The 238946-nt window shown below is 41.0% G+C and overlaps 3 protein-coding genes across 7 annotated transcripts; all 3 read left to right on the top strand.

Moving 5' to 3' along the window:
• Nucleotides 1-89455: 89455 nt before the first annotated feature.
• PARP1 (poly(ADP-ribose) polymerase 1) lies at nucleotides 89456-145972 on the top strand. Its single transcript, XM_089529437.1, has 23 exons — nucleotides 89456-89651; nucleotides 100475-100637; nucleotides 101252-101370; nucleotides 103037-103251; nucleotides 111458-111554; nucleotides 113059-113175; nucleotides 121718-121894; nucleotides 122886-123027; nucleotides 125923-126063; nucleotides 127653-127895; nucleotides 128629-128697; nucleotides 129699-129831; nucleotides 130971-131166; nucleotides 132790-132918; nucleotides 134453-134536; nucleotides 137207-137329; nucleotides 138034-138162; nucleotides 138803-138901; nucleotides 140089-140241; nucleotides 140977-141104; nucleotides 141434-141495; nucleotides 142937-143051; nucleotides 145010-145972. The coding sequence occupies exons 1-23, from the start codon at nucleotides 89532-89534 to the stop codon at nucleotides 145089-145091; spliced, it is 3036 nt and encodes a 1011-aa protein (XP_089385563.1). The 5' UTR covers nucleotides 89456-89531; the 3' UTR covers nucleotides 145092-145972.
• A 2624-nt stretch (nucleotides 145973-148596) lies between these two features.
• Nucleotides 148597-180649, top strand: LOC149310673 (protein lin-9 homolog). 5 transcript variants are annotated; one of them, XM_089529432.1, is made up of 15 exons: nucleotides 148597-148679; nucleotides 154762-154794; nucleotides 156830-156924; nucleotides 158639-158743; nucleotides 160465-160598; nucleotides 163531-163656; nucleotides 167553-167710; nucleotides 168820-168953; nucleotides 169191-169310; nucleotides 169797-169898; nucleotides 173316-173396; nucleotides 175660-175785; nucleotides 178681-178863; nucleotides 179300-179397; nucleotides 179499-180649. In XM_089529432.1, the coding sequence occupies exons 1-15, from the start codon at nucleotides 148601-148603 to the stop codon at nucleotides 179602-179604; spliced, it is 1680 nt and encodes a 559-aa protein (XP_089385558.1). In that variant the 5' UTR covers nucleotides 148597-148600; the 3' UTR covers nucleotides 179605-180649. The 5 variants fall into 5 exon arrangements, with proteins under 5 accessions (XP_089385558.1, XP_089385562.1, XP_089385561.1 ...); XM_089529436.1 differs by lacking the exon at nucleotides 148597-148679 and adding an exon at nucleotides 149291-149318 and having other exon boundaries at nucleotides 179499-180648; XM_089529435.1 differs by lacking the exon at nucleotides 148597-148679 and adding an exon at nucleotides 150915-150939 and having other exon boundaries at nucleotides 179499-180648.
• Nucleotides 180650-194791: 14142 nt separating this feature from the next.
• On the top strand, nucleotides 194792-222361 carry LOC149310672 (Golgi resident protein GCP60-like). Its single transcript, XM_089529431.1, has 8 exons — nucleotides 194792-195203; nucleotides 209578-209719; nucleotides 210678-210818; nucleotides 212070-212228; nucleotides 214451-214625; nucleotides 216267-216456; nucleotides 217278-217562; nucleotides 220099-222361. Exons 1-8 carry the CDS (start codon nucleotides 194843-194845, stop codon nucleotides 220308-220310), a joined length of 1665 nt encoding a protein of 554 aa, XP_089385557.1. The 5' UTR covers nucleotides 194792-194842; the 3' UTR covers nucleotides 220311-222361.
• Nucleotides 222362-238946: the final 16585 nt, after the last annotated feature.

Raw genomic sequence — 238946 nt, 5'->3', positions numbered from 1 at the left:
TCTTGGTGCAGATTCCATCAGTGGCAAACAACTGCAAAGGTAATTTATGCATGACTATTTTGGTGCCAGTTGCATGATAGTTAAACCAGAAGAAAATACCATCTCTCTATCAAACTAGGAATAGCAAACAGGAAAGGTAGCTTAAAAACCAACAACTTCCAAGCTTGGTCTGCAAATACTGGAGTGGAATGTGTAGTAGAGATGTTAGACTGTTTTGAATTGGCTCAAAAGGTGGTTGGAGGCCACCCCTTTGGGGCCTTCTGCACATCCCCCAAGACACTAACTCAGAGATCATGGTCCAGGAAACTTACTTGTGAAATTTGCTGGAGGTGGAACCAATTAGAAACAACATTAGAGCAAAACTAGACCCATTCTGAACAGTGAGTTGCAGCTCTTTCTAGATAACAGATTGAGTGAACTTGTATGGTTAAAACTAAGACTTGTAGTCTCTAAATCAGAAAGATAGGTATTTTTCTGTGTTATATGTTCTTTCAGAAATGATTACTGTACTCCCAGAATCCCTTGTTTATAGACAGGTGGAAGGGACAAAGCATTAACACTATAATGATCAGGGACGATCCCAAGGACAAAAGGAGCTGGCATTGCTATCCAGATGAATAATAATAATAATAATAATAATAATAATAATAATAATACGTTTTATTTATAGACCACTATTCTGCAATGATCATAGCGGTGTACAGTAAAAATTGAATACAATACAAATAAAAGGTGACAATTAAAGGAGGGAGAAGTCTCATCCTTCAGGCAGTCCCTGATGTTGCTGGGTCTGCCTGATCGCTCCCTCTGAGGCCAAGATGACAGTTAAAGGAGGGAGGAGCCTCTTCCTTCAGGCAGTCCCTGATGTTGCTGGGTCTGCCTGATCGCTCCCTCTGAGGCCAAGATGACAGTTGAAAGAGGGAGGAGCCTCTTCCTTCAGGCAGTCCCTGATGTTGCTGGGTCTGCCTGATCGCTCCCTCTGAGGCCAAGATGACAGTTGAAAGAGGGAGGAGCCTCTTCCTTCAGGCAGTCCCTGATGTTGCTGGGTCTGCCTGATCGCTCCCTCTCAGGCCAAGATGACAGTTAAAGGAGGCAGAAGCCTCTTCCTTCAGGCAGTCTCCGATGTTGCTGGGTCTGCCTGATCGCTCCCTCTCAGGTCAAGATGACAGTTAAAGGAGGCAGGAGCCTCTTCCTTCAGGCAGTCCCTGATGTTGCTGGGTCTGCCTGATCGCTCCTTCTCAGGCCAAGATGACAGTTAAAAGAGGGAGGAGCCTCTTCCTTCAGGCAGTCCCTGATGTTGCTGGGTCTGCCTGATCGCTCCCTCTCAGGCCAAGATGACAGTTAAAAGAGGGAGGAGCCTCTTCCTTCAGGCAGTCCCTGATGTTGCTGGGTCTGCCTGATCGCTCCCTCTCAGGCCAAGATGACAGTTAAAGGAGGCAGGAGCCTCTTCCTTCAGGCAGTCCCTGATGTTGCTGGGTCTGCCTGATCGCTCCCTCTCAGGCCAAGATGACAGTTAAAAGAGGGAGGAGCCTCTTCCTTCAGCGTATGATATATGTCTAATAGTTACCATATAGAAAACTCTGTGATAGGGTCGCCATAAATTGGAAACAACTTGAAGGCACACAACAACAACAACAACAACAACATTAACATATTCTCGCTTTCTCATTCACACACACACACACACACACACACACACACACAGAGACGATATTGCTAAATCTACTTTTGAAAAGCAGCAACTCACAGTTATTAAATAAATGCAAGGAAATAATAAATTCACATCAGTGAAGTATGAATAGTTACGTGGAATATTTGTGCATATTGTTAATAAATTGTGGCAACAGCTGGAAAAAAGTTTCAGCAAGTTAGCAGTCATCAAAAACTGCAGGCATTCCCTACCTAGCTATTTACTCTACTGTGTCTTTGTAAGAGAGTTGACTTTGGAGAAGAAATTTCTTCTTTTTCAAGAAAAAGGCTTGGAAAACACACTTTAAAGTGAACTACGGTAGTCTATTTATAAAATAGTTGCAACAATGTTGTTCCATTAGGATACCTTCTTTTAAAAAAAAAAAAAAAAGGAAAATCCAGCAAGATATAAATAGTCAACAAACTTTGCAGAACTCTTCTTCAGACTGAATGGGGCATGATGCTGAAGGCAGACAGTGCCAGCTTCAGAAAACTTTGGAAGTTACAGCTTTGAACACCAGATTGATGAAAACTGAGTGATTGATTAGCAAGGAATGTTAAGTGGAAGGAGCAGACAAGCTATCACGCACCCAGCGTTGCAAGGCATCTGTTCTCATAAAGGGGAATAGCAAACACCTCATTTGCCAACACACCCATCACCTTTCCACCATTTAAATTTCCCATAATATTTCCTTCTTTTAAATTGGGCATAAATAAACAGCTCACCAGCAGTATCTATTGTTTTACTTTCAATGCAAACTTGGCACGTAATAACACAAATTCAAATTATGAAACGTGTGTATTTTCTCATTCTGTAAATAATGTTTTGTTTTTTAATGTATAAAGGTAAACTAGAAAAACCATTCTATAAATATACTTGAATACAGGGTGGGATATAAATATTTATTTAAAGTAAGTAATAGCCTGTACAGATTGGCCATTAAGGCTGGCCTGGGGGCAGAGTCGGGGTGTGGCATCCACACGATGCACACCCCGATGGCAGTGTGATGCTGCGTGCCACACCACATGGTGCACGACATCATGGGGCTCCTTTGGTGCTGTATTTAGATGACGCAATGCCAAAGGTGCACCATATAGCCATGGCACAGCTACGGCACAAAAAAGCCAGATAGGGGCCATGGTGTGCAGTTGCCGCAGCCCCAGTCTGGCTCTAAAAGGGGCAGTCTGCACAGCTCTACATAAGTATCTTCAAGAATTTATGTGGAAACACACCTTATTTATGTAAAAATAATAATATACAATTACAAATTTGGATCACATAACCTTTTCTATCACATTCTTCCACTTCCTTCTGGAAGATTAAAAACTTCTGTTATTTCAAATGGCATCTCATTCCACCTGTGTTTTGCTTGCTGATTTCTAGAGCCTGGGAAATTAGTTTTCATGAAATTTCTATTACTCCAGAGAATGCTCTTGCATCTTTTTAGAAGCATTCTTTCTGCCACTAATGGCTTCATTCATTTTACAGGTCATACACAAGAACCTTGGAAATGTCTATAGGCTTCCTTGTGGTGATTCTTCTTTCTTGTGAGGATTTTATTGCAAGGTTATATTTCAAGCTCTTCCCACTTTTTCCTCTTTTCTCCTGTCTATAAACTTTAAAATAGTGTGGTATGGTGGTCTGAGCACTGGATGACTGGAGAGGCCAAGGTTTCAATCCCTGCTCAGCCATGAAAACCTAGTTATGCCATCTGAGCCTCAAGAGGAAGGCAATGGCAAATCCCCTCTGACAAATCATGCCAAGAAAATCCTGTGATAGGTTCGCCTTAAGGTCATGATAAGGTGGAAACAATTTGAAGTCATATAGCAAGAATAACATAACCTTTAAATGTAGATGGACAAGCTGCATTAACAACATTATACTCCATTATACACAGGTACCTCTTCTATAGTGTAAAGTCTTTGTCTTTTTAAGCTACACAAATATATGCACTTGATAACAAAGTCATCCAATTTGGTATGTTATCTTGTCTTCCTTTTGTGCCTTCAAGTCATTTCTATCTTATGTCAACCCACAGCCAAACCTAACACAGGCTTTTCTTGGCAAGATATGTTCAAAAGCAGTTTGCTTTTGTCTTCTTTTGAGGCTGAGAGACTCACTAAAGTCACTCAGTGGGTTTTGTGGCCAAGCTGGGAGCTGAACCCTGGTCTCCAGAGTCATAGTCTAACACTCAAACCACTACTCCATGCTGACTCTAAGTATAGCTCCACACAAATGTCATCAGGACATGTCCCACTGCCCAATAATCCCTTCTGTCAATTTCCCACACATTTCATAAAAAGAAAGAATGACATATGTCATGATTACTGGCAAAAAAGATGGAGAGAAGACTCTCCATGCCTTCCTAGTGTATTGAATGTATATGTGTGCATGTGTACAAACCAGTGTTTTATGTGGTCCTTCAGTTTAATATAATTCTGGTGTGTTATATAAGACTGTACTAAGGTTTTGGGCCAAATTAGACCCAGGTACCTCTTGAACAAGCAAATCAGATTTCTGTACTTTTTATCTAGAATATATCATTATTAACCAGTTGTGACCAAACTTGCTATTTGCACATAGTTTGACATATTACACATTAAATACAAGTTCAGGACTGATTAGCAAATGTCACTTTTTTAAAATCTAGAAAAAAATTATCTCTAGTTTTTTGTGGGTTTTTTGGGCTATGTGGCCATGTTCTAGCAGAGTTTCTTCCTGCCGTTTCGCCAGCATCTGTGGCTAGCATCTTCAGAGAATGCTTTGCCTGGAAAACATTGGGTGTGTATATACTGTGACGGCCTGGGAATGCAGGAGTGATTTGCATGTGTATTGTTCTGTGCTGATGGCTGGCCTCAGGCTGGGAGGCTAATGCAAATGAGGATTAATGTCTGCTAATTGGTGATCATTATCTGCTGGGAAAGCCCCTGACTCTGAATGGTTTTCCATTTGCATTTGCTGAGTTCTTATTTTGCTATTCCTCAGGACTAGTAGCCAAATTTTGTTCGCTTTAAGGGTTTCTTCTTTCCGGTTGAAATTGTCCAGGTGTTTGTGGATTTCAATGGCTTCCCTGTGCATCCTGACATGGTAGTGGTTGGCATGGTCCAGAACTTCAGTGTTTTCAAACAGTATTTTATGCCCAGGATGGTTTGTGGCATGTTCTGCTACTGCTGATTTTTCTGGTTGGCCCAGTCTGCAGTGTCTCTCGTGTTCCATCAAGGAACTGCCAGAAAACCTGCTTCCCTGCCCCACATGACATCCTGGGCAGGGACACTACAGGCTCTAACTATGGATTCCTACACTGTCGTGAGGTTGGACTAGATTATACTTATGGTCCCTTTCAATTGTTAATTTTTTAAATATATATATTCTATAAGAAACGGACACAAATCTGATAACAGAAATGGCAATATTTCAAAAGAAGTAGAAGTGAAAGAACAGTGCAGTTTACTGAGAGATTTCAGTGTTTTGCAAACTCAGATCCTTTGTTTTGAACTTGTTTTAGGCTTCAACTGCCAGAATCTCCCACCATTGGCCATGCTAGCTGGGGCTTCTGAGAGACAAAATCCAAAATATGCATCTGAAATCTGAGAACCATTAATCTAAATGAATTTGGAGTAGCCATTTGAAGTAAAGTGACTCACATTCTGACCTCACTGTTTACTCATCCTGCACTTTAGGACGGCACTTCATGGATTTGGTGGAGTGGACTTAGTTTATGCCATAATAAATGTGTTAAGTCTTTTAAGGTACCACAAGATTCTTAATGTTTTTTCCCCTTGCACGAGACTAGATACCTCTCTGGAAACTATTTCAACAGATGATGACTTTCTTCCACTTGCTGTGCCATGTTAACAGTATGCACAAGTAATGGATTCCAGATTAAGAGAGATTATTAACATCACTTTATGAAAACCTTACACTCTTGCTTCCAGGAGGAAACAACCACTATTTTTAAGACAGAAAAGTAAAATATTTATAAAAGTAAGCATAAAGTTCATTTGCAGGTACATAGACCAGATCTTTGTATACAGGAAAAAAGATTCTGTTTATGTCTGTAGCTCTGTACATGGTGAATACTTGTATAGCAACAAATCCCACTGAATCCATTAGGTCTTTCCTCTTAAATTAAGGGTGTGGAACAGAATAGATTAAGATATTGTCAGACTGCAATTCCCATCACCCTTACACTGTCTAGTCAGTGGCAAGGGATGATGGGAACTACATCTTCTTCAGGCTTTAACTAAGTATGTTTGGATTGTGCTGTCCAGAGTTAAAGAAGCATCCTACATCTTTGATTACTTAAATCCACGTCTCTACGCAATAGTGTATAAATCTGGATGAGAAAGACTTGGATTCATTCAGCCAAATTCTGTTAAACTAGATGTGTTTCCCAACACATTTTCACTTTTGACACTTACAGCACCATCTTGTCCATTTTTATTTTCACATAAGCTCCATTTTGTTCAACTGGAATTTGTTGGTATTAATTGCCATCAAGTCAGCTTTAATTTATGGCATCCTTGCGAATGAGTGACCTCCCTCCAAAACACCCTGTTATTAACAGTCTTGCTAATGCCTTGTAAACTCAGGGTTGTGGTTCCAGGACCCCTGCGTATACTAAAATCTGTGGATATTCAAGTCCCATTAAATACAGTGGCACAGTAAGATGTCCCTTGTATAAAATGGCAAAATCAAGGTTTGCTTTTTAGAATTTATATATTTTTAAAATATTTTCAAACTATGGATGCTTATAATAAAATAATAAAATTTATTTTTTACCCTGCCCCTCTGCACAATGCAACCAGGGCAGCTTACAACATTAAAACATACAATACATATCTCACAAACCTACCCACCCCCCATAAAATACAATTAAACAATTTACAATGTAAAACATAGCTTAAAATAATAACACTGGCAAACAATGACTACAACAAGGAATCAGGGATAGATAGGTGAGGCTTACTTCTGGTGGTTGGGTATCAGGAAAAACCTGGTAATTCTTGAATCGATGGATTTTTCTGACTGTAAATCTTGGCTAAGTTTCAGTTGGACACACAGAGCTTCCACATATATGTGTGTGGAATTTCCTGCAAGTGAAATACAGTCTGATCCCTATATCCACAGGGAATTTACTACAAGTAGTGAGAGCCACGGATAATGATGAACACTGTTGTTTCTATCAGAGGCTAACCATAGAGTTGTGCTGGAGGACCTCCAGGTATTTAATGAGAGACCCTGTTCCCCCAGATGTGGGTAAGTGAGACTACAATTACTGATCCCGCAGATACAGGGGTCAGACTGCCAAAAAGTTGAGAATGAAATTGGAGAAAGTTGGCAGATTGACAGCTTTAGTCAGTTTGTACATGGTTTATTATTAGAGTGAAAGGAGTACATAGAATGACAGGGGTAGATGATGGTATACACAAACACACACACACACACAAGCAGGTAACTTTGGTGGGATACAGACCGCCCCTTTGGGGCGGCCTGCAACCGCCCCTTTCCCCGATGGATCGGGGCCTCAGCTGCCACAGTGGCAACCCCAGAGGCCCTGATCTGCCGCTTTTCCTGGCCTCGGGAAAGAACGCTGCCATCACAACTTACTAGGGTTGCGGGGCATCTGGAAATGACGCCCCGAGGCAACCCTAATACGTATGCAAGCTGGCACTTTGCCCCGGTCTGGATACCACCTTTGAAAAGGCTGGCTTGATTGCCACCTTCTGCAAAACAAATGAACAGCACAGAGGAAGAACACAGAGAGAAGATTTTCACATCCACAGCCCAAAACACACGGGCCAACAGGTCAGCTTCTGGCTGCTTCGGGGGCATGGTGTGCAGATGACACACACCTCAGGTTTGGCCAGAAGCTTTGCTCAGTGGCGGCCTAAGCTGCTGGAAAAGGGAGCGTGGAAAAAGCACTTATTGCCAGTGTCCTGTCCAGGACGGCTGCAGCAGCCTGCTTTCAGTGTGGACTATGTGATCACCATAGTCTTGTAGATTCTTCTTATACAATATTGCCAAAATCCGACCATATCTCTCCGCCTCTACTGCCAAGATTCTGGTCCATGCCCTAGTGGTTTCACGACTTGATTACTGTAACGTCCTCCTGGCTGGGCTTCCTCTTTCTCACCTCCATCCTTTAATTTCTGTCCAGCATTCAGCTGCACGCATTATCACATCCACCCACCGCTCTGACCACATCTCTCCTGTGTTGGTATCCCTTCACTAGCTCCCCCTCCCTTTCCGCATTCAGTATAAGCTCCTGCTGTCAACATTTAAAGCTCTCTATGGGCTGGCCCCTCCTTACTTATCAGACCTTATTTCTCCTCACCTTCCCACTCGGGCCCTCTGTTCTGGGAGTCAAGGTCTGCTGTCCCAGCCCAGGATTTCCTCTGCCCCATCTCGGATTCGCCGCTTTTCAGACAAAACCTCAGGGCTCTCTTGTTGTCTACAGACAACCAATAAATAATACATTTTTACATTGATTACGTTAGGACCACAGGTCCATGGTTTAAATTTGCATGCCTGGTGTGATGCTCACTGGTTCCTTGCTTCCAAAAACAAGTCCCCAGACCATTGGAGATTGCCTGATCCTGGTACAAAGGGTTGAGGACCAACTTTTCCGTATCACTGGAATAGTAGGAAGAAAATTCCTGCTGTTAGGGTAGCACAACAGGACCACCATCACATTTGTGTGTTGCCCAAATTGGTTGTGACTGAAATTCAGCAGCAACTAGGGCAAAGGATTTTTGTTGGTTTTTGGCAGCGGGGCCATATTTTGGTTACATGCTTATGTCAAAAGTAGCAGTAACATCAGTGGCCAATGGGAGGAGCAAGGACTGCAAAACAGCTAGGCCAGTTTTTGTTTTTTCTTGCAAAAGAAAGTTGTTATTGTTGTTTTGAGGGGTTAACCTCTAATACATTTTGTTCTAATCTGCTGAATCTTTCTTATCTCACCTTCTTAGACAATTGTAGCATTTTCAAAAAATATGTTCCTGAAGGAACAGACAGAATAGCAGCAGAACTGTGATTTGGCAACAATGCTGAGTTTAACAATTTAGCTTCATCTTCTTCTTTTAAAAAGTTTTCCACCAAAATAGGATAATGCACTATTCCTTTTTCCTCTGGGACAATATTTCTTGGTTATTTATAACAAGTGAGGCATTATGTTAATCCTTTATAAAAACTGTGAATGATGATAGTATAGAAACGATTGTAGCTTCCGATGTTTTCACAGGAACTGGCTGACAAAAAAAGTAAAGTGATGTCAATGTGGAAGTATTGTTTCTCAGCACTCATGTAGCTCTTTCTCCCATGCACTGCCACATTTACATAAGAAATACAAGGAAGCTCTCAAGTCACATATAAAACTTTATTTTATTTTCTGGAGAAAAGAAACATCTAAGCAACCAATTTTCCCTTACTAGTTAAAAGCTGGGACGTATCAGCTGAAATCTGATTGAAAATACTGAAAGTGAATATAATTTTCTCTAAAACAAAGCAAATAAATAAATAAAATAAAAATAACCATGGCTTAAAACTTAGAGACGTGTAAAAGATTTCCCAGAAATCAAACACTGGCTAAGTTTAAAAATAAAGATTTTGAGATGAGAGTTGTTACATTATCATTTTGAGATTTGAAAATTCAAATATTTTGTAAAAGACTATCAAATTGTACTCAGACGCACTAACATTTCTCACCAACGAGAGTGGGAGATTATTATACAAGGATGACTTCTTTATTTTATTTTTTTTTTTTTAAATGTAATTGCTACCATGGGGCTCTTGTTAATCAGGCTCTCTGCTATGTTTCACATTTGCCATCATTTGTATTCATAAAGCTTCAAACCCTATTTGGGTTTTTAGAAAAATCCAAATGAAAGGGGGGATTCTTCTTGGCATGCCGCTTCCCTTTGGGAGTGAGGATGTGGTTGAACCCACAGACCTTTCTCTCTGTTCTCCCTCCCTGCAGATGCCCCTCCAGATCAGTTTGGCCCCTTTCCACCATTATCCCCTGGGAGGGGGTAGGATGTTTGCTGTGCCTTCCTCTTTCCTTGACAGTGGAGATCTTCTGTAATTTAAAAAAATGTTCTTGCTCAGGGTGTTCCTTCTTTGCTGGGTAGGGGAGACGGCAGCAGCAGGATGCTGGGCTCCCTGGGGTGAGACCCTCACCCCCATCTGCACCCTTATCCCAGGTGGTCGATGGGAGTGATACCATGAGCTACTACACTGTGTGACACCAACTGTAACAATGCCACTGACCGTGGATCTTGGTGTTTTTTTTAAAACCAACAACTTTGGAAAAGTTGCCATATGGATCTAAGAAACTGATAACAACAACATTGAAAGCAGTGGAATGAATGGATGCAGACAAGACAACAACAGGCAAATTCTACAATGAATCATACTTCTATAGACCAGGCTGGATGACCTCTATAAATGATGATGTCTGAACTCACTGTAAAATTCAGTGACTGAGGCAGATCATTAGCATGAACAAAAACCCTTGTCTAATGTACTTAGGTTTCTGTTTGGCCAGATTGATTAGGATTCTCACGATGATACCCTGATCATTCACAATATTCCAGATTTCTTAGTGGTATACTATGAGCAAGAAAGATTACAATGAGGCCTTGCATTCAAATATTGTTGTTGTTGTTTTCACTTTTCCTCAATTAGAACTTTTGTAGGTTTATGATTTTAATGTGAATTCAAAGTCTTTCCTCCCACCCTGAGGCCTTGCCATTCAGTAACAGACCAACACACAGATTAACATGCAAATCACTTCCTCCCAACCAAGGGTCACACAGTGTATATACCCCACTCACTTCCATGCCACCATTTTCTGAAGATGCCAGCCGCAGATGCAGGTGAAACGTCAGGAATACATTCTTCCAGAACACAGACATATAACCTGAAAAACCCACAAAAAACTATTTATGATTTCAAAGGAAGATATCTTGGTATTCCCCAACAGTTATGTCTTTGGATTAAACTCCACTGAAGATATGACCATGTATACCATACTACCCAAGATATAACTCTTACTGTAGGCTAGTAAATTACATGATACTGCAATTAGCAGATTATGCATTCTTATCCTTTGTAGAAGTGGTAGGCAAAGTTAAGCTCGCAGACCAAGCTCCAGGAATATTTTTGTGGCCCCCAGGCCCATCTGAGGTCAAAAATTCTTTTGAAACTTTTTTTTTTTGGCTCCAAAATGCCCTCTAGAGTGCATGGGGGCATTTTCACCATTTTTGAGGGCCTCCAGACCATTTTAGACCCAGGTAAGGCCTTTTTTAAAAAGTGGAAGTAAACCAGAAATGACTTCTCATCACTTCTTCTTTTGAAAAAAGAGCCTAAAATGGCTCAGCCCCCCCCCCCCCCCAAAAAAAAAGCATGTTTAAATTGCCCCTCACAGACAGCATTGGGAGACACTGGGGGCAATTTTTCCCCCAGTGGGTGATATGGTAAGGAGCTCTTAGGGTGCTAATGCATTCCCTTAAGCCTCCATAGTTGCCCATCCCTGCTCTATAGCATCACAGAGTTTGCCACAGTTTCTAAACATTGATTTCATATGGTCTCAAAAGGTGATGGATATGGGATGTGCGTGTTCCATTCAGCTACTGTATAAATATATTGAACAAACTATGCTTTTTGTATTCATTCCAGACATCTGCAAATGATTCAGATGTATGCAATAAAGTTTAGTAACTGTCATGACTCATTTGGAAGAGGTTTCTTCAGATGAGGAAGAAGAAGATAGCTGACTTCAGCCAGAACTGAGAAGGGTGGCAGCCCTGCCTTGAAACTATTGGAACCAAGATTTGGATCATTCCAAGTTTCTCCTGAAGACCAAGAGCCAGATATGAAGCCATCTCATCCCTCTGAGTGCTGTAGGCTAGCATGCCAGCTGCAAAAGAGAAGGAAGAGCTTTGGCCAGACTTAAAAGAAGCACGAAGAGATCATTAGACCAGCTGTGCTGATTTATAACTAGCTATAAATTAACTGCCTGAGTCATAGGCAAACTGCAGACCCTTAGAGACTGTTTGAGTATACATCCTATAGTCCTTCACCATTGGTCATGCCGCTAAGGGTTTGGGGAGAAGAGGTCCAAAACATCTGGGTGCCAAAAACTCACCAACTCTGGGCTACAGGAAGCCTAGCAGCCAGTTAAAATTACACTAAGCATATTGCTAAAGAACTAAAAGTAGTCTATTATACTTCAAGCAGTATTTTTACCATTACACCTTGTCTATTATTTGAGGACCACCTTCTGCAGTTGCTCAGTATTGTATTCTCCAGATAATGGAAATCTGTGACACCAATTTATCCTTTTAATGTTCAATGCATGAGACGCACATGGTCTCTCTCATGTTTGCTCTGGCTTTGCTTCTTTCAGTTTCAGCAGCAATTCTTTTGTCCCTTTGAGATAGATATTATTTTAATTCTCCAAATGACAATCCTTAGCCACCACCCACAGGGTTGATAGGCATTAGATAACATCCAGTACATCAGCTTCCATTGTAAGGGCCAAGCGGCATCCCGTCTCTTTCTCAAATGAATCACATCTGCTTTCATTCAGAAGATTAAAGGATGATTCTCCATTCTCACATAAAATGGACCCCCACACACACTTCAATTTATTAGAACATCATCTTAGATGGTCTTAGAACTTTCATGTAATTGGAGCGTATGTAGCAGAAGAAAGCCTTGTACAGAAATACTGTGTCCAGTTTTAATCATAATGTTTTAAGAATGATATAGAAAAGCTGAAAGAATTTGGACAGAATCTCTAAAGATGATGAAAGTGTTTGAACTCATGATATACAAGAAAAAAAATTCTCAAAGTTAAGGAGTGTGCCAGCAATGAGAAAATAAAATACAGGGACATGGCAGTAATTTTCAAATGTACAAATTGATAGATGATTAATGGAACTGGTCAGTGGTCATACTGGCTGGAGGCTTCTGGGAGTCCAGAGGGGCACTGAAATGTCTTCTGAATAACAGCCTAGTTTGGGCTGATTGAAATAAACGTCCCCCAGAGGATCTGGGTGTATGGGGCAGATTATTTGGGAGAAGGCAATTCTGTAAGTAACCTGGACCAAACTGTGTAGGGCTTTAAAGATAGCAACCAAAACTTTGTACATTACCCAGAAACTAACTGGAAGCCAATTGAGTGGTTTTAATACTGGTCCAATATGATCACTCCTGAACTAGAACTTGAAGGATGAGCCATGAAGGAACCAGACAATTTCCTCCTGTGAAAAGATATATCATTGAATACTAAAGTTAGGATTGTCCATGCCAATGTATTTCCCATTTCTATGTGTGGCTGTGAAAGCTGGACAGTCAAGAAAGCTAATAGCAGAAAAAATGAGGATGTTAGTCACAGGCCTGCATTTTGTCAAGATGTTGCTGCTGCTGCTGTTGTTGTTGTTGTTGTTGTTCTGGAAGCATATCCATGCAGACAGGCCACTCATCTTTCTGGCCATGGGTATACTGGGAGACAAAGTGTCTTAAAGTACAGGAAATAAAATTTAAATTCTATTAGCAACACAAAAACATACTTCCTCTGAGATCCACAGTAGCATAAAAAGATACTTTCTTTGAGACAAAGGGTGTCTCCATCCTTTGTGAAGCTACAACAACCTTTGTTGGGCAGAGAACACTGATTTTCTCAGGAAGCCTCCATGCTTCTGATTAGGAAAACTTTCGATGCTGTTTAGGTAAAGCATGCCAAATGAAAGTTTGCAATATATTTTGTACATTTTGTTTGATCCCATTAAGGTATCACTGTTTCATGGATTTTGGACGTTATTGTACTTTCCTACATGACCAACATGGTACTGAGGAAGAGTTCTATGGATACCATAGACTTCTAAAAGGGCAAATAAATAAATCCTAGAGCAAATCAAGCCTCAACTCTCCCTAGACAACAAGTTGAAAAAACTGAGACTGTGAAGGTTATTGCATGGGGGGGGGGGGAAACGTTCCCCGATGCGTTCTAACGAGCACGAGCGCTGGCGCGACGGAGTGTGATGGGAACCCAATGGGTCCCAAAATGCTAGTTTACTGCACGGTGGAACGCCGCCTTCGCCACCGGGCGTTCCCATTGGGTTCCCAATGTGTTCCAGGAAGCGCCATTTCTGGGGTCAGTTTCAAAAGCGTTCCCAGAATGGCACCTCCTGGAACACATTGGGAACCCGATGGGAATGCCCGGCAGTGACGACGGCATTCCGCCGTGTGGTAAACTAGCGTTCTGGGACCCATCGGGTTCCCTTCACGCTCCGTGCGCGCCCACGCTCGTGCTCGTTAAAACGCACCGGGGAACGTTTTTCCTCCCATGTGATAACCTTCTTGTACTTTGTAGATATCATGAGAAAACATGACACACTAGAAAAGACAATAAAATGTATGATAAAAACAAAATCAACACAGCATAACCCCCTATTCCAGTGATGGTGAACCTTTTAGAGGCCGAGTGCCCAAACTGCAACCCAGAACCTACTTATTTATTGCAAAGTGCCATGTCTCTCTGGCTTTCTAGTAACAAACTCTGGCAAACTCTGTGCTGGGGCGACGGCACAAGTGCCCACAGAGAGGGCTCTGAGTGCCATCCCTGGCACACGTGCCATAGGTTCGCCATCACTGCCCTATTCCCTCCCACCAAGATACAGATTAAAATAGTTTAAAAGGTGGGTTGAAGAGAGATAATTTGGGGCAGGGAGGGCAGTCAATGCTGAAGTAAGGGGAGGTCAGTCTGGGAAGGCCTGCTGGAAGAAATCCATCTTTACAGCCTTTTTAAAGGCGTTTAGAGTGGTAATGTGATGGATCTCCTTCAGCAGGTCATTTCACACTTGAATAGTGGCAGATGAGAAGGCCCTCTAGGAAGTCTTCATTGGCTGCAATAGGTTTCTCCCAGAGGACCTGAGAGTGTGGGGTGGACTATAAGGAGGAGGGCGTTCCGACAAGTAAGTTGGACCCAAGCCATGTAGGGCTTTAAAGGTAACAGCCAACACCTTGTACTGTGCCCAGAAACTGACTGGCAGCCAGTGAAGGGATTTTAAGATTGGTGTTATATGGTCGGCTCCCGATTTACCTGTGACCAGTCTGGCTGCCATGTTTTGCATCAGTTGAAGTTTCCGGATTTGGCACAAGGAAAGCCCCATGTAGAGCGCATTGCAGAAGTCAAGCCAAGAGGTTACCAGTGCATGTACCACTGTTTCTAGGTCCCCCGGTTCCAGAAATGGCCGCAAGAGAAAAGCAATGAGCAGCTTAGAGAAAAGGAATGGCAATCTTGCTAAGAAAACCCTATGACAGAGTCCCCATAAATCAGAGTCAACCTGAAGGCACATAGCAACAACAACAGAAATAGTTGCAGCTGAGGAGAGAGCAGGTTTAGGATTGTACAAAGGAGGGGATAAACATATCATGTACAACTCCCCCCTCCTCCATTTTGGGTTACTGAAACAAGGTCCTTCCCCCTACAAGTTGTTGTCAGTCCTAAGTGGAAAGATTTATAGCATAGTAGAAGCATAGTCCTTCACACTACTCTCCCTGCTCCCTCTCTCCACAACTGCTGTTGGTGAAGTGGGAAAGAAACATGTGAACATCACATCTGTTTTGGCATTTGAGTCTAGTGACATTTTTGACTGGGATTTCCAGGTTCTCCTAGCCACCATTGCTGCTTTTAGTCCAGTTACTGCGCGAAGTTGCAACCCAGTACACACTTTTCTAGTGAATAAATTTCTGTCATTCAGGCACAATAGGGGAATTTCAGCACAGAATAAGTAAAGAGATAGTACAGGAATATTTTGTTAATCTAAATGAATTTAAGTCTCCAGGACCAGATGAACTACATCCCAGGGTATTAAAAAAACTGGCAAATGTAATATTGGAGCCATTGGCAATAATCTTTGAGAACTCCAGGTGAACAGGAGAAGTTCCAGCACACTGGAGGAGGGCAAACGTTGTCCCCATCTTCAAAAAAAAGGGGGGGGAGAGGATCCCAACAATTATCATCCAGTTAGTCTGACATCAATACCAGGAAAAATTCTAGAACAGATCATTAAATAGAGAGTCTGTGAACAGCTAGATGGCAATTCCATAATAACAAAAAGTCAACATGGGTTTCAGAGAAAGAAGTCATGTCAGACAAATCTGATCTCTTTCTTTGATAAAATTACCAGCTTGGTAGATGAAGGGAATGCTGTGGATATAGTATATCTTGATTTCAGTAAGGCCTTTGACAAAGTTCCCCATGACATTCTTGCAAACAAGCTTGTAAAATGTGGGCTAGACAAGGCAACTGTTACATGGATTTGTAATTGGTTGACGGGACGAACCCAGAGGGTGCTCAACAATGGCTTCTTTTCATCCTGGAGAGAAGTAACCAGCAGGGTCCCACAGGGCTCTGTCCCGGGCTCAGTGTTATTCAACATCTTTATCAATGACTTGGATGACAGAATTGGGGGCATACTCATCAAATTTGCAGATGACACCAAATTAGGAGGAATCGCTAATACTCCAGAGGACAGGATCAACATTCAAAATGACCTGAATAGACTAGAAAGTTGGGCCACAGCTAACAAAATAAAATTCAACACGGAGAAATGTAAAGTACTGCACTTGGGGGAGGGGGGGGAATAAACTTCACAGATATAGGATGGGGGACACCTGGCTGAAAGAGACTACATGTGAAAGAGATCTGGGAGTCCAAGTAGACCACAAGTTGAACATGAGTCAATAGTGTGATGCGGCAGCTAAAAAGGCTAATGCAATTTTAGGCTGCATCAATAAAAGCATAGAGACTAGATCAAAGGAAGCAATAGTGCCACTCTATTCTGCTTTGGTCAGTCCCCACTTGGAATATTCTGTATAGTTCTGGGCACCACAATTCAAAAAGGACATTGAGAAACTGGAGCTTGTCCAAAGGAGGGAGACTAAATTGGTGAAGGGTCTGGAAACCATGCCCTATGAGGAACGAGTTAGGGAGCTGGGGATGTTTAGCCTGGAGAAAAGAAGGTTAAGAGGTGATATGATAGCCCTGTTTAAATATTTGAAGGGATGTCATATTGAGGACTCAACATTAGGAGGAACTTTCTGACACTAAGGGCTGTTGGAAAGTGTAACACACTCCCTCAGAGTGTGGTGGAGTCTCCTTCTTTGGAGTCTTTAAGCAGAGGCTGGATGGCCATCTGTCGGGGATGCTTTGATTGAGAGTTCCTGCATGGCAGGGGGTGGACTGGATGGCCCTTGTGGTCTCTTCCAACTCTACGATTCTATGATTCTATAATTCTATGATTGGGAGGATTCACTTTCTACTCAGCATGCTGGCTTGCGCTGTGGAAGGATATGTTTCATCCACTGACACTCCAAGAAATACACTCAAAGAATCCATAGCACAGCGTATTACGTCCAGTGAGAAAGATGACACAGAAAGATTCCTAGATACCAAATAATTCCCATAGGTGCATTACATGCACGTGTATATTATTCAATGTCTGTAGAAACAAGTGGTGGCTTACAAAGCTATCTTTGCAGATCAAATACCATAGATAGAAATAACTCAACTCAGATGTACTGATTTTCAAAGAATTCAGTTCACATATACCATACAGTGCTTATCATGCACTAAGTATATTTCTTTTGTACATATTCCATATTTCAGCCCAAAGATTCTGGGAGTGCCAGCTCAAAAAGATTTTGAAAGAACAATGACATTACATAATCAAAATATTAAGAGAGAAAATAGCATGAAATAAAATATAAAACACAGCATTGTATAGATTAAGCACACAAATTAAATGCAGAAGATCTTACCTGGTACAGAAGGAGGTCAGGGTAATATTTTTACTTGGTATGAAAAATAACAAGGTCTTTCAGAGATGGAGATCACTACTGAGATATTGGGCAAAACTAGTAAACGCAACCCAAGCCAAAGAAAGGTGAAAAACAGGACCTTGGATCTGAAGATTGGTAGAGTCACATGGACTCTTACCTGTCTAAGGGATAAGTCAGTTTGCAAGTTGCCAAGTACAGCTCAACCTATACAGTAATTCTTTCATCAGATACATGCCATAAGAGAGAGATGGCAGAGTAGCTTACTCCAGCTTAAATTCGTCCAAATATTTTGACCTACAACTTTTGTCCTCTAGGGTGATTGCAGATGGGGACAGTCCAATATACTGATGGAACCCAAGCTAGGAAAGAACTTGGACCTACCTCCTGTGGGTGTCTTGGTCTGCCAATGTCTTGGAATAACACTGGGAGATGAGACAACCCCCCCCCCCCTTGATTGGACCAGGGCTAAGCAGCATAGAAGTTTGTTCATCTTTTAAAGGTAAACCATATGCCACCATATGCCACTGAGAGATTTTAAAAAGTTCAGTAGCCAACTTGATCTCGAATTGAATCCCTTGTTGGCCCTAAGTTTAACAATTGTACCCTCAACTTGATTAAAAGCTTTCCATGCCATCTTCTCAGTGGCCTTTTAAAAATTACTACATAGCCAAGCTGGAGTTATATATGTCTCCTTGCACTGATGCATGAACATATGGTGTACAGCAATTCTAAGGCAACATGTAGAACGAGGACAGAGTGATAGACAAATCAAGAAAATCCACCTGGCAGAAATTCTTTCATGTGAGGGTTTAACTAGCTTTTTGCTCTTGCCAGTTTCCCCTTGATTTCATGTTCCTGAGCAAGGATACCACAGTCCATTCTTCCTAAGAGATCTACTTACTCTTTCTCTGGGTATTCTTAAGAAAAGAATTTGCAAAACACCATCCACATCTTATACATCTTACACTGGACTATGTCAATGAGGACACAGAGGACAAAAAAATGTTCAGGTCTAGCAAGTACCACCTGCACGACACAGTAGGTATTTCTATACTAACAAGAAGGCACTTATCTACCAGTCACCTGCTTTTTGTATAGCACTACAGCTTCAGAAAACATTGTAAATTTAATCAAATAGTTTTCACCTTTCCTTTTCACCAGTGGGCACAAGGGGTGGAGTGCTTACTCATGGGTTTCCATATCCCATTACATTCTCCTCTCAGTTCAGCATTGTTGTTGTTAACTGCCATCAAGTCAACTTTGACTTATGGCCACCCCATGAATGAGAGACTTCCATGTCACTCTGTCATTGGCAGGGAAATGCCTAATTAAAAATTGTAAGCCACTCTGATAGCCTTGGCTGAAGAGCGGGGTATAAATATAAATAAAAAAATAAGTCAATTTCAGGTCCATTCAGGTTCTGCAGACCCAGGGCCATGGTTTCTTTGACTGAGTCTTTCCATCTAAAATGTGTTCTTCCCTCTTTCCCTCCTGCCTTCAACCTTACCAAGCATTTTTGTCTTTTCTGGTGAGTCATGTCTTCTCACAATATGTTCAAAGTATAACAGTCTCACTTTAGACATCTTGACTTCTAGAGAGAATTCAGGCTTGATTTGCTCTAAGACTCGTTTGTCTTTTAAGCAGTCCATGGTATCCATATAACTCTACTCCAGCACCATATTTCTCCTTGGATTTTCTTCCTATCAGCTTTCTTCATTGTCCAGCTTTCACAACCATACAGAGAAATGGGAAATATGATGACATGGGCAATCCTAACTTTAGTATTGAATTATGTATCTTTAAACCTCAGGATCTTGTCTAGTTCTTGATAGCTGCCCTTCCAATTCTTAGTATTCTTCTGGTTTTCAGGTGAGCATTATAGATCTGCAAAGTCAAGAGCTGCCAGTGCCAATACCTCTGTGGCTGTCTATTAGGGGCTTGGCCTTTACTGCTAACCCATCACACAATCTCTATATCCAATAAGGAACCACTGAACATCTGCTCTGGTTGTACAGCAAACTATGCCTGAGGAAATCCCAGCTCTCAAAGATGTAGGAGCCATGCCCTCGTTTTGGACTTATATTGTATGCCTCATGGCGAAAGAGAATGTGAGAGAGAGGCAAAGAGAGAGAGAGAGAATACTTTCTCACAGCTTAGAAAATTTACTTTACTGACTAAGGGATTCTGGGAAATGTAATCCAAAAAAGTAATTTCCTCAAGATCATGCACTTACACACAGAGAGAAAGTATGTATGGAGAAAGCTTTTGCTTTGCTAAGTCCCCTAATGGGTCCTTAGTTAAATAATGTTTTTAATGAGAAGTGGGATGTTCTGGGAAGTCTTCCAGATCCTTTTTTCCTGGAACATGAAACTAGCCCTGTGGGTCATCTCTGAAATTTAAAACCTTGAAGGCCTGCAAAAATTGAACTGGAGGGGTTGGATGCTGATCTTTATCATCCTCCAAAGAAAGTGTTGTCTCTATACAGGTGCTGGGGATGTACAGCATTCCTGATTCAAAGGACATGTAGGAGACATATGGATGGGGGAGACCAGCAGGGCATGTGTAAAAGAATATGCCCAACAAGAGGGTGCTCTGGTGAGGTTTACAGCTCATAGCCATTTTGTAGTTTCCATAGAAACACCAGAAAGATTTAGAAACAACTTACTGAGAAAGTTGACAAATCCATGAAGCTTTGAGCACAAATACCCCAGTGGTGTTAAATACATTTGATTCTCTTATTTTAATTTCAGCTGAATTGATGTAATACAAACTGTCAATTAAGACCTTTTAAAAATATGAAATGAAAAGGCTAGATGGCTTTAAAACCACTGAAGGGGCATAATTATGGAACATTCTCTGTACAACAATAACAAGCAAAAAAATGTCACTTTTCAAATAACTAAGCAGAATGAATGGTGTTATGTACTTGTTTACCTTCCCATTCTCCGAGCAAGGAGAATTTCTATCACAATTTTCATTTTTATTTTATGAGAGAGGGGAGAAACAGAAGGGCTGGGATTCTTACTAGGGGCTAAAATCAATGTTATCTCTACTAGACCGATTAATATTAATGAGGCTCACAACCAACCTGAGTCCCATTGATTTCCTACAGGTCTGCTCTAGGTATAACAGACATTGGATTTAGCCCCAGTCTTTGATCAATGAAAAGGCTGCTTCTGTTCAAAAATGGGAGTAAGATCTTGTGGGCATTCCTATAGGTCGGTGATGGCGAACCTATGGCACACATGCCAGATATGGCACGCGAAGCCTTTTCCACCAGCACGCGGAGGGCGGGTGGAGGAGAAACAGGTACACACGTCGTCCTCTTCTTTTTCCCCTCATCCCCTCCCCCACTTTTAGCTGTCTCTAGAGAGGCAGCTGAAAGCCCGGGACAGCAGGGGGAAGAAGTCCCACCCCAGAAGTCCCACCCCTGGAGGGTAGAAGTCCTGCCCTTGGCACCAGCTAACACTCAGTGCCAGAAAACCTTTTAGTTTGTGCACTTGGTATACCTAAAATGTTCGCCATCACCAATATATGTAGAAAAGAGTGGAAAGGCATTTTTTCCTCCCTTTGCAGCCCCCGCAGTGTCTGCCTTCCAGAGTAGATCTTCACAATGGCACACTGAACTGGGGTGGGGAGTCAGTGAAAATCCCCCCCTCCTCCCCCGTCTATTGGCAGGAGCAAGGTAAGTGTGAGTGGAACATGAATAAGTGGAATTCTGCTCATAGGATACATTTGATCTATGTAGGACCAAACTCAAGATCTTCTCATTATAGACATATCTTAATTAATCAAGTAGATATGTTCCTGGGCATTACTTCTTTAACAGAAAATTTAATACTAGAGGCAGACATAATAATGGAAATGATCCTGAATCACAAAAAAGAAGAGCAGCTCAGTATGTTTCAGTAAACTTGTTATCAAAGACTAACAATATGCACTTGTGAAACAAAACAAACCAGCTTAGCTGTGCAGAACTAAACAAAAACATTTTGAGCCTTCTAGAGGCTAGGGATGAAATTTCCATTCACCAGTTTCTACTTTTCTAAAGATTTCCATTTCCATTTTGTGGCCAAACAGGTGGTAGGTTTATGCTTTTTTAATATACTAGAGGCAGCAGGTGAGTCATACATAGTACTCTCCTCTTTGCTCTCTGCCCAACTCAGCAGGCGTCTGGGTGGGAAGACAGGTGAGGGGAGGGCAAAGAAGTTCACCCCCCACACTGGGTGACACTAACCTGAGTGATACCACTGCACACATGCATAGCTAAGGTAGGATCAGCTTCAGTAGAATCCCACTCTTTCCCAACTCAAGCTTTATTGCACTGTTTAGTGCAGACACTCTGCTGCCATGCAGAAGCCTTCCTTCACCATCTTCCCAATACTGATACTGCTAGACCTTCCAGCTAAACAGATGATAAGGAGAAAAGAGGCTTAAAAGACTTTGCAAAAAGGAGCTTCTTTGTTAATTACATTAGAATATCAAATGGTTAAACTAACAATGACTTCCTATAGAGCTTTAACCACCGCCGCTCCCAAACTGTAGAATGGCCTATTGGAAGAGATCCGCCTTATTACCACCTTGGATGCTTTTAAAAGGCACTTAAGACGGATCTCTTCCAGTGAGCTTACCCACTCAACTTTGCATAAGAGCTTCATTAAATGAAATGCTCCACTTCCTTGACTATGATTGTTATGCTGCTATGATCCTTATGCAATTTGGTATTTTATTGATTGTATTTTGTATTTGTATTTGTATTTTTTATTGGATGTAATCCCGCCTCAATCTGCAGGGAGAGGCAGGATATATAAATAATAATAAATAATAATAATCTGAAGTGTATCTCTATTGGATGCCTCATCCCCTTGCACACAAGAAACCTTGGAGGCTATTGTGACTTGCAGACCACATTTTTCCAACCCCTCCCCCTGATACTAACAAAAGTGTGTGTGTGTAAATATGCATGCATGCATATCTGTGCAGACCTGTCCATGTGTCTCCAGGCTGGCTTGGCAGGGATTGTACATTTTGGGATTACTCTTTTATATATAATGAAGAAGTGGGCAACCTGTAGCCCTAGAGCCACGTGTACAGGGACGTAGCCAAGGGGGGGGGGTTCTTGGAGTCTGAACCCCCCCTTCCATTAGAAAAATGAATGGTGTGTGCTGCTGCACCGCTGCGCCCAAGCCCCATTATAATGGTGGCACTTAGTCTGGATCCCCCCTTCCTAAAATCCTGGCTACGTCCCTGACGTGTACCTTCCAACAATGCTTTTGTGACCCTGTACACCTGCAGAATGCCCAGACAGATCTTTTTCCCCACCCAAACAAAGGGTGAATTACTGCTCCTAGAAGCCTCCAGATGGAACAATTTATCTTTTAAATAGGTTGCAAGGCCTTCCGATGTTAACATGGGGGGGGGACATTTACGATACTTAGGATCGTATTGCATGGGGTAAAAAAGCCATCTTATCTTTCCCAAACTGAATTCTAATTCAGGAGGCAGCCGAGTCCTATCATACGTAAATCACTGCCACAATCGCCACCCAGATCCAGCCCAGATGCAGCCCAGGTCAAAGCCGTGCCAGCCAGCCCCCTTTCAAAAATGGCTGTTGAAGCATCTCCAGGGACCTGGCTGTATCCAGGCCGCAATTTTGGCAGACATTTATGTATGATAGGACCCGGCTGCCTCTTAAAGTTCAGAAAAGGTAAGCTGGCCTTTTTACTCCAAGCGATAGGGTACCTAGAAGTGACCTTCTAGCCACTTGTTACTGGACACCAGATGCTTAATGAGTCAGTTGTTTCCATTTAACAGACACTGGAACTTCATAGTTACACAGTTCCCCTCTGCTCTGCTATAGAAGACAGTGGATTCCCAGACAGCAATCTCTAGCCCTTCCCAAACTACATGCAAAATCTACTTCTAGCTGATTGTATATGGAAACTCAACTCTCTCTTTTTACATACATAATTACACTTTCTCTGGTCTACTATTGTAAATTGCTGTTCTTCAGAAATGCTTCTGTTGAGCACTAATCTCAGACCTTCACTGCTGGAGGTGAATTGCCAATTCATGCAGTCTCTATGACTCCTAAAGAAATATTAAAAGTCTTTTGTCAGATCCAGAACTCTGATAGGTTCTAATCAGGAAACATGCCTAGGTGACATTAACATGATAGAACCATTGTCTGTAATCAGATGGCCAAATTCCCAATAATATCATAGAAGAACCAGATGATGAATTTTGAATCGGATTGATATCAGGCCTTTGGGTGTCAAAACTGGATTCCTTGTCTTCTTGATACCTCTTATGGTTGTGGAACCCACCCCCTGGATGATGCAGATGGGGAGGGGAGGAAGGAGAAGAGGTATTGTCAGAAAGCTGGAGCTTCTGACAGTAGAGCACTTTTTGAAGTTTATCGCATGGGGCATAAACCGTTCCCCAGCGCGTTCTAACGGGGACGAGCGTGGGCGCGCATGGAGCGCGATGGGCACTGGATGGGGCCCAAAACGCGACTTTATCGCATGGGGGAATGCCGCCGCCGCCGCGCGTTCCCATTGCGTCCCAATTCTGTTCCAGAGGGCGCCATTTCGGGGACGCTTTGAAACAGTCCAAGGAGATGGGGGCTGGGGTAACTGGAGTTGGCAGAGGCTGCAGACACTGCTGAAGATGATACCACCCTATCCTTTGTTGAGCGATAGAGAGAGAAACGCTGGTCCCAGCCCTTGTTAAGTAATAGATGTTGACCTAATTAGGCATTAATTAGATCTCTGTGGTCTGGAAGGAGCTGCCCATAAGTATTCTGACAGTTTTTTCTCATCTTTAGTCCTGACAACAGTCTTATCTGGTTGACTGGCAGTACTCACTTGCATTCCGGTTTTCATGACCTTATACTGGCCAACTCTGTTAACTTGTGTATTTGGACTTCAGAACCCCCCCCCCCCCCTTATAATGACTTCTGGACCAGTTGACAACCACCCTCATGCTTCAACTTGCTCAGATAATCCATGACTGACCTGGACTGGATTGACTACCTGACAGCTCTTACACACCAACCACCCGCTTTCTCAGGCACTTTCTGACTTGTATTCCATGTTTGGAAGGAACCAGTTAGTTATTACAATTAATTATAGGGTTATCATATGTCCTCCTTTTCCTGGAAGTGTCCAGTTTTTCAGAGCTAAAATTTCTGTCTGGGCAGAATTTTAAAATGTCCAGAAATTTTTTTAAAAAAATGTCTACAGCTGCTTTGCCTCCTGCATCATGCCCCTTCATTACCATCTCTCTGTCGCCATTGATAGCTCCACTAAGAGAAAATTCCTACCTGGTAGGGTGCTCAGAGAGAGAGTGAGAGAGAGGCAGCCACCTGTGTGGGGGCAGAAGAAGAGAGAGACACTTGGCAGTGAAGGAGGCAAGCTAGCCAAGCGAAGCATCTGAGGGAGCCTCCAAACATGCAGAGGCAATTTGATGGCGGATGAGGCAGCTGTTAGAAGAGATGGAAAGGGGAAAGGGAAGGCAAAAATTGTTGTTATTTACATGCTATTAATGTAGGAATATTTCTACTAACAATTATCACAGCTTATATATTAGGACTGTTTAAAGTGAGAGTCATTGTAGCAACCAGTGTTTTGAAGTAATCAGATGGTAAATGTGTCCTCTTTTTTGCTTTTCAGAAAATAACCATAAATAACTAGCAAATTGTAATTTATTTCTACTCTCTCAGTCTCTCTCTCTCTCTCTATTTTTTTCTCTGTCTCTCTCTTTTTGCAGTAACCGCAGCATAGATAACTTACACTACTATTTTAATTTAACAAGGGAAAACTTTATTTCATTTGTGGTGCAACTGGAACTGTTTAGTAACATAATTATGAGGTTGTAGCCTGGCTAAACAGTGCAGGAGGGGGAATCATGTGGTTCGAATGCTAGATCTCACTGTGCCTCATTCCGCTACCAAGCACTCTGTCTCAGGTGACATCAAGGTAGACTGGAGGAGACTGTGGTATTTTATACTAAACATGTCCCAGTTTTTAAAGGTAGAAAAAATAAATATATACATTTCTTTTGAGAAATATGGGAGCACTGTTGAATTATTTTTGGCAAAATCCAGTGGCATCACTAGGGGTGTGGGGGGAGTGTGGTCTACACCAGGTGGCATCTCAGAAGAGGGATGACACCTGGGACGTTATCAGCCAAGGAAAATTGGAAGTATAATCCAATGGCAATCCAAACGCAATCATGGGGTTTAACGTTATTGCATGATAGACTACCACACACAATTTCGGGCAATGGGAAGTCAGTCCGAATGCAATCATGGGGTTTCACGTTATTGCGTGAGAGGTGATCACACGCAATTTTGGGCAGTGGCAAGCTATTTACAGGCAATGGGAAGTCAGTTTGAATGCAATTCGAATTCACGTAAATTCGCTGAACTAGCAAATTCACATGAATGCGTTCTGGCCCCACTTTAATTTCATTCGAAATTAAGAGAAATTCCTCCCGCATGATAAACTCTCTGGTCAGGGCCCTCCTCCTGCCACAGGGTAAGAAAGAGCAAGTGCACTCTCCTGGCAAGTGCCCCGGCAATGAAGGAGAAGGCCCAGCAGACTCCTCCAGGCTTCACCCTTGTGGGGGCATGACACTGCACTTCCATAAATCCCTTGAAAAATGCTATCAAAATTACACTCAGTTTTATTCGGTGAGAAGATATATTATTTCTTGGCTTAAAATATTTATATACAGACACACAAAACATGATTTAGTATAATTAGCATTAATGTGTGGCATCCAGACTTTGGTAGCAGATGATCCTGGAATGCAACTATATGTAGTGGAGAGGGAGTAAAGTGGGGTGAAGAAATCAGAGTGGGACAAGGCACTTCATGTTGGGGGTAAGGGATAAGGCAGGAAAAAGGCTTGCTGTTTTGAAACTCCATCTGATCCTTCTCCCCCATTAAATGTTCTCAGGTATTGTCTCTGCTCTCTTCTCAAATCTCCTTGGCTCTCACTGTGCTGCTTCTGTTGCCACTTCTTCTTAAATATAATAGGCAGTGTTTTTTGAAATAGTCACAGCATGCAGATATTTTTTTCCCCATCTACTAGGGAGCTAGGGAAATGGAGCAATTTCATTTGTTATTTTACTGTTTATGTGTTATTTTTTATTATAATGAGAACAACGGGGGGTAGCAGTTTCCAGGGTCTTGCTGAGAACCCATATTTCCCTGTCTATTTTTAAGTTGACTCAAAGCTGGATCTCCTCTGAAGCTGCATGCACACTATTATGTTTCCAGACACATGGCAGGGCTCATGCAAACAAGGAGCTTGTACCAGTTTGGCTTTAATGGCAAAACTCTTCTTCAGCATTCCAGAATCTGTGACAGAGCCAAGTGTCTTTAATGCTGGGAACAGGTGCATCAGCTGGAGAAGGCTATTGCTGCCAATGGTCAACAGGGCAGAATTGTTATATTTACCCTCTGCCCTTATATTTAGATTACCAGGACAGCTGACCATCCATGGTAGCAAATAGGATTTAGGATTGGATAGACCTTTGCTCGGTCATGCAGGTTTCTTTTGTTTCTCATATATCTTAAGTAATAATTTAAGAGACCTCCCCTACATTCTAAGGGCCAGTGTGGTATAATGGTTTGGGTGTTGGATTCAGACACTGGGAGATCAGGCTTCAAATCCCAAATGGGCCACGAAAACCCACTGCGTGACTGTAGGCAAGTCACAGCTTCAGAGCATGTCAATGGCAAAATTCCTGTAAAGATGCTTGCCAAGAAAACTCCATGGTAGGTTCACCTTAAGGTTGCCATAAGTCAGAAACGACTTGAAGGCACACAGCAACAACAAAATCCTACATTCTATAAGCACCCTACTCCTTGTCTATTCTTTAATGTCAAGCTATTTTGAAAATTTAATTAGTCATAGTTATAGAGGCACACCCAAATAGTTAGTTACCAGTTCAACTGAATCTTTAAAAATAGTTCTCCCCTTTTCTCAAAAGTAACTAAAACTTCAAGTACTTTCTTAAAATCACCTGAATACGGTGGAATGTCAGCATTTGAATCTTGTGATATTTCTCCTCCTTCATTTAGTGAGGTCACATGTCTACAAAATTAATTAAAAGATACAATTATACTGAGTACATTTAGCCTTCATTATGTTTACAGTCATGATTAGGGTTATCATATTTTGAAAAGGGACATGATTTGAAAAGGGACATGTTTACTGACTGACTGCTTCAAATCACTGATTCCTATGATATCCCTGCTCCAACAGCTGTCTCACCTGTTTCACCCAGCTACCCTGTTCCATGTTCTGTGGCTGGAGGCTCCTTCAGCCACCTCTCTTGGCTAGCTTTTTCATCCTCATCTACAGTAAGTTTCTTTCACTTTCTCCTCTGATCCCAGGTCTTTCTCTTTCCATGTGCTCCTCTGAACCAGCCTCTGTCCCTTCTCTCAGTGGAGCCAGTGTGAGATAGCAATGAGGAAGAAGAATTGAGGAACAGTAGGTGAAGAAGCAGTGAAAGTTTGAAAAATGCACTCAGACAGAAATTTTAGCTCTGGAAAAGGGGACATTTCTGGGGAAAGGATGATGTAAACTGACCCTTGTGAAGTTGAAGGCTTTTATAGCCAGCATCCAAAGTTTTCTGTGTTTTTTTTTTTGGGGGGGGGGCTATGTGGCCATGTTCTAGAAGAGTTTATTCTTCAGAGATGCCAGCCACAGATGCAGGTGAAATGTTGAGAATAAACTCATCTAGAACATGGCCACATAGCCTGAAAAACCCACAAAAAATATGGTAACCCTGGTGTCAAAGGGTGGACGAGGGGGAGGAATCGGGTTGGGGTCCCGCTGCGGAGGACAACGTGCCGAGGGACCCAGGAGAAACCAAAGAAGAGAGGTCTCAAGGCACTACAGCTGGCACCAGGGCGGAGGCTGGGGAGGTGGGAGCCCCGTAGGGTAGAAAAGGGCCGGAAGAAGGAGCCCAGGGGAGGGAGGAGGAGGAGAAGTGGATAAGGAGGGTGGAAGGTGAGACCGGATACGAAGAGGAGGTGGAGACCCGTGTGCGGGGCGTTTGGTCCACAGAAGTGAGCCGGCGATACTTGCGGGGACGCGGCAAGAAACACACTTGAGGAGAAGACCAAGGCCTACAGATAGAGAGCTGCTTCACCAAGAAGGTGAATCCTCTGGCGTTGGAGGAACCTAATGAGCCTTTCCAGGCCAGGCCTGTAATAAATCCGGGGTCCCATTTGTTGTGGGACATATGGGGCTGCTGTTGGCCCACCCAGTGGGGAAGAAGGGGACAAGCCCTGAAGTTAGAGGGGTCCAACCCGGAGGGAGTGTCCGAGGAGGAGGACTAATTGTACATGTTGTGGGAGAAGTATCTTGTTTTGTATTATTTCTGTTTGAGCACCAGTTATTCCCCATTTAATTAAAGAACACTGAGCATCAGTTGGACTCCTTGTGTTTTTGAGCAATGGACCCTCAGATAACGGCCGCAACTGGAGGCACACCCAGGGGCCCGGTGACACGTGGTCATAAGACAATGTAGCTATAACAAGTAACTCCTTGTTTGTAACTAGTTACTGGAGATTATCACACACAAATGGGATAGGGATGGGATCTCTCCCCCATCCCTATCCCATCCATGACAGTGATCACACTAAAGCCTTTCATAATGTAGCGCTGATCCTATCATTATCCTGTCATTGAAGCACAAACTCCAGTTAATGCAAAATGTCAGGCAATGCTATTTCAATGACGGGACAATGATAGGATCAGCACAAGGTCATATGACAGTCTTTTCGCTGTCACTTGCACTTTCCAGACGGGGTAATGTCTGGATAAGCACAATGTCATCTCAAAGTCCTTCCAGTGATCATGCAGGAAGGACAGAACAGGGATGGGACATGTCCCCCGTGTGATAATCTCAACTTTCACATTCTGTATACTGTATGTACTGTATGCATTTCTTGTTTCTGTTTAGCAGTATCCTCTTGAAGAATAAAATGAACAGCTGGAAGATGAATGCAGAAGACAATACAAATCCTCATGAGCAATTTTAACACAGAAGGGCATGTTGCCCGTAAAACGTCAAAAAACAGGGTGTTGAGCAGAATTACTCAACACCTTCTTTGCCTCAGTGTTCTCAGAAATGGAAAAGGGTACTCAGCCTGAGGATAATGGAGCAGAGGATAGAATAGGGAAGTTTCAGCACAGAATAAGTAAAGAGATAGTACAGGATTTTTTTTCTGTAGGGACCAGCGCTCCCTTCAGCCACCATCTGGAAGGGGAGAGAGGGGCAGGCGAGCTCCAACTGCCTTCCTCGAAGAGGACCAGCCCTCCCTTCAGCCACCATCTGGAAGGGGAGAGAGAGGCAGGCGAGCTCCAACAGGCCTGCCTGGAAGAAGCAGAGCCCTCCCTCCGGTCCATCTGCCTTGGTCCAGGCCTCAGAATGCTGGACCTGATCCCCTTCCCCCCTCACCATTCCCTTCTCCTTTTGTGTCGTGTCTTTTAGATTGTAAGCCTGCGGGCAGGGAACTGTCTGGTTAAAAAATAATAAATGTAAGCCGCCCTGAGAGCCATTAGGGCTTAAAGGCGGGATATAAATACCTAAATAAATAAATAAATAAATAAATACAGGAATATCTTGTTAATGTAAATGAATTTAAGTCTCCAGGACCAGATGAACTACATCCAAGGGTATTAAAAGAACTGGCAAATGTAATATCGGAGCCATTGGCAATAATCTTTGAGAACTCCTGGAGAACAGGAGAAGTTCCAGCCGACAGGAGGAGGGCAAACATTGTCCCCATCTTCAAAAAGGGGAAAAAAGAGGATCCCAACAATTATCGTCCAGTTAGTCTAACATCAGTACCAAGAAAGATTCTAGAACAGATCATTAAATAGAGAGTCTGTGAACATCTAGAAAGCAATGCCATAATCACAAAAACTCACCATGGGTTTCAGAGAAACAAGTCATGCCAGACAAATCTGATCTCTTTCTTTGATAAAATTACCAGCTTGTTAGATGAAGGGAATGCTGTGGATATAGTATATCTTGATTTCAGTAAGGCCTTTGACAAGGTTCCCCATGACATTCTTCAAACAAGCTTGTAAAATGTGAGCTAGACAAGGTAACTGTTACATGGATTTGTAATTGGTTGACCGGCTGAAGCCAAAGGGTGCTCAATAATGGCTCCTCTTCATCCTGGAGAGAAGTGACCAGTGGGGTCCCACAGGGCTCTGTCCTGGGCCCAGTGTTATTCAACATCTTTATCAATGACCTGGATGACAGCACTGGGGGCATACTCATCAAATTTGCAGATGACACCAAATTAGGAGAAATAGCTAATACTCCAGAGGACAGGATCAACATTCAAAATGACCTGAATAGACTAGAAAGCTGGGCCAAAGCTAAGAAAATGAAACTCAAAACGGAGAAATGTAAGGTACTGCACTTAGAGTGGAAAAATAAAATGCACAGATATAGGATGGGAGACACCTGGCTGAACGAGACTATGTGTGAAAGGGATCTGGGAGTCCATGTAGACCACAAATTGAATATGAGTCAACAGTGTGATGAGGCAGCTAAAAAGGCCAATGCAATTTTAGGCTGCATCAATAAAAGTATAGTGTCTAGATCAAGAGAAATAATAGTGCCACTCTATTCTGCTTTGGTCAGGCCCCACCTGGAATACTGTGTCCAGTTCTGGGCACCACAATTTAAAAAGGACATTGAGAAACTGGAGCATGACCAAAGGAAGGCGACTAAAATGGTGAAGGGTCTGGAAACTATGTCCTATGAGGAACGACTTAGGGAGCTGGGGATGTTTAGCCTGGAGAAAAGAAGGTTAAGAGGTGATATGATAGCACTGTTTAAATATTTGAAGGGATGCCATATTGAGGAGGGAGCAAGCTTGTTTTCTGCTGCTCCAGAGAACAGGACTCAGAACAATGGATGCAAGCTCCAGGAAAAGAGATTTCACTTCAACATTAGGAGGAACTTCCTGACAGTAAGGGCTGTTTGACAGTGGAACAAACTCCCTCAGAGTGTAGTGGAGTCTCCTTACTTAAAGGTCTTTAAGCAGAGGCTGGATGGCCATCTTTCAGTGATGCTTTGATTGAGATTTCCTGCATGGCAGGGGGTGGACTGGATGGCCCTTGTGGTCTCTTCCAACTCTACAATTTTATGATTCTATGATTTAGCTATAGGTAGGTAGAGAAAATGAAAACATTGCCCCTCCAAATAAGAATTCTCTCCCACAGATTATTTTTCTTCTTCAATCCTCAAACTTCTAACATTACAGAGAGTGAGGCACTGAGAATCATTCACATCTATAACTTTCATATTTCTGTGTTTGCATTTCCTTGCTAACTTTGCCTGCCCCTTTTCTTTGAATGCCTAATCCATAATTCTAAATGCTTAACTGATGTATTAGGTTTTTGCAATGCTAGACATTTGAGAACTGAATCAAAATTTAATTGGGGGACGTTCCTATTTGAGGGGCAATTCCTCCATTCCACTCCTCCATAGCTGCACCTCTGCCAATATTAATGTGCAACACAAGTAGATAAAACTAATTGTATTTTGGGTCCTAATGCAGGAAGAAGGGAACAGCTTACAAATCCAAATATTTTTCATTGCTACATACAGTAACAAGAATAGAGCAAGCTAGTAATAAACTCCTGGAGCTCAAAAGGTACAAAAACAAGTGAAATATGGTGCTATTCAGGTGCACAAAGTTTAAAAAACAACCACAATTTAAAAGATTTCTGGAAAGATAAAGCATGGAAAAGAAAAGGCTGTATTTCTTTTGGCCCTTGTAGTTTCTAAAATGCAGACTGGCTAGGTTCTTAATACTTAATTTCAATGGCTCTTTGAAGCTCTTGAAGAAAATGGCAATAGATCACAGTGCTACTTTTTTCTTCAAATCACAGCCATTAAACAGAACTTTCCCAATCTCTCCAGAGTGATTATTAAGGCCTGTTACTCCACTAAAGTAAATGGCCAGATAAATTCAGATCACAAATGAGCATGCCTGCCTCAAATAGGTGAGGAGTTTAAACAAAAAAGAAATCAACCTCTTGCATGTACATTCGAGCTACAAAACGTTTCAGTTAGAAAAAAGAAAGAAGCAGTGAAGCTGTCACATATAAAATAAAACATTGTTTAATATGAATCCAGTAGAAATATTGTCCTGTTGGATCTGCTATAGCAAGCTCCTCAGACAAGATGGCACTTGACAGGCAAATTAAAATAAATAAATTATAAATGTGCTCAACAGGAAAATATGTAATATATCGCATCAAAGCACTAAAGAAAGAGAGGACTGCTCTCATCTCAGATGGTTTGTGCAGACGCTTAAAAGCAAAGGCGAACACTTATCTGGTTGATGCACTAACAAGGGAATATTTCTAGCTCAGTTAAGCATTACTGGATGACAAGTAGGAAATGCAAAGACTCTCTTTAAACATTACCAATGTGAAGAAATAGAAGGGACAAGATTTCAATCACAGCTATGAATAAAAGGAACTGTGAAATGTTCAGCATGATATTCAAAGATGTAGAATTCTCTGTCTGAATCCTATTGGTAGTCCAAATTAGAGTAGGCCCATTTATCAAATAGTGAGGCAATACTTACGTAGATTCCAGTGCTTCAGTGGTTTCACTTTAGATAGGATTAACAACAGGATTCACGTTTTGGACTTTTACACTTTTCAAACTGCAGGGAATGGAGCCAGCCCTTCTATTAGATCCAGTGAAGCAATTACTTCAAATATCTAATTTGAAGAGCCAAAGCACTGGCATTATTACTTGTTTAATCTCTTTCATTTAAGAACTGTTGCGTTTTACAGCTAAAAAGAAGACAACATGTTTGTGAAGTTTCACTCACACATATAGGTCTGAGAAGGTTAATCTCCAAGCTTGAGGTATTTTGTTCTAAAGAAAAGCTTGTTATCAATTACAATAAAACAAAGGTAATGGTATTTGGGGAAAGACACTCTGATTTTCGTTGCTCTATTAATGGTCATCAGATTGAACAATGCTGAGAATTTAAGCATATTGGCATCTATTTTACATAAAATCTCTCCTGGAAGCCCCACATAGAAGCTAGTAGAGCAGTGGCTGTGAGATCTATTGGAGCAATCCTTAGACTCTACAACCAGGCAGGGGGCCATCTGGTCTCTCTAAAATTATTTCAGAGTAAAGTTATAGCTCAGATCCTTTGTGGCGCTGCTGTGTGGGGATGGGATGGTTCCCAATTGGTCAAACTGCAGGCCCTCCAGAATACATTTTTCAAGAAATTGCTTCTACTTTCACCTGGCACGCCTGCAGCTTTGGTTCGGGCTGAGGTCGGCCTCCCTTCCATCAGAGCTCGTATTCATTTTACTTTATTTAACTACTGGAGATCTGTAATAGATTATCTGGTTAAGGTTTTTCCTAAGTTGTGTTTCCAACATTTACCAAGCTGCAAAGTCTGGAGTTTAAGATACCATAGGTTGCTTGAATCATATCCTGCTCTAACTGAAAATCCTTCTACCTGGAATTCAAGAGAGAAGCTTCGTGAATACATTTTTAACCATGATGTGTATCTGGATAGACTGGCTATTAACAATTCGAAATTTTCCAAATGGTTTAGATTATATAAACTGGACCATCAGATGGCTGTTTACCTAGGGAAGCTTACATTCCCAAAGCTTAGGCAGGCTTTTACAGCTTTGTTTTCAAACAATGCCTTCAGCCATGGTCGATGGCAGATATTCACGCACACACACCTAAGGATTCCCGTTTATGTATTTGTGGAGCTCCAGAAATCGAGAATTTGCCTCATTATCTGTTTTTTTTTGTTTGTTTGTTTTTTTGCTCACTATATACCAGTGGTGGCAAACCTATGGCACGAGTGCCAGAGGTGGCACTCAGAGCCCTCACTGTGGGCACACATGCCATCGCCCCAGCAGAGGGTTTGCCAGAGTTTGTAACTAGAAAGCCAGAGGGACATGGCACTTTGTGATAAATAAGTGGGTTTTTGGGTTGCTGTTTGGGCACTCGGCCTCTAAAACATTCACCGTCACTGCTACTGATCCAAGAACTAAATTTATGGGATCTATTCTGTCCAATTTACAGTCTAATACCACTTCTGAAAAGGTTTTTTTTATCTCCTGTCTGATATTGATTCTAAGGTAACTTATAAGGTATCACTGTTTGCCTCAGCAGCAAACAAAATTTGTGCAAGGGTAATAGTGGACATTGCAGTTGATTGTCATGAGGATGATCTTATCTAAACTTTGAAGTTGTTTTTAATGTTTTATTTAATTGTCTAGAATTTTATTATGTTTAACGTATAAAATTTGGATGTTAGTTATCTGATGGAGCATTTTATAATTCTGAATTTCTGTCATCGGTTTTACATTTTAATCATGCGAATGGCCTTGGCTTAAGCATTAATAAAAACTGAATTGAATTGAATGTGAGATTTTCTGTCTCAGGTGCTAAAATAACTTGACTAATTTCTGGTTCTATGTACCTTCACTTGTCTGGGCCAATATGGTTACCTCTGAAGATATTTTGTCATCCTGCACTTTCTTTATAAAAAGGAAGAAAGAAGGGGGAGGAGAGTAGCAGCACATTTAAAACTAACTGTTATTTTTGCATAAGCTTTTGTGGATATAAACCCACTTTTTTCAGATGCTTACAGAGTGATAATAAATGCTTAGTTATAAAGCATATATACACAATTGTGGAAGTTGGATGGAATGTAATAGGATCCAGAAAGAAGCAGATCATGGTCCTTGCCTTAAATGTTCAAAGGACTGTGTATGGAGATACAGGTCTTTCAGATTTTTACAGTGGCAAAAATACAGAAATATCAAAAATACATAAAACAATGATACTTTTATTGGGCCAACCAAAATGCACAAAATACATCATGCACGCTTTTGGCTTCTTCATCAGGCAAATCAGTTACACAGAAATTATAATCCTTGCAGTGGATTGTGGATATCATTTTATGATTCTGAATGATTCCAAATTACTTTTTATTTTATTTATTGTTTGGTAAAACAATAACTGTGTATCATTTGCAGAATTTAATGGAATTCCCGACAAGACCACCCTCCACTTGTAACCTTCCCATGTTTTCCCACCAGTTCTCCATTCTTATTTATTTATTTTCAGCAATAAATCTGTTAAGGAAGAAAAGATGAGACAGTAATACAATGTCTTTCATTTGAAAGCACTAGGAGCTTTCAGGTGGAGGCCCAGGTCGATTCTCTGTCTCAGAGCCAGCAACAGCTAGATTACAGGACTGGTAACATCCTGGCTATACTACTACAATGCACTTGATGTTGGGCTGCCCTTATAGACAGTTTGGAGAGTACAGTGGGTCCTCCACATTTGCTAGGGTGAAGGGCACAGGACTCCCATGAAAGTGGAAAACCCTCAGATAAAAAAAGTGTTTGTTTTTTTTTAACCTGGAAGATCCCCTCTCTGGGAATCTCTAGGTCCTCTAAGCAGCTCTCTGGTCAATGTCTGCTAGACATTGACCATGGAATTGCACTAGAGGGCCTACAAATAGTTGGGAATCTCTAGAGCCTCCAGCATGACTTTTGGCAGAAGTTGACCGTAGAGTTGCACTGAAGGACCTAGAGATTCCTAGGGAGAACATATTAATCAAAACCGTGAATAATCAAAGCCACAAAAGTAAAAGCCACAAATGTGGAGGGCCAACTGTACAGCTAATGCACAGTGCAACAGCTAGACTGCTGACTGAAATGTTGTATAGAAACCAAGTAACTAGGATTAAAACTAGCTGCAATAAATTACTGGTCTGAATATAAAGTCCTGAATTCAAAGCCCTAAACAGCTCAAGACTTCAATATTTGCAGGAGTGCCTTTTCTTACATACATCTGTCCGAGTACTAAATTCTGCTGGAGTGGCTCTCCTCTGTGCCCCCCAGTGGGGCATAACTTTGGGGGGTGTGCACAGGAAAGGCCTGTCTCTGCTGTGATGCCACAGTTGTTGAGTACCCTCCCCTAAAATGTGTACTTTGTGCCAATACTAGCATAATTCTAGCACCAGGTAAAAACATAGCTCTTTATTAAAGTTTTGAAAGCTTAATGTAATTCATGCAGATTTGCACATGTGCATGGCTATATATTGTTTTAAACTGTTTTCCCCCCACTGGCTTGTTTTAACTTGTTAAATTGTTTAGTGCATTTTCAATATATTTAATTTTTGTTATTTTAAATTGATTTTACTGTATACCTTTGGTGATATATGGCAGAAGATGAAGATGGGCACTGAAGGTATCCATCAGCTTCGTCCAGGGAGCCATTTAGTTTATCGTTGACCCTGGGCAGTCTGACTATATATTCACTGTTTTTACATGGGTGGTTTACAGACCGCCCCTTTGGGGCAGCCTGTACCCGCCCCTTTCCCCAACGGATCAAGGCCTCAGCTGCCACAGCGGCAGCCCTGAGGCCTCGATCTGCTGCTTTTCCAGGCCACGGGGAAGCGGCAAAAGGCCACTTCCCCACGGCCTGGAAAGGGGTGTCGTTGGGGCTTCAAGCCCCAAGGACACCCCGATACAGCAGGGAAAGGGAGAAAGGGGCCACTTGCCCCCTTTCTCTTTTGTGTCGCTGGCGCAGCTGTCTAAAGGCTGTGCCAGCAACACAAAACCCAGAAGGAACTCCAAAATGGAGCTCTTTCCAGCGCCGCGGAAAGGGCGCCATAGGCGTGGCACCAGGATGTTACATCTGCGCCGCTCCGTTTGGGGGCGGCGCAGCCGTGATGTCCTAATGGCAGCGCCCATGTAGAATGGGCGCTGCCATTTTGTACGTACCCTATACATACTAGGGTTGGGGGCATCTGAAAGAGATGTCCACAGGCAACCCTAGTACGTATGGAGTACGTATAAAGGGCTAGAGACAGAGAAGTGCCTTAGATTTTAAGCAATTTTTAACAGAAACCAGTTATGAAAGCCAACTCCTCAAGTTGCTAAGTGTAACTATCCCAATAATATAATGTTTTTCACTACTACTCTTTCTACAAGTGTTGGAAGACAAGGACATTCTTTATTCAGTAGCTTTTCCATTTAAATAAGAGCCACTGGAGATATTATTGTAAATAGCTTTATTTTCAAGCACACATACCAAGCACATATTAAGAAATTGCAGCAGTAGCATCCCTAGGGTTGGTGTCACCAGATGCGGTAACTCATGATGTTACACACACCCTGCATTGACTTCTTCCCATTTCACACTATGCAGAATCCTTAGTAATGCTTTTATTTTTTTGCACTAACGTTACTCATAAATCATAATTCCCATATACCACTAAATATAATGCTAATAGTTGGGACATAAACAACTAGCAAAATTAAAATTGTACCTTCAAATTACAATATCATACACATAACGTAAATGTGTTTACATACATATATATATTAATGCTACAAAGAGGACCAGCTGGGGGGAGAAGTAGGTGATGTCATGACCAGCAACAAGGAGGACTTGGAGGATGAGGAGGAGGAACCTGAGAGAGTGCTAGATCCCAACCCTGCCTTGCCAGTTCCTAGTTCGGTCCTACCAGATCCTGGAGCTGTTGAGTCTCTTTCAGGGGACACTCTGGATCAGCAGCCTAGCCTTGTTTTAGCAGAGGTGCCAGACCTGGGAGATGTAGAGCAACAGCCAGGCATTGAAGTTCTCAACTTCAGCCAAAGGAGGGTAGAAAGGGAGGGCCTGCGAAGGTCGAGAAGGATAGCTGAGAAGTGTACATGAATCACTCAACAGCTGAGATAAGGGAGCAGCTCTGTGATTTAAGACAGATGTGAAACACTGACTCCTTTTGTCAGAGATTATTGCACTTTCCATTTAGTGAATGCTGTTGGCTCTGGCTTCTCTGGATCTGGTTCCTGGACTCTTGATTTCCTAGACCTTTGACTGCTCTTGAACCTGTGGCCTCGGAACGGACTTACCAACCAACCCACTGACATCCTCAACCTCGGACTGAACTAGTATTTGTGATCTCTGGAATCCTGAAGTTGGACTGGTTTGTGGCTCATCCTATTCAGACAGAAGACAGGTCTGGTATTCATAAACTGTCTGTCGGCTGCTTGGCCTTGTCAGCCGTATGTGTGCTGGCAGCATTCCAGGACAGGTAAGTAATACTCCAGTTTTACTCTGCATGACTTCTAAGGTACAATTCAAGACACTTAAAACAAAGGATCTTGCTTCAAGTAAATATCCCTCAATCAATGCATCTCATCCATTAGGAACCAGTAGGTCCCAATAAATGCAGTAGTCAAGAAAAGTGAAATACACAGTAGAGCTCCCATGGGGAACCATCACGGTTGAAATGTCTTCATGAGAAGGTAACTGCCATGGCTCAACACATATGGAATTCTTGGATTTGTAGTTTAGTGAGATATTTAGTCTTCTCTGTCAGAGTGCTCTGGTGCCACAAACCCCAGGATTCCATAGGATGTTAAAGTGGTGTCAAACTGCAGTTATTCTGCTGTGTGGCAGAAGCCTACAACTCTGGAGACCAGGGGCCAAATCTCAGCTCGGTTATGGAAACCCACTGGGAGACCTTAGGCAAATCACAAACTTTCAGGTTCACTTTAGGATTACCATAAGCTGGAAATGACTTGAAGGCACACAACAGGAATTCTTGGTAGATCTATCTCCTTTCAAACATTTATAGCCATAATTTTAAAGAGAAAGTTTTTGGTCAATGCATTGAGCACAATTTATGCACAATAGTTCCCATTTAAGTATCTTTTTAATATAACCATTTCCCCTCTATATCCTTTCCCCTCTTCCGCCCAGCAACTATTTGATGAAAATAGATGGGTTGGAAATATACAGGTGATAATGACTACTACAAAAGATTTTTTTTGAAGAAAACTTCCTAGACAAGTATGGTTACCAACTAACATGTCTTTGTTGCACTGAGGTTGCCTGTATACATTTTAACACAAAAGTCTTCAACCGCCTGTATATTACCAACATGTGAACAATGTAATTGCTATAATGACATGTTGCTTTCTTGAACACAAGTAAACTGTAAAACTATGGCAGGAGCAAACAATACCTGCACAAATAACACAACTACAATAACTCTTCTGAGCAATTACTTGTCACAATGAATAAACTGGTGACCCACAAATTAATAGGCTTCTGATTAATTCTGACTCCTACCTATATGACCTTTTCATTTGGGGATTCAATGGCAGTGATTCTGGGAAACTACAGTCATTTGTAATTGGTTATTAGAATGCAAAGCAGTGTCCTGCTGTCTGCTTGACTAGTTTGCTTCCAAACAAGCATTTTCTCTTGGAATTGCTCAGGCACAGAACCTTTCCCAACCTTATTGTTACATCACATCCACAGTAAATCTGTAGGCTGAGCAAAACAAGAATGGACATTTGATTTGTATGGTGATTGCAGTTTGCTTTCAGTTGTCCTTCAGTTTTGTTTGTGACATTTCCCCAACTGGAACAGGATGAAGAGAAACAGAAAGGTTGATAATAGTGAGGACTATAGTATGAACAGGGCTTGGCTTGCTGCTGCTGCCTTCGATACCACTGACCACAGTATCCTTCTGAAACGCCTGAGAGAGTTGGGTATCGGGGGCACTGCGCTCCAGTGGTTCCGATCCTACCTCTCGGGAAGGTTCCAGTCGGTGAAGCTGGGGGATAGTTGCTCTCGTAAAAGAGAGCTGACATCTGGTGTTCCTCAGGGCGCCATCCTATTCCCCCATGCTGTTTAACATTTACATGAAGCCGCTGGGAGAGATCATCCGGAAGCATGGAGCACAGTGTTATCAGTACGCTGATGACACCCAGATCTATCTCTCCATGTCACCGACTGATACAGTGACTAAGGATGGCACTTCCCCTGTGGATCCCTGCCTGGGGTCAGTAATGGGCTGGATGAGGGAAAACAAACTCAAGCTGAATTCGGAGAAAACAGAGGTACTTGTGATAGGTACCCCAAGTCCAGACAAGGAAATTTGCCACCCTATCCTTGATGGGGTTATGCTTCCCTTAAAGGATAAAGCTCGCAGTTTGGGAGTACTCCTGGATTCATCTCTACAATTGTCATCTCAAGTAGATGCGATGGCCAGGAGTGCTTGGTACCAGCTTCGGCTGATACGCCAACTGCACCCCGGTCTGGACAGAAAGGACCTTGAACTATATATAGTACATGCACTGGTAACCTCTCACTTGGATTTCTGTAATGCGCTCTACATAGGGCAACCTTTGTACCAGGTTCAGAAGCTACAGTTAGTTCAGAATGCAGCAGCCAGATTGATCACAGGTACTCTGAGATCGGACTACATAACACCTATATTAAAATCTCTCCACTGGCTGCCTATTAGCTTCCGGGCGCAATACAAAGTGTTGGTCGTTACCTATAAAGCCCTACATGGCTTGGGCCCGAGTTACTTGAGGGAGCACCTCTCCCTACATAATCCGCCCCGCACCCTCAGAACAACGAGGAAATTTTTACTTGACTGCCCCAAGGTAAAACTAGCAGCAATTCACCGGAGGGCTTATACGGCAACTGCCCCTACCCTCTGGAACGCACTCCCAGAAAAGACCCGACTCTATTCTACATTAGAAGCCTTTAAGAAGGCATTAAAAACCCACCTCTTTCAAGTAGCATATCCTCCCGATTCTGTTTAGATTAAGGAGTCCCCCCCCCCCAACAACTGATGGTTTTAAGAATCTGTATATGGTTCAGGTTTTTAGGAATTTGTATGAAATTGTGATTGTAATTACTGAGCCATTTTATTGTTTGTACTGTGACATGTGTCACATGCTTACTATGTTGTGAACCGCTTTGATCTACAGGAAAGGCGGTATACAAATAAAGTTTTTATTATTATTATTATTATTATTATTATTATTATTATTCCTCCTGTTGTTGTCCTGGTCTCCGTCATCATCTTCACAGTTTTACCATCTGCTGGGGTTATTGACTGGCATTTTGATGCGATTCAGATTCTGGACAAGAATCTAAGAATCAGTGTTGCATTTTATTTGTTTGTTTGTTTATTGTATGTGCCAGCCTTCTCCTGAGGTGGGACCTAAGGTGGCTTACAGAAGAAAATCAACCGAAATCTACCCGTGCAATTTTAAAAAAAATTAAAAGCTATACAATTAAAACAATATAATTTTAGAAAAACATAGAAAAGTTTAAAAAATAAATAAAACACACCTCAATTTGAAAAAGGCTCCCTGGCATGGATACATATTAAAAATCCAGCTAAAAGCAAAAGGGTTTTACCTGCTGGTGAAAGGAGATGGGGCAAGGCTAGCATCCTGTGGAAGGGAGTTCCAGAGGGTTGAAGCATCCACTGAGAAGGCCTCTCTCATGTCCTCACCCAGCAAGCCTGGGATGATGGCAGGACTGAGAGAAGAGTTCTGCCAGGATCATATTGGGAGATATGGTCTTTCCCATATTCTGGACCTAAGCTTTAAGATCATGACCAGCATTTTGAACTGTGCCCAGAAATGAATGGGGAACCAGTGAAGCTGTTCCAATAAGGGAGTTATATGCTCCCTATAACTCCCCCAGCTAGTGTTCTGGCCACTCTGGCTCCTGCATTTTAAACCTGCTGAATTTTCCAAACAGTTTCCAAAGCTAGCCACATGTTAAATCTAGGGGTAGCCATGTTGACCATATAGCAAAGTTTGGCATTGTCTAAAATCCACAAAACAGGGATACCTTTATTATGTATAATGCGCACAACATGTACTGAATAATGTGAATTTTGGTTGGCCCAATAAAGATATTCCTGTTTTGTGGATTTTGGATGATGCTGGACATGGAGTGTGTTAGAGTAGTCCAAACAAGATGTATTCAAAGCATGTGTCATTGTAACCAGATTTTTATCTACTATAATTGTAGTTCAGAAAAAGAAACTTTGTATTATACATATTATGTTTGAATTGTTTATCAGTTTAATAAAATACCATAAGATTTTTTTACTTCACAATTTTTGACAATTTTTTTTTTTAGGTGAAGATGGCTGCTGTTGTTGCTGCTTTTTCTTCCTCCTCCTCCTTCTTTGTCAATTGCTTCATTGTTAATCAGGATTCGTATAGCAATAACAACCCAAAGGCCAGATGGAAGGCAGAATGAGACAGTTACCCCAAACAGGAGATTTGGGATGTTAGGAAATGGTTAGTTATTTCATTTGTTATTCTTGCTGGTTTATTTACAAGATCTCAGGGCATGGGATTTTTGTGAATCATCTCCAAGCAGGAGACGAGAGTGCAAGTTCTTGAGTGCACCTGATCTGTTTCTGAACCCAGTTCTAGATACTGTACTGGTTTTGACCTACAAAGCTCTGCGTGGCTTGGAACATCCATGGCTAAAAACACTTATTTACAGATGTCCCTTCCCATGTTCTAAGAAAGATATGTGCAACTTCAGGGGTTGGACCCTGTGGGTCCTCAGACATTTATTGTTGTTAACTGCTGTCAAAGTGACTTTGACGTATGGAGACCCTATGAATGAGAGACCTCAAAGTCACCCTATCACCAATAGACTTGCTCAGGTCTTGCAGTTCCTATTTTCCTACTGCCTTCTTTCCTACCAAGCATTATTGTCTTTCCTAGTGAGTCATGTCTTCTCATGATATGGCCAAAGTACAACAGCCTCAGTTTAGTGATCCTGGCCTCAAGGGAGAGTTCAGGCTTGATTTGCTGTAGGAGCCATTTATTTGTCTTTTGAGCAGTCTACGGTATCTGTAGGACTCTTCCAGCACCACATCTCAAATGAGACTTAACTTTAGTATTCAGTTATGTATCTTTAAACTCATAGCTGCCCTTCCAAGTCCTAATCTTTTTCTGATTTTTTGACTGCCGTCTCCATTCTGTTTAATGATTGAGCCAAGATACATATTCCCACCATTTTTCCCTCTTGCATACCAATGCATGCCCAAATATTTTTGATAACTAAATGGCCTTGCAGAAGGTTCCGGTGAGTGTGATTGGCTACTTAGAGCCTCAGACCCCTTGGACCAGTTTTAGACTGAAGGTATCCCACCCCCACCCCAAAATGGAAGTGGCTACTTGTCAGATCACACCTCTATCACTTGAGGTGTCTGTGATGTGATTTTCCTTTTCTTTTGCCAAAAAAAAAAATTGCAGACAGTAAATGGACAATCCTGCTTTAAAATCAGTTGCAGAGGATTCTCTGAGTAGACTCTCAATCTGACACCTGTGTAGCCAAGGGTCCGTTTAGGGGAATTTTATTATTATTGTTATTAGCTCAAATATTGCAAGAGGAGGGCCTGCTACAACGGCCCTTGCAGAATCGTCTCCCGATGTGTATACGGAGTGTATTGGGAGGGGATCCCAATAAGTAAAGCTGAGACGGATATTAATAACTAGATGTCTAATTTATTAATAATAAGGGGAAAACACTCGCTGCGCAAGCACTCACACACACACTCAGGACTCAGGAAAATTAGGGTTGGAGATTGGGAACAGATTTCAGGCGTTACTAATGGAGATGCTTACCAGAATGTAGACTCCCTCCGGGGAGCGAATGGGATGCAGGATCGTGGGACAAGTCTGCTCCGCAACCGGGGGGTTGAGCAGAAATGTCGGCTACCAAAACAGAGGTCTGACTGACGTGGAGTAAGGAGACCTTGAAAGTGGCGCCCTGAGCAGCCAAAGTTGGGACTTTTTATAGGCGAAATCTCACCTGAGGCAAAGAGGCTGGCTTGGTCGAAACAAAGGTGTTTGATTGTTTTCTTTTCACTTGGGTGTCTGAGTCTGATAGTATCAATGACTTAAGTTGTTCGGACAACAGACTCTGGGGAGGGGGTGATAGCTTCAGGGAAGGTAAACCTTTTACTCTTCCTAGCTTGAGATAATCCCTTTATGCGACTTCCCAGCCCTTCTAAGATGTTAATGTGGCTGCTCCCCTCAGGGGAGGTGTACATGTCCTCTCGCTTTGCCAGTAATAATAATAATAATAATATATTTATTTGTATACCGCCCTGTGGCGAACCAATCCGGGCGGTTGACAACAGTAAATATCACAGAGTAAAATATAAAATTAAAAACATTATAATCCCTCCCCTCCTTATGAAAGTATTAAAAAATATGACAGATTAAAAACACAATATCAAAACATAAAGCATAATTAAAACAAACTAAAAACCCTGGTGTCCCTCTGGAGATCCTCAACCATCACTAAAGATGGGGCCACGAGAGGAAAGAGGGGATCAGGGAGCCCGGGCCGGGATGGTTAATCTGGAAAGGCCTGCCAGAAGAGATCCGTCTTGACCGCCTTTTTAAAGCTGTCTAATGATGTTATCTGACGGATCTCATCCGGCAGGTCGTTCCAGAGTTTGGGGTCGACAGCAGAGAACGCCCTCTGGGAGGTCGCCGCAAGCCTAGATTTTAAAGGCTGTAGTAAGTTCCTCCCAGAGGAGCGGAGAGCGCGGGGAGGATTGTATGGGAGGAGGCGGTCCCTGAGATAGCTTGGACCCAAGCCAATTAGGGCTTTAAAGGTGATAACCAACACTTTGTACTGGGCCCGGAAGCTGATAGGCAGCCAGTGGAGGGACCTCAAAACCGGAGTAATGTGGTCCCTCCTAGATGTACCAGAAATAAGCCTGGCTGCCATATTTTGTACCAGCTGAAGCTTCCGAACCAAGCACAAGGGTAGCCCCAAGTAGAGTGCATTACAGAAGTCCAGGCGGACAGGCTTGGAGTCTGGCCAGGGGTCATCCAAGGGTTATCATTGATTCCAAAATTTATATGAAGCAGCATGGGTAACACCTGGTGTATAGCCTTGAGGAAATATGGCTTTTTTTTTGCTAGTGGTTCGCTTACAGAATGGGACTCTACTTTGCAAAAGCCATCTTAATATTGACAGGCTCTGTTTTCCTTTCTGTGGTATTGGGACCTGGCTGCTGTCCATTCTAGACATGACTTTTCTGTGATGTTAGGCATATTCCACACAAACACAAACACACACACAAATATACACTTTCAAGTATGATATCACTATTGGTGTTCTTCTGTTTCTTTTCTACAGTGACTTGCTTCTACGTTCCAAAACTGCTTTTCTATGCAGCTATTAACTTATGATGACCTCCTGGCTCCATCAGTGGCACCCCTGCCCTCCATTCCCACCGTCTGCTTCAGAAGGGCACCATGAGCCAATGTTTTACAAATTAATTGGCTTAATATTGCTTCTGAATTAGACCCCTTTCAGTTTACTTGCCATGCATTGTCATCTTATTTTTATGAATCCATAAAAATGGTTCATAAAAATGATTCTGTATGCCATCCCACTCCATTTCAGCAATTTCTGTTTTAATAGCCACATTTGTTCAGACACGATTTCAGCTGGGTTTTTGGTAATAACATGTAATTGTATCTCCATATGCATAGAGATGTGAGTGGCAAAGCAGTAGCAAGACTTTCTATAGCTTCTGTACGTTTAATTAAACATTTTCTGCTTGTAGTTCAGACTATATCATTGTGGGATGGGGAGTTACTGATCCATTCTAAGCCTAGTAAATGTCATTCTAAGAGTCCCTCTCATTGCTTCAGTATCAATTTTCATTTGCATAGGTGAAGGAAGATTTTAATCATTTATCTTCTCTCATTATTTTTGTTTTTGTTTTTTTCATTTTTATAGCAAAATTATTATTTAAAAAAACCTCCCAGATGAGGTCAGTAAAATATATAGGAAAATATATGGAAATATGTGAAAAATGTGTTCACTCAATTATTCCTAATTTTGTTTTATTGTGGGTGACTGGAGTATGACTCATGGTCCTGAATTCTGCTCTACTTTTATTTGCTGTGACATGAAGGATTATAGTAATATGAATGTTAGTTATTTATTTGATCTATTTTGTCCCAACACTTGCATTGTCTGAATGCATTAGTCTTCAGTTATGACTTATTTTTAAAAGAGTACAAATGATGAAAATTACTAAGAGAAACATTCCTATAATAAAGTACCACAGTCTCCAAATATACACATTTCTGATTTCTTTGTTTCATATTTCTATTTCAGCAAAGCCAGTGTGAATACATACCTGTATGCATTCAAACAAATTACATGCTTCAGGGTTGTACCCAAATATTTGTATAACAATACACATATATTTAGTTGCATTAAATGTATATGCCTCACCCTTAAAATAAGAGTCATATTTAGAAACATCAGAAAAACTGTTTCAAAGAGAAGGAGCTTGCAGATATCACTTGTTACTGTCCAATCAAAAGTGTATACACCCAAATTTTGCCATAGACAGACGACAACAGTCCTTCCTGGACATATTTGTTACCTGTCTTATTTTACTCATTTGTGTTGTGTGCCTTCAAGTCATTTCCAACCAACCCTAAGGTGAACTTATCACTAGGTTTTTGTTCAAAGGGGTTTTTCCAATGCTGCCTCCTGAGAGTTGGAGAGTATCCACCCAGTGGATTTCCATGGCCAAGTGGGGATTCACACCCTGCTCTTCAGAATCATACTGTTTTATCACATCTGGTTGCTGTTCCATTGCCCTTCCGAACTGAGGGGGAATCGAATCCAAGGAAGTCACGTGATGCGGATTCAGGCAAAGCAGAGTGAGTGCAAATTGTATTTCCACACCTTTGCATACCATGGGGATTCAACAATTCGAATTGGGACCCTTGCATATGCTCAGTGGGGCTCTGGACGCATCCTGAACCTTTGCACTTCCAGGGTGAAGAAGGTAGCCTGGCTTCACTTTCACGGGCATAACAGCTATTTCCCCTCCACTTTCACAGGAATGACAGCTGCCCCTTTCTTCCTCCCTTCTATTTGCCCTCCACTTTCACGGGAATGACAGCTTCCCTTTTCTTCCTCCCTTCTATTTTCCCATCCCTGGCAGCCAAATTCAAAGGGTCCTCCATGTCAGAGCCCCCTTCCATTTCATCCACATCTATATCTATCCTCTTGTCACATCATCCCCTGCATCCTCCTATACCCCGATCTGCTCCTTTCCTTCACCCTGACACCTAACCCATCATCCCCTGACTGCTCCTGCATCCCCATCTCGCCCCCTCTGCCACCTAACCCATCATCCCCTGGCCCCAGCAACCTATCCCATCACCCCCTGACTGCCTCTGCCTCCCGATCCTGGCCCCAGTGATCTATCCCACCACCCCCTGACTGCCTGTGCCTCCTGATCCTGGCCCCAGCGACCTATCCCATCACCCCCTGACTGATGTGTATGTATATATGTGAAAGTGTGTGTGTGTGTGTGTGTATATATATAAATATATATGAAATAGATGAGGAGAATGACAATAGGATAGATGTAGATATATATAGCTGAAATATGTGTGTGTGTGTGTGAGGGAAGGAGGGAGGGAGGGAGCGCTGGCTGGCCAGGCCCCTCTGGAGAAGTTGCAGTGGGGACAGAGAGGGAAGCAGAGAGAGAGCTCCAATGAAGCGATGATCACTCCCAGCCCCGGTTGCCCTGAAGGTGGAAAGGGCCACCAGAAGCAAATGAGGCAAATTGCAGCAGGGCATCATGGGAGATTTGCAACCCGGGGGTCTTGCGATGGTGTTCAGGAGCACAAGCAGATTGGAATTCCACACCAGACCAATCCGCAGTGAGTTCGAACTGACCATCAATGCGAATCCCGTGAATCCACTTATTTAGCAAACTCGCCAAAATGAGGAGCCAGCTGGATTCAGTTCGGAAGCCCCACGGAACCACCATGGAAGGGGGCCCCATTGAAAGCAACCAGGTGTGAAAATACATGAACATAATGAGGTGAATGCGCATCACTCAGTTCGAACTCACCCTAGTTCTGAGCTCTAAAACCCCAGTGTGATAAGGTCCATAGTCCAATGCTCAAACCACTACACCATTCTGCTTCTTTATTCATTTGTATACAGACTTATCTCCAATACTGGGATTCAAGGCAGCTTACAAAATATTGGCACCAATATGAACTATAAACATAAATAAAAATAAATTACGTATGTGTGTGCTTTTTTTAAAAAAAACAGTTGAACAATCTATAAAATTAAAACCATTTAGAAATTCATTAAAAGAACATAAAAATCAACAAGGCAGCAAACAGTTAAAAGTCCTTTGCAGTCAGTTTCTAAAAACCTGTTGGAACAGGAAAGTTATAGAGCTTGATAGGTCATGATTAGCACTTTCAATTATGCCCAGAAAGAGACTGGCTTCCAAAGGAGCTGTTGCAACAAGGGAGTTGTATGCTCTTTTTCCACGGAATCTGACAAACTTTGCCTGTTTAAATAAAGATGAAAAATATGTGCCTTCATGTTGCATGTTGACTTATTGCGATCCTATGAATTTGATATGATTTTCTAAGGGAATGAGTAGTCAGTGTTAGTTTACGATTGCCTTTCTCTGAATGTAGCCTACAGCATGTGATATTCCCTGCTGATCTCCCTTTCCAAGTACTAATCAGGCACTTTCCAACTTAGGCTTCAAGACTGGATGGTATCTAGTGTCTTCAGCAGATTTAGGCAACATATAAAATAATATTTAAATTTAAATAATATTATTAGAGTGATAATTGGATATGGCTACTGTACTTTTAATGGCTGCATGTTACTAGCAGAAAAGATCACAGACTTGGAACAATTACTCAGGAAGGTAAAAGATGAAAGTGCAAAGGCAGGCTTAATGCTGAACATAAAGAAAACAAAAATAATGGCCATAGCAGGAATACATAAATTCAACCTAGACAATGAAGAAATCAAAATCGTTAAAGAGTTCCCATACCTAGGATCAAACATTGATCAGAATGCAGACTGCAGACAAGAAATAAGAAGACTAAGAATGGGAAGGGCAGCTATGAAAGAACTAGATAAGATCCTTAAGAGTAAAGACACTCAACTGAGCAGTAAAGGTAGACTCATCCAAGCCATGGTATTCCCCATCATTATGTATAGATATGAAGCCAGAGAGTGAAAAAAACAGCTAAGAAAAAAAAATCCATTCATTTGAGATGTGATGTTGGAAAAGAGTGATGAGGATTCTGTGGACATCCAAAAAGACAAACAAATGTATCCTTGAACAGATAAAACCTGAACTCACCCTGGAAGCCAAGATGACAAAACTGAGGCTGTTGTACTTTGGCCACATCTTGAAAAGTCATGACTCACTCGAAAAGACAATAATGCTGAGAAAGATAGAAGGACATAGAAAGAGAGGCAGATGGTACGCCAGATGGATAGACAGAATTAGAAAGGTCACTGGCCTGATTCTACAGGACTTAAGCAGAGCAGTGGAGGGCAGGAGGCCTTGGAGATGTGTCATCAACAGGGTCACCATGAGTCAGGACCAACTTAAGGCAGTTAACAACAAACCACAACAAACTTAGGAAATAAAAATTTAGCAGCTACTGTATGTTACCTTGCTGTGTCTCAAGCAACACCTGATGAAATTCTCTATTTTACACAGCTGTTAAAGGTACTGTACAAGAGCAATCAACAGCTTTTAATCTGACAACCTTCTGTGGTGAGTATATTCTCTCTGTTTGCATGTGCCTTCAAGTTGCCTGTCAATGTATGGTGACTCCATGAATTTCGTAGGATTTTCTTAGCCAAGGAATATTCAGAGGTGGTTTTGCCAGTTCCTTCCTCTGAAATATAGCTGACAGCACCTGGTATTCATTGGCATTGGCACCTGGTATACATTGGCAATCTCTCATTCAAGTGCTCACCAGGGCTTTTAATTTTTTGGAATTTTGTGAAATTGCTTCTTACATCCAAGACAGGTGAAAATGAGGGTGAAAAAGCTTATCCTACTCCTTGCTGCAGTGACACAAAATGGTCTCACAAATGATGTTGTTTGTTCTGATTTATACCATTCTGTGTCTTACCTGGGTGCCTCATAATTACTAGCAATATTAAGAAAACTTATTGTGTTCATTTTTAAAAAAAATGTTGGAATGGGACATAAGCTATGTTGATTGTCAATACAACATGACAGAAGAGCCACCCAGGTGTCAGAACACCAGGGGCACAATTGATTTTCTGCCAGAAAGCCTGCTATGTGGTTGAAAAACAAAGCACAAAGCCCTTCTGCTATATTTTATTACTGCCGCTTTTCCTCTGTGTTGAATTTAACCTGTCAACTCTGATGTCTGACTTCTTAGCTGATATAAAATTGTGTATCGGGGGGGGGGGGGGTGCTTACGAGAAAGATGCTTCCTTCCTAAACTCCTCTAAACTATAGCCCTGGAACTTATTATTCATTTTACATAGCTTTTCCCAATCATGAAATACTGTCCAAGATTAAAAGGGCTAACCTGATTTTTTTCCAGAAGTGTCTTAATATTATACTCAAGCTATAAGCTCAGTGATGGATGGCTGTTAGAAATACTTTGCCAGCATCCTGTGTCTGTCCACTTTCACCAGTGAGCGCTGTAGAATTAATATATTAAATCATCTCATAAATGTAAGGAGACAGATGATAATTCTTGTCCTACAAAATCAGAAAGGTTCCTATGTTAAATTACAATCACCAAAAATTCCCAGCCATCATGGCCAGTGACTGGAGGATTCTTGGTACTCTAGTTCAACAAATAACTTTTCTAAGCTCAGTACAAAATGGTAGCAAGGGTTAGGAGGCAGTGACTTGACCAAGACCTTTCAGTGAATCCATAGCTCAAAAGATCCTTGAATATTGCACTCTGAAGCTATATCTTTCATCCACCCGTTTAGGAACAGGTATCATATGGCTCTCCAGGTGTTACAACTCCCAGCATCCCATTGGCTACACTGGCTAGAGCTGATGAAAGCTGCAGTTCAACAACATGCAGAGGGCTGTACAGTTCCCACCCCACACTGGTCTGTAATATCAAGAGTATCATTTCGGGAGTGAGGGAGAATTGTCCTTGTGTTTCAGAACTCATGTGGTCATTTCTCCCATGAGGAAAACATTTGCCACTTCAGTTGCAAAGAAAATGTTTTATATGTAGAAGGACCCAGATCCAGTCTGTGGCATCTCTAGTCAAAAAAGAATCAAGTAATAGTGAATGGAAAAGACCTCTTCATCTCAGATCTTGGGAAGCTGTTACCAGGACAGAGAAGACAATCATTAACGGTAAAGGTAAAAGTTTCTCCTTGACATGAATGTCTAGTCATAACCAACTGTAGGGGGTGGTGCTCATCTCCATTACCAAGCTGAGGGAGCCAGCATTGTCCGAAGATGACTCTGGTGAAACAGCATGACTACATGGAACAGTGTTACCTTCCCACCGAAGTGGGAACATCCTATTTATCTACTTGCATTTTTACATGCTTTCAACCTGCTAGGTTGGCAAATGCTGGAACTAGTGGCAGGAGCTCACTCCATCACACAGTACCTGGGCCTCAAACTGCCAATCTTCCTACCTTACAATTATCAGAATTGGCATCTCAGCCACTAAGCCACCACATCCTATTACATTACTATTACACTATGGATCATTACACTACTATTAATTAATCATTCATGCTAGTTATATGATGTGTAATCCCCATGTGAAGGGCCAGCATAAGAGATGGGCATTGCTAAAATCCTATTTAAAGCAAGATTCAAAACAAGGTTTTTACTAAAGGATTAACCTTTGAGCAGTGATATAGTCTCCCTGAATGATGAAAAAAATCAATAATGATTAACACACAAGTTCTTAATCTGAGTCAGAAGCTCAGTTATTGGAATCATTTTTAATTAAAGAGAGCATGTTTCAATTTAGCAAGACACAACTGATCCCTGTATTTATTGATGTGTATGCTGAGGCTTAGTCTAGCTGGAATGAGGGTGGCAGAGGGGCTTTCTGAAAACTGATGTTCCTGGTTACCAAATACACACATATGATTCCCTGCATGAGATAGGTTGGGCATGTGTTGCTTTCCAGTCCTCATCAGCCCAAGCCATCATAGCCAATGGTGAAATGCTATAGAAGTTGCAGTTCAACAACAACTGGAGAGCACCTCTTTTCCCCTGAACCCAAGATGGGAAAATGAAATCCCCCAAGAGACTGCTTAGTTCCTGCCACACATCTGTTGAGGTTTTAATGGGTTTATGGGATCTTGATTATCTTGAAAACTGCTCATTTATTTTGTTTATAAAACATCTGCATATCTTTCCCAGCATAGTCTGAAAATCGTCCCCTACAACACCCATGTTCTAGACTCAGGGTGGGGAAACACTCATTCTTCAGAAGATGTATTTTAAGACAGAAACTTACATTCTTGAGGTTAGTCAGGCCTCTATAATAAAGTAGCACCTTCTTGCAGTAAGCATGCTCAAAAATGCATTTAGACCAAGCCTAACAGTTATGTTCTAAAAGAATACCAAAAAAAGTGTCATATTGATGTCTCTTGAGATTTGAAAGCATTTTTTTTTCACTGTGAGGGAAACTCTGGCCAACAATTTTGTATGTTTATATGTATGTGTGTATATATTTGAAGCATTTATGTACTGTCTCTCAATCCACCAAGGTCTCATGATTGACATTTGGTAGGCTCCTGGGGTGAGGGAGCAGATAAAATTGCTTAGGTGGGCAGTTTTAATAAATTTTTAATAATAAATTTTATTTATACCCCGCCCTTCCATGGAAATGATCAGGGCGGCTTACAAAATTTATAAAAACATTACAATACAGGATTAAAAATTCAGTATAACAATTAAAACCATTACTACAAAAAACAAAAAACAGGAACAGGAAACAGTAAAATAGGAAAATACATATATCAGGGGCAGAAGAAAAATGCAAAAAAGTTCCATCGGTCCAGGGTCAGAAGGGAAAAAAAGGGGGCAGGAAGAATAGACAAACAAATTAAGGTGGGAAGGCCAGCCGAAATAGATATGTTTTCAGCTGTTTTTTAAAAACAGCTAATGAGGCGGTGGAGCGAAGCTCTGCAGGGAGCTTATTCCAAAGTAAAGGGGCAGCAGTAGTAAAAGCCCTCTGTGAGGTCCGAGTAAGGTTAGACCTAGGGACCTCCAACAATTTAGTCCCGGATGTTCTGAGTGTGCGGGGTGGATTATATGGGGAGAGACGGTCCTCCAAGTACCCTGGGCCCAAGCCATTTAGGGCTTTATAGGTCAAAACCAACACCTTGTATTGAGCTCGGAAGCGAATAGGCAGCCAGTGAAGGTCTTTTAAAATAGGTGTTATATGGTCCGACCTGGAGCTACCAGCGACCAATCTGGCTGCCATGTTCTGCACCAATTGCAGCTTCCGAGTTTGGTACAAGGGTTGCCCAATGTAGAGCACGTTGCAGAAATCCAATCGAGAGGTTACCAAAGCATGTACAACAGATTCTAGGTCCTTTCGGTCCAGGTAGGGACGCAGCTGGCGTATCAGCCGAAGCTGATAACAGGCACTCCTGACCGTCGCATCCACCTGAGAAGTCAGCTGGAGCGACGAATCGAGGAGTACTCCCAAGCTGCGCACCGAGTCCTTCAGGGGGAGCGTGACCCCATTCAGGGCCGGGTGACAGATCTCACCACCAGAAACCGGGGAACCTATCACCAGTACTTCCGTTTTCCCTGGATTCACACTGAGTTTGTTCTCCCTCATCCAGCCCATTACCGACGCCAAGCAGGCATCTAGAGGAGAGATGCCATCCTTAGTTACTGCATCAGTCGGAGACATAGAGAAAATTATCTGGGTGTCATCAGCGTACTGATAACACCGCGCCCCATGTCTCCGGATGATCTCTCCCAGCGGCTTCATGTAAATGTTGAATAGCATAGGGGACAAAATCGCTCCCTGAGGGACACCAGATGTCAGGGCCCTCCTGTCGGAGTGACAGTCCCCCAGCTCCACCATCTGGGACCTACCCGAGAGGTAGGAACGGAACCACTGCAAAGCAGTGCCCCCAATTCCCAACTCCCTCAGGCGTCCCAGAAGGATACCATGGTCGATGGTATCGAAGGCTGCTGAGATGTCCAAGAGCACTAACAGGGACACGCTCCCCCTGTCCATGCCCAGACGGAGATCATCAACTAAGGCGACCATGGCAGTCCATGGTCTGACCACTGCTTGGGGAAATGACAGTTTTGGACTTATTGTTTTCTTGGCAGAATTTATTCAGATGGAGCTTGTCCTTGCCTTCCTCTAAGGCTGAAAAAGTGTGACTTGCCCAAGGTCATTTAGTGGGTTTTCATGGCTGAGTGGGGATTCAAACCCACTGGTCTCCCAGTGTCATAGTCCAGCACTCAACTCACTACACCTGACTGGCTCCCAAGACCTCTAAGACACTTTGGAAACTCAGGCCCATGGCATTCTTGACTGAGACAAACTATCTGTAATGGGGCCTTTGTCTTTGGACTACAACTGCCTGAATCAATCAGTCCACAGGGAAACTTCTCCAAGCATTGCTTTTGGCCCTTCACTTGCAAACTGGCCATGCATGCTTAGAACATTGCCACTTACACTGGCTCAGACATGAAGCCCTGGAACTAATAGAACACATGAGACAAAATGAGAGGAGAATCAATATGCAGACTAGAGGCATACAAAATGCTACCAGACACACTGTTTCTGTGCTGTTCATAGTCCACCGGGGTTCAGCGAGCAGCTCAGGTTCCTGATGGTGCTGGCAGGTTTGCCAGGTCCCAAATGAGTCACCAAGCAAACACTGAGCAGCTGGCTGAGAAGGCAGTATTTCATATTTGAAAGGATGTCATATTAAGAATGGAGCAAGTTTGTTTTCTGCTGCTCCAGAGACTAGGACACAGAGCAGTGGAATCAAACTGCAAGAAAGGAATTCCACCTAAACATTAGAAAAAATGTTATGATGGTACGACCTGTTCAACAGTAGAATAGACTGCCTTGGAATGTAGTGGAACCTCCTTCTATAGAGCTTTTTAAGCAGAGACTGGATGGTCATATGTCAGGAATGCTTTGATTGTGTATATGTAAGGGATTGGGCTGGATGGCTCTTGTGGTCTCTTCCAACTCTGTGATTCATCAGATGCCTGTCCTGCTAGTGATGACAGCTCATGCTAACCTTGTACCAAAGGTTAAGCACCACCTTGATTCAGAAAATGGCACAGAACTGATTCTAGAGTTATGTGGGCATCAGAGTAAGAAACTATTAGTTGGACCTCTCATGTTGCCTCTATGTGTGTATATGTGTGTATAAGCAGAAGTCAATGGTGTTTTCTTTACTGCAGCAGACCTATAACCTGTCTACAAGACAATAATTCTGGGATATGGCCTCCACAGAAAAAAGCTGACATTACAGAACATTGCCTCTAATTTGGCATATTGTTGAAATCTATATTTGTAGAAGGGGAGGAAAGAAGTGGGGTTCCAAAAGAAGTGATGGGTGAAGAGCTCCACTTGACACTTTGGGCCTGATGACATCCTGGGACACGGCCACAAACCATGAATGGTCACATCTCCTGATGTCATCTGAGCCACAGACGGTAAATGGGGAAATCTGACCCTCAACCAAAAATGATTCCTCTGTAGTTCTAAACTGTAACTGGCTGAAGTTACAGGCTTTCTAACTACTTCATGTGATACTACTGACTATAGTATATCGTTACTATAAGATAAACTTTCTAGATAAATGAGGAAGCAGATGGCCTACAGCAGGGAATAGGATAGCTTCCCCAGTAGTCCCTGGACCCTTGTAAATCCTTGGTCAAGGTGATGCAAAGTAGCTGCAGAATTACCAATGCAAAAGCATTATCTAAGAAAATCCTGGTTTATGAAGCTACATCTCAGGCTGGTATAGACTCTCCTTAATTTTAATAAATTTGATGCTGGCTTTGTAGCCAAACTTGGAAATTTACATTTTATATTTAACTGATCCATGGTAGAATGATCTTTTGGGTCCCAGACCATCATCTTAAGTATGGATTGTTTGGTCATCCCATTATAGTCATTTAAAGCAACTTTCTAAGTTCTGTCTTAAGGGGAAAAATAAGCAAGTGGAAAAGATTCCCCTTGGATTTTCTTAGAACATTTGGGCACTTTGGCAGCTCTGGAAAAAATATTAAAAGGATATGTGGGTGCTAATTCAACTTATCATGTTCCCCTAATATTTCAGCATTTATTTTCTAAATGTGGGGATATTTATAAATCCCAGTATTATCCTCTTTTTCCTTGGAACAAATCACCACAAGCAACAGAAGGTGTCCCTTGTTCAGCAGAATGACTCCCTCTGAATAGCAAGTAGGCAATGACTCTTCTTCCTCTGTAGCGACCTTGTTCTTGAAATAATTATTAGGGCTGACGTGTTTCTTTCTCCTTTGATTCCACTCACCTTTTCAAGATTCTTCTTCCCTTGCTTGGCATTAGCTGTATCTGAAAGGTCTTTGTTATCCCTCTCTTCCCCTCCCTTGGCATCTCTCTGTGTGTGGGTTACTCATCATGACACTTAATTTTCTCTCCGCTGTGTTCTCACTGTGGACAAGAGCTTTGCACATTTCTCTAGAGTTTTTAACAGCTAAATCTGCTTTGAAGAAATAAAAAAAATTCTCTCATTGCCCATAGCATATACTTATAAATGACTATAGGTTTGTTCAGCCAGGTAAAATCCGTTGTGGCAAGTGTTAGAATGCCCTGTCCAGACAAGTAGTGAAGGGTTGTCAGGCATTATCATATTGGGTAAGCCATGTTAATTTCAATATACAAAGGTCGAATGTAATGTCCATTTCTAGGCAACATTTAAAGTATTGGCTATGAGTTTTAAAGCCTTAAATGGTTTGTTTAGAGCCAAGAAAAGTTAAGGCTTGTCTCTTTTAATACAAATCTGTTTGTTTCCCTAGGCCATGGGAAAAAATCCAGGGGATGCCCCTTCTTAAGCTGCTCCCTTCTCCAAAGTCCTACCCCTGGGGATCTATAGCTCATCCTCCTGTGCTGTACTGATGGGCAGCAAGCATCTAGACAGATTACTGTAAGAGAAGCAGCTACAGGTGAGTCAAACCAGTCCAGGTCATACACAGGCCATCCAGAAAGACACAGGGACAAGGTCTCGGTGAGTCTAGAGGCAGTAGTGTTCCTAGGGTTGGTGTCACCCAGTGTGGGAACTCATGGTGTCACCCCCTCCCACTGACCTCCTCCCATTTCTCACCATACAAAATCCTTAGTAGTGCTTTTTTGCACTAATGTTACTCGTAATTCCCATATACTGCTGAATGTAAAGCTGATAGTTGTGACATAAACAACAAGAAAAATTAAAATTATACCTTCAAATTAAAATATCATATGCACAACCTAAATGTATTTGCATGTACATAGTGAAGATTTGGTTAAAATTTGATGTTTTTAAAAAAAAAATTAAAAAGAATAAAATTGTTTTTTTAAAATCATGTCACCCCCCCCCCCTTAAGATGTCACCTGGTGCATTCCGTACCCCCCACATTCCCCCAGTGACGCCACTGTCTAAAGGTCATTATACAAAGTCAGTAGGCTAGATAACCAAAGGCAAAAAGGGGGTAAGACAAGGAATTATTAAATGTAGCCAGTTCAGAAGTCTGAAATCCCAAGAAACACATGAACACCAATAACACTTTCTATTGAAGAGATAGCCCAGTTGTCCAGTCCAGATCTATAAATCTGTACAGCAACTGGGCAATCTCTTCAACAGAAAGTGCTGTTAGTGTTCATGTGTTTCTTGGGATTTTAAAGTTCTGAACCGGCTACATTTAATGACATTTAGTGTGTCCGATTTAGCAGATGTTGATTCCCACAAAGCTTCTCCTCCTTTCTTTGCCAAATTTCAAAGGTTGGAGGCATGTCTTCAGCATCTATCAAGACCTACTGAGCAGAGATCCCCTCAGCAGCTTCAGCCACCATCTGCTCAAATTTGGGGAAGAAGCCATCATCTGGAGCCAGAAACTCCTCACAATCCAATTCCACTGTGCCAGATTCCTGAGGGTGAGTTATGACACCTCCCAATCGGGAACAGAGTAAGGGTGGGGAAGTTGGGCTGATCTCTTCAATTAGAGAAAACAGTGGGGGTTTTTCTCACAGTTGTTCATTCCTCTGGGAATTCTCCATGACTAGGCTTTAACTAATCAGTTAAAGACGGGTAGTAGCTACATGAGCCACCATCAGCTGAGATATCTTGGGATAAGGTCTTCTAAGAGCTTAGACATTTTGTATTTGGGGACCATAGTCCATTTGCAATGCTGGCTGAGGGATTCTAAGAAGTATTGTCAAAAATAGCTTTTCTAAAATCTGGGTCTCCTCTGTACACTGATTATGGAGTTCTTTCCCTACAAGGTCTATTCTGTCCCACTTTATGGTTTTCCACTACCTAATTAAAAACCATTCGAAAGGCACTGCAGTTATATGGGAGTTAAATGCACAAAGAGAAACAAATATTCAAAAATATAAAACACTGAGTTTTGAACAATCTATTGATGTGGAAATATGTGAGGGATGTGGGTTATTTCTTACATTACATTACAGCAATCACAAGTTTGCCACTGAGTGTATGTTCAATAAAAAGCAATCACACTCCCTTGATAAGAGAACATGAATGGCACCCATTTTGCTATGTGTGCATCACAGATGTTTGAGCTATAGAGCAATATATATATATATATATATATATATATATATATGCCATGGTGTAGCAGAGTTTTCAGGGTCAAAATGTCAACACTCTTTGATTAGCAAGTACAATTATATCACATGCCATCCACTCACATTTTTGTGTTCCTGCTGAGCTTTGCTGCAGTCCTCAAAATATTTTTGTTTGTTTGTTTATGGCACTTGGTTATCACCTCTTCAACCCACCAGGGCGCTTCGGGTAATGTATCATGAATAAAACAGGATAAAAATTAATTAAAAACCAACTAAGATGGAAGATGCCAGTCACAGATGCTGGCGAAACGTCAGGAAGAAACTCTGCTAGAACATGGCCACATAGCCCGAAAAACCCACAAAAAACTATGGATGCCAGCCATGAAAGCCTTCGACTTCACAAACTAAAACTGCTACCTCAAAATAGAATTTGAAACTATACAACTAAAAACAGCAGCCACTATTTTAAGCACCAAAGGCCAAGCCAAATAGTACACATACTCTCCAACATTTCATGACTGAAAACTGGGATTTATGTGGCCAAGCAACAAATGAATGTGTTCAGACTGGAAAACATTAATAAGGAAGAGCACATAAGCCAGGAGAAGCTGCTGGAGTTTACTTTTGCTTTTCCCTGAGGCTACTGATAAGGGCAAGATCGCACCCCTCTTCTCCTCTTCCCCTGCTGAGTTGAAAGCAAACTACGTTTGCACTTTGAACTCAGTGTGCAGCATCTGAAGTAAGTTGAAGACAAAGAGGGAAAGTGGGAGAATGAGAGGAAAACTGGGACATTTTAAAAGCAGCTGAAAAGGTGAGACAGCGGAGCAGTGGCGTACCCCGACTTGGTGTCACCCATGCGGGGGGCGGGGCTTCTGGGGTGGGACTTCCAGTGCATGCACACCACACAGGAGTGCGTATGCACACGTGTGCACCAGAAAAATTGCACACGCAGCCCCGCAGCAGCGGCTGGGAGATCAGGCCCTGTGCACCCCCAGTGGCCCCGAAAGTCCCATGGCAGCCCAGAAAGCCCCACTGCAGCTGGGAGAGCAGGCCCCGTGCACCCACAGTTGCCCAGAAAGCCCCACTGCATCCAAGAGAGAGGGATCCAGGCCTCAGGAAGGCCCATGGAAGCGGGGGACCAACTGGGTGTCACCCCCTTTTCTGTGGTGCCAGTTGGTGCGGCCCACACACCCCACACACCCCCAACGACACTACTGCAGCAGAGTAGTACTTGCCAAATTAGGAGAGCTGGAGGGTATGAGCACACTTTTTGCTGCCTTCCAGAAACTCAGCTGGTCCAGAATCTGTTACAAAAAGCCAATAGTCCAGCTAAATAACTAAAGACAAAAGGGAAAGACAAACAGATGTTACCCAAATTGCTGGGGTCCAGGAAGGATACCCAAATTATCTCAAATGAGAGATATAGTTTAACTGGGGCAACAGCAGTTTTGGGATCAGCCCAGCTATACCAGGTCCAGATTAAAGGAATTAATCACAACATACATACACAATACATACACTCATGTGCATACACAAGAGCTAGGGAAGGGAAGGTGGAAGAGGGGAATAGATCTGAAGCCTTGTTAATGGTGATACTTGCCACATGGATCTTGATTTTCATTGTGGAGGGTCCGGAATACAGAAGACTCAATAGCTGCTACAGCAAATAGAGGGTTTAGCTGGTATACTGAGGTGCCTAGTCTAGCCAAAATGTGAGAGTGCCTTCCGGCTTGTAAACTAGTCCAAAGTCTAGCTGTTTTGCTGGCTGTATGTATAACCCGAATTGTGTCTTGGGGCAGAAACCAAGGCTTGAAAGGATTAAGAGCTCTAGTAGAGGGTTTCTCAGGGAGGAAGGAATAGTTTGGACTAGAAGCAGATAGTTGGGTGACTGCTGTGAACAAGTTAGACAAAGGGATTTGCCAGCGCTGCCTTGTCCCAGGTAGTTTCGAGCAATCACCTCTGGCCATGATCTTCTCACTGCCCTCTGCAGATAAAAAGGATTATGCGGGAGTCTTGAGGAATCCCATCATGGGGGTTCCTTCTAGACCCTGCTGGCTCTTACCAGGTTTCCCAAATGTGCAAAGGTCATGCGTCCACAGCGGGGTCATGCCTAGGTCACCACCCAGCTTTCCTTTCCATATTAATTTGGTATAGAAATATGAGGGGTAAACAGAGGCCCAGCCTTGATTGGCATGCAGCCAATCAAGACTCTCCCAAAATACACAAGTATGGAAAGCGCTATCAGTCAGGAAAACTGAATGACTGCATGCAACAGGAACACTCATCAGATGCTGGTGGGTTAAGTGGCTGACCATGATATTCAGGTGCTTGACTGCTCAATGTTTTCTGTTTAAGAAACATTGGGGCTCAACAGACCGCCCCGTTTTTATTCCTGATGGAGGCTACACCAAGCAAATGGTGCAGCTTCCGTCAGGATTAAAAAGAACCTGCTGAAAGCAGGTTCTTTTTAGTCTCCGCGGCAGGCACCATGAGTACGACATTGGCGCACTGTTGCACATTGATGACACAAGTGTGGTGCCACGATGTGTGGATGCAGCACCGCACTTGCATTATCATGGTGGGCCCCATGTGGACAGGAGGCCACAATGATGGCACCACTTCCACGCACTAAGGCTTGGGACCATGCAGTTGCTCCGCAATCCCAAACCCTAAAATCGCTTTCTGGCAGTCTGTACCAGGCCATTGATTCCTACAGAGCTGTTCCTTCTCTCTTCACCAGACTTCAAAGAATGGGAGTATCTCTTCAGTGTCTATCAAGCCCTGAAGAGGAGGGAGTTCCTTGGGAGTGAGCTACCAAATGGAGCCAGAAATCCCTCACAATCCAGCTCCTCTGTGCCAGATTCCTCTGATTCCAGAGGGTAAGTTATGCCATACTGTATCCAGATCTGCCCTCCTTAGTCAAGGACATAGCTAGAGAACCAATCAAAGCTGGTCAAAGGCAGTCCTAGCCACAGCACCTGCCTGGCCTTCCAAGAGCAGCAGTTGGTTCAACAGTACCCTCAAGCTGCACCGCCTGGAATAGGGTAGAAAATGGATTTTCCCAGCAATAGTGAATTGTTATGAGCCATGCCTCTTATAATTCAAAGAGTTTCGGGTCTGGCTTGGTCTTAACTGGGCAATTAAGACTGAGAAGCTTATTGCACACATTTTCCACCTGATTATGGGCACTGGAAGGGGACACTTGGGGCTGCGCGCGATCGAGAAAAAAAAACAGGTTTTATCACACAGCAAATCATCCTCAAAATGGCCCCGTTCTGTCCCCTGGCATCAAGCCATTCCCATTCATTGCTGAGGCACGTCATTTTGCTTGGCCAGAAGTCTTCCAACCTGAACATTTGATGCGCCTCAGCACTGAATGGGGACGGCTTGGCACCAGGGATGGAACGGGGCCATTTTAAGGATGATTTGCTGTGTGATAAAATCTGTTTTTTTCTCAGTCGTGCGCAGCCCCAAGTGGTCCCTTCCAGTGCCCATAACGGGGGGGGGGGGGGGAATGTGTGTGATAAGCTTCTTAGTAATTGTTCATATGTTCCACTTGAAGGAGACAAAAGACTGCCAGAACTTGTTTGTTGATATGAGGCCTGCATTTTGGTTTTTTTTTTTTAGCAATTTGGCTATAGAAACTGTCATGTTGAGTTATGTTGTCATGTTGAGCATGCACACTTTAACATTTGCCTCCATACTCCTGTGAAAATGTCATGCTAAAATAGCCTTGTATGACATGAGTGAACATGAGATATCTACTCATCGCACAATACACTGATGACATGGAAAGGCCTTCACCCTCTTGAAATCCAAATTTTAATCATCCTTTCATTGCATTATAGTGTTTTTCCTTGTTCACAACCTGGCTCATAACCTGCTGGCTCCTTCTTTTGCAGACCGGCCCCCACCACTGAATAACTCTCTGCTTAGATTTCATTACAGTGGAGGTAGGCATGTCCTGCACCCTGAAATGCAGCGTAGGTGGAAATGGCAAAAGTAGCCCCATGGCAGAGATCTGCCAACACATTCATGTGACAATATATTATTAATGTGATATTTTCATGACTCTCTAAGGAGAGCAAAGGCAGAACATGCTGTACATTTGTGCGACGTGTTCAGTTATTAGAAATATTTATAAAAGAATTCCAGAGGGGAAAGAGGCTGATTAGAGATGATGTAGCCTGCTGCATGGTTTATTGTTTCAAAGAAAGCCTGCAGTACGTGGGTAGATGTGCAAGGCAGAAGGAATGATTGATGTGAAATAGCCCTTCTTCCCAGTATAGCATTTTCTCTCACAGCCTCCTGATAATGCAATTTGGAACACGCATCTAATTTTGTCGTGTACGGCACATGTCACTGTACAGTGCTTATCCTTTAGCTTATGAAGAATGTTCACGTCTGGAGTAGTGATTGAAATAACAGTGCCAGGGCCAATTCAGCTTACTGACTTGTAATTCTTAAGAACATAGACTGTGTGGACCCATTCAGTTGTGATAACATGACCTTGTACCAAGCTCATAAGCCCCATGCAGGACTTGATCTGGCAAATGTGAGGGTTAACAGGGAGGGGAGTAAGTGTTATTACTCTAAATGTGTAAGGGGTATAGAACCTCCACTGACAGCAGCAATTTATTTTTAATTAATTTGGGGAAAATTTAGCTTGGCTTTGTGAGAGGAGGTAACATATGCAGGAATTAATCTCCAGCTATACCGATAATAACTGATAGAGATTCCAGGCATGAGGAACGACATGAACTTTTATTAGCATAAATATTTTATTAGCAGAAACATACAAAGATAACCCATTCAAACAGAGCTAATCAAAATAGAAAAGTGAAAGGGGATAGTGGAGCTTTAGGATTGGATAAGGTAATAGCTACCTGTCTTGGGAAAAAAGTCCATGGAAAGTTGGAAGTATGAAGATTCAAGCCACAAAGCTTGAGAATGAAGGTTTTGGGAGGCGGACAAAAATGGCCAAAGGAAGTCAGATTAAAGTCTGAGGGCAACAGTTGCCATATATAGAGAGGGGTAGATTGTAGCAGAAAGGTTATGTTTTGAGGTGAAATTTATACCTTCAAGCCAACCCAAATTCATAGAGGTTCCACGAGAAACCAAAAGCTTTATTGCACCTCAATGGAACCTGAGAAGGTTTCCAAAATAGAGAGTTTGTTCTGATATTTGGGAATGAGGTCTGATTTTGATTGATGATGCTTCATGGACTTCAGAACACCTGGACAAGATCTGGAGTCACCCAGAATGTGAGAGCAGGAAGGGGTGTTTAGGAATACACAGGAAATGGAAGGGGGATTCCAGTCTTGTTTGATCTGGCAGAACTCATTTTTTGGCTTTCAGTTTTCATCAGAAATGCAAAGTGGGGGGTTGGTGGGGTGCAGGTGGGAGCACCAGCAAGTTTCTCCATCCCCACACCTTTCCATCTTGCTGGGTCTATGTGCCATTCTATTTGGGTGTTATGTAGGCCATCTCAACCATATCCACTCATGCTGGTGCCTAATGTTGTATCAAACTATAGCTGCATTAATAAATATATTAGGAGGTTTACAGTTTACATATAAACTCCTTCCCCCAAGATCCCACAAACACCCAGCTCCTCTATAGGCCATGGCACTTTGAACATGAAAAGCTACAAGGAGGTTATTAGTTTGGCTGAGTGTTTCTCAGCAACCTTCTTCTAATTAAATGGGAGTCTTGATGAGATGGGATTCTCCATTGTGGAGAAAGTACATCTAGACACCTCCTAGAAGCCTACCAACTAGTGTTACTAGTGGTCATTCTGACTGGGGGACTCTAGGAATTGTTGTTTAGAGAAGCAACTTTTCCAAAGTCTGGTTTAGGCAAATGTAGATGGCAATAATGTAATCCTCAGGAGCCTCCTGAAGACCCTCCAGGAGATGGCTGCAGATGCTTTTCACAGTGTGCCCAGTTAAAGGAAGATAGCTAGATGGTTTTCTGCTGCAGACATACCACTCTCCACCAACACAGGAATGCCTGTCTTGTAGGATGATATCATACGACTGAAATTGGAAGTATAAATCCAGTGTCATCCTGAACAGAATCATGCGTATTCACATTATTCCGTGAAAGGTTACCACAAAAATTGCTGGCAATCTGAATGCACTCCGAACGCAATCATGCATCAATCCACATTTAAGTAAATTCGGTGAATTAGTGAAGTCACAACCCTGATCCTAGGCAACTTCGCACTCAGTGCGCTGTTGTTTGGTGTGATGTGCATGTCTCCTTTGGTCCTGGTTTCCCCCTCCCCCCAATCTGGAAGGGGGAATTTCCCATGAAGCCACACTGCAATTCCGCTTCAATTTTGCTTATGCTTGTCCGTCAGCATTGCTGAGGGAGGGCTGCTGCCTGCTAATTAAGAGGCATGGACCTGGAGCTATTGAATAACCATTATATTCACATTTTAATGTGACCAGAGTGAATATATGCATGTTTTAATGTGAATAGAGCATGTTCTTTCAACCATTCTTCCCCTCCCCTCCAACACCTTTTGTAAATTGTGGGGTTCCTTGGTTCCTCTCTCTCACTCACCTAAATATGCTATGCTCCAGTCATCTGGAGTCTCACTGAGCATGTGCAAGGGTGCCAATTCGCAATTAAGAACCAACCAGTGTGATGGCACTGAATCTGGGTCGTGTTTGGGGAGGCCATTACAGTGAATTTAAGGTGTGATAAGTAATCACGTAATTGTGTGAATTTTCAAATTGACCTCGCTATCTTCAGAACTAGACACAATATTCCAGACCAAAGCAGAATAGAGTGGCACTATTATTTCCCTTGATCTAGACACTATACTTTTATTGATGCAATCTAAAATTGCATTGGCTTTTTTAGTTACCGCATTGCACCTTTGACTCATGTTCACCTTGTGCTCTACTTGGACTCCTAGATCCCTTTCACATGTAGTCTTGTTCAGCCAGCACTTTCTCCATGCAGAGAGAAAAGATTTGCTTTTCTAGAATACATATTATCACATATGATGTTCCAGATTTCTGAAACATATGTTAGAACTATGAAAGGTTAAGCAGTCGCTTAAAACTGCTCCATCCAGTTTTTTGGATTATTTTTTTTAAGGAATTGGGCAGTTAATGTAATGTTGATAACTAGACAGAGGAAGTGGAAGTAAAAAGTCCTTTATTGATGTATCACTTTGTGTGGTTGGATTTTAATTGGATCATCTGGCTCACTTGGACTGCTTTCAGGAGCTTTAGATGTTATGTGATATTTTAAAGGACAGTAAGAGCACTTCCAGACGGCTGCTTCCTCCGCAATGGGAGAGCCAAACAGGAAGCAGGAGGGAGGAAATGTACCTTAGGTTTTGCACTCCAACTGATGTGTCACCTCTTCTGTTTCTTGTAGTTGATTGGAATGAATAACTATAAGCACAGAAATTGCCAGGCCCCATTTTAGATTATCAGGGTGCCAGGCTTACTGTTTTGGCACATTTGTCCCACACAAAGTATTCATCAGGCTCATCCAGACAGGCCTAAAGCCTCAGGATTTGGTAGGACTTATGTCTGTATTTACTGGAATTTTATAAGATGTACAAGGAGGTACAGTAAATACATACATATATACATGTATAAAATATATCTCTTGTTCTGGTCTTTCTCTTATGAATTTCCAGGACTAGCCACAACCTTTTAAACTCAGGGTGGGGGGAAGAGTTTTCCCTGTTCTTTGGGTTTCTGATACAGGTAGGGTAAATTCTTATGTCTGTATCCATAGACTTGGTTGCCCCTGTACTTGGGTAGCTCCACGGATGTGCTGAATGGCATGTGTGACCTTTGCCACTGAAGTTTTTCCTCTGACCTTTCATACCTTATCACATGTTTCCAGCAGAGCAAACTCATGTGCCTCAGTACTGAATGGGAAAAGCCTGGTGCTGGGTGATGGAATGGGGCCGGGCTGAGGACAATTCGGTGTGCAGTAAAATCCGTTCTCCCTTGACAACGTGCATCCCTGAGCATCCCCTTCCCATGTCCAGACTGGCACCTAAAATGCATATGATAAGGGCCCTATACCCATTCACTACTTATCAGCAGAGGTCCTGTATGCCACAGCACAGCATAATAGTTCTGTTTGCTGAAATGTGCTACAGTTATCCATTCATTCCCCACCCACTCCCCAACTTGCTGTCTCCATAGCCTGGCATGGAATTAGTGCCTCCTTTGCTGAGATGAGGTCCTCTGGAGGTCTCAGTAGATCATGTAATCATTCTGTCTACAGCTATACAGACATAGCCAGATCCTTCACCAATCCCCCTGCTCTCTACCAGCCAGAAAATAGCCATGGGAGGAACAGCTGTGCCTCAGTGGGGTGTGGGTTTAACCATTATGGAGGGAGAAAGAAAATGCCAACTTTAACAACAACCAAAAAAAACCAAACATCTTAGGCCTAAGGTGGGCTTACACCTGTGTATGCCACTAACAGGATGCCAATGGTAGTCTCTCAACAAATGTCTTCCTACAACCCCTCTCCCTCCTATTCCTTCTACTTCTAGCACTTTCCCATCAATGTCTGCCAACTTGAATATCCACCTTTTGAAGCTCCCCTCTTGTTACATAATGTGCCAAGTCACTTATTTGAAGAAGGCGCACACACTCCCAATTTTTTACAAACTAAATTCCTACAGGAATCAGATCATAATGTTAAGGATGTGCTATCAATATGAGAAATGAAAATGCTCATGCCAGACATCCTGTGAGAACAGTAGCAGAAATGACAGCAAGAAGAACACTTTCAATCAACACTGTGTCTGCAAATACATGATTAAAATGACAAGGTGACCAGACACTGGATTGATTGCCTCATAGGAAAAATGAATGCTTGTAATTTTCTGTTTGAATGCAGTTTGCCTGTTTTCCAAATCCTACTTCTTTCTCTTCCCCTCCTTGCTCAAAGTTGTATGTAGATTTCCTGCACAAGGATCCCTTAAATCAAGGTTACACTCCTCACATTTTACCTCTTCAGTTATTTGACACAATAGCTGCCATTTTGTTTTTAAAGCATAGGGATTAAAATGTAGGTAAAATTATGAATAATCCTTATTAGATCAGTGTAAGCTTTGTGCAGGCATGCAGAGGCTTTCAAGCTTCTCTTCAGTGAGCCTGGGAAGTGTGGCACAGAAAAGGCACACTATCTGTCTATAGCGGAAGGGCTAATACCACCTGGCCCTGAGCCTCAAAATTTTACTTTTGTGAACCCCTAGCCAGCATGATCACTACTCAAATTTAATTACAGAAGTCATTAAAATGTACTCGAATACACTGATGTTGAATGCTCCTCTTCATTTGCATGCTTTAATCTGAGCCCAGTATTTGTACAGAACTTTGGAATGGCTTGATAGTGGTAGACGTGCAACTGAGCAGGAGCATATGGTAAAAGAACATGCCATGAAACTGAGAGGTGTAGCCAAAACTCTATGTAGGGGAACTTTTCTTAGCTCAAATTAAGAGGAGGCTGGCTACACGGGCCCTGCGAAATCATTTCCCATCTGTATACCAAGAGACCGGTGGATCTAAGAAATGATGCAGAGGTAGGCTTATCCAATTAAGTACACCTGTCCCTCCATATTTGCTAGGGTTAGGGGCACAAGATCCCCGTGAATATGGAAAAACTGCAAATAACAAAAACACCATGTTTTTAGCTGAGAGGACACCTCTCTAGGAATCTCTATAGTCCTTCAGTGCAACTCTGTGGTCAACGTCCAACAGACACTGACCATAGAACTGAGATGGAGGAGCTACAAATGTTTAGGAGAGTATTCTCTCTAGGAATCTCTAGGTCTTTCAGTGCAACTTTTAGTTAAAGTTGACCATAGCGTTGCACTGGAGGACCTAGGTATTCCTAGAGAGAACATATTAATCAAATCTGTGAATTCTCAAAGCCGCAAATATCAAAGCTGCAAATACAGAGGGATGAGTGTATATTTTATTTAAAAAGTAAAATCACACAGCAATTCACTATCACACATTCATTCATTCATGACTCAGGAAATCAGCTTTGGAAAAGGTTGAGGCAGCACTATGGGTGATACTTACTATAGATGATACTTACTTGCTTCTAGGGTCCAATTGGGTGAAATAGAGTGAGACACAGCCATTCCAAGAGCGTTGGTTGAACAGAAGTGCCAGAGCTAGACCAGAGATCACAGTGATGTAGAGCCCCCATGAAATCTAAACTAGCACACTGAGGGGAGTTTTCCAGGGGTTTTTAAGGGCGAAAACTAGCCGCTGGGCAAAGGTGTTTGGTTGTCTGAGGTGAGGCAATCTGGTCTGACAATAATCAAGGGGAAATGGGAAGGGTGTTAAGTTGATAGCCGCTCATCAGATGAGACATCTAGACAATCATTGCCCAATCTTCTGATTATTAGAAGTGAAGATGGTCCCATTGGCAACTCCCAAACTACTTGCTGGGAATGTCCAAGGGGAGTTGTTCTCAAAAGATCCCATGAGGCTGACCTCAGTGCATGCATGTCCTGCTGCCTTGGGGATCATGGCAGACTACAAAGCAGGGTCCATCTGAGGTCATATAGAATACCACACACACCAAAATTCAGAAAAATGCACTATGGCTAACAGAGGTAGGAAACAAGGAATGGCTTATCCTATGTTCTTGTTCTGCCAGCCTCAGCAAAGTCTCCCTCAGGATGACCATATTGCTTTGTGATTACCAAATCTCTATGGACTAAGAAGACTGAGTAACAGCACTACCTCTGCTGGACAGATCACTACAGAAAGCCTATCAACCAGTGATTCCCAGACATTGGTCCTCCAAGTGTTTTGGACTTCAGCTCCCAGAAGCCCTAGCCAGCTTAGCCAGCAGTCAGGAATTTTGGGAGCTGAAATCCAAAACATCTGGAGGACCAAAGTTTGGGAACCACTGTATGTTATATTATATAGCACTATCATTTTACTTCAACTGCCAGGGCAATTATGTGGTCTTGGGATTTGCAGTTTAGGGAGGGCCTTTAGAATTCTCTGCCAGAGATCTCTTGGGCCTCACTAAACTACAGATGCCACAATTCCACAGGATGTTGACATGGCAGTTAAAGTGGAATATAGTGCTATAACAGCATAGAGTGATAAGGACCAGAGTTAAGAATGTATAATATTAATTTCCTTAACAGGGAAATATACAGGGAGTGCATGGGAAAAGACAAACTGCCAGAACATAGAAATGTTACTTTTTGACTACAGCTTCCAGAAATCCTCAGCTAGTATGTCCATTGCTGCAAGCTCAGTGAACTGCATAATTACTTCCAGCAGACAACAGACCCACTACCACAGAGAGATGGCCAAAGCATTTTGCTGCCTGAGGACAAGATGGTGCCAACTCCGTGTTCGGTATATGAAAGCAAACTGCTGGCTACAGATACTAGACTATTAAGAAAAACTGCAGGAAAGGAGAGGGAGGGGAAGGGAAGTTAATCTGTCATTCAGATATGTAATTACTTTAACTTGTCTCTCAAGACATCCTTGATGTTAGTGCCACACAGCCAGCTTCCCAAAAAAACCAACAGTTACTGGGATGGTGACCCAGTGATCACCAGGGACACTGTCAAGTTGATGGATGGGCATATAGAGCAGAGCCAATTGCAGCCCTGGCCCCAAAAGCAAAACCCAAAACTGGCTTTGCAGCCCTTACCCCCTCTATATCCCCCTGAGTATTTTTTTCTGAACAAAGGAAAGTGAATTGCCTGTTCTGGAAGCTTCCAGGAGTTGTAATTCACCTTTGAAAATAAGGTACAGGAGAACCCCTGCACAATTCGGCATTTTAAAATCCTGTCTTTCAAAACCAGAAGTGTCCCCTGGGGTGGAGTTGAGATGATGCTTGTCTTGCAACCCCGGTACTGACATATGGACAGGATATGAGTCAAAGATTTCCCCATTCCCCATCCAGTTGCTGACACCAAGAGGGAACATCAGGTCTCGGACATGCTACTAACATTAGTATGACAAATGTCCCAGTTACACGTCCCAGCACACAAACATATAGAAATACACCAGGGGTGGGAACTGTGCAGCCAGGAGGCTGCATGAAGTCCTCCAAGGTCTTAGCGTAGCCTGCCCCCACAGCTCCCACCTCCCAATGGAAAAAACCCAGGGTGTTTTATTTCCCTCAGGGCGCCATTCTGTCCCTCATGCTGTTTAACATTTACATGAAGCCGCTGATGACATCCAAATTTATGTCTCGGACTGTTTCAGTGACCAAGGAGGGCATCTCCTCTCCTGAATGACTGCCTACTTGATAGGTAACCCCAATCCGGGTATGGAGATAAGTTTGCCAGTTCTAGATGGGGTCACACTTCCCTTGAAAGACTGCGTCCACAGCTTGGGAGTGCTCCTGGATTCGTCGCTTCAACTGTCTTCTCAGATTGATGCGACAGCCAGGAGTGCCTGTTATCAGCTTCGGCTGATACGCCAGTTGCGCTCCTACCTGGAGCAGCGGGACCTAGATACGGTTGTACATGCTCTAGTAACCTCTTGCCTTGATTTCTGCAATGCGCTCTACATGGGGCAACCTTTGTGCCACATCTGGAAGCTCCAATTGATACAAAACATGGCAGTCAGACTGGTCGCCGGAAAATCCAAGTTCGACCATATTACACCTATTTTAAAATCACTACATTGGCTGCCTATTAGCTTCCGGACACATTACAAGGTGTTGGTTATCACCTATAAAGCCCTACATGGTCTGGGTCCAGTCTACTTGAAGGAACGCCTCCTCCCATACAATCCTTCCCGTACACTCCAATCCTCCAGGAAAAACCTCTTACAATCTAGAAAGACCAGACTGGCAGTGACCTCCTGGAGGTCCTTTTCTGTCACCGCTCCAAAAACTCGGAATGACCTGCCTGAAGAGATTCGCCAATTATCCTCACTCGAGGCTTTTAAAAAGGTGACAAAAACCTTTCTCTTCTGGCAGGCTTTCCCCGATTGATAATGTCCAGAACCAATTGAATCCCCCTCCTTTTATTATTTTTATTATTTGTTTTTTTGTTTGTTTATTAATTTTGTTATATTGTTATGTATTTTTAACCATGTTTTATTGTTTAATTTTATACTTGGGAGGGAGGGTTGGGCTGGGGTCTTGTTGGGCTTGTTGTTTTTATTGTTGTATATTATATAAATTCTGCTGTTACCCGCCTCGATCCTCAATCGGAAGAGGCGGGATATAAATAAATATTTTTATTATTATTATTATTATTATTATTATTATTATTATTATTATTCCCTCCAGCTTTTTGAAGGCTGGCCCTAAAATATCTTTTCAAAAAGATTCAAAAACAATCACTCCTGTGTTTGAGGAGGAAGGAGCAGGTGCAGCCTGAGGAGACTGGGGGGAGGGGGGAATGGAAAATAGTTATATGCAGCCCCCTGATTTCCACCCTCAAATACAAACAAACTCTTCCTAACTTGTCTTTGTTAGGAGCATGACATTTTCTCTCATGTGCCCAAATACTGGCTATACACATTACATCTGATTCTTGATAAAAGGTCATGCTGAGAGAGGAACAGAGAAGCTGGGAACATGTTTCTCCCAGCCTACCTGTTAACATCAGTCCTTTTTGCTCAGGATTCACCTCAGAGGTTTCTGAATGCGGTTGTTTCAAATCCCAAGTCACAGAATTGTCTTTGAAATTAGATTATTCTGCTTCATCAAGAAAATCCTTAGGGCATCTGGATTTTTCTCCAGCAGGTGCTTGGATGAGTCAAAATTTCCTTTGTGAGTTGATGCAGAAGATTCAGAACCTGACATTAAATATTTCCTTTTAAAAAGAAAGAAGAAAAGAATTAACTGAAAAGTGAGATTTGACTGACGATAATCAATTAGAGCCATTTGCCAGGAAGAAAAAGTCTATTAACTAAAGCAGTGACATTTCCTTTTGTGGAAAGCTGGTGTTTCCAAGACTCTACAAAAAAGGCTAACAGGCAGTAATCTAAGAAGAAAGGCACTGGGCCTTATGTAATACTCTTCCTGTGTATTTAGCAGTAATTGCTTCCACTTTATGGTCAAATAATAGTATTCAGATCACCTCACCTAGAACTGTGATGGAAAGTGAAAGAATATGGTCCAAGTGGTTTCTGATCATTAAACCACATGGGGAGATGGTTTCTGATCTCCCCATACATTTTCTTGCTGTGACCATGCCGTGACCTGATCAGTGTATGGGGAGAGGTGCAAACTGCAGCCTCTGTCCTTCTCCCTCCAGTCCTTCCAAGCTGGCAGGACCCCAGCAAGGGAGGGATGAGGAAGTGGCAGCAATATTGCATGGCCCAGCTTAGAGTAGAATCATAAAATCATAGAACTGGAAGAGACCCCAAGGGTTATCCAGTCCAACCCCCTGCCATGCAGGAACTCTCAATCAAAGCATCCCCGACAGATGGCCATCCAGCCTCTGTTTAAAGACCTCTAAGGAAGGAGACTCCACTACACTACAAAGGAGTGTGTTCCACTGTTGAACAGCCCTTACTGTCAGGAAGTTCCTCCTAATGTTGAGGTGGAGTCTCTTTTCCTGGAGCTTGCATCCATTGTTCGGTGTCCTGTTTTCTGGAGCAGCAGAAAACAAGCTTGTTCCCTCCTCAATATGACATCCCTTCAAATATTTAAACAGGGCTGTCATATCACTTCTTAACCTTCTCTTCTCCAGGCTAAACATCCCCAGCTCCCTAAGTTGTTCCTCATAGGGCATGGTTTCCAGACCCTTCACCATTTTAGTCACCTTTAATAGTAGCTCTTCATTTGGAACTATATATGCTATACTGAGCTATGATTCTTTACCACCCCCTGGACCTACCATATTGCCACTGAAGTCCCCCAATGTGGCCATGATGTAGAACAGGGGGGAAATCACAACAGCACCTGGCTACGTCCCCATAGCCAGAAGCAAAATTATTATATCATCTGCTGAGGTATGCCATGGTCCTCCAGAGGTCTTGGTAGGTGATGTAATCACTTCATGAATGGCTGCAAAGACATAGCCAGATGCTTTTGCAATCCCTTCCACTCTCCACCAGACATGGAGTGACTGTAGTGTGAGGGACGTGGGAATACAGTAGATCTGAGGGATGTTAAATGGCTCAGTGTAATGTAGTTTCACATCTAGAACTACCATGCTATGCTGAACTATACAGAATTGTAACCTCTTTCTCACCAACTAACAAGATGCACAGGTCTGTATATGTGTGTGTGTGCACACATGCACACACACACATGCATGCAAGCACAAGGGAAGACCCACTTTACCACTGTGAAGTTGAAGGCTTTCACAGCCGACATCCATAGTTTTTTGTGGGTTTTTCAGGCTATGTGACCATGTTGTGGAACAGTTTATTCCTGATGTTTTGTCAGCATCTGTGGCTGGCATATTCACTGATAGCAGTTAGGCAACCTTGCATGTAGAACATCAAAAGGACTTTCTGTTCCCACAGTGGCCAAGGAGAAGCCTATTGTAATGTCACAAGTAGGACAAGAGTGTATTATTATATGTCCTGGCCATATGTCAGTTCTAGGGTTACAAGGCAGAGAGCATCCCCGGTGCTGAGATCTCAGATTTCAGAGCCCAAACTTCAGAGCATAGTAATGGCCCTTGGTGATGTCATAGAGGGCAAAAATGTAGGAAAACCCACAAAGCAACAGTCCTGCAATATATTACAAATCCTGAAGCAGCAGACACTGAGTCACTATTTTCCTATTTTGATATTTCCCTCCCACTGAGTCCTGGTGTTGGTAACGGACCCTGGAATGAGAGGGCAAGGGGGTGCAAGCCCCCTCTAGGACTAGGGTGAGCTTCCTCAAAATGATCCAGCAAAATTGGACCACACAGATTCTTATGTAGTTCATGTAGCCCCATCAGGAATAACCAATTATCATTATTTTGCTATTGCTTTCATGCTTACTCTAACTGTTACAAGCTTAGCAGGATGATTGTTTTAATGTGTTTTCATTGTTTTTCATTGTTTTGTAAAAATATACCTATAAGTACTAAAAAGTAATGACATTCCTGCCAGTGCTGAAGCCCATCTTTAAAAACAGTTCCAGTGGTGACCATAATTTGAGGGACTTTGAGAAAAGGAGGAAGGAGCAGAGGACGCCCTGAAGGCTGTTCTGCAGCACACAGTCAAGCATTATTTTCTTTTCAAGGCAGCCTTGCCCTGAGACTCCTTTCCTCACCCTGAGGCCTGGAAAAGAAGTGCCAGGCCCTGAGATCTGGGAACCCTAGACAGTACACACATTGCATGTATTCCAGACATGCAGAACAGCAGGTCTAGTCTGCACGTCTTAGCTGTTCCTCTCACATGTGGGGAAAGGAGGTGTAATTTCAGGCTTCCTGTGTTATGATGTGTATAACTGCTGTTTTTATATCTAGTTAACCATGAAACTTGCAAGCCTATTTGACACATGATTGAGGACTGTTTTGATTACTGTAATATGCTATACCTGGGGCTTTGATCCAAAGAGATGTGGCCAGATTGCCAGGCTATGCAGACCGGCTGCCAGTCTGTTCCCAAGTACAATTCAAGATGCTGGTCATGAGTTATAAAGCACTATATGGCTTTGGGTCAGGTTATCTGAAGAATTATATTCTCCCATTTGAGCTTACTGATATTGTTGGAGAAGCCCTTCTTTCCATCCTACCACCCTCACAAGTATATCTGGTGGGTACACAGGAGGGGAGTTTCTTGGTGGCTGCTCTCAGGAGAGAGCCTAGACTGATGCCCTCCTTACTATCTTTCCATGTTTCAGCTAGCCTTTGTGCACTATATGCTCACAGGGAATAGACCTTTAATAAAGTGTATTATTATCTGTATTTTTTAAAATTGTGTGCTTTTAATTCCATATATAGTTTGCTTAAATTAATCTTTTGCATGATGGGAGCTTTTAGCTAATCTGTTTTAACTTTTGTAAGCTATCCTGAGTTGGAGGGCTGGAAAAAAGGTGATCATAAAAACAGCAACTTAGAAAAAAGATATAATGTTGAATATTCTCATGAAATTTCACATCCAAGCAGTAAATAAACAAGAACCACTTTCCTCTAAATTTTAGTCTATAAATTTTCTTGACTTCTTATGGAATTGGTTACCTTCTAAGGATTTTTAAGGATTGCCAGTACTTTGAGATTCTGTCAGTTCCAGTGCTGCTGAGCAGTGAACATTCTTGCTCCCATTAATAAGTTCTGTATGAGCAGTAAGTAATCTGATTCAATTTCCTCTTAAATATAATGTAGTAAATTATAGCCTTGGCCATACCTGATCATCTGTTGAATTAAAGGTATCGTTTCATTCCAAAATTGTTTCATATTTGGGCAGGATGGAAAGCTTGAAAACAATGTATATCGAGAAAAGTGGAAAAAGTGAAAACAGAGCAACCAAAATGATGCATAGGGTGTAGGAAGAAAATTTACATTTGGAGCTCTTTAGCTTAGAAGAAAGATAGATAAAATTATGCATGGAATGAAGACAGTGGACAGAGGAGAGGCTTTCTGTCATAATACTAGAAGCAACTTTCACCCACTGTTCCAATTTGGCACAGGCAACCCCAATTACTCTTCTGCCATCCCACTTTTTCAGTTGCTTTTAAAATGTCCCAGTTTCTCTTTCTTCCTCAAACTTTTCTCCTTTGTCCACAGCATATTTCATTTGCTACAAACAGTGTTCAACATGTAAATGGAGTTTGTGCTCAGTTCACTCAGAGGAGAGAGGAAGAGCAGAATCCTGCCCTTCCCAGCTGGTTCAGGCAAAAGCAAATTGCTGAAGCCTCTCCTAGCTTGCGTGTTCTTCCTTTAATAACCTTTGCCATCTTGAACACAGTCTGCTGTTGCTTGGCCACATGAGTCCTGGTTTTTATCTGTGAAATGTTGGAGAGTGTGCATCCACTCTCCACTAAATGACAGTAGATTCAGGTTGTACTTCTGCCTGCAGTGCTTCATGTGAATAGTTAAACTATGAAATTTTCTACCCAAGAGGTAGTGATGACTGTCAACCTAGATGATTTTAAAAGAGGGTACAGAAATCAGTGGAGGAAAAGATCATGAGTGGGCTGCTAGTCATGAGCTATATAATAACTTCTAGCACAGGGTGGGAAAATGCTATTTTTGTTCTCTCAATGCCTTGCCCTCAAATGCCCTTTAGAGGACACAGGGGCAATTTCATCATATTTTGGGCTCCCTGAAATGTTTTTGTCGGGGCGGGGGGGAGCCTTTTTCTAACAGGAAGTGAATGGAAAGTTTTTTTCCAGTTAAGTTCTGGTTGTAAGAAAAGTTTCCCCTTAGCCTAAAATGGCATTTTATATGTTTTGACCTCAATGTCTGTCATCTCAGCCAGCACTGCCAGGGGAGGGTTTACAGGGATTGCAGCCAAAATGTCTGGAGGGCATCATGTTGATGAAAGCTGATTGTCTTGCCAGCAATGGGCTATTGAAGAATTTCATATTAACTTGATTTGCCTTTCTCACATTCCATCATACGAAATGCTTCAGAGCAAAATTAAGAGGATTGCATTGACTACCATATCCAAAAACTTGTCACTAAGAGCCAACAGATGCAAATGATGCTGTCTTGTGTTCTCAGCTCTTGCCAACAGTAATTTATTGTACTTCTAATGAATTACAGAGATTAGTCACACAGAGGATGATTAGACAAAGGCCAAGAATGAGCCCACGGCTCATCTGCTGAGACAAAGGAAGGACAACATCACTCCATTGTTTCTGGAGGGGCAGACTGTGAGGCTGGCTTCCCATCAAAAATCACTATTAAAGTTGGTCCTTTCCTTAGGAAAGGGAACACATTCCTTGTAGTTGTTTATGACTTAAATTGTGTCCCACTGTCCTCTCAAACAACACTACAAGTTAAGGTTTCATGCATGGAGTCTCTGATTTGAATATATATCCATAGGAATAACACTCCCCAGACTGCGACTCACCATCGTAGAGGACAATAGTGTTGCTTGAAAACCTGCAGATGAAGTGGGAGCAATTGTTGCTGGAACTCCTTCCTTATGTCATCTCCAGAAATAAGTTAATTATAAAGTCACCTGCTGAATTCTGCAAATGAAGAAGACACTGTAAACAAACAAACACAAAGGTTTTGCTCCAAGATGTGGATTCTCAAATCTTGATGATATTATTATTATTATTATTATTATTATTATTATTATTAAAATGAAGGTGCATGGATGACCTATAAGAGGACTGCACTGTACCACTGCAGCCAATACATGCCAGAACCAACCCTGAGTCCTTCAGCCTCGGTGATTTCATCATAGTGATGAAGGTGGGGTGCTTCCACCACCCAGCAGCGCCTTCCAAGTCTGGTGGGGCTCATGGCTGAAAGGCTGCACCTAAGACTCTGCAGCTAATTAGCTGCTGAGACTGCTGCTCCACCGGAGCCCCTTCTTTGTGGGATCCAAGTCCAGCTGGTACCGCCATTATTATGCCCTGGCTCAGAGCCATACCGCTATATGCAGGTGACGGCAATGGCTTTAGGTGGAAGTAGTAGCTGAGGGCCAGGGCTCTGCTATCAGTCCTCCTCATCCTGCACCCTCACACTGCACTGGTGCTGCCACTGCTCCTGCTCCAGCAGGTGGGGACTGAGCATGCTCCCCAGAGCTGCTGATGCTTCACACACCTGAACTGTTGTGGCATCATTGACAATGCTGCCACTGGTTGGCTGTTCCTCTGCAGGCTGAAGAAAGATCCACTAAAATGGATGGCAGGGGAAAGAAGAGCACACAGAGGGAAACTTGGACAGGCAGGCCAGGTGAGCTGGGGGTAAGCACCACAGTGTCAGTGAGACAGTTAAGGCAACGTGCAAGGCCACTGCCTCCTCCCGCATGGCACAAATGTTGCTGCTTTGCCCAGGCAACGAGCAGCAGCAGCAATGCCAACAACGCCACAAAACACCATACTGGCTCAAGCACACAAAGCAGTGGTGGCTCCAAGGAACATGCTCAGTTCCCACCTACTGGAGGGTGGCTGCAGGATGAGGACAAGGAGGAGGCATGGAGATGCCTCTGCCCAGAGCCACTAGTGCTATCTGCACACAACAGGCAGAAGGAGAGGCAGAAATGGAGATGCATGGCTCTGGACCAGAGTTCTGCAGCAGTGGAGGCAGCCAGGCACAGGTGAATTCTCGCAAAGAAGAGTCCCCAGCCCTAGCACTCAGTGGTGGCCTGGCTAGCAACTGGGGCTTAGCTGGTCGCAGGGGTGAAGTGGCAGCCCTTATTAAAGACAGCCTTTCCCATACTTGCGTATGATTATGATGACAGCTCTTAGTTATCTCTTCCCTAGATTAAACATACCCAACTGTTCCTCTAAGGATTTACTTTCCAGATGCTTCAACATCTTTGTCAGCCTTCGCTGGAGATGGAGGTCTGTTCTTCTGGTGATCAAGGTACTGCAGGATAATGTTTCCAGCCTTCTCCACTCCAGCAAACTGCAGTGCAATATGGAGTTAAGATGGGGCCCTGCTTCTGATTGTCACAACACAGTTTGCTGGCATGAGGGGGCTAGAAACAACATCCTGCAATGCTCAATTGCTAGCACAAAAGATCTCCATTGCTTGGTGTAACTGCTGGCTGGTTTGGGGGTGCAGTTGCAATCATGGCATCATCATAAAAGTGAGTGCAGAGCAGTTACAAATATGTATGTTTAGCTTATACATTCGTAACTGCTTAGCAGGATGACAGAATATACCTTTTCAACTATGCTTAGAACTGGAGACAATACTCCTGGTGAGATCTCAAGTTGTCTATGTTTGTTAAACAAAAGGAGCAGCCACCAAGAGTTCCTAGAACTTACTTTTATGCTCTTCAGGAAACAAATGCAAAGTAGAACCAGAATATGTAACAGAAATAAAACCAGCTGATTCATGTTCTCTGGGCCACAGTGATTTGTTTGACGTTTCAGTCATCACTCATTAGAAGAGGGACTGATTTCTTCGGCATGTTGTTTAACAGTTCACTGTGATCCTAATATTCTGAACATAGTTGTTTTGTGTTGGCAAATCACAGAATTATCTCTGCCAGGAACTGTGATAGAAATTGGAAATAATTTATTTTTAAAAAAGAATCCCTCCACGCACTTGCTCCTGTGGTGAAAGGGGATGGGGGAAAGGAAGGCAATTCCCAATAGAATTCGTCATGCCACCTAAGCCACGCAGAAACAATAATGGGTTTCTTTGGAATCTTTCAAAAGAAAGAGAGTTCATAGTGAACTCTCCCAAACCAGTTTAAAGAAGCATGACCTCTTGCAGTATAGCTCCTTTCTTTTTGCTAGCTATTCCCAGTTGTCATTGGTTTCATATCATGCATTCCCTGTCAGTGGACGTTTTCCCATTGTTTTGGGGAGCTGTTTGTTGCTTGCCATAGTGATTTTCTGCATCTGCAGTTGTGTGTTTTTTTAAAAAAAACTGGGAACATGATTTGCTGAGGTTAGCATGTATTGCCATTATATCCTCCAGAGTTTTTTAATCTGCATTTATTGTTAATTTTTAAAAATATTTGTGTTGATAGTTTTTCAGATGATTTTATTTTAATTTGTTGTTAGGCCCTGTACTGGGAGAAAAGCTCAATATAAAATAAACAAATAAACAAATTATTTTTTGTTGTTTTTCTTAGAATCATAGAATTATAGGGTTTCAGTGCAAAAATGCTATTTCACGATTGCTCTGATGCATTATGATGCTATAACTGTAAAAAAAAGTTTAAAGGGGGGGAATGTAAAGAAGATGAAATAACAATTGTCTTTACCTTCCCTTCCAACCATCTCAAAATCATTCAGCATGCACATACTGCTGCTACATCACAATCCACATCTTTGTAGGAATGACTAAAAAACCTGGCACAAACCACCAACAACATATGCACAGGGGCACCTTTGGACTTTTTCAATCCTTGGAATTATTTTGTTTTAAAGAACCATTGGAGGATGGGAATAAAAATGTGCAGATGTTCCCAGATAGTGCCAGGAAATAGTCTGGGATGACTAATACTTTGTTTGGATATTTGAAAAAAACAACAACCCCAAATCCCAAGAACTATGACTATGAATCCAACAACATTTGCCCTGTCTGTTTTCTCCCAGTGGCTAGCAAATATTGTCTAAGGTAATAGCTGTCAACTATTTTGAACACTATTCATCAATTGACATAATGATAACTCATCAGGTTCAGATAAAATCTTCTGGGGCAGCACCAGGTGACCAGCTATTGTAACGGCAAAGAAGACAAGGCACTGCAAAATGCAGGACATTCAAGAAAAATGTAGGATGTTACAAAATAATAGCTAGCAACACTTGTATAAAAATAAACCCATGCTTCTTAATTGTGCTCACAATGGAGGACATTTGGGAATTCGTCCTGGACAGAAGGCTGGAATGTATGACATGTTCTGGAAAAGGAGGGTGTCTGATCACCCTGGGGCAGTATTTTAAGAAGTAGTGCATGAAGAGAATCCATTGCTTCACCTCCTGTTGACTCTGCTTGTCTATGGCCAAGATGCATCTAAACTAGTGATGGTGAACCTTTTAGAGGCCGAGTGCCCAAACTGCAACCCAAAGCCCACTTATTTATTGCAAAGTGCCATGTCTCTCTGGCTTTCTAGTAACAAACTCTGGCAAACTCTGTGCTGGGGCGGTGGCACATGTGCCCACAGAGAGGGCTCCGAGTGCCAACTCTGGCATGCATGCCATAGGTTCGCCATCACTGATCTAAACTTAAAATGTCCATGGTCGCATTGTCCTGGTCTATAAGCAAAGTGACTTCCTGGCTTCACTACTACTTTTTAAACAATGCATGAACCAAAAAAAAAGGGGGGGTATCTATAACTCAAGAGATCTAATTAGCATTGATTGAGATACAGAGGAAATAACTGCATAATATATAATTAGAAAATAAGAGGAACAAATCATTATGCTTAATTTATTCATCCAGTCAAGAAGTCCCTTGTGTAGGAGTGTGAGATTCTCCATGAAGCACACTGGCAAACAATGCGACAGAGAGGTAACACATAGGACTCACATGCATCTCCCAAATGAAATAATAAAAATAGCATTAGGATGGACACATAGACAGAGGAATTCTCTGTGAGGAACCAATGATCCAATGCACATGGGGAGCTTTCTAGAAGATAACAAAACTGAAAGGGAGCTTGTAGGAGTACGCAAGCTCCAGAGGTCCAGGAGCTAACTCTCATCCCCCAGGAGGGCCACACAAACCCCAGAAAACTGAAAAGCCATAGCAACTATAGCAGTGGTTCCCAACCTGTGGGTCGGGACCCCTTTCATGGGGATCGCCCAAGACCATTGGAAAACACCTATTTAATTATAGTTATGAAGTAGCAACAAAAATAATTTCATGGGTTTGGGTCACCACAACATGAAGAACTGTATTAAAGGGTTGCGGCATTAGGAAGGTTGGGAATCACTGAACTATAGAAACAGTTGCAACTCTACTTTCACTTTTCCAAAACTGCAGGGTGCAAATGGAGAGCTGCAGGGTACCTTGCACTTTTTTTAAAATGCCAAAAATAATAATTATTAACAATAGGGGACTCTGGTGGTTCCAGGAGAGGCCTTGAGATCACCTGTAGCACATGGGCCACATATAACCCAAACACCCCCACTACAGCATCACTGGCAGGTAATGGTCCATCCTAGAAATGTGAATGTGGGGGAAAGGGTAGGTTCCCCCCCATTTCCCCCCCAAATAATTTTTCCCAGAAAAATTGCAAAAAAGAAAGAAAGAAAGAAAGAAAATTGGAAAAGAAAATTAGTTTTTAGAATCTTTTCTTTTAGAATGATCATCAAAATGTCTTAAGACAAGGCATGTGTATATTTACCGCACCAAAGTTATTTCTGAAGGCTTTAATATAAGGCAACGTATAGTATTTGATCATTGCAATTCCAGTACTTGGTATCCTTTTATCAGTTCTTTTTTTTTGGCGGGGGGGGGGGGGGGGGGAGGAATAACTAATGCTTTTTTGTCTGCTTGACTATGGAAGACTAGAGGTGATAAAAGAATTTTCTCTCTTGCTAATACAGATAATTTCTGCTGTTTTTATTGTTTTTTTGCTGCTCCGGATAATGTGGCAAAACCAAAGAGTTTTCTTACATTTCACTTTTGTAAGTTCATGAGTAACCCAAAAAAAAAATAAAAAAAAATAAAAAGGGAATTCAATTTGTAACTATTGACTGATTAAACTGTACTGCTAATACTGTGTATTGAACAAGGGAATTTTATGCCAAACAAGATTTATACTTGAATAGAATAATATTATGAATCTACTGTAATATATTTAATGTTTTTGAAGTAACCAAAAGTGTCTTGTAGGTTTCTCATTCACAGGGTTGCCATAGGTCAAAGTCAGCCTGAAGGCAGTTAGCAATAACAAAGTAACACTGATTCACTACACTTCTCCTATTCACTTCTCCTTGCTTGGCATGTGTATTTACAAATGAATGGAATTAACAAAAACACCATTTGCCACTGTCCTGATGAAAATTTACACGAATGCTTACACTATCCCACTACCACCAAGGTTGCCAATAAAAAACAAACAAACAAACAAACATGTAGTTAAATCCAATGGTGCATTTAAAAAAAACTTTGCTTAAAAACATCCCTGGGGTAGCTGTGTTGGCCATATAGCAAAGTACAATAACACCCAAAATACACAAAATAATGATACCTTTATTGGAATAACCAAAATGCACAAAATACATGCAAGCTTTCAAAGCTCCACTGGCTTCTTCATCAGGGAAAGAAAAACATGACAGTGTTAGAGTCACAGGGCTACATTTTGTCAAGTGCTAGTTGTTGTTGTTCTCAATTAGGATGTTATAGAGAGATATTTATGCAGGCAGGGGTCATTCCTTTTGGCCATGTTGGCTCTGGAAAGTGAAGAGACTTGAAGTCCAGGACATACAATATAAACCCCTATTGCTGTTGTGTGTCTTCAAGTCATTTCCAACTTATGGCAACCCTAAGAAGAATCTTTCATAGGGTTTTCTTGGCAAGATTTGTTTAGAGGAGGTTTACCATTGCCTTCCTCTGAGGCTGAGAGCATGTGACTTGCCCAAGGTCACCCAGTGGGTTTAGCAACACAAAAAGATACTGAGGGGCTGCCCCTCCCTTCCCTTGAACCCCATTCTCAATACTTGATTCCATCAGGTATGTGTTCCAGCTCTCTAGTGCAAATTCTGACTGCACAAAGAAAGCCTGTGATTGAGGGGAAAATCACCCACTCCTTGTTGCATTGGTTGAAGATATTCAGTCAGAGGGGCTAGATGGGTATGTGCAAACCATACTTGTCAATGCAAAGTCACCTTTAATATACATTTTTATTTTGCCCAGCTGAAAAAGGAGAAAAACTAAGTGATTCTTCCATGTATAGTGCCTTGAATTTGGCTGCATACATCAAAGCAACATTTTATCTGTGCCTGTGATGCCATCTAGTGCAAAATTTTCTCCCTTTCCTAACAGTCTGAATTCAAGCAAGATTTCATTTGTTGTTGCTGTTGAGAACCTTTGTTTCCAGCTTATGGCAACCCTAAGGCTAACCTACCATAGGGTTTCTTGGCAAGATTATTTCAGAGTGGGTTTGCTTGTGCCTTTCTCTGAGGCTATGGGTTTCCATGGCTGAATGGGGATTCAAATCTTGGTTTCCACAGTCATAGTCCAATGCTCAAACTACTACTATAGGCATTCTCTGAAGATGCCAGCCACAAATGCTGGTGAAACGTCAGGAATAAACTCTTCTAGAACATGGCCACATAGCCCGAAAAACCCACCAAAAACTATGGATGCCATGAAAGCCTTCGACTTCATACTATAGGTAGGATTTAGCCAAGTTCATTTAGCCACATGTGTCTGTATTTGTATATAAATCATGGAGTATCCACAAGATCCCCAAATCTCCTTCTTCAAATAAATAAAATGTAGCATGTTTCTTTGGTCCAGAAAGAGAATTCAAGACACAGCAAATCTATAATTAGAAAAAAGGGAGTGAGTGCATTGCCTGCGGTTCGTCTTTGTCATTTGAAAATTGGTAGAGATACTAAGGGGGCACATAGGGTGTGGATTTCATTTCTATTTTGTGTTTTCGTATAGTGTAATTAATTTTACACTGATGCGGCCATATGCATGTGAATGTCCATTGGAGGTGTGTCTGCCTGGGTTTGGGGAACTAGAATATGAAAAACTCCTTATGCCTGGCAAGGATGGGGTGGGGAGAAAGATTTCTAGACTCCTCATCATCTCTCTCATCTATTTCCATTTGGCTTGGGACACCTACATACCACACAATGTGTAACAGGGAACTACGGCCTGGATTTTGCAACTTATAGCAACTCAGAGATAAGAGTTGCCTGATAAGAGTGGGGACAGAAGTTATTGATGGAATAGCTAAAACGTATTGGGTTTTGGGGAGAAAGAGTAGCAATAAAGAGGAGAAAAGAGTGGTAATGGAGTAAGGGAGCTCTAACCCAGGCAGAACTGGCTCAGGCTGAATAACTACCAGGGCAGAGAAAGAGGAAGATCAACACAGAAGAAGAGATGGGGTTTGGGAGCAAAAGAGGTACAACTAATGAGTTTTTAATCTGAGCCAAGTCAAGTAATTCTTCTAGTTCAGATCTATATAGGAGAGCTTGGAAGAGTTATTTCTTCTCAACTCTCCCAGCCCACACAGCCAGTGACCATGATGGCTGAAGGAATCCAAGAGCTGCCATCTACAAGGTAACTTTCTCAAACTCCAGAACATAAACAAGTAGAAACTCTGTTTTGGCAGACTCTGAACTACAATGGAAGACAGGTCCTAGAATTCCTGTCTCCACTTACCTGCATTGTGTTACTAATCTGAATGCCTGAATGGGGGATACTGCAAACTGGCTATTGGTGACAGATGTTTATATATTTATCTTGCTCTCTCTTTAAATATAATTGCTATATTTGCTTTTCAGTATGATTATATAATTATTAATCTAATAATAATACTTTATGCACTGATTCACAATAATTTATAACAGTGAAATCAAGCAAACCAAGTCAGCTAATACACACACACACACACACACACACACAAACACCCATCGTATGAATTACACAGTTAGTTTAAGCAAAAGACATTTGTCACAAACACCCACTCCAAACAATAGCTTTAATCATAACGGTTTAAAGCGTCCATTAGCCCGTAAAACGTCAGCTAACAATCTGCCACAGTTTCTACCTAAATTAGTAGAATTCAGGCTCATCTGCTGGTTGTCTTGATGATAGAGCTTGAGAAGTAGGGCATTCCATGCCTGTAGAATATAGGCCACCTTTTCAGTTCAAGGTATGTTCAGGAACCTTTGGGAACTTTTCCCAGCAGCCACAAAGTTAACAGAAATTGACCTGCATATTTTAGCTCACTCCCCCTGTAAAGCTTCATTGGGGATTGTGCAGGATGCAGTGATGGCGCTAGGGGATGGAGGTGTGTGGACCGCCCAAGGCAACACCTTAAGTGGGGGTGACACCACTGCTCCTCAAACATCTGATTTTGGGCAGAAACAGGCTGTGGCATTTGTTTGCTTCCCTTTAAAATGCTTTAAGAGATGGTGTGAGTGGGGTGAGGTGCAGTCGGAGGGGAAAGCATAGGCCCCAGGACTTTTTTTATAAATCAAAATTTCAAACTTTTATTTTAAAAAATAAAAATTTTATTCTTTAAAATTTTATTTAAAAAACATCACATTTACCAATTTCCCCCTTTAACCACACAAAATGATGTAAATGTAAATACATTTACAATGCACTTGTTAGGTGGATTCACTTGACCGGCCGAATCAAAGGGTGCTCAGTAATGGCTCCTCTTCATCTTGGAGAGAAGTGACCAGCAGTAGCCTATGTTTCAGGACCTACTTAAGACTTCTCAACATGGGCAGTGAGAGTCACCTGCAACAGTTGTTGCATGTTTGTCTTCTTGCCTACAGATGTGGAGAACTTCACCTGCACTGAGCGTAAATTGTTGGAAAAGAAGATCCAGCCGCTGGAGACCCAGGTATCTTCACTTCAGCATATTAGGGAGCAAGAGGTTTTCCTGGACAGAACAGAACAGATGGTCTTGGATGGGGAACACACAGAGGAAGTTTCTGGGGAGGAGGTCACTTCACATATTTATTTTATTTATATCCAGGATTTATATCCCACCTTTCTCCCACGATTGGATTCACAGAGGGTAGATGGCTAGAGGAATATCACACACAGAGCTGGGAAAATCAGGGCTCATTCTGGGACCTTGCAGCTACAGAATCAATTTGAAGCTCTCTCCCATATCAGGGATGATGAGGAAGAGCAGCAGGGACAGTGCAGGGGACCCTGGGAGAACCATCACAGGGAAGAGCTGCTGCTAAGCCATGGAGGAGTGTGGTGGTGATGGGCGACTTCTTGCTATGGGGTACAGGAACAGTGGTTTATGGGCCTGACAAGATGTCTCAGGAGGTGTGTTGTCTCCTCGGGGCACAAATCCCTGATGTGACAGAGAGGCTAATAAGACTTGTCAAGCCTACTGACCATTACCCCTTCCCTTTGGTCCATGTGGGAATCAATGACACTGCAAGGCACACTCTTCAGAATATAAGGGATTATGAGGTTCTGGGTAGGAAGCTGAAAGAGATGGACGCACAGATTGTCATCTCTTCTCCCAGTTGACAGATATGGTCCTGGAAGGGAGAAGCAAATAGCAGAAGTGAATAACTGGCTCCACAGATGGTGCCATCAAGAACGATTTGGATTCTTGGATCATGGTCTGCAGTTCCATGAGGGGGGACTTCTGGCAAGAGATGGGTTGCTGCACCTCACGCCAGTCATCCCTGTCTTCAAAAAAGGGGGGGGGGGGGAGAAGATCCCAACAATTATTGTCCAGTTAGTCTGACATCAATACCAGGAAAGATTCAATAAAGCTAGAATACTGCATTACGTGACATCAGCAGCAAGAATTGTTATCGCTTAGAGGGGGGATTAAGGCTCTGAGCCTTCTTCTGCTGCACCCTCAACACCAGCATCCAGCTCCAGCCAAACTAGGAGGCTGCCTGTGCCTTTTTCTATCAAGGCAACAGCTGAGGCTGTTTAATATTGTTTTTCAGGATCAGGACTGGGGGGGGGGGTGAGAATGGGGATTAATATCCTGTTGTATCTATTTTGCCATGTTAATTTCTATGCATTATTGTTTGATTCTTTATTTGCTATGTATTTTTACCTTTCAGCCATTTGTGCAGGAGGAATTCCAAGATGTCCTCCATTTTGAGCATGCACCGTGAGGGCTTTTCCTCCTTTTTTTGGTCACCTCCTCCTCCCCCCAACCCCCCCCAATGCCCTCCATTTTGCCATGCCTGGTCACTCTGTCCTCACTGCCAAGGAGGACAAGGCACTGCTAAATGTAGGAACCTTCAAAGCCAATATAGAGGTTATTGCAAATTAATTTAAAATTTTAAAAATGGAGGGCCTTCCAGAAAAGTGTAGGACATCGGAAAAACAAAAGCTCAAAATACTTAACACATTAAATCCGTTCGTGCTTCTTAGTACTGCTCCAAAGGGAAGACATTTTGGGAATGCCTCTTGCGCAGAAGGCGGAAACATAGGGACATGCCTTTGGGGGGGAAAGGACCAGGAAAAGAAAACGTAGGACGTTACAATACAAAAAGTCAGAATATAAATATATATTTTTATTATTTCTAATAATTTTATTTAATAATAATAATAATAATAATAATGCTGTTTATTTATAGCCTGCTTTTCCAAAAGAGATCAAAGCGGGTTACAGCAAGGATATAAAACATTATACAATTTGGAGAACAGTATAGAAACATCACAAAAACATTCCAAAATGAAAAACACCACAAAGGCAGAGAGAATGAAATCCATGGCCAAAAGACAGAAGTAGCAGCAAAGCAGCCTATAGGATGGGCAAGAGAAGTCCAGACACACGGGGGAAAGCCTGTGGAAGAGACAGGTCTTCAGACAGTCTCTTGCTAAACAGGCCAAGGGAGGTAAGAGAGCAGCATGAGTCCTGCTCCAAAGGGAGGACGTTTTGGGAGCGCCTCCTGGTGGAGGGAAAGGGGGCTGGGATGTAGGACGCGGCGTCCGGGAAGAGGAGGGCGAGGCCTGGGGCTCCCAGCGCGCGCACAGGGCTGGCGCCTGGCTCCTGCGGCGGACTCCTTTTTCCCACGCGCAGCAGGCATTGCTAATGGATCTCCGATCTACTAATCGACGCGTGGCGGGCGGGGTTCGATGGCTCTGCGATCGGCCTGGAGCGGAGAAGGGCTGGCGGTGCAATTCCCGCTCTGCCTCTGCGGCGAGGGAAGGAAGACCCCTTCTCTCTCTCTCGCTCTCTTGCCGCCGCGCCCATTTTGAGGAGCAGCAAGGAGGGCCATGGCGGAGCCCGCGGAGAAGCAGTACCGGGCCGAGTACGCCAAGAGCGGCCGGGCTTCGTGCAAGAAGTGCGGGGAGAACATCGCCAAGGACTCGCTCCGCCTGGCCATCATGGTGCAGGTAGGGAGGGAGAGAGAGAGAGAGGAAGCCCTGCCTCCTGGCCCTGGCTCACAATGGGGCTCTATAGTCCTGCTCAAAATGGAGGACGTGGCCAAAGGAAAGCTAAAGGCATCCCTTTGACTCCATAGCTTTTCGTGGGTTTTGGGGCCCTGTGGCCGTGTTCCGGAAGAGTTGAATGCTGAGGTTTGGCCAGCATCTGTGGCTTTGGCATCTTCAGAGATCCATTTGGTTGCAAATCCATGCATCATAGCCCTGGACCACAGTGACAACAGAAAAGATAAAAACACTCTTAGAAAGACGAATCCATGCTTCTTAGTGATGCTCACAATAGAGGACACGACCAGAGAAAAGCTAAAATACTCATGCTTCATAGTCATAAAATGGAGGACATAAAAACAACAACACCAAAACACAAACTTAAATGTAGATTCATGCTTCTTAGACCTGCTCAAAATGGAGGATAGAAGAAGGGTGGAGTGGAAGATGTGTCCAGGAAAAGGAGGACAAGACACTGCAAAATGTATGGCATTCTAAGAAAAATGGAGGACATGACCAAAGAAAATTTAAAATACACTCCTAGAACTATAAAGCCTTGCTTCTCAGTCATGATCAAAATGGAGGACATCTTGGAATTTCTCATGGACAGAAGAAGGGTGAAATGGAAGATGCGTCCTAGAAAAGGAGGACAGTGGTCACCCTGGCTCCATGCCTCTGCTGCATCCTCTGCTGCCGCCCTTTGTATTTGGCTCCTTTTGGACCCAGTGCCGCAGGCAGGCTGGCTAACCAGACGTCCTCATTTTCCAGGACCTGCCCTCCATTTCAACCTTCTGTCCAGGAGGAATTCCAAGATGTCCTCCATTTGGAGCAAGACTGAAGAAGCATGCATTTACATTTATGCAAGTGTGTTTTTGGCTTTTATTTGGTCATGTCTTGCATTTTTCTTGAATGCCCTACGTTTTGCCCTGCCTTGCTTTCCTTTGCAGTGAAGAAGACATTGCAGCGAAGACCCTCCAGGCTGGGCTCCTTTCTTTGCAAGGCTCCTCTGACTGGCTTCTGCCACAAAAAGCTGCCTCTTGGGCTGGTGACACATTGAACGTGTTCTTTTGGTGTTCCTTTAAGTCTTTTCTGACTTGTGGTGAGCCTGTTGTGTGGTTTTCTTGGCAGGTTTCTCAGAGGAAGTTTGCCACTTGCTTCCCCTGAGGCTGAGAGAGTGTGATTTGCCCAGGATCAGCCCATGGATTTCATAGCGCAGCCAGAATTCAAACCCTGGTCTCCAGAGTCAGAGTCCAATGCTCAAACCACTACTCCAGGCTGACTCTACTGAAAAGAAGCAGTGAAACTTACTTCTGAGTAACCAGAATTCAAAGACCTGGGCTACATCTCTATTGCAGAAATAGTGTGGTTTGCCACAACAAACTCCAATGCCTAGAATTTCATAGCCTTGAGCCACGGCAGTTAAAGTGATTATTTCCGCAGTGGAGATGCAGCCCTTGCCATGTTAGTCAGAAAAATGAGTGTGCCAAGGGAACTTGTAGTATCTTTGAGACTAACTGGACTCTTTACCTAAGAGAACACCTCTCTGGGAATCTCCAGGTCCTCTCTCTAGTGAAACTATGTGGTCAATATCTGCCACAGGTTGATCACAGAATCATACTGGAAGTCCTTCAGATGCCCAGAGAAGTGTTTTTTCTGTGAACTTCTAGGTTCTCCAGTACAACTCTATAGTCAACTTCTGGCAGAGTTGCGCTGGAGGACCTAGAGATTCCTAGAGAGAACATATTAATCAAAACTGCAAATAATCAAAGCCGAAAAAGACAAACCTGCAAATGTGGAGGGCCAACTGTATTTTTTTGTTGGGAGAAGGGGCCTCCAAGTGATCTGGTCTGACACTGTTTCAGTAGATATGGACTCCAGAAGCATCGAGACATAAGGCTAATGATAAAAAAAAATATGATGTCTCATTTTATCTTTTCCTATTGCATTTTTCCTGCAGTCCTGCACATTGTTTTTAATGTTAGTGAACCCCCCACGCATCTTCACTGGTAGTCTGACACCAGTAGTAAAATAACACTACTTGTAATTCAATTCCAAAAAGGTGTAACATCAGTGATAATGTAATTGGCACAATAACTTTTTGTACCCATGTGGTTTGGATTAGTTTTAAAGGCCTATTCTCTGGGGAAATTACAGAAACATCTTAGCCTCATTGTCCAATAAGAGCAATTTTAGATGTTGCTGTAGGCAAACAGGATGTATACAGTATTAGGTTTCCTGTTCCTGCCATAAAAGAAAAGTTGAATAGTGTTGCATGGATGGGAGAATTCCAGAGGCTGTAGGCTATATGTCAGAGGAAGGAACTGGCAAAACCATCTCTGCATATGTACTGCCTAAGAAAACCCTATGAAATTACAGTCAGCCCTCCATATCCATGGATTCAGCTTTCCACGGCTAGAAAACACTTTTTAAAAAAAAATCTGAAAAGGAAAACTTGATTTTACCATTTTATATGAGAGGCACCATTTTGCTATGAGTTCAGCAGTCATGGATTTTGTTATTCTTTGAGGAGTCCTGTTATAAACCCCAACAGATACCAAGGGCCCACTGTAATGGAGTTGTCAGACTAACAATTTGAAGGTACATGCGCAGAGCTCTGCTGCCACAAACTCAGTTCCCAGAATTCCATAGCATTGAGCCACGGCATTAAAAGCAGTGTCAGGCTGGATTATTTCTGCAGTGCGGATGCAGCCCAAGTCTCTCAGAGCACTCTTGGATTCTGATTTGGTTGTGTGGGGACTAAGTAATATTTTAATGTGATAAAAACATTATGTAAACAAAACAAGCTTCATTTGTTAATGGCAGGTTGACTTCTGTAGTTGAACTGTAATGTGATCTATTGTAATAGTAGGCCTCATTTATTCACTCATTAATTCATTAAAATATTTCTATCCTGCCCTATATAATCTTAGGGCAACATACAAGTGAAGTCTCTCTTGGCAGATTAAAGCAATTCAAAATAATAAAAATAAACATACTAAAAACATTTATCACAGCAACTACTGTAGTTAATACAATTTTAAAAGAGTAAAACAGTTTTAAAATCCTGTGTATTTCTTTGGAAGTAAATTGTGCCCCAATTCTGCAGGACTGACATTCACACAAGCATGCACATCTTATTTAGTAACAGGCATCCTGTGCCTTACAATTTCCTCCAGAAAGTTGCCCTGTTCTTCCCATGCAGCCCAACTTAACTTACATTGGGGTTCAGGAAGAAACGAAGAAAGCTATAAGGTCACAGGGACCCAGGAGTTAAAGTGTGTCAGAATATCCTTGGGTTTTGTTGTTGGAAAGTAGGACTTCCATATGGTCTAGCATGACGCTTTGTCCGTGGGCCAGCACTCTGGAGTCATCACGACAGATAGCTAATCACTTACTGAATTTTATTGCATCACAAAATATATTAATAATTTCGAATGTTTGACCAGTATTTGACTGGTTAATTTAAATATGTTTAATTGGGTATCTTTCAAATGCCGAACTGTTGCACCACAGTTGCTATTTAACTTAGTTATTGGTAACGGTTGATGGTATGAGGTTATTGAAACAGTGGAAATTCAAGTTAAATCGGAGGAGAGGGTTTTTTTTCTGTCTAGGGCTACATTCTGTTAGTGATAATCTATGGGAAGAACAGTGCGCCCACATTATATGCGGGCACCGCACCAGAAAAAAGGCTCACATGACTCAGAAGAAGTAATGGAGTGCGTGGCTGTGGCGAGCCTGCAGCGCTGAACAACAGGCACAGCCCCCATTACTTCTAATGGGACTTGAGCTTACGTGCTTTTTCTTTTATGCAGGGGGTCCGAAATGGATCCCCCGCATAAAAGAAGGGCTCACTATAGTGTTGCCAGGTTTTCAAAATAGCAATAAGGCAAAATAGTAAAGTTGATGACATACGGGATTTGACAATTAGGAAGTACTGAAATACCAAAAGGAAAGCATTGATTCTAGTTAACTATGAAGGAACTAGATAAGATTTTGAAGTGTAAAGATATTGAATACTAAAGTTAGGATTATTATTTCTATGTATGGTTGTGAAAAGCTGGCCAGTGAAGAAAGTTAATAGGACAAAAATAATTTGAAATGAGGTGCTGGGGAAGAGTTTTACAGGTACCATGGACTGCTAAAAATAAATAAATAGATGGTTCCTAGAGCAAATTAAGCATGAACTCTTCCTAGAAGCCAATATTACTACTGTATATTGAAACTGTTGTACTTTGGACATATCATGAGAAGGAATCTCACTAGGAAAGACCATAATGTTTGGTAAGGTAGAAGACAGTCAGAAAAAAGGAAGACCTCATTCCAGGTGGATAGACTCAAACCTGAGTCTACAAGACCTGAGCGGGGTTGTAGCTAACAGAGTGACTTGGAGGTCTTTCATTCATTGGGTCACCATGAGTCAAAGTGAACTTGAAGGCAGTTAATAACAAGTCATGGGTTTCTCTGTAAAATTAACACATTGTTCACATTCATAAATTACACATTGCATACTTTTCTGGTTTTATGAAGGGCCCACACACCAAAACATGGGATTTTTAAAGCATCTTGTTCAGTGTATATAAAAGAAAAAGCTATCCCAACACACAACGGGGGACACCTTTTCTAATAAGGGACATGCCACATGCTCCGCCACATGCACGAGCCCCATTGTTTCCTATGGGGCTTCAGCATAGGCGGATTTTCCCTTATGCTTCTGGATCCCCCCACATAAGGAGAGGGCCCACTGTAATATGCTTGCAAACGTCTCACTGTCATTCCCTTTTTTCCTCACACTTTGCCACTCTTCTCATTTACCTCTCCTTTTCTGCCTTACACATTTGGTTACCAGGGAATATCTAATAGAGGGACCACTCTAGAGCATGAACTGGTTGCTTGTGAATGATGCTTGAAATTAGAGTCAGGATTATATGTAGACCCAACATCATAAACTGGCCATATCTGAGTTTGGACTATGCTGTGGTATAAAATTAGTATTACTAAAAATGTAGTTCTGTGGGTGAGAGTTGGTATGTATTAGGCTGGTAACAATTTAAACCATGGTTTACTGAACAGAAAGTGATCATTGTGCCCCTGTGCATTTTTCTTCTCTTTACCTTCTCTTCCATGCAACAATTCAGTAGTTTTTACAAATAACTTTGTGGATATAAATATATGAATATCTTCAACGTTTTATTGACATATTCCAAATTCCATTTTTTCCAAATTTTCTGGGAGAAAAGGCTTTGAGGAAAGCAGCCTTCCTTTTACATTTTTCAAGTTATTTCCTGAACCTTCACATCTCTGCCTGGGAAACTGGCATTTGCTTTCAAGTTACATACCAGATTAGACCCACTTAGCAATGATAGTTCCCTTCTTCCACCTCCCACATTCTCTTCTGCTCTGGAGAATCACTAGCTCTCTGGAACACATTAAAGGGGTCTGTGGGAAGGGAGAATTTGATGTGCCAGCAGTGTTTTTTCTGTAGGCTCAGGAACATGGTTGGATGAAGGCTTCTGTATGGAAGATCCTCTACATGGGGAACAATAGTGTTCAAAATTGCCATTTTGCAGGAAGCTCACTGGGTTTTGTCTTCCTCTTTGCTTTATTTATTTATTTATTTTGACTTATTAAACATTACCTTAAAAGACTTGTTACTAAGCCAGTTTATTTCTTAGTGACCTAAATCTTATGTTATCAACAGCAGTGTGATGGCAGATTGATCTATTTTTAAGCTACTGCTTTGACTTTTAACAGAAGCCTGAGTCACTACTGTAAAAGTATGTCTTCACACCTTCCTTTGTCAGTTTTCATTGCTGAGAGACTCTTGGTTGTCAAATTAGATAGTTCAGGCCTTGAAACACTGTTTTAACAGATGGAGATCCAGAGGCTCCCTGAAAGTCTTATCTTAACCTGGAATCTTAGCCTGTAATTCCAGAGGGATGAGAAGATTCAGCTTGCTCTTTCTTAATGAAAATGTACTTTGCAGATGTTCCCTGTTTTCCATTCAGTTTGTTTATCTGAACAGACCGAGCTAATGTTGCTCATGGTCTAAAACTCATGCAAGAGTGAATGAATCACTGTTGAGTGCCTTGTCTGAACATATGAAAGCAGGAGCATGATGGCTCTGTGCCCTTTATTGTCACCTTTTCTGTTGCAAAAGCAATATGTCTGTAGAGTGGAAGACCCTCTTCTGCTTGGGGAGACTCTTCCAGCAAGCAAGAATGCAGCAAGCTCTCTCTGGATGATTTTGAGGAGTGGGCAGATTCATACAAGACTTTTCCTCTCTCTTTCTGAAGTACCTCTGCCCAAGCCATTCCACGATTTTAGTGTCAAAAATAACATTGTGAAGCAATCCAACAACTACTGAAAGTAATTCAATGAAATGGTTTTCTGTGGTTGATATAGTGCAATTTACACAGCTTGCTGACTTGTTAAGGGATTACTCTACTTGAGAGAGTTTTTTTCTCTCTCAGAGGATTTCTCTCTCAGAGGCCTCTTTCAGCCCATTTAGAATAAGGAACTTGAGTAGGAGGAAAAACTAGGGATGGGATTAAGTTCTTAACTTTGCTACTTTTAATATATTATATTTTCAATAGTTCCAGCATTTGGGTGTAATAGCTGCAGTACATAATTGGAGCTTTAATTTGCATCTATGTTAAATTTCACAGTGCTTAGCATTTGTGCCATTTAATGTTTCGTCAGCTGTGTGATTTTTTCAGACTGTATTCCATGGAACTTGGGAGATCACTGGATGTTCTTCAGAGTGGCTTCAATGATAATATCAGGAAAAATGAACAAGGTTTCTTTAAAGCACTCTTACTCATTACTGTTCATTTTCTGCTGCAGTATTCTGGTGAAAAGTAATTATTCAGTGTATCATAGGTTATGAACCTTGTTTTATGGCTTGAATATATTAGTATGCTATACCAGTGCCCTGAGACAGCTTGGCATAAACCAGCACAGGTGAGCCAAGCAAGTTTGGCCATCCTGGTGTCCTGACCTGGGTATCTGGAGTTCTCCAGATGGCTATGCCTGCTTCTCCATAATTGCATTGATTATTAGTTTCCCAGCTTTCTTGCTTTTTTCCACTCATTCAGAAAGATTGAAATGCCACTCTTAAAGTTTGAAGAGCTTTAAGCTAAAACATGCTGTTCTTTTGGGGCCTACTCTTTTCGTTATGATCCTTTCCACCAATGAAGTTTAACCCCCAAGAATTTCTCTGAACTTGAATTCAGCTATCAGCTCAAAGAGGTCCTGAACCCTGATGTACAGCTTAGAATATAAATCATGCCATATGCAACAGACAAATGGATGCTAAAACTGGGGCAAAGCTAACAAAATGAATTTTAACATGGATAAATATATGGTACTGCACTTAGGGCGGAAAAAAGAAATGCACAGATATAGGATGGACAACACCTGGCTGAACGCGACTACATGTGAAAGGGATCTGGGAGTCCAAGTAGACCACAAATTAAACATGAGTCAACAGTGCGATGTGGCAGCTAACAAGGCCAATGCGATTTTAGACTGCATCAATAGAAGTATAATGTCTAGATCAAGGGAAGTAATAGTGCCACTGTATTCTGCTTTGGTCAGGCCCCACCTGGAATACTGTGTCCTGTTCTGGGCACCACAATTTGAAAAGGATGTGGAGAAACTGTAGCGTGTCCAAAGGAGGGCGACTAAAATGGTGAAAGATCTGGAAACTATGTCCTATGAGGAACGACTTAGGGAGCTGGGGATGTTTAGCCTGGAGAAGAGAAGGTTAAGAGGTGATATGATAGCCCTGTTTAAATATTTGAAGGGATGTCATATTGAGGAGGGAGCAAACGTGTTTTCTGCTGCTCCAGAGACTAGGACACGGAGCAATGGATGCAAGCTACAGGATAAGAGCTGCTTGATTTTAGTTATTTTATGTTGGAGATAATAATATCAGTTTCATACCACTTTAAGTCTCATGGTTCGATCCTATACACCTAGAATTTATAGTTTGGTGGGTTTTTACAATTTTCTTCACATCAGCACTATCTAGCAGAGAATTCTGAACATTCTACCAAACTACAAATTCTAAGATTCCAAAAATGTAGCCATAGCAGTTAAAATGGAATAAAATTACTTAAACTATGTTTGGCAGATACAGTTTTGCTCTTGGGTTGAGTAAAATTTTGGACTGTTGGCTTGTGTTAGGGGAAAACATACTGCATTTTATTGGCTTTATCACGTTGTTGTTGTTGTTGTTGTTGTTGTTGTTGTGTGCCTTCAAGTTGTTTCCAAGTCTAAAACAAGCCTATCATCTGGTTTTCTTGGCAAGATTTGTTCAGAGGGGGTTTGCTATTGCGATCCTCTGAGGCTGAGAGAGTGTAACTTGCCCATGGTCAGCCAGTGAGTTTCCATGGCCAAGTGGGGATTTGAACCCTGGTCTCTAGAGTCCTAATCCAACTACTACACCACACTTACTGTTTATTTTTTTATGGAAAGTGTGTTCCCTGTGTATGTGCATAAGCTGCTCTGAGGACCTTTCAAGTTGAACGGTGGTTTAGAATGGGGGGGGGGGGTCGTTGACTGAATGCAATATTATCCAGTGATGTACTTTCTGCTAAGGACATTGCAGCAGCCTTCTAGTTTAGGAAGTGTGGACATTTAAATCCCGAGGCAGGTACTAATTGTGAAGGGAAACGTTTAAAATTCTTGGAATTCTAGGAAAGTTTTTACATTAAACATTCTAATGTTGGGTGGGAATCTCTGTTCACTAATGTTTTATTAGAGAGGTGGGGCCTCAACAACATATGCTGCCTTCTTTGTAGGAAGCAGAGAAGTGTACTAATAGGGGAACAGAAGTTGTGTGCTGATCGTAGAATCAGAGTTGGAAGAGACCGCACGGGCCATCCAGTCCAACCCCCTCCCATGCAGGAAATCCAAATCAAAGCATCCCTGACAGATGGCCATCTAGCCTCTGCTTAAAGACCTCCAAAGAAGGAGACTCCACTACACTCCAAGGGAGTTTGTTCCACTGTTGAACAGCCCTTACTGTCAGGAAGTTCTTCCTTATATTGAGGTGGAATCTCTTTTCCTGCAGCTTGCATCCATTGTTCCGGGTCCTGTTCTCTAGAGCAGCAGAAAACAAGCTAGCTCCCTCCTCAATATGACATCCTTTAAAATATTTAAACAGGGCTATCATATCACCTCTTAACCTTCTCTTCTCCAGGCTAAACATCCCCAGCTCCCTAAGTCGTTCCTCATAGGGTATGGTTTCCAGACCTTTCACCATTTTAGTCGCCCTCCTTTGGACACGCTCCAGTTTCTCAACATCCTTTTTAAATTGTGGTGCCCAGAACTGGACACAATATTCCAGGTGGGGCCTGACCAAAGCAGAATACAGTGGCACTATTACTTCTCTTGATCTAGACACTATACTTTTATTGATGCAGCCTAAAATTGCATTGGCCTTTTTAGCTGCCGCATCGCACTGTTGACTCATGTTCAACTTGTGGTCTACTTGGACTCCCAGATCCCTTTCACATGTAGTTTCATTCAGCCAGGTGTCCCCCATCCTATATCTGTGCATGTTATTTTTCCACCTTAAGTGCAGTACCTTACATTTCTCCTGATGGCTGTAACCGCTTCACCTTTTAGATAAGAAGATGGCAGGAGTTGCTGCAATTTGTTGTGTTCTTCGTCATCCTCCAGGCTCTTTACAAAGCAAGCCTAGCTTCTGCTTTGGAGTCATTCACCATCTAAATAAAAGTATTACATGAACCAATTAAAGGTTCTCAGTAAGAACTGTTTCATAGCTATCTTGTCTCAAATGAATTTTGTTTACACTTAATATGTCAGTGACATCACAGGGCATTTTACTGTTATTGTTGTCATCTGTACCTAGTTTCCTAGAGCATCAATATGTGTATACTAATATTTGGAGCACATGCCTTTTACTTTCATTTACAAAATCCTCAAGGTAATTTCCTACCATTTTCCTACCTAATACCCATCTTCATGGAACTGAAAGCAAGTCTTAAGTAAAAGATATATGTTGGGCTTCTGTCTTCCTCTAAACAATACATGGAGTTGCAGGTATAAGTACCTGCTATTTAAGTTGTCAAGGAAGTGGTACAAGGCTTCTATTTAGATTGAAATAATGGACTAAACAATACTGTTTGTCTTTATCTTTAAAACATTTAGAAGAAAAACTGGTGTAACTATATACCCAAAAGAGATGTTGCATTGAGTTTGATAGTAGTGTACCAGGTTTCCATGTTGATGAGTGACCCTCAAGTTACAACAGCTTTTTGGGGAGTTTTAACATAGTATTTTTTACATTATTTTTTTAATTGACTTTTTATATTAATGTGATGTTATTAATTATTTTTAAAAAATTTTAAAGTGTCTTTTGTGAGCCGTCTTGGGTCCACTTTAGGACAAAGGTAGCGTATTAAATAAATAAATATGATTCAGTTGACCCAGCTTTTCAACTAAGCCATCAGACATTGACGAAAGAAGACTTATGATGACATAAAGTGGCATATCGGCACATGTGAAACAAGCTGCTGGTGAGGACAGGAGAGAAATCAGTCTTATACTGAAGTACATGTGAATGTGATCAAGAATGAAATATCATTTGCAGTTTTATGTTAATCTGTGAAGTAGGGAGGGAGGCTGCAACATTTTATAAATGACATGATGCACTGGGCCATAATTACCTTATTTTTTCCCCTTTACAAAGGGGGATTTGAGTTTAATTTCTTCCTCTTTTCTCCTTCCCCTGCTTTCTACTCCTTTCCTTTTAGTCTCCCATGTTTGATGGCAAAGTACCCCACTGGCATCACTATTCTTGTTTCTGGAAAAGGGCTCGACTGGTATCCCATGCCGATGTGGATGGCTTCTCTGAACTGCGTTGGGAAGATCAGGAGAAAATTAAAAAATCCATAGAAAGTGGTGGTGTTGGAACAGGTAAGACAACATTTGAAACTTTTGCTGTGTGAGCCTAGAGAAATTACTAGTTCATGTTCAGAAGCCAGTTGATGCTCTCATGAGAACTGACTCAATACACTGCAAGACTTGCTTAGTTTAGTCCAGAATGCTCTTGCCCATGGAAGTGTTCTACCAAATGGTCATTGCAGCTAAACTTGCAGTACTTAGCTTTTTCTAACCTAGTGCCTCTCAGATGTGCTGGATTACAGCTCAAAAGAGCTCCAAAGATGTCACCTTTCTTCTGAGAGTTGTTCTAGCCTTTTGAACATTTTGGTTGTCTTTTAATTGTGTGTTCAATAAGAGAGGAATTCATTAGCTATTGTTAGGCATCTCTTTCTCTTTTTCAGACCTGGCCACTGAATAGGGATCTAGGGTTTGATACATTTTAGCCGATTGAGATGAGAAGGCTGATAAATTTTGCAGTATTTATTATTAGGTACTTTAGCTGCCATTGTCGTTGCCATCATCTAACACCTGAGCTAGGTGGAACACAGTAATAATAGGTGCTTTCAGTAGCATATAATCATCTCCCTGTCCTTTGATTAAAGTCATGCAGTTGAACCTATGATTCTATGATTCTTATTTTTTTCTAGGCAAAGGGGGTGATCAAGAAGGAGGAGGCAAACGTGAAAAGAGTTTAAATGATTTTGCAGCAGAATATGCAAAGTCCAACAGAAGTACCTGCAAAGGCTGTGAACAAAAGATAGAAAAAGTAGGTAGAGTCTATCTTTGTGTGTGTGGAGTTATCATGCTCATCATACAAAGCTTTATGTTTTGTCTATAATTGCCTTTACAGGTATGAAAGGCATACCTGTCTTTCATAAGTCTTCCCATTGAGCAGGATACTTGACTCCTCCATGTCATTCTCTCCACGTTGGCTTTCAAATATTGTGTTGTGTGAAGAGGGCTTTTCAGTGTGAAGCTTGAGTTGTCATATTTAACACAAGGCTGAATGTAGAGCTGTGAGGTTTTTGGGTTTTTTGGGGGGCGGGGGGAACAAATATTTATAAAATAATATGTAACCCAGAGTTTAATTTGCTTTTTGCCTGGGGGGAAAAGTAACAATTGCATCCTCTTACAGTCAACAGAACTAAGTGGGGAAAAGTTTATTTAACTGTCGTATCTCAGAATGTTGGACAGGAGTGTGCAGAGTGGACTCTATGGGCCACAAGTGACCCCTGGTCTATTTTGTGGCCCTCTGAAACAAATGTGTTTTGTTTTGTTTTTTGGTTTTTTTACATCCCAGTCACATTCCTATTGCAAAAAAACCCCAACTCTCCTGGTCTTAGAATGGCCATGGGGAACCTAAAAATATTGCCAAAATGGCCCATGCTCTCTAGAGGGCCTTGGGGGTTTTGATGGAGGGACAGGAGAGGGATATGCCAGAGCTTGTCTGATCTTGTAAGCTAAGCAGGTTCAGCCCTGGTTAGTACTTGGATGGGAGACCACCAATGAATGCCAGGTGCTATTGGCTATATTTTTGAGGAAGTAACTGACAGAACCACCTGTAAGTATTCCTTGCCTAAGAAAATGCTATAAAATTCATGAGGTCACCAGGCAACTTGAAAGCAACACATGCACAGGAACATGGCCAGGGATGCAGTCTTCCAAAGTCTCCTGGAGAGCTAAAATGACCCCCTAGTCTCCAACAGTTGCCCATCTCTATTGGTAAGAGAAAGAAAATCTTCCTCCAGTATAGTTGTCTCCCTGATAAATGCTTTTTTCTGCATGTAAGGTTGGGAGGGATATTTGTTTGTGTAGCGTGGAGAGGAGACCTGTATGACACAATACCCAACATACAGCGAAGCTCTATTGTGTGTGCTAGAGGTACTGATTCACATTAAATTTAATAAAAACCCATGTTCCTCAGAGCCACATATTTTTTCCTGTAAAATAGTTTAACATTCTCAAGATACTTATTCATGGTGCTAGGATTTCTGTCAAATAAATGTGTATCTATGGAATTGTCAGACTTGTACATTTGGGCTTGAAAATATTTTTGTCTTACATTTGGTCAGTAACTCTTTAACTATGCACTTGAATTGTCATTTCTCTTAAGACTTAAAAGTTCCTAAGTGGTCAGTGAAAAAAATATTTTGCATAGAACATGAGATTATATATTTGTAGGATAATGGCATCCGATTTTGGGACGGGGGGTACAGTTTCATTCAGGTTAAAAAATTGGAACATATAAGAATATCCCAGACTTAAAACTTGATTGCTTGAATACCAGAATAAAAATAGTGGAATCCACTGATTTTAATCATAGCATAGTAATGTGCTGAAAACAAAACTGTACATACATATAGAAGTTCCTACTGAGCTGGCGACACACACAAATTGCGTAGTGTGTTCATTTCTTTTTACCTTTGTCATAGGGTCAGATTAGAATTTCAAAGAAAATGGTACATCCTGAAAAGCCTCAGTTGGGGATGATAGACAACTGGTACCATCCAGCCTGTTTCATCAGCCGCAGAGGAGATCTGGGTTTCCTTGCTACCTTTAGTGCCTCTCAGCTCTTAGGATTTGGGCTGCTGAATGCAGAAGATAAAGAGACTTTGAAAAAGCAGCTGCCTGCTCTCAAGAATGAAGGGTATGTTTGATATCATCCAAGAAGGCTTACCTTAGTTTTATTATATTCATCTATACCCTGCCTTTTTCAAAATTAATATTATTTTCTTATATCCCGCCTTTCTCCCAACATATGGACTCAAGGAGGTGAACAACAAGTATAAAACAATACAATTACCATATATACTCGACTATAAGTCGACCTCATGTATAAGTCGAGGGCAAGTTTTGGGGCCAAAATTATAGCTTTTGCTATGACCCATGGATAAGTCGAGGGTAAAATTTAGGGGCATACAGTAAAGGATTGAAAGGATGAAGCAAAGCAGAACAATGTCAAAGGACCTATAAAATTCCAGCAGACATAACTCTGTGTGATTATTCTTAAGATTGGATGGATGAGAGAGTAGATTCCGCCTCGCACCCTCAGAACATCTGGGCAGCAACTACTTAGGGTTCCCGGGGCGAGACTATCCTCCACCTCTAGGAGATCCTTTTCCATCGCCGCCCCAGCCCTTTGGAATACGCTGCCCATAGAGCTCCGCTCAGTTACCTCCCTGGCCCAATTCAAACGGGATTTGAAAACCTACCTGTTTCAAATCGCATTCCCCGATTAGTCCTTATAGACCCCCCTGCCGCACAGGTCGCACAGGCAATGGTTTGGCTAACCCGGGGGCTTTTGTTTTTGTTTTTGCTTTTGTTCTGTTCTGTTTTGGCTTTTTGTTTATTGTGTGATTTATGTAATTTTTGCTTTGGTTTTTAACTTGTATATTGTGTATTTTTAACTGTTGTGAACCGCCCTGATCTTACGGAAGGGCGGTATACAAATAAAATATTTATTATTTATTATTATTTATTTATTAGAGGGCATCAGTGCTTCACATATTATACTCTTGGTTTTCAACAGGAGATGGTGCATTCTTTTAAATAATATTTAAGATACAATACTTACATTGACCCATGGATAAGTCAAGTCAGTTTTTTGGGGTCAATTTTTTTACCTAAATTTCTAGACTTACACATGAGTATATACAACACAGTACTAGAATATTAAAATATATGAATATAAAATTTTAAAAATAATTAAACAATTTTGAGAGTTAAAACATTTATGAATTAAAATATAACATGTTAAAATAAAAACCATTAATGGGACTCAAGGCATCTAACAACATATTTAAAAACAATGCAAATTAAACTATAAGTCATTAATAAAAGCGATTAAACAATTTATAAAGTTAAAAATGAGTAAAACTTACTTTGTCTTCAAAACGTATTTCAAAAGAGAAACAATTTTAGTCATTTTCCCCCCCTTTGTTCCCTAAAGTTTCCACTTTAAGGAAATTGTATGTGGGTTTCCCCCCTTTTTTCCCTTGTTTTTCCCCCCAGCCCTTGACATCTCGAACCCTACACATTTTTAATTAGAAAAATAACACAATTGTTATGTTTATTTGATCATGTTTATTTGAATTAAAGTTGTTTGACTAAAAATCAAGCTCCGTACAAGGCACTTTGTAAGCATACATTGCCAACTCCGGGAGGCTAGGGGTCCATATTAGTCGTCCCCCCCCCAGAGACCTTGGAAGCCCCCCCCCCACTGTACTATCCCTACAAAAAAATAAAAACTTGTTTTGTCCCTCTAGAGGGTGTGAGGAGCATTTTCAATGTGTTTTTAGGTTTCTCTGGGCCATTTTAGATGCAGGAGATCCCTTTTTAATAACAGGAAGTGAGCAGAAGCCATTTTCTGTTAATTTCAAAGAAAGCCTCTCCTGGGCCTGAAATGGATCCAAGTGTGTAAAAACATGTTGAAAATGCCCCCAGCCCCAAAGAGCAGCAATTGGGAGCCACAAAAATGGCCCTAGGAGAGGCTAACAGCCTGTGTCTGTTAAGTTTGATCATCCCTATTTTAGATTGTCACAGTATAGTTGCGGATCAGATTGTGGGTCAGGCTGTTTTAAACTGCAATCTTTTTTGTTATTGAAGCTGTGGATATTTTTTTTTTATCCATAGATTGAAAATACTAAAAAAAAAAAAATCCAAAAAGCAAATCTCGATTTTGCCATTTTATATAAGGGACACCATTTTACTATGACATTATATTTCATGGAACTTGAGCATTCATGTATTTTGATACCAAACCCCAGTGAATACCAAGGGTCCATTATTATTATTATTATTATTATTATTATTATTATTATTATTATTATTTTGTTCTGCTTCTTTTTCACCAAGAGAAGGAAGACACAGGAGTTTATCAGGACTTGTGAGTGAGGTGTAGGTTATTGATTCAGTAGTCATAAGCAGGCAAGATATTCATACAGTAAGTAGCACCTCAGCCTACCTTGAGAGATAAGTGGATCAGACTGAGGAGCTAATCCCTCAAATATATTGGGTGTCCAGATCACCTGATCCTGGCTATCTTCAGAGTGATACTTAAGGACAGCAGATACTAGACTGGCAGTTCCATTCTAGTAACATAGATTATAAGGTATATGAGTACATCTGGGTTTTGCTTACTGTCTGAGATGTTTAATGTTTCCTTTAGTGAAAAGCCAGTGACAAAACTCCCACAAACTTCCATAGTAAGCCAGGTTCGTGCTGTAGAATTGTTCTGGATATCAGGGTAACCTGCTCTGAATTATACAAACTTGGATTACTGACAGGGAGTGCAAGAACACTCCATAATCTTGGAATGAGTACCCGAAGTAACAAGTAGCTCTTTCAAACCATCTGTCAAGAGAATTCTGCAAAATCCAACATTATGTGTCAAATAGTATTGGCATTAATTGTAAAAAATTAAAAATACAGTTGTCCCTCCAAATGCGCGGATCTCAGATCCACACCCTTGAATATACGTGGGAGGCGACCTCTGCTATTTGCAGTTGCATGCATGTCCTTGCCACATGCACTGGGGCATGCTCCATTCAAGCCTATGGGGCTTGAATAGGCATGAGTCTCCATTTTCACGGGGGAGGGATCCGGAACAGATCTCCCTTGAAAACAGAGGGCCAACTGTAAAGCAAGCTTCCTATTCTCATGCTTACAGAGAGATTTTTGTCAAGTGTAGCAAAATGTAAAGAAAGGAGCCAAAATGTTACAGTATGGTTTAACTTATTTCGGTTCAGCCTTTTTGATTTCTGATGTTCCATTTAATATTAGGGTTTTTTAGACTTCATAGCATGAAATTATACTTAAGAGTCTTGTATATTTGTAAAATTGATGATGTCAGATCACAGCAAGTACATTTGTATACCACTTAGAATCATAGAATCGTAGAGTTGGAAGAGACCACAAGGGCCATCCAGTCCAACCCCCTGCCATGCAGGAAATCTCAACCAAAGCATCCCTGACAGATGGCCATCAAGCCTCTGTTTAAAGACCTCCAGGCAAGGAGATTCCACTACACTCTAAGGAAGTGTGTTCCACTGTTGAACAGCCCTTACTGTCAGAAAGTTCCTCCTAATGTTGAGGCTTATTGGTGTACTAAGTGGTTTACAAAGTGTGTGCTAATTGCCCCCAACAAGCTGGGTATTCAATTTAGCGACCTATGGAAGCATGCCAGCTGAGTCAACCCAGACCCCCTGGCTGGGCCCACATGCATCTGAAATATGGTAATTATCAGCAATTCATGATATCTTTCTGGTATAGCCTTGGACTGTTCAATAAAAGGCAAACATCTGTTATCCCCAGCAATCTGTTACCCAGGAGCACAACGTATAGTAAATCCATTCAGGTGTGTGTGTTTTTTTCAATTTTTATTTTAATTGTATTATGTACTGACAGGACAATAGACTAGATATTGCAGTTTTTTAAAAAAAACTACCTTGGGTATATGTGGGAATCACTTATTCTATAAAATCATTTGTGAGATAATTGATCCTTTTAGCAGAGGGGAGACCAAATTCAAACCACTAGCATAAGGTCTGGTAACATTCTTCATAAAAGTGCCCAGTTCTCAAAACTTTCCATGAGCTACTGAACTCATGAAATGTACTATGTAAGCTTTGCTTCAACTCTTGGATAGATAGTTTGTGACTCCAAACAGTTTTTTCTTCTATTTTAGTTTTTGCTGGGGACCATGGCTAGATCAGCTTTCTACTGGTCAGCTGCTGCATTTGGCAGAAGGATCAGATTTTGTATGCTGTCTTCCATGTGTTAGTGTATTTGAGGCTTGTGCTTTATCTTACCCAGGACAGGATATGAAACTGAAGCTAGAAAAATACTTGATCCAAATTCTCTGCCTAATCAGTACCCTCTTGTACATTTTGCTTTTCCTTTCCGAAAAATACATTTTTAAATGTATCCCATAAAAGATTTGCAAAATTAGCCTTCACTTATTTGCCAGGTTACTGCAGGAAGGCAACACAAGAATCACAGTGGAAAATAACTTAGCTTGGCAACAATGTTCCACTATCCATTTGTCATCACACTGCTAGTTTGAAATAACTTGGATTTTTTGCTGTTGCTCCAGTAGCCATTCAAAACATCAGATGTGATCAGTACATAAACTGGACTTGGAAGTTCTATATTCTGCAAGAAATTTATGTAACAGGCCAAGTATAAAGGAGGCATTGAAATAGACTGTTTGATCCCAGTTCACTTCCTTTCTTGCCCCTGCTTTTGACTCCCATTCCACTGGTCTGTAGAAATGCAGTGCTAGAGAAGACGCTACTCATGGGTCCTTATTTGGTTCTTAGTCTGATTTCAGTAATGGAAAAGAGACTGCAGTCTTCATACCATTGGCTGTAGTTTGTCTACAGCAGTGCTACTCAAAGGGGTGAGCTGTGGGCCTGTGGTGGACGGTAAGCTCTTGCTTGTTGGTCCACAGTGAATTTCCATGAACGAAAGAAACAGTTGTAGTCAACAAAAACAATTATGATACTGTACATTGCATGTTAGAGAAAAAACCTTTCTGGTCCCCCATATCCAATAGCTTAGTAATCATTGGTCCACAGAACAGCATGCAAAATAGCATATTGAGGAGAAAATTTATTTGAGGGACCAGTCAAGTAGTGCTTTGAAGAAGGAAGACATATTGGAACCACATAGTAGTGGAATGCTTTGCAGATGGACATGAGATGCTCTTGGGTTCTGTGCACTGGAGTTCCAAGTGTTTCATTGCAACTCCCATCATCCCCTCTAGCACAGCCAGTGTTTGGGTACACTGAAAATTGTAGTATAACAACTTTGGGCAAGCCAGCATTGGAAACTACATTTCTCCAGGGTGGAGGTAAGCAGAAGGTAGATGGATATTTGTTAGTATACTTTTGGATGTTTTGCAGCAGCTCAACAAATAATTCCAACTTCCATATACAGTCGGCCCTCGGTATCTGCAGGGAATCTGTTCTGGATCCCACCTACCCTCATGTATACCCCAATCCATGAATGCTCAAGTTCCGTTTTCCCCAATGGTGACACATGCATGTGGCCCTGCTGCCATTAGGGACAATAAGACTTCAATGGCGGCATGTGCACGTGGCCACACTGCCATTAGGGACAGCCCCCACTGTGCCCAGTAATAGTGTGTTCATGTGGCTGCGTCACCATTAGGGACAACAGGACTTGTCCCTAACGGCAGCATGACTGCATGCACGCACCACCACTGGGGACAATGGGGGCTGTCCCTAAGGGCAGTGCAGCCACATGCACCCGCTGCCATTGTGGACAATATGGGCTTGCCGTCCGCAGATGCTTGAATCCACAGATAGCAGGTCCATGGATACCGAGGGTCAGCTGTATTTTACAATAATAACAAGGCATTCTCTCTCCGCCTACACTACTGAAATGAAGTATAGGCAGGGTTTTATGTAGGATGGGGTTTTATGTAGGATGATTGTAAGCTTTGATTTGAACAAATTCCTGAACTCAGAATCCTCTTTCAGCTTGTGCCTGAAAGTGGCATCAGTTCTGCAGGGTCTAGTAAAACTGGAATACAGTTTACAACCAAGGTTTGCTCAGCCATACATAGGGAAGGGGGCTTACCCCAGAATTTTGATCTTTCAGGCAGAACTTGCAATAAAATTCTGACTGACATTCTGATCAGGATTTATGATGTCATAAGCTATCTTAAGAAAAGTGCTTCCCCCAAACCTAACTTTTAAGCAGTGCAACCCCACCAGCCAAAGGAGTTTCGAGGTGCTGGAGAGTGGTGTAGTGTGTGATGAACCTTCTAGCCCTCTCCCAGTAGTGAGACACTTTGCAACAGACAGCAAGAGGGACCATTCAGGAAATTCTTATGATGGTGAGATTGCCTGGCTTCTGAGGTACAGTGGTTTTTTGGGGGTTTTTTTTGGGTTTTTGTTTTTGTTTTTGAGGGACACATTGGGAGCTATAGGTATGATGACAGAGCTCTGTCAGTGTAGCTATGTCTCCTGATCAGGATCCAAGCTCCCCCCCCTTTTTTTATTTTTATTTAATTTTATTTATTTATTTATTTATTTTGTGGATGACATCTGCCAAAATCTCTCACTCCCTCAGAAATTCTGGGAGTTGTAGTCCAAAAAAATTAATCTTTCTAAGCCCTGTTTTCAGGCATCAAGACAGATATGCTAAAGCAGTTCACTATATTACTTGAGAAAGAGGAGGCAGTAGAATGGGGAAAACCTTTCAAAAATTTTTTTCATTAAGTCCTTCACTTCCTTTTTTGTTCTTTGTTAATGATGAGAAATTTTGTTTGTTTTCCTATTTAATGCAGTTCAGAATTCAAAAATCTTTCCCAAAAATATAAAGGGGCAATACAGACAGGCATCCAGGACATGCGAGATGCTGCTCCCAGCCTGATCACTCTAGGGCCACGGTGATTACATGATGCGGACCTGAGGGTGCCTCCTGCAGTCCCAGATAGACTGCGACAAGGAACAGATAAAAGCCACTCCTTTTGGGACTGGTTTTGGGCCGCGTTAGGTAGGTGTTCCGGGGGCATGCGTCATGTAAATGCCACGCCCCTGGAACAGCCAAAATCACCCGTTTTCCTGTCTGTTTTGGGTCAAACTCACCTTTCCTCGGGGAGATATCTGCATAGAGAGTGTAATGCCCCTTATGATTTTGGTGATTAGAAAATATGAAACTGCCATAATGTCCAGGAAATTATGGTAAGGAACTGAAAGCATGTAGCCAAGCAGCAGACAAAGAGGAGACAAGCTGCATGTGACTAATAAACAGTTGACCATTTTTTAACACATGGAGCTTGTTTCCTCTTTGTTGCCAGGAAATTATAGCTCAGTTCACAGCCATCTCGGATGTTGTACCACTCTGGTACCAAGTTTAAAAAACGTTCTTTCTTCAGCCTTTGGGGCTGAATTGATTTCTTCTAAAATGTACATATAAATGGTTTTAAATTGTTTTAACCTTTTGCTAGTTTTAACTTGTTAAATAATTTGATATGTTAATGGTTTTGGACTTTTTAAATTGATTTTGCTTGTACACTGCTCTGACATCCTATGACAGAAGGCTGGAAATAAATAAATACTATATTTAAAAAAAAAAAGATGTTCCTTATGCCATAATTCAGTGTGTGGAGAAGATATGTCTGAGATAGTGCATTGTAGTTCATGAATAAAACATGTAAGTCCCTTACAGTACTAATAGACATTTTGTTAATATTGGTTTTTGTTAAGATAGTTTGATATGTCTAACGTGAAACTTCATGGAGGAGGGTCTGAGAGTGAGCTAACTCTTGTTCTATTAGTTATGGTATTTCCCAGGCCATGGGTGGCTGGGAGATGCTTGTGTGTCCTTCCAGGGCAGATGACCCCACTACTGATTGCTGGTGATCACTGTCAGCCAAGGTGTTGTTACTTCACACCCTGTTGATCATCTTGTGTTGTGTTTTTGAGTTGTTTTATTTATTTAGATGTATGTGAATCAGAGTATTCAGCAGATTACACAGTCTTAAATGATATTTTTAATTGTATGAACAGGGGTACTTGAACATACCACAAGTTCATGTAGAACAAAGGTAGAGAACTTTTGGCTCTCTCGATAACTCAGGTGATCCAAAGATCTTTTTCATTAGTCATATGAGGTGAAACTGATAGGAATTGTAGCTAAAAACATCTGAAGGGCCAAAGATTGGCCACCTGCAGAACCAAGCAGAAGAAAATGGACAGAATGAGCATTATGTTGCTCCCCACAAAAAAAGAATGGGAGGGAAGCTTGTGGTGAGTGTTCAGTTGGTTATAAACTAAAATCATCTTAACTACAAAAATGTTTTTATTTTCCTTCTCTTTCAGAAAGAGAAAAGGAGATGAAGTGGATTCCAATGTGATTTCAAAAAAGAAACCAAAAAAGGAGAAAGAAAAACAGTCCAAACAGGAGAAGCTGCTAAAGGTTTGTTTTATGGTGACCAACCAGTCTTTTCAACCTCCTTTTAAAACAGAATTCAAAAACACTGGGTTGGTTTGAATTAACAGTAGCGATTGCTCTTTTGTTAATGTAATTATGTTTAATATCTGTTTCGGTTTTCTCCTGTCATGGGGCTCTTCTGCATTGACGCTATGTTGAATCTGGTTTAGAGACCACTTGTGTTTGCACCAAGTTGAATGAGAAGTTGTAGGTGTTTCTAATGTCAGCATTATTTCACTTGGAAGCAGACAATTTAAAAAGTTGCTAACTTATGTTAGCTATCTGTTTCCTACAACCGTGGTTCCTTACTTGAGTCCACAGATAGAAATCGTTACCTTAAAAAGTGTGGGGAGGGGGAAACGTTGGGGGTCCTCACAATTAGTGTCAGCGTCTCCTTAAAATTTGGGAGAAATTATAGCTCAAAAAGAGGCCTGTAAGAGGAGGGTAACGTAGGGATCTTTTCACCTATGTATACTAGTACTAACTGCAGAGAGCATTCCCATTTCAGTAAATAGAAAGGTTTTATTTAGAAATGTGCAAAGATGCACACAAATGTACAAAACCAATGCAACCTTACGAACCATACAAGGCTAACAGAAGGAAAGGTGTGGAAGATTGGATAAAGAGAAGTTGGAAATTAGATAGGGTAATAATTACCAGCCCTGAAGATAAGTCAATGGAAAACAGAGAGTGGTTCAGAGAGTGTCTGAAGGCTACATGAAGAGAGTAAGCAGGACCATCTGTGCACACACATGGCTAGAATTAGAGTGGATATTCATATCCTATTTCATACTCTCGAGAGGTCCTTCGTGTTACCAAATGGTGTAACAAAGTCTGATGGCTTTCGCATGGAATTGACAAAAGGAGATCTAAAACAGCTAATGGCTTTAACTCCAGAGTGATAAAACATTGATTGGATTTGAGACAGTCCCTGGAAGATTGAATAGGAACACAGCATGAGGTGAGGTGGAAGGTGTGGTCTTTGGCTGCTTTTGCAATGGGACTCACTTTATCTCCATTCCAAGAGGAAATGCAAAGAGCGGGGGGGGGGGGGGAATGGAGTGATAAGCAAACCTACTTATCATTTATTTAGGTCTTTTGTATATCCTTAGGTCAATGTGACTCCTTCCGTGTGTAACTTCTTTGTCTCCAGAGATCATTGTGACCTCTCAAAAAATGCCCAACACTAGATATTAATTATAAAACCCCATATCCCGTGAGAAGGATGTAGAGTATGGTAACAAGATCAGCTCCTAGTCAACGTAACCAGTGGTAAGATTTCTGCGAGTTGTAGGTCATATACAATTGGGATCCCAAAACAATTTACCTTAAAGCCTCTGTATTGTGTTGAATGCCACCAACAAAAATAGTGGTTTTCCTCAATCAGAACTTTTTAGTAGGTCTGAGCCACAGTGTACATACAGGAGGCTTATTGGTGTGCTGACTTACACTAAGAATAGGTCTCATCTGTGTTATTTTATATTTACAGGAGCAGACAGAGCTGATTTGGAACATCAAAGATGAATTAAAGAAGGCATGTTCTACCAGTGACCTCAAAGAACTCTTGATAGCCAATAAACAGGAAGTTCCTTCTGGGGAGTCCGCTGTGAGTTGGACTTGGTTCAATTTGACATTTTGACTCAGTTCTCATCTTGCAATCTTTAATACTTCTTGCTAGTTGAGTTTAGATAAATGGTAGTGGCATTAAAATTTCTGACATGATCTCTTAGTAGCCTGAAGAGCAGCCTGGCTTGCACCCACAGGTGATAATATTGTTAATATTATTGCTAATATTATTATCGATACAACTAAGAGACAAAATCCTTAAATTGATACATCTGATGGCAGATTTGGAAACACTGACCTAATGTCAGTTTATTTATTTAATTTATAAAATTTTTATAATTGTGAGCCCTTAAAACTATGGCAGGTTTGACAGATAATTTCCCCCACTTCACCTTCTGTGGGCTGCTGAAATCTACCAGAAAGCGAAACGTGGCACTTTTGGTTTTGAAGAAAGCCAAACAAGGTGTGTGAGGGGCAGCTGCTTCTGGAAGAGTTGTGCTTCTGGTAGCATGGATCTCATCTTTGTGGGGGGACATTGTTTTACCATTGGGCAGTAATGCCTACCCAAATCTAGAAGATGCTAAGGAAATGTTAAGACTATGGAGGTACGAGTACACCACAGCAGTACATTGTGAGGTGCAGTTTGTGCAAAGAAAATGGGTAGGTTTTTCCATAAGAAGTGCCATGCTGGATCAGAACAAAGTTCTGTCTACTCCAGAATTCTCTTTGCATAATGGTCAACCAGATGTGTATCTACTTTTTCTACACCATGGGTAATGTTATGGGTCTCTGTCATGTCTCCTCTTCCTTACTCTCTTCTAAGCTAAAAAGCCACATGTATTGTAAGTATTCCCCATAGGGTAATTTTGTTTCATGTTTTCTAAACCTTTTTCAGTTCTACTGTTTTTGTTAGTTTGCTTGTTTTTGTTTGTTTTTCTGGAAATATTGTGGTAAGAACTGTACATAGTAGCACTAGTAATTTGCATGAAGGTACTATGATACTGATGGCTTTATTATCAGTGTGCGTGTGTATTCAAGTTGCTCATTGATTTATGGAATTTCATATATTTCCTTAGGCAAGGAATATTCAGAGGTGGTTTGCTGTTGCTTTTCTCTGAAATACAGCACCTGGGTATTTCTTAGTAGTCTCTCACCCATGTACTAAGTAGGGTTGGCTCTTCTTAACTTCCAAGATCAAATGTGATCTGGTGCCTTCAGGGTATTTTAGGGTTGGTTTCATTATCAGTTGCTTTTCTAATAGCAAGTACATTTCTATACCACTTATCAGTGCACTTAAGCACTTGCTAAGCGGTTTACAAAGTGTAACCTAAGCTAATTGCCCCCAACAAGCTGGGTACTCATTTTAGCGACCTCGGAAGGATGCAAGCCTGAGTCGAGCTTGAGCCCCTGGGCACAAACCTTATGGTTTGTGCATGAGTGGCTGCAGTGCAGGCATTTAACCATTGCGCCACCAACATGGAATTTGCCTTTTTCAAAGAAGCCACATATTGTGTCACTCACAAATGTGGATTTTGTCTGCAACTTTCTTCCTTTTTTTTTTTATATAACATTTTTATTAAATTTTCCATCTGTTATCAACATAACATATTTCAACATATCCATCAATTCTCTTTCTTTTTACGTTCTAACCGTACTTTATACCAACATGCTTTGCTATTATTGTTACTCCACTTCCCTTCCTCAAACTTCTATAATTCAACTTAATCATTATTACACAAAACAATTCTTGTGACACTTCTGTAAATGCAGTACAATATCATTACCTTCCTCCCACCTTTATTTTATGTTACACTGAACTAAATTATTGTTGTTTTCCTTCTATGTTTGTTGTAACATTATCAACTCAAAAGCATTAAAGGTATATCCTTTAACTTAGAACTTTTTTCTTGTTTCTTTACTTCTCCAATTTCCTTCTTAACTTTCCTGTCATCTGATCTTGTTTATGATTCTCTTACCAGCTTTACCGTACCACCTTACAAATAGATAAACAAGGCCAATTTTATCATTTTTTTTTTATGTCAGATAATTTCCTCAATATTTGAAGCCCAGTTTACGTCATCACCCCAAGTTTTTTGCAAATATTCCATTACCTTTTCCCAACATCCCCTCCATTTATCATTATTTTCATCTTGTACTTTATGTGACAGCAAATCCAGTTCCATCATCTCATATAATTTCTCCTGCCACTCTTCTATTTCTAACTTTTTCTCAGATTTCCAATGTTTGGCAAATATCACTCTGGCAGCTGCCAACATATAAAACAAAATTTTTCCATATCTAGATTCATCTTTTTCTTCTAACATACATAACAGCATTGTTTCAGCTCTTAATGTTAATTTGACTCCCAACATTTTATCTATTTCAACCTGTATTTCTTTCCAGAATTTCCTAGCCTTGTTACAAGTCCACCATAAGTGATAATAAGTCCCGATCGCTTTTTGGCAGTTCCAACACATCTTTTTTCCCGTTTTATACATATTGGCTATTTTGACTGGTGTTAAGTGCCATCTGTACAGGATTTTATAATAGTTTTCTTTTACATATTGCGACATTGAGTAACTCATTCTTTTAGTCCAGGCCTTCTCCCATTGTGACAATTCTATTGATCTCCCACAATTTTGTGCCCATTTAATCATTGAGTCTTTAACAATGTCCTCTTCAGTAAACCATTCCAACAGTTTTTTGTAAATCTTGGAGATTGTTTTAGACTCAGATTTCCAAATAATTTCTTCCATCTCATTCTTGGAATTAGAAAAGCCCACCTGTTTCTTATCCTCTTTATATCTACAGGTCAGTTGCCTATACAGAAACCATCCTATTTCCCAACCTTCCTGTTTTAAAGTTTCTTGAGTTTTGATAGATCCATCCTTGTTCAATAAGTCTTTATATCTAATCCAAGTCTGGTTTTTCTTTGGATCATAACAATATAATGCCTCGTGTGGTGACAGCCACAAGGGAAATTTAGGACATATACGTTTTTTATACTTATTCCAGACCCTAAGTATTGAGGCACGAATATAGTGATCATTAAAACTTCTATTCGCTTTTGTTTTCCCGTAGAACAGAAAACCGTGCCAGCCAAATCTAATGTTTGTGCTCTCTAGTTTCAATAATTTGCTATTTTCTAAGGTGAACCATTCTTTCAGAAAGGTTATGGCACAAGCTTCAAAATATAATTTTAGGTTAGGGAGGGCAAAACCACCTCTTTCCTTAGCATCGTATAATATTTTAATTCTAATTCTGGGTTTTTTCCCCGCCCACACAAATTGTGCCAGTTGTTTCTGCCAATCCTTGAAGATTTTTTCATGTTTAATAATGGGGATGCATTGAAATAGAAATAGCAGCTTAGGGACCACCAACATTTTGACTACCGATATCCTTCCTAGCAATGAGAGATTCAATGTCAGCCAATTTTTCATATCCTTTTTGATTTCTGCCCATTTACTCAAATAGTTGTTTTTAATAAGGTTTGAATTCTTATTAGTAAGAATCACACCCAAATATCTCACTTTTTCAGATATTTTGAAGCCTGATTTTTCAGTAAATCTCTCCTGCTCATATTTGTCCATATTTTTTGTAATCGCCGCTGATTTTTCTAAATTGATTTTCAGCCCAGCTATTCTTTCAAATTTTTTTAGATGTTGTATTAATTTGTCACAACCAGCGATTGGGTCCTCCATTGTAACTACAATGTCGTCCGCATAGGCCCTTGTTTTTAAACATTCCCCTTTAAAATTAACCCCTATAATCTCTCGATCATCTCTCAAATTACTTAATAAGGTTTCTAACACCAAAATAAACAATAGCGGCGACAGAGGGCAGCCCTGTCTGGTGCCTCTAGATAATACAATTGCATCAGTTCTTTGATCATTGATAATAACTCTAGCAGTTTGTTTATAATATATGGAACTTATCCAATCAATGAATCTTTGCCCTGCCTTTATCCGCTTCAGTGTAGTAATAATAGATGACCAATCAAGGGAGTCAAAGGCCTTTTCAATGTCCAGGAAGATCAAGGCGAGTTTTCTTTCATTATGCCAATCATAGTGTTCAATTATATTTATAATATATCTTAAGTTTTCTTTCAGTTGCCTATTTGACATAAAACCGCATTGATCTTCCTGAATTATTGTCTGTAGAACATTTTTCAATCTATTCGCCATTATATCAGCAAAAAGCTTATAGTCCACATTTAACAATGATATCGGCCTGTAATTTTTTAAATATTGATGATCTTTTCCCTCTTTCGGAATCAATATAATGTTGGCCTCTTCCCAGGTTGGCGGTAGAGGATCCCCTTTAATTGAGTTCATTACTTCTAACAGATGTTGTTCTATTTCTGTTTCGAAGATTTTGTAAAATCTAGCGGTAAAGCCATCTGGGCCCGGTGCTTTACCAGATTTGGCCCGTTGTATAGCCTCCCTTAGCTCCTTTAGAGTGATGTTTTTGTTTAGGTCCGCACTTTGTTCTTCGTTCAGTTCCGGAAGTGAGCTTTTTTTCACATATTCCTCCACTTCAACTTTACATAAGGGAATACTTTTAAACAAGTTGCTGAAGTAATCAAATGTGGCCCTCATAATATCCTTAGTATCTGTATAGGATTTAGTTTCATCACTGATTTTAAAAATTGTTTTTTTCTCTTTATTTTTACAGAGCCTTTGGGCCAACCACTTGCCTGGTTTATTTGCTTCCTGAAACTGTTTGATTTTGATGTTCTTCATCATATTAGCTAGATCTTGCGCGTTTTGCATATTGTATTGCTTCTGTAAAAGTTTTATCTCTCTTAGTATCTTGGTGTTGTCTGGATTTTGTTTAAGCTCTTCTTCCTTTTTATTTAGTTGTTCTGTAATTTTCTTTATGTTTAGTCTTTTTTTGCTCAACATCTCACGGTGTTTTTTGATAAAGAAGCCTCTAAGTACCGCTTTTCCTGCGGCCCAAACTATTTTTATATCAGTACCTTTATTTAAGTTTTCTTTAAAATAGTTGTTGATTAAATCTTTAGCTTCTTTTACAACTTTTGGGGATGACATCAAGTAGTCTTGCAGCTGCCACCTAAATTCCGTGTTATCTTTCCTCATGGTCAGCACCACCGGGCTATGGTCAGAATATGATTTTGTCCTGATTTGCACATTGTTCACTCTTGGGGCTAGTGATTTTGAGACAAAGAACATATCAATTCTGGAGAAGGTTTTAAATCTATTCGAAAAAAAGGTAAATTCGCGTTTGTCTCCACACTTGTATCTCCACACTTCTATTAAGGACATGTCATTTATAAATTTGAGGCAGGAAAGCGGTAATTTACCTTGATTAACTTTAATTGCTTTAGCTGACAGTCTGTCCATGTTTGGATCCACAACTCCATTCCAATCCCCACAAATTATAATTTCCTTATAACAAAATTCCTGTATACTCTCTTTTAATTTTTGATAAAATTTCGCCTTTCCATTGTTTGGTGCATATATTGCCACCAAAAGAATATTTTTACCACTCAGATTAAGCTCAATCCCGACATAATGTCCTTCTTTGTCACAAAATAGTTGCTTAGCACTCAATTTATTTGTCACATAAATCACCACCCCTTTCCTTTTTTGTTTATTCGCTGCTATATAGTGCGTCCCCAGTTTTTTGTTTCTCAGTAATCTTTCATCCTTTTGTCTAATATGAGTCTCTTGTAAACATAAGATTTCAAACTTTTCTTTTCCTAATAAATGAAAAACTTCCTTCCTTTTGGTTTTATTATTCAGGCCATTTACATTCCATGAAAGGATTCTTATGTTTTGTCCACCTTGAAACATTTACCTTTTCTGGTAATTAATTTATTTAGCCTTAGTCTTCTTTCTCTTCCTCCTCGGTTTTCCTTTTGTGACCTCTAAGCTGAGGTCTAGATCCACTATTTTATCAGTCTGTTCTATCTCTCTGATATCTACTTCTTCTTCTCCATCCGGCTCGGAAATCCCTGAGCCGTCCTCTTCCTCCTCTTCTCCTTCTTCTGACTCTGAAGACCTTTGTTGTTCATTATCTTTCTCATCCTTTGAATCTTTCATCTCACCTTTTAATTCTTCTGCTGCACCTCCTTCTCTGTCATCTTTATCTGTCATTTTACTCCTTTCTATTTCTTTCCCATGTCTCCTCCAAAATTCCTTAGCCTTCAGAGTTGAATTCAATTTGATCCATCTTTGTTTGAAAAGAACCGATATCCCTTCCAGTTTTTCCCATCTGTATATAATATTATGTCTGATTAGATGATTTGTCAGGAATTTATATCCCTCACGTTTTTGGAGAATCCTCTTTGGGACATCCTTGTAAATCTTAAGTTCACACTCTTCTATGATTAATTTCTCTTGGTAACTCGTTTGGAGAAGTTGTTCTTTTACATTTTGCCGGAGGAAATATATCACAATATCCCTCGGTAAATCTTTGTCTCTGGCAATTTTAGAGTTAATCCTGTATATTTTATCCGTACTCCAACTCAGCTCCTGAAGAGAGATATTCATGTATTCAGCCAGAGGGGGTAGCAAAATGTCATATAAATTTTCTCCTTTGCTTTCCTTCAGCCCTCTTACTTTCAGGCAGTTCTGTCTGAGTCTTTGCTCTTCCAGGGCTCTAGAATCAAGAAGTTTTTCTTTTTCTCTATCTAGGTCTGATTTGATATCTTTGACTACTTCCTCCATGGAATTTGTTCTGTCCTCCAACTTTTGTACTCTGGAACAAACATGACCAATTTCCTTTGTTACAGCTTCCAAAGATTGTTTGAATTCTTTCATTTCTGATCTGAAATCTTTCTTAATATCAGCTCTCAGATTTTTAATCTCCCTTGAGAGATTTTGTTCCATATCTAATCTCAGTTTCTTAATCTCCTCCAAAACAGAAGGTTGCTCTTTTTCCATTGAGTATCTCCTCTGAGAGTAATTAGAAGAAAGAAACTGCGATGCAGCTGTTCCTCTTCTTGCAGCTGTAGCCATTTGGTCTTTGAAATTCAAAGATTTTAAACTAATTTACTTTAAGTTGCCAAGTGCTTCCAATGTTAAGCCCTTCAGACAGTGGAAACTTTGTTTAGTTGCAGTTTTGTTTCTTATCTGAAGTTAAATTGTGTCCACTGCCTATAGTCAATATTTAGAAACTGCTACTTTTGACCAGTTTCAAAAACCAAGCTCCTTAAGATCAGTCCAAGGTTTAGAGCAGGTTTGGGAACAGCAAAATAGAAAGAAGTTTGTTTAAGACAAGGGCTTTCTTCTATATTTAAACAATACTGTGTTTGTCAAAACTTGTCAGACTTCTTCTTTTGAAAATACCATTTTTTAGTTAAACACAGTCTATATATTATTCCCCTTTTTTCCTTCTTTCATGTTCTTCAATAAATAATAAATAATAAAGGGGAGTCTGAGCAACAAGTAGAGAGACGATAAGTTCAAACTTCCCCCTGCTAAGAAAATGGAGAGTAAAGTATTCCTACCCGCTTGTGGTCATTTGTCTTGGGTGGTTGTAAGTTAGTAGCGTCCTTTATCCTCTCTTCGTCCCAGTTATTTAGGGACCCGAAGGTTTGTTAGTTGCTTTTGAAGGCTAGAGAGCCTGACGCTTCAAAAACAAAAGGTTGGTGCCGGCGATAAATGCCTAAAGGCTGCTGCCGCGCCGCTGGGTTTAACACTCAGACTTCAGTCTGAGTTAACTCCTCGGCTCCCTGGCTGTCCTCGCCCCTCCTTCTCCTTCCACCGGGCTGGATGCCTTCCAGAACCTCTGCGGGCTACCCACCGAGACCCCTATCTCTTGGGGAGTGATAGCTGCTTTGGGGTTCCAAGCTGTTTCACGGAGCCCCGTTCTTCGCGCAGCACCACTGCGCGGAGCGAGCGTTCCCCGGAACACCGCGGGCGCGCTCCTCTCGCCTCCGCACCAAACCCGGAAGTGAGCGCAACTTTCTTCCTTTTTCAAGTAAAAGTACAATCCTGAATTCTGTTCATGTCTGCTTCAGGGCTAGGGAACCAATCCAATTCCCAATAACCATAAGTGGCCTGGCCAGTGGTGGATCAAGTTCTGGAGCCCCGTTGGCCAGAGGGAGCCAGCACCAGGGCCAGGGCTTGAGTTGTGGAGCCCCGAGGCTCCGTCCAAGTGCTAGGCCTGGGGACAGGGCTCTGAAACTCAAGCCCCGACCCCACATTGGCCCTGGCCCTGCCCTCGGCTGACTGGGCAGCAGACTCTGCCCCCAAAGTCAAGCTGGGAAAAAGAGGAAGGAAGGGGGAAAGAAGGAGGGAGATGGGGGACTTCTGTCCCATTGTCCCTAATGGTGGTGTGGCTGCATGTCCACACCACCATTAAGGACAATAGGACTTGAACATTTTAGTATTTGTGGGGAGGAGGTCTGGAACAGATCCCTCGCAGATACTGTGGGTCCATTGCATAGTAACTATTGTCCAAAAAGTAACTGTTCCAATATGCCTGAGTCAACTTAGTACAGGACAGGATATGAAGCTGCATGGGATGGCTCTATGATTGTCTTGCATATAGTACAGTGCCATAAATATGTCTTTCATTCTTTCATGACTCTTCTTGCCCTTCTGTTGCTATAGATCTTGGACCGTGTTGCAGATGGAATGGCTTTTGGAGCTCTGTTGCCCTGTGAGGAGTGCAAAGGCCAGTTTGTGTTCAAAAGTGATGCTTATTACTGCACTGGGGACATCACCGCTTGGACCAAATGTGTTGCCAAGACACAGACTCCCAACAGGAAGGAATGGATAATCCCAAAGGTGGGAAGTGTAGCTAGATTTATTGCCTGTTCATTAAACTAGGGTAATTATCTATGAAATGTCATGGTGAGTGGATGGAGGGAGCACATCTGGGGAGAGAAGGGAGTTTCAGTTTCCATCTTCCTTTTCTTTTGGCTTCATGATCCTTACTCCACAAAATGTTCTTGCCCCTTCAACTTTTCTCCCTTTGTGTTTAACATCCTGGTACTTGCTTCTTGTCCTTCCTCCTTCAGCACCACAATAGTTTGGAATCTGGAGTGGCACTTAGTGCTTTTCAGATATAACAGATTCATTTGTCTGTCTGGTTTGGATTTAGAATATCTCAGGGGCTTCCTTGTGCATCAGTTTGCCTTCTCTCTAAGATCTAGTGAAGAAGACCTCTTGTGTCCCATGTAGGGAAGGCACAATTGTTTGGAACTATAGAAAATGTTTTCTGGGCAGTTCTTCTCAGATCATGGAATAATGTGCTCCTTACATTTCACTCTTGTCTTTGTGAAAACAATTATGCTAAAAAATGAAGTTCTAAAATGTGATTAAATCCTACTGAGGGCTTTTATTGGCTGAGTCTGTTTCTGTTTTGGTATTTTTTTAAATCAGTATTATTTTAATTGTAAGCAGTTTTGAGCCATGAAAATTGCTTTGGAAGCCTAGTATGCACTATATGGTTTCAAATGAATAAATGTAGTGAAACAGTTAATTAGTTTTTGGTATGACTAAGCTGAAGCTGTATATATTCTAGAAAAAACACTACTGTAACGTATTGTTAGTATTAAACAAGTTTCTTATCCTATAGTGCATGTGGCATGCTGCCTGGTGATCTCTGCAATGAACACACACTAAACTAGCAGCTATCCTTTGAGGATGAGCAGATAAGCAGAGTTTATGAGACTCCCAGAATCCTCCAGCCAGCATTATTTTCTAAGGGATTCCTCCTTCTCAATTTTTCTCCTTTTTTTACTTTCCTCACTTTTCATATGTTGCTGAAACACAGGCATTCCGGGAAATAACATATCTGAAGAAATTCAAGGTTAAAAGGCAAGATAGAGCTTTCCCTCCAGAATCTGCCTCTACAAACTCTGCACCTCCTCCAGCAGTTTCCACTCCCATTGTAGAAAACTCCACTGCTCCAGCAGGTAAATGAGGCTTGTGGGTTAGTGTTTTTGCTAAAGAGAAAATGATGAAAGAATTCTGTTTTAAATATAGTCAAACCTTAAAAGAATGTATAAGGAGCGTTACAGACCGCCGTTGCTGTTTGCTCTGCGAGGGAGCCGCAGCAGCCAAACCACGCGACTGCCTTGCGGAGCAAAAAAGAAGCTCCAAAATGGAGCTTCTTCCTGCGGCGCGGTTATGACACCACGAGGCGCCAATGGCGCACTCACAAGGTCATAAGCGACGTGCGGACGCACAGCGTCCGCTACGTCAATATGGCGGCAGCCGTGTGGAACGGCCGCCGCCATGTTATACGTATTGACTACGTACTAGGGTTAGGGGGGTGCAGAAGCACCGCCCCTTCCTAACCCTAATACGTAGTCAATACGTATTTTATGGTGGTTCGTAACTCGCCTATGTAATGCTTTTTGATACTAGAAAAAAACAGACACAAAAACCTTGAATGAAAGTTACAAGGGGCATAAAAGTTTTGCTGTTCTTTGTTTTTCCACTTGAATACTTCCAAAACATTTTAAAAGAATAATAATTTTTTTGTAGTCGTCATGATTTAAGTTTTACATTCATAACCAGTCTATACACATTGTTCCTAACCAAATAGCATAAGACATGCACACATTATTATTATGTTTCCAAGATCATTTAACCCACATGATTCAAGATAGGACATTTTGGTCCCACAGAGTCACCTTTTTTAATTCACATAAAACATAATCTACAGCAGTGGTTCCCAACCTGTAGGTTGGGACCCCTTTCATGGGGGTTGCCTAAGACCATTGGAAAACACCTATTTAATTACAGTTATGAAGTAGCAACAAAAATAATTTCATGGGCTTGGGACACCACAACATGAGGAACTGTATTAAAGGATTGCGGCATTAGGAAGGTTGGGAACCACTGATCTACAGTTTGGTTGTTCTGCAGCTCCAAATTTCAACCACAAGCCATGTCCTGTGTTTTTATATTCTACAAAACAAAAATAAACTGTGGAGCCAGGGATGTATCCCAGCTAATGTAACATATTGGAACAACAAAAGGTCTCATGCCATTTTTTCAGTGAAGTAAAAGTGTCTGTTCTCCTATTGTCAGTAGGTTGGCTACATTCAGGGTGGGGTGGGAACTGGAATTCTCACGTAGGTCAAGAAATAGAGGAAATGTACATAAAGTCTTAATCACAGTGCTAACTGCATTTCTAACCCTGAATTCATTAGTATTCTCATTGGGGTAAGGAAATGCTTCACAATTCCCTCAATGCAAAGTGTGTGTTCTATATATAAATCTTAACCAGATTTAATATGCACCTTCACAATGAATAACATATACCAGCAGAGCCCCAGGGTGCATAGCCTCTTTTGTTCTGAGTGCTGTTGCATCTGGTATCTGGTTGAAGGGAGAGGAGCAGCCCATATAGACACATTTCCCCCTCCCCCATATACATTTCTGCCTGCCTATACATCAGTGCCTCTTCGGTACATACATCTTGGCAGACTTCCATTCACACAAATGTTAATTGTGTGAGTGGGCCTGTCTAATTCAGCCTGCACAAAGTTTCTCCTCAGAAGATAATGGAGAAAATCTGTGTATGTCTTCAAGTTGCCAGCCGATGTATGGCGACCCCATGATTTTCATAGGGTTTTTTGGGTGAGGAATACTCGGGTAGTTTTGCCAGTTCCTTCCTCTGAAATATAGCCTATAGCACCTGTTATTGAGCCAAAGAAATTAGTCTGTTGCTGCCATCTACTGGCTTGTTAAAAGTCAACATGTGTGTGTGTGTGTGTGTGTGCGCACACACATTCAGGTTGCCTGTTGACTTATGTTGGTCCCATTAATTGCATATGGTTTTGTTAGGTAAGGAATAGACTTTGGTGGTTTGCCATGACCTTCCTCTGAAATATCACCTACAGCACCTAGCCTTATCTAATCCAGGGCAGTCAATTTATAGCCTTCCAGGTATTGTTGGGACTGCAGCTCCTATTACCTTATATCATTGGTTATGCTGACTGATGGGACATAAAACCCGGCAACATCTGAAAGGCTGCAGATTGCTTACCTCTTCTCTCATGAGTGCTTCTCTGAGGAAAGATGTGGAAATATTTTCCCTCTCATGTGCATAAACCATACCAATAGTATGAACTAAATCATATGTACTGGGCATAAATTAATGTTGTTAAATGATGTGTCAGCTCTAACACATTGATAGCAGGGTTGTGTTTTCCTAGACAACTTGGAAGCAAAATAAGAAAGCATATATTGTGATCATGGGGAGGTTTATTTTTAAAGACATCTGGAGCCATGAATGGCCCTTAATTGATAAGTTGATAAGTTTTACTTTTATATTCCGAGTTGGTATATTCTGCAATTTCAAGAAAGAGCAGGGTTTGATACTGGCCATAGATTTCAGTGTCCTGAGACTTTCACATTAAACTAATCAAACCCAAGATTCTAGACCTTACCATGCAAGTAAAATTTTTGAAAATTTTGGGATAATGCCAGTTCTGAAATCAGAAAGTCTGCACATCCAATATTAAAGTTGTGGGACACTGTGGAATGCTTTGCTTTTCCTATGACTTTAGAACACGTGATCCTAGATAATGTGTGACTCCAACTTCTATCATCCCCAGCCAGCTTGGTCAGGGATCATGGGATTTCCAGGTCCAACATCATCATGGGGAGGTTAGATCCTCACCACTCAGAATACACAGTATGCACTAAGTATTATACACATTTTCTTGGCATAAAAGTTGGATTCTGTTGGTTAAAAAGTTGATTTTAAATATAGAAATAATTTTGTATGTCTTCTTTCCCCCCTACCTCACATGATCTACCTATTATATTCTGTTCATTTACATTTGAACCAACAGATAAACCATTAAGTAGCATGAAGATTTTAATCCTTGGGAAATTGTCAAAAAACAAGGATGAAATCAAGTCTACCATTGAAGAGCTTGGAGGAAAGGTGACAGCTACTGTGAATAAAGCAGACTTGTGCATAAGCTCGCAAAGTGAGTGTTTTCAGTGTCATTAGCAAACTTCAAATAGGAGAAGTGTTAAGATAGTCTAATTCTGGAATAGGAGAAAAAGCTGGTTTTCAATTATAATAATTACAGCTAATGACAGAATGGGATGTGAAGGGTATGGAAGGCATCGGAATTATAAAAATCTTTCCATTCAGTTTTGAATTGAAATATTAAACATAACATGGCTACACATGCTTTAAAGTGATCCAACTATATTTCAATATACTCCTAATTCCTGTGTTTGCTGTTGGAAACTTTGCCTAGCAAATCTCTGAAGATGCCAGCCACAGATGCTGGCGAACCGTCAGAAAGAAACTCTGCTAGAACATGGCCACCTAGCCCGAAAAACCCACAAAAAACTATGGATGCCGGCCATGAAAGCCTTCGACTTTACATTAGATTTGGTGACTGATGAGATATGTGGATTTCTATAGCGTGACAGACAAGTGCTTTAAATTATAATATAGAAATCCCTCTTGTTTCAATGAACTTGACATCCTTTCCTGCTGTCCCATTTTTTTAACCTTCTGTTGACCTTTTTAAAAATGTCAGTGTGGAATTGCTGAATGTCATTCTGATTGATTGATTGATTGATTGGAAGTAGAGTTCTTGCTCCTTAAAATTATAAATATGCCCCTTAAAATTGCATGCTGGAGTAAATATGAAACATTGTGCTTTTGAGGTTTTAAAGCAGTGTTGAGAATTGTGTGACCTCCAGATATAATTTGAATGCACATCCCAGCAACCCTATCCAGTAAAACCAGTGATGAATAATTATGGGAATTGCGGTAAACAATATCTGGAAGACAACCTGATTCTAAGCCCTGTTTTAGAAGCATAAGAAGTGGGAACTGTTCCTAAGGTGGTATCAGCCTGTCATTTCATCTTCCACTCCTTCTCTTTTTCCTCCCTGAAACACACACTCAACATTTTGTATCCACTGAGCATGCTCAGTTCTCATTGAGCTGTTTTGGGATCTAAACCTGTAAGGAGCGGTACTGAACTAGATGGCCTGATTTATTATAAAATGTCTGTGTTCTCATTTAAAGCTTGGAGAAGTTAATTTTTGAGCTACAACTCCTAGTTTTAGTCTAAAAGATGATCTACAACTCCTAGGTTTAATCTACAAGATTAATGCTTCCATGCTCTGTTGCTGTGAACCTGAGATTCAGTGAATGTAAGACATGAGCTCTGCCTTTGAATCATGATCTTTTCACACCTTTGCAAAAGTAACTGACGTATCCAATGCTAAACCCCATAAAAAGAATGATATACCATGGCCTGTTACAGACAGCCAAAATAAAGCTGCTTCAAGTCACTTTGGAGGTATGGTATTTCAATGATACATGCGGCCTAAGAGTCCAAAGGCCGCACCAAAGCCATGCTCCAGTCCTAAGGACTGGAGTGCAGCTTTGGTGAAACTTCCAGACTCTTAGGACTCATGCATCATTGAAATACCATACCTCCAAAGTGACTCGAAGCAGCTTTATTTTGGCTGTCTGTAACAGGCCCATGACTTGTTTTTTCTTCTGCTCTCTCTCTCTTCTCCCCATCTCCCATTAATAACATTACAGAGGAAGTTGAGAAGATGAATAAGAAAATGGAGGAAGTGAAGGTGGCCCAGGTGCGTGTGGTTTCAGAGGAGTTCCTCCAGGATGTGAAGTCTTCCAGCAAGGGTTTCCAGGAGCTTCTGTTACTTCGTGCACTCTCTCCCTGGGGTGCAGAGGTCAAACAGGAGCACAAAGAGGTGTTTGTGGGAGGCAAAAACAGCGGACACTCGAACCTGAAGAGCACTGGGAAGAACAAAGAAGAGCAAGGTGAAGGGGAACAAAAATGTAACAGCACCCTCTCCACTACAAACCTTTGTCTTATTGCCATTGCTTGCCAGGATGATTTGCTGGCTTCTTGGAGTGAAAATAAGAAGCCCTCCCTTTGCTAACGTATGCAAATCCTCCTCCCAAACTGCTCTGCTTCCTTCTGAAGAACAACAGGAATGGATGCTCTCAAATTACCAATTGCTAGTGGGCTGGTGAATGGGGGTAGATTGGTTTGGGGCTAATGAGGCCTTAATCTGTGAATGAGTGGGCTTGTGTACAGCTTGCATGGCATCTTGAATTGCAGAAATCTGGTTATTACCTTGGACATGTGTTCATAAATTCACAGGTGTTGTCTCAAGACATTTGTGTTGTCCTGTATTTCAGACTCCCATATGCAGGGGTGGGGATATTTGGCCTTCCATATGTTTTGGCATGCAACACCCATCTGGCAAGGCACCAAAGGAGTTGTCTTAATATTTGGAGAGCATAAGGTCCCTCATCTTACCTTTTGCTTTCTTCATTACTCATAAATATATAAGGCATCATCTCTGTGTACAAAGGAAAGGGCAATGCTTTTTAAGATGGTGCATGCCATCTCTAGTTTTATCATTTTAAAAAAATACAGATCTTCATACTTTTTTAAAAAACAAGGAATTAAATAGAAATGTTTTAGCTTATTTAACTTACAATTATATTCTTACTATTCCCTTCCTCCCTCTTTCATTTTGTCTAGGAACAAGCAAGTCTGAAAAGAAAATGAAGCTGACAGTAAAAGGAGGAGCTGCTGTGGATCCTGATTCAGGTGATTTCAGAAACCCAAATGTACATCTCCAGTTCTGTCTTTCCGTAATAAATTTAGGACCATGGAAGCTTTACTATCTGTAAATGCCCAGCCTTTCATGGTGCATGCTGTGTAAATACCTCTGTAACATATGAACTGCAGAAGTGTGTTCATGTATCATGAGACACCATGGTGAAAGTTGGATTTGTTTGATGTGCAGTCCCATGAGAAAGCCATGGGTTGTTAACCAGCCACAAACCACAATCGTACTGTATTCTTTCCTGTTGCCTTATGGTCTGGCTTTTTTACACCATGGATTGTTGTGACATCTGAATCCACAACCATGACTTGCCCCTTGTTTGTTTTCCCAGGTATCCAAACTTAAATAAGCTGACAAAAGTGTGATAGTATGGGGTGGAGAGAGGCAGAGAAACAAACCAGAAATGAGGAAGACATTGTGTGGTGATTGCTAGTGCAATGTAAGGAAGTTGTGAGGTTGGAGCTGAAGTTGGAGCAAGGACATTGGGCCATATGCCACTGGCTAGCAAATCAGTGGAAAGGGGGGAAATCCAATAGATCTCAGCATTATCACTTGGTGGCTTTGCACACTGCTGGTTCCTTCTTAGAGTTTTAAATCTTCTCATAGCCTTCTCTATGAAATTCCATCATGTTTCTCATTGCCTTGTTGATTTCTGTCATCTCACTCTTAGGATGACTGGCTTAATAGGTTTTACTCGTGCTGGAGGATTTTTGAGGGCTTGGGGATGTTCAGGGACCCCTTTATGCACCCCTGGTACTGTGCGAAGGGGTATAATAAATAATTTAAAATAAAATGTAGACAGTGTTGAAATTCTCTTTTGAGATTTCTTTCTGTTTGAAGTAGGAAAGGAAATGAACTGCCTGCCAGCATTTCCATGCTGGGTAGGACTTGTGCTTGGTTCATCTAATAATCTGAGTAAAGAAAAATGTTTTTCTCTCCAACTCTTGTTCACCTTCTCTTTAAATATATATATATCTATAAGGGTTGGAAGATTCTGCTCATGTCTTTGAAAAGGCTGGTAAAATCTTCAGTGCTACTCTTGGCCTAGTCGATATCGTCAGAGGAACAAATTCATATTATAAGCTTCAGCTACTAGAAGATGACCGAGAAATCAGGTTAGTTTTTCTTTTTTCCTAAAAGAGAATTGCCTTGCACATAGGAGTGAGAGACCTGAACAGAATAGCTGCCCTCAACTTGTTAATTCTCTTTTCTATGCTCTTAAACATGTTATGTGAATCCAGTGCCAGAGGCAGTTGTACAGAAGGCTAGTAGCTCTGTTAGTCTGTTACATTGAAGCTAGAGTCTCATACACAGTTGTATAGAGGACAAACTTTTCAAGTTAATGGTGCTTACATCTGGGTAGATATTACTTACTATTTGGTAGTCTTTTATTTCCTTAAAGACTAAGCAGAGTTATACTGTGGCTTGAATTTCCATGAGCTGGATGCAAGAGCCAAGTAAATGCAAGAGGTAGAATCCAGTGTGTTGTGGTGAGGTGATTTGAGTACTGGCTCAAAGAAACACACTGGGTGACCTTGGGCAAGCTCTCTTTCAGCCTCAGAGAAAGGCAGAGGCAAACCCCCTCTGAACAAGTCTTAACAAGAAAACCCTGTAAACAGATCCTTCCAAGAAAACCTGACGTTGCCATAAGTTCGTTATGACTTGAAGGCACACAGCAAGAATCAGTGACATGTGTTGCAAGGCCTTGTGTTCCACTACTGATGTTAAATTAGCAGAGAAATACTAGATGGGTCACCTGTACCCACTGTTTTTAAAATTACGTATTTGTCCATACATACATAAGTGTGTATATTTTTATATATATGTTTTCAAAAATAGACCAAAATGGGGAGCTAAAAACAAAGCCAAAATAAAACTTTGTAGCATGGGAAATGGTTACAGTGCTGATATTATGATTATAAAGATTTAGATTTAGGGGGCAGGTTGGAAGACTGTTCTTATAGCACTGAGTGTAGTTTATTGTTGTTAGCTTTGGGATCTAAATATTTCACAGCTCCTAAATCCACAAATGCTTTCTGTTCTTCTTTAATGATGTGTTTTCTGAGGCCATTGTCAGCTTGTGTAGGCAGAGGACAGTAGACAGAGCCTTTCACTGCAGCTGTTGGTAATGGAATGCACATGTGAACTAATGGGATTTGGATTTGTCCTTTGTTGTAAGCATGTTCTCCTCTAAAGCCATTTGCTCAATTTAGTCCTAAGTGCTTGTTTTTCTCATATTTCCTTTTGATTGTAGATATTGGGTTTTCCGTTCTTGGGGTCGTGTTGGAACAGTCATTGGAAGCAATAAGCTAGAACAGATGTCATCTAAAGAAGAAGCCATTGAACATTTCCTGAACCTGTATGAGGAAAAGACAGGCAATTCCTGGCATTCCAAAAATTTTACCAAGTATCCCAAAAAATTCTACCCTCTGGAAATAGACTATGGTCAGGTAACAATGATTGCATTCCAAAAAGAAAAATTACTTATTTGGGAATATCAGACTATGTACAACAGGGTTGGCCTCCTGCAGGTCTCTGGAGAGTCACTCCTCCAGTTTACCTCTTTCATCTTCACAAAATGTTGGGCTGTCAATTCTTATTACCCCAAAAAAGCAATAGTATTTTTCCAGAGCTCTGTGAAGCAAGAGGAGTTCTTAACTGACTATTTTGCAGTTTGCGTTCCTTTTTACATCTTTCACTAGATCCAAGCCTGGATTTTCAGTCTAGCACTCCATTTTGGGGGTCTTGTCCTCTAAATGTTGACACTAAAGCAGCTCAAGACACCAATCTTAGAAAGCCTACTGAGGTGGGGAAAAGACCTCCAAACACAGTGAAATGTCTGATAGAACCTCTCAGAGGCTAGGCAGGCCCAGTTGGCTGCTGAGGGGGGGGGGGGGGGAGGGACTTTAAAAATAATACCCAATATATTTGCAATGAAGTGCTAGGGACCCTTGGGCTATACATCTTTACTCAGAAGTGAGGAAATCTCAGTGGAACTTAGGGGCTGTACAAACATCCTGTAAGGGGTGGCTCTGCGCCACCCCTCGAAGCACTGGATTGGGGATGCAGCAACTGCATGCCATGCCCCCAATCCAGTACAGCGCCTATCTGCACCGCTACAGAGGTGCCATAAGCACCATGCTGCAGCCTTAGGACTGTTTGGGCACTGCGCACGAGCGATGTCATCATGATGCCCTCCATCTGGTCAGGTGCATGCCCACATGGCGCCCAGGTGCCAGCACAAGGGTTTTGACCATGTAAACGCTCAGCCCTCACTTAACCCTACTTCGGGTCTAGCCTGGACAAAGTGTACACCCTTTTACGTCCTACTGTGTGTTAGGATTATAGTAACTCCTTTTCTCTCACAGAGCATACTATCTCCTTTCTTTGATACTCCTTTTCTTCTGTTTGGTATGAGAGTTTAATGCTTAAGAATTGGATCTATTCTTTTGTTCTTAGCTTGAGCTCCTTCAAATGACCTTGTTTGTGTCAGCTAAAGGCAACATAAAAGGATTGGCTTGCAATAATTGAGTTGTGTCATTGAAGCTATTAGCTGTACTGATTGGGGCATTCTGGGGGCTGTAGCTTTTCAGTGACTTTATTTGAATGGGACAAAATTTGAAATTAATTTTTGTTTTCCTGTGGAGAAAATAAAGGCTTATTACCTCTTTAGAACTAGGCTTAATATAGAAAGTTAGATTTAGTTTAAGTGTGCGGGGCTGTAAGTTCCAGACTGCATGCTGACTGTCTCTAGCTAAACTAGATGAATCAAAATACAGTGTGCCCGCGTCATACGCGGATTTGAGCATACGCTCAAACCCATGTAGAGCAGCAAGGGGCGGCACATCCCATTGGAATTAATGGGGCACGCGCCTATGGTGCGCATGCACTGCTGTATGCACAAGCCCCATTCATTCGAATGAATGGGGCTTGAGCATGCGCAGAATTCGGCTTACACGGGGGGGGCAGAACGGATCCCCTGCGTAAGCTGAGGGCGCGCTTTACATTTTTGCATCCTAATCCTTAAATGTGTGTGATCTTCATACATGCTTTCTCTTTTTTTGTCCCGTAAGGATGAAGAAGCAGTGAAGAAATTGACAGTGAGTGCAGGAACCAAATCAAAGCTTCCCAAGCCAGTCCAAGACCTTATTAAGATGATCTTCGATGTGGAAAGCATGAAGAAGGCCATGGTGGAATTTGAGGTTACTAATTATCATGGCTTTTAACTTCTTTCATGTTCTCATTTTGCTAACTGTATCATGACAGCAGTGCACACTCTCTCTAGCAGATGTTCTCACCACCCAACCATCTTTGACTCCTTCATGGGGTGTTAATGCTGGCCTTTGATAGCAGAAGAAAGGAGCTGTGTCTGCAAAGTACAATTGGCCTTCAACATTTGTGGGGGTCAGAGGTGCAGCCTACCCCCTGTAAACCACAAATATAGGCTCACCATTTATTTTTACCTGATTGGGGCCTGATCTAGACAGGCATAAAGTGGCCCTCATCATGTGCTAAGGGTTGGCTGAAGGCGCACTGCCCATACTTGCTTCACCCCTAGCATGTGACGAGGGCGTCAAAATGGCGGTGCCCATGTATACAGGGCTCCGCCATTTTGACATGACGGACGCCTAGCATTTGCATGTCCTGGCGCTATGAAGCCACACGGTTTGTCCGCTATGGCTCCCTCGCACAGCAGAGCAAGATGCGGACAGACTACCCTTTTTGGGCGGTCTGTATGCCGCCACAGTACTGTTCTAGGCACCTATAGGTCCTTCAGGGCAAGTCTGTGGTCAGCTTCTGGCAAAAGACTCTACAGAAGTCTGGAGAGAAGTTTTTTTGGTGGCAGGAGCGAATATAGTAATCTACAAATAATCAAATCCGCAAATGCTTAATCCACACATGTGGAGGGATGAATATACTTGGTCTGAAGTGCTGCAGTCATTTTATCCCTGCAATAGGTAGTCATTGATCCAATACATGGATTGGATTTGATTATATGCTGCTTTGTTTTTTAATTATACAATATCTCAGACCTTCTTTGGCCTCCCAGATCTGAATAAGGGAGAGGAAAGGCAAAGCTAAAAAAAAGGAAAAACAGGTTCATTGATATGAGCTTCTTTTTTCACCATATGATTCTTAATATAGCTTTTGGTAAAACATTAAAACAAATAACATAGCAGCTGTCCATGGTCATAGTTAATGGACCTTATGATATGAAGGAAATCTTGAATCAAAATTGCATCACCTGCCTTCCTTACATTATTTCACTTTGATTTGAGAATTTTTCATATGTACACTCGGCCCCCGGGTTACGAAATTAATTCGTTCCGCCGCCATTTTCGTAACCCGGAAGGCTTCATAAGCCGAAAAAGCCATAGGCGCTAATGGGGAAAAGCCGCGATTCCGTGCAAAATAGCGCCGAAAAGCACCAAAATTTTATTCGCAACCCGGAATAACCTTCGTAACCCGGAAATATTTTTTATTATTTTTTTTTTCCGTAACCCGGAAATTTCGTATCGCGGCGCATTCGTATCCCGGGGTAAGAGTGTAGTACAATTTTCAGTAATGATATTTTCAAGCTTCAAGCAATACTGTGGAAAAACTGAGGCAGTAGGGTTGTGTAAGGATTTACAACTGGTCCTCCATATCCATATCCAGATCTTTTTACCAACTTATTTCCTGGATGTTAAAGAGTGAAGTCCTGTTTTAATTACTTCCATTTATCTCTTCATTTAGATAGACCTCCAGAAAATGCCTTTGGGAAAACTAAGTAAGAGACAGATCCAGAGTGCATACTCCATCCTTAATGAAGTGCAGCAGGTGAGCATAAAAGAATTAACTTCGTAATGATGAAGGGAATTCATAAGACATTCTGAGAAGGGAGTTCCACAGGGTGGGAGCAGCCACTGAGAAGGCTCTCTCTCTCATGTCCTCACCAAACGAGCCTGGGGTGGTGGTAGGACTGAGAGAAAGCCTTCTCCAGAGGATCTTAGGGCTCTATGGAAGATACGGTCTCTCAAATAGTCTGGACCTAAACCGTGTAGGGCTTTATAGGTCATGACCAGCACTTTGAATTGTGCTCAGAAACAAACCAGTAGCCAGTGAAGCTGTTCCAGTACAGAAGTATATGCTCCCTGTAACTGGCTCCAGTCAGCATTCTAGCTGTGGCATTTGGGACCCGCTGAAGTTTCCTTCATTGTTCCATTGTTCTCTACTAAACACTAAGAAAGGACCAGAAATTTCAATTTCAAGCTTGTGCTTGGCTCTCTGCTTTGTCTGATCTGACAGTTACCAGGGAGCATTCAAGTCCTAAACAGGTATAGTAAGAATTCTTGTTAAGTATTGTAAAAGTCATCTTTTACAATACCCTCCTACCTCATTAACTCTGATTAACTTTCTGATTGGTTGCATGATCAGGAAGATTGGACTGATTTTTTTTTAAAATGGGAAAGCCCCTGCACAATTGGAGACACTTGATTCACCTCATCTGATGTCAGTTAGATTAGGATTACAGAGATTAATGATACATCTGTAAAGGTTTATAGGAACCACCACAAAAATAGTTAGCAATGTGCTCTGACCAATGTAAAAATTGATAATTTAAGAACAAAGCTAGATTGTAGATACACAAATGCATCCTGTAAGCAAAATAATTGCCTGATGTGACAATTTCTTCCAAACAGCCATTTTGCACTCAAGAGGAGGGGATAGCAGTAAATTGGATTATCGGAATATTACCACCAGAAGGAAAGGGGTTGGGATGTGGGTGGGTGGGACAAAAATGAAGGGAAGAGGCAGGTATCAGGAGAAGTTTTAGGGTTTTTTTTTTGTCCTGATCCCTTTGGCCTGCTACATGGCTGATTGGCAGCAAATACACAGGCAAGGATTGGTTTTCGTCAAAAACTTTATTTTGGATGGGAGGGATGGATAGTGCATAGTGAAGAGATTTATGTATGCCATTTGGAGATCTCTAAGGATACTGCATGAGAAAAGACAGACCTTTATAAACAGCATGATAAAAGTAGTTGTGTAGAGCTGGATGATATTCTCAGAGATCCGTGTCAGCAGGCAGAGAAGTGTGGTTAAAATTCCTTTTAAAATGAAATTCTGTAGCAGTTCCATGTGAGCCTTTTTATTCCAGTGACTATTTCGAATGCTCAATCTTCTCTTAATAGGTACTTAAATTGTCTTCATTTCTTGTTGTGTAGATACATATAAAATTTGTAACTGCTTCACATATAATGACATCTTTTCACAGGTAAATTGCTTATGCCAACTGCTGATATAATCTTTTTGTATCAACACCTTACTGGCTGTCAGCCTGGGTCCAGAGCGCTGGCTTTAAGAAGCTTCTCCTTCTGTATCTATTTACCTGAAATTTACAATCTGAGGCTCTTTTCCAGATGCTCCTGCCAAGGGAGACAAGACAGTTGGCACCATTACCTTCTCACTGGTGTGCTTCCCCATCAGTGAAATGCCCTTTTCACAAAGGCTTAACTGCCCACCTACCTTACCTTTCTGCACCAAATGAAAATCTTTTTCTTCTCCCAGGCACATTAAAATTGGCTCATAGCTGTCTTCTGTTCTGCTGCTGGTTTTATGATGTGCTGCCTTTCGTAATTGCTTTATTCACCAGAATCCTTTTGGTGCATTACCTCTGTGTAACTACATTGATGGAGGCAATAGTGGCAAGAAGAAGGCAGCAGTGAGTGGAGCAACTGTGAAGGAAGAAAGCATTAGAGGAAGAACCTGATCAATGCTAGTTTTTGTCTGCCTTACCTTACTGCAGCAGTCTACTGAGCTACTGATTCTTGAATGGTCTGACAGTGCAATTATGTACACATATATGTATATACGTACAAAATTCACTGTTTTTTAAAGGAGGCAATGAACAGCGCTGTATTGCAGCTTGGATAATTTAAGTAGGTCTGCTTCTACAGGGTATAGTGGTTATTTGGTTATATGTGTCCAAGGATGCACACCCTTTGGTAAGTGCATATAATCCCTTAATTGAGCAGTCATTCATAAGACCATATGCATGAGACCTAAGAGTACAAAAATCTCATACTTGGTCTTTAGTGAATTAATTGGTACAAAGGCTTTGTGTCAGCTTGAGTATTAAAATCGTTGTTTCCTTTTTCATAGCATGAGTTCTCATAGGCTAAAATATAGTACTTAGATCCAGCTTTCTGACTATCTCACTGAAACTCTGCAAAAGGTTTGAAAAAGCTACTCCCATTTTTTTAAAAAATCGAGCGTTTTCATGAAACCAAGTTGTTGTTTTTTTACATATAAGTTTCTCTGTTAAGCCTCTTGGGGTAGATCCCAGAATTAAAATAGCTGAGTAAAAATCTCTTGCCTTTTTTTTTTATTATAAGGAGAGAGAAATCTGCTGTATTCCAGTTGCCACACTTGCAGCTGTTTCAGATGATACAAGACTTGACTCCTAACATAACCTTGCTGGTTTTGCTGCTTTTCCTCCTTTTATAGGCAGTTTCTGATGGTGGCACGGATTCGCAGATACTGGATCTGTCCAATCGCTTTTACACTCTAATTCCTCATGATTTTGGGATGAAGAAGCCCCCTCTTTTGAATAATTTGGACTACATTAAGGTATTGGTGGTAAAAATCTTTGATGCTTCATTTGAGACTTTAGTTTTGATACCTTTAGTTTTGGCACCTTTAGTTTTGGCACCTTAGTCACATTATTTATCCTTGTAGTTTTGGTTGCATTCATTATTGCCCAAGGTGATTTGGATTTGGTTTTAAAGCCTTACTCAGGAATTATGTGCCCCTGGGCTGCATGTCACCCTTGTGGATGGGGGATCAAGTACAGCCTTTCATATTCCTACTCATTTTCCTCCTCCTCAGACCCTGGCATGCAGGCACATGCACATATACATTTATTTCCAGAATGGCAGCTGTGGCAGAGTGGTTCAGGCTTCCAGAATTCTGAAGGAAGACCCAACAGACTCCAGAGTGTGCCCATGTCTGGTTTATTGAATGACCTTGGGCAGGTCACCAATTCTCAGGCTAATTGACACCACAGGGTTCTCTGGATAAAATGAAAGTCTGTGATGGCAGAATACCACAGGAGCTATATACACAACCCTGAACTGTTGGATGAAGTCTGCAACAAATAAGTAGACCGCATGTTTCTTGTACCAAGAGGGAGATGTTGCCTTTGTTTCTTGTTTTGTTTTGTTTTTAAATACCATTATAATAAAACAGTAGTTTCTCAAACCACCTGTTAAGTAGTCTGAAGAGTTTGGTATTCATTCATTTTAAGGAATAATCATATCATCTTATTTAATTAGTCCAAAGTGGAGATGCTGGACAATCTGCTTGACATTGAAGTGGCCTACAGTCTGCTCAGAAGCGGTGCTCAGGATGGGGATAAAGATCCAATAGATGTGAACTATGAAAAACTGAAGACAGACATCAAGGTGAGGTGGAGGAAAATGAAGTGTCTTCCTTTCAGCCCCAACTAATCTCTTTTCCATTTTCCCAGGCAGGTTTGGATGGATAAATCTAAAAAGAACATTTTGCATCTGCTTGGAGATGCCAGGCAGGTGTAATAATCTGTGGCCCTGAGTGTTGAAAACTTCCTCTTGTCATTTGGAAGCTTATGTCTGTTCACTTCATATTCCATTGATTGGTTTGTTTTAAAAGCAGTTTAAAATAATAACTATCAGATTTAGACCAGAATTAAAATGGATACACAACAACTTTAACATTTTTTTTTCAACACATTGACCTTTATTTCTGAATAACTTTGCTTAGTATTGTGCTGAATGTCTACTCCTCATTTGCTCTTTTAGCAGTTTTTTGGAGAACTTTGACCACACTACTCTAAGCGCCTATCAGTCGCTTTTAACATCCTGAAATACTGTGTCACATTGAAATCAAAGTAAAATTGATGGAATTCTAGACACACTTATACAGAATTCACCCCTGTCTTCTATTGATTATGGACTACTTAAACCTATCTACTTTTTGTTATTGACTTCATTGAAGATAAAACCAAATTTCCTAGTTCAATGGGATCATGAAAGCATTAATTTTTATTTCCAACTTCGTTTATAGGTAGTAGACAAAGGGTCAGAAGAAGCCAAGATCATAAAGCAGTATGTTAAGAATACCCATGCAAGTACCCATAATGCATATGACTTGGAAGTTGTGGAGGTGGGTTCTGAAAATACTTGGATTTTAAAATGTAAAACTGCTTATTCTTCTTGCTAGTCAATAGATTATGCAATATATTGAACATCTAGTTAAACTGTTTATTATTAATGCCAAAGTTGTTATAAAGGAATATAACCTCTTGTATGATTTCATTTGGTTTTACTTACTGGGCTAATGCAAGATACACTCTGTATGTAAGAAACTAGAAATAGGAATTTAAACCCCCTTCCATCCGCTTTCCTCCCCAAATTTAAATCCCAGAGTTGTTGGAGACTAAAACCAGGCTATGAACCTAATGTCCCCTACAGACATAAACAGGCTTGGTGTGGTAATTATTGTTAATTTATGTTGGGCACCCTGGTTAGTGCTCACTGGAGTTCCGTCTCAAGCAGAATTTGCAGTCATGTTTTGAAGGTGCTGTCAGATCCTGGTTGGGATAGAACCCTAGTCAGTATTCAGTGTGGTAAAAAAATAGGTACAATTTTGTTATTCATTATTCAGCAGGGAAAAGTTAAACCTAAGCCTAAGGGAGAAGTGAGCGCTCATGTATAGGTAATTTGGTCTAGAAGGTGATTGGATAAGCCTATATAAATTTCTTTGCCTAAGAGCAGCTGGGAAAGGGGCACTATTTTATTAGAGCCATGGGAGTGGGGGAAATCTCTATTCCACATCCACAGTCCATACACATCTGATCTGGGAAGATTCAGTCATAGCTGTCCAGTGTAATGTCTGATTTGATCTTCAAAGACTAGTTTGGGAACAATGAGAAACAGAAGTGAAACATGGTAAAATTCATCAAGAGTACGTAAGAAACATCCTAAAGGTTCCATTAGATTCTCCAACTGATTTCAGGGTTACAGCTAATATATATTATTGAAGCTACTGTCTTGTCATTTGTAAATTTTGTACCATCTTCAAAAGCTTAAAATGTTTCAGTACAATGCCCAAGATTAAATTGGCATTGAATGTTTCCATTTTCAACTCCTTCTCTCCCCTCCATACTGAAAACAAATCCTAGCTTTCATAGTTTAAAAGGGTGTCTGAATTTATAATGTTATATACAAATTGTATTGGTAAGACATTGTGTGTCCATGTGCATCTACAGAGAGTTAAGATCCTTTATCAAAATAATACTCAACAGACACTGTTATGCCACACATTTTTCTTTTTCCCCCTCCTTTATAAAGATTTTCAAGATTGAGCGTGAAGGAGAAGGTCAACGTTATAAGCCATTCCGAGAATTACACAATCGCCAGTTACTCTGGCATGGTTCTCGCACTACCAATTTTGCTGGTATTTTGTCACAAGGTCTCCGAATAGCTCCACCTGAAGCTCCAGTGGTATGTAAGCTGCTAGCTGATTGCCTGTGCCAAGCATGACTTGTTTACCTCCTGCTGCCCTAGAACTCTCAGTCTACATTGTCATCAGTAAAAAGAAGCAAAACCTTTAATCAATAAAGTATTAGAAAGTGTCATTTAGAATTATTTTAAATGTGGCAAAGAAATATTAAAAATAGCCAACTCAAAAATAGTAATACGTATTTGAAAAACAGATAAAAATCCAAATAATTTACTGCTTAAAAGCATCAGTGAAAGCCAAGCAGACATATCCCCAGTTCTGAGGGAATACCATCTGTTCATCAGCCTCTGACAGCTCAGTCTGTACAACCCAGAGTACAGTGAATCACAAGTAAAATTTCAGATTACTGAATCAAGAAAGTTGAGTCACATGCCACAGATGAAGGTAAAAATGAATAAAATTAAGATAGAGAATTTTTGCTTAATATAATCTGGAAGAGAGTTCTTTCCTGACTTCCACTTTGTTAAACCTTCATGGTTTGGAAAACATGTCTACAGAATAATAATGAAAAGTTCAGAGAGAATATGTTACTGCTAAATTGAATCTTGTCTCTCATTGTCTTTTTGTCTATTAGAGTTTTGAATATTAGTATAGTGGCTGAAAATAAGGAGATGTGGGTTGCCTATTGACCTCTTTGCTTTTTAGATTCCCCTGGTTATGAGATTTTTAGGACAACAGATATAACTTTGTTAACCTCCTATTTATTTTATTTCTAGACTGGCTACATGTTTGGGAAAGGTATCTACTTTGCGGATATGGTGTCTAAGAGTGCCAACTACTGTCATACTTCTCAGACAGACTCAGTAGGCTTAATCTTGCTGGGAGAAGTTGCCCTTGGAAATATGTGAGTAATCTTTTTGAAAGTACCTCTGCTAATGTGCAGTGGTATTTGGTAATTCTAAAGAATCCAGATTGGTATCTTGATTTACTTTTAAGAAAGATTTGGTTCTATGCATCCCTACAGTGGATTGTTTGACTTCAGCAAAATACTGTTTAAACTACGGTGAGCCATATTGAAGTGTTGCATTTCAAAGCACTGAAATGCTTAAATGATTTCATTCAACAAAACTTGTTTATCAAATATAATTGAAACTCATATTAGCTACAGAGGGCCCCTTTTGTTTAAACTTCTTTGGGATACTGTTCTTAATTAACCTCTTTTCTATTTGACAGGTATGAACTGAAAAATGCTTCTCATATAACCAAGTTACCAAAAGGAAAACACAGTGTCAAAGGTAAAATCTGATTGGAAATGCCTTAATAAACATTAAATTAAATCTATTTATCCTATCTACAGTGAGCCTACTGAAATGAACTATGTTGCTCACATAGCAGGCCTCAGGGTGGGAGGATATGCAAAGGAGGATTAATGTTTGCTTGATTAGTGCTGTCTTCTGGGAAGCCCCTGACCTATTTCTCATTTGCATTTGTTGAGTCTTCAGCTTGCTGTTTTTCAGGACTGGAAGCCAAATCTTGTTTACCCTGAAAGTAATCCAGCAGACATTAATCCTCCTTTGCATATCCTCCCACCCTGAGGCCTGCCATTAGCAACAAAACAATATACATGCAAATCACTCCTCCTTTCCCAGGGTGACACAGTATGTATATATACACACAACTCTTTTCCAGGCAAGCATTCTCTGAAGATGCCAGCCACGGATGCTGGTGAAATGTCAGGAAGAAAACTCATCTAGAACGTGGCCACATAGCCTGAAAACCCCACAAAAAACTATGTTTAATAATTTCTGTAATTATTTGGGGGTTAATATGATCTCATGTTAAAACCTCCAAAGATAAATTTAGTAGGCTACTTCAGCTGAGGGCAAATAAAGAATTGACAGGAATGGAAAAGTAATACTTTTTTAACACGTATGGTAAAAATCAAGCAATCTGGATATAGAGATTACAGTTTCAGTTCCCCTACACAGCTGAAAAATTCACTGACATTGATCCATATGCTTTTTTAACCTGAAGATAAAATAGAGATAAAGATATAACTTGCCAGGACACTTTTGAAGGAAAAGTACGGTCTAAAGAACTATTGGATACATTCTTTAAATTTTTACAAATTTAGTCTTAAAGCTAAATCCTAAATTACTAGGGGGCATGTCCCACAGGATTCAGTGCTCCTTACCAATGAGTAAATGGACACAGGACCTTGCTGTATCAGTCTTCAAACCATTTTATTTCCCATAAAGTGAATTCCCATAAAAGGAATTCAAATTTTGAGCCAATTTTAATAGTATGTATGTGTATGTGTTTTCAAGTCGCTTGTCGCCTTCTGGTGACCTCATGAATTTTTCATATGGTTTTCTTAGGCAAGGATTACTCAGAGATGGTTTAGTCAGTTCCTTCCTCTAAAATATACCCTGCAGCACCTCATATTTGTTGGCAGTCTCCCATCCACATATTAACCAGGGCTGACCCTTCTTAGCTTCTAAGTAGTTATCCATATATTGATCCATAAACTAGCAATGTTTCCTGCAGTACAAAGTTCCTTTCCAGTGTTACAGAAACTTGGCTTTTAAATTTTTCCTCTAAATCTTTGTGAGCCAGACTGTAGTGCTTTTTCCAATACTTTTACTCTTTATCAGAATAACAGATAGGTTCAAAATTATTTTAGCATAAATATAAAGTCATTAACTTGATTTTGTTTGCTTTTCTTCTTCTATATAGGCTTGGGTAAAACAGCACCAGATCCCTCAGCCACTCTGTCTCTTGATGGTGTGGATGTTCCTTTAGGCCTTGGTGTTCCATCTGGAGTTAGTAACACCTGTCTTTTATATAATGAGTATCCTTTGAACAGCATTTTTCTAGTAATGTGGATTTTATTGTAATAACTGCCAAAGAGGAGACATTGTCAGGCAGCCAGAAGACGGCTGGTTCTGAGCACTGTTTCTCCAGTGTGTTGCATGACTGCTGTGCCTTTGGTTTTCTCCTTCCTTTAACTACCACTTATGCTGGCATAATTATGCCAGTATAGTTCACTAACTGGATTCTGGTCTGAGGGCACAAGCACTCTCCTGCACACTCATACCTGATTGTTAATGAAAATGTGTTCATCTTTATGGTTCTGCTTTTGATTCATTGGTGCTCCCACCTTGTCAGGTGGCCGCTTTGAGGTGATGCAGTGTTGACTTTGTTCTGGAGGAGATGAGAAATCTTCTTCCTTCAAACTTTGCTAGCACTTACATATTGTCCTCTTCAGCATGCTGTTTGGTGACAGCTCAGAAGCTACACTTTAAGAATGCAGCAGAAGCTGCATACAAGTACCTCATCAAACTGCAAATCACTTGCTTCCTTAGGCTAATTAAAGTGGTGAAACTGAGGGGCTTTCCAGACTGGTGCTTTGCACCAGCCTGAACACATGTTAGGATTGCCCGAGGGCGGCACCACCGCACGTCCTGCAACCCTAGCACGTCGTGGCAGCATCATAATGGTGGTGCCCTGTATACACGGGCGCCGCCATTATGACATCACAGCCGCAACGCTGCAGGGTGCTTGGGGCGCCCTTGCAGCGTCACGGGAAGGAGCTCCGAAACAGAGCTCCTTTTTGCCACACACATCGCTGGCATGGCCTTTACACAGCCGTGCCAGCGATATGGGAGAGTAAGGGGCAGAGCGGCCCCTTTCTCCCCTTTCCTGTAGTTGTCGGGGTATCCTTGGGGCATGAAGCCCCAAGGACAACCCTTTCCAGGCTGCAGGGATGTGGCGTTTTGCTGCTTCCCCAAGGCCTGGAGAAGCGGCGGATTGGGGCTTCTGGGGCTGCTGCTGTGGATGCCCAGGCCCCAATCTGGAGGGAAAAGGGGCGGGTGCAGGCTGCCTCAAACAGGCGGTCTGTATCCCGCCTGATATAAATAATACAAAGTCATGTGAACACAAAGACCCAGTGCTGTGTTCAGCTGTGACAGCTGCCAGTTTGTTTTCAAATGGACAGTTTTGATCCAAGATCATAGGAAGCCGTCATATATTGAGTCAGACCATGGGTCTATTGAGCCTAGTATTGTCAACTGACTAACAGTGGGTCTCCACAAATTTAGGATTCTTTTCCTAGCTTTACCATTACCTTACATTCTGAAAATACTAACCAGGTCTGACTGCGCTTAGCTTCAAAAATCAGATGAGATGAGGGATGTTCAAAAATGTGTATATCCTTAGAATGTTTTGTCCTAGCATGCCTAATGGAACACATTATTATGATATCCCCCTCCCCCCCCCCCCGTCCTCTACTACGAAGATAATCAGGAGAGCTGCTGGTATGCTGCCATCACATGTTCAATTTAATGTCACAGAAATGGGATGACGTTGTAGGATGATTCCCTCTATCCCACAACGTTAAGAGTAATACAATTCATTTGTTTTGTCAGCTTTTGAGGAGTGACTGAGCTGCTAGTTTGTAGTGAGTGAGATATTTATTTATTTATTTATTTATTTATTTATTTATTTGTATTGTTATGTGTGTTATAATCACATATTGGATTATATACCATGCTATACACCACTTTATACAGCATGGAGGTTAGTCGTACAAATTAAATACATAAAATTATGTAAATAGGAAAGAGGCTGGAACACCCATCAAGAGTTGTTGGTGAAACTACTAGAAGGGTTTGAACTGAGCTAAAGGAAGAAAACGGTTTGCAATTATTTTTCCACAGCTGGTGCTGCAAACATTGAAAGGACTCATGTGAAATTAATGTTTTTTGTGAGATTCTTTTTAAAAGCTCTAACCTTAACTTGTTATTTCAGATATATTGTCTATGATATTGCTCAGGTAAATCTGAAGTACTTGCTGAAGCTGAATTTCAACTATAAGACTTCCCTCTGGTGAACATGAATCAGACTTGTTAAAGAGCTAATGTTATAAAGTCTTTTGAAATATTTAAGCATTGACTACTACTGCTGAGATACAGGAACTAAATTTCAGGATTATGCTGACAGACCTTAGTCAATCACCTCCGTAAGGATTTTTCTTCATTCACATGTGCTAGAACACATGAGATTGAACACTATGAGAATTTTGTGGTTTGTTTTTTTCTTTCTTCCCTCCTCTCTTTGGTCTATACTATTTTGGAAACTGCTATGTCTTTTGACAGACCAAACAATACTAATAATTCAAACATGCTTGATTTTAGCTTTTTGTAAGTGAGGTCAGAGAAGAACTTAGAACTGTTTACAATATTTTGGATTTTCTTTAAAAATCCACAAATCTTCCTTAGTTTCTATTATGAATAAATATTAAACCTGTTTATTTTGAAGTAAAAATAAAAGCTAATTTCATACTAATTCTTTACTCTTACAATACAAAACAGTAATTGCTTTCAGTGAAGTCCTATGCTCCTAGTATGCTGGGTGATGCATCAGGAGTAATGCCTGTATATCCTAACTGTGATATTATAATCAACCAACAGCAGACTCAGCAGTGTACATGCTCTTGTGTATATGAAAGGTGAGGTAAAAATCCTGACACACTCCTCAGTATCCCTGAAGCTCTGATGGATGTCAGTCACATGTAATACCCAAGGGGCCTTATACATATATGACAGTGAAATCCATCACATAACCCAGTACTCATGCATCTTCCACTCACAACCAGGCACCCAAAATACTGTGTAACAGGGCCAGAACTTCCAAAGTACCAATCTGATCATATGCCCATAGGAGCTGATAAAATGTTTTGGGATCTTGCTACGTCCATGGCAACCCCCTCCCCACCCCATGAAAAAAATCCCCAAATCAAAAGCTCAACACATGCAGCTGATGTACAGACAAAAAACAGTCTTGGCCTTTCCATTAATTTGATCCCCAGGGTCAGCCTATCACAGAAAAAGGATAAAGGGACACTAATGTATGGAGCTCCAAATGCAGAATGGCAAGCTGTGATAGTGACAGGGCTGCAAATTCAAGAGCAGCCATGCACCACCATGATTACACACACATTTTCATTAAGAGGACCGCATTGTCTGCTGGTTATTGTACCAGGACCTCTTGTAATCAGTTTGGTCTTCTAACTAATTGTTGAATTTATTTTTGCAACATGGTTAACTGAAGCAGAAGATCTGGAGGACTGTGATGAACAATTGTGTGCTTTTCACACTGCACTCCATCTCCTGGCTTGTTGTCTAGTTAAATATAGCCCAGACCGTATATACTCAACTATAAGTAAAAAAAAATATGCCCAAAAAATTGACCCTAAAATCCTGGGCTGACTTATATACAGGTCAAAACAGTAATACTGCTTAGAAAGGTCCTAAAAGAAGCTCTTCCCCAGTGATTTCTGAAAGAGTTGCTGAGGCAGGAGTGTGGTGTGTGTGTGTGTGTGTGAGAGAGAGGTGATTAACCTTCTCAATCCGATGTTAAAACCTCTCCCCATCCTCTTCCCATTCTGGATCTCTCCTGTCCACCAAACCCCATTTTCCTCCACTTCATTTCCTTCTCAGTCTGCTGTTAAAACCTCTCCCTACCCTGCTCCTGCTCTGGATCTCTCTGACCACCAATCACCCCATTTCCCTCCAGTTTCTTCCCTTTTCAGTCTGATGTTAAAACCTCTTCCAGCACCAGGCTCAATTCTATGGGATTTTGGGCAGTATAGCTTGTGGCACCATAGCATTAAGCCATGCCAGTTCAAGTGGTGTCAAACCAGATTATTTTAAAAGAAATGTTAGGTGGCTGGGAGAGGTCCAGAGAAGGAGAGACAGAAGTGGTGTTTTCCCCCTTAGACCCTTTGTTATGTGCCCCTAAATTTTACCCTCAATGTATCCACTTATCAAAATCTATGATTGTCACCCCCAAACCTGCCCTTGACTTACACATGAGGTTGACTTGTATATACAGTAGGTATGCCATTTGCTAAAGGTGGAGGGTTGTACACTTGTATGTTTGCATGTGGGAAGCCATTTTTCTTAGCATGCATAGCTTATTATCATCACACTAGAGGAAAAGAAGATTAACCAGCCTGCACATTCCACTTGCCATTATTGCTTAAACTGAAAAAACCAATATCTGTCATCCCACAAGTCTTCAGAGCAGAAACATTTTAATGTGATGAAGAGGGCTTGCAGTCTATAGATGTTATGCTAATAAAACTTGTCTTTAAAATATCCCAAGACCATTTTTTATTTTAAACATTTTTATTTCCAATGGATGTTGGTGAGTTTTGTGACCTGTATCAACCACCTATGTATGTGGTGTCTCATGTTTTTGCTTGCTTTGCCATTTTTGGGGGGGATAATGTGTTTTTCCTTAACTCTGGCCCCTTCTCATCCCTGTCAGAAATAGAGTAGGGAAATCATCACAGACTGGGCACTGAAGCCTTGCCCTCTAGTGTTCTTGGCCATGGCTTCCAGCTGTTTGGATTATAAAGGATATTGACCTTTCTGTGGGCTACAAACCTTTCATAAATGGATGCTGAGATTTTGAAGCTCTTCAGCAGAAATATCATGTATATATAGAAGACATCATACATATGGAGCCAAAGAAAGGACCCAAGGCTGTTTTAATGCAGAGAATGGCTCAAAACAGGCACAGACACGTACAACTTGCCACTTTGGCACAAGTCGGTCCCACTGGGTGAAACAGGATGGGAATTTCAGTAAACACCTCAGGAAGAATCCAGATGAAAGACCAGGGGCATCAGAAACAGCGTGAATGAAGTGAGAACGGGAAGAAGATAGTCTTTTAAGAGACCAAGGTTGCATTCAGACTGCAGAAGTAATCTGGTTGAAATGCTATGGTCCCACGACAAACTATAATGCCCCAGATCCCATAGCATTGAGCCATGGCAGTTAAAGGCTGCCTCCGCACTGCAGAAATAATCCAGTTTGACACCACTTGGAACTGCCACACACACACATATACACATATATATATACACAGACACTAATACAGATATATACATATGTACAAACATACACATACATTCTCAAACATAGATGGATACACACACATCTATACATACATACACACAAACATACACCCATATGCATACAGATATATATATGCATACATACACACATATATATCCACACACATAACGCATATATACAAATACAAACTGGAGTCCATATATATGTATGGCAGGAAGCTGAGGGGAAGCTTTCTCAACAGTGTGTGTGTGTATGCCACACACAGAGACCTCTCTCTCTCTCTATGGCCGTTGCTGCAGTGTCTGGAGAGGAGCCTCCTTCCCCGAGGTTCCTGCCAGAGGCCTCAGAGTTGATCCGGGGAAGCGAAGCCGGTGTCCCGGGGGCCGAGGGGGCCTGTGGGCCGAGAGGGCTGCCGGTGCGTGCCGTAGCGCCGCTGCCGCCTCCTGCTGGAGCTCCGTCCTTCTCCTCCCCCAGAATGCACCGCGGCAGGCAGCCTTTGAAAAAGCGGCGCGGCTCCTTCAAGATGGCGGAGTTGGATCAGCTGCCTGACGAGAGTGAGTCCCCCCCGGGGCCCCTGGCCTCCGCCTCCTGCCCGGGGGGCGCTCCCGGGGGCCGCAGTGCTAGCAGCAGCAGGGCCACCGCCCCCCTCCCTCCCTCCCTGCCTCCCTCCCTGCCTTCGGTGCCCGGCCTAGGCAGGCTGCCCGGTGGCCCCACCTCAGGGGCCTCGGGGAGAGCCAGGCCCGGGCGGCGGCGGGGCCCCTCTCGAGGCCCAGGAAGGGAGGGAGGGGGAGGGAGAGGGCGGCCGGGCGGGCGGGGAATGCGCCATCACACGCAGGCTGCGTCCGCACTGCAGACATAGCCCGGGTTGGCACCGCTTTAACTGCTCCCCTGCCTCAAGGCTGTGGGATTCTGGGAAATGGAGCCTCTTGTGGGCCCAGAGCGGAGCTCGGTATAGGGCTGAATGCAGCCACAACAGTCGCCACATTGAAACTCCCGGTGCCTCCTCCTCCTCCTCCTCCCTCAGCAGAAAGAAGGACCCTGTCCCTGGGCCATAAGAGCCTCTGTGCTAAGGCTACTCATTGATTGTAATCCCTGTCAGCCACCGAATGCAGGGGTAGCAGTTGTGGCATAAAGAGCACTGCTAAGGAGGCTGCAAAAATGGCCACAGAAGTTACAACTCATAAACAAGTGGAGTAAGAGCAGAGACATAAACAACAAGAGTGTTTATGTTCCCAGGGCATTGGCCTCCTCCTCCTCCTCCCTTCCCACACCAGACAGAAGACCCCTCAGGAATAGCTTTGCATTAATGTTACTAATTAATTATAACGCCTGTAGATCACTGAATGTAAACAACTAGCAAAATTACAAGTATACCTTTAAATGACAATATCATACACACAGACTAAATGCTCTCTCTCTCTCTCTATATATATATATATATATATATATATCTTAATCATGCTCAAAATGAGGACATTTGGGAATCCTTCCTGGACAGAAGGTTTGAAGTGTAGGACATTTTTTAAAATAGTTTTAGTTGATTTTTTTACTGTGATGTTTTATTAGTGTTTCATCTTGTGAGCCATTGTGGATCCCTTCTTTTGGGAGAAGGGAGGCATAGAAGTGAAATAAATAAATAGGACATGTCCTGGAAAAGAAGGACATCTGGTCATCCTGGTTTTGACATGTCAGTTGCTATCCATTCGTTTGGAGAGGTTTATGGAGTCGACCCTGATGCTAAAGAAACATAAGACTGCTTGAGGGAGTGTTTCCTAAGTGGGATAAATAATGGCTTCTTTCAAACTCTTCAAATGTCCACCAAGAGGATCGTATGGGAGACCAAGAGAAGGCCCCTACTGTATCCCTCTTCTATAAATCAAGCCATAAATTAATAAGTATTGTCACCAATAAGTGCACAACCGACTGGGTGACCATATGTCCTCCTTGGTTTCTGTCCAGGAGGAATACCAAAATGTCTTCCATTTTGAGCATGACCAAGAAGCATGAATTTACACTTATATTCATGCTTTTAGCTTTTATTTGGTCATATCCTACATTTTTTTTAATCCCCTACATTTTACGGTCCCTCCTTTGTAGTTATGACATCTGGTTGCCCTGTTTCTTCACACTGTACAACTATCCACCAAGACGATAGTGAGGGTGACAAAGAGTGGGTTCTGCCTCTTGTATAAATCAAGCCATAGATTAACAAACATTGACACCAATGAGTGCACAACCAAGGATGGCAGTGTTTGTTTTTGTGTATGTTTAGGGTGAGATGGGGAAGGTGAACGTGCTTCACCAACATGCACCAGGGGAGTGACTGTAGCATTTATAGTTTGAGCAGTGTCTCATGTATGGGCCACTTGGGTTATCTGGACACAGTTTGGGGAAGCAAAAACAAGCCTGTGTTTTCATTGGGGATGCGCGTTTGCTGAATCTACAATAAGTGGCACACTGTCCAAAAATATAATTTGTGAATAGCTTGCATAGAGATAAAAGACCAGTAGGCCATACCATTAATATTTTGAAAGTGTTCTCTAACATATCTTTTATAGAGGACTGCTACAGAAACATGTGACCTGGTGCTGGTTAAGATTTACCTGATATATGTGTATTTATGTAAATATATTTATAGCGTATTCATGGAAAGAACAGGTGGAACAACAGTGAAGATTAATGTACAGTTCTTTCCAAGAAACAGGAATGCTTTGGTGCCTCGTATACCGTCCTCTATACTAAACATGGCTTTGATGCTGCTCTATATGATGTGTACACATGTTATGTACAGTGCATAAAGAAAGGGAGATTAATGTAAGCATAAATGTTAAGTAGTGCTGTCTCTGGACTTACACACAAGTTACACTGATGATGGTTAAAGACATATATATTTAAATATCCCATAATAACAAAAGCAATATGTATTTGTGTCCAGAATTATGTTGGTTCTACATAAGTGCAAGAGTCACGACAGTGCTTCCAGTGCTTCTTAAGATGGCTGATGAAGGGGACTGGTAGGTTCTTCCCCCAGAATGCCAGGGACTGACACCATATTTGTGTCCATCAGCTACAGCGGTTTCTTTCTTTCATGGAACCTCTCTAGGCACCAGCAGCAGATGGCTCATGAACTAGCATGGATCCACAGACCCCCCCTTTGAGTAGCACTGCTTTAAGAGAAAGCAATTAAATGTATAAGAAATGGCTTACTAGCAAATTACGAATGGGGTTGAAGTATGCTGTAAATATATAGTGTGTAAAGCATGAATACTTAAGCAAAAAGCTAAGTCTGTAGCAAGTACAACTTTTTAAAATACGTATTTAAAAAGCTTTACATTTATATCTGTGGCTGAAAGGAGGTATCTTAGAGAGTGTATCTTAGAGTGTATCTTAGAGAGGCAGCATGATTTTTAAAAGTTAGGCTATAATAGTTTTAGATTTGAAAATAATAGATGAAAACTGTCAGAATGCATTCTACAGCAAAGCAAAATTTGAGCTTGCTCTTTCCTGTGGTTAGAAAAGTGTATTCGAAACATTGTAAGAGGGGAACAATGTTAGGATGCTTTTGAAAGGGGTCAGTGTGATCGTGTGTAAATAGTTCAAGGTTGTTCTTAGAAAGTATAATAGTTATACTGACATTCTATTACTGGAAGATAACGTTTATGAAATAATATATACAAGACTTTGCGGATCTGTTCAATATACAATCGTAACTCTAGCAACTACCCCTTCTCCCAACACAATATACCTAAATTTGTATAATCCTATGTATGATGTGTACATTAAGTAGAGGGCATCAACACCAGGTCAGAGAAAACTAGCATGGAGTTAGTGAAACTTTATCCAAATAGCTGAGAAGTCTGGTCAGATGTTGCAGGAGAAGGCAATTGCAGACTCTTGACTGTCAAATGCAGTTGAACCAATGGCCCAGAGAGGTCTGGATGTCTTTAGAAAGAGGCTAGATAAGCTACCTGCTGGGGGTACTATAGCTGGAGATCTTACATTGACTAGGGGATTGGACCTGGTGGCCCAAAGGGACCCTTACAACTCGGAATCTAGGGCTGCACACACACAGCAGAAATAATCCAGTTTGACTCCACTTTAACTGCCCTGGCTCCTTGCTATGTCATCCTGGGATTTGTAGTTTGTTGTGGCACCAGAGCTCTCTGACAGGAAAGGCTAAATATCTCACCAAACTACAAATTCCAGACTTCCTAGCAGGTAGCCATGGCAGTTAAAGCAGTATGAAACTGTGTTAATTCTGCAATTCAGATGCAACTTAAATCTAGAAGAAAATTTCCTCTTTACCTCAAAAAGAGTAAGCTATACTAAATGAGAAAGAAAGCTTGAAATCTTTAATGAAGTATCCAATTACTTTCTTGACTGGTGACAGTTTGTGATGCAAGGGTGGGGAAATGTTGTCCCTCTAGATGAGAATAGACTCCAGATCTCTCAGCCTAAGTCAGCACTGCCTGTGGTTTGCAAAGGTGGGAGTTATAATCTTAAACCAAGTTGCAGGCCACTGCTTCCCCACTTCTCATTTAACATAGCCTTCCTCACTCTGGTGTACTCTACAGGTTTTTTTAGACAGCAGTCCCCATCTAATGATTTGACCTGACTGGCTGGTGGGAGTTGTCTAAAACATTTGGAAAGCCTCTGTTTGAAGAGGTCTGTATACATCAGACCTTTTTTCTTAAAACAGCAGATCAAGTTTTAACACTGTGTGGAGTCTACAGTGTCTGAAGTTTAAATTTTAAGAGGAGAATCTTTGCTCGTGGAAAACTGTATCTGGGAGGAGAATTCTGGTTTAGGTTATTATAAATAGGATCTGTGACGTGTTTTCTTGTAATTGGCATTCTAGAATATGAACTTCCATCTGCAGTGTGATGTGACACAGTCCATGCTCAGGTTAATAAGAGTTGGCCCTCCGTATCCATAGATTCTTTATCCATGGATCCAACCAACCACAGGTTGAAAAAATTTAATACTGTATATATAAATTCCCAAAAGCAAACCTTGGATACAGAGGGCCAACTCTTATTAACCTGAAAAAATTAAATATATATAAATTCCCAAACGCAAACCTTGACTTTGCCATTTTGTATAAGGGACACCAATTTACTACATCATTGTACAGTGGGTCTCCAATGTACTGCTCTTTCTTCTTTTCTACTTTTTGGTCTAAAATGTGGATGTATTGTACTGTTTTCCTTTATAGCATGTGAGCCTGTCAGGCAGGTGGATCTTGGGACTTGATACTAGTCTTTTTATTTTATTGGAATTCCAGATTAGAGAAAGTCTACCTGTATAGCACATTCTGCTTCATACACTGAGGAAAGTAGCATTTTTCTTTCTATCTGTATACCGTAGAAGTAAATATCATCCACACTGGGTCTACCTGAAGATAAAAATTTCCATTTTGATTGAGTATTCTTGAAGGTATGGACAAATCTGCTGTTTACTATTGGAATAGGCTTTTAAATGTAGAAATCCTCCTAGTCATCTCATTTTTGATCTTCAGTTCTTTTATTTTTTTTATTAATTTTATTGCAAAACAAAACAAATAACATTTACCTAAACCACATAACATAAAACATATAACATATAACATAAGCATCTTATCAAAATACACAGTCATCCCTAATCCACCTCCCTCCCTCCCTCCACTAACCCAACATAAATTCCTTTCACTCTCTCCGCTTCATTCTTCCTAAGACCTTGACAGACATTGACAAGACTTCCTTGGTCTAAACCCTTACCATTTCATTGTATTTTCTGCTTATCTGTGTATATCTGTTTCTCTTAATCTTTCAGAAATTATGTCTATTTCCATCAATTCCATCAATTTGATAATCCACTCCTCTATCTCAATATCTTTCTTTAATTTCCAATATTTCACGTACATTAACCTAGCAGCAGTCAACATATAAAAAATTATTTTCCCATAGCTCTTTTCTATCTTATCCTCCAACATATTTAATAACAAGATTTCCGGTGATTTTTAGTTCTTTTAACATAGTTTCTTACTCCATTTTTGGTATCTCTTCTGAGAACAGTGGTGACAGAGCTTTTAAAGCATTCCCTTTTGGCCACTTGCACGTCTACTGTAGTTTAAGAGACATTTGGGATTGATGAGGGTAGGAAACAGGGAAGAAATACCAGCTTTGCTGAATCTTATTTTGTTGTTGTTTCTCTTCTACTGTAAATTAGAGCAGCTGAATGAAGATTTATATCTACTCATATTTTTCTTTCCAATTTTTGTTCAGTTGCATAATGAAAATGCTGGCGAGATATCAGGAAGAAACTATTCTAGAACATGGCCACATAGCCCAAAAAACCCACAAAAAATGTTTACTTATTGATTGTAATTGGGGCAGGGGGACTTGTACAAGCTCCAGTGGGTCCAAAGCTGGCTCTTCCTAGCTCACAAAACACCTGGTTTGGAACTATTGCAGGGGAGGGGGTGTATAGTCTGCCAAAAGAGCTTACAGTATGCCAACATACCATTACATCCTTCAGCCAACCACATGCAGGATTTAGGTTTTCACTCTTAGATGTCCAAGATGTAAGTTATACAGTAACTGAGAACATTCTTAGGTAAATACTGCTAATTCATTTGATTTTTTTAATTTATTTTAGGTTCCTCAGCAAAAGCCCTGGTCAGTTTGAAAGGTAGGACATACCATTTATTTCTTAATTTGTAGTTTTCATGAAATGAAAGTCTAGTTGTAGCATAAATGCACGTGTAAGGAGTCCTTCTTTCTATAAGCAAATAAAGTCATTTAAACTGAACTTTGGCCACAGAAAATGACATCAGGTCCCAACAGAATGAGAGTGACTTAATGAGAGGAAAAGGCCTTCGTGTAGAAAAATGTGATGTGTATCTCATAATACAGTCCGGCCTTGCTTTACTCGGGGGATCTATTCTGGACTCCCCAGCGTAAAGCAAATACCGTGCATGCTCAAGCCCCATTTAACTGAATGGGGCTCATGCACATGGCGGTGCACGCCCCATTAATTGCAATGGGACGCGCTGTCCCTTGTGCCCTGCATGCTTCCACATGGCTTTCAACATATGCTGAAAGCCACGTATGATGCAGGAGCACTGTATGTGTACTAAAATATCAGAAACATGTAGGGGTTAATTCTGTTGTAAGTTGTTCAATGGAGTGTTAATTTATTTTTAATTTTAAAGCATGTCTCTCCTGTTCTTTTGTTAAAAGAATCATTCAAAGTAGTTAATAAGTATCAAAATAAAATAATTCAGTGAAATAAAACAATCAGAATATAAGTTAAAGTAGAGAAAACAAACACTTATCATTAAAAAAAACAGTGTAGATGAGAGCATAGCAGATACAAATAATATAAACAGCATTCCAGAATAATGATTTAGCCATGCTGGAAACTGGATTAAAATTCTGCATTGCCTGCACATTATGGTTATAGTTTTCCTCTACAGAAGTTTAAAATGTAAAAACCAGAAAAGCAAACACAGGAATGGGAGTGGGAATGAAAATTTTATCTTTTTTGAAGAAACCATAGGCTGAATCTTATTTCACTATAGTTGAGGAAAGCCAAGATTATCATTTGTTTATTTATTTATTCATGCATGTATGTATGTATACTGGAATCACTAGCAGCTGACAGTTTCCTTTGTGAGAGGGTATGCAAATCTGTTCAAGCGTTAATAGCTAAGCTTTAAAGCAGCTATCCAACGTGCTGAACCTTGTTTTCAAAGTAGGGTCAACACCTTGGATAGCTCATTGTCCATGAGACTTAAAGAACAGTACGCACCACTTGGGTTTATCCCTTGTGCCAACCTTGACAGGCAGGATTCTCAAAATTCCAAACCGTTAGTGCTGTTGATTCCAATCCCTCTCTCCTTAGTTTTAAGTTTCCTGCCTTGCTAACTAGTCAAGCATTAAGCCATCTCTCCTCTCAGTTAACTAGAAAATAAGTTAGTGTTAAGAAATAATCAGGGATGGCATCAAAAGTAAACCTTAAGAAATGGAAACAACAGGAAATGAAGGAGGCAGCTGTTAGTAGGCTCTTAGCAGAGAAACACAGACTGAAAGAAGTTGGTCTGGTTATTATGTTGATGGGAGACCACCAGAGAATACCAAGGAGCTCCTAGTTGGGCTAGACCTAAAGAGAACCACCCTGGAGAGGCACTGCCAATTAAAATTGACATTTCTCACCTAGAGGGACCCATAATGTGACTCATTATAAGATATCTTGATATGTTCCTGTGAAAGCTCAGGGGCTTCTTGTAAAGATGTCTTACACTTGAAAGAATATTTTAATGGTATGTATTCTCTTTTTGTATGCCATTCTACATTTCTTCTCTTCCTTTCTCATGAGATTTTTCACATAGTATTCATTAAAAATGGTCGAATTGAAAAATAAACCTGTTTTAGAAATTAAACTAGGTAGCTTGAAATTACTTACCTGCTGAAAGCAAGTTCTAGAATAGGAGTGTGTGTGTGTGTGTGTGTGTATACACACACATATATATAATGTAAATATATGCATACAATACTTATAACATGCAATTATACAGACGAAATAAATGACCAGAATACAATAAACTGTAATTTTAAAACATTTTATTGGCCATTTATATAATATTTTAAATAAATTATTATTATGTACAGATTTTGCAAGCATGAAAAAACCATATTTATAATTTATAACTTATTCATAATAGAAGGAAGCTTGTCGAACACATGGAATGAAAAATTCAGTTCTTTACAGAAAACAACCATTTGGAAAGGCAAGAATGCAGGCGCTACTGTAGAAATGGTAAGGAACAACATTTATTGATCAATTAATCTGTTTATTTAATACAAGTGTATCTTGTCTTTCTTCGTTCTTGGAACTCAAGATGGCTTCCATCCTTCGTTTCCAGAGCTAGATTTTCCTTCCTTCAGCCTTTTTATCTTTAGAGGGACAACATTTTTCTTGTCTTCATGAGTATACAGTGAAGTAATGTTTCAAAAATATTTGTGGAATTCTGTGGATTCTATACTTATAATGAAAAGACAGGAAGGATGTGCACATTTTCCTGGGGAAAAAGACCTCTATTAGTTCACTGCTCTTGCAGTTAAGAGATGGTGATTTACCTAAGATCACCTGCTAAATTCATGGCTGATACTTGATTTGAATTGAACACTTCTTAGTTCTTAAACTTAGTGCACTGTACTACTGAGCTGCACTGCCAGATCAATAGAACATCCCAAATAGGTAGTTTCAAAGCACCAGCTACAAAAACCTTTGTATCCTTTTGTTGCTAGCTTCCTGTTAGTAGTAGACAGAAGGGCCTGCTGCAGCTGCTTCCAATAGATTACTGAAACTAGGATTTCTCAGGCATGAGCAGCATTATGGCATGGTCAACAGTGGCTACTGGATACTTCTGTCTACCAGGTATGTAGAAGCAAAGAGAGAGAAGAGCAGATTTCAACCAGTTGAACAGAACAACAGCTGATCGGGAAGTAACGTGTGGCATTATAAACATGGATGACATACTAAAGCATAGAAATATAGCTAGTTATGTTGATTTTGAACAGAACAGAACAGCTGAACTGATGCAGGAAACATGTAAATAAAATGTATATTTAACTCTCAAACTGACTTCAATATACACTTTAAAAAGCTTACCTTTAGCTGAATTGTATCCATCAGTGTTAGTAGTGATATGCAGGGGATGTTAATCCTAACAGGGAAGAAGGGTCCACCTGTAAATGTCAAGATTTTTATTGAGAGGAAATTAAAAGTCTCACTTTCTGAAAGTCTAGTTCTTTAGAACTTAAAACCTTTCATCAGTCAAAATGTAGAGATAAAAGTCCCTTTTAAATTTTTGAGGAGAAGCTGTAGCTGTATAGCTGCTTTCCCAAAGGTTCTATCTCTTCTGTCCTCGGCTGAAATATATTGGGTACTAAGGCTTGAGAAACACCTGAAAACCTAGTCCTAGATTGTTGCTGCTAGTGTGTTTGATAGACTAATCATCTGAATAGGAGATAAACAAGCTCCTATTCCAGTCCAAGGTTTTAGGCCAAAACGGTTTATGTCAGTGGCTCTCAACCTTCCTGATGCCACGACCCTTTGATACAGTTCCTCATATTGTGGTGACCCCCAACCATAAAATTGTGGTGTGTTTTCCGATGGTCTTAGGCAACTCCTGTGAAAGAGTCGTTCGGCCCTCAAAGGGGTCACAACCCACAGGCTGAGAATCACTCGTTTATGCAGATGTCCCAACAGCATAAAATATAGCATTACATCAATACTTTTCAACAGTTTTAGACAGGAAAACCAACAATTTAGGTAAATTAGAAGAAATATAGTTACCAACTAAGAGTAAAATGGATGTAACAGGAAATGGAATTAAAGGCTTCGAGACTGTAATTATGTAACATAGATCAAGCAGGATAATATAAAAAGGAAATGTATTGCAGAAGGACACACTGTGAACTTTTCAGTCTTTGAATCAGAGGTTTAGGTTTGTTTATTTTTGCTTCAGCCTTTCAGAAGTTCAAAACGAAGTCGTTCTTTCTGTGAAGAAGAAGAAAGACAGATGAATACAAGATCACCCAAAAGAAACCAGAGAGTTGTAATGGTTCCACAGGTATGCTAATCTATAAAGCTTTTTGAGGTCATAGACTGCTAGACTACACCATTTCCTATTTTCACTTTTGATTGGTAAGCCTATTCAGAAGGCACCAGATAGGGTAGAATAAGTCAGTGAAACTTACTTTGTTTGGATGTAATGTAATGGCAAGCATGTATATTTCATTAAAGACTATATTTTGGAGCTGGAGTTTCCTCTCATAAACAGAACCCTTGGCAGAGTAGAAATCTAGAGACACTTGCCAGTGGAAGGAGTTTTCTGATTTTTCACTGCAGCCCTTCTCTTGTCTGAAAATCAGCTCTAGAGATGAGAGAGACTTTCCAGAGTACAAGGGGAAGCCAGGTTGGATGATTCGCAAAAGTCTCTGCCTCCTTTCCACAATCAATATCTCTTCAATGGACCTTAATCTTTCCATGAACAGTAGGAAGTTTGGATCCAGGTTTCTGTGCCAACCCAATAGATAAATAAAATTAATATGAATTCAAATATATTGGGTTCCATATAATACTAATTAAATCCAAAATGATAACGGTTTGACAAGTTAACTATTTCCACTTCATCTCCAACAAACCATAGCTAGAGTGACACAGTGTTGCTTAAACTGTCATAAGAGGCTCTCAGATCCCAAAGGTCATCAGAACTAATAAAATCCCTATTACTAATCCCTAAAATACTATTGATGTCATAAAAACCCAAACTCCTCTGAACTAGATTAGATTCAGACATAGCCGAAAACCATGTTTTGCTGTTATGTAAATGAACTGTACTGAGCTGAAACATTCTTGTTTTTTCTGTCTTCCTTTTTTAGAGAGCAGTGGAGAAGATAAGCTTCTGCTTCCAGTTTTAAATTAATGATAGTTTTCCTTAAAGTCTAAAATGTAGCTTGTTTAAGCTTTGGTTGGTGAAATCAATGATGGAAGCTAAAACAGCATTTTGATCATGGTTGTTCTTGCTAACTAGAATTTTAAAAAGCCACAAGTCAAGCCGCTTTCAGTTTTGAATACTTTTACAGGATATGAAATCTTCCAAACTCCTAATGGGCACAAAAGTTAACAATGGAGAATGTGTAAATGGAATGCTCAATGATAGGGTCTCTTATTGCATCTGAACATGACTATAATCTCTTCTTCCTTAGCAGAAAGCTATAACTGACATGAAGGAGGTACTATGAAATATAGCTGATGTAATACCAAAACAAAAACAACCCAATATGTAAGCTTTTAAAATCTGTAGAGCTTTTTACCAATCAAAATGTTACAAAAAGAAGGTTAACTGAGTGCAAAAAAACAACAACCAAACCCTGACTTGATGCTGAAGTCGTAAAGTTTGAGTAAGGATGAAGATGAAATGTGGGAGGAGGCTTCAGATAAAAAAACAGAGGAAATGATAATTTCAGATTCCTTGTAGGATCACCCCTAAAACTGCTGGGATGAAGAAACAAATAAATAATGGTTATTCCCCAATTTCTGAAGATACTAAATCCATCTGTTATAAAGCACTGTCTTTACCCTTAGACAAAACACACAAGTTCCTTGGTAAATAACAATAGAAATAGAAAGAAACTCATTTCATCCCATTAATCTTAGAGGTAGTTTCATATGCAACCTGAAATAATAACACTTTGTATGTATTAAAACAGACCATGCTGAAAGTGTCAAAATTTCACTTTAAATGTTTCACTTTTTATTAGTAATTTTTTTTGTCTTTTTATTTTCTAGAAGTTTACAGTAACGATGCCAACGCCAGATAAAAAAGCATCACAAAAAATTGGATTACGGCTGCGTAATTTACTAAAACTTCCTAAAGCACACAAATGGTGTATATATGAATGGTTCTATTCAAATATAGATAAGTATGTGTGACTTTTCATCTTTTATAGCACTTTACAGAGATTAATCTATATGTATATGTACATAGTGCCTTATAGATGTACTCTGTCATGAGAAGAATCAGTAGCTTTGCCAGTATTTAATATTGTTGAGATAGTTAACTTGGGTCCAGTTTGAGACTGCTTTAACTGCCCCAGATTAATGCTAGGGAATTCTGGGAAGTGCAGTTTTGTGATACATTTAGCCTTCTCTGTCGAGAGCTCCGCTGCCACAATAAAGTACAGCTCCCAGGATTCCGTAGCATTGAGCCAGGGCAGTTAAAGCAGTCTCAAACTGGATTATATCTGCAATGTGTTTTGGACTCTGGTTAGTGACATATTTCTCACGTATTTCTCTATAAAATTATTTGCATGTCAGACTTGTTTAAGAAGGACAAGAAAAGAATTGCTATTTGTTTTCCAGTGGCTAAAATACACCTCTTGATCGAATTCTTATATCATCATCATTTTGTTGTTGTGTTCTTTCAAGTCGTTTCCAACCTGTGGTGATCCTAACCCTATCACAGGTTTTCTTGTCAAGATTTGTTCAGAGGGGGGTTGCCTATGTCTCCGACTGATGCAGTGACTGAGGATGACGTCTCTCCTCTCGTGGCCTGTCTGGAGTCAGTAATGGGCTGGATGAGGGAAAACCGACTCAAGCTGAATCCAGAGAAAACGGAGCTACTCGTGATAGGTTCCCCTGGTCCAGGAATGGCGGTGGTTCCACTTGTCCTGAACGGGGTCACGCTCCCTGTGAAGGACCCCGTGCACAGTCTGGGGGTGCTTCTTGACTCGTCCCTTCACCTGACTGCTCAGGTGAATGCGGCGGTCAAGAGCACCTGTCACCAGCTTCGGCTTATTCGCCAGCTCCGCCCATACCTGGCCCAGAGGGACCTTGAAACTGTGGTACATGCTCTGGTAACCTCGAGACTGGATTTCTGCAACGCACTCTACATGGGGCAACCCTTATACCAAACCCGGAAGCTACAAATGGTACAAAACATGGCAGCCAGGCTGGTCACTGGTACCTCCAGGGCCAGCCACATTACACCGGTGTTAAAAGATCTGCATTGGCTGCCGATTCGCTTCCGGGCACAATATAAGGTGTTGGTGATGACCTATAAAGCCCTAAATGGCTTGGGCCCAGGATACCTGAAGGACCGCCTCTCCCCATACATTCCGTCCCGCACCCTCAGAACATCTGGGCAGCAATTACTTAGGGTTCCCGGGGCTAGGCTTGTCTCCACTACTAGGAAGACATTTTCCATCGCCGCCCCAGCCCTCTGGAATACGCTGCCCATAGAGCTCCGCTCGGCCACCTCCCTGGCCCAATTTAGAAGGGATTTAAAGACCTTCCTTTTCTGTAGTGCATTCCCCGACTAAAGTCCAATGGGCCTCCTTCCTCTTCACTGGCAAGGGGATTGGCTAATTCGGGGCTTTTCTGTTTTTTATTGAATTTGTGATGTTTCAATTGGCATGTATTGATGTTTTTACTATTGTTTTTAACTTGTTGTTAACCGCCCTGATCTGTTGGAAGGGCGGTATATAAATAAAAATTTTATTTATTTATTTATTTATTTATTTATTTATTATTTGTCTAACTCTGAGGCTGAGAGAGTGTAATTTGCCCAAGGTCATCCAGTGGGTTTCCATGGCTAAACAAGGATTCAAACCATGTTCTCCAGAGTTGTAACACAATGCTCAAACCATTACACCACTCTACCTCTCTCCATCTTTATTTAGATTACAATACTATATTTTGATGATAAACAATAACTATGTCTCAGAATTATTTTGTATATATTGTATTTTTTTAAAGGTTGTACGCCGCTTTGATTGTGGAAACAAAAAGCGGGATATAAATTAAAGTATTATTATTATTATTATTATTATTATTATATGTTATAGTCCTTATTATTTTATTTAACTGAATCAGTTATTATAGCCACAAATTTTAAAGATAAATTGCAGATTGTCCATAATAAGCAGGAATACATATGTTTTGTAAAACAGTATTGTTTCTAAATTCATTGCATCAACTTCAACATATTTCTTACAAATTTTTACTTGTCATTGCCTCTAATGATGATGATGATGATGATGAAATAAGCCCTATTCAGGCACCATGTTACCTGTTTTAAGTAAACATACCAAGAGAGGAGCACATGAGATCCCTGCCTTCTCTGTCATTCCTTTTACATGTGGAAAATGGTAGTTCAAAGAGGAGAGCCTTCTCCATGCAAGAATGCTTTTTCTGTTCATTCAGGAACTATGTGGAAAATTTCTATGAGTAGAGGAGGCTCTTCTCTTCAAATTGCCATTTCGGTATATGAGGAGAGCAACAATATAACATAAAATGTTAATGTGTCCAGAGTAAGATCCATTAATCTTAACTTCACGTTGGTGACTGGTCATATTTGACCAATTTAGGAAGCAAAATCTCTCTTTAGTGGAGAAGTTTATTTTGTATAAAAGTTTAATTTATGTGACAGTGACAATGGGTTTGTTTGAATATTGTGTCAAGTTGGAATGCATGGAATTCTGCCTTTTTGAGACAAGCCAGCATGCTGTCTTTGTTTATGTATTTATTTATTTATTACTTCTATTTGCAACTGGAGCAGCTAGCCAAATGCTGGTTCTTGGTTCATTTCTCATGAAGTCCCAATACAGCAGAAGGTCTAATTTCTCTGGTTTTGGAGAGAGAAACGGACCAGAGTGCCAACTGCTGATGTTTTTGAATATCCACAGAACAAAGCATCAGTTCTCCCATTTAGCCACTTCTTTTGCAAGTGATCAGAAAGCAAAAGCCAACATGAACCCTGACTTACCATGACATCTAAGTTAGACTCATTATCTACAGTTTACTTTCTGAAATCACCTGAATGTATAATAACAGAAAATCAACTATTTTAAACAGGCCACTCTTTGAAGGTGACAATGACTTCTGTGTTTGCCTAAAAGAATCATTTCCCAACTTGAAAACAAGAAAATTAACGAGAGTGGAATGGGGAAAAATCAGAAGATTGATGGGAAAGCCAAGAAGGTAAAATAGTTTGTTTGAAAGAGCTAAACATTTTTAAGCTGTGGGTTTTAGTGAGGGGTTGATAATAGTGGATTTTGTTTGAAGGTTTCTGTATGATTTTTTTTTTTTTTAGAAAACTGTTCATAAGTTTATGAAATGTGGGATATGTTGTATAATTATAATTGAAGAAGAAAACAATTTTACTTCTCATATTTTCCAACAAATAGCTACATGCAGATCCTGTGTCTAAATGAAAATAATTTGTTTAGGTCTACTACACTGTGAATGAGTGGTGTGAATTTCCACAGTGAATGGTAGAGTTTGCACTGCCCAGGTTGTAGAACTAAAAGTGTCTTCTAGTCCAATTTTTTCCTGAAATACAAGGATCATTTAGCCATCATCCCCGCTACACACACATATAAACATAGCAGCCTTGATGATTGTTACTATGCAATGCCATCCAGATAATCTCTCTGTGGGATGTTGAGATGACCCTGGTGGCGGACAAGATTGCTGTTATTCTCTTCCGTAATACAGAGCTCATTTGTTTCCTTGGTTTTGCAGCTCATTGGCTAAAATGCAGTTAGTGAAAAATAATCACTGTGATTTTGACCAGTACAGATAAGGATTATGGATTCTGTAGTGAAGTAATGATGTTGATGAAGAAGGGGCTCTTTTTTACTACTAGTGCACCCATGGTAGCTCTCCAGAATGCTTTTTTGAGTGCTTTGGAACTTTTTATGGCTTGGCTCACAATCTTAAATTTAAAAAGACCTTAGATTCACTGTGCCATATTCCCTAAGATCTTGTAGGATAAAATCATATCCATCTCAATTTGGGTGCTACTGTTTTAGCAGATCAAGAGTACCATAGTTTTATAGTATAGATTTCAGCTATTGCAGCATAAGGGTGTGTGCAGTGTGCTTAAGCAGTACAACATAGATACGACGGAAAATTGCTTGGAGAGTAAAGCTTATCATGAGTCTAATTTCTTGTGAATCCTAGTTTGCCACACAATTTGCTTAGCTGAGTCCCAATACCCAGGGACAAAAGCTCCAAGCCCCAGCCCCAGCTCTGCCTCCAGCTCCCTCCGGGGAATGAGAGAGAGAGAGAGAGAGAGAGAGAGAGAGAGAGGAAAGAAGAGGGAGGCAGTATGCATGTGCTGCATTGGGGACAATGTGGGCTTGCTGACTGCGGATGCTGAAATCCACAGATGGCAAGGCTGAAGTCTACTGTATTACTATTCTAATACAGTTTGTATTTTGCAAATCCTGTTTTATGGATTGTATTTTTATAATTTTTATAAGCCAACCTGGTAATATTGTATTAAAGGAGAGTATATCCATCAGGCAAAAGCCAGCACAGTGTAGTGGTTTGATTGTAGGACTTGAATTCTCGAGATCAGTGGTTTGATTCTCCACTTGGCTATGGAAACCCACTGGGTGACCTTGAGTGAGTCACACACTCTCAGCCCCAGGAAATCCCATTATAGGTTCACCTTAGAGCTGCTGTAAGCAATCAGAAGCAACTTGAAGTCACACAACAACCATCAGTTAAATAAATAAAATAACGAAGGAGCAGGACTACAGCAGAAAATCTTACTTTAATAGGTCACCCAAGTGTACTTTTGCTCATCTAGCCTTTTAAGCTTGAAACAGTACAAATCTTTTTTAGTATAAAACCATTACAACTATCATCATTCTGTAGCACAGATTTTGTAATATAGAATTACTACAGGAAAATGTAAGACTGCTTAAGCATATGGAAGCATACTTCCATATTGGAAATAAAACAAACAATCTTGTGCCACCTCAAACAACAAGTTTTGACATAAGCGTTTGTGGATTGCAATCTGCTTCATTAGATGCACAAAATCTTATGTGAAACAAAACTTGGGATATGACTCTTCATTGTTTTTGCTGTACCAAACTAACACGATTACCACCTGTCCCTGAAAGCTGTCATCTTGCAAACAGAATCAGTCACTCAGAGCCAGTTGAACTAAAAACACCTTGCACTATTTCCAAATTTTGAATGCAGGCTCTTATAAATAGTAAATACCAGTGTTTCAGCCAGGAAAGCCCTGCTGCATCCTGTATCCAGTTTTGCATCCTACAAGAAGACATTAAGCTTATCCTCTTCTGCTGATCTTTAAAGAATGTGAGAGCTTAGAGAGCATGGTACCTGAGGATATACAAACCAGGCCTCTTAGTCTTTATAAATTAAGCAATACATTTCAGATTGACAACATAATATAACAAAATATAATGTCACATGGCACTGTATGAATTCTGAAATAAAGAATTGGTGTAGATACAAAATGATTCGACAGACACAGTGATTCTGTGGAGAAGTCAGCTCATTTTAAAGTTTCTAGGTTACTTCCTAGTATACAAGGCACCACCACATCTAATACATCCTTCCCTATCATTCCTATAGAATTTGCATCCAGAGATGACTGTATCCCACTGACTCGTTCTCTTCCACCAGGTTTCTGTTATACTTCTGTTCTGTTTTCCCTTAAAACACTCAACCTCTCTATTTGGCTTGGATATTTCTGCCATTTAGCACAGAAATGGAAATACATAGTGTCATATACCTTTGGAACATGCATTTTCCACTTAGATCCTGAGACATTTTTGACTCACTGTTGTGGCTTCACATACTCACAACCTGTTTCCATATTGTCACCACTTGTGTAGTTGGTAACATTTTCTTTTCTCATCTTAAGCATGATTCAGCTAAAACCAGATGCTTTCTAGCTCTCTCAGCTCTCCTCCAGTGTTCACTTCAAATGGTACTCTGCAAACCCTTTAATGTTACATACCAATAAACTGGTCTCATACTAGTTCAACTGAAGCCTGTTCCTGTCCCAGGCCTGGCTTATCCCCAAATGTTCCCCAGTGCCTAGAAAATCTGAATTCTCTTTCTTACACTATTTTCTCATCAACTCATCGAGACTCTTCAACTTAACCTAACTGGCTCTGCTTGTGGAACAGGTAACATTTTTGAGAAAGCTATCTTGGAGCTCCTGGCTTTTAAACTCCTTCCTAACAAACCTACTTTTGGCTTCCAGCACCTTATTTCCTCTTGTCATTGGTGATTGGTGCAAACATGCATCACAACGGACTTCTTGTTTTTTAGATGATGGCTGGGGTCCACAACTTTCATGCTAGGCAGACAGTTCACCATGTAACCTACACACCCTTGATATTTGGCTACACTTTTAATGATCAGATCACCTACAATTACAAGGTTCACCCACCCACTAGAGGTTTATCTTTGGCACATAAGAATCCTTTCTGTTCATCAAGATGTTGACAGCTTCTAAGGAATTATTTCCTTCTCTCTCAAAGTGATTATTTTCTTCCACAATTGCCTCATTCTCTGTGACTGTCAGAGAGCCATCATTGTGAAAGATCAGTGACATAACTGCACTCCAGGAATCTCGTCCACTAATCTTTTTATTTCTTTCAGCTTCTCTGAGTCAGTTAACTTGTCTTAATACCAAGCACATATGCACAGCTTCTGCCCAGCAGACAGATAGTTGTCCATGTTATGGTCAGTGCAATAAATTGGGTAGCCACCACACAGTGCTGGATTTCTACAATCATAGCTGTTATGTATGTTATATATAGATAAATAGTTGGTTTGTTTTCCTAGGGAACTGAATTATCCACTAAAAACATTGTAGAAGGACCATATATCCCATCCTCCTTGTTCTGTTGCTAAACTTGCATGGGTATTTAATTTATACAGGATCATATGTTCCTTCTGAGGCTTTACCTCTGGGTCTAGGATATTTCATCAGTGAGACTCTTCTTGCTCTCAGGTGTTACAAAGAATACGTATGTAGGATGTATTAATAAAGGAGTGCATTTAAAGAAGTCAGAATAGTTCTGCTTACTGTTTTGCAGATGTTCTTCTGCATTCTTTGAAGAAGAAAGGTCAGCATTAAAACAGAAACGGCAAAAAATTAGACTTTTACAACAGCGAAAGGTGGCAGATATATCCCAATTTAAAGATCTTCCAGAAGAAATTCCATTGCCACTAGTTATAGGAACAAAAGTTACAGGTAATTTTTCATCTTTACATGAAACAGATGTTTTGAGTAGTGTTGAGCTATGAAGATGTAATTTAATGTGAAGATGACTAAAGGATAAAGCTGTTGGTATTGCACCATCCATAAAACAGGATTACCTCTCCTCAGTGACTTTAATATTTGGGGGTCAAAGTGGCACAGCCCATTATAAGACACACAGTAAGTCCTTACAGATCTTCTCTAGCACTTTACAGTAAAGTCTATATCTTGAAATAAGTGTTAGCTTCCACAATCCCTTTTATTTCATTGTGGGACCTTCTTAACTGATGCCTTCCCTTTTCCTAAATTGCCATACCCTAATGAATCTATTTCCACAGTTGAGACAGTGTGATTATTTTATTATATTGATATGATATATTCTCTGTTGGAATATATGCCCTGTTGGAATCTAGCAGCCCTGGTGCTAGACATCTAGAATAGGGCTATTCCTACACTGTCCAGTTTTGTAAATCAGTAGGAATATGTGTTTATAGCAAGGGCTTTACATTCTGCAGTTGTTTTCAGGGGGGAAAAACATTAGCATTCAGAGAATCCAGAACTTTATTTTTAAAATGTGCAAGCTTCTGGCTTTTTGTAGATGATATAAGTTAGGCTTTTCAGTTAGATGAGCAATGCTTAATGAAAGCTGAGAAGCTAGAGAAATGTAGCAAATTGTAACAGCATTCTTTCCTATCTGCTTCTCATTTGGAGAAGTAGCGGCAAATGTAAACACTTCAGGTAATATAATTCCTTATTTTGCAAAATCGTACTAGTTACACAATTCAGCTTTTTTTAAAACATAGAATGGAGAACATGTGGTCTTCCAGATGTTGCTGGGATGCTGTTACAACTCCCTTCAGTCCCAGCCATCTGAGCATGATCAGTGTTCAGCAGTAATGAGGTTTGTAATCCAGTAATATCTGCAGGACCACAGATTACTTGCACCTGGCATAGAGTTGGAGAAGCTTGTTCCAGACTTCAATTTCTGCATTGCTCAGTAGACTTAACATATGCAATACCTATTCAAGGCCAATAGGCATTGGAAATTATATAAAATATTATTTTCCTTCAATTAAGATTATGATTTTTATCATTGATCATAGCACGGTTACGTGGTGCCCATGATGGACTCTTCACAGGACAGATAGATGCTGTAGATACTCTTAATGCTACATACAGAGTAACTTTCGAAAGGACAGGGCTTGGAACGCATACAATCCCAGATTATGAAGTCCTCGTAAGTTATGCATCCTATTTTTTTAAGTGTCTGAGCACAGAAAAACAGTTTCCCTAAAGTAATGAATTCCATATTTTTAATTCAGTAAACGATGTTTCAGGAAATTAAGTACATATTGTATTGTTGTCAATCTTAATATTTCTGAGTGCATTAATTTTTTTCCACAAAAAAAATTTCTGTCTCTTAGTTCTCGATAATAATCCTTACACCTTTTTTTTCCCCCTTTTGTGACTTCAGAGTAATGAACCTCATGAAACCATGCCAATTGCTGCCTTTGGACAGAAACAACGACCTTCTAGATTCTTTATGACTCCTCCTCGGTTACATTATACTCCTTCCCTCCAGTCTCCAATTACAGTAAGTGACAAAAAGAGAACATTTTTCTTCATTCAGTAATTTTTTGAATTGGGCAACTATGGAGTGACTAGGGCCAATTTTTTACCCTTGCACCCTCCACAGGGGTTGTACTGGCAGTCCAGACTCATCTAGAAGTTGACAGCATGTCACTTCCAGTTTTGTTTTTTGCCAATTTTCTAAGATATAGGTGGAGTTAAACATTGTAAGATGGTTGGGAGAATGTGGAGCAAAACAGCTGCATTTGGCAGTCAAGGTTTTTTAAGAATTTGGGGGGAGGGTCTTGGGACTTTGGGGGTTTCAGAGGCCAGAACATGGGCCCATAAAAGTTACTGTGGCCCAAGCTGTGCTTTGTCAGACCTTCTTTAAAGCAAATGAAACTGCTTTAATACAATTCAATACATTTTAATGTTTAATTAATGCAGAGTTAAACTGTCCTTACATCTTAGTAGAATTAAGTTATATAATACAACTTTATTTCTTGTACAGGACAGTGATCCTTTACTAGGTCAGTCATCTTGGAAAAACAAAATCTCAGGCTCAGATAGCGAAACGTTAGGTGGTTTTCCAGTAGAATTCCTTATCCAAGTGGTGAGTTTGAATTTTTTTTCTTTTCATATTATCTTTACTAATATCAAACATTTTTGAACAGCTAAGTTAATAATGAACTCAGAAGTGCTTTTTAAGACTAACTGGAAAAAGACTACAGTCCATAATAGCTTATGCCAGAAATTTATTTTCCCCATTTAATTTCAAAGGTTCTAATGCATCTTTTTATGCTAAAACAGACTAACATGGTTATCTCTTTGAATACTAGCCAATTTAATGTAATTTATTCACACAATTATGTCACATATCCAAAATTACATTTTTCATTCTGAAATTCCTGCTAATGAAAAGATTTTAGTTTTCTCACTGGCCATTATTTTATAATAATTTTATTATTGGAAAAGCATTGCTAACATTCATATAAATACACCTTAGAAACAAATCTGAAACAAAATATGACCTAACACCACCACCACCACACACAACACTGATTTCCTATCATTGTCATCTCTATAATATAAAATTAACCTTTCATATGTCAACCCAAGGTTATTATATACTTTTTACTTGAGAAAAGTACACAGTTCATACTCAAAGCCCACAATTGTTACCTTTTCTTGAGTAAATTTCAAGAAATCTCCCTATTCTTTCACAAAATTATCTCCTGACTTCTCTCTCAATAAAGTAGTCAATTTGCCACCTATGTGTAAAAAGAAGTCTAGCCATTGTAATCATATATTGAACAATCTTTTCTTGATGTCTTTTTATTTGGTCATCTTGCAAAACCAGTAGGAAAAGTTCAGGTTTAAAGCTCACTTTTATTTTGAGGATCTTCTCTATCACACTGTGAATTATCTTTCAGTATTTTTTTGGCAAGTCCACCACATCTGATAGTTTGAGACTTGTTGCAGTTTGTATTTCCAACCCCTGTTTTTACCCCTTTATACATTTTGTCTATTTTTTCTGGAATTAAATGCCTTCTGAGCATCATTTTATAACATTTGATATGCAATTATTAGACAATGTAAACTTCAAACTCTTCTACTATATCCTTTGCCATTTTTCCAATTCAATATTTTAACCAAAATTCTGAGCCCACGTGTATTTTTTTTAACTGTTCCTCTTCCATCACTGTTTTCAACAATAATTTGTACATTGTGCTGATCAAATGATCATCATTTAAACATAACTGTAGTTGAAATTGGTTGGTGGTGGTGTGTGTGTGTGTGTGTTTAAAATCATATAATTTTTATCAGCTTTAAATATTTCAGTCAATAATTCATATTGGTACCATTTTAAACTAAGATCTTCTAAATTAAGGTTGTCATTTGTTTTAAATCTATATTTAAATAAAATTTCAGTAAATCTTTATAAGTCACTCAGTCTTCCTTATCCTTTTTCTCCCGTGGCCATTATTAATACATAAGTGCTTCTGTGAAAATTATTATTTTAGCCATACATATAGAGACTATAAGAGAACCAGTGTGGCATAGTGATTTGATTGTTAAACTAGGATTCCAGGAGATCAGGATTTGTTTCCTTACTGAGCCTCAGAAACCTACTGATTGACCTTGGGAAACCTAAGAAGAAGGCAGTGTCAAACCTCCTCTGAATAAATCTTGACCAGAAAATTCTGAGAGAGTCGTCATAAATCAGAGGCTGCATCCACATTGCAGAAATAATCCAGTTTGTCACCATGTTAACTGCCATGGCTCAATGATATACAATTCTGGGAGTTGTAGTTTGTTGTGGCACCAGAACTCTCTCACAGAGAAGGCGAAATGTCTCACAAAACCACAGTTCCCAGAATTCCATAGCATTGAGCCATGACAATTAAAGTGATGCCAAACTACATTATTTCTGCAGTGCAGATGCAGCCAGAGTGAACTTGAAGAGCATAACAATAACAATAGAGACATGTATAAAATTGGACACATGTAAAAAAGGACTGGTCTGCTTTTGTTCTATTACATCCTGTCATTTTCACCAGCCTCTTCAGGTCTATTCTAGTCAAGTTCCTGTTAAAACAATAATGATGGCATTTTTATTTGAAATTTGTGACACTTTTCTTAGTATCAAATTAAATATTTATATGTACAGGAATGGGTTGTTTCATGCATTACATAGCCAAAGCGGGGCACTGGGAAACAAGAAGAAGATCTCAGCATTCTTGGGGGTTTGCAGAAGTACTAAAAAAATATTATAAGACAAAAAGTCTACAGATGTTAAAAACAGGGCAGGAAAAAGCTTCACTGAGGACTAAATGTACTAATGACCATAAAACTTAGGAAGCAGTCTGAGGAAGGCTTTTGGGGGAGTAAAATATATTGTCCTGAAAGAAAGGATGTATGTCTGGCTGTCTAGCTAAGCATTTTGTAGATATATCAGATTTTGCTTTGTATGATGTGTGAGTGAACATCTTGAATAATCTTTGTTCAGTATACTTAATTCTATAGCCCAATCGCTCTGCTATACTGTGGGGGGCGAAACTAATCTAACAAAATCCATGACTCTTTACACTCTTTTTATTGTGGCCATTGTTTTGAAAAATCGTAGTACTTTAGGTTCAGTTCAGCATAATTAAAATACTTTTGTGCGGTTTGGCTTGGAGTCTGCATCACTAAAGCATAGTATGCAGTTGGCTGGTCAAACCATAATGAAGAGTTTAAATGGGGTAGCTGTTACTTAAAGACAGGAGTGAAATTAAGAGCTAAGAGGATGAAGCAAACCTTTTAGAAGCTTATATCACTGAGGAAAATACAGTAACACAATGGCTATCTCAGTACTCCAAATGCATAGCATCCTCAGCTAGGTGACAAAGGAATACATGGAACTTAGACAATATTTTTTATGATTAATCAAAGGCCTGTGTTTCCCCAAGCAAATAAGTTAAACTAGTCAAATGAATTCCAAATAGTCTTTCTATTCTATTGGTCTAGGGAATACTGTGGTCCCTTCCCTTATGCGGGGGATCCGTTCTGGGCGCCGCCGCCCCCACATAAGGGAAATTCCATCTATGCTCAAGGTGCGCAGTTAATATGAAAAAGAGAGAGCTGTGTCTGGCTTGCTTTGGCATGCTTAATATACCAAAATTAAATTAAAAGATGGTTATTGTCAAGTCATGGGTAACTCTCTTGGTCAAGGATGCTTTAGTTATAAAGACAACCCCTGAATGGCAGTGTCCATGCCACAGACTACAGCTTCTAGTCAGATTTTGGGTAGGAAATTGTGTATACAGTTTCTTTGAGGCTATGGCAAGGCCTTTTGAAAATATTTCCTGAATGCCTGAACTTAATATGTGCATTTGATTTATATCCAGCCCATCTCAGCTATATATACAGTTTACAAGCCTCTCATTTCTGTAATATAAATTAAAATCTGTTTAATTCCTATAATTTATATTAAAAACTGTTAAAATGATTATATCATTCATGAAATGTTTTCTATTCTTTTTTTCAGACTAGATTATCAAAAATCCTTATGATTAAGAAAGAACACATAAAGCAGTTAAGAGAGATGAACACAGAAGCAGAAAAATTGGTAAATATCTAACATTGTTTCAGTTCTGGGTTTTAAAGTATCTTCCTCTCATAAAAATAATTTTAGGCCCTGTACAGATGGGCCTCGTGGCACATCTTGATGACGTGCTAGGGTTGTCTAGGGGCGTCTCTTATAGACGCCCCGCAACCCTAGCACGTCTTCCGTATGTCAAAATGGCGGCACCCTATGCAGATGGGCACCGCCATTTTGATGCGATGGATGCCTAACATCCGCACGTCACGGTGCCATAATGACGTCGCGAGTGCACCATTGGCGCCGCAAAAAGAACCCGCTTTTCGTGGGTTCTTTTTGCTCCGCAAGGAAACCACACGGTTTGTCCACTGCGGCTTCCTCACGGAGCAAACCAGGGTGCCGGCAGACCGCCCTTTTTTGGGCAATCTGTACTGGGCCTTAGTTTACATAAAAGCCCAGCACATGACAGAATTCAGATAGAAGGACCCCTGCTTCCTTCCCCCATTCATTCAAGCCCTCCTATCAGCTCCTTAATGATATCAGTAATTACTGCTACCAAAACTGAGGGAATAATATTAATTTGAATTATATTGAAACAAATTTGGAAGAATCAGTTTTGGCAGAAAAGTTAGTGAGATGTGCCTCTCCTAGTCCCATGCTTAAGCAGCAGCAGGAAAACAACAGTAATGAGATAAGAAAGAAAACAACCGAAGACATGTACTTCAAATATTTCTTATTTAATTCATTAGAAGAGTGGGGAATTGTTCTTCAATATAAAATTCTCAAAGCAAGGGACAAATTTGGACTACTAACCATAGAGTATAAATTCAGAAAAAATGCTGCATAGTTGCTGCATCTGGAGACATTATTTAAAGTAGTAACACATTAATCATTGGCAATTCCATTTACAAGTGATTCATTCTCAGTACTCACAGACTGTGTGAGGCACAACTGAGTTCTTTGCAAGCTAGCATTTCAGGACACCTCTTAAAAGTACTAAGATTGCAAACAAGGTGCACAGGTCATATATGTATGTTGTTTCCAGCAAAATCCAAAACTCACTCAGCTCCTAAGCAATGCTGGTTTAGACCAGATTGTTCCCCCTCCTATTTCAAAATGCAGGGGGGGGGGGAAGGGGAGTGCAGTGCTGGTGGGGCTCACACTCAGTGGCTCTACCAGAAAGCTCCTGACAGAGCCAGTGATCTGATGAAAGAGAACTAGTCTCTTGTTGCTTAAGCCAGTGCTTCCAGGAGCTCCTGATACCACCAAATAAGAACCTTTCACTCTTGAGCCTCCATCATGTTTGGTGCATCCACCAATATGGGTGCACCTTCTTTGTCAGAATTTTCCAGTGGTCTCCTGTGTTATCCCCATGAATAGCAACTAGGGTATGGTTTATGTATGATATTTTATCAATATCAGAAATAAAACAATCTCTGTCCTCAGTCTTGCAGTCTAAAAAACCCTCCACAAAACTGGAAAAGATTCAGAAGAAAGGAGAAAACAGCAGTTCTGGCATTTGATTCTTGGTTATCAAATTAGCAGATGCTAAGTTCAGCATGTGATACTGCTGGATGAAAGCACAGTGAAAGGATTGCTGCCTCCTATCCCTTTGTGGTGACCCACGCAGTGGCAGTTAGTAGCTGAAGGGACTAGGCTCTCAGCTAGACCTCCAACAAGGCAGGAGAGAATGCCTCTTGAGCTGTTGTAGAAGCTACAACTGCAAGAATTCCCTCTTCTGCATAAAGGTTAGAAGTATAAGAGCCCTGTTCTTTTTGCATCTGGCCAGTTATATGCATATCTATTGAATGTACTTTACTGTGCATTAAATGTACATTAAAAGCTTCATTTAAATTCACCAAGATTTCTAGATGGGTGTAAGTGAGATCATAGCCTTAATTAGTTTGAATTAGCCAAGATATCTGAGTTCATCAGCCTGATTGCTATAAAGAGGAAAGTAGCTGGTAAAAACATGCTCAGGGATTATCCATGTTAGATATTCAGATTCATTTCGAACATTCAATTTTGAAAGCCCCCTCACTTAGTGGTTGATCAAATTCACTTCATGAGGATTTTGAATATTCTCAATTTCCTAAGGTAGCTAATTAATATGGCAAAAAAATTCAAACAATCATGGTACAAATAATTCTAAAACTTAGCATTATGTAAGGGGGAAACCCCAATCTTCAGTGTGTAATAAAAGTTACATACAGTGAATGAATATTGCATGTTATTACTTTGTGTCCTTAATTCTTTTTTCCATATTGTTTTGTTTTTGTCATTTGTACAGAAATCATATTCGATGCCTATAGGCATTGAATTCCAGAGAAGATACGCAACAATTGTTTTAGATCTTGAACAGCTGAACAAGGATCTAAACAAAGTATTGCATAAAGTCCAGCAGTATTGTTATGAGGTAAAATATTGTCATTCTAGCTCAGCACTTTTCACCTAAAGAGAACTGCAGTCATCAGAGACATATGCATTCCAGCTTCCCGACACCTACATGTCCCTCCCCCTTGTTACAACATTTAGAGCAGTGGTTCCCAAACTGTGGTCCTCCAGGTGTTTTAGATTTCAGCTTCCAGAATTTGGTTGGAGCTTCTGGGAGTTGAAGTCCAAAACACTTGGAGAACTAAAGTTTGAGAACCACTGATTTAGAGAGTCCTACTAGATTACCACACTATACTGATAGTGCTGCTATTCCACTTTAACTGCTCTGGCTGCCTCCTGTTGCATTCTGGGATTTGCAGTTTAAGGAGGGACGTTTAGAATTCTCAGCCAGAGAGCTCTTAGGATTCACTGAACTACAAGCCTCAGAATGCAACAGGAGGCAGCCAGAGCATTAAAAGTGGAATAGCAGCACTATAAGAGTTTAGTGAAGTAATGTGGCTACTTTCTAAATGTGCAGTTTTCATTAAAGCAAAGACAGGTTTTCAGCCTTTTACTTATAGTGTTTAGATACAAGAGAATTTGTTCAAGCAAACAAGTTGCCACTCAATCAAGTAACACCTGACTGCTGGTTAATTTTCCTACAGCATGATCCATGAGTTTATCTCCTATCTCTTCCTTTCTTATATGCTTCCTTTTCCCCTTAATGTCAGCGATAACAAATGACAGCAGTGAGATACAAATTGTCCCTGTATTTGGGGGGTTAGAAATGTACAACTTGCAAGATTTTGTTGAGCTGCAGTTCCCAGCACTCCTCATCCTTGGCCATGCTTGCTACGGCTGCTGGAAGTTGCAGTCCAACTGTACCTGGAGAACTACACTGTTTTCATCGTTACTCTATTTATAGTGGGAAATTGTCCTTCAAGTAGATTGGGTTGGAAGCAAAGAGTCCTGTTTAATCATTGGTTGGAAGGCACTTTACTGCAACATGTCAATGAAGCAGGGGCACAATATCTTTCACTCCTCATTGTACTACTACTGTCAAACCCTGCCTTGACCTCCCCCACCACCCAGGATTAAGGCTGATGTACTGAAGATTAATCCGGTCTTAAATCTTAGAATCTCACTGATGAAAAAGTTATGATACATAGAACAGGGCTACAGGATTGAGGGAATATTTGTATATGGCTAAGGGACTGACCATAGCTATGCAGTCTTTCTACAGAAACAGAATTTAAATCAGGTGAGTAATTGCTGTGCCCAACAAACCTAGCCAGCATAGCTAGTGGTGAGGGACCATGGGAGCTGCAGTCTAAAAATATCTGAAGGACCACAGTAGCCCACTGCTGATCTAAAGAAATCCAAGTGAAAAATAAGACTTGGTCCCATTGCCAGAGAAAGACATCATCAGAGTCTTTCCCACTAGACAACTAACCCACTGAACATTAGGAAATGAATTTCCAGATTAAAAAGAATGGTTCAAAACACACTGCAGACAGAAATAATCCAGTTTGAGACCGCTTTAAGTGTCCTGGCTCAGTGCTAGGGAATCCTGGGAATTGTAGTTTATTGTGGCCCCAGACCTCTCTGACAGAGAAGTCTAAATAACTCACAAAATTACAGTATCCAGAATTCCCCAGCATTGAGCCAGGACAGTTAAAGTGCTCTCAACATGAATTATTTCTGCAGTGTATTTTGGACCAATGTGTTAATGAAAACAGTTGAAGCTTTGTCATTGTAGTAATCAGGGGTGTCACAAAAGCGTGTGGGGTGTGTGATCACAGCAGATGACACCTCACTGGGGATGTCACTGGGTGCACTGGTGGAAAGGGGCTGCCTTCCTCATCTGGCAGGTCTGCTGTCTGGGAAGAAAAGCAAGTTGCCTCCCTTTCCTGCAAGGCCAGCAGCTTCGCCAGACCTGGAAAAGGCTGCAAAGCAGCAGCAGCAGCCCATTCAACCGGTATTCCCTAGTGGGAAGGGGATGCCTTCCAGATCTGGTGGGTCTGCTGGCCAGGCAGGAAAAGGAGTCTTCTCTCTTTCCCACTGCCACCAGCGCCCAGTGATGGGTAGGGGTGCCTTCAAGTGTCTGGCAGCTTTGCTAGCCAGACAGGAACGCAAGACGCCTCCCTTTCTTGCCCAGTCAGAAGCACCACCAGAACAGGAACGGCTGTGTGGGAGCAGTAGCAGCCTACTTCCACCAGCAACTGCTGGTGGGAAGGCATGCTTTCTGAGTCTGATGGTTCTATTAGTCAGGCAAAAAAACATGTTGCCTCCTTTTCCAACCCAGCCAGCAGCTCAACCAGACCCAAAAAAGGCTATTGGGAAGAGGAGGGGAGATATTAAAAAATGATCAGCACTGGTTGTCAGATATACTGTATTAGATACGCCACTGATAGTAAATAAAATACTGATTAGTTGAATCCAGCTATTGTATATACAGTTGGCCCTCTGTGTCCATAGAGTCTGCATCCATGGATTCAACCTCCATGACTGGTAATTAAAAAAAAATCAAAAATGCAAACCTTGATTTTGCCATTTTGTTTCTACCACACTGTATATAATGAGATTTACACATCTATGGATTTTGGTAACCCTGGGGGATTTTTGGAAACAAACCCCAGTGGATACCAGTTGCCCACTGTCTACATCTTTTGCATTCATTAAATCAGTCTTCCCCAGCCTTCCAGATGTTTGGATTCCAGTTCTAATCCAATGACAAGGGACCTTGGGAATTGATATCTAGAACATCTGGAAGGAATCAGGTTGAGGACGTCTGTATTCCATCAGTCAGTCTTAGGCAGAGGAGGTAATTATGCAGCCCTCCAAATGCTGCTGGACTACAACTTCCCACAATCCACACCACTGACTGTGCCATTTAGAGCTGCTGGGAGTTACAATGTAAATACTTTTTATCTCCCAGCTTGCCCCAGAGCAAGGTCTCCAGCCTGCGGATCATCCCACAGATCTAAGACGAAGGTGTGAGGAAGAAGCTCAGGAGATTGTCAGACAGTCAAATACATCAGCAACAGGACAGCCTTGTGTTCAAAGTGAAAATCTGACTGATTTGATTGCTAGACTTACAGCAATATTACTACAAATTAAGGTAAGTGATGTGATAGTGAAGGAATAAAATAACTATATTTTAAGATGGTTGCCCCTATTTAGGGACAGGAATGCTGAGGCCCGCCCTAGTCTTATTCTGAAAAAGACAGAAGATCTGGAGGACGAGAGAGCAACACTAAGAAGGGGTGATTCTTTGCATGACCGATATCCCATGGAAGTGTCCTGGGTCACATGGTCTAGTTGCTTGTTCGCAAAAGATGGCTATGTATTTCAAATGATAGTAAGTGCAAATGGGAAGATTTACATGAGATATGAACAGGGAAATTGGTATCCACAGGGGGTGGGGGTCCTGGAACCAAACCCCAACATACCAAGGACCCATTGTACGTCTCAGAATTTATGGCAGTTGTGCAAATTTGGTAAAGCAACTAAACATGTATGACATCTTGAATTCTAATCCTTTTCATTTATCCTAGTGTCTGGCAGAAGGAGGTGATCTAAATTCCTTTGAGTTTAAATCACTAACAGATTCATTAAATGACATCAAGAATTCCATAGACTCCACAAACATCAGGTAATAAACTTTTAGTCACATTTTAGATACTTTTTTAATGATATGAATGTTTTTATAATGCTGAATATTTTAGAAGTATCAACAATATTATTTTTCTTTAGTTGTTTTCAGAATAATGTTGAAATCCATGTTGCACACATCCAGAGCGGCCTCAGCCAGATGGGAAATTTACATGCCTTTGCTGCAAATAACACCAACAGAGACTGAGAGAAATGTTTACCTAGGTCCAGGTGTACAGAATGTAGTTGTGGAAACGCCTTCTTATATAAGCTTCACCAAATATCCTGACTGCTGGAAGACAAAGGAAACAAGGAGGATATTTTGAGATTGGTTGAAGTGTTTCTGAAGAAACCAGCATAAAACTACCAGCATTGCTATAGACTTCATCACTTGCTATGCACATACAGTATCTTATTTTAACAGCTAACCCTTAGTTATGAAAGTATATATGTTGTTTTAAACTGAAAGTTATGCAGACATGTTTTTATATAATGTAAAGTAAGAATACTTTATTTTAAATTGAGTTGCAGCAAATTTTGTCAACTATTAACAGATGTTTTAAGAACAGTGAAAAGGAAATAGCATAGGCATGGGCTTGTAATAGCAACTTCTTGTCCTCGAAAGCCATAGTACTTAGTACTAGGGCCTTACTGCCTTTTGATTTTAATCCTTGAACAGTGTAGTGATTGGTAAAGCAGTGTGTGTGTTCCTTTTCTTGGGAAGTAGCAGAGTAAGGTGTGCAAGGGAATGGTAGTGAGTAGATAGCTGTTGTACACCTACTGATACTGGGAATCCTTGTAAATCTCTTGGAATGTTTAATTTATCGTAACTTATAAAAGTAATCTAATGAAGGAGTGGAAAAAACTGCTGAATTCCCAGAAAGTGATAAGAATTGCTTTTTTCCCCTCCATAATGGGCAAAAAGTGTTCTAGTTAATATATTTCACACAAATAACTGGTAATATTTTCCACTGATTTGTTTGCACAACTTTAAACTCAGTACCTGGCTATTAAAGAATTAATAGAGTTTCACAATGCAGTTGGATAGTCAGTCCTCAAAACTGCCTAAAAAAATAAAAAGTAAATACCTGAGGAAGATAAATATAAATCTTGTAAAAAGGGTATATTGAGTTGTTTATTTAGTATAGTCCTGTAAAGCTACAGTGTAATAAATTGTTTCCAGATTTGAATTTTCGGATAGCTCTAGCAATGTTTTGATTCTTTAATGCCTCATAAAATGAGGTCTTTTGTATGTTAATGTATAAAGAAAATATAAACAATTATTTTCAATTTAAAATTTTGTATAGTTTTAAAAATGCTTCTGTACTCTGTGTCTGCATTTGTGCTGCTTCAAAACTTAACTGCAGAGTCTATATTTAGCAAAGCCTGTTCTTTTAAGAAATGCATAAATCTTTTATTCTAATTGATGTTATGTAAGTTGCAGTGTTTTAAGGCCTGAAATAGTTTCCAAATATTTAGTTACTTTTTTTAAAGAGATGCATTTTTGTCTAGCAATGGGGAGGTGGGATGGAGAAAGATCGTTTTCAAATATTACTTTCTTCAAAGAGTTTTCTAACTTTGGCTCCTCTTAGCAAGAGAAATGACTGTATATTTAAAAAAACAGGGCATATTTCTTACTTGGTTATGAAACAACTGCATTAATACCAGAAACTGGAATTTTAAAAAGGCTTTTGTAGAAACATCGTTTCTGGGGCCGAGGTTATCCAGGAGTTTCCATGGCTGAGCAGGGAATTGAACTCTGGTCTCCACAGTCATAGATCAACACTCAAACCAGTACAGCACACCAGCTTTCAGAAACATAGCTCTTGTATCCTCATTTGAGGTGGTCATCAAAGGACACGAACATGCATGCGCTCAAGTTTCTTGTTTCTTAAGAGTTGTCTTATGCGTGTAAGGCAAAATGATGCTATTCTGACATGGTTTTCTCTTAGTATGCAAAGGGATCGTATAGCACTTTGAAAGAGGTTGAGGCATAAATTTTAATAGACTTATCTACTTCCTCAAATGCATGGAGTAGTTTTCTCTTGTGCAACTCAAAGACTGTCCTTAGCCTTCCAATAGATGCACAAGCCATGAATCCCAAAAGGACCTTCCTTCAAGCACAAAAGTAAAATATATCTCACTTTCTCTAGCAGTCAGGCAGAAAACCTTAAGGTTGTGGGTTCCAGGCACATAGCAAACCAAAATGAAAACAGTCAGCATCACCAAGCAGAACCAGAGGCAAGGAAGTGCTGTTAGACTGCAGCTCCCAACGTTCTTTGCCACGTTGACACATAAGTGGAAATTCTGTGATCCTCAACTCATTTGGGGAAGAACTGGCTTTTAAAACATGTTGTTTGACCCCTGAATAGGGATCATGGTGGAATTGGGGGGGGGGGGGCAGGTTGGTGGGTGGTCACCTAGTCCAGTGGTCACCTAGATCGTCCAATTCTTCCTGCCACAGAATGGTAGCTCCTTTGTTTGTCTCAGCATACAAAAAAGGTAGTGTTATCTTTGGGGGTGAGGGATTTGGTGTTTGTGTGAAAACCTTTGCATACATAACATTATGCACATTTGCAGGTCAGTGTTTCACCTGCCCCTTCTCTACCTGTTTCACTTTGTAGAAGCATAGGTAGGCAATCAAAATGAAAGGAAAACAAAGGCTATTTGACTGAGCAAGTATACAAATATTTTATTTATTTATTTATTACATTTATATCCTACCTTTCTCTTAAAATGAGATTCGCATGTATTGCAGGAAACAAAAACAAAAAAACCCTTGCAGATGCTATGGTTATGTGTCCAGACATAAACTGATATAGCGAATGCTATAAATGGCTCCTCATCTTGTTTTTACAGAGAATGGATCTTCTCCATCTTCTGTTTCCACTTATATAGTCTATTTGATTTCTATATTGGCCATATGGTAATACCTACATATACAGTTCCCTGAGAAATGTGTTTGCAATGAACAAATTATTGTCTGCAAAAAAATTAAATAGGTCACTGTCCTGATTTATTTCTTGATCCTAGGGTAAATTCTCCTACTACTTTCAACATTGTTCAAACAGTAAAGGACTACAACCACCACAACAACCCAGAGAGTTGTGCAGATTTAAGCTGGAATAACATTTATGCAACTCACTAACATGAAGCCATTTCCTTTTTTATAATAATTATTGGGAGGGTGTATGTTAAAATAATTCACTTGAGGAAAAATTAATTTTGCCATAAGAGGGAAGAACCTTTCAAAATCTAATCTGCACCCGTCTCAGTGTATTAAAAAGACAAATATATTCTTACATTCTCTGTAGCTTCAGTAAAATGTAACTGCACTTACACTCCAAACCTATACAAAGTTTTACCTGGGAATTATTCCCGCTGAACTTGTTAGGACTAAGTAGATATACATTAGACCACACTGTAAACATACCACAGTACAGGGTCACATAACTGATTTTTTTCAAATGGCAGGCAGATTGTTACTAATTTTGTCTATTTTTAGTTACTTGCAGAGAAAGGAAAAATCACTGTTCCTGTCCATTACTATTCAAGCATACTTAAATACGAAGACTTTTACAAGCACAATGTGTAAGGAGAAATGCCCTCTGTGTATTCACTATAGCTTACTCCCAAGTACATTTGCAAAGTACAGATTGAAAGCAGCCTTTATTATTCATTCAAGGTTTCAGTGACAATCACTGTGTTACCATTTCTTACCCCTTGATCATTTAGCATGCTTCAGATGATAATTCCTGAGGTGGTTCAACCACAAAGGAGTCTTGGTGGCCATATTTGCCAGATCATTTGTAAGGGGAGCTCCACCTTTTCCAAGGTCCATGTATTCACAGTAGAGATGGAATAAAAATTCACCAATTTTATAAGACTGACATAAAATGTAGAGTTCCTGATCCCTTGAGAAACGTATGCAAGAAGAAAAACTAGTCAAAAGTTTTGTTCTGTTTTGCTGTCATTCCTAACAAAATATAAAGTGTGCACTCATCTGGAACTCTGCAGGTGTCTGAGAAGTCCATGTCATCCATCTACCTGGCCCCTGGGGATGGGCAAGATTTGTAATTCAAACCAAATTTTGCCTCTGGGCTTGTTTTAGACTTTCAAAACAGCATTCTACAGCTGTAGGTAGTGGCAGGTAATATAAGTTTCACTGGTGTACTTTATTGGAGGGTTACCTTCTCCTCCCAACATTTTACAGATGAAATGTGTGGCCATGCAACATCACAGTGCAGTCAAAATTGCAAAAGTTATTAATGAAGAGCAGACAAGCTAGAAAATCATAGAATCATAGAGTTGGAAGAGACCACAAGGGCCATCCAGTCCAACCCCCTGCCATGCAGGAAATTTCAATCAAAGCATCCTTGACAGATGGCCATCCAGCGTCTGCTTAAAGACCTCCAAAGAAGGAGACTCCACCACTCTCCGAGGGAGTGTGTTCCACTGACGAACAGCCCTTACTGTCAGAAAGTTCCTAATGTTGAGGTGGAATCTCTTTTCCTGTAGTTTGCATCCATTGCTCCGAGTCCTGTTCTCTGGAGCAGCAGAAAACAAGCTTGCTCCCTCCTCAATATGACATACCTTCAAATATTTAAACAGGGCTATCATATCATGCTGCAGCAGTTTGCTTTTGCCTGAATCTGCTGAGAAGGGAAATGTTCTATCCCTACCTTTGGGCAAGAGTGGACGGGTTTTAAGAATGTGGGAACTGTTTTTGCCCTTCCCTAGAACATGTAGGACTATACTGATTTCTAACTTCCACAACCTCCTCTCTGACATTCCTGGACACACTAAAACCTCTGCAGGCATGATTTGCCTTTAAGCTTGCAGAGGCCTTCTTTAGAAACATGAAGCTCTTCTCTTTTGGAGTGAAACAGACTGCCCTGAAGGAGCGGCTTGCTGCCACCCCTTTCAGCACTGGATCGGGAAAGTGGCAACTGCATGCCATGGCCCCGATCCAGCATTTTTCTGGGCCAAAAAGAAGAGGCAAAATGCTGCTTCTTTTTGGCCCAGAAAAAGGGTGCCCTTGCCACTACCATGGCACTTTTCCAAGCTCCTTTTGGTGTGTGGTGTGTGAATGCCACACCAAAGGCACCCACCATGCAGTCGGGTGGCATGACGCTGGCTTGGGGGTGGTGTCGGAGCATACGTCATCCAAACACCATGTCCCCACGCCACCCTCAACCCTGCGCTTACTGCCTTACTCATTTTGAGTTTTACCAATTATCTCTCAAATGAAAAATAAAATAAAAATGGTGGTATGCAGAAGGGGAAAGAATGTAGTCTTCTGGGACCCGACAGGGCACAATGTGTCCCCCAACCTCTGGCAGTTGCCCACCCCTGATATAGCAGGAGATCTGCAAAAAGCACATATAGCTCTTCTGGGGAGAAAGGGTCAAAGCAAGGACTTCTTTCTCATTGTAGACGGAAGGAGCCACACACTCGTTCCCTCTTGTGATCTTTAAGAGTGCATATTGTGGCTTATATCCAAATTTTAGTCCCAGCTAGAACAAACACATTGAATCAATGGGATTACATAAAATGATGACATACCATTAATGAATTGACTCAGTTGGGTCAAGAATTTGGATGTTCATGGGCCCAGAATAAATACCCCCATGTCCCACCATTTCATTGTGGTGACATGGGAGATGTCCTCATTGGTATGAGAGGGAAATCCCTTCAAACCAGGTCTAATGCAAAGTTGTGGTATTAACGTACTGTCCAACTATCTTGATCTGGCAAGGACAGCCCCAGTTAATCTTCTGCTGTCCCACTTTTTCAGCTGCCTTTAAAATGTTCCAGTTTTTCCCCTCTCTCTCCCACTTTGCACCTACTCAGTTTATTTCAGTTGCTGCAAACTGAGTTCAAAATGCAAAGGTAGTCTGAACTTCATTAACTCAGCAGGAGGGAGCGGAGGGGTAGAGATTTGCCCTTCATAAACTCAGTACATAATTTCCATGGTTTCGTTGATGAAAATAGTACTTTTGTGTGTTCTTCCTAATTAATAACTTTTACCTCTTCTTTCCTACCCACACTTTCTTGACCACACACTGATGTGAGTCAGCCACACATTTTCATCTGTGAAACGTTGGACAGTATATATTAATGAGGCAATCAAGCCTCTTTTTTGCCTTCAACTCTGTTCTATTTTAATCATTCTGTCAGTAAATCCTACCAACAAATCTTCTCTGCCAGAATAGCTGGCAGTAAAGTCTACCAGTACATCTGATATACAGTATCTCATCAACATATCTGTCAGGATGGCATATTTTGCATTCTACTAGAGCACCGGGCTTTTGCTGCATCCTATGATACTTTAGCTAGTAATCTAAAGTAAAGCACTGTATCATCAGCATCAACATCATTTACTAGCATCAGTGGTATTACCAGTTTATTGTCTGATCTTTACAAAGGAGACCTCTTTTCAACTTTTTTATGTCCCCTCGCCATGTTTACAATAGTCACCACCTCCAAAATCCTTTTTATAGAGCCATTTATAAAGGCCTCTCCTTTAAAATATAGCTTTTTAACATGAAGAGCAAATCAGACAATATCTAAACAGTGCAACATCTGAGGATGTGAACATACTGGGTAATTCTGAGAGAAATTCAAAAGGCAGAACACAGTCCAGCAGGTGGCACCAGACATTCTGTGACCTCTTTTTCTTTTCTGCTTCTATTGTATATATGCTATAAAAATTGCCAGCCTGTAGGCAAATGTAAGCATTTTGCTGGCAAATAGAATAACTAGATATATACCTAGATATGTGACAGATAAATGCTGCTCTTTTACTTCCAATAGAAATGAAATGCTTGCCCAAGACTTAAACTACTGCCTGAGGGTACTTTATTACCCTGCAGCTAAAATACTGGATGTAATGTAGCACTTGAGTAGTAATCTTCGCAAGATTGACTTTAAGGTATTACTTTCCCCGCTGCCTCAAAATCAGCCTTGAAGAATTTGTAATCCAGTTCTAATTGAAAGGGGAAGAGTCCAATGAGAGGCAACTGAAAGGAATAAAGTAAATGCAAGTAAAGAAGAGAAAGGATTCAAACATGTAGCACCCAATATTGGTGGATATTCTTCTAGGCTTCTAATGAATGACTGAGATTATTCAGGTTATCCAATACAGTACTTTATGCAAAGATAAGGATTCCAGTCCAATATTGTCCAGCAATCTCTTAAGAGCAGCACTTTAGAACCTGAAATACAATGTAGAAATCTAAATTATTTACTTTAACTATTCCTCATAGCAGTCAGAGGATGCACCATTGTTCTATAGGCTTTAAACATATTCAGTGGGACCCTGGTATCAGCTGGGCGTTGGTTCAGAAAGCCTTGTGGATATCAAAATCCATGGATGCTCAAGTTCCATTAAAAATAATGGTGTAATTGTGTCCCTTATATAAAACAGCAAAATCCAAGGTTTGCTCTTTGGGATTTATATTTTTGGGAATATTGACAAGCCATAAATGATTGAATCTGTGGATACAGAGGGCTGACTGTAGTATAAAGCATGGTAAGGAGTGTGTAGGCCTTCCAGAATTTGCTAGACTACAATTCCCACCTTCCCTACCAGCACAGCCAATACTGATGGGTAATGGGACCACAAATTCCCCTGCTTGGCATAAAGATATTACTTTTTTTTAAGGTACAAGGAATCTGTATGCAGTTCTATTGACCTTCTTCCTTTATTACGTTTTTGTGGCTTTTACAACACCAACCTTTGTTCTGTGACTGGCAGACTCATACTGTTTTTGGTCTCAGAATAGATGTGCCATTATAAATTCCTTGGTGGCCTTTGGGAAATTAAAAATTCCTTGATGGCCTTCAGCTTGCCTTAGCCTCCATCTGCAATATGAGAACAGCAATACTGAAAAGATTTTTAGGGCTAGTGCAAGAAAAGCTGCAAGAATTTCCAAAATAGTATATGTAAAGTGCTTCAGATATTCTCACATGATATAAAATTATTGCTTTTTCTTTGGGGAGAAGACACATTGTTGTCCTACCACAGCTATCCTAAAATCCTGAATTTCTCAATTTTTTAATGTGCAACACTCACATTTGCTTGTGGTGGTAATGGAGGGGGGAAAAGGTTTAATGCAGAGGTGAGAAATGTGTGGTTTACTACTGTTCTCTTGATCACTGGCTATAGTGAGCAGGTGGTTGTTGTGTGCCTTCAAGTCATTTTTAATTTATGGCGACCCTATTGTGGGGGTTTCTTGCCAAGATTTGTAGTGGTTTCAGGGTTGGACTACAGCTTGGGAGACCAAGGTTCAATTCCCGCTCTGACATGAAACTCATTGGGTGACTTTAGACATGTCACATGCTCTCAGCCTCAAGTGAAGGTAATGGCAAATATCCTCTGAACAAGCTTTGCTAAGAAATCCCCATGATAGTTTTGTCTTAGAGTCATCATAAGTTGGAAACAACTTGAAGACACACTACATACTCACTCCTCAATGACGATGAGAGAGTGTCACTTGTCCATAGTCAGCCAGTGGGTTTCTGTGACCAAATAGGGATTCACACCCTGCTTTCACAAAGTTCTAGTCCAGTATTTATAGTCATAAAGTTGGTCAGTGCAGGATCTCCAGCTGGCTCTACTTAGTGGGGCTGAATTAAAAAAATGTGGAAGATCACATGTTCCACATCCTTGGTGCAAATCAGAGCTGAACAGCTCCAAATGTTTTTTTACTGTAATTCCCATCAGCCCAAACTAGAATAGCCCATGATAAGGAAGATGGAAGATGTACTCCAACAACATCAGGCGTGTGAGTAGAACCAGGCATTTCACAAACTTTATGAATTTATCAGTTTAGTCTATAGTTGAGAGCAGCCAAGATTTGGAGTAGCCCAGTGTCAGCTGAGAGAAAATGGGAAAGTAAAATGGAGGGTGTTCATGATCAAAAGAAAAGGGTCGTAACAACCTATACTGTGGATAATGGGACTGGAGAGTGTGTGCTCTATTGGGATGTTTTGGGAGGAAAGAATGAACAAAGGACAGTTCTTTGACTTTCCAGCATCACCACTAGCAGTGCTACACAGCAATAAAATGCTCATTTTTAGAAGGAAATGTGATGATGGATGAGGCTGCATCCACACTGCAGAAATAATCTGGTTTGACACTACGTTAACTGCCATGGGTCCATGGAATTCTGGGAATGATAGTTTGTTGTGGCCCCAGAGTTATTTAAATAATATATATTTTTAAAAATCCATGAAGAAAATAATTTAAGGAAAAATAGGGAAAGGGTTCTTCTCAACCTTCCCCCTCTCCCAATTTGTGTTTTTCCTCCTCCAGTTTTTCACATCTGTACAGCTTCAGCAACTGATACTCTGGAAACTTCAGAGATAGATAAGCTGTGTGGGGACCTTTATATACTTTGGCCTACAGTTCCCATAATCTATGACCACCCGACATGCTAGTTGGAGTATATAAGAGCTATAGCCCAAAGTACCCAGAGGCATGGAGGCAAAGTAGGTATTCTGTTCCAGATTCAAGTAAAGATGCCCTTAGGCTGATCCTAATGATGGCTCTTTTGGCTTCTTGGCTACACCATCTCCCAAAACACTGTCTGTTCTACAGCGGCTAGTTTTTAATTCTCCAGCCACCCCTCCCAATCAAAGAGAGAGAGGAATACATAGTTTCAGGAATAGCTCACTGTGGTAGACCTTGTACATGCAATGCAAGAGGCCTGCTGCCCTTTGCAGTCTTAAAAGAGGTTGAAAATACTGAGACCTCAGAGAGAATTCTGCTGGTCAAAGTAGAAACCAGAGCCTCTCCTTGATTACAAGTAATCAGTAGTGAAAGACATTAATAATTTTCTCCTAATCAAACCACTAACTTCAGCAACTGGACAACACAGAGGTAGATCAGTATTTAAAAGAAGGTAGATCTGTTGCCCCAGAACCCCCAACCTGTTTTTCCCTGTTTCCAAACCTGAAAGTACTAAAAAACCAAAGGGAAGCCATATTACTGTCCTGATAACTGGGAAACAACCTTGAACAGAGGAGCTAACAGATAAAGTATCAGCGGCTGAACAATTGAAGTCTGCAGTTCCCAGTATGAAATGTACCTTTTTTTGATACAGCTGAACAACATGGGCTAAGGGAAAGTAAATTCGAATGCTCAATTGATTGTTAAAAACTAACATTGAGTAGCCATGTGCCCTGAATGATGTCACAGGAATGTCTGTACACGTGAATTTTTAGTCATCTGTAACATCACCTTGCAAGCTTATACCTTTTGAAATCATATCAATAAAGTTGTTCTTCTTTGCTGATACAGACCGCCAGGCTGTCCTGTTCTGGAAGGGAGAGAATCTCCTTGATCAAGGATAACAATCTTTCCACACAGCAGTCGACATACACTCAGGGTGGTTGTGGTGGGGACTGATATCTTGGTTCTCCCCCATGCTTATAAAAGCATATTAGGCTACATGAAGCAGTGAGCTTGCTCCATTTAAGAAAGCTTCTTTATGTGAAATCAAAGGAGGATGGTTTCCTAATAGCTATCGTTTTTCATCCACAAGGGAATAGACAAGAATAAATAGGTTTTTGAGTGAAGCAGCTCCAGTTCTGTTGCTTTTCTGCTTCCTCATTTGCTTTCATGTAGATGGTGAAGGATTAATTGCCTGAGACGTGAAGGACCTATTTCTGGAATCATAAAACTTACACCATGCAGAAGAGTCAATAAACCAGCCACTGTCCCAGGGGAGGTTAAAGATGGCATTACCTGATTCCCGTAATTCCTGGTGTTTGCTGTTGGACAAAATGGAAAAGTTTTTCACCAGGCATTGTGGTGTCTTCATAAAAGTATTATAAAATGTGAATCCCTGAAGTGTTGTCCTCCCATATAAACAGAAAACCCATAAGAAGTGAGCCATAAAGCCCATCTATTTATGTTGTAATCGGATGGCTTTACATTTGAGTACTGTTTGGAGCTAGGTACATGGTATTTTACTCTTTCCTTTTGAAGGAGTAATCATGAAACAGTTAAGAAAGAAGATAGGAAGAAAATAAATTAATTCAAGATGTGGTGCTAAGGATCCAGTGGACAGCTAAAAAGACAAAACAAATGGGTCCTAGAGCAGATCAAGCCAGAAATCTCCCTGTAAGCCAATATGACAAAACCGTTGCACTTTGGACACATCAGGAGAAGGCATGAATAACTGTAAAAACAATAATGCAAGGTGGAGTTGAAGCAGAAAGAGAGGAAGGCCGCATATTAGATGGATGAACTTTATTAGGGAGGTCATGGATATGAGCTTACAAGAACTAAGCAGAGCAGTGGAGGACAGGGAATCTTGGAGATGTCTCAACCACAGTGTCACCATGGGTTGAGATTGACTTGAAGGCAGTTAACAACAACAACAACAACAAAAATCATTAAATTACTGTACTCGGTGTAGCATTTAAATTTGCTGTATGGTTTAAAGGCTAAGAGTGTCTCCACTCTGCATGTATGTATCATTTTAACAGTTTACACTGAATGTCTGCAATATTTATTCAGGATATCCAGCTCTTGTGATATGCTAAAGCTAGCAATTAAGATATTATCTATATAAGATTTCTGTACCTTTAACAGCAGATCAAAAGGTACAGAGAGTACAGACTGAAATAAGGAGAGAAGTGCCACTGGTGAATTATTGCTGACCATCCAGCTCTCTAAAGCAATTTTGATACAAGGGAAGCAAAAAAAGATGACAGCTCTACAAAATATTGGTTAAAAGGCAGGTCCCTTTGAAGTCTAAAAGGCTTGCTCCAAAGTAAGCATGCACATAGGAATGTGGTCTCAGATATTTTTAACATGCCTATGGTACCAAGGTGAAGGAGGCCTGGAAAAGACACATGACCCTTATTACACTACACTGCTCTACACTTTCTATAGCACTATTATTCCATTGTAACTGCCATCGCAGCATTTGGTAGAATCCTGAAGCTTGTAGTTTAGAGAGAGTCAAGGGTTCTCTGACTGAAAATTCTAAATGCCTCTCCCTAATCTGCAAATCCCAGGACTCCATAGGGTGTTGCCATGGCAGTTAAAGTGGAATAACAATGCTATGTACACAATAACATCCAAAATCCACAAAACAGTTATAATGTGAAGTCGAAGGCTTTCATGGCCGGCATCAGGGACGTAGCCAGGGGGGAGGGGTTCTTGGGGTCCGGACCCCCGCTTCCATTAGAAAAATGAATGGTGTGTGCTGCTGTGCCACCTCACCCAAGCCCCATTATAATGGTGACACTTAGTCTGGAATCCCCCCCCCTTCCTAAAATCCTAGCTACGTCCCTGCTGGCATCCATAGTTTTTTGTTAGTTTTTTGGGCTATGTGGCCATGTTCTAGAAGATTTTCTTCCTGATGTTTCGCCAGCATCTGTGGCTGGCATCTTCAGAGAATGCTTGCCTGGAAGAAGTGGGACTATATATACTGTGTGAGCACGGAACAATACACATGGGAATGCAGGAGTGATTTGCATGTGTATTGTTCTGTGCTGATGGCAGGCCTCAGGCTGGGAGGCTAATGCAAACGAGGATTAATGTCTGCTAATTGATCATTATCTGCTGGGAAAGCGCCTGACTCCGCGTGGTTTCCCATTTATAATAAATAATAATAATAAAATAATATTAAAATTTTATTTATATACCGCTATTCCAAATTCCAAATTCGATCACAGCGGTGTACATTGCATTTGCTGAGTCTTTATTTTGCTATTCCTCAGGACTGGTAGCCAAATTTTGTTCACTTTGTTCACCTTAAAGTGAACAAAATTTGGCTACCAGTCAAAATTGCCTGGAGCATCCACATGGCCAGAAAGAGGGGCCTGCCTGTATGAATGTCACTACATTAAATGCCTGTCTGCAGCCACTCACTCACAAACCACAAGGTTGTGAGTTCAATACCAGCCAGGGGCTTCGGTTCAACTCAGCCTGCCATCCTTCTGTAGGTCGCTAAAATGAGTACCTAGCTTGTTGGGGGCAATTAGCTTACACTTAGTACATTGGTAAGCGGTATATAAATGTACTTGCTATTACTTGCTAATATGTGAACTGAAAGCAGCTACATCTTGACAAAATGCAGGCTTGTCACATTTTTCCCATCCTGTATGATTTTAACACCTTTGCCTGATGAAGAAGTCAATGGAGCTTCTCAAAAGCTTGCAACATGTATTTTGGGCATTCGGTTGGTCCAATAAAGGTATCACTGTTTTGTGGGTTTTGGATGTTATTGTACTTTGCTGCTATATGGCTAACAAGGATATTCCTGGATGCATAATAGCACTATGACAGTGTATGGTACAGATGACACCATACTACTAGCAGAAAGCATCATGGACTTGGAACAATTACTAAGGAAGATCAAGGAAGAAAGTGCAAAGGCAGTCTTATTGCTGAACATAAAGAACCAAAAATAATGACAGAGGATCTACATAAATTCAATCTAGAAAATGAGGAAATTGGAATGTCAAGATTTCCTGTATCTTGGATCAAACATTGATCAGAAAGGAGACTGCAGTCAAGAAATAAGAAGACTAGGATTGGGAAGGGCAGTTATGGGAGAATAGACAAAAGTAAAGATACACAACTGAGCACTAAAGGGAGCCCTGGTGGCTCAGTGGTTAAATGCTAGTACTGCAACCACAAGGTTGTGAGTTTGATCCCAGGGCTCCAAGATCCACTCAATAGTCAAGTCACATTTATTTATATAACCAACCAGACTTTTGCATCCAAGGTCCACTCAGCCTTCCAGCCTTTCATAAGTCAGTAAAATGAGTACTCAGCTTGTTGGGGACAATTGACTTACACATTGTAAATCACTTAGGGAGTGCTGACTGCACTGATAAGTGGAATAGAAATATACAAGCTACATGCCTCTGAAGATGCCAGCCACAGATGTAGGCGAAACATCAGGAATAAATTCTTCCAGAACACGGCCACATAGCCTGAAAAACCTACAAAAACCTGTACATGCTATTGCTAAAGTTACGATAGTCCAGCCCACTGTATTGCTCCTCACCATATAGGCATGAGAGAGCTGGACAGTGAAGAAGATGGATAAGAAGAACATCAATTCATTTGAGATGTGATGCTGGAGAAGAGTGCGGAGGATACCATGGGTGGCCAAAAAGACAAGCAAGTAGGTTCTTGAGCAGATTTCCCTGGAAACCAAGATGATCAAATTAAAGCTGTCATACTTTGACCACATCATGAGAATGTATGAATCACTGGAAAATACAGTAATGCTGGGAAAGGTAGAAGGCAATGGAAAGAGAAGAAGACTGCATGCCAGATGGATGGACTCCATCGGGGAGGCCTGAGATCCGAATCTACAGGATCTAATCAGAGCAGTGGAGGATGGGGGCCTTAGAGATGTCTTATCCACAAGGTTGCTATGAGTGGGGTCAACTCAAGGGCATTTAACAACAACTCAGCTTGAAATGGCTGCAATATGTTCTTTGTGCATTTTGGTTGGCCCCATAATAGTATCACTGTCTTGTGGATTTTGGATGTCATTGTAATTTCCCGCTACATTGACTAACACAGCTACCCCTGGACACACAGTGCCCTGCACATTGGCTGGGGTTAGGGGCACAAGACACCCACGGAACTGGAAAAACTGCAAATAACTCCAGGGGTTTGTTGTTGTTGTGATTGTTGTGTGCCCTCAAGTTGTTTCTGACTTATGGAATGCAAAGGCAAACCTATTATGGAGTTTTCTTGGCAAGTTTCTTCAGAGGGGTTTTCCATTGCCAGCCTTTGAGGCTGAGAGAGTGTGACTTGGCCAAGGTTGCCCAGTGGGTTTCCATGGCTGAGTCAGAATTTGAACCCTGGTCCCCAGGGTCATAGTCATATACATATACATATATATATGGTGTGTGTGTGTGTTGTTGTACTTCAGACACACACACACCATATATATATATATACATTTTTATATATAAAATATATGACTATATGATTCTGGAGACTAGGGTTCAAATTCTGACTTGGCCATGGAAACCCACTGGGCATATATCTATAGTGTGTGTGTGTGTGTCTATATCTATAGGCTTCCTAGTGCCTCACCACACTCACAACCCATTCTTACAACGCGATATCTATATCTATATATACACACCCATATATACATACAGTGTTGTCCACCTAGGTAGGTGATATATATATATATATATATATATATATATATATATATATATATGGTGTGTGTGTGTATATATATATACATGTAGAATACGTGTGTGTGTGTGTGTGTTGTAAGCGTGGTGAGTCATTGGGAAGCCCGAGGTGAAGGGGAAAGGAAAAAGGGCTGCACAAGGAGGCCTCCTCCCACTTCCGCTTCCTCCTCCTGAGGCCCGGAAGTTCCGGGTGGCGGCGAGGGAGCCGGAAGTCGGGACGTGGCCGCCCAGCGGAGGGAGGCAGGGAGGCGATGGCGGCTGCGGTGGCGGCGCTGGGCTCTGAGCGGCTGGAGGTCTCCATCGACGGCCTGACGCTGAGCCCGGACCCGGAGGAGGCCCGCGTGGGGCAGGCAGAGGCCAGGCCGCTCCCCGCCGGAAGAGGAGCCGGAGCCGGAGCCGGGGCCGGAGGGGGCCGGTCGGGGGCCGGCGCCAGGCAGGAGGCGGAGGAGGACGAGGAGGACGGAGAGGAGGAGGAGGAGGAGGAGGCCGAGGAGGAGGAGGAGGCAGCTGAGGGCGGCGGAGGCGGAGAGGGCTCCGGGGCGCTGAGCCTGGAGCGGCGCTGGGGCTTCGGCCTGGAGGAGCTCTACGGCTTGGCCCTGCGCTTCTTCAAAGGTCAGGCCCCGGCAGCAGGGGACCCTCCCTCCCTCCCTCCCTCCCTCCCTTCCTACGCCCCCCAACAGTCCCAGGAGGGGGCCCTTCCTTCCTTCCTTCCTTCCTTCCTTCCTTCCTATCTGTAACCTTCCTCTCTAGGCGAACCCCCAGGAAGTGGACCCCTTCCCTTCCCTTCCCATCCTTCTTTCCTGCCCCCCATCCACTCTGCCTACCGAGGTGAGCCCAGGAGGTGGACTTGTTTCTCCCTTTGCTTCCCTCCCTGACTGACCTACCCAGGTGAGCTCCCAGCAGCTGGACCACTCCTTTCCTCGCTCTCCCTTCTTCCTGCCTACCTACCTGTCCTGCCTATCTGGGTAGCTCCCAGGAGCTGGACTTGCTTGCTTCCTTTCTTCTCTTTTCCTTCCTTCCTTCCTTGCCTGCCTACCTGACCTACCTGTCTAGGTGAGCTCCCAGGAAGTGGACTTCTTTCCTTTTCTTCTTTCCTACTTATCTGCCTGCCTGCCTCTCTGATCTACCTACCAGAGAGCTGGACTTGTTTTCTTCCTTCCTTCCTTCAAAGGTGACCCCTTAGAGTTGGACTTATTTTCTTTCGTTCATTCATTTCTATGCCGCCTTTCTCCCAGAAAGGGAACCAAAGCTGCTCATAAGATTGAAAACATTTTTTTTAAAAAAAAAGCCTTTTAAGAATTTAAAAACCAATTAGAATCATCTAATTAGAATAGTATAGAAGTTTAAACCTAACACACTCTCTGTATAAAGCCACCTCTGTCATGATGAATATGTTAAAAGGTTTGCCTAAATACAAACTTCCCAAGCTCCCTTCCCCTGACCTTTCACCCCCCCCCAGGGCCTTAGACCCCCACAGAATTTAGGTCTGCCCGCGTAGTCCAGGGGTTTGAGTATTGGACTAACACTCTGGAGTCCAGGGCTCCAATCCCTGCTTAGCCATGAAACCCATTGGGTGACCTTGGGCAAGTCACATGCTCTCAGCCTCAGAGGATAGCAATGGCAAACCTTCTCTGAAGAAAACTCCATGATAGGCTCACCAGACTTGGAGGCACACAGCAACAAAGGTTGCATCTGCACTGCAGAAGCACTCCAGTTTGACACTGCTTTACCTGCCATAGCTGAATGCAGTGGAATTCCAGGAACTGTAATTTGTTGCTATAGTTCTCAGAATTCCATCACACTGAGCCATGGAAATTAAAGTGATGTAAAGCCGGAGCATTTCCACAGTGCGGATGCAGCCAAAGCCCCTTCCCCCAGCCCTGCGCTGGGTCTGTGCCACTCTGAGGTAAGGAAAAGGAAGAGGGCTTCTGGTGAGCTCAGAGATGGTATCTATGGAAAGGATTCTGCTTGCAAGCAAGCTAAGATATCCCCCATCCACACTGCAGAAATAATCCAGTTTGACACTTTAACTACCCTGGCTCAGTGCTAGGGAATCCTGGGAATTTATTGTGTTACCAGAGTTCTCTGAAAGAGAACGCTAAATGTCTCACAAAACTACAGTTCCCAGAATTCCCTATCATTGAGCCATGACAGTTAAAGTGATGTTAAACCAGATTATTTCTGCAATGCGTATGCAGCCGTATCCCCTGTACAGCTGTGTGTGGGAAGAGAAGGGGGTTAGGCACACTGGAGGTGCAAGGTTGATTTCTATGAAGGACAGTCTTTTGAAGCCAGGGCCACAATATTGAGTGCTGGCTCAAAAAAGCATTAACTGTACTGTGGGGAGATATGATTCATCCGTAGAGAAAGGTAGGAGCCTTGGTCCTCATAAAACTCATTTATAGAGCTTGGTTGCTGCCATGCCCTTTTTTACTGTAGATGGTTGTTTGCTCAGAAACTGTTTGTCACAAGGGAAGCTGGACCCATGTGATTCTGACAGATCAGTTTCTCCAGGGCATATAGACATGTCTTTATGTTGAAAAGAAAAGGAACAACAAACACTCAGGATATTTCTTATGGAATATATGAAAATGAAAATAGTCCCATCCCCCCCGATGTTGATGGCAGTGGTACCTTGGATACAGAGGGCTGACTGTATTGCTCTTATTAAAATTACTTTTTGCTGATTGCTTGTTCAGATCCTTCCCTGGATTAAATCTGCTTTTTGTGGCAAATAACTTATTACAGTTAGTAACACTTCCATGGGTTTAAAATGCATTTCTTCCAATGAGTTGCTTGATGCTTTCATGTAAAGAGAGCACTGACACTCAGGCCATCCATGTAAATTTACAATCAAATAAAATTTCAAAACCACAAGTACAAAATACAGAATAATAGATTGCTTTTGCAAACCCATGTCTGCTTGACCCATTATGTTTATAGGCCCCACAGCTAGTTACACAATCAGTCCTGGATGTTTTCTTGGTGATGCAGTACTTTGATGTGGCTTTCTTTGAAGGATTATATTTTATTGTAATTGTCTTCATGTTACATAGGTATTGCTAACAAAATGCACCTCTGACTGCTAAAAATAAACCAAAAATAGTCCTTTATAGTAGGAGGAAGTGCCAAGTCTTTTAACTTGAGCAATTCATAAAACTTTGTAATAAAGTGGTTAGTGTGCATTGTCTTTCAAAGAGAACTACAAAGGAAAGATCAGTTGGTATCTGCCTAGAATGCTTTGATAGGTATAAACATTAGCCACGTGAATTTTCAATTTCATCTTCTGTACTGTTTCTTGCTATATAGTGTTAATCTACTATGCAGTGAAACCATTCATCTTTACTTGGAAGTTACCTGTACTGAGATGAATAGCGTTTATAATCAAGTATGCATAATGAGACTGTAGTTCTTGGCATACTATTGTGTATATTGCTTCTTTCATATAACCATAAAAATTTGTATTTATTTAATTGGGACTATGTATATTCTTCAGATGATCATATCGGGACATAAGAGGTTAAGCCTCTTACTTCGTGTTCATCATTTTGCCACCACTGTGCATTTTGTGACTTGGTGAAGTCACATAACTACCTTGATTGCCTTAGCTATTTACTGCACCTGCTAATGACTATCTCACTCCTCATGATTAGTGTTATAGATTAATGTTATGATTTAAAATGCAGATTACCAGTAGAGTGGGCAGGGAAGGATAGATTACTTCTCCGTCACCTACAATAGCTCAGGTGCTGACAAGAATGATACCGACAATATTAATTCTCAACATCATGTGGGCCAACAGAACCACTGTACCAGATTCAGCTGCTGCTTGGCATGACTTGAGATGAGAAGGTTATTATTTACTTTCTGTTGGCAGGCAGTATTTCATCTTGAGCTGTTTATTCTGGCAATTTGTCATTATTTGTTTCATTTTTATTGAATTCAAAGCATTGTAGTATTTATAATTTTTTAAAAATCTTCACTTACAGGCTTTTGCCTTTGAAACATCAGCCTATATCAAACTACTTCATATGCAAGGAGCGTCTTTACTTGGTTGTTCTCTACAGGAGTTAATACATTGCTGGAATAAAGTTATTTCAGCAGCTCATAATGTACCACGTTATGCGTTTGTGAATGGGCAGGATCCATCTAGTTTCACTAGTCTGACAAGCAGTTTCAAGTGGAGTGGGGAGCAATTTTCTGGATTTTTCCCCCTTCCTCATGTAACCTATATAAGATTTGTGTTGCCACCCCAAAATCTTTGGGGGTTAGAAGCTGTTGAGGGAAAGGATAATAATTGTAAATAGTGTTTTTCCATCTTCCTTTTGCAAAAGGCTGCTCTCATAGGGGGAAACTAGTTGGATTCCATTCTGTATGTCAAAGCTGAGAGATGTCTAGTCTTAACTGTCTTAGAGAATCTTCTTTGCTGCAATAAAATTGCTTTAACATGTTAATCAATACAAGTTGGTGTCTGGGTACAAGTTTATTTACCTTCTCTTTTAAGGTTTGGTGCACTATATATTAACACTGTCGTTCTATTTCAAGAGTGAATAAAAATTGTATTTACACTCAGGTGTTTGGGTTGTATAGAGTTTTCTTCATACACACACACACACACACACACACACACACACACACTATCCCTCCACACCATCTCAATTCAGAACACCAACAACAACATCTTGACAAAATGCAGGCTTGTGACTAACATATATGTATGTTGCACCAACCAAAATGCATTTTGGTTGGTCCTATAAAGATATCACTGTTTTGTGGATTTTGGATGTTATTGTATTTTGCTACATGGCCAACACAGATACCCTGAGTATGTTTTCTATATAGTCCCCAAGTTTATTCCTTACTGATTCCACTTAAAGGATCTCCCTAGGATAGGGAAAGGAGGAAATAATGCTCCTAACCCCTGCCCCCACAATTCCTCATGTAACATATACTACAAAGGAACTAAAAATATTATATTAGGTCAAAAGAGATCTCAACATTTGACATAGTTTTCTTAATGTTTTGCAGCTTTTGCATAATATGCAAGCATTTCTGGGTGTCTTCTGGGTACACTAAGCACTTTCTTTTGTGGTTGTTTTTTCTTAGTAGCCAGAATGGACTTGTAAGCAAAAGGCATGCAGGTTATCTATTTACGATGGTTGAATTTTTTGTGTATGCGCACACACGTTCACACACATGCAAAATACAAACACACGATGAGGAACAGGAAAGTTCCCATTGTGATATCTTTCCACTGAACATTTTTCATGTCTAATTACGCATTGATTCATAACATTATCAGATAATTTATGGGTTCAATACCTGTGAACTGAAAAGTTTTGAACTTTACAATTTACTTTTTCCAAATGCCTGTAGCCAGAAAATATATCATGGTTATGTCCTCAGTGGGAACTACAGTGAGCCCTCCCGATTCGCTGAGGTTTGGGGGCACAGGACCCCTGAGAATGTGGGAAGACCACAAATAAAAAAATAAACACTTGGTTATTTTTTTACCTGTAAGAATTTCTAGGTTCTCCAGCACAACTCTCTGGCCAACATCAGACAAAAGTTGACCATAGAATCATGTTGGAGAACCTAGAAATGCCTGGAGAAGAGTTTTTCTCTAGGAATCTCTAGGGTCTTCCAGCAGAGTCACACTGGAGCACCTAGAGATTCCTAGAGGGAGCATATGGATTAAATCCATGAATAATCAAATCCTCAAAAGTTGAAGCCGCAAATGTGGAGGCCTGACTGTATACAAGTTTTTTATCTCTAATATGTGTCCCGATATTCCAGTAAATATTTGGGGGGGGGGGGTTTGCTTGCTTGCCTGTAATGTGAATTGCATAAATAATGTATTTTCTGCTCAGCAGTAAGTTCTGCTGGACTTGGTGAGGCCACCTCCAAGGGATATGCAGAAGAGTGGAGGCTATCAGTGATAGTTCAAGATCAGTTCATCCCCTTTTGACTTTGCTAACAGTTCCTCCTTATCTTATACAGCATATAAAGTTGAATGTCTTTTTGTTGACAGAGGCCAACAAAATTGGGATCCTAAACCATTGCAGAGCCTCAGAACATACCACCATTCTCATGAAATCCACATCACATTGTAACTGCCTCTTCTGTTTCTGCCATTAACTTTGCGTTATAATGCTAACTTTTATGAAATAAATTTTGTGGAGACTCCTACACAATAATGAATTCAAGCATAAGGAGATTGTAACCTACATGTCTCTCCTCTCCTGAGTGCACAGAAGATGCCATTTGCCAATCCCTGTTGCTTATCTTCGGAGCAAGCCCTCGAGTGTCTTGTTCTCTCCTGTAATATTACTGTTTTCTGCTCTTAGTGAAGGGCTTCCTTTCTTAAGAGCTTCTATCTTTTTGTTTCTCCTTCAGGCATCTTTTTGGTTGAAAGCAGATTTGAGTGCCTTGGCCTTTGGTGAAGTGGCAAGATTTCAGTCTGAAACTTGCAGATATATAAATTCTAAAAATGGTAGTCTGTGCTGACTTTAAAAAATAAATGCACTAGGGGCCATCAGAAGAGAAAGGATAAAATTACTTTTCCCTTTATTCCACCTTTAACCTGATATGATTATTTGTCTAGCTGAACTAAATAAATGTAGATGTGCAGATGTCCAGCATTATGATTGTTGTTATGTGCCTTCAAATCATTTCTGACTTATCACAACACTAAGATGAATCTATCACAGAGGTTTTTTTAGCAGAATTTGTTTGGCGAGAGTTTGCCTTTGCCTTCCCCTGAGGCTGAGAGAGTGTGATTTGCCAAAGGTCATCTAGTACATTTCCATGGCCAGCAGAGATTCAAACCCTGGTCTCCTGGTACCCTAGTCCAGCGCTCAAACTACTACATCACATTAAAACACACCAGCAATTTGTTGTGTGTGGATTGTCCTTTAAAGCAATCATGTTGGAAAACATTCTGAAACTGGTTGCATTGTGGGCCCCCGCCCAAATCCTTCTTGCCAGGTTTTACTCTTGAACTTCCAAGTTTTTACTCTTGATAACTTTTTCCCAATTCCTTAAGACACTTGCTTAGTTTTCTTTTACATTTCCCCACAGCATTTTGTGTGAAATTCGTTGAGCAGATAGTCTAACTCTGATCTTTATTCTGCACAGTAATCTGATCTACAGCAGCAAAGAAAGTTCTTCAGTTGAAGTCATGAGATTACAAGAATAGGCAATGTTGTTATTGGGCAATTTAATCATGTCAGTGTCGTCTTCCATCTCAGTTGCAACTCACACTGTACCAACCTATGTCCTGGAAATAGTTCATTTAGTTGGGTCATGTAATGTGAGGCTACCAAAGCATTTTAACAACTCTTTCTAAGTCTGTGTGCAGACAGTTACTTTTCAGTCATTGCTTGTAATGTATGTACAGTGAGCCTTCCACATTCACTGGGGTTAAGGGCACAGAACCTCCATGAAAGTGGAAAAACCACAAATACAAAAAAAATATTGTTGTTATTATTATTATGTTTATTTATATCCTGCCCTTCTCCCAAAGTTGGGACTCAGGGCGGCTTACGGCATTAAAAAACACCATACAGTTAAAAACATACAAAAATATTATATGAAAATAGAATTAAATTACTACCACAATTAAAACAAATTCAATGCTAAAATCAAGTTTAAAAAGATTAAAATGCTTAAAATATATTAAAACAATATAACAACAACAATAATAATAGTTTTTATTTATATTTCCCGCCTCTCCCTACAGACCCTAATTCCAGCATGTTCAAATTATGAACACTTTAAGGCACTATTGGTATAGCATACAACAAAAGTCCTTCTGCTTATTTTTTTTCCATAAGAGAAGATGGGAAGATTCATTCTGTACTTGTTCTATGTTTCTTCATGTGTTGTAACTACTGCCATTCTCTGTATGCTTTCAGACTTCTCTGAACATGCTGCAATTGTGCTAGTGTCATTAAGTTCCTCCAAACTAGTACAACACTTTACTTTTCTTACAATTGTGCTGGATCAACAGCTGCTTCATAGTTTCCCTGGACATTTTAAAATGTTAGTATCTGAATTACAAAGAAGTCTTCCTTTTGTAGTCTAATGTAAATACAGTTAGGTTGGTGCTGATGGTGCTGATGTTAATTTGGGATGGAACACTTTGGGCTGGACTAATGATTGCGGGACATGCAGACTTTTAATGTGTGGCATCCCTCGTCTGTTGTTTACCAAAAAAGCAAATATGAAATTTGTCATTATTTATTATTTACTTGTTGGGTGGCTTTTAATAAAGCTTTTCAGTCTTGCCCAACCCTGCCTGTCCACAGCTCATGTTTCAGTCATATATGTGAATAATTCATTAAGACGCTGTTTAATAATTGAAAGTAAAAACCATTTATATATTTGCTTCAGTAATGTTTTTGGTAATTTTCTAATTTAAATCAATTTCTACAATGTGCATGTAAAATAACATGAATAAATAACGTCTGGGCAAACATGTATCCAAGCTGAAGACTCAAAAAGAGGATTTATGTACTGGAAATCATAAAGGTGCAGGCAGATGTCTATATAGAATGAACAAACAAAACACCACACTCATTTAGAAAGCCTTCTTTCTCTGTTTGGCTTTGCCAGTACAAAATGAATCTTATTTGTCATCTTCTGATCTTTCCAATTATATTTTTATCTTATTTGTCTGCTTCTGTCCTTTCTGTAATATTTTCATCATACCCTTTCTCCAAGTAGCTTACAGAGGTGTGCATCATTATCTGCCCCATTCCCATTTTTATATTTGCAGCAACTTTGCAAAATGATAGGCTGAGAGATTGTGACCAGCTGACAGCTACCTGTTTCATGGCCGAGTAGAGTCTTGAACCCATTTCTCTCTGTTTGTTTTCTACACTCAAACCATGTTTTGGCTTTTTTTGTCTCCTGGAGCTTCATTTTGCCTTGTCATATTTGGCATAAGATAAGGACAGATATTCTATGAACTGAAACCTTTGGTAGTTCTTGAAGGCTTCCCAGTGAATGTGTGTAGCTATTAACCATTTTCTGTCTGAAAATAGGTTCCAGTGTGTGCAGTGTCATTTAGAAGTAAGTGTGCAAAAAACTGGACTCTTAGTCTCTTCCATTTTTGTATATGATAGAACACTAGCAGAAGGAAAACTTGTTCCTTGGTGCTGTATCTCAGAGGAACACAGCAGTGCATATGAATCAGGGATGGAGCACCTGTGGCCTTCCAGATGTTGAACTAGAGCCAGCATAGCATAGTGGCCTGAGTGGTAGACTACAACTCTGGAGACCAGGTTCAATTCCCAGCTCAGACATGAAACCATATGGGTGATATTGAGCAAGTCACATGCTCTCAGCCTGAGGGGAAGGCAATGGCAAGCCTGCTCTGAACAAATCTTGTCAAGAAAACCCCATGACAAGTACGCCTTATGATAGGTTGCCATAAGACAGAAAGAGCCAGTTCCATTTGGAGGGCCACGGGCTTCTCACCCCTGGAGGTTCCATGAGGAGGAACTTCTTGCAAGGGACGGGTTGCATCTCACGCTAGTTGGAAGAAATGTTTTTGCCAACAGTCTCAAGAATTTGATCAGGATGGCTTTAAACTGTTTCGTGAGGGAGGGAGACAATATTAAGGAAGGCGAAAGGGATGGAGAAAATAGTCAAACTGACACAGAGGAAACAAGACAAATAGTGCAAGGACCCAACAGTGGGAGGCAAAAAAACTTGCACAGGCAGCAAATAAAGGGGACCCTTAGTCTGTGATGTCTCTACACTAATGCACAAAGCATGGGAAATAAGCAACATGAAATCGAACTCCTAGTACAACAAAGCAAATATGATATAACAGGCATCACTGAAACCTGGTGGGATGAGTCTCATGATTGGAATGTAGAAATAGAGGGGTATAATCTTTTCAAGAGAAATAGGCCAAACAGGAAAGGAGGAGGAATAACACTATATGTCAGAGATATTTACACCAGTGAAGAGATCCAGGACATCAATACTGGAAGCCAGGTGGAGAACATCTGGATAAAAATTAAAGGGGAGGGAAACAACAAGGATGTTATGGTGGCAGTCTACTACAGACCCCCCAGTCAGATGGAGGAATTGGACGATGCCTTTCTAGAACAGATGAGTACACACTCAGAAAGGAGAGATGTAGTTGTGATGGGTGACTTCAACTATCCTGATATTTGCTGGAAGGCAAACTCAGCCAAATCCTCAAGGTCTAGTAAATTCCTCACTTGCCTCGAAGACAATTTCATTGTCCAAAAGGTGGAAGAGGCAACAAGGGGGTCAGCTATTTTAGATCTGATCCTAACCAACAAGGATGATTTGGTTAATGGGGTGCAAGTGGTGGGATCCTTAGGTGGAAGTGACCATGTTCTCCTGGAGTTTGTTATACAGTAGAAAGGAGAAGCCAGGCATAGTCAGACACGCATCCTAGACTTTAGGAGAGTGGATTTCAGTAAACTTAGAGAAATACTGGGGGTGATCCCATGGTCGGGAATACTAAAAGAGAAGGGAGTTCAAGATGGATGGGAGTTTCTCAAAAGGGAGATACTGAAGGCACAATTTCAAACAGTTCAAGTGAGAAAGAAAAATGGGAGGTGTCTCAAGAAACCAGGATGGATGACTAAGGAACTTTCAACTGAGCCAAGTTTTAAATGGAACATGTATAAGAAATGGAAAAAGGGGGAAATCACAAAAAAGAAATTCAAAGAAATAGCAGGCATGTGTAGGGGTAAAGTCAGAAAAGCTAAAGCGCAGAATTAACTGAGGCTTGCTAGAGAGGTTAAGAACAATAAAAAGGGTTTTTTTGGATATGTCCGCAGCAAAAGAAAGAAGAAGGAAACGGTAGGGTCACTGCGTGGAGAAGAAGGCAAAATGCTAACGGGACAGAGAAAAGGCAGAATTACTCAACACCTTCTTTGCCTTAGTCTTCTCAGAAAAGGAAAAGGGTGCTCAACCTGAGGAAAATGGAGCAGAGGACAGAATAGGGGAATTTCAGCACAGAATAAGTAAAGAGATAGTACAGGAATATCTTGTTAATCTAAATGAATTTAAGGCCTGTTACAGACTGCCAAAATAAAGCTGCTTCGGGTCTCTTTGGAGGTATGCTATTTAAATGATGCATGGGTCCTAAGAGTCCGGAGGTTGCGCCAAAGCCACACTCCATTCCTAAGCACTGGAAGGCAGCTTTGGTGCAGCTTCTGGATTCTTAGGATGCATGCATCATTTAAGCAGCATACCTCCAAAGAGACCCGAAGCAGCTTTATTTTGGCAGTCTGTAACAGGCCCAAGTCTCCAGGACCAGATGAACTACATCCAAGGGTATTAAAAGAACTGGCAAATGTAATATCGGAGCCATTGGCAATAATCTTTGAAAACTCCTGGAGAACAGGAGAAGTCCCAGCAGACTGGAGGAGGGCAAACGTTGTCTCAATCTTCAAAAAGGGGAAGAAAGAGAATCCCAACAATTATCGTCCAGTTAGTCTGACATCAGTTCTAGGAAAGATTCTGGAGCAGATAATTAAACAGAGAGTCTGTGAACATTTAGAAGGCAACTCCATAATCACAGAAAGTCAACACGGGTTTCAGAGAAACAAGTCATGCCAGACAAATCCGATCTCTTTCTTTGATAAAATTACCAGCTTGTTAGATGAAGGGAAGGCTGTGGATATAGTATATCTTGATTTCAGTAAGGCCTTTGACAAGGTTTCCCATGACATTCTTGCAAACAAGCTTGTAAAATGTGGGCTAGACAAAGTAACTGTTACATGGATTTGTAACTGGTTGACCGGCCAAACCCAAAGGGTGCTCAACAATGGCTCTTTTTCAGCCTGGAGAGAAGTGACCAGTGGGGTCCCACAGGGCTCTGTCCTGGGCCCAGTGTTATTCAACATCTTTATCAATGACCTTGATGACAGAATTGAGGGCATACTCATCAAATTTGCAGATGACACCAAATTAGGAGGAGCAGCTAATACTCCAGAGGACTGGATCAAAATTCAAAACGACTGAATAGACTAGAAAGCTGGGCCAAAGCTAACAAAATGGCTTGGGCCCAGGGTACTTGGAGGACCACCTCTCCCCATATAATCCGCCCAGCACTCTCAGATCGGCCGGGAAGCAATTGTTGAGGGTTCCTGTTATGAAATACACCGTGCCTGCACAGAGGGCGTTTTCCAACTCAGCCCCGCAGCTTTGGAACTCTCTTCCCGGCGAGCTCCACTCGGTTACCTCCCTTGACCTGTTCAAGAAGAAGCTGAAGACCTACCTCTTCCAACAGGCCTTCCCCTAGGTATTGTGATATCTGCTCTCTCCCCGTTACACTAGCACTTTTGAGCTAGTTATTGTGGTGGCAAACTGGAGCGTGTCCAAAGGAGGGCAACTAAAATGGTGAAGGGTCTGGAAATCATGTCCTGTGAGGAACGACTTAGGGAGCTGGGGATGTTTAGCCTGGAGAAAAGAAGGTTAAGAGGTGATATGATAGCCCTGTTTAAATATTTGAAGGGTTTTCATATTGAGGAGGGAGCAAGCTTGTTTTCTGCTGCTCCAGAGACTAGGACCCGGAGCAATGGATGCAAGCTACACGAAAAGAGATTCCACCTCAACATTAGGAGCAACTTCCTGACAGTAAGGGCTGTTTGACAGTGGAACAAACTCCCTTGGAGTGTGGCGGAGTCTTCTTCTTTGGAGGTCTTTAAGCAGAGGCTGGATGGCCATCTGTTGGGGATGCTTTGATTTGGATTTCCTGCATGGCAGACAGTTGGACTGGATGGCCCTGTGGTCTCTTCCAACTCTACGATTCTAGGGGAAAAAAAGAAGTCTGTCCTAGTATTAATAGGCTAATTTAACCAGGTTAATATCTTCATGCAGGTATTCTTATGGTTATTAAGCATTACAGTTGGCCCTCTGTATCAAAGGATTCTTGAAAAAATATTTTCAAGCCATGAATGGGATTCAGCCATTAATGACATGACAGTATTTTTCAAAAGCCCAAAAAGCAAATTTTGATTTTGCAATTTTATATAAGGACACCATTTTACTATGCTATTGCATATAGCGGGACTTGAGTATACATGGATTTTTGTATCCCCTGGGGGGTCAAAACCCAGTGGATACCAAGGGCCCATGGTACTCCTTTAACAAAAGATTTGGTACCAGAGGCAGAAACAACATGGAAACAAGAGAGATAGGTACTTACACCATAAAAAAGAAGAGCAGCTTAATATATTTCAGCCAATTTTTTATTTAACACTAACAATATGACCATGTGAAATGAAACAGCCAGATCAGGAAAGGCTTGTATAAATAAATAAAACATGTTGAATCTTTTAGGGATTATTTGAAGCCTTCTTCCTAAATAATAATAATAATAATAATAATAATAATAATAATAATAATAATAATTTTTATTTATATACCCCCTTTCCAAAGGATCAAGGCGGTTCACGAATTAGATAAACAATACATAAAATACATAAACAATTTACATAAGCAGTACATAAAATGCATAAACAAATACATTAAATATGCAAACTAAAATTCCATCCTTTATATCTTAACTAAAATACAATAATCAAATTACAATTTAAATTCATTAAATATTTAAAATAGATAAAATTAAAATAACAAGTTAAAATTTAAAATAAGCAGGCATAGGAGGGACATTTGGGCAAACAAGAGCAAACTGCATCAGTGAGCAGGAGGATCAGTCTGGGAAGGCCTGCTGAAAAAAAATTGTCTTAATAGCCTTCTTAAAGGCATCAAGAGTGGTAATATGATGGATCCCCTGTTGCAGGTCATTCCATAATTTAGGAGTGGCAGCTGAAAAAGTCCTCTGGGTGACTGCAGTCAACCTGTACCCAGCAATGATTTTTCTTCTGTTTTCTTATGATTGCTTCTGTTTTCTTATGATTGCTATTTTGGTGGCCAGCCTTATAGATATGTGGTTTTTTAACAGGCTATTATTATTGTTATTGTTGTTTGTTTATTTTATTTATACCTCTGCTCTTTAGAAATGCTGTCCGTGTGGCTTACAAAATTGTTAATTAGACAGTTTTCTGCCCTCAGTTTTATAATCCAAAAAGACATGACACAAAAGGAGAAGGGAATGGCAGTGGGGAAGGGGGTCAGGCTAATGGTAGCTGGTTAGACAGGTTTATCTGACCTCCCCTTTTCTCTCTGTTTTGTTCTTCAGTTTACCTTACCTGTTGTACAATACCATTCTTCAGCTTTATTGCATTCCTTATTGCAGACAAGTTTCTGCAACCCATAATGGAAAATCTCTGGCGCGTTACAGAGCACCGAAAAGTGGCGCTCTGCCTGCGCCGTCATTAGCTGCGCCGAGAAGCCCCAGCGGCCAAACCGCGAGGCTTCCCAGCACAGCTGAAAAGAAGCGCCAAAATGGCACTTCTCTATGCGTCGCGGCTATGATGCCGCAAGGCACCAATGGTGCACTCGCAGCGTCATATCCGCCGTGCGACGTGCGGACGCAGTGCGTCCGCTACGTAAAGATGGCGGCCCCCGTGTGGAACGGGCGCAGCCATTTTGTACGGACTCGGTCCGTACTAGGGTTAGGGGCGTCCGGAAGTGACGCTCCTTTCTAACCCTAATACGGACTGAGTCCGTACTATTATGCCTGTCTGTAACAGGCCTATATTTCTCTAGCTTTCCTTCACTGTGTTCCCAGTAGTGCTAAAAATATTTCAGCTAGATGGAGGATGAGAAAGAAAAGTAGAGGCTAGATGGACATAAAAAGAACATAGTAAACTTTATTAGTAAAAAGGAACTTCACTGTTAGAGGCTTTGTTAATTGAGTTATGTTTTTATTTCCATTCATGACAATTTGTCCCCATTGTCAAAAATTTTTGCTGATTAATTTTCATGACTCACTTGTCTGTGGAATAGTGACATGCAGTGCAGACTGGTGCAGGGACTTGGACTGTGCATCTTTAAACTCATTGTTATCATTTTTCTTCTTCAGAAAAAGATGGCAAAGCGTTTCACCCAACTTATGAAGAAAAGCTCAGACTGGTAGCATTGCATAAGCAGGTTCTGTTGGGACCGTATAATCCAGACACTTGCCCTGAAGTTGGATTCTTCGATGTGCTGGGAAATGACAGAAGGTAAAAGCTACCATTTTTTTCTGGAGCTGCCCACCAAATAGATGATTTCATCTCAGTTGAATAATTCATACCAGGATTGGTCTGTTGGCTATGGTAGCAGTCTTGTAGTAATACCTCACAAATCCAGCAGTTAAGCAAGCTTTGAAAAATAGCATTTTGGGAGTTCTGTATTTTGGGGATCAGGGGGAATGTGCTTTCCTATACAGTTTGACAGATAAAGATCCAATTTGTTTTATGGTTGAAATGAACAGTCAGAATATTGGCAGATTTTATATAAATGTATATTTAGTCCTCCTGCAGTGCTGCGGGAAGAAGGACAACATTGTTGCTAACCAATTTAGTGCCTCTTGAAATTCTATGATAGAATTTCTGTCTATGACCCTCCTTGAATCCTATTGTCGGAGAAAGGTGGGATATAAATCCTTGAAATAAATAAAAACAAAAACTGTGTGCCTGAGTGCTAATTTAAAAACCATTCAAGAAGGCTTTCTTTGCTCACACCTCCCCTGTTGTGCACAGGGCAGAACTGCTTCCAGTGTATCTGGCTTCATAGCAAAAGAGCTGGTGGCTTTCTTTTCAGCAGTGCAGTGAATCTGTTCTCAGTTTTAGTCAGATTTGAGAGGAAATGGACAAGATGCCTAAAACTATAGGTTCAGCCCCTTCAGCAGCCTCTTTACACTTTGGATTAAAACTTGCAGTGAGCCCACAGCCCTACTAATGTGAGAGCTACCAACTGCCACTGTCAAAACATGAACTGGATTTATGGAGCTCTTACCCACAGTGAGATGTTGTTAGTGTTTGTCTGTTCTTTACATTGTGTTCTCTTTTCTTTGCCTAAATTAAGTAGAGATTCTTTAGCTTTGAAATCCTGCCCTTCCCATAGTATTGCCATACTTGTGTCTGTTTATAAGCACAATTCAGTAGACAAGATGTTATTTTGCTTATTTTCTCCTTGCAGGAAAGAATGGGCTGCCCTTGGAAACATGGCAAAGCAGGATGCCATGACTGAGTTTGTAAAGCTCCTAAATAAGTGCTGCCATCTCTTTTCCACATATGTTACTTCCCATAAAATAGAGAGAGAAGAACAGGAGAAAAAAAGGTAAGCCATTCTAGAAGTGGGTGGGGCTGCATGGAATGTGTTTGCTGATTTAACTGTCACTTAGTTCTTAAATCATTTTAATTGGTTTTTAACTATTTTGGCATGATATAGGCTGCTACCACACTGCAGAATTAATGCAGTTTGAAGCCACTTTAATTGCCATGGCTCAGTGTTATGGAATCCTGGGATTAGTAATGTGTTGTGACACCAGAGCTCACAAAACTACAAATCCCAGAATTCCATAGCATTGAGCCAAGGCAGATAAAGCATTAATTCTGCAGTTTATATGCAGTCATAGTGCAGTTTTTCCTGTCTTTTGGAAACAGATGTTTACATGTTTTGAAAATCATAGTATTTCTGAAAGACATGGAATATTGGTAAAGTTTTAAGTAACACATAAACATTTTACTTGTCACCATTGTACAGGATTTTTATCACACATGTTCTTGTGGTTTAAAGTGGGATATCTTTTGCCTTGAAATGTTCATATTTTGCACATCTAAGAAGATATTGATATGTTATCTTCTTAGATTTCACAGAATTTGGATTCCTTTGAAGAAACTGAACTGTGTGGCTTATATATTGTCTGTTTGCTATCAGATATGATTTTGTGCTTATACACTGATGGCATCTTTCATTTCTGGTATTTTTTCGGCAAGGAATAACTCCTTTAGAATCAGAGTTTAGAATACCATAAAGAGAAGACTTGCTGAATTTTCCTAGTTTTTTAACATTTTGAATTGTTGTGGTATAAAGAAGGAAAGGAAATGTACACTGCATCTCCTAGCATTCTTCACCGTTGACTCTACTGTCTAGGGCTACTAGGACCTGTGATCCCAACAATATTTGGATGGGCATATGATTCCCACCCCTGTTGTAAGGTGGGAAATAGTTCTTATAGAATCATACAGTGTTGATTCTGGGAGAAATTTCTTAAATTTTTCTCTGCTGCTCAGGATCACCTTCTGCTTTACAGCACAGTCCTTTTCATGTATATTCAGAATTAAACCCCATTGAATTCAATGGGTTGTTCTCAGAGATAAAGATATATAAGGACTGTAGCCATAGTATGTCACCACAGATAAGTTAATGTGACTGCTTCTTATTTGATTTCCTTCATTGTTAGTAATTCCTGTGACGGCTCTGTACAGAAGTGGATAATCATCTCTATCTCGGCTCTTTATCCTTTATGAAGGGTGGTCACAGAAAATTGAAGTCCATTGAATAGTCTGATAAACTTGGCTGTTACAGGAGGGAAGAGGAAGAACGGAGACAACGTGAAGAAGAAGAACGAGAGCGTTTGCAAAAAGAGGAAGAGAACCGAAGGCGAGAAGAGGAAGAGAGGCTGAGACGGGAAGAAGAGGAGAGGCGGAGAATAGAAGAAGAGAGATTCCGCATGGAACAGCAGAAGTAAGATGGCAACTGTTCATGAATTAGCATATTTCTAGTCCATTGTGTCCTAAAGACCTTCTATATGTCAAGTCATTCCTTTTATTCTCACAATAGCCTTGTAAAGTGAATTAGACTTCATCTAAAGAAATTGTGGTTCTCCGTAGTCACACAGTAAGTTTACAACAAAATATTTATTTAGGAGCCAAGCTCTTTCAAAATAACACACAAAAGGAGTGAAATAAGGCACAATAGAAGAAGTAAATATAAAAGTAACATAGGCCCAAAACAGATGGGCATAAAAACCAGCTTCTGTGTGGCTTGGGGGCGTGGCAGTTAGATGATGCGTGCCTCCAACCCATGAAGAAGCCGTGTGAGGGTTGCTCCCAGCCTGCCCAAGGCAGCCCAAACCTGCCCCCAAAAGTTGCTGATCTTTTCCACTCCTTGCCACGATCCATTTGGGACCGCAGCAGAGGCCAGCGTCCTGCCACTCTGTTCCACCCCATACACAGTACTGTATTTCAAAAAAGTTGTTGTGGACATGCAAACTAACTTATGGTAACTTGTGATGTGCTGGTTTCTTTGGTACAAGTAATCAGTATTGGGGAGTGTTGTGCTACAGTTTGCTCAGAACTTTAAGGCTTTTTTTTTTTACTATAGCAAGAAATGAAACAGAATGTATGAGTTAATCCCTTAAAATCACCAGAAAATATTAACTGTTGTTAGATTAAGAAATTGTGAAGTGTGGTAGTTACATATTTGAATTGGCACTTGACAGACCCTGATTCTAATCCCCACTGAGCCATGAACCTGGGTGATCTTGAGCTATTCACTTTTATTTTATTTTATTTTATTTTATATATATATATATATATATATATATATATATATATCTCCCGCCCTTCAGCCCTAATGGCTCTCAGGGCGGCTTACAATTATTATTTTTAATCAGACAATTCCCTGCCCTCAGGCTTACAATCTAAAAGACACGAAACAAAAGGAGATGGGAATGATGGAGGGAAAGAGGATGAGGTCCAGTGGTGGTTCTCTCCCTCAGAGGCCTGGACCAAGGCAGATGGATTGGAGGGAGGGCTCTTCCTTCTTCCAGGCTAGTCCTGATGGAGCTGGACCTGCCTGGTGAACTCCCTCTCAGGCCAGCGGATGGCAGTTATGGAGGGCGGAGTCTCCTTCCTTCAGGCTGGCCCTGATGGAGCTGGATCTGCCTGGTGACCTCCCTCTCAGGCCGGCGGATGGCAGTTATGGAGGGTGGAGTCTCCTTGCTCTCAGGCTGGCTTTTTCTTTTTCTCAACCAGATCTACCTTACAGGAATGTTTTGAGAATAAAATGAGGAAGAGTTGAGTAGAATCAGATAGATGAGCCTAAATATCCTAAAGGCATCAGATCTTGTCTGATCTTGGAAGCTAAGCAGGGCCAGTAGAAGAGCCCTCCCTCTTTGCCATCTGACTTCATCCAGCATCAGAGGGAGAGAAAGGCCAGCCAGGCCTGGCTTAAAGCAAGAAGAAGAGCCCTCCTTCCAGTCCATCTCCCATGCTCCAGGTCTCAGATCAGCTCCTGGACTTACTCCCCTGTCCCACTGCCATTTCCTTCTCCTTTTGTGTCATGTCTTTTAGATTGTAAGTGTGAGGGCAGGGAAATGTCTAATTAAACTATCTGTAAGCCACTCGATGGGAGCCTTTCTGGTTGAAGAGTGGGGTATAAATACAGTAAATAAATATTTGGATGGGAGAATGCCAACAAATACCAGGTGCTGTAGGATGTATTTCAGAGGAAGGAAATGGCAAAACTACCCCTGGGATTCCTTGCCGAAGCAAATCCTATAAAATTCATGCAGTTGTTGTATGTATGCTGTAAGTCAACAGATGACCTGTAGGCATACATGCACACAGAGAGAGGGAGGGAGGGAGGGAGAGAGATAATCACATATACTATCTTGAGCTAATTGGAGGAAAGGCAGGATATAAATGCAACAGATAGTGATTTTTGTTTACAAAATAAAATTCAAACAGTTGAGTTTCTTAACCACTGCCTCTAACCAAAAAATTAACACTGCTTTCCCATATGCTATTATGTTCAGAAATAAATCCTAAATATTGTTTATCTTTGTTACTATAGCAAAGTTGTTGTTTTAGGAGCATTAACTTGCGGTATTTGAGACCAATTGAAAAACTGACTCCTCAGATGCCTACAGAGTAATTTATTAAGATGATTTGTTCTTCATCTAGACAACAGATAATGGCAGCACTGAACTCTCAGACGGCTGTTCAGTTCCAACAATATGCTGCCCAGCAGTATCCGGGCAATTATGAGCAGCAGCAGATCCTAATTCGTCAACTCCAGGAGCAACACTATCAACAGTACATGCAACAGCTTTATCAGGTCCAGCTTGCACAACAACAGGTATAGTACACTGTGTTGTCAGGGCAGCTTTTGAAAAAATAGATTCTTAGCTCCCGGCTCAGATATCAGTGAGAGAACATACCTATGTTGCAGTCACCAATGAAGACAGAAATAAAAAATAATAATACCATATCAAATCCCTATATTAACATTCTTTTTGTTAAACAAACCCCTTATTTTTCTGTCCTTTCCCCCATCTTTTCTCAAGGGGTTAAGAAAACAAAAATAAATATGCAGCCAGTGATGTCTATGCTACATGTGCAAATTTTGCTAATCGTTGTTTTAAAATTCCTTGCCTCCTACAGAGAGATTACCCAGTCCAAGAAGATAGATAATTTGGTATTAATATTTGTTATAAATATTGAAGGCCAAATTGTTATGGTGACTAGGGGACTCAGATTCAAATCCTCAGCTAAAGCCCATTGGGTGACCTTGGGCGACCATGCCATTTGTCTGCTCATGTTCAACTGTTTTACTTCATAGTTATGAAGATAAAATGAGAGATCAAGAGAACTATGACTTAAATCTAATTGCTTGTCTCACCTGGAGTAGAGCCATTGAATTATCTGCTAATTGCCAGGTAAACATTTATGAAAATCCCATTGATTCAGTGGGCCTACTTTAGTTGAGACTAGTTGGTTAGATTTAGGCTTGTATATGATGTCTTGGGCTTCTTGGGAAAAGATCAGGATAGAATAATTCAATAAATGTGTTTTGTTGATATCTTTTAATCTGTTTTTATTATTTAATTTGTTTTTATTTGAAAGTTAATGCCATTAGATTTCTTCAGGACAGTGTTTGGAAAAAGGGCAGGATGGACATTTAATAAATAAAATGTTGAATTAACCTATGCCCGGTACAGACTGCCACTTTGGGGCGGCCTGGGGCCAAAATTAGGGCTTAGGAGAGTGGCATGTCCTCACACTCGGCCATTTTGGACACGCGTGTGCCAATGACGTGCCTTGTGCACCACGCCCAAATGGCCTGGCGCACAAGAGACGTCACTGCGCCCCTCCAGGGCGCTAATGGCGCCTTGGCAGCAGTGCAGAAAGGAGCTGCATTTTGCAGCTCCTTTTTGGAGTGGATTGTTACCACACCCATGCAGTTGCCGCGGCAGTGATCCAGCGCAGAAAGGGGCAACATCTCACCTCCCCTTCCTGCCCAGCTGCACTGAGCCTTACTAACTCAAAGAAAGAGTCTCACTTTCTGTTTTATTGTACAATTAATTTTTAGCATTTTAATGGAATCGTTTTAATGCAGTCTCTAGGCTTATGTCCCAAGGACATACCCAGCCTCTGCATCTTTTCTTAGAATTAAATGCTGCTGCTGCCATTAATAGCAGGAGTTGGCAGCCTGTAGCCCTGCAGATGTTAACAGAGTGCATCTTGCATCATCCCTCTCTCCTGACTATATTGGCTAGAGCTGGTGTGGGTTGTAGTCAAGTTGCCAGTCTGTTGTGCACAGTAACTCTAACAATATCGCACCCCCTTAAAGCTAATTGAAAGGAGCTTTGTCTCATCATTTAGTTCTGTAGCAATAGATTCTGTGATGTTGCCCTCCTGTATGATATATTCTGCAGGTAACTCCCATAAGATGCATTCCACAACTTTCATTGTCCTTATGACCTTTTTACATTTGTAGGCAGCTTTGCAAAAACAGCAGGAAGCAGCAGCCACAGCAGGGGCTTCAGTTACTTCCATGTCAAAGGCCAATCCAGCAGTCACAGGAGAAATCCCATCAGTAAATGGGCAAGCCAGTCCTCACACAGAGAGCCCTGAAAAAGACTTGGAAACAGATGCTTTAGAAGAAGCATTAGAAAATGGACCAAAAGGTATGAGTAAAGATTATTGAACTGTTAAAAAGAATAACAGAAATCTTGTAATAGAAATCTGCTTGTATGTTGCTTCTGATGGACTCTTTAATAGTAGTTTCTTCTGTTATGGTTGGCAGCTAGCACCCCTTTGTTTGTTTGCTTGCTTGTTGAATTTATATCCTGCCTTTCTCCCAAAATAGGATTAAAGGCAGCTACTTGCATTTTCCTAGGTTAAACCTGTAAACTACAGTCTCTTGTCTGTGATTCTGTGGTTATCTATTAAAAGAAAGAAAGAGGAATGGAGAAGTGGGGAAATACCTCCAGGAGTGTATTTTCCATTTAAATGCTATTTTGAGGAGAGTGCACCTTTTAAAAGGCCAAAAGTTTGGGGTGACTTTCTAGTCATTTCCAATTTATACTGGAAAATTGGGCAGGGTGGCCCTAAGGTGCTCTATGGTTGCCAAATGTGCTTTATAGTTAAATGTCCTTGGTTAGAATTGAAACCTACCCTAAGCATCCTGAAAGGAAAACACTAGAGGAATAAAGGAGGTAGTAGTCTTTCCTTTTGCTTCTAGATTAAGGTAATACATGGTATATGATTGGAATCTACATACTTGCTCCTAAATCAACTGTGAACTGACTTAAACATATGAAGAATTGGCAGAATCGGTATGGTTTTCCCCTAAGCCTCTGTGAAAGTGTCAGCAAATGTTTTTGAGAGGGAGGTCCTTCTTTGTTGGGGATTGCTTCTAGTTTCTTGGTCTGTTAGCCCAGACTGATGGTGTGTCTGGGTATAAATTGTTCATTCTTGAACTTCTTTGTGCTGTCTCCCTTTTTAGAATCTGTTCCAGTCATAGCAGCACCCTCCATGTGGACACGACCCCAGATAGCAGACTTCAAGGAGAAGATTCGCCAGGATGCAGACTCTGTGATCACAGTTGGCAGAGGAGAAGTAGTGACAGTTCGTGTACCAACACATGAAGAGGGTTCTTATCTCTTCTGGGAGTTTGCTACAGACAATTATGACATTGGTTTTGGGGTATATTTTGAATGGACAGACTCTCCTAACACAGCAGTCAGCGTTCATGTTAGTGAATCCAGTGAGGATGAGGATGAAGATGAAGGTAACTTATTTTATGCACTTTGCTGGAGTTTGAGATACAGAAAAGGCTATCTCTTGTACACTTTAATATGCATAGGAACATCAGCTGCCTTATATAGTCTGCCCTTCTCTTACGCGAGGGATCTGTTCCGGACCCCCCCCCCCCCCCCGCATAAGAGAAAAAAACACGGATGCTCAAGCCCCATTCAAATGAATGGGGCTCGTGCCCTCGTCAGTGTGGCAGTGGCACGCGGGGCGCACGAGAGCATGCCCCATTCATTTGAATGGGATGCGCTGCCCCTGGTGCTCTGTGTGCTCCCGCACAGCTTTGAGCGTATGCTCAGAACCACGTATAACACAGGCGCAATGTACTGTGTAAGGCCATTGTTCTCAGTCACCCATTAATGTGAGCAAACTGATAGTTGTTTAGGGTTGCAGGCAGACCTCTTTCTTAGCTCTACCTGGGAATCCATGGTATTCTAAGGTAGTTTGCCAACCATGTGTTAACCAGGCCTGGCCCTAATTAGGTTCCAAAATCAGACAAGACTAGATGTGTTCAGGCCTGAATGGGGGATGAGACAAGGGTTGAGGAATAGCTGATGGTTGTCCAATTTGGAATTTGGAAACTTGGTTCCAGTGTGGCAAGTGGGAAATAGTGATGAGAAGCTCTGCAAGACTGCAGGTTAGTCACTTGTATCATTTGAGTTCTCAAATGGGAGTTGTACAGAGAATGTTGGAGTCAGTTGAAAAACCCTCTTCATGACTATTGCTGACAGTGATCTTATGCAGCCTTGCCTTGAAAAAGATTCCATAACATTGCTATTTCTCTTGCAACAGTCTCTTTCACGAATCCTGTCAACTTCATGGGAATTTCAAATTTGCTAAGAATTAACATTGATCAGAAAATGGTACCTATTGAGATTCAGCAGACATCGCTAAAAAAAAGTCTGCCTTTTGCAATACACTTTTATGGTTTACTTTTACAGAAATGAAGCTTAGAGACCTGATTAGTCAGAGTTTAGTTTGTTGTATGTTCAGAAAATCTAGATTGCCATAATCTAGAATCTAGACTCCAAAATATGTGTCTTTCTGTTCTCTCTCTTCAACCATGTGTGCCAGATTTTATTGTACTCCCAATTATTATTATTATCTAGTTCATTTTTTTTTATCCTTGTAGATGGTGTTATTTCCCATGTTCTCTTTTTTCTTGCTGTTGTTAACTGCCCTTGAGTTGACTTTGACTCATGGCAATCCTGTGGGTGAGACATCTCCCAAATCCCCCTGGCCTCAACCTCTCTGCTCAGGTCATGCAGGCCCAGGCCTGTGTCTTCCCTGATTGAGATTCATTTTTTCTCATGATATGTCCAGTAATGAATTTTATTGTTTCTGTATTGTGCACACATTTTAAATCTTTTATCAGCAAAATAGTCCTTGCAGAAGAAAGGATATTCTTGGATGTTAAGATAGGTATGAGTATGATTGTTGCTAACTGCAGCTTCAGGCTAGAATTACCAACATTACCAACATTATTTATGACAAAGCCTGGTTGAGTTGCCAACTTTGATGGCCTTCTTTTACCTTTAATTTGCCAAATTTGTATTATCATAAATAGTTAGTTATCTTTCCTTATTTCTTGGTGGGAACTTATTTGAAATGCTTTCAGTCACCTTAGGTGTAACAGTAAATTGGAGAGCTTGTAAAAGTTATAATACCACAGCCACCATTTATTTTTGTAGAATCTGTAGGAATACATTATTGTTACAATTATCTCAATCCCTTCCAGATCACTGAGGAGCTCTGGTCCCACTGATATCCATGGGTCTTAAAAATTAGTCACTGAGTTTTGAAAAATTCAAGCAATTAAAAGAAATCCTGTTATTTTCAAATATTGATTTTAAACGTCTACAATGCAGCTAATAGATACTTTACCTCTTAGTTATCTGTGTGGTGTATTGGTTTGAGTGTTGGACTGTGACACTAGAGACCAGAGTTCAAATCCTGGCTCAGCCAATGGCAAACCCTCTGAAGAAACCTGCCAATGAAACCCCATGATAGGTTCACCTTAGGGTCACCATAATTTGGAAATGACTTGAAGGCAAACAACACACACAGGCAGTTATCTGAAGGAAGACAGAAGGCCATGGTCTTCATTCTACTGTTCCCTGTAAGTGGTAGAATTCCTACATATTAAAGGAAAAAATCAGCTGTAAACTAGTGGAACCAAAAGTAATATTCCTGTTCATTGTGCATGTTGATCAAGCTTGTGATACTGGAGTGCTGTTTGTTTGCTGATTTTGGGAATGAAGGGATGAACTTTAATTGCTTCTGACAAAATGTTGATATGATGGCCATCTTTTCTTGCAGAAACATTTGGTCATTGCTGTTTTCCCTAATGTCCTGGCACAGACTAGTTCTTAGAGTATTGCTTTGGTTAAATTTAAATTAGTTATATATGTGTAGTAATCATTACTGGTTACAAATAATAGGCTATACAGTTTGTTTGGTATCAAGGAAAGCTGGGTCGAGTGACTAATGTTTTATTCCTGACTCTTTTTCAGAAAATGCTAGCAGTGAAGAGAAAGCCAAAAAGAATGCCAACAAGCCTCAACTAGATGAAATAGTGCCTGTGTACAGACGAGACTGTCACGAAGAAGTGTACGCTGGCAGCCATCAGTACCCAGGAAGAGGAGTCTATCTCCTTAAATTTGACAACTCCTACTCACTATGGAGGTCAAAAACAGTTTACTACAGAGTCTATTATACTAGATAAAAATCTTGTTCTGGTGTCAGAGGCTGGGGTATTGCAGAAGACGTCATGTTGTTTGGAATTTCCGTCACACATATTGGACTTTTAGATGCTGTTACCCTGTCTGATGTATCTGTATGATTTTTGTGTGTGTGTCTGTGTTAACATTTGGCACTGGGAGTTGGGCTTTCTTCTGCAGCTCAGTGTTAATGCAGTTTGTGGGGTTAGGATTTCCCCAATCCTTTCTGGTGACATGGTTGTTGACCAGAGTATAAGACAAAAGGTCAAGCAAGATATGTTGGCCTTTAGAACCCCTTAAATGCCTAACACACACATAAAAGGAGAAGGTGTTTCATTGGTGGCAGTCAGTATGATGTTGCCTGACCTATACGCTTTCAACATTTAAAAAAATAAACCTGTTAGTTGTTCATATGAAGGTACCAGCCTTATTTGCGGGGGAGGGATACAGATGCAGGTTGCACTGTAGAAAGCAAATTTCTTATAATTGTATTTGAATGTCAGATTTTTACACCATTAAACTTGAAACCTTAGTAGATGCAGTTTAGAAATGAATTTGTCTTGTGTCTGTTCTCATTGAAGAAGTCATTCAGAACCTCTATGTCCAGACAGAATGCTGTCAGATGAGGGAGAAAAAGATTGTATGAATTTCTGTGTACCCAGGTGCCCTTGGTGAAGGTAGACAGCTCCTGTGAGGCAAAAGTGTGTGTATGTAGGTACACACAAAACACACATCAGAGAAACCTTGTCTGATCTCCAACTAGAAAGTTTAATTTTGGACACAGTAGATAACAAAATATGTATCAATCTTTCCTTCAGTCCTCTTGTAATCTTGAGTGCAGGTTGTTGACAACTAAGCTGGAACACGATTGATTTAGAATAGCAGTTTTCCTTTACATACAGTTTTCCTGTACATACTGTACTAAAATTCAAGGGAACTGCTCATTAGCAGTTCTCCTTGTTGAATTGTCAGCTATGTGCACAAGACTTTCCTATTGGAGTACATATTTTTGCAGCTGTATGAGAGGCTTCGAATTTAAAACCAGTTCTCTGCCTAGCTTTTGTAGTCTTTGGGGACTTTGTCAAAGAGAAGAGAATTTGCACTTTGTGAACTTAATATAATTGAACAAAGTTATGTTGTAGGAGTTCAGGTTGCACTAATATTATGGACACTCATCTCAGTTTGATTCACATTGCATTTGTGTGCTCATTCTTATCACCTTTTGTCTTCTTTACTTACACCACAAGTACAGTCATTCTATATTTGCATATCAGGTTTAGAGCAAAACTGTAAAATTACATATTTGCTCAGCCGTGACAAAGGCAAGTAGATTTCTTCTCTCTTTGTCACAGTGTGTAACAGTGTTTGTGTGGAACCATGATCCCAAGAAGCAGTTCAGGTATTTCAAAAATGGCTTTAAGTATGTTATGTTTGAAGGATGCAATCTTCCCCCAACCCGCATTACAAATTACTGTTTGCAGTTGAATGTCTATGAGTTAGCTGCAAGTAAATGTGTTTCTACTAGAAATGAGTCTTGGAATTTTGGAGGGTTTTTTGTTTGAATATCTGTACATACATTATATATTTTTTTCCTTTTTACATCTTATACTGAGATACTGTAAATCTCTTAAAAAGCAGTTAATTTTTCCATTTCATTTTATTTTAGCAGTGTGTTGCAAGATTTTCTAATTAGTGCTGCTCCAGTCAACGCTAATAACATTTTCTGTTCTGATGTGTAGATAACACTGTATAAACCCATAAACTTAGGAAATCGCTTGCTTTTTCAAAGTTGTATCTAAACTTTTTAAAAAATTAAGAGGGAGGCACTAATTCCACTAAATATTTTAGATTTCTTTTTGTCCATATTAAATTATGATTTAACAGAAAAATTGTGTTGGACAGTAGTGTATGTTTGTAAACATCAGCAGTTTTTGCTGTCAAACCTTGGATATCAAGATCCAGAAATGCCTCTGACTGTTGATTAGTTCAGAAAAGTGCGCTTTCAAAATACCTTGGAATAATATATTTAATCTGAATTAAAAATGCTTACATGGAACCTCTTGGCTTTTCCTTAAGTATTACTGGCATTGATAATGTTTGGAAGATATAGTCTCTTGTATAGGCAAATACTTAGCTATGTAAAGCTAATTTTGATCCCTAATTTTGATCAGAGGCTATGGGAATTAGTGGTTATTTCAGCAACCTCTCCATTTTGGAATTTGTACAGATTTCTATGTATGGTGTAAATATGTCCACATGGATTTAATTGCCATGTTTTAATATCTTTTTATATTTCCAGAATTCAGATTACTTCATGGAATGTAGAGCTTTCTGGGGGTACGTTACTCTGAGGAAGCATTGGAGAGAAAAAATATGCTTTAGAAGTGGGTTGACCGAAAGAGGTGTATGCAGGTTTCTTTTTCCTCAGCCACCTCTGAACTGAGTGTCAGCTTATACAGAAATCATGAAATGCAAGAGTTGAGAGTCTTTTCAGTAGCTCTTGAACTTGGCTTCCACCAAAGACCATATCAGTGTTGGCCCCATTATGTGTATGAAAAGCATAAGTTCTGGCTCTTACACAAACAGCAGACCATCACGGAATTGGAAGGTACCAACTAAATCCTTTGCCCCATTGACCAAGATGTCAGTCCTAGTAGCCTCTCCACAAGTGAACCTACACAATCCAGACAATGATGTTTATGCAATCCAGATCATGGATAAAGAGCAGGTGTGTCATGGTAAGGTGCCTATAGATCAAATCACTTTTGATTACTTTGGCAACAAAAAGCCTAGATATCTCCCATCAGCACTTGACTCCCCACACAGCAATCAAAACTTGAGCAATTTTAATGAAATTGGAGATATAAATATATGTATGAGTCTAAATTCCCTGTCTGACCTTGGAAGCTGTCTGACCCTGTCTGACCTTGGAAGCTAAGCAGAGTTAGCACTAGTGAGCACTTGGATGGGAGACCAACAAATGCCAGGTAGTGTAGGGTATATTTCAGAGGAAGGAATTGACAAAGCCACCTCAGACTATTCTTTGCCTAAGAAAACTATGAAATTCATGGGGTCACCATAAATTGACAGATGATTTGAAAGTGTACACACAGAGACACATGCACACATGCCCCTGTCTGTCTGTCTATTCCTTAGCATCTCTGCTCATGGCAGTTCTTGATGCAAGAATTACTAATTTCAAACAAATTCTTCCAGATTGGCTGGATTATGAGGGAATACTTTTTCACAATTTCAGAACTTTTTTGCAGGGGAGTGTTTTGTAAAAAAAAAATAACATTTTGATCAAAGAACTACATTTTGTGAAAAATACATTGCTTTCTGTGCGAAAAAGGTTGGCTTTGAGTTTTGTACAAACTGATTTTTGCAAAACAAATCCTAAAAAAAAAATTCTTTAAATCTCATGGTGGTTGACACCAGGTATCTTGATGTGTCAAAATACCCTTTCTGGTCAAGGACGAGAAAATTATAAATGCTCTTTATATCTCTAATAGAATATAGCATGAAATATATTATAAAATCATAATTGATTTGTAAAGCTGAATTATTGTGAGACCAGCAGCCTTTGATCCCACAGATGGGCAATTTGTGGTTTTCTAGATGTTGGACTGCAATTCTCAGCAGTCCTTACCCAAGGTAGCCAATAGCAAGCAGTTGTTTATTTTATTAAAATATTTATATTCTGCCCTATATCATGAGATCACAAGGTGGTGTACAAATAAGATCAGTTTAACCCATTTAAAACAATAAAACATATTTGTTTAAAAAAATTATTGAACAATTCAACAAGTTAAACCCGTTTTGATGTGACTCACATATATAGACTTGGACAAAAATCAATTGGACCCCAAAGACTTTATTTTAAAAAGCAAATTCCAATGTGACAATGGAATAAAGCTAGTGTTGGCACCAGTTGGGCCGCCAAGATGTATTATCAGGGTGCCATCTTGTTTGTCACACTGTTTTCACATTTGTATGAAACTACTGGGAGAGGTAATTTGGACTTTTGGCTTTCAGTGCTACCAATATGGTGAGTACATTCAACTCCAGTGTCTTCTAAGAGGATCAGAAACTGATCCTCTTCATTTTCGCAGGAGGATAAAAGAAACATGACAAAATGGAGGATTCTGGGCTACTTACAAGTCCCTCAGGAGATATAAGAGAGTAGGAAAAAAAACTGCACATTGGGTGAGGCTAATAAACATAGGAAGAGGAGAGAAGGGAGAGGATGCAACATTACATGATGCATAAGAAAAGTTGTGTCTGTATATATGTTTTAATAGGAGAACTGCAGTAGCCACATACTGTAAAAGAGAAGCAGTGATAACCAAATTGAGAATTGTTAGAGGCATTGCAACCCAAACAGCCAGAAAGGAACAGCTGTCTGTGATATGCTTTCTTCAAGGATTATACGCACTCACAGTTCTCACAGATGTCTGGAGGGGGGAGGGATTCAAATGTATATAGTATTTATTATACATGTAATAGCCTATATTCTCTACCTACCACCAGGTGGTGCCCAGAGTAAGTTACAATCCACAATAAAATCCATTAAAATGCATAAAATGTAAAATACCAAAGCCAGAAAGGCACAGAAGGCAGAGTCTCATACACCTCAATTGTAGCAGTGAAAGCAACAGGAAATTAAAGAGTTCATTACATAGGAATGGCTTCTAGAAAAGCCGGTGTATTACATTCAGCAAAAAGCTATCAACAATTGGTCTGGGTGTCTGTTCTTCAAAGCACAATGCCTTCCCTAAATGTGGGTGCCTCCTATGTAATGGCATACTCTAATTCTCCAGGAGACCTTAATTTGTTCCATGTTTCATCCTTTTTTGAAGTATCTCACAAATCATGGAGGTGCTCCTGATGCTTGTGTTCAACCCCTTTAGGTCTTTTTAGTGCCTGCACTGTATTCCCCATGACCATGTACAGATGTGAGAGCTGGACAGTGAAGAAAGCAGACAGGAAGAAAATTAATTCATTTGAGATGTGGTGCTGGAGAAGAGTGCTAAGGATACCGTGGACAGCCAAAAATAAGTGAATCCTTGAACAGATCCAGCCTGAACTCTCCCTAGAAGCCAAGATGACCAAATTGAGGCTGCCGTACTTCAGTCACATCATGAGAAAGCACGACTCATTAGAAAAGATAGTATTGCTGGAGAAGGTGGAGGGCAGTAGAAAGAGAGAAAGACCACATGCCAGATGGATAAATTCAGTGAGACCATGGACCCGATCTTATAGGACCTGAGCAGAGCAGTGGAGAATTGGGGTCTTGGAGACATCTCATTCATAGGGTCACCATGAGCTGGGGCCTACTCAAAGGCAGCTAACAACAACAAAGTACCTGCACTTTGAGTTGGATCTAAAATAAGCACATGGGATAAAAGTGCATGCACCTTACCCACACTGCTTGTCATGAGATGAGATGTATATTCTCCACTACCTTCATCTTCTGAGTTGCTTTCAGGAGTCCACCCAGAAGACACTGGGTGGGCTCTTGATGCATACCCAACTGCTCTCATTTGAAATAGTTCTCTCAAAATGGGAGGGAGAGATTCATTTCCACACATAGAAATTTTTCAGGTTCACAGTAGGCTTACAGACTGGGGCAAAAGAAAGGAGGCAGTTCTTGTCTAGCTTATGCAAACCAGATTTAATTCTCATGTTAAGACATTTGAACTGGTGTCCTAAAAATCTTGTTGGTACAGAAGCTGGGCATCATGTTCAGCGGGATTTTTTTCTCTATTTTTTATTCTCCTTGCCACTGTGCTACCCCTCCCTTACTACTTTCCAAACATGCTGAGAGCTAAAATGTAGTCATTCCATTCAGCTTTGCAAGGATTAAAGTTATATAATACGGTAAAGCTAGCAGACCTCTTCATACTATTTCTAAACTAAAATAAACCATGCAAGGGCAGTTGGTGGCAAAGGAGAAAAATGGCGAAGGGTGCGCAGAGGTTTTCTTTTTTGTCTGAATCAGCTCTTTGCCCTTAAAGGTTCTCAGAAAAGCACCAATGAAGTCACTGGTGTTCAAAGACAAAACTGCAGATACAAGACACAACCCAGAAAGGAATGGCAGTGGTAAAGGAAGAGAGGGAGAAACCTAAGGACTATTTAAAAGTTACAAATTTCTTGTAATGACTAGAGCCTGTGAAAGTTAATTTTGGGGTCACATTTCTAGAGCCCCCCCATTATCGTGGCCCAGACTATGATGGTTGAAGGCTTCTGTGAGTTATGGCTGAAAAAGTAATCTTTCCAAACTGCAATGATGAGCTCAGTTGAGGGTGGGAAGTAACCCAGATATTGGTGCTTCGAACTGTTGTTTTTCCTTATCCTATTTTATTCAGGGAATTTTCCAGGAGCTCTTGGTGTTGTGCTCTTCCCCTTGTAACCCTCATGTGTCTTTCTGCAGCTAGGTCTAGCTTTTTTCCTTCCCACACAAAAATATGAAAGAGGAAAAAATGCAACAGCTATGCAACAGTCTTTTTGGGGCCATTCAGACTACCTTTTACCCCTGATCAGAACCCAGATTAACCACAGGAAGTTCATATTCGCCCCAAATCTCTCACAAGCGAATCCAAGGATTTCGCACCAGTTGAGGGGCAAATGCCCCGTAGCGCGGGGCATTTGGAAGCAGAGTAAAAGCTGTATTTTTTCAAAAAAATGGGTCCGGCGAATATGAACTTGTCCCCGATCATGATCGGATCAAGTTCAGGGGAGGGATTTAGGTCAGAGGGAGGGCAGAAGGTGGAACATCGGGGTGAAGGAGGGGAAGTGGAGGAGGAGGAAGCTGGGGAAAAGAAGGGTGCCATGGAGGGCAGCATTGGGTGATGGAGGAGGAGAAGGAAAGAGCCGGGAGAAAGAAGGGGGCCATGGTGGGCAGCATCAGGTGATGGAAGAGGAGGAGGAGGAGAAGGAAGGAGCCAGAGGGTGGGTGCTAAAGGGGTGACGGATGGAGCCAGGGGCAGAATCAGGGAAACGGGAGAGCAGGAGGAGGAGAAGGAAGGAGCTGGAGAAAGGGTCAATTCAGGGTAGGGTAGAGGGAGGGCAGGAAATGGAGCAAGCCTCCGCTTTCGCAGGCAGCTTTCTCTTTTTTATATATATTTTTTTATTTTTGAAAGACTATGTGCATGCTTTTTGCTACAGGTAGATACATATATAGATAGAATGTGTGTCTGCTTGTGCTACTTTCCCTTTCATTTCCTTGCTCCCAGCACGGCACTTTGCAATAGGCTTTTTTCCTAAATTACTTTTTATATGCGAATGCTACAATGCGAATGTTACAAATGTTTCTCTTTCAATTTGGCAAATTGATACAGGATGCCTTTGCTACTGTATGTGTCTGTAAGGAATTCTGGGGTGCCTGAGGGAAAGCAAAGGATACAGAGATGCCATTTGGGGTGAGCAATTAATTATTATTAATAATATTATTGTTGTATGTGTATGAGGCATTCTTGGGTGGCAAGGAGGGAGGATGCAGAATTGGCATTAGATTGCATTTTGGGGCTGAAAATGGAGGCAGGGGAGATCCATAATCTGTAGTGACCCAAATACACACAACACACACACACACCTGTAGGTTTTTAAATTTGACAATATGCGCACACTCCCGCCTGTTTAAAAAACAAAGGAAGGGGGGAAACACACATCCGATTGCCCAGTGGCTGCAGGAAACGTCACCCTGACGAAAGTGGAACTGAATTTGATTGACAGCAGAGGAGCCTTCATTTTAAACCGGTACCTGCAAATGTGAACTCTCCGCGAGAGCTGCAAGGGCATTCAGGGTTAAATTACCCTGACTGAGGTAAATTATTAGTGGGCCCTTGCTTCCAGAGGGATTCGGGAGGGGGGACCTGATTCTGCCCAGTTCCATCCAGTGCAAATAGGTGAGCCTGAATGGGGCCTTTGAGTGGAAACCACCATAGAAACCACTGGGTGACCTTGGGCAAGTCACACTCAGCCTCAGAGTAAGGCAAACCCCCTCTGAAGAAATCTTGCCAAGAAAATCCTGTGAGTAGGTTCTCCTTAGGGTTAGCCTCAGTTGTCTATCTGCAACACAGGTATACATTTTTATGGTGAAACATGTGTTTATGTACACATCTTCCTGCCTTCAGCAATGCCTTTCAAGGCAACTAAAAAGCAAAACAATGAACAAAACCCAACTAACATTAACATGAGTCATATAGCAAAAAGTTAAAACTCCAAGAGAGATGAAATGCATGCATACAGCACAATAAAACCAAGCTAGGCTTTTAAAATGTAGGTATAACATTATGATTATTGTGTTGTCAGTACAGTTATGGGCATAGTGAGTGTACCACATACTAGATGACCAGCCATTTTCTTAAGACTAACAGGCAACAGTGGATGTAATGGAGATAACAGAAGGGATAGGGGATGGAGGCAGGGACAAAGAAGGAGAATATGCATCAGGTTTGGTAGATTAATTTCTTTTTTGTTATCTTAACTCCTCTGAACAAATCTTGCCAAGAAGACCCCATGATAGGTCCCCCTTAGGATGGCATCAAGGAAGGGGCCATTCTGATATCTCTGGGAAGGGAGTTCCACAGTCTTAGGTGCAGCCATAGAAAAGTGTGTGTCTCATGTCCCCACCAACCGTGATGGTGATGGTGATGGGACATAGAGAAGGGCCTCACCTGAGGATCTCAGAGCCTGGCCCAGCTCATATAGGGAGATACGGTCTGCCAAATAGCCTGAACATGAGCCATATATGGCTTTACAGATCATCACCAGTATATATGTATATATTTAATACGTAGCTGGTTCTACTTCATGTTTTCATTATTAAAATACAAATAGGACATTGTGTGACCCTCCTTCAGAAAACAAGCACACAAATTATTTGGCTTGAATGTATGGCTGTCTTCTACTTCAGTGTGTGACTGAATATTATTGCCTAGTTGGGAGGATTGTTATTATTATTACTTCCCTTTAGCACACATGCCGTGGCAATCCGAATGCCCACTGGGTAAAAAAGAGACATTAAGCACACTTTGCTCCTACAGACCACTAAAAGGTTGTGCCCTATTTTTCTTGGCACTCAAGGCTTAAGAATTGTGCAAATCAGACTGCACACATAATGCTATCCTGCTGTTAATCCAGGCACAATTTTTATTTTGCTTCATCTCTCTCTTTGTGCAGCTTAGATGCAGTGAATGAGAAAAAAAAGTTGCCTTCTCCCCATCTGCCTTAACAGAAGCTGCCTTTCCATTTTAATCTTTCTGGTCTGCAGCTGGAGGCTAAAATGAGGTGAGCTTTGGTAGAAAAGTACATAGAAAGTAACCTACAACTAGAGTTAATGGAGCATGGAGCAGCCCTGCCAGCAGCCTATCCTGATAGTTATCAGCCATATACTAATTACTAGCAGAATTTGGAGAAGTTACTGTTGGGTTACAATTACCAGAATTCCCCCCAAAAGCATGGTCCTGGGTTCTGTGACTTGTAGTCAAAAATTCAACTTCCATACACTTTCATTATTATTGGTAAACCTAAAGCAAATTCTGTTTTTCTGAATCAATTCTTAAATTGATTTTGTTGTTCTTGCCAACATCACACCATGCTAGAAAGTTTTAGGAAAATAGCAAATACTGTGACACTGGCATTTCTGACAGGCAATCACACGCAAAGGAGGGTTGGTTGTTCCAATTATGGAATTGTGCTAGGGCTTGGTGGTTATTTTGTTGGACGTCAAGACACAGTGATTAGAAAGGGAGGGAAAGATCTTGGTAATACCTTAATAAGAGAAAGTATTATTTTCCCCTTCCACATTGTCAAAAAACATGAAGAAGAAGGAGGAAGAGGAGGGGGCATTGCTGACAGAATAGGAAACAGGTTTGCATAAAATTCACACACTATAAGTATGGAGGCTAATGCAAGAACTGACAGCAATTTAAATAGCAATACAGTGCAATATATCATCATAGCAGGGAAGACTGTGGCCAGGTGACCTGCCTCCTCAATCTGGTGATGTAAACTGATGGAAATCATATGTTGTTGTTGCTGCTTCTGCTGCTGCTGCTGCTATGTATCTTCCAGTCTACTCCAATTTACAGCAATCCTGTCATAGGGTTTTTTTTTGACAGGAATTATTTAAAGATTTATCATTGCCATCCTCTAAAGCTGAGAGATTGTGACTTGCCCAAGGTCATCCAGTGGATTTCCATGGTTTAGTGGGGATTCATATCCTTATCTCCCAGAGTACAAGTTCAACTCTCAAACCACTAGCCCATACTGGCTGTGAAGTGTAACATATGTGGGCTTCAGTCCTTTTCCAACTAAGGCATAGTGGCACTGGGGAATGACAATGCAAGTTGTCTTCCTCAGGGGATCAGGCTGTGATTCTTTACTATTGCTTTTGCTAAATTGCTTTTGCTGCCATTCCCCCAATAATACAACACTCACAGCCCCTTTTTCTCTGCTGCTGCGCCAACTGCTCCTCCGCTGGAGCAGTTATGCTAACCAAAAGGATATTGGCCTTAGTTCATGCACAAACTGTTGAGAAACAGCAAAAAAGACAAGTAGTTGAAAGGAATAACACAATAGAAGTAGCACCAGAAGTGTCAAAAAGCCAAAAACAAGAGGGATTGTAAATACAGAATCACAGAATCATAGAGCTGGAAGAGACCTCAGGTGTCATCTAGTCAAACCCCCTGCCATGCAGGAACTCTCAATTAAAGCAACCACGAGAGATAGCCATCCAGCCTCTGTTTAAAGACCTCCAAAGAGGGAGACTCCATCACTCTCCAAGGGAGTGCATTCCACTGTCAAACAGCTTACTGTCAAGAGGTTCCTCCTAATGTTGAGGTGAAATCTCTTTTCCTGGATCTTGCATCCATTGTTCTGGGTCCTATTCTCTGGAGCAGCAGAAAACAAGCTTGTTCCCTCCTCAACATGACACCCCTTAAAATACTCAAAGAGAGCTATCATACCACCTCTTAACCATCTCTTCTCCAGGCTAAACATACTTAGCTCCTTAAGTGTTTCCTCATAAGGCATGGTTTCCAGACCCTTCACCATTTTGGTGGCCCTCCCAGGCCCATGGCTAGGCCTTTAGGGGCCCTGGGGCAGAAAGTACGTTCGGGGCCCTTTTTTTTCCCCCGAGTGCATCATTGCCGCAATGTGCGGTCACCATGGCAACAATCCAGGGGAGAAAGGGGTGATCTCTGGGAAAAAGCTACTTTCCACATGTCCACTTTAAGAGTTTTTCAGGCATACATTAAAATACACAGCAACTCTAACAACAAATATATGTGAGGAAATTATATTTTTCAAGGTAAATACATAATTCTACATTGAAAGGCTGGCAATGTTGTATAATGTACAGCTCAATATGATTTTTTTATATGGAAAGCTGCGCTGAATATATATATCACCCTATGCAATATTCAACCTAAGTACCCTGAAAGCACCAGCTCCCATCTGATCTTGAAAGCTAAGCAGGGCCAGCGCTGGTTAGTACTTGGATGGGAGACCACCAACAAATACCAGGTGCTATAGGCTATATTTCAGAGGAAGGTAAACCACTTCTTGAGTAATCCTTGCCTAAGAAGACCTTATGAATTTCCTGGGGCCAAGATAAATTGTCAGGCAACATGAAGGCATTTAAACGCATGCAATGCTAACTTTGGCCACCAGAGGGTATCAACATTAAGGAAGGACAAAACTGGTAAAAAGAGCACTTGAGGGTTTGAGCTCACTCATTATAAGCTTGGAAGGAATATCTAAAATACAACCAGCACAAGTGTTGGATGGTGCAGATCTGTCTTATCATTGAGGAGATTTCGTCAGCCCCTCTTACTGTGCATGTAAAAATTCACAACATAATACTTGAGCATCATATTTTGTACTTTTACTGCAAAGCAGACCTCTTAAAGAATGACATACTTCTGCATCAGCAAAATGTCCTCTAGATGTCGTTGAACTACAACTCCTAGCATTCCTCTCCATTGGCTATGTTGATTAAAGCTGGTGGGATTTGCTGTCCAGCATCTAAAGGGCTTCAGAAATCCAACCTCAGATCCATAGCATTCAATGTGGAGAAACACAGGCAGAATAGGACGTTCAAGACAGCCAACAGGAATCAGGCTACAAAAGATGGGGGCTGCTCTCAGGAGTGAGTATAAGAGGAGGAGGATCCAGTGATATTGAGAGAGAGTGTGTCAAAGCCTGTTGAGGCAAGAACACCAAGAGGTGCAGTTAGGATTAAGGGGTTCAATCTGGATGGGATTCAGATTCCCAGACCAGGAGAAGTCCAGTATTAGAGTGTGTGTTAGGACTTTATCACATGGGGGGAAATCAGGGGTTTAAAGAGTCACTGTCCCCAGAAAATCGTGCGGTTGCAGTTAAGATTTTCACACACATTGTGATTAAAGAGCACTTATCCCAGAATAACCAGAGAATAACCAACAAAAAATCATTCACAGGGAAATCCTGTGAATGATTTGTTGTTGGTCATTCCCTGGTTATTCCCGAGATAAGTACTCTTTAATTGCGATGTCATGTGAAAATCTTCACTGTGATCACACGATTTCCCCACAATATTGACTCTTTAAACCCCTGATTTTCCCTGTGTTATAAAGTCCTACAAGGAAAATTGGGAAATATTGGAAACCACCTGAGGAGCAGATATATAAAAAGGAGCTAAGCTGAGGAAGCTAAGATGTGTTTATGGTTAGTGTAACAAATAACCTGAGGAGTTAACAGCTAAGGAAGCTGGGTATAGGTTCTGTGTGAACCAAGGCAGGAAAGAAACATAAATAGAGTCAAGTGAGAGAAAGTAGTTAATTTGTAGCAACTGAAGTAATTCATACGGTGTAACAAAAGTTTGAGTACCATCCACTAAGTATGGCGGGTTACAGACCGCCCATTTGGGGCAGGCTGTACCCGCCCCTTCCCCCGGTGTATCGGGGCCTCAGCAGTCAGAACGGCAGCCGCTGAGGCCCCGATCCGCCGCTTTTCAGGCTGCGGGGAAGCGGCAAAACGGCGCTTCCCCGCAGCCTGAAAAGGGGTGTCCCTGGTGCTTCAAGCCCCAAGGACACCCCGCGGCGGCGGGCAGAAGGAGAAAGGGGCCGCTTGACCCCTTTCTCCTTTGGTCTGTGTGAAGGCTGCGCCCAGCGGACCAAACCAGGAAGGAGCTCCGAAACCAGGAAGGAGCTCCTTCCTGCTCCGCGCTAAGGGCGCACTAGGCACCCTGGCACGGAGCGAGGATGTCACTTCCGCGCCGCCCTGTATAGAGGCGGCGCGGTCGTGACGTCCTCATGGCGGTGGCCGGGTGGAATGGCTGCCGCCATTTTGTGCGTGCAGAGCGCGCACTAGGGTTAGGGGGTGCGGAAGCACCGCCCCTTTCTAACCCTAATGCGCGCTCCACACGCACAAAACGGCCTGTTTGTAACGGGCCCTTGATACAGTAATAAGTTCTGGATGTAAATAAAGTACTTTTCTTTGTGTTCAACAAGGAATTTCCTGACGTGTATTACAGATAACATCCAATATGCTACCAAGTATATTAAAAAGCTACAAAAAGTAATAAGAACAACTATTAATAAAGTTACTCCAGTTAGGTGGTGAGAAAGCCTCCAGATATACAGTAATTGGTGCCAAGCGGTGGGATTTAAAAAGATCCAATGTGCTGGCATCAGAGAGTGAGAGATCTGGTGGAGTGTGGTCTCCACACTTGAGGCTTGCTCATGCATTTCAGATACTAACTTTATCATATAATAGCCTGAATCCTATTTGTTAGTCCCAGCTAGAGTAGAGCTAAAGTAAATATAAAATCAATTTAGAGATAAATTAAACATAAAACTGTAAAATATGATAATAAGACGAATGACAACCCAACATTAAATGTACATACAGTTGCCAAAATGAAAACTGTAGAGGACTCCTGCACCATTAGTGGTTGTCTAAAGGAGATTTCAGCAGATGCTGTTTGTTACTTGGTTGTGGGACAAGCAACTCCTGCTGAAATTCCCTCTTCTGCACAGCCATTAAAGGCAGTGCTGTCACTTGGCGGGTGCCGGGGGTGCGGACCTCACCAAGTGACACCCCACAAGAGCTCTGGCACCCTGGTGGGGTCCTCCTCTTGTTTTGCCACTACCCAGCTCCCTTCCCATGAGGGATCCAAGGGGATGGCAAGAGTTGAAGAGGGGTGAATATGCTCCTTGTGGCTTTGTTGCACCCTGGTTACCTCCTCAGGGAGGGAACTGGAGTGGCTGTGGTGGGGCAAGCACACCCCTCATGGCTTTGGAGAGAGCCAGGCTGGTGACGAAGCCATGAGGGATGAGCAATGGGGAGCAGGGCAGGCCACTGTCACTGCCCCCCACAGAGGACCTCCTACCGGGTGGGGGGGGGGGGGAATCAAGTGGAAGGGCCCAAGGAAGCAGCAAGGGTGGTGGAGGGGCTAGCGGACTCCTTGTGGCTTCTTCATTGCCAGTCCAGCTTTCTCCCAGGGAAGGAAGCCGGGCCAGTGATGAAGCCATGAAGGGTGAGCAGCGACGGTGGGGTGTGGAGGTTGCTACCACTGTCCCCCTCAGCAGCCCCCCTTTCCACACCAAGTGCCACCAAGCCTGGTGACAGCAATGAATAAAGGCACAGGAGCCCTCTCTAGTTTTCAGTCTGGCAACCCTAACAGGGTTTAGCAGGCAGAAAATTACCCAGCTTCTCACAACAATGATTCCAGAAAAATCTCTCTGTGGAGGCCCTAAGTCCACAACTGGGGTGCCCCTGGAGCCATTCATATCACACAGTTATAGTGCTATATTCCAGCCTGTTGTGGCACCATCTCATGGATTACTGGGATTTAGTTTAGGGGCTCTAGTGCCTCACCAACATACCCCAGGAAACCGTTGTATATTGCCAGGGCAGTTAATGTAAAATATAGTGACATCTGAATATAATGACATCTACAGTGCTTTCCTGTAGGTGCATAGGCTAATTTTTTTTAATTGTTAGATGCAGCTACCATTGTATGCTGGTAAGCAGCCTGGAGTCCCTATGAGGCACCCAAAGGATGCAGTTTGTGACTGCCAGAATCCACCAGCCACTATGGCCCAGGCAGTTTCTTTGCTATCAGATAGGATTGTGGCACTGTCATTCAAAAAAGTAATTTTTTCACGTTGTGCTCCATTGGGTTGCTGTCTCTCAGAGGGCAAAAAATTACTGAGCTCGGCTGCAACCATTTCTTACCCCACAGTCATTAATATCTTTCAATGTCAAGGCTGTCAGTAGAAACATAAGAAGAAGAGGGGGGGGGGGGAACCAGTGATCAGCACTGTCCTTCTCACTGAGGATTGTCTACTCCTGGGCTGTGAGGATTCAAGTCACACATGCTGCTTGGATAATCTGTATTCTGTTCATGATTTACATAACACCCCAAGCCCTTAATGCCAGAGAATTGTACAGATAAAGCTTTGGCAGCAGCTTATACAGGGCACTAGGGTAAATCCTGGTCATTACTCTTTGGATGTAGACAGACATATAATTGACGTGGAAGAAAAGCAGAATGTTTTGAAGGTACATGCCAGTGGTTTCTTTGCTGCTGCTAAGCAGGCATAGCTTTCTAGCACACACTCTTACATGCATCTCTTGAGAAGCAATCCCTACTGGGTTTGATGAGACTGGCTGCATCCACATTAGAGAAATAATCCGGTTTGGCACCACTTTAACTGCTATGGCTCAATGCTATGAAATTCTGAGATTTCATAGCACAGCAAATTACAAATCTAAGAATTCCATAGCATTGAGCCATGGCAGTAAAAGTGGTGTCAAACTGGATTGTTTCTGCAGTGTGGATGCAGCCTTAATCTCAAGTAAGCACATAGAGAATGGGGTCTGAATGGGGATCTCCATGGAAATCACATGAAAGCTTGGGGCTCTTTGAAGTAGAGCCTGGGGCATTAATTAAAGGATACATATTGAAGTCTCTGGACTCTTTCACACTACAGAATCATAGTGCTGTGATTTCCTTTTAACTGCCATGGCCACGTCCTATGGAACCCTGGGTTTTGTAGTTTGGTGAAGTATTAGAGCTCTTGAGACCAGGGTTGATTCCCAGCTTGACCATGAAACCCATTGGGTGATCTTGAGCAAATCACATGCTCTCAGCCTCAAGCGAAGGCAATGACAAACCTCCTCTGAACAAGTTTTGCCAAGAAAACCACATGATAGGTTCACCCTGGCCTTAGGGTCATCATAAATCGGAAACATCACCACAACAAGTAGTTGAGAATTCTAAGTACTCCCCACTAAACTGGAAAACCCAGGATACCATGGGATGTCCCCATGGCAGTTACTGACTCATGGCTGTTTGTAGCCCCTGAGATAATAAATATCTGAGAAACCCCAAACTTGGCAAGTGTTATACTTCCGTAGTAGAAAAGAAAAAGAAGGGAGTCGTCTTATATGTTGATTAAAAATATACCTCAAGAGAGATTTACAAAGATAATAAGGGTTTGTATACATTGTACGATTGATTTAATAGAGAGCTAGTGTGGTGTATTGGTTTGATCAATGGACTAGGACTCTGGAGACCAGGGTTTAAATCTCTGCTCAGCCATGGAAATTCAATGGTTGACCTTGGGCAAGTCACACTCCCTCAGCCTCAGAGGAAGGCAAAGTGCCCTCTGAACAAACCTAGCCAAGAAAACCCTGTAATAGGTTCACCATTGGGTGGCCATATGTCATAACTACTTAAAGGCGCACAGAAACAACAAGATACCGTGATTTAATATTTTGGGGAAAACACATAGAGGAAAAGGAGGAATGTTAATTTCTTCATCCTGGTGATGCCTAATCTGAATGTCTGAATCCTCCTTATGCATAGTCCATTTTAAAACTGCAACTGGAGAAGCTGTGGCTTCAACATCCCTCACATTTTCCCTCCTGCACCCATTTCTGCATTGTTACCACCTTGCCCAATGAATGGTCTGGAGAACTTGAATTATCAATTGGTCTGGAGAACCATTTTGTGATTTTTTTTTAGTTAGCCTAATAGAAATATCTCTGAAACAGAAATTTTGGGTTTGGAGCCATTTTAATCCCTAGGAAGCAAAAATATAAACATATCTTACCTTTATTACTCACAGATATCTAACCCTTACTATACTCTGCAATGTTGTCTAATAAAGGTTTTAATTTTCATGAGCTGTAAGCTAGTTCAGATGTGCTGAAATTAAAACAGAGGCCTTGTTTGATGGGACAAAATTATCCTATGTCATATTACAGTGTGGCATAGCTTATGATGTTATCTGTTCCTTTTTGACTACAGAAAACATATCAGAAAGAAATCTTTGCATCCCTTTCCATTTTGTATGTGCCAAATGGCTCATTGCCTTTTTTCTTTCTTTCTGTTTTCTTAAATGACCTATTGATTTCTTGGTTCTTGCCAAACTCTCCATGGAAGGTAAAAAAATGGTCTCCTTGCTTTTGCTGTTACTCCACAATGTCAAAGGGCAGTATGAATGGTTGCAAACATATGTAGGTCTTGTTCACAAAGTGGGGTCCTACTTTCATGAAAAAAGGAGCAAGGGGCAGAGGTAAAACAAGCTGAATGCAATCCCTTCACCATCCAAAACAATAGTGGGAATTGTGCAGCTCTCTATCCTCCCTCACTACTCACTAGGTTTGCTATAGCTGTTGGGAGTCCAATAACATCTGAAGAACTGTACTATCTGTACTATTCCCGCTAAACAATTTGGTCATTTTACTGTTTAATTGAAATGTGAAAACTGGGATGGTACCCACATATTTAATTATTTCCTCAAGCGTAGCTAGTGGGCTACATTTGTGTTTCAAACTTGGGAATGTTACTCTTTTAGACTACAAATTTAAGCAGAAACTTGATTTAAAGTGGAAAAGCCCCACAAAAGCGGGTTGTTTTCACACAACATTTGGAGTTAATCAGAACAGAAATTAGAAATATCTCACAAAAGAGGGTACTTTTTCAGATGACTTTGAGTCAATGAGAAATAATGCGACATTAATCTGAATGCAAAGCTGACAAAACCCATTCCTTTTTATTTTTGGGAACTTTATGTTCAGATTAATATTGTGTTATTTCTCATTGATGCCAACAAGTCTGAAAAACAACCCCAAAAAGTGGGTGTTTTGCGGATTATAAAATCCATTTCTGCATGGAATTTAACCATTTTGCCTCCATGTGAAAAAATTTAGAAGTCCTAAAAATGCTGTCAGGGATTCAGGGATTCAGAGAATGTCACTCTTTTAGGCTACAAATTTAAGTTACTTTTTTAGCCATGCTGTCAGGGATTCAATTGTCCAAATTCCCACTCCCCAAAGGTAGTGACCTGCTTGAATGGTTACAGTTAAGGGATAGACATCATCCACAGAAATAAGGGTGATTCCAGGGCAACTGAAATATTGTGTGTTTTCAAGTTGCCTGTAGACTCAGGTAACTCTACTTTTCTTAGGTAAGGAATACCCAGATGTGGTTTGCCATTGGCTTGGTTTGAAATATAACCTACAGCAACTGGTATTATATGATGGTGTCTCATCCAAGTACTAATCAGGCCTGACTCTGCTTAGCTTCCAAGAGCAGACAGAATCCGATACCTTTGTTAGGAAGGATCGAATTAGGGGAATTT

The sequence above is a fragment of the Sceloporus occidentalis genome, unplaced genomic scaffold (genome assembly GCF_023333645.1).
Source record: "Sceloporus occidentalis isolate IW3139 unplaced genomic scaffold, rSceOcc1.0.p SCAF_6, whole genome shotgun sequence".
In the NCBI taxonomy this organism is placed as follows: Eukaryota; Metazoa; Chordata; class Lepidosauria; order Squamata; family Phrynosomatidae; genus Sceloporus; species Sceloporus occidentalis.
Note: the sequence above shows the minus strand (reverse complement) of the source record. Positions and strands in the feature narration are given on the sequence as shown.

Bases quoted from the DNA above. Each gene is read 5' to 3' on its own strand.
- PARP1 (XM_089529437.1), top strand. From the start codon at position 89,532: ATGGCGGAGCCCGCGGAGAAGCAGTACCGGGCCGAGTACGCCAAGAGC. The intron at 123,028-125,922 runs GTAAATGAGGCT...TTGAACCAACAG, and splicing joins AAACTCCACTGCTCCAGCAG to ATAAACCATTAAGTAGCATG. The intron at 126,064-127,652 runs GTGAGTGTTTTC...ATAACATTACAG, and splicing joins CTTGTGCATAAGCTCGCAAA to AGGAAGTTGAGAAGATGAAT.
- LOC149310673 (XM_089529432.1), top strand. From the start codon at position 148,601: ATGCACCGCGGCAGGCAGCCTTTGAAAAAGCGGCGCGGCTCCTTCAAG. The intron at 148,680-154,761 runs GTGAGTCCCCCC...AATTTATTTTAG, and splicing joins GGATCAGCTGCCTGACGAGA to GTTCCTCAGCAAAAGCCCTG. The intron at 156,925-158,638 runs GTAAGGAACAAC...TTTTTGCTTCAG, and splicing joins CAGGCGCTACTGTAGAAATG to CCTTTCAGAAGTTCAAAACG.
- LOC149310672 (XM_089529431.1), top strand. From the start codon at position 194,843: ATGGCGGCTGCGGTGGCGGCGCTGGGCTCTGAGCGGCTGGAGGTCTCC. The intron at 209,720-210,677 runs GTAAAAGCTACC...TTCTCCTTGCAG, and splicing joins GTGCTGGGAAATGACAGAAG to GAAAGAATGGGCTGCCCTTG. The intron at 216,457-217,277 runs GTATGAGTAAAG...CTCCCTTTTTAG, and splicing joins ATTAGAAAATGGACCAAAAG to AATCTGTTCCAGTCATAGCA.